This window comes from Manis pentadactyla, chromosome 3 (assembly GCF_030020395.1).
Source record: "Manis pentadactyla isolate mManPen7 chromosome 3, mManPen7.hap1, whole genome shotgun sequence".
Taxonomy (NCBI): domain Eukaryota; kingdom Metazoa; phylum Chordata; class Mammalia; order Pholidota; family Manidae; genus Manis; species Manis pentadactyla.
In genome coordinates, this window is record NC_080021.1 from 208,146,640 (window position 1) to 208,434,997 (window position 288,358).

At 41.1% G+C, this 288,358-nt stretch overlaps 6 protein-coding genes and 1 long non-coding RNA gene across 21 annotated transcripts in view; 3 read left to right on the forward strand and 4 right to left on the reverse strand.

The window, feature by feature from the left end:
* Positions 1-1,683: 1,683 nt before the first annotated feature.
* LOC118927371 (complement C5-like) lies at positions 1,684-47,057 on the reverse strand. 2 transcript variants are annotated; one of them, XM_036915482.2, is made up of 21 exons: positions 46,926-47,057; positions 46,188-46,380; positions 44,256-44,418; positions 43,652-43,722; positions 42,057-42,148; positions 41,444-41,526; positions 39,706-39,808; positions 38,662-38,776; positions 37,919-38,045; positions 36,991-37,106; positions 36,319-36,504; positions 34,270-34,473; positions 33,087-33,296; positions 32,848-32,997; positions 31,201-31,330; positions 24,212-24,274; positions 22,162-22,359; positions 17,870-17,954; positions 15,910-15,983; positions 13,855-13,978; positions 1,684-1,879 (listed from the first exon to the last, which is right to left on the reverse strand). In XM_036915482.2, the coding sequence occupies exons 1-20, from the start codon at positions 46,988-46,990 to the stop codon at positions 13,893-13,895; spliced, it is 2,514 nt and encodes an 837-aa protein (XP_036771377.2). In that variant the 5' UTR covers positions 46,991-47,057; the 3' UTR covers positions 1,684-1,879; positions 13,855-13,892. The 2 variants fall into 2 exon arrangements, with proteins under 2 accessions (XP_036771377.2, XP_057354968.1); XM_057498985.1 differs by lacking the exons at positions 15,910-15,983; positions 17,870-17,954.
* On the reverse strand, positions 7,462-13,221 carry LOC130683034 (solute carrier family 25 member 43-like). The gene has a single exon (XM_057498986.1). It carries the CDS (start codon positions 13,199-13,201, stop codon positions 12,464-12,466), a length of 738 nt encoding a protein of 245 aa, XP_057354969.1. The 5' UTR covers positions 13,202-13,221; the 3' UTR covers positions 7,462-12,463.
* A 7,474-nt stretch (positions 47,058-54,531) lies between the features above and the next one.
* Positions 54,532-139,891, forward strand: CNTRL (centriolin). Of its 12 annotated transcripts, none has more exons than XM_036915472.2 (45): positions 54,532-54,650; positions 61,262-61,512; positions 63,103-63,233; positions 67,104-67,234; positions 68,501-68,642; positions 70,517-70,703; positions 73,732-73,925; positions 77,687-77,743; positions 79,741-79,860; positions 80,669-80,894; positions 82,252-82,361; positions 84,348-84,542; positions 88,493-88,646; positions 89,655-89,875; positions 92,802-92,978; positions 95,516-95,650; positions 98,746-98,891; positions 99,736-99,946; positions 100,427-100,606; positions 102,263-102,442; positions 102,980-103,096; positions 103,387-103,531; positions 104,006-104,151; positions 105,832-106,021; positions 109,564-109,877; positions 113,445-113,650; positions 114,619-114,811; positions 120,326-120,456; positions 120,597-120,737; positions 120,841-120,967; positions 121,946-122,110; positions 123,006-123,165; positions 124,615-124,730; positions 124,812-125,029; positions 127,093-127,250; positions 128,293-128,366; positions 131,171-131,359; positions 131,791-132,016; positions 133,309-133,514; positions 134,495-134,635; positions 135,991-136,263; positions 136,421-136,483; positions 137,711-137,917; positions 139,147-139,230; positions 139,484-139,891. In XM_036915472.2, the coding sequence occupies exons 2-44, from the start codon at positions 61,293-61,295 to the stop codon at positions 139,204-139,206; spliced, it is 7,083 nt and encodes a 2,360-aa protein (XP_036771367.2). In that variant the 5' UTR covers positions 54,532-54,650; positions 61,262-61,292; the 3' UTR covers positions 139,207-139,230; positions 139,484-139,891. The 12 variants fall into 12 exon arrangements, 10 of the variants coding, with proteins under 10 accessions (XP_036771367.2, XP_036771369.2, XP_036771371.2 ...); XM_036915474.2 differs by having other exon boundaries at positions 99,739-99,946; XM_036915476.2 differs by having other exon boundaries at positions 61,262-61,473.
* Positions 139,892-141,611: 1,720 nt separating this feature from the next.
* RAB14 (RAB14, member RAS oncogene family) lies at positions 141,612-163,071 on the reverse strand. The gene is made up of 8 exons (XM_036915485.2): positions 162,850-163,071; positions 154,401-154,459; positions 153,251-153,304; positions 151,765-151,942; positions 148,132-148,198; positions 145,220-145,307; positions 144,841-144,871; positions 141,612-143,860 (listed from the first exon to the last, which is right to left on the reverse strand). The coding sequence occupies exons 2-8, from the start codon at positions 154,450-154,452 to the stop codon at positions 143,683-143,685; spliced, it is 648 nt and encodes a 215-aa protein (XP_036771380.1). The 5' UTR covers positions 154,453-154,459; positions 162,850-163,071; the 3' UTR covers positions 141,612-143,682.
* A 54,818-nt stretch (positions 163,072-217,889) lies between these two features.
* Positions 217,890-271,320, forward strand: GSN (gelsolin). 3 transcript variants are annotated; one of them, XM_036915468.2, is made up of 18 exons: positions 217,890-218,009; positions 228,586-228,682; positions 246,151-246,355; positions 247,463-247,617; positions 252,375-252,536; positions 254,106-254,255; positions 255,372-255,461; positions 258,086-258,218; positions 259,665-259,753; positions 259,935-260,150; positions 261,940-262,073; positions 264,160-264,250; positions 266,102-266,272; positions 266,871-267,045; positions 268,089-268,213; positions 268,464-268,541; positions 270,299-270,359; positions 270,949-271,320. In XM_036915468.2, exons 3-18 carry the CDS (start codon positions 246,160-246,162, stop codon positions 271,116-271,118), a joined length of 2,196 nt encoding a protein of 731 aa, XP_036771363.1. In that variant the 5' UTR covers positions 217,890-218,009; positions 228,586-228,682; positions 246,151-246,159; the 3' UTR covers positions 271,119-271,320. The 3 variants fall into 3 exon arrangements, with proteins under 3 accessions (XP_036771363.1, XP_036771364.1, XP_036771366.1); XM_036915469.2 differs by lacking the exons at positions 217,890-218,009; positions 228,586-228,682 and adding an exon at positions 244,477-244,665; XM_036915471.2 differs by lacking the exons at positions 217,890-218,009; positions 228,586-228,682 and adding an exon at positions 244,748-244,786.
* Positions 271,321-274,132: 2,812 nt separating this feature from the next.
* STOM (stomatin) overlaps positions 274,133-288,358 on the reverse strand; it is a 26,371-nt gene continuing 12,145 nt past the window's right edge. The window contains exons 3-7 of the mRNA XM_036915467.2: positions 287,215-287,287; positions 286,051-286,133; positions 282,644-282,847; positions 281,616-281,750; positions 274,133-276,100 (exon numbers count right to left, since the gene is read on the reverse strand). Coding sequence (XP_036771362.1) covers positions 275,906-276,100; positions 281,616-281,750; positions 282,644-282,847; positions 286,051-286,133; positions 287,215-287,287 — 690 coding nt within the window. The 3' untranslated portion in view covers positions 274,133-275,905. The remainder of the gene's footprint in view (positions 276,101-281,615; positions 281,751-282,643; positions 282,848-286,050; positions 286,134-287,214; positions 287,288-288,358) is intronic.
* Positions 278,409-283,556, forward strand: LOC118927367 (uncharacterized). Its single transcript, XR_005030805.2, has 3 exons — positions 278,409-278,651; positions 282,265-282,399; positions 282,998-283,556. It is a non-coding gene; the product is annotated as an uncharacterized LOC118927367 (long non-coding RNA).

Genomic DNA, 288,358 nt, shown 5'->3' on the forward strand with positions numbered 1-288,358 from the left:
CCCAGTTACTTTCAGCAGACTTATAGACTGGCAGGAGTTATGACCTAAAAATAAGTCACTTCCAAGGTGGGACAGACAATATCCTAATCTCTAGGTGCTTATGGAGTGTTCATTTTGGCAGTCAGCCTCTATAGGGTACTTTAAAAAAAGGGACAAGGCCAGAGAGGCAGCCAGTATCAGGGGTCTAACAAAGTGATGTAACAACAGGCAGGTCATCTTGGGAAGCATTCCTCAGGCGTCCAGGCAGGAGGTTGCATCAAGGAGGTCACATTGGCAAATAGGTAGGACCTAGCTACAAGGCTGAGGCCTATGGACATGATGGAGGCAGGGCCCTGTTAAGAAACAAACCAGGAGGGGGAGTCATTGTTTAGTAGATACAGAGTTTTTGTTGCAGATAATGAAAAAGTTTTGGGTGTAAATGACGTTAATGGTTACACAACATTGTGAGTGTATGTAATGCCACTGAGTTGCAAACTTTTGAATGCTTAAAATGATAAATATTATTATATGGTTTTTACTACAATTTTTTTTATCTGAAAAGACAGAAAGAAATAGACTAGGTTGTTAAGTTTACCAGACCAGGGAGGAGGCAGAAGTTCAAAAAATTAGAATTAGGGTCTATATATGAGAAAGGAGAAATGGATGCCAAGCCCCATTTCACATGTCCTTGGCGCACATCCTGCCTCCACGGTGCACAGAATCACTTCTGGGAGCTCTGTGTTTTTCCCTTAGGAAAATTGAAACTTGGGGATGATGGGTACAATCTGGCTGGGGTGAGGGGTGTTCTTAAACACTTTTTCTCAGGGGAGTGAACAAAACAGCTCTTTGTGGACACCTCTGGCAGCCTCTTCACTTGCCTGAGAAGGTTTTCTCTCTGAGCAGCTATTGTACCAGGTCCTGGGGATGGATCCTGGGGCAAAGACCACAGGGATTTGGGCAAGGGTGGAGGGTGAATTCTGCTGTGTGACAGGGAGCCCCTTTCACCAACCCTTGCCCAGGCCATGGCTAAGGGGCACCTTAAGAGCTGTAAGGCTATGGTTTTGGCTTGGATTTGCTTCTCAGAGTCCCCTCATACCCCCAGAACCACAGCCCTGTAGACCATGAGGCATCTAGGTGCAAGTACCCTTGGGGAGAAGGCCCCAATTCACATCCTAGCCCTCCCTTTTAGGAGTCAGGTCCTGGATCCTTGTGAAGTTGGCACAGTGCACCCTGGGCATCCCTGGCTTGGGAATGAAGGATGTGGTGGAAAAGGATGAGAATGGTGGGGGATGAGGTGCTGGGATGAGATGGAGAGATGGTAGAGTGTCATTGGGGATGAAGAGAGATGAAGGATAGCTTCATCAGATGCAGAAGTTTGATGGGATGTTATATAAAAGAGAGGAAAGGGGAAAAGAGGAGAAAGAACTGAGATTTAGGTACTCCCACAGTTATTCATTCAACAAATACTTATTGAGCATCTAAAATGTCCCAGATACTAAGGTAGGAGCTGGGATAGCAATGAGGAACTAGACAGAAATCTCAAGGAGCTTGGGGTCTAGTGTTGAAGACAGACCATCAGACAAGCAATTAAACCAAACTGTGATAAGTATTATGATGGGGGAACTAGGCAGGGCCAGGGGAGGAAAATGAGTTCATATTAATTAGAATTCGGTTCTGCTGTATATAAAAGACAACCAAAATAACTTGCTTAAATGAGATAAATGTTTATTTCTTTCTCACATAAAAGAAGTTCAAGGATGCAAAGGCAGCTCCACATGTCATCAGAGGTAGGGGCCATTATATTTTTGTTCTACCATGCTTGCATCTAACTTGAATCTTCAGTGTTACCTCATGGTCCAGAATGGCTGCTGGAGCTCCAAACTTTGCTTCTGAGTTAGGGCTGCAAAAAGAGGGCACAAAAGTGACCTCTCCCTGTTGAATCAACTCTCTTTGAGCAGCCTTCCTCAAAGTCCCATAAAATTTATATCTCCTCAGGAGACTTGGGGCTTGGCTGTACCCACTTCAAGGGAAACTGGGCAAAAATGTGGCCAGCTAAAATTCGGATTTTGGACATGAGAGGATACAAGATGGTGGCGTGAATAGGGCAGAGGAAATCTCCTCCAAAAACCATATATATTTTTGAAAATACAACAAATACAACTATGCCTAACAGACAGACCGGAAGATACAGTACAACAGCCAGGCTACATCTACATCTGCGAGAACTCAGCATCTCACAAAGGGGGTAAGATACAAAGCTGCGACCTGGCGGGATGCAAGCACTCCCCCCACCCTAGCTCTCTGGTGGAAGGAAAAGAATCAGGGTGGGGAGGGAGCGGAAGTGCAGGGCTGCTAAATAACCAGCCCTAGTAATCTGCACCGAGAGCACAGACACCCATTGCATGGTGTACTGGATATTAGAGAGACGGAGAAGTAAAATCTGCAAGCAGGTACCCACAGCCGGTTCCCCTGGGACAAAAGACAGCAAGTGCTTTTGAAAGTCTTAAAGGGATAGAGGCTTAACAGCTGGACAGAACCGTCCTGGCACACCCAGCCCAGCAGGCTGGGAATCTTGAGGAACTTCAGGTGCCCCAACCCCCTGGGTGGCAATGCAGCTCTGAAGCCCCTCACGGCAATAAGCAGCCTGCCATTAGTTCCCCCCAGCTGGCGCTGCCCTGCCACAGTGGCAGAGCAGCTGGAGAGTGGCCCTGCCCACAGCAACCACCCAGAGTCTCCTCCCAGTGTGCAGCTACCTGGGCCAGACCCAGAGGCTGCCACAGGTGCGCAGCTGCCCGGTGCAGAGGAAGCCGGGGCAAGGCTTGAAGGGGTGCCATTCTCAAAGGAGAGCACACCTGGTGTGTCTGCCACTCCCCGTAGGGCTCTGGGTTACCCCGAGGACTGCCCTGCCCACGGCAGCTCAGGGGATTAACCCAGAGGCTGCTCCCGGTGTGCGAGTAACTGACACAGGCAGCGGAGAAGGGCAAGGCAACCAGCAAGCAGGAAGGGACTTTGTTCTCCCAGCTGACACACACGCCACCTGCCTACGACTACATCTATCATCATGAAAAGGCAGAAGAATCTGGTCCAGTCGAGAATCACCCAGACAAGCCCTGAGAGAGGGCCTGGGGAGATAGATATAACCAATATTCCTGAAAAAGAATTCAAAATAAAGGTCATAGCCATGCTGATGGACCTGCAAAGAAATATGCAAGAGCTAAGGGATGAAGTCAGGAGGGAGATAACAGAAATGAAACAATCTCTGGAACGACTTAAGAGCAGACTGGATGAGGTGCAAGAGACTGTTAATGGAATAGAAATCAGACAACAGGAATACAGAGAAGCTGAGGCAGAGAGAGAGAGAAAAGGATCTCCAGGAATGAAAGAATATTGAGAGAATCACATGACCAATCCAAATGGAACAATATTCACATTATAGGGGTACCAGAAGAAGAAGAAGAGAGAGAAAAAGGGATACAAAGTGTCTTTGAAGAAATAATTGCTGAAAACTTCCCCAAACTGGGGGAGGAAATAGTCTCTCAGACCATGGAAGCCCACAGATCTCCCAACACAAGGGACCCAAGGAGGACAACACCAAGACATATAATAATTAAAATGGCAAAGATCAAAGACAAGGACAGAGTATTAAAGGCAGCCAGCGAGAGAAAAAAGATCACCTACAAAGGAAAACCCATCAGGCTACCATCAGACTTCTCAACAGAAACCTCCTTACAGGCCAGAAGAGAATAGCATGATATATTTAATGCAATGAAACAGAAGGGCCTTGAACCAAGAATACTGTATCCAGCACGATTATCATTTAAATATGAGGGAGGGATTAAACAATTCCCAGACAAGCAAAAGTTGAGGAAATTTGCCTCCCACAAACCACCTCTACAGGATATTTTAAAGGGACTGCTCTAGATGGGAGCACTCCTAAGGCTAAATAGATGTCACCAGAGAAAATAAAATCACACAAAAGAAAGCAGACCAACCAAATACTAATTAAAGGCAAAAAATAAAATCAACTATTCACAAAAGCAGTCAAAGGAAACACAAAAGAGTACAGAATAAAACACCTACCATATAAAGAATGGAGGAGGAGGAATAAGAAGGGAGAGAAAAAGAATCATCATACTGTGTTTATAATAGCTTAATAAGTGAGTTAAGTTAGATGGTTAGATAGTAAAGAAGCTACCCTTGAACCTTTGGTAACCATGAATCTAAAGCCTGCAATGGCAATAAGTACATATCTTTCAATAATCACCCTAAATGTAAATGGACTGAATGCACCAATCAAAAGACACAGAGTAATAGACTAGGTAAAAAAGCAAGACCCATCTATATGCTGCTTACAAGAGACTCACCTCAAATCCAAAGACATATACAGACTAAAAGTGAAGGGATGGAAAAAGATATTTCATGCAAACAATAAGGAGAAAAAAGCAGGTGTTGCAGTACTTGTATCATACAAAATAGACTTCAAAACAAAGAAAGTAACAAGAGATAAAGAAGGACATCGCATAATGATAAAGGGATCAGTCCAACAAGAGGATATAACCATTATAAATATGTACACACCCAACACAGGAGCACCGACATATGTGAAACAAATACTAACAGAATTAAAGGAGGAAATAGAATGCAATGCATTTGTTCTAGGAGACTTCAACACACCACTCACTCCAAAGGACAGATCCACCAGACAGAAAATAAGGACACAGAGGCACTGAACAACACACCAGAACAGATGGACCTAACAGACATCTACAGAACTCTACACTCAAAAGCAGCAGAATACACATTCTTCTCAAGTGCACATGGAACATTTTCCAGAATAGACCACATACTAAGCCATAAAATTCAGATTTTTATAATAAGTTGGAAAGAAAGAATGAATTCTGGGTTAGTTAGCACTCGCTGCCACAAAGTATTTTCATCTTTTGCATTCAATTTTCATGAATATTGCAGATCAAATGCTTAGAAACATGATGTTCAATTCTACCAAAATGTCAAAAAATATTATTTTTGGCAATACAAAGCATTTTCTAATAGAAGGCAGAATTCATAAAGAAATATATTTAAATATTTCATTTTAAGAACTTGATTTTAGGAAAAAAAGTGAGTTTTTCTGCCAGCATGCACTCAACCAGGGAGACGTTTTCTCAGGCCATCAGTGGCCAGGAAGGAGCAGACCATCAAGCAGATATTCAATGCAAGGGGTAGTACCAAAGGCCAGCTACTAGAAATCAGTGTCAGGCCAAGCTGGTCAAGTGGATGTGGCTACTATAAAATGATCCTCAGTTGTAGCAAAAAGGAAATTTATATGTTGATAACAAAGTTAGGGGGTTATGTCTGTGTTTGAGAACTTTTCTGTATCTTTTTTTGCGTTAGCAGTAACTTCTTATCCCCATCTCAGTGCCTGGCACCTGAGTCAGTGCTAATAACTGCGGGTTGCATAAATGCTGTCAATGAACTTGGCTCTGTAAGACTTCATCTTTTTACTTGCTTTTAATGTAGAATGGCTAGGAATTCATAACTTCCAGTTGCTACAGTATTTCAAAGGAATCCCAGGAGCTGAGTAAAAATGTGAAGGTTTGGAATGTGGTGCCAGAATTTGGTTTAATGCCTAAATTTGGGTCTCTGTATGGCAGATCTTGCTCCAGGGCCCTTACCTCTAATAGAAGCATTGGGAACCGTAAATAAGAACAATTCACTGGTTTTGATTAATCCATTTCATAACCGTTCTTTTTTGGGGTACTTATTTATTTACTGGGTTTATAATTAGGGCAGCCAATCAAAACTGAGTGATCTCATTACCATTTTTAAAATGGAAATAAATTACAAAGTAGTAGTAATTAAGTGTGGTTTTATTCTACTTGAGGCCTTAACTATAGGCATAAATAATACATATAAATCTTGTGAAATCTGAACCCTGAAAGAAATGAAACTGAGCACATTCCAAAAGAGTTAAGGAAGAATTTTAGATCTGTATGATCCCGTTTGAAAGACAACTAGCTATCATCTCTGGCAAGCTACTTAAGCCAGTGAGAATGGTTACCAAATAACATGCCTTATTGGGGCAAATAATGCCATTGAAAAAGCACTTTTACCTTAACCTTGCTATGTCATTCTCTACATTAATATTTATTTTAAAATTTATTCTTGTTCAAGTTGTTTTGCTTCCATGATCTTATGTGGGTTTTCACAACTCTAAACATGGTCATTAGGATAAATGTTTAATTCAGAGAGATCAAGGGCCACATAGCCAAATATGAGCAATTCCTGAGCTAGAAACCAGATAATGAATTTATTTCACAGATATTCAGTGTGTGCCCCCTCTTGGCAGGCACTGTGTCGAGTGCTGAGGAAGCAAACACAGGGACAAGTCTAGACTCTTCGGAACCTCAGTGTGTGAGGTTGAGAGTCAGTCTGCTGGGCTTGGGTCCTGATTCTGCTACTTGCTGCTTGATGTTGGGCAAATTACTTAATCATTTTGTGCCTCAGTTTTCCCATCTATCAAGGGGGATAATATAATACCCCTTATATAAATAAAATACATAAAATAAAATACCTACTTCATTGGGTTGTAGTGAGTTAGATTAATTAACTCTTGTAAAAAGTTTAGGACAGAATCTGACCTTGAGTCAGTCCTCAATAAAAGTAAGATTATTAGTGGGAAAGACAGACATTACTTAAATGAGCGTGCTTACGAGTGTGTAATGATAAACTTGAGATAAATCATTGGAAGGAAAGTAACAATTCTACAGAGCTTGTGTCTGGGACTCATGGAAGGTTCCCCAAGAAAATGGCTCTAAGTGGAGCTGTGAAAGATAAACTTGTGCAAACTATATGAGCATTCCAAACTGGGGTTGGGACTTTTAATTCCTGGATTCCTATATTATATATTCATTTTTAATACACCACAACTCTTAGCACAATTAACTTTAGATCAACTTGTTGGTCTGGAGCATCTGGAACCAATTTTTTTTTTTTTTTTTTAGTGATACAAAAACATAAGCCTGAAAGTCAGAAGACCAAAGTTCTAATTTTAGCTCTGCTATCAACTCAGTATAGGACTAGGGAAGAGCCTTTAGTCTGCTTCTGGAAATTATTTAGAAGTTAAAAAGAATGTTTTCCTCCAGACTAGAATCTGGTCATAAAAAACTGCCTGTGGTTTCCCCTTTCCATATCTATACTGTTTTTTTTTTTTTTTAACTATTTAAAAAAAATTTTTATCTTGATATCATTAATGTACAATTACTTGAACAACATTATGGTTACTAGACTCCCCCCATTATCAAGTCCCCCCCACAAACCCCATCAGTCACTGTCCATCAGCGTAGCAAGATACTGCAGAATCATTACTTGTCCTCTCTGTATATACTGCCTTTCCTGTGTCCTCCCACCTACATTATCTGTGGTCATCGTAATGCCCCATTTTCCCCCTTATCCCTCCCTTCCTACCCACCCTCCCCAGTCCCTTTCCCTTGGTAACTGTTAGTCCATTCTTGGGTTCTGTGAGTTTGCTGCTGTTTTGTTCCTTCAGTTTTTTCTTTGCTCTTATACTCCACAGATAAGTGAAATCATTTGATACTTGTCTTTCTCTGCCTGGCTTATTTCACTGAGCATAATACCCTCTAGCTCCATCCATGTTGTTGCAAATGGTAGGATTTCTTTTCTTCTTATGGCTGAATAATATTCCATTGGGTATATGTACCACATCTTTATCCATTCATCTACTGATGGACACTTAGGTTGCTTCCATTTCTTGGCTATTGTAAATAGTGCTGCGATAAATATAGGGGTGCATATGTCTTTTTCAAACTGGGCTCCTGCATTCTTAGGGTAAATTCCTACGAGTGGAATTCCTGGGTCAAATGGTATTTCTATTTTTATTTTTTGAGGAACCTCCATACTGCTATCCACAATGGCTGAACTAATTTACATTCCCACCAGCAGTGTAGGAGGGTTCCCCTTTCTCCACATCCTTGCCAACATTTGTTGTTGTTTGTCTTTTGGATGGTGGCCATCCTAATTGGTGTGAGGTGATATCTCATTGTGGTTTTAATTTGCATTTCTCTGATGATTAGCGATGTGGAGCATCTTTTCATGTGCCTGTTGGCCATCTGGATTTCTTCTTTGGAGAAGTGTCTGTTCAGCTTCTCTGCCCATATTTTAATTGGACTATTTGCTTTTTGTTTGTTGAGGTGCATGAGCTCTTTATACAATTTGGATGTCAACCCCTTATTGGATATGTCATTTAGGAATATATTCTCCCATACTGTAGGATGTCTTTTTGTTCGAGTGATGGTATCCTTTGCTGTACATAACCTTTTAGTTTGATGTAGTCCTATTTGTTCATTTTTGCTTTTGTTTCCCTTGCCTGGGGAGATATGCTCATGAAGAAGTTGCTCATGTTTATGTCCAAGAGATTTTTGCCTATATTTTTTTCTAAGAGTTTTATGGTGTCATGACTTACATTCAGGTCTTTGATCCACTTTGAGTTTTTGTGTATGGGGTTAGACAGTAATTCAGTTTCATTCTCTTACATGTAGCTGTCCAGTTTTGCCAACACCAGCTGTTGAAGAGGCTGTCATTTCCCCATTGTGTATCCATGGCTCCTTGAGCACATATTAATTGACCATATATGCTTGAGTTTATGTCTGGACTCTCTAATCTGTTCCACTGGCCTATGGGCCTGTTCTTGTGCCAGTACCAAATTGTCTTGATTACTGTGGCTTTGTAGTAGAGCTAGAAGTCAGGGAGTGTAATTCCACCTGCTTTATTCTTCCTTCTCAGGATTGTTTTGGCTATTCGGTGTCTTTTGTTATTACATATGAATTTTAGAACTATTTGCTCTCGTTCATTGAAGAATGCTGTAGGTATTTTGATAGGCATTGCATTGAATCTGTAGATTGCTTTAGGCAGGATAGCCATTTTGACAGTATTAATTCTTCCTAGCGAAGAGCATGGGATGAATTTCCATTTATTAGTGTCCTCTTTAATTTCTCTTAAGAGTGTCTTGCAGTTTTCAGCATACAGGTCTTTCACTTCCTTGGTTAGGTTTAGTCCTAGGTATTTCATTCCTTTTGATGCAATTGTAAATGGAATTGTTTTCCTGATTTCTCTTTCTGTTAGTTCATCATTAGTGTATAGGAAAGCAACAGATTTCTGTGTATTAATTTTGTATTGTGTAACTTTGCTGAATTCAGATATTAGATCTAGTAGTTTTGGAGTGGATTCTTTAGGGTTTTTTATGTAGAGTATCATGTCATCTGCAAACAGGAAAAATTTGACTTCTTCCTTGCCTATCTGGATGCCTTTTATTTCTTTGTGTTGTCTGATTGCCGTGGCTAGGACCTCCAGAACTATGTTGAATAAAAGTGGGGAGAGTGGGCATCCTTGTCTTGTTCCCCATCTTAAAGGAATAGCTTTCAGCTTCTGGCTGTTAAGTATAATGTTGGCTGTGGGTTTATCATAGATGGCCTTTATTATGTTGAGGTACTTGCCATCTATACCCATTTTGTTGAGAGTTTTTATCATGAATGGATGTTGAATTCTGTCAAATGCTTTTTCAGCATCTATGGAGATGATCATGTGGTTTTTGTCCTTCTTTTTGTTGATGTAGTTATGTTGATGGATTTTCGAATGTTGTACCTTCCTTGCATCCCTGGGATGAATCCCACTTGATCATGATGGATGACCTTTTTGATGTATTTTTGAATTTGGTTTGCTAATATTTTGTTGAGTATTTTCGCATCTATGTTCATCAGGGATACTGGTCTGTAATTTTCTTTTTTTGTGGTGTCTTTCCTTGATTTTGGTATTAAAGTGATGTTGGCCTCGTAGAATGACTTTGGGAGTATTCCCTCCTCTACTTTCTGGAAAACTTTAAGGAGGATGGGTATTAGGTCTTCACTAAATGATAAAATTCAGCAGTGAAACCATCTGGTCCAGGGGTTTTGTTCTTAGGTAGTTTTTTGATTACCAATTCAATTTCTTTGCTGGTAATTGGTCTATTCAGATTTTCTGTTTCTTTCTGGGTCAGCCTTGGAAGGTTTTATTTTTCTAGAAAATTGTCCATTTCTTCTAGGTTATCCAGTTTGTTATCATATACTTTTTCATAGTATTCTCTCATAATTCTTTGTATTTCTGTGGTTTCTGTAGTGATTTTTCCTTTTTTATTTCTGATTCTGTTTTTTATGTGTGTAGACTCTCTTTTTTTCTTGATAAGTCTAGCTAGGGGTTTATCTATTTTGTTTATTTTCTCGAAGAACCAGCTTCTCCTTTCATTAATTCTTTCTATTGTTTTATTCTTCTCAATTTTATTTATTTCTGCTTTAATCTTTATTATGTCCCTCCTTCTACTGAGTTTGGGCCTCCTTTGTTCTTCCTTTTCTAGTTTCATTAATTGTGAGTTTAGACTGTTCATTTGGGATTGTTCTTCTTTCCCGAGGTAGGCCTGTATTGCAATATATTTCCCTCTTAGCATGGGCTTCACTGTGTCCCATAGATTTTGTGTTGTTGAATCATTGTTGTCATTTGTCTCCATATATTGCTTGATCTCTGTTTTTGTTTTGTCATTGATCCATTTATTATTTAGGAGCATGTTATTAAGCCTCCATGTGTTTGTGGGCCTTTGCATTTTCTTTGTGTAATTTATTTCTAGTTTCATACCTTTGTGATCTGAGAAGCTGGTTGGTACAATTTAAATCTTTTTGAATTTACTGAGGTTCTTTTTGTGGCCTAGTATATGATCTATTCTTGAAAATGTTCCATGTGCACTTGAGAAGAATGTGCATCCTGTTGCTTTTGGATGGAGTGTTCTGTAGATGTCCATTAGGTCCATCTGTTCTAATATGTTGTTCAGTGTCTCTGTCTCTTTACTTATTTTCTGTCTGGTTGATCTGTCCTTTGGCATGAGTGGTGTGTTGAAGTCTCCTAAAAGTAATGCACTGCTTTCCTCCTTCAGTTCTGTTAGTATTTGTTTCACATATGTAGGTGATCCTGTGTTGGGTGCATAGATATTTATAACAGTTACATCCTCTTGTTGGACAGACCCCTTTATCATTATGTAATGTCCTTCTTTGTCTCTTGTGACTTTCTTTGTTTTGAAGTCTATTTTGTCTGATATAAGTACTGGAACTCCTGCTTTTTTCTCCCTGTTAGTTGCATGAAATATCTTTTTCCATCCCTTTACTTTCAGTCTGTGTATGTCTTTGGGTTTGAAGTGAGTCTCTTGTAGGCAGCATATACATGGGTCTTGTTTTTTAATCCATTCAGTGACTCTATGTCTTTTGATTGGTGCATTCAGACTATTTACATTTAGGGTGATTATCAATAGGCATGTACTTATTGCCATTGCAGGCTGTAGATTCGTGGTTACCAAAGGTTACTATCAGTCTAATTTAACTCACTTTGTGTGCTATTATAAACACAGCTGAAAGGTTCTTTTTTTGTTTTCCTACTTTTTCATCCTCCATTCTTTGTATGTTATGAATCATATTCTGTACTCTTTGCCTATCCCTTGGGTGACATCTATTTAGCCTTAGGAAGGAACACTTCCATCTATAGCAGTCCATCCAAAATGCACTATAAAGGTGGTTTGTGGGAGGTAAATTCTCTCAACTTTTTCTTATCTGGAAATTGTTTAACTCCTCCTTCAAATTTAAATGATAACCTTGCTGGGTAGAGTATTCTTGTTTCAAGGCCCTTCTGCTTCATTGCATTAAATATATCTTGCCACTCCCTTCTGGCCTGTAAGGTTTCTGTTGAGAAGTCTGATGATAGCCTGATGGGTTTTTCTTTATATGTGATCTTTTTTCTCTCTCTAGCTGCTTTTAAAAGTCTGTCTTTATCCTTGATCTTTGCCATTTTAATTATTATGTCTTGATGTCTTCCTTGGGTCCCTTGTGTTGGGAGATCTGTGCACCTCCATGGCTTGAGAGACTATCTCCTTCCCCAGATTGGGGAAGTTTTCAGCAATTACCTCCTCTGTGACACTTTCTATCCCTTTTCCTCTCTCTTCTTCTTCTGGTACCCCTATAATATGAATATTCTTCCATTTGGATTCATCACAAAATTCTCTCAATATTCTTTCATTATTAGAGATCCTTTTTTCTCTTTGTGCCTCAGCTTCTTTATATTCCTCTTCTCTAATTTCTATTCCATTTACCATCTCTTCTTCTACATCTAATCTGCTTTTAAATTCCTCCATTGTATGTTTCACTTCAGATACAGAATTTCTTAATGATTGAATCTCCGACTTAAATTCGTTCCTGAGTTTCTGAATATTTTTCTGTACCTCCATAAGCATGTTTATGATTTTTATTTTGAACTCTCTTTCAGGCAGATTGGTGAGTTCAGTTTCATTAGGCCCTTTTTCTGGGGTTTGTGAGATTTTGGTCTGAATCATGTTCTTTTGACGTTTCATATTTCTGTGTGGTGCCCTCTAGTGCCCAGAAGCTCCAGTCTCAGGAGGTGCTCAGCCCCTAGAGTGAGGTTGGGTGTCGTAGGGGAGCGGAAATGGTTCCTGCATCTTTCTCTTCACTGTGTCAAAGGGAAAGGAGAGGGTCTGGGTCACTGCAGCAGCCAGGCAGACATTGGCAAAGTTCTGGAGGAGAGAGAACCGATCTTGGGGTGCATTCCAGATTTTCTCCAGGTTTGTGTAAACGAGGAGGGAGCCAGCAGAGAAGGGGAGAGCACCTAAAACAGTAAGGGAAACTCCTCGATAAAGGGCCAGGAATCCTTCCTGTTGATAAACAGTAGAAAAAGCATGGAGGATCCCCCTGTAAGATGGTTCCAGCATGTTCTGCACAATCAACCGGGTTTTGATGAGGTCTGTAGGATATATCACAATGGTGGAAACCATGTCTGCGAGACTCCCAGCCATGATGGAACTCCACTGGGAAATATGGCCCAAGTCATCAGTGAACAGCATGACAAACTTGCGGTAGGCGGCGAGCTGCACGGCACTGCAGGGGAAGAGGCGCAGGCACGCCACCGCGTTCCCCTTCCACAGGGCCCGGGGCCCCTCGGCCTGCCACACCCGGAGCCCCGCGGCCCCCGGCCCCCGGGCGCGGCCCCGCACGACGCCGACCTGGGCCAGCACGGTGGCGAGCTCCAGCGGCGCGGTGAGGCTGAGGCTCAGCGCTCCCGCCAGCCCGGCGCACAGCAGCCGTTGGCTGCCCGTCAGCCGGCCGTCCCGCCGCCAAGTCACCATCGCGCTTTGCGGGCCCGAGCCCCGGCCCACCTGGGAGACCGCGTGGCTCGGGCCGGAGGTGGCCGGGCTTCGGCGTCTATACTGTTTTATTGTCATAAAATATTCAAGTCTTTACTCCTGCTTGTGAAAATACTACCCACTCTCCAAGCTCCATCTCAAATGTGCAGAATGGGGGGTAGGTGTTTTTATCTGCCAGTCTTCCTATTTTTACAGAGAAGAGATCTTCCACTACTACCGCCTACACTAGCTAGTAGAAGAACCCTTTTCTTAATTTTTTTTGTATTGAGGTGAAACCCACAAAACATTAAAACAACCATTTTAAAGTGAACGATTCAGTGGTATTTAATATATTCACAATGTTATGCAACCACAGTCTTCATCTAATTCCAAAATATTTTCATTGCTCTAAAATAAAATCCCTTACCCATTAAGCAGTTGCTCCTTATTTCCCACCACCCCCATTTCCCTACCCTCAACCACATCAATGGCAGTCAGTCAGTCTCCCCTCTCCCTAACCCAAGCTCCTATTCAAATGCATCTTAGACACTAAGTGCTCAAGTCACACTGCAGTAAAGTGAAGTAAATTGTGTGCAGTGGTTTTACCATCGGATTTTTCAGCCATTGATTCTAGGGCCATGCAATTACCTACTTACTTAGGGTCCTAGAATTTTGATGTTGGAAACTGCCCCTTTCAATTGATTCCTGTAACATTGTTGACTATGACCACAGAATGGTCTTTGTGCACCGGCAACCACAGCACCTCAGCAACACACAGACCTGCAAGAGATGACAATGCACAGAAACATATTAGGGGTTCTTCATCTTCTCTAAAATTCTTGTTTTTTCCTGACTTTGAGGAAAAGAAAAAATGATATTAAGTTTACTTTTCTGTATTTCTCTCTTCTTGAAGTTTCTACTTATGTTTATTCCCCTAATCAATTGATATTTTGGGAGTCTCCCATGAGCCAGTCACTGCTCTAGCCATTGCAGATACAGTAGTGAACAAGATGGGAAAACTCTTCCCTCTAATGAGGGAAACATAAATATGTGATGATCAGGAAGTGATACATAGTATAAAGCAAGCAAGGTAGGGTCCTGGGGGACAGGACATGATAAAGGATGAATCCTCTTTTAAGAGAGGCTGGCCTGGAAAGGCCTGAAAGATGTGACAGAGTGAGCCATGGGACTATCTGGGGGACATATCTTCGTCTCGAACATTCAAATAATGGCCATAAATAAGGAATCTTTATTATGATTATTTGTAAAATTAAAAAAACTCACTTTTTGTTATAGAAAAATTCAAACCATATACAAAGTAGAGAGAATGGTATGATGAACCCCCAGGTATCAATTACCCAGTTTCAGTGATTATCAATGTATGGCCAGTTTTTCTTCCTCTGTGCCCATCTCTCCCTACATTCTCTGGATTATTTTGAAGCAAATCCTAGCATCATATTATTTTATCTATAAATAATTTAGTGTATATATCTCAAAGATAATAACTTCCCTTTTAAAGCCTCCCCTTCAAAAAGTGATAATTTCTTAATGTCATCAAATATCCAGTCAGTGTTCATGTTACCCCCAACAGTGCATAAGCTAAAAAAAAAAAAAGAACATGGAGTAAATTCCATTAGCTCTAAAATAATTTCCTTAAAGACACTAAGGTATAGTGTTAATTATACACTCGCAACTTTTTTTAGGTACAGTCTGTTCTGTTACAGGTGTAGACCTGAACTGTAACTTAGTTCATACAGACTGATAAAATAAGGGGATGATAGCAATGTATCTCATTGATTCATATGCACTTTTTTCTAGCACATTATTATTTTTGCCACCGTGTAATAGCAGCTGAACATAAAGTACTCTACACAGTCGAGCACAGCCAACAAATGGGAAGTAAGAGTACTAAGACATGACGCCTACTCACCTTACATTCTCCCCTTACCTCAGCATGGCCATCAGCTTCCCCAGATGTCTGTGCATTTTGTTGTCTCAGTAACTCAGCTGTCTCAGCCTTCCCTCACACCACCTTCCATCAAGCTACCTTTATTTATTTTTTTCTTTTAAAGATACTGTGCTTATTGTCAATGTTGTTCATGTAAAAACTTCATAAAGATTGTATATCAATGATACTTTAATTAAAAAAAAAGATACTGTGTTTACTGAAATGGTTTTCCTTAGAATTTAATATCTTTCTAAGGTTATCAGAATGGAGCTCTTTTGTTCCTGTTGTTAATGCTCTGGTTAAAAAGTTGCACAGATTTTTTAGCAGCCTGTCCCAATCCTATTTTTTAATGTAGCAAAAAGGTTATTAATTATTATGGAACCCATTTAATGGGTGAAAATATTGAATTGTGAAAAATCAAATAAATATCCTTAAAAATAATTTACAAATGGGTCTGATTTGCACTGCTACCCATAATCTGGGGAGAACTTAGTAATGAGCCCTGTTTTTATCCCCTACCTCAAACTCCCAGCAAATCAAAAAGGTTTTAGGAAAGTAGGAACTTAAAATTGTTGCTCACAAAACAATGGCTTATAAAAACATTAAATAAGCAAAATATGTTAAAAAACATAGATACTGCTTTTTTTACCCTAGGTTATAATGAAAGTCTAAATATGTTATCAAAGTTCTGGGTGAACTGTTAATAAAATGATAAACATATTACAATGAACAAACTATTCTCAATTCAGTATTAGCTGCCTACCTTCATTTGAAATGCCAACACCTACAATTTCCCAGGTAGTTACAAAATCGGGTAGCATCAACTCCAGCTGATGCCTGGAAAATGAAATGTTTCAGAGCTGTCAAACACAGGTGAGCCTTAATTGACTTGGAACCAACCTAACATCATCTCCTATTAATCAGAATGTTCGTAATTTTCCCATATAGCTCTTGAAGCAAATCACAAGAAGACAAAGATAAATCAGTGGCCATGGGTAGAGGTGAGGTTAAGAAAAGAGCAGAGATCTCTTATACACTTATAGCCTATATATCTATTAGGTTGAACCATATGAAAACTGCTGTTGTGTAGGTAAAGAATATTTGGATATAGGCAGATACATATGATTTGCCATGGAATGACTGCTTGTGTTTCCCTAAATTGGTATGTCAAAATCTAATCCCCAGTATTTGTGGTGGGAGTCTTTGGGGGATGATTAGGTCATGAAGGTGGAGCCCTCATGAATGGGACTAGTGCCCTTATAAAAGAGGTCCCCAGGAATTCCCTCATCCCTTCTGCCATGAGGGGTCACAGTGAAAAACCATCCATCTGTGAACCAGAAATCAGGCTTTCACCAGACACTGAATCTGCTGCTATCTTGATCTTGGACTTCCTAGCCTCCAGAACTGAGAGAAATAAATTTCTGTAGTTTATAAGCCACTTAGCCTGTGGTATTCTGTTATAGTAGTCCAAACAGACCAAGGCATGGTTCAACTTAATATATACTCCCATGTTTTGTTTTCATTTCCCTACTTTTATAAATTGAAAGGACTGTGATTAGTTATCAGATAAAAATTAAACTATACTGTGAGCCCTCCTAAGAAAAGTAGAATATACAAAAATAGTTGAAACAAAAGGAATATCAGAATACCAAAGTCCATTAGAATCTTTTCAGTGGACATTTCCTAAGTGCCTATCATGTATACAGCACAGTCCTAAGACTAAGAACGGGGATAAATAACAAAGGGTCTGTCTTCAAGGAATGCACTCTAGAAGAGGAGAGAGATATATGAACAAATACATTATCACAGACAGTAATAGGTGCTTCAATAGAAGCATGTACAAACTACAGTGAGATTCCAGAGAAATAGCATTTGACTTCTTGGGAGCCACTTTTTGGATAACCCAGTGTCTGAGCTGGGTTATCATATGTGGAATGCAGCTTGTCAGGAGTGGGGGGTTATGAGGGAGGAGTTCCAGGAAAAGGTATGAGGAGAGCAAGTATTGCTGGAGCAGAAAGGGCACAATAGGGGATAGAGGCAAAGGCTGCCAGGAGAAGAGCTTGAGCTGTTGTTAAGCCCCTGGATGAGAATGCCTTAATCTACATAGATTTTGCCTAATAGGTCACAGAGAAGTGGCCTTAGGTGGGGAAGTGGCATGCTTAGACTTGGATTTTAACATAATCACAGGGGCAGCTGTGCCTGGATAATTGGAATGGAGATGTGGACAAGGCTGGAATCAGAGTAAAGGAGGCTGTTGCACATCAGGTAGGTCGTGACAACTAAATAAAATCTGATTACTTCCCAAGGCTTATGGATAATCAATGTTTAACAGTGTTTGTTTGTTATATGAGGAAAATATTGTCTCCTTTTGTTTGTTATATAGATAAGTAACATTGGAAGTACATACTTACATGCACAGTATACGTTGTTGGAGAATTTGTCATAAAACAGTTGTCTAGGAAGACTGAAATAATTATAAAGAAATTCAAAGCCCAGATACCACCCCAATTACGTGCTCAGAAAAATGGCATTCTTCTACAAAGATCATTAGTTCTGCAATTAATTCTACTACTGAGGGAAAAAACAGCTCAACAACCAATCAAAGATGTCAGTGCTATCTTTAATTATCAAAGAAATCCTTGGAAGAGTGACAGACCATTTATTTATCATATTTGAATATTTTAAAAAATTCCTAAGGAAAAGAAAGATAAAGTCTTAAATACCTTTTAGGAACATGATATATGTTCCATAACCAGTTTTCTAAAAAAATGCTGCTTACAAATTCTCTGATATGCATGGTTGGTCCCTCTGAATTAGAAATATAAAACACAGAGTAAACATAACATGCAATAGTTACCTGTTAAAGTAGGGTGGTTAACTTTTAATTACAGATTTTGAGGAATTTGGTCAAACATTTAATTTTTGTGATATCAAAATACAAAAATAAAGTCCTTGGTTAAAGGTGTCTTAAATACATTAAATGTAAAAAGCAAGGTACAGAATGGTAATACCTCATAAGTATAAAACAAAATATATATAGATATAGATACAGATGTAGATATGTGTAAATGTGTGGCCAGGCAGAGAATATTTATGGAAGGATATAAACAACAGCAATATCTTGGAAAGCAGTACTATTTTTATAATAAAAACTAGTGTAAATTTTTAACAAAAGGATAAAGAAGAAGGATGTACCAAAACGAATCAACAAAAAGCAAGAAAGGATATAAAGAAATAATAAGAAAGCATATTCAGTAGAAAGCTGAACGTTTACATAAAAGAACAGGAATAAGTACAAACTCAACAAACATGAATGGGCTTAATATGTATTCCATTAAAATTCAGACATTCTCTAAACAGGTAATAAATAAAAAAAACTCATTTAGATTTAAAACATATACATAACCACCAAATGATATAGAAAAATTGAAAAGAAAGGAATAGAAAGCCATATATCAGCCAAATACTGGCAAAAAGTAAGTTGGTAGTTAAATTATAACTTCTGATAAAATAGAGAACTCAAAACATTTAAATGGGATAAAGAGAAACATTTTATGTGGACAAAGTCACAATCTACCAAAAAGAGATAGTCATAAATCTTTATGCACGTAAAACCATAGTTTAAAAATATATACAGCAAAAACTGTAAGAAATACAAGACATCTTAACAATTCAAATATTAAAAACAAATGTAATTAACTTAAAAAGTTAAAAGAAATAACAAAACAAACTTAAAGTAGAAGAGATTAATGAACTGTTTAGGGAGAAAGCAATAAAATAGAAAACAATTATAGATGTCATCAACAAAATTAAAAGTTGTTTCTTTGAAAAGACAAATACAATGGAGAAAACTGGCAAGTCTGACCAAGAAGAAAAGAGGACACAAATTAACTACAGGGAAATATTTTTGTAAACTTGGAGTAAGGAAAGCTTTTCTACTGAAGATACCAACACCAGGAGCTCTAGGCAGATTTGACACCTAAATATTAAATACTGTAAACAAAGGTTAAAAGACCAATGGATTGGGAGAAAATTCTTGCAACATATTTATCATATTTTTATGTGTTTTTCACGTATATGTGCGTGTATTACATATATTTGCAACTTACATAACAGTCAAGGATTTCTCTCCATGATGTTTAACAATGCCTATAAAATGATAAGCCAAAGGGAGACCAGCCAAAGCAAAAATCGACAAAAGTATAAAAGGTTAATTAATGGGAGGAATATCACTGGCCAACAAACACATATAAACATATGCAATTATTGTCAATTTACATGAAATCAATTTGTTAAATCAAATGAGATATCATTTTTGACTCATCAGATTGGCAAAAGTTATAGATGGATAATATCCCATTTTGGCTAGGAGGTTGGTGGGAGTGGGAATTGGTACCATCTTTTCAGACATGAGCCTACTCTTTGATTCAGCAATCCTACCTATGACAATGACATCTATCTTATATAAAAAATACACATATGCACGGAGAAGCAAAACAATGCTTTTCTTTGCAGGACTGTTTCTAATACTGAAAATTTGGGAACAAATTATATAGCCATTGTAGCTGGTTGAACAGTGGCCCCCAAAAAATATTTCCGAATCCTACCTCTTACCCAAGGAAAATAAAATCAATAATTTAAAAAGATATATACACCCCTGTATATTGCAGCATTATTTGCAATAACCAAGATATGGAAGCAACCTAAGTATCCATCAATAGATGAATGGATAAAAATGTGGTACACATATATATAATGGAATATCACTAAGCCATAAAAAAGAATGAAATCTTGTCCTCTAAGACAACACGGATGGACCTAGAGAGCATTATGCTAAGTGAAGTCAGAGAAAGACAAATGCCATATGATTTCACTTATAGGTGGGATCTGAAAAACAAAATGAATGAACAAAGAAACAAAACAGACTAAAAAACACAGAGAATGGACTGTTGGTTATCATGGGGGGTGTTAAGTGAAACAGGTGAAGAGGATAAAGAGATTTAAACCTTAAATTTGACACAGGGATGTAAGTGCAGCATAGCGAATACTGCCAATAGTATTGTTAATATCTTTGTATGGTGACAGATGGTATTTACACTTACCATAGTGTGCTTTTAATAATGTATATAATTGTCAAATCACTGTGATACATATCTAGAACCAATATAACATTGTGTATCAACCATATTTCAATAAAAAAAAAATCCTAGCCCCTGGTATCTGAAAATGTGACCTTATTTGGGAATAGAGTCTTCATAAATGGAATTCAGGACTGAGAAATGAGATCACCCTGGATTCGGGTGAGCCCTAAGTCCTGATAAGGTGTCCTTATAAGAGAGAGAAAAGAAGACACAGAAACACAGAAGAGACTACCATGTGAAGACAGAGGCAGAGACTGGAGTGATGTTATCTATAAACCAAGGAACACCAGGAGCCAACAGAAGCTCAAAGAGGCAAGGAAGTATCCTTCCTAGAGACTTTGGAGGGAGTATGGTCCTACTGACAACTTGAATCTCAACTTCTGACCTCCAGAACCATAAGAAAACAAATTTCTGTTATTTTAAGTTACCAGGTTTGTGGTAATTTGTTATGGCAGCCCTAGGAAACTACCCATTAATGTGTAATGGTTAAATAAATTAAGGCATAACAATATTTTCAAATATTAGATGATCATTACAAAGCATGAGGCAGCTTTTTCTCTGTCTTGATGTGAAAATAAGTTTGTGATATTTTGCCAACATTAAAAAAGGCACATTGCAGAAGTATATGTAGCCCATTTATGTAGCATGATCCCATTTTTGTAGAATTCTGTTGGCAATAGTTAACACTATGGGGCCAAGGGAGTATAAGAAAACTGACATGTTTTTTAATGCTTAATCTTAAATTTTTAATTGTTTTTCCTCTAAATTTTGTTGTTTGGCTTTTTTTAAGCTTGTAGGCTATACTGCCTTCATATATATTTTAAATCTTTAAAAAAGTTTTTTCAATGAAAATACGTACATTCATAAGGCTCAGGAGGATTTCCCCACAATATTGTTATTATTAAGGATTTAAGATAAGTTTTAAATTTTAAAGTATTTTTCAGAGCTTACACTTTTACAGGTTAATGGAAAGGCACAAAGAAGTTATTAAGTATTTTTTTAAAGTTATTTAATAAGGAAACAAATTTGTGACTATGAGAGGTGATAGATGTTAACTAAACATTGTGGTGATCATTTCATCATATACATAATTCAATTATTATGCTGTACACCTTAAACTTATACAATGTTACATGTCAATTATATCAGTAAAACTGGAAAAAAATTTTAAATATAAGACGTAAAAATATAATTAAAAAATTAAAATATTCACTTTTTAAAGTACAAGGTCAAACTAAAGTTGCAATAATTTTTCTTAGTTATTCTCTGTCTTAAATTGCATGATCTCCACAGTTGTGTAGTTAAATAGAGTTCAGGTAAAACCAAAGAAAATAGGTTGAAAAGTAGACAGTAAAATTAAACAAAATTTTACTACATTGTACTAATCAATATTTTCCACACAAACCATGTGAAACTGAACTAAAGGAAATTCTTTTCTACATATATTTATGTGGTTCCTTATACTAATACTTCTTGTTGGCTATACTTTGTGGCAGAATCAAGAATAATATTTTGATTCTTCAAAGTATATTATTTTCTTTATGAGAGATTTTAAGTATCATGTGTGGCGAATGATATATGCACAAAATGAGTATCACAGAATTATTTAGTCAAATATTTTCATTTTACAAATTAGCTCTTAGAGAATAAATAATGAGCTGCAGCCATTACACAGTGACTTAGTAGTAAAGCTGCAACTAGTGGTGCCCAAACTAGTATTACTGCCACTGCTCGCTCTGTTTTTTCAAGCTGAATTGCAGTTTATGCTTTTTTTCTACATTAAACAAAGTTTAGAAATACTTCCCAGGGTAGCACAAACTCTGCCTGGAACCCTTTTACTGAACTGCACATGGAGTAGGAGCTTTTCCACATACCTCCAAGTCTTGCCAGGATTGCAGGTGTGTGAGAAGTCTCGTTCCGCAGTTGATCTGCCAGGTTACAACACTGAAGGAAAGCTTTGGAACAATTTGGGCCAACCGTAACCTTCGCAGCTCTCTTCTCACAGCTCTCCACATTTTCATGAGCTCCATCATAACAGCACTGCTGGACAATCAGGTGCCTGAATGTGGATGCTGAGATGATAATACAACTGCTCTTAGCCAAATAAAAATTCAAAGTCTTAGGGGTGGACTTAAAGGGTGTGGCCCAACTTCTTCCCTGGTGTCCCCCTCCATGAACCATCTAGTACCAGTGGTTGACTAACCCCAGGCAGCCTGTTCATTTCAGAGCTGGAAAACTTCCTGACATCTAAGCCAAAATGTAACTCCTGTTACTGGTACCCTTATTGGTACAACAGATTTGAACTCATGCAGAAAATGTCAATAATTACCAGTTCCTTGGATATTTGAAGACAGTCTATGTCTCACTCTTTGATAAACATCTCTGGGGCTTTTTATTTTATTTTATTATTTTTTTTAATTTTGTTATCATTAATCTACAATTACATGAAGAACATTATGTTTACTAGGCTTCTCCCTTCACCCAGTTCCCCCCACACATCCCATTACAGTCACTGTCCATCAGTGTAGTAAGATGCTGTAGAATCACTACTTGTCTTCTCTGTGTTGCACAGCCCTCCCCATGCCACCCCCCCACATTCTGGGGCTTTTTTATTGAGACCATGTTTTTGTGGGATGTGATTGGTATCAAAACCCTCAGTCACTCTTCGCTGGATACTCACTTTGTCAAGCTAGTCAAACCACAGAAAGTATGAAGCCTGAGTCAGTATGAATAGAAGAGCAAGAATTTAAGCTGCCCCCCTATTTTCTCAAAAACCACTGAATGGGACTTTAGAATTAATCGTGTCCTTTTCTGCCATTTAGAGATAGGAAATGGTGGAGCAGAGAGGGAAAAAAAACTTGTCCAAGTGGGCACAGCCACTAAAGGGCAGAGCCAGGGGGCAGTATCATGAGGTGAAAAGGCCACTGGACTAGTGGCCTCTGATACTTGTGGTAGCCCCATCTTTTCTAGTCATTTTGTCTTGGTAAGATAGTTCAGTTTTCAGATGTTCATTCTATCATTAAATGACTATAATTTCTGTCTAGTCTAGGTGAGAGTGTGGTTTTATTCTTTAAAAAGAATAAGGCATACTAAGTCACTGTTTATTGAGTTCCTTCTAAACTAAGTGCTTTATCTGCATGAACTCATTTAATTCTCGTAACTCTGCAAGGCAGAGAGAAACTGTCTCCATTTTGCAGCAGAAGAAACTGAGGCTTAGGGAGAGTAACTTGGCTAAGGTCACACAGCTATAAATAGTAAGCCAAACCCCAAACCTGGTCTCTAATTCTAAAAACATTGTTCTTTATATCATGCCTTCTAATTATGCTCTTTTGGCAAGTACCTACTGAAATGGTGGTATGTTGGGGACTATTAATATTCTCATCATTATTATTAAAGCACAGTATCTATAACTCCCCAACAATTAACATTATTGATAGTATATCTGAAATGTAAGTGGTATATAAAAATCAGTTCTTTCGGACCCATCTGCCTAATAATCTGGATAGGTCCTGAACATCATTAAAATAAAGAAAAGTAGTTCCCAGTAGAACATAGTGGTCACCAGTGCAGTGGGCTCTGCTATCAGTCTGATCTGGGTTTGTGAGAATTTAATGGAAGCTGTGCATTAAACTGCTGCACCAGTTACTCTGACAAAGAGTAAAATCTATGGGACAATTAAAATCTAACTCTGTTATAACTACAGAGAATGGATGTGATGGTGACCTACTTCCTTTAGGTTAGGACTATGTTAAATAAATGCGGGTTAATTTACCCAGTTTGCTTTACCCTTACAGAAAATAAAAGCTGAAAGTGTCCACAGGTCTTTTTTCACTTGGTCTATATCAATTAGCTAGCAAGAGAAAATGTAACAGATTCTGGGTTATTCCAGTAACTTCTGAAAACAAATGTGAAACTTTGGAGCACCTAGATCCTTTATTTTCTCCTCCAAATCTCTTCTTGATCTGAGAATTTTCTTAAATGATCCATCTGTTAAAAAACACAAAAAGAGAACATCTCTCAGAATAAATGCTTCCAGAAATTAACTAAATGATTGATTCACAGAATTGGACTGAGCACATTTTATCAGAGATCATGTTCTATTTCCCACAGTCATTCTGATCTACAAATACCTTAGTACAGGGATGTGCATGAATAAATGAGCATATTTCTTGTTAGCAATATTATAATTTGGTCTTTGAAAAAGTATTAGCTCAAGAAGCTCAAATATGGTAAGACAAAAAGCAATGAAAGTACACATTTTTAAGGTAGTTTGTCCATCTCTTTAAAACATATTTAGTGAGTGCCTCACCTCTTCCAGTTAGGGAACACAAAGATCAGTAAAAGCCAGTCCTTATCTGCAAGGAATATCTCAAAAATCTAAATATGGGTACATTCTTTTGATGTTATAATGCCATACTGAGTACAAGGAGACTGTTAGGGACTGAATTAGGCCCCTTCACAAATTCCTATTTGAAGTCCTAAACCTCACTACCTCAGATGTGTCTGTATTTGGAGACAGGGTTTTAAAAGAGGCATTTCAGGTTAAATTAGGTCATTGGGTGGGCCATGATCCACTATGACTGGTTTCATTATAAGAAAAGATTAGAATGCAGACACATACAGAAAAGAGATTGTATGAAGACACAGGGAGAAAGTGGCCATCTGTAAGCCAAGAAGAGAGGCCTTAGAAGAAACCAGCTCAATGACACCATGATCTTGGACTTATAGCCTCCAAAACTATGAGGAAATAATTTCTGCTGTTTAAGTCACCTAGTCTGTGGTCCTTTGTTATGGTAGCCCTGGAAAACTAATACAGGAGGAGAGATCAGTTCAAGGCCAGCTTGGGAGTGGGAGTTGGGGGAGAAAGTGAAGTTTGAATTTGTATGGCAAATTAGAGGAGGAAGTCACTCCAGGCAGAGGTATAACAGAACAAGGGCTTCTCTCAGGTGCTCCAAGGAGACAAGTGAGGTTTAAGCACAGAGCCTTTAAAGGCAGATAAAAGGAACAATAGAAGGAATATTCTGGAGCAGTTTAATCCCACCTAGGATAGACTCTACTGTGTAGAGGTAACTGGGAGCTAGTGAAGGGTTTTATGTCAGTGCTGACTAGCTTATCAGAAATGTGTTATGAGAGTGAATGGGTGGAAAAAAGCTATTCCAAGCAAATGGTTACCAAAAGAGAGTAGGGGTGGCTATACTTATGTCAGACAAAATAGACTTAAAGTCAAAATTGTCACAAGAGACAAAGAGGGATATTATATATTGAAAAGAGGATTAATCCACCAGAAACATATAACAACTATAAACACACATGTGCCTAACAAGAGAGCACCTAAATATAAGGGAGAAATAGACAGCAATACAATAATATAGGGGACTTCAATATTCCATTTTCAATAATCAAACATCCAGATGGGAAATCAATATGGAAACAGAGGATGTGAACAACTCTATAGAAATATGGGCCTAACAGACATATACAGAACATTCCACCCAATAGCATCAGAATAAATATTCTTCTCAAAGACACACAAGTCATTCTCTAGGATAGATCACATGTTAGGTCACAAAATAAATTTTAACCAATTTTAAAAAGATTGAAATAATATCAAGTATCTTTTTTGACCACAATGGAACAAAACTAGAAATCAGTAACAGAAAAAAAATTTGGAAAATTCATAAATATGTAGAAATTAAACAACACACTCTTGAACAACCATTGGATCAAGGAATAAATGAAAAAGGGAATTAGACCTCAAGACAAATGAAAAGAAAAATACAATGTGTCAAAACTTATGGGATGCAACAAAAACAGTACTAAGAAGGAAGTTGATAGGATAAACACCTAATTTTAAAAAGAAGAAAGATCCTAAATAAACAACCTACCTTCACACCTTGAGGAACTAGAGAAAGAACAAACTAAGCTCAAAGTTCATGGAAGGAAGGAAATATCCAAGATTAGAACCAAAATAAACATAATTGAAAAAAATCAATGAAACTAAGAGTTGGTTTTTCAAAAAGATAAACAACATTGACAAGCCCTTAGCTAAACTGAGAAAATAAAGAAGACTCAAATAAATAAAATCCGAAATGAAAAAGGAAACATACAACTGATGCCACAGATATAAAAAGGATTTTAAGAGACTACTATGAACAAGTACATGTCAACAACCTGGATAGCCTAGAAAAAATTAAATGGATAAATTCTTAGATGCATACAACCTACCAAGATAAAATCATGAGGAGAGTTCAAACAGACCTATAACTAGTATGGAGTTTTAGTCAGTAATCAGAAACCTCCCAAAACATAAAAGCACAGAACCAGATGGCTTCACTGGTGAATTCTACCAAAGATTTAAAGAATTAGTGCCAATGCTTCTTAAACTCTTCCAAGGAATTGAAGGGGGGATACTTTTAAGCTCATCAGGACACTTCCAAACTTTATGGGGCCAGCATTAACCTGATGCTAAAGATAAGACACCACAAGAAAACAAAGCTACAAGCCAATATCCCTGATGAATATAGGTGCAAAATCCTCAACAAAATACTAGCAAATCCAACAGCACATTAAAAGGATCATACGACTTGCCAAGTGGGATTAAACCCTGGAATGTAAGGATGGCTCAACATATGAAAATCATTAACATGATGCACCACACTAGGGTAATAAAGTATTAAAAAACTACATAATTGTTTCAATAGATGCAGAAAAGGCATCTGATAAAATTCAATACCCTTTCATGACAAAAACTCTCAACAAACTAGGCATAGAAGGAAAGTACCTCAACATAATAAATTCCATACATGAAAACCCATAGCTAACATCATACTTAATGGTGAAAATCTGAAAGCTTTTCCCCTAAGATCAGGAAGAAGACAAGGATGCCCATTTTCTACCACTTCTATTTAATATGCTATTAAAAGTTCTAGCCAGAGCAACTGGGAAAGAAAAAGAAATGAAAGTTATCCAAATCACAAATGAAGGAGTATAATTGTTTGCAGACAACATGATCTTATATATAGAAAAAACATAGAGTTCATAAGAAAAATGTTAGAACTAATAAACAAAATCAATAAAGTTGTAGGAAAATAAGACAACATACAAAAATAAGTTGTGTTTCTGTGTAGTAACAATGAAGTATCTGAAAATGAAATTAGGAAAACAATCCTATTTACAATAGCTCACAAAAAAAAATACTTAAGAAGAAACTTAGCTAAGGAGGTGAAAGACTTGCATACTGAAAGCTACACACACTGATGAGAGAAATTAAAGAAAACACAAACAAATGGAAAGACATCCCATGTTCAAGGACTGAAAGATTTAATTTTGTACTACCCAAAATGATCTATAGATTGATGCAATCTTCATTAATCCCAGTGGTATTTTTTTTTACAGAAATTGAAAGGCAATGCTACATTTCATATAGAACTACAAAAGACCACAAACAGTCAAACAAATCCTGAGAAAGAATAAAGCTGAAGGCATCACACTTCCTTGATTTCAAACTATAATACAAAACTAATCAAACAGTATGGTATTGACATAAAGACAGAACATATATACCAATGGAACAGTATAGAAAACCAGAAATAAATCCAAGCATATATGGTCAACTGATCTTCAACAAGGGTGCCAAGAATACACAATCAGGTAAAGGTATACTCTAACAAATGGTGTTGGGGAAATGGGATATTTACATGCAAAAGAATGAAATTTTGGACCCTCATCCTATACCATAAAAAAAATTTAACTCAAAAAGAATGAAGACTTAAATGTAAGACTTGAGACTATAAAAGTCCTAGAAGAAAACAGGGGAAAAGCTTTAAGACATTGGTCTTAACAATGATTTCATGGATATGACATCAAAAGCACAAGCAATGGAAACAAAAAATAAGCAAGTGGAACTACATCAAACTAAAAAGGGCAGCAAAGGCTTGGCTAGGAAGAATTAATATCATCAAAATGGCCATCCTGCCCAAAGCAATATACAGATTTGATGCAATCCCTATCAAATTACCAACAGCATTCTTCAATGCACCAGAACAAATAGTTCAAAAATTCATATGGAAACACCAAAGACCCCGAATAGCCAAAGCAATCCTGAGAAGGAAGAATAAAGTGGGGGGGGGATCTCACTCCCCAACTTCAAGCTCTACTACAAAGCCACAGTAATCAAGACAATTTGGTACTGGCACAAGAACAGAGTCACAGACCAGTGGAACAGAATACAGACTCCAGATATTAACCCAAACATATATGGTAAATCAATATACGATAAAGAAGCCATGGACATACAATGCGGAAATGACAGCCTCTTCAACAGATGGTGCTGGCAAAACTGGACAGCTACATGTAAGAGAATGAAACTGGATCACTGTCTAACCCCATACACAAAAGTATAAATTCAAAATGGATCAAAGACCTGAATGTAAGTTATGAAACCATAAAACTCTTAGAAAAAAACATAGGCAAAAATCTCTTGGACATAAACATGAGCGACTTCTTCATGAACATATCTCCCCGGGCAAGGGAAACAAAAGCAAAAATGAACAAGTGGGACTACATCAAGCTGAAAAGCTTCTGCACAGCAAAGGACATCATCAATAGAACAAAAAGGTACCCTACAGTATGGGAGAATATATTCATCAATGACAGATCCGATAAAGGGTTGACATCCAAAACATATAAAGAGCTCACGCACCTCAACAAACAAAAAGCAAATAATCCAATTAAAAAATGGGCAGAGGAGCTGAACAGACAGTTCTCCAGAGAAGAAATTCGGATGGCCAACAGACACATGAAAAGATGCTCCACATCGCTAGTTATCAGAGAAATGCAAATTAAAACCACAGTGAGATATCACCTCACACCAGTAAGGATGGCTACCATCCAAAAGACAAACAAAAACAAATGTTGGCGAGGTTGTGGTGAAAGGGGAACCCTCCTACACTGCTGGTGGAAATTAGTTCAACCACTATGGAAAGCAGTACGGAGGTTCCTCAAAAAGCTCAAAATAGAAATACCATTTGACCCAGGAATTCCACTTCTAGGAATTTGCCCTAAGAATGCAGCAGCCCAGTTTGAAAAAGACAGATGCACCCCTATGTTTATCGCAGCACTATTTACAATAACCAAGAAATGGAAGCAACCTAAGTGTCCATCAGTAGATGAATGGATAAAGAAGATGTGGTACATATACACAATGGAATATTACTCAGCCATAAGAAGAAAACAAATCCTACCATTTGCAACAACATGGATGAGCTAGAGGGTATTATGCTCAGTGAAATAAGCCAGGCGGAGAAAGACAAGTACCAAATGATTTCACTATGTGGAGTATAAGAACAAAGAAAAACTGTAGGAACAAAACAGCAGCAGACCCACAGAACCCAAGAATGGACTAACAGTTATCAAAGGGAAAGGGACTGGGGAGGATGGGAGGGAAGGGAGGGATAAGGGTGGGGAAAAAGAAAGGGGGCATTATGATTAGCATGTATAATGTGGGGGGGCATGGGGAGGGCTATGCAACACAGAGAAGAGAAGTAGTGATTCTATATCTTACTACACTGATGGACAGTGACTGTAATGGGTTTTGTGGCGGGGATTTGGTGAAGGGGGGAGCCTAGTAAACATAATGTTCTTCACGTAATTGTAGATTAATGATAACAACAACAAAAAAATGCAAGCGCCGTGTTGGAGGCTGAAACAAACAAAATAAATAAATAAAAGTAAATAAAAAGGGCAGCAAAGGAAGCAAGCATTAAGAGAGTGAATACACAACCTACAGAATGGGAGAAAATATTTGTAAGCCATTGTCTGATACGAGGTTAATCTCCAGAACACATTAGGAACTCCTACAACTCAACAGTGAAAAACCTAACACATTTAAAAGGTGGGTTAAGGACTTGAATAAATATTTCTTCAAAGAAGACATACAAATAGCCAACTATATGAAAAAATACACAGTGTCACTAATCATCAGAGAAATGCAAATCAAAACCACAATGAGGTATCATCTCACACCTGTCAAAATGGCTATAATAAAAAAACACAAAAGACAAGTATTGGTGAGGATGAGGAGAAATTTGAACAGTTGTGCACTATTGGTGGGAATTCAAAATAGTGCAGCTGCTATGAAAAACAGTATGGAAATTTCTCAAAAAGTTAAAAATAGAACCATATGACCCAGCAGTTACATGTCTGGGTATTTATCCAAAAAAGAACTGAAATCAAGATCTCAAGGAGATATTAGCCCTTGCATGTTCATTGTAGCACTTTTCACAAAAGCGAAGATGTGGAAACAACTTCAATCCACTAACAATGAATGAAGAAAATATATAAATATACACTTATATATATTATTATTACAGTATTCCCATTGCATGTATATATACACACAGTGCAATACTATTCAGCCTTAAAAAAGAAGGAAATTCTGCAATAGGCAGCAACATGGATAGACTTTGAGGATATTATGCTAAGTGAAATAAGCCAGTCACAGAAAGACAAGTAGCATGATTCCACCTATATCCGGTATCTAAAATAGCCAAGTTCAAAGAATCAAACAGTGGAATGGTGGTTGTCAGTGCCGGGACAGGGGAAAACAGGGAGTTACTAATCAATGGGCATAAAGTTTCAATTAAGCAAGATGCATAAGCTCTAGAGATCTGTTGTACATTTTTCCTACAGCCAACAACAATGTATTATTGTATGCTTAAAATTTTGTGATTAGGGTAGATCTCATGTTAAGTGTTTGTATCATAATAAAATTTAAATTTTGTTTAAATTTTAATTAAAAAAATTATACTGTGGAAGCAGTCAGATTTGGAAGGAGAATGAGTATGGGTCCAGGAAAAGAAGAGTATTTTCATAACAAGATTACTCAGATTAGTTGGCTGAAAACAATTAATTACCATCCTGTTGAGAGTCATCTGCATTTGCATTGGTGAGAAGAGTGAGCCCTGCTAGGTAGAACACTTCAGCACTATTCAGGCCACCACTTGCTCCACAGTCCTGTTCACTATTATCTGAAGATGGAAGTATCTGTTCAAAAAGGAAATCATTCCGCAAAAAACAGCATTCAGTGGCTGTTATGGGGTATATCTGACTTCTGGTTAATGTTACTTGCAAGTCATCACTTATTAAATGTTAAAATCTAATTCTCCAACTTTCCCAAACCTGTCTGTTTCCCTAGTTCTCACCTCATGAGTTTACAAATATATACTATTTAAAATTCACTTAAGAGCTAAACCTTAGGCATATAAGTTTGATGTGGAAGGACTTAGAAAACAATTTATAGTTTCCCTTCTTGAAGCTTTGTACATTGAATTAACTAATAAAATAACCTTTAAGTGAATAAGTGAATGAATGAATGAATGAATAAGTAAATGAAACACTTACTACTCTTCATGGTCCTTTCCAGCTGTAGTTTCTAAGTTCTGAGAGGGATGAGACCCTGTGTTTTGTTGCTCCACCCAAAATAGAGCAGAGCATAAAAATGGGTAAGGATGCTCAATGAATTATTTTTGATGAGGGTTAACTCCTCATCAGTTTGTGACCATGCCCCATGTGACCGAGGAAAGTGAGTATGGGTTATTGGGGGTGGGAGGGAGGCACATGGCTAGGGAAGGGGCAGGAAAGGGGAAATGGCTATTCCTGGCTGCAGTGTTCATGTGTGGCCATATAGTCTCCCACAGTAGTCCCTGTTTTATGTTACCCCCTCCATCACCTCTTCAATGGATTTAATACATTCAACTCACTAGAACCCCAGCATTTTCAGTCATATCCCTTCCCTGGTTCAAGTGAGCAAGAAATTTGATCTTATGCATTAGTTTTAAAAGCTGCTTTCTCTCTGAGAGTAAGGTTATTTCTCACTTTTTAGAAGTGACTTAATAAACCAGTTGATGTCATGAATCACTGAAAGGAAGATAGCCTGGAATTGGTTGCATTTGAATGTTTGTTTCTGAATGTGGATTTAATTACATTTTAGTTTATTCCCAGTTGAAAACTGCATTTTTAGCATTTCACTGAGAATATTCCCAAATAAAATATGTTCACATAATAACAAATAAACTGGAGAGTAAATTAACTAGATAATTATCTTTTACATATCTAAAAAGACAATTAAAAGGGATAACTCAGATCAAACCATTCACTTGATTCTACTCTGTACTGAGATTCCACTCAGGCCATAAGTCACCTAACATCTCTGTTTCTAATTTTCCTCATTGATAACATGGGCAGTCCATTAGTAAGTGCTCAATATATTTTAAATTTCTTTATTAATGATATGTGTCTCATAGGATTGTTGTGAATATTCAATAAGATCATAGATTTAAAGGTCTTCAGGAATACTCAGTATATAGGAAGTACTCAATAAATGTTAGCTGTTGGTACTGTTATCCTTAAGTGTAGCTGAGAAAACAGACATTGGTGTAATTGCGTCTTTTTCCTTTATTCTTCTCCCATAACTAACCCACAGAACCTGGAGAGAACCATGGTGGCTGCTTGGCCCCAAGCCATGCCAAGCATCAGTAACCATAACATTTGCCCTACTTAACTCTTTCCATGAACTTTTGGCTTCTTTCTTGGATGCCAGATAGAGCACTGCCCACTGATGATAATGCCACCCACGATTCTGACTGAGTTTCCATAGTGAGAGATACAGCTTCACCTGGAGAATACACATCTTTATTTGGAGACAGATTGATCTAAAATGAGTTGAAAAAAAAGTATCTTAGTGTGAGATTATATTGTCACTCAGGAGGAACTCAGGCTGGGGAGAGTATTTGTGGCTTACCTGGAGCTGGTTGCCACACTTTTTTTCAATCTTCAGGCAGACTGAGTCAGACACTAATTCTGTTGTCTGCTCATCTGTGATGATGTAATAGACCAGGAGACGGGCTGTAGGAACCATGTGCTGAGTCATGGAAAGGTTTAAAACTTGGTAAGATGAATCTGGGAGTTTCTTCTCTGTGCCAAAGTGCACAATTTTGCCCTTAGATGAAATCTAAAAATACACAGCAACAAATACGCTTCAGAGTAGGTTTACAGCTGGGCTAGTTATTAGGCAGATGATAAAGAGGAAAGAATGTCCAATGAGCATCTACTAGGTAGATATGCATTAAGCATATATACATGAATATATTCGATCTCCACAATTGTATATTGTAGTTTTATTAATAACCATTTAGTAGTTACAAAAATTGAAGCTCATAGATGTAAATTATTCCATTAGCTTAAACTGCCCCCTCTCTCAGAACCAATATGGTTATTGCTTATTGCAACAAATGGCTTAGTAAACAAGATGATGTTATCAGTCACTGGAAAGAACATAGTTTGGAACTGTTTGTAATTAAAGGTTTGTTTCTAAACATGGATTTATTTCAGAAACGAACACTGATCTTGCTGACTCAAAGCCCATGTCTTTTCCAATATGCCATGCTGCTGTCCATTCTAATTTGTATTTTAGACAGCAACGAACAATGTCTGGAATAACTACATCCATTCTTGAACACAGGACTTAAATTTTTCTCTCTGTAAATAAGGCATATTGTTGAAGGCCTAGTAGTCCAGTGTTTGCTAATGCTCTTATTCGCCATGAAACACTGCTGAGGTCACAGACTAATCTGTGGACTAAATGAAACCCTTGGCATCATGTCATGGAAGGAGTATCAGTCTAGAAGTCAGAAGACCTTGAATGAAATTGTAAACCTACTACCAACTACATGTGAACATGGAAGGTCATTTAATATTTTCTGTTGTGTGCCGAGCTCAAAGACATGTTGTGAGGCTCTGTTATGAGGTTTGTGAATGTGCTTAATAGACTATGAAGTGCGATGTAAGTTCATCTATTCATTCACTAAATATTGATTGGGTAGTGCTTTGTGTCAGGTAAGGAATCATTTAAGGGATTATTTTTATAAATAAAGAAAATGTTGTAAGTAAGGGACTAGATGCAAGTAAGATATTATTGAACTTACCAAGTAATTGTATTGTGTAATTTTGTCAACATATGGACTTTTAGGGGTAACAGTTACGCTCAGATGTTCTCCCACATGCAAACTCTTGTAACTGTCTGTCCAGCTAAGGGAAAGGAAACTTTGGCTGTGTGATGAGTAGGCCACAGCTTGATAGCCATTGCTGGCCTGATATTCTTCTGGAAGGTCTGGGTCATCAGTTCTGACCTGAAGAAGATAGTGTCAAAAAATGTAAAACACTGATGCTTAACCTTACATCAATGATGATGGTGGTGATGGCGGCAGTGGTAACCATTAACATTTTTCTAGTTCTCACTTAGAGCCAGGTCTTGTTCTAACTGGTTGACATGTATAAATGTATCTATATACCTTATACATCTTCAGGCTTCCCATCTTATGAAAAGGAAAATTAGCATTCCACTGCTTTAACACATAATAAGCTATGTTATCAAGTGACTACAAAGAAGGTATTGATTAAAATAATAATGAAATTAACTATGAAAATTCAGGTTACTGTAGAAGAGTCCAGTGAAGTCAAAGAAGAGAAAAGACCCTAGATCTAGGGTTGGCCTTCTTCCTCAAATGACGTGCCAACTCATTGACTCATTTCCTTCTGCCATAGTCTGGCAGGAATTACGTGGCAGGAATTAGGAATTTGAAGAGAGGGAAAATAGGAGGAGGATATGGCAATGATCCTTGAAAGTTAACAGAGATGTTGGTTGTGAATAGTAATGTTGGTAAGTAATTTCACTTCTTCTCAGGAGAAACAGGGAGAAGGATTTAGGATAATAAAATTTATTCTTTAGGGTCAAGTGCAGGGTCACAGAAAACTCATAAGGATAGGTGTTATGCTGTACCAGTTTTTGAACAAGAAGTTGGAACCATCTATGTTTTCCTTGAAGCTGAAGAAGTAGATATTATTTGCTGGTGACAGTTATTTGATAACAGATAAAAACAAGAGAAAATTGTTCATGCTATTAGAGAAAAAGGAGACTATGACATTTGGCTGTTGTTTAGGTTTGGATAGAGATATGTGCATCCAGCCAATCAATATTTACTGGTCCCTAACATGTGTCAGGAACTATGCTAGTAGCTGGTAACACAAAGGTGAAAAACATAAACAGTTCTTGCCCTTAGGGAATTTAAAATCCATTACACCTTCATGGATAAAAGACACCTACCCTGATTAGCAGAAGAAAGCTCCTTGGAGGACAGGGTTTAAAAGCTGACCTCCAAATGAACAGGCATTAGGGAATTAAAGACCTGGGGAAGAAGAGTTCAGGCAGGGTTAAAAAGGCCTGTGGCAAAAGGGAGCAGGGCAGGAAGGAGCTGCACACTGCCCAGGGTCGTTGGTGTTCTACATGCTTGAGAAGAGCAGTGGGCAATGAGTTTGGAGAGGACAGCAAGGGAAAGGTCAACTGAGATCCAATTTGTGTCTCAGAAAGATCACTCCATCCCCTTTTCCACAAAGAAGAGAGTGTCTGGGAGGAGAGTAAGGAACAGGGTGGCTAGAGGGCCATTCACTGAAACAGCACTGGGAGGGAGGAGGTCTAGGTCTGAGGTTGGCAGATGGTCCTTGGTTTTGGACAAACTAGCAAGCAGCACACAGATAACCTCGGTGAGAGCAGTTTCAATGGCGTGGCCAGGGCAGAAGCTAGATCTCAGTAGTCTGAGGAGATGTGGGAAAGGAAAATGGAGGATGTAGGCTCTTCCTTAGTAAACTGAGGGAGAGAAGATGACAGCTGGAAATAATGGAGAAGAGAAGATTCAGTTTGTATTCTTGTTCTGCTGGCAATTCCTGTTCTAAATTTTCCAGACTTGAATAGTACTCTATTAAGCACAAGAAGAAAAACTATTCCTAAATACAAAATTGCAGACTCATACCTTTTATGGACTGTTGAGTACACTAAATTGTATTTCCTGTGCCCACAAGTCAAATATTTCAGAGTTCACTAGACTTATGCATAAAATCTCCCCCATCTTTCCTGCATATTAGCTACCACACAGACTGAGGCAGTGTTAGAAAATACAACAAATGAGAAATCTGCTCACATGAAACTCCAGTGTTGTCACATCAGAGGGAATGTCAACCACAAATGAAGCTACTCCGTCTTTATAATTTGTTGTACTTTTTCTTAGATCCAGATCTCTCTTCCTCTGAGTTTTATCAACTGTTGTTGCTTTCAAGGTTACTGCAATCCCTCCTACAACATAGGCAAAGGCATCCTTCACCTGTACCTGTTGCACCAAATCCATTTCAACAGTTAACGTTGATTATTTTATAACAAGAAAATCAAAACCCTAAATACTTCCTTCCTTCAGTCCCAAGCACAGACTTGGCAGGATTCAACCAGTAGTCACATCTTAAGCAGTCAAATGCCATTCTCTTGAGGTCATGTTTTAACCACTCCATGCATATATGATATGAATCACATTCAATTCAACATGTGGTTATTGAATGTTTAATAAGAGCAGGACCCTGTGCTACATGCTTGTACACAAGCCATGGGGTTGGCTGAAATTATTACCAGACATGGATCTAGACTGTTGTTTTTCATCACAGCCTTAGTGATTGCCTTGTCCTATTACTCATCCTCCCCAGATTATTCTCCATTTAAATGTCTACACTGAAGGCCACATAGAAGCAATATCTATCAGGGATCCTTTTCCTCTGCCATTCCACAGACTAAAAGTGTACCATATTAGATTTTTTAATCATCTAACCTTGATGGAATATGGAATCCCAGGCTTCAGGAAAAGAGGAGTAGCAACCAAATCCAGTGTGTAGGGGGAGAGGACATATTTGACATGAATCACTTTGGTTTCTTGGAAGAATCCACCTAAGGGAATAACATGCATCACTGAGAATTTGGCAAATGCAATGTGGCACATTGTTCTGCATAGGCACCCACTCCGTCCCTCTGTATTTCTTTATTTGGATAAAGACAAGCCATTCATCCACTCTTTGGTCATTTCACATTCAATTATTAACTTAAGTCTGGATAATTGCATGGTCACCATGGATGAGCCGGGCCACCCCATGAACCACTAAAGTGCACTTTGCAAGAGGTTGGGAAGATACCCATTCATCAGTTTCAACTAGAGTGCCTTGTTCCAGACCATTTGTCAAATCAGTTATCCAACTTTTTTCTTCAAATAACCAAGCAGGGCCTTATGCCCTCCAGGAGTCAATAATCCTGTTAGAAGAGAAACTCACATGTGGAATAGCTGATTCTCATCTCCAAGGCAACATTCAAATAGCAGGTAGTTTGGTTGAAGATACGTGTTAAATATTTAATAATATGTAAACAAACACCCAAATGACTCAGGAATGGTTTCATAATGTGTGTATTTTTACCATCTCCTTTGTTGCAAGTAAAATCTTCTGGTACCGTTATTGCCTGTTGTTCCTGATAACATAAAAGACTGTCCTTTGCATGTGGGAGTAGGGTGTCATCACTATAAAACGATGTCTTTCCTGAGCATTTCCCCTGCATGGAGCTGATGGGACAATAGTTTGTTGGAGCATATGTGGCAACTGTGCTTGCCCAACATTGCACCAAAAATATGCTTCAGATTCAGATTCCTACCCAAACTTTGGAATAAGAAAGAGCTGTGTGAAATTAATTTATAGATTAGTTTAGGAACTCACCTGTACTACCCTTTACTTCCACAGAAATGTAAAGGTATTTGTCATTTAAATCTTCTAGATTTTTATATGACAGTTCTTTAATTGCCTTTGAAGTATTAAAACTGATTTGCACCACTCCATCAGTCAGCTGTTTTTTAAAAGGGGGACATAAAGGGAGAAGCTGTAATATTAGAGTAAGAGGGAATAACAAATTCTACATTCATTCATCCTGCAAAATTTTCACTTGACAATGACTTTGTAGTTACAGCTATGGGTAATACAAAGCATAAGCTTGATTCCATGGGTATATTTTTAGCTGATTAATGTTAATGAACATTTCTTTTAAGCCAGAAGCCTCAGGCCACATTGCAGGATCATGGAGAAAAAAACCTTGGGTGGGACTGAAAATCTCTAATTCAAAATCATGTCTCATCCTGTTTGGAATCTGAGGCTATAATTTGGGTACTATCCATCTGATGGAACCTTATAAAAAAGTCCAGGATACCACGTCCACAAAGAGAGAAATCTGCCTCTGGAAGCAGGTTTTTGTGAACTCAAGCCTCAAACCCAAATTCAAGACAAATATCACTGTAACTTATTTGCTTTCCTCAGTAGAACTTCCCAAAGCCCAAAATTTTATTGGTTTTGTTTTGTTCTGTTTATTTATATGAACTCTTGGGGGTGAAAGTCCATTTTTAATCTCTGTACTCTCATGAATTATCCCCAAATCTCCATTTCTGTGAAAGTAACTTGATCTCTCTTACCTTTGTGTTTTGTGTTGCTCCAAGCATCATTTCTTTTCCACTATCACTTAAATCATTTTTTATCCAAAAAAAGATGGTAACTTTAGCATTAGCTACATTCTTATTGTGAGAACATCTGTCAAAAGAGAATACAGGTAACCCCTTTTTTGATAGAGCAATTACAGTAATAAGATACAGATGAAATATAACCATGTGAAATTTGTTTTTTACTCAAGTGTTTACATCCAATATCGCATTTCATCCTTACACTCTGTAGATGTAAAAGTAAGTAGGTATTTTTACTCCCATTGACACATGAGGAGATTGAGTCCCAGAGAGATGAAAAGAACTCACTCAACTTCCCCAGTTTTTAAGTTCATAGTAAGTTAGTGGAGAAGTGAACTTAGAATCCAGTTGTCTTTGTGAGGTGCCATACTTTTTCCATGACTAGCATAATGTGGCAACAATAGGGACCCATTCCCTAATTCTCCTTTTAGCAAAAAGGCAACACCACATCCATACCACTTGTACTGGAGGCAAGTTACTTTCAGTTTAGCCTCATACTTGCCTTTTGAGTCAAAGAAAAACATGAACTTTTCCTATTTAAATATAAAACAGGCTAGCCAGTCTTCTCATTAGCTCATTGGGCAAGTGGGGTTTTTGCACCTAGTCAATTCTACAACTGGTTTTGATAATTAAGTTGCATTATCAATATTAACAAGGCCACAAATAAGAAGCAAATGTTTACATATATTTTAAATACCTAAGCAGTTGTAGTCACCTGAATAGTCACCATGATACTCAATCTTTAGGAGTCTTTGCTTACAAGATTGTAAAACAAATGCAAAGTTGGGAATCAGCAAATGCAATTCAAGCAAATCTCCTCAGACCTACCTCCCATAATTATGGCAGATATTAATCACACCAGTTCTTATACGGAACTTCATAATCTTTCTCAACAAAGAACCCCAGGCAAGCATCACCAATCAGTCACTTTTGACTCTTGAAATGAAATCTGTTTGCCACTCAGGGACTAGATGAATTTGGAAATAATAATTTTCTTACCTAGCTTTTATAGTAATCTTGAAATCCTTGAAGTTTTTATGGCCAATGAAGTAATTTTCTGGTTCCACTATGATTAAAAACTGTGGTTTCTCCAAAAATAAACCTAAGCAAAAAAATTATACAGTTTAAATTATACTTCAAGAAACTTTTTGGCACAATGGAATAGATCACTATCAGTAAAATACTGATAACCTCCTCCCTCCTGACGATCAATACCCTTGGGAAGCCTCTTCATCCTCCAATCAGGGATCAATGTCACTTTTCTGCTCCAGCAGTAATATCCTTATTAAAGCATGTGTATTACTGTCAAAGCATGAGCTCCATGAGGACAAGTCCTGATCTTGTTCATTGTGTAAACCTTTTCCCCAATGCCTTTTATATAATGTTTGATAAATGTTTATTAAGTTGGAAATTTCTAGCTTCTTTAGCATTCTGTGTTTGGCAATTGTCTTCTATTTGGTGGGCAAAATATGAGAATAAATTTCAAACTCTCATATAGGAAAGACATCTTCTAGTTACTAGCTCTAGAAAATAACTTTCTTATGAAAATGAAAATTAGAATAAAGGAAAGTTTTAGACTTTCCATCTCTTTGAAGCTATGATCCACAAATAACATTTTTAGGCTGTTTCTACGACTAAGTCTTTTTCTTATGCCCATTCAAGAAGTGATGCTAGGTCCCACAATCCTATTTATCATGTACTGTTCTGCAAGCTGCTTAACCCAACAGGAGAAGGCTGCCCTTTGGCGAGAAGGGCGACTTGGTTACAGAATGACCAGAGCAGGTGGTGAGGGCCCAGCTGTAGAAGGGCAAAGCAAGTGTCTCACCGTGCTGGCTTCTTCTCTCTGTGTGAGAGAAAAATGATGCCCAGCATACTAGTGAAAAGCCAGAACAAGGACTTTGTAACTATCCAAGAACATCCAAGAGTAATAACAAACAACTCTGAAGTTGAATTTAATTGCTTCAGAGGGTTTTCTCTTGCTTTGGCTTTAGAATGCTAAATGTTTCAAATGTTTACATGTGCTTGCTCTTCTCTCCTAATTATAAATACCTCTCTGCTTCCTCATCAACCTGGTGAGCAGAAAGCATGGTTTAAATAGCTTAGTAACAAGTTTACACAAGAGCATACAAATAAATATTCAACTAAGCTCCTGTAAGAAATGAAGAAAAGTAATTTTTTATAAGCTAATTATTAGTAAAATTAATATGAATATATCTAAAATAAGTACACTACTTTTCTCCACAAACATTGTAACTTTCCAAACACAGCACTGGTTGTTAGGACTGATGGGAAGGAGCATTGGCTTGGGGTTCAGAGATGCCATTCTCATTCTCAGCTTGGACAAAGAGGTTGTGAGAACCTAAACCAGTCTCCCCATTTCTCTGGGTCTGATCCTCCTCACCTGGACTTGTCTTTAGATGAGGGGATCAGACTAGATGATCCCTAAAAGTGTCAGAAAACCATCGATCTTGCAAGGACATCATCCTACTCTCTTACAGGTGTTGACTCTCTGCAGAACTAGGATGAGGAAATAAGGCCCAGAGAGTTCAGTGACAGACTTGAGGTGAGCCAGTCCAAGAGCCCTTCAGTCCTTGGCCCATTAGTCTCCCAGTACACCTCTGTCTACCACTCCACATTGCCCTGTCTTTATTCCTTAATGAGTTTTTAACCTACAAAATTATTGAGAACAAGTTTCAAAAATATACATTGGAAATCTCAGTAATTTATGAGAAATTACCAGGGTTTTTAATAGCAAAATATGTTGTTGCTGTTGTTGTGAAGTCTTCTTTGTATTTAGCTTTAATTGTCCATAAGCCATATCTGTGAAAGCAACACATTAATAATTTTAGGCATCACCAAAATTCTCAAATCATATCTCAAAATATCTTCCAAGTTCTAGGAGAAAATTCTGAAGAAAACTTTCTCCAAAGAGAAAATCACAAAGCCTTTATAGAATATTAAATACATGCTAATGGACATCTTTCATTTGTACATTTTTTTCTCTCTTTTATCATACTCTCGGCATTTGGTAGGCAAGGTCTGTCTCCCACAGGCTGGACTTTGCTGTGGAGGGTACTCACTGAATTATATTGAGCAGACTAGCTTGGCGCTTACAGCTGGCAATATTATATCAGGCCCCTGGTCTCAATGCAGAAGAACCCGAACGGTGCCACGTTACCTTAGGTTAGAAGGACATTCACTAGGGCCTGATAAAAAGAGTGGGATCCAAACCCTGTTTACAACAGCACCTTTCAGTCATATACAAATGGCTCCATCAGACTGTTCAATAACCCCAGGTACCTCTACTACTTCTAAGAGAAACAACTTTACCAACAGATAATTTAAAATACTTAGAATCAGGTGGAATCTTGAAGTCAGGAAAAGTGATAATTCCAGTATAATTTTTTTTTCCTTCCATGGCAACTTCTGATCCATCTGGATCCTTTGAGTGAAAAGAAGAGCAAGTTTTATTTTTTTAAAAAACAATCTTTGAATACAGAAATCACATAAATATAATATGTGATTGACAGTTCTTATAAAATTATTCACTAAAAGCTAAGAAACTTTGTTGAAACTAAGCACATGCAAGGTTGGCCTGGAATTGAGGCAATGACTGTCAACTGGTCAGGCTGTTTACAAAGACTAATTTCCAAGGCATGAAGGCATATTTTGAACAGGCATAAGTAGTATGGTATATATTTAAGATACATTAAATAAACTCCCAGCATGGCTCTTCTCCACCTCCCTTCTTCCAGGTTAATCTTCTTTAAACTCTGTGTCCACAATGTCATGCCATGCCCAAAAAGCTTTCTTGGCTCCCTGTTGCCTTCAGGATGCAACCTGAACACATCAGGATCTGCCACAGCAATTGCCTCTGACCTGTTCAATGACTTCTCTTAATGGGGAACTCTAACAGGGGAATAATGAGGTCTGTGGAGCAATTCACCTCTGTAACAGGTTCCCTTGAATCTGTCTGTTCCCCATAATTTCCATGTAAAATAATGTTTCGAAACTACCCGTCTCTCCTTAAAGCGTTTTCAGGCCAGTCTGCAATAGGCTAGCCACTGTCAGGGCCATCTGCATGTTTTCCTTCTTCCTGGCTCCAGACCTCTGCAACTTTTGCACAGAACCTAAGACATCATCCAGCTTCTCTCTATCAAATGCACTCAATGGTTTCCTTTAAGACCAAGTTTAGGACCTGCCCTTGTCCTTTTGTAATTCCTTCCAGAATAATTCAGTAATCATCTCCGGCTTTGCCTCCCCTTCAAGCTGGTCTTCTTTTGGTCCTACATCATCCCGTATTTGGTTTACTGTATTATGCGTGCTTGTCTGGCCTTCTGAACTCAAATGCTCATGGAGGGTCAAACCCCATAATCTTCCATATAAATTAAGAGAGGCTAAGTGATGAGAATCCAGTGACAGACCTGAGTTTGAATTCTGATTCAGCTAATAAATACCAGTATGATCTCAGTGGCAACTCAATTTCTCCAACCTTTAGCCCTTTCATCCATAAAAGGGAGATGATAATTATATTGATTGTATAAGGTTGTCATGATGATATGATACATGCCATGCACTTCTCATAGGCACTGCAATTTATACTTCTACAACCCTTACCATATCTGCCCATACTTCAGTTAGCAAGAGGATACTAACTAATTAACTGATGCACTTTAGAGAAGGAGCCATTAAAGGGTACTCTTGAGTGGCATCATCAAAATATATTTCAACTGACATTTAATTTACATATAAAAATCATCAGTTGGGATAAGAAAAGTATAAAATTACCAGGTTATACCCAAAATAGGTGCTAAATAGATGTTTGCTGCTATTTAATACTGAATAAATTAATGCTACATTTGACTAGTGTTGTAATAATGAAAACTATTTATTTATATAGTGCATATGGTAAGGTTAAATTTTGATTCAAATTAATGGCACTCACTATAAAAATTACGGTAACTTCTCTTTGTGATGGCTTTAGGTCTTCATCCAATGAAAAAATTCTAACTTTTACTATAAGAAAAAAAGTCATTATTAGAAACTCTGTTCAACTCCTAAATGATTTGACAATATTATCAATAACACTATAACATGAAGGCCATGAAATTTTAAGTAAAATTAGGAAAGCCCAAAACATAAAATCCAAGTTTAGAGGGAGAGATGAACTAGGATGTTGGATGTGAACTTTATATTCAAATGGAAAAAAGGAGATGATATTGAGAATAAAACAGATTTTTTTTCAAGTCAGTATCCAGCACCTGCATTAAGTTCTATAATACATCACTTAAGTTTTTTTTAAAATCATTTTAAAAGAAGCCTTGGAATCATTTTGAGAAAGGTCTTTCTGAACTCCAAATTACACTAGTAGTTTTCTGATTCTTTGCTTTTGTAATGTACAATTAACCTTTAGTTCATCAGCTCTTTGGTATATTGTATAAAGCTGTGAATTAACTTAATTTTTCCCCAAAAGATAAGCTACTTGTCCTAATATCTTTAATGAGATCATCCCATTTTTCCCCCAGAAATTAAATTCCTCTTTATTATACCTGACTGATCTGAATTGTAAACAGATTCGTCTGTCTGAATGAAGATAAATCCATTGTCATAGTGTAGTGGAATTTCTGTTGTTTTTGAAAAATGAACAGATACAACTTCTAAATATACATATGATACTGCATCTGGTCCCCCAGGTAAATCTTTTGGTTGTATCTGTTAAAAAAAGAGTCAACAGAGAAATATTATGTAATAATCTTAAGATAATAAAAGCATTTGCCTTTTAGGTTTCTATGAAAATGATTTCAATAATTGTTTATATACAACAAACATAAACATTTTGTAAAATAAAACTAATATATTTTTTCCAGGAACACATTTATATTTTGATTTCTTATCAAATTTAGTTTGAATCAATTACTTTTTAAAAATTGGTTCAGGTTTAATGTTCATTAAAATGACAATCACTAAGAAAAAATTCTATCTTTCATAGACAAAATAACCAAAAGTCATTAAGAAAGATCAAAAGCTTATCAGCAGTGGAGGGGTGGAAGGATGGGGGGATTCATATCAGGTAGAGGGTAGACTAAATGACTTATCACGTGGTAGTAAAAATGAATGAAATATCTCTAATATTTATAGTTATATTTAGACTTATACTAAAAGTTGAAATCTTTATTTTGCTAATATTTTTCTACTGATCACTATATAATTGTATAATTAGTCATTCTATAATACATAACAAATATGTAGCCTGCTTCAAATATTTTCATGTGATCAGTATATTTTATAGTACTAGAGTTTTGGACATGTCCCTAAGTTTCCTTGAGTATCATTGATGAATTTGAAGGAAAATTTGATTCAAGTACAAAAAGAAAGTACAAAAAAAACCTATGATAGATACATATTTTAGGAAAAAATTAATTTTTCTAGAAGTCTATGGGATTAGAATGTTGTATATAGTTTAGGAAATAAATGTTCAAAATGTTCTCCATTTATTTCTCTGAATTTTTTAGATCAACAGAATTATTATATTTATGTCCCTATCTAGATATATTTTTCCTCCTAACATATAAAATTTAAGTATCTCACCTGAAACTAATGTAATATAATACTGTGTGTCAACTACCCTTCAATAAAAAATAATTATCTACAAAAAAAAAAAAATTTAAGTATCTAATTTACTCATTCTAGTACTATAGTCCCCTCTTATCTGTGGGTATGTGTTCCAAGACCCCTAGTTCCAAGACCTAACAGTAGATAGTACTGAACCCTATTTATACAATGTTTTTCTACACATACATACTTATGATAAAGCTTAATTTCTAAATTAGGCACAGTAAGAGATTAACAACAATAGTTACTAATAAAATAGAACAATTATAATGTTAAGTTACATGAATGCGGTCTTTCTCAAAATACTGCATTGTACCATATTCAACCTTCTTGTGATGATGTGAGATGATAAAATGCCCACGTGATGGGAAGAAGTGAGATGAATCATGTAGGCACTGGGACATAGCATGAAGCTACTATTGACCTCTGGCCATACGTCCTAAGGAGGATCACCTACTTCTGGACTGCAGCTGAGTGAGGGTAGCTGAAACCATGGAAAGTGAAACTGCAGATAAGAGGGGTTGCTATATTCATCATGTAATTTTGAAACAGGTACATGTATTGGTTGATTTAGTTTTCAACTTATGTCACCAAATACTTTCACCTTAATAACCTTTACCTGTTTTATTTAAAATTTTACATTTCCTTATACCTTGCCCCCAAATCAGAAGCAGATTCTCTATTTAACATTTCCCATTTATTTACATGTTTACACATAAGGCACTTATCTCTCCTTGACCAGTGAACTCTCTTAGCAGTATGATATATCATATTTTTATCCACATATGTAAGAAGGATCAGTGCACCATCTATGTATCCGTTTTACAAAGAAACATTTGACATATAAAAGAAACTATGAGAATACGTACAGTTAAGCTTGCAGAGCCTTGGAATTTATTTTCTGGAGATAAGTTAACATGGCCAAAAGAATATGTAAAACTTTTGTCAGGATAACTTTTAATAGCAATGGACACAACAAATGATTCTGTGTATCCATGAACTTGAATTACTATATTTTCAGAGGCTCCAACACAGAATACTTTAGGTGCTGAGACAACAAACCTGTTGAAACAGTGAAATTATAGAGTCAATCTGTTAATAAAACAACTTTCACATGTTTTTCATTTAGGAGAATCAATTTAAATTACCAATAGTTCTTATACTTAATGTATTTTTATTTCTAAAAACTTTATTGTCTATAACAAAGCCAGGGTAGCTTCCTGAAAACATTCTAAGGATGAGATTTCAAGGAGGCAGATGAAAGTGATTTTGATAAGTTGTAGCTAGGGAAATGTAATAGAGTCCTCCATAAGACATGCAATAGGGAAAATGCTTCTGTCTTGTGAAGAATCCATTTTTAATCAAAATACCATTTTGTAAGTTACTCTTCCCTGGAGCAGGGTAACAGCCTGGGAAAAGTACAGAGTATTAGAATACAAGTCATGCAGAGCTCACAATGCACTCACATTTAAAAAGTGTAATGGCATTAGACAACAGATAAAAGAGGGAGATCACTTGGAGTCTGCAGAAGTAGAAAGTTAATTAACTGAATTCTGCTTTCACTACACCAAAATACATTGCAAATGAAAATGGGATCTTTCACTTACGTTTGTTCCTGTCCCCAGCTTCTTCCCAAATAGAAAAAAATGCAGACTATACTTAAAATGTCCATGGCTGGGGTGGCATTAAACTGTTGTCACAACTCTTCTGGAAACTGCCCTCTGTTTTGTGAACTCAACTTGAGGAATTTGGTTAAATAAGTCTTCAAGTTAATTATTAATGTCAGATAGTGGGATCACTGAGAAGGAAACCTAAGAATTTAAATGATAACCTTTTCGTGTCCAAAGGTAATTTTAGAATTTGAAGCAGAGAAATTTGATTTTGATTGGTAAAGCAGAAAGACACCCAAATGGGAGAATCTAGGAAAGTGTTTCAAACTGGACACAGAAATAAAATACTTGGAAGCTTTTCTGGTCTTACACATTTTCTGGATGTAGTAGGTGCAGATGATACACTGACCAGATCCCATTTACTGGGCTCAGTTCATAGATACTGTGAGTGTTGGCTGTTAAGTTTCCTAATTGCTCCCTTTTCCAGGTAATTCACCTCAGCCATGAGAGTTTGCCCAGATATGCCCAGGATATCACATCCACTCTCTGGGATTGGTCCACAGTCAATAATGGACTGATTCTGGGAGTACAACAGACTAGATCCCTTGCTTCAACATGGGACAACCTGTGGTACCATTTGTGCTACAGAGCACCCTGTGGGATCAAGCTAAGGCTAGACCTCAGTTGAAACCACATCTTTGCTTATCTTGTCTCTTACCCTCTGTTGCTTGCCTCACCGCTTTCAGGTTTCTCTTGAGAGAAGCCTTGCAATAAAGCACTTCAATGTGAGTACCTCCCTGTCTCAGACTCTGCTTCTAGGAAACTGTTCTAAATTTAAGGAAACATGGAGGGAACTATCAGCCTAGGACTTCATGCGGAGGATCTCAGATATGGAAGTGGTTCTGAGGCTTCCTAAGAATGGATCTGGTTTGAATTTGGGCCCGGGAGGTCTGTATTGGTCCACTTTAGAGAAGATCTGAAATCCCAAGGCAGTCTCCCAAATGCTGGGGTGTTCCCAGGAACTCTGGGACTAGGAATGACCCATCCATGACAGGACATGAACAAAGAAGCTATAAAGCTACTGCTGTCTTAGGTTTTCTCCAGTCTGCATTCAATTGCATGCATGGACCCATCCTGAACTACGAGTCTCTAGGGATAGTTGGGACGGCTGGGGGTTAGGGTGATGTGTTAGGTAATTGCTTCTTCACTTGACTGTTCTTCCCTCTAGACTATAAATTTCATGAGGACAGTTACTGGATTTAACATATACAATGGGGATATACTCTAGAACTTATCACAGTGCCTAAAAGACACTTAGACAGTCAACAAATTGTTGCCAAATGAATGAATAATTGAATGAATGATCCAGGTGGACAAAGGGAGATGATGAAAGGTAGGTTAGGGCAGACTGTATACGGCCCTGAATGCCATGCTAAGGAGCCTGTATGTAATTTTGTACGCCATGGGGAATGAAGAAGGACATTTTGACCTTGCTGCTCTGACCCTAAGTATGTTGCCATCTCTTTATAATCTATTAATGTTCCTAGTTCCCTGAAAAGAACAGATAGGTAGTACATTTTATGCAAAGTATACTGAGACTGTTCTCTGAGGTAAAATGCAAGCAGAAATTGATGATAGTCTGAGATGTCAAGCATTCATTCACAACAGCAACTTTTTTTAATGATCTACCATAAAAGTATTAGATTTTGATAGTGTGTTAAGCAGGAGTATCATTCCTGCAAAGCTAGACTTTATTATTTTGTTGGAACTAATGGAATTCTAGGAGTAGTGAACAAACATTCTCATGAAAGTGATGCTGTTGACATATATGCTGTTGCAAGATATTCTTCTGAACTGGGTCCAGTAGGCTAATATTTAAACCACGGTCTGAGTTCTGAACCATACTAAGCAAGAGCAAAGATAGGAAAATTACTAAGCAACAATGTCCTGAAAGGATGATTTAATGTAAAAGGATTTTTAGATTGCAGCTGGTTCAAATGAAAAGTCTGACATCAATCCAGCCCAGAACATTTTCAGACCAACAGTGTCAGAAACAAAAAGCAAATAATCCACTTAAAAAATGGGCACAGGATCTGAACAGACACTTCTCCAAAGAAGAAATTCAGATAGCCAACAGGCACATGAAAAGATGCTCCACATCACTAATCATCAGAGAAATGCAAATTAAAACCACAATGAGATGTCACCTCACACCAGTAAGGATGGCCAACATCCAAAAGACAAACAACAAATGTTGGTGAGGATGTGGAGAAAGGGGAACCCTCCTACACTGCTGGTGGGAATGTAAATTAGTTCAACCATTGTGGAAAGCAGTATGGAGGTTCCTCAAAAAACTAAAAATAGAAATACCATTTGACCCAGGAATTTCACTCCTGGGAATTTACCCTAACAATGCAGGAGCCCAGTTTCAAAAAGACATATGCACCCCTGTTTATCACAGCACTATTTACAATAGCCAAGAAATGGAAGCAACCTAAGTGTCCTTCAGTAGATGAATGGATAAAGATGTGGTACATACACACAATGGAATATTATTCAGCCATACGAAGAAAACAAATCCTACCATTTGCAACAACATGGATGGAGCTAGAGGGTATTATGCTTAGTGAAATAAGCCAGATGGAGAAAGACAAGTACCAAATGATTTCACTCATCTGTGGTGTATAACAACAAAGGAAAAACTAAAGGAACAAAACAGCAGCAGACTCACAGAACCCAAGAATGGACTAACAGTTACCAAAGGGAAAGGGACTGGGGAGGGTGGGTGGGAAGGGAGGGATAAGGGAATTAAGGGGCATTATGATTAGCACACATAATGTAGGGGTGAGCACGGGGAAGGCAGTATAGCAGAGAAGACAAGTAGTGACTCCATAGCATCTTACTATGTTGATGGACAGTGACTGTAATGGGGTATGTGGTGGGGACTTGATAATGGGAGGAATCTAGTAACCACAATTGCTCATGTGATTGTGTATTAATGATACCATAATAAAAAAATAGATTCTGTTTCCTGATAGAACTTTAATTTAGGAGATCAGAAGACTATTTCATTGGTTTTAGTACCATCAAAGTCACTGGTGATCTTGCTAAGAGTTTTAGTGTAGCAGTGGAGGCAACACATATTGGAAAGGCTGAGATATAAGGAAGTAGAGACAGCATGTCTAGAATGTGGTAAAATGGGGAAGTAGTGGACCTATTTGAGGGGCAGGACTTGGTGATTGCTTGTGTAAAGGAAGAGAGAAGGAAGAGGCAAGGATGACTCCAGGTCTCTAGCTTGAGCAACTAGTGATATAAGATACTTTTTGCTGGGATGGGATAGATAGGAGAAGGAGAAGCAGTTTTGCTAGTGGGGAGGGATAGAGATAAGTTTAGTTTGAACATGTTGAATTTGAGGTGCCTCTAAGATGCCCTTGTGGTGATATCTAGCAGCCAGGTGAATAGGAAGCTTTTCTATGTCTCCTCCTTATACTGTAACTGTCTCCCATTGTAGACAGAATCTTCCTCATCTCTGATTTACTTGTCAGTATAAACACATTGTTTTTTTTCTCCTAGAAATTTATCTATAGGTCACTTCCCTTTTTGATGCTGAATTTATTGCATTTATTCCCTTTTTATAATATCTTTACTATCATTACAATGGGGTTTGGGAAGGATATGGATCCCCCCAAATTAAAAATAAGTGTGTTTTATCTCTCCTTCCCTTGTTCCCTTTGTTAAGATACTTTGCTCTTGTAATCACTTATAATTTATAAGTAATCTGTGGTGATATTTTGAGATCAAATGAGTATCTTTTTCCCCAAAAATATTTCATGTAATTGTTTTAAAATATATTGATAATCTTTGAATCAACTTTGTATTGAGGGCTGCAAAATGATGATTTCTGAATTTGGTCACTTAACCTATATTAGCTTGAATTCTGAAGAGAAGAGCTTTCCCTTTTATAGAAATTCAAAACGTTAACCTAAAAAATCTTCAAAATTAGGAAGTTACAGGAACTAGAGCTTAAAATATTTCAAAGCTGGATACTTTGGACATGGTAATTAGAGGCTATTCCGATCATAAATATTCTCTAGTCACAAGGGAGAGTCATCCTAGCTTTGGAGAGGTGAATGAAAACAGTTTGGATCTACAATTGTAAAATAAATAAGTAACCGGGATGTAATGTATAGCATAAGGAATATAGTCAAAATATTGCAACAACCTGGTATGGTGATACCTGGTACCTAGAATTATCATGTATATAAATGTTGAATCACTGTGTTGTACACCTGAAACTAATGTAATGCAATACTGTTGTCAACTACCCTTCAATAATAAAAAAAAAAAAAAAGAAAACAGTTTGGATCTAGGTGGTATGGTTCAAAGAAGGGAAGTTCAAGGTTTGCCCGAGAGTTTGGTTTGAACCTGAGCACATAAGGCCTGTCGTGGCCTCCCACAGAGTAGATCTGAACGCACAAGGAAGGTCCCAAAGTCCTTAGGTCTCATTGTCTCTACAAATTTTGGCACTGGTAACAGCTCAAGGTTACCATGGATTGGGTTGTTATAAACACTGGACATTGGAGGTTCTTTCCACCCTGGATCCAGACCCATACACGGATTCACATTGAACAACAGCAAGTCTATTTCTCACTAGACTGCAATGTCTTTGAAAGCAAAAACTATGTCTATCTCATTTACCATTGCATTCCCACAAACCCAGCACATAGTAAGGTTTTAATACTACACACAGACAAAATAACTAAAGAGGAGAGTAAGGACAGATGACAAACAACAAAACAAGACAAAACACACACTAGTACACTGAGGAAAGATTATCAAGGGTTTTGCAAGCCAAGCCCAAGAGTCTGGTATTTTACAGTGTCTGGTCATCCTATATTTTGTGTAAAGTCTGATTATATCCAAATATCAATATTCCTAAGTGTCTAATGCAGAACTTTCATTTAGACATAGTACATGATTTTTTATATTTCAATTGTACCTTGCCCCATGAGATTAAAAAATAAGCATTTATTTAAAAATATATCTGTAATTCAGTTAACTTTTAAAGTCACATAAGCAAGTCAGAGGAAGAAATGGCAGTACTATCATCTCTGTGTGATAAGCTAGTCTGATTCTCCTCTGAAGCAAATTTGCAAAATGATTCAACTGGGTTGCAAAACATGAGCCAAGTTAAAACAAACAGAATGGCCTTGCTTTCATCTGGACAAAAGAACTGAGGGATAGCTAGGTCACTCTGCCGCGGCTAATATTTGTGTTATAAATACAACTCAGAAGAGTAACTTCATGCTATCAGGTAAATACAAATTAGCATGGAATGTAAAGTTGCCCTCATTCTTTTCCTATCTTCACTCTTGCTTAGGGGAGGAAGGTTCTTTTTCCATTCTAAGAGCGCCAGTTAATATTCAAATTAGCTAGAAAAAGCTTTCCCTCCTGACATCTGCCTGTCCAATCAATGCCTTCATCATGCTAGACACCAGTAGAGGGTACTGAGTCTGGATGAAGGAGGAAAACTGGACAAGAAGGGACTGGAGAGTACCCATCAAGGTGAACTGGATATGGACGGAGAGACTACCCAAGGGAAAAATAAGTGATTTGCACCATCCACTGGATTTTCTGTATATTTTTGATGGCTACTAATAAGACTGATAATTATACGAACACCATGAACTGACGATGGGTCTCATCTGAATATCACTACAGACTTTGAGTTGAGGAGCACAATAGTGAGGGTACACAATAAATTCTCTGGTGGAATTACCAATTCTCTGGTGGAAAAGAGAAAAAGAGTGTTAAAACAAACAAAGCACAGAGAAGGCACATAGTAGATCTGTGGCATCTTGCTGCACTGATGGACAGTGACTGCATCGGGGTATGGGTGGGGACTTGATAATATGGGTAAATGTAGTAACCACATTGTTTTTTCATGTGACACCTTCATAAGAGTGTATATCAATAATGCCTTAATAAAAAATAAAACAAAAAACCAAAAAATAACAGAACTAAAATTCAGCAATGTACATATTCCAAACTAATACGTTTCACCTGAGCGTGGATAAAAAATGGATACACCGTTCTTTTAAATTTAAAATGTGGAGCTTTTCAGGAATTTGGGTTTTCTACAACTCCAAGGGCTTCCTTCTATGTTGTGTAAATAATGGGTGGAGAGAGGGTATCATTCACCTGAATGTGAATACTGCCCCCTGTTGGAAGTCACCTGAATTCCCTATTGAGGTGAATCCGCCTCAGAGTAGGAAAAACTACCAAGTGTCTAATGCGGCTTTTAACAAGGCCCCTCCTCTTCCAGGTTCTTCTCTGTAGTCCCGTCACTCCAGATTTTTGCACCAGCCCTACCGAGCTCCCTAACATTCAGCGGATTGCCAAGCTCCTTTTTCTCCATTTTCCTCGGGTTTGCATAAGTTGTTCCATTTGCCGAGCAATTTCTCCCCCTCTCCCTTCTGCTTCTTGACTATTTTTCCTCTTTGAGGCCTAGCATGAACCTTCATTTATTCTGGGAAAACTTTGCCTAATGGTAAGATAACGAAAACACTGCAAACTTACTATGGGGCAGGTAGTCTTCTACGTTCCTGCGTGCAGTAAGTTTTATAATTATCAGAAAAGCTGCAGGAAGTAGGCATGATGACCGCACTTCATAGATGAGGGAACTGAGGCACGGATAGAGGGAATTTCTAAAATAGTGTTACAAAGATGCCCATGAATCTATGATGAAGGAAGGAATTAACTGCGTGAGAAAATGGTAAGACTGAGGGATTGGAGGTCCTAATGAAGCTAAGAATTGTGCTGGGATGGGGGGTCTTTTGAGCAAGCAAGCAAGCTGTTAAGATTCCAAGATGATGGTGAAAGAAGTAGTGACTGAATTGGAGATTTCTGGAGGGGATGCCACCTTTGGTAGTGCCACAAGCTGGGAAATGGGAGGCTGGAGTGCAGGAAGGCGTCCCTGGTGACAACTTACAAAAAAAAATTCACTGTATTTCCCTGGCATCCAGCACAGCATCTGCCAAATTCTCTTTAAATATCTGCTGAATATATGTGGTGAAATGCAGCTCTTCCAGGCAAGCCCCAACTGAAGTCTCCTCAGATACTTCTTGCCTTAGTGCCCCGGTCACCAACCTGAGGAATGTTCTCCACAGCCCACAGGGATATATATACTATATTCGCTGCCTGGATTCCCAGGCTGGTCTCCCTTAACCCTCAGCCGTTCGCTCTGCGGTTCACCCACGTCTGATCTGAAGAAAATTCGTCTCAAATAGGCCGTGGAAGGAGAGGCGAGGCGTGCTGCCAGCAGCGACAGCACCGCGTCGTTCCCTCAGGTAGTCCTCTGGCCCGGGCGAGAGGAGTCCGCAGCGTCGCCTCAGGGTTAGGGAGACAAATGGGAAAGTCGTCGCCTGCCGCAGGAAACCTCGCCTCACGTAGGCTCCGCTCCGCCTTGAAGCCTCGCGCCCTATGCAGCCCCGCGACATCGCGCGCCAACCACTGAGGCGGCAGAAGCGGCGGGATGCCCTGCCCCGCCCCCCGGCTCCGGGGGCGTGGTCGTATCAGGCCCCGCCCACGCCCGCGCTGCCCCTCGGCAACGGGCACAACACAACAAAATGGCCGCCGCTCCGCTGCGCGCCTGAAGGGAACGACTTACGCGTCTCCCGCGCCGCCTGCTCTCGCGGGCCTGTTCCGCCCGGCTTCTCCGCGGTGAGTGCCGGGCCTGGTGGAGGCCGTTCCCCGACATCCGGACGGAGCGGTGGGGGCCGGCGGCGAGGGCTGGAAGGCCTGGACCGAGCGTGGGGTGGGCCGGCTCGGGATGGATTCGGGGCGGGGGCGTGTGCCTGGGAATCGGGATTGGATGGGAAGGAGGGGAGGGCCCGGAACGGGCGTGGGGAGCAGGATGAAGGAGGGAGGTTTGGATGAGAAGGAAGAAGGCCAGGGGTCGGGATGGCGGCAGCGTCTGGGGATAGAAGATCGGAGTGTGGGGCGCTGTGGACGTTAGGGTGCGGGCCCCCCACCGAGGGGAGGGCGGTGGGGTGGGTGTGCCCGGTGTCTGTGCGGAAGGACAGGGATACAGGGTGGTGAGGGTGTTCGGACGGGGGACGTGGTATCGGACAGAATACGTGCAGTACATGGAGAAGGATGCGAGGAAATAGGGAAGAAATGTTAAGGGGAAAGGAAGAGCAAATGTTTTGTTGGATATTGGTTAAGGGATGGGTGAATTTTGATGGGTCAAAACTTGGGTGCAAGTCTTGGTTCTGCCATCTAGTGTTACTTAACCGGCTCTGTGACTTTGGACATATTTAACCTTCCTGAGCATGTTTTTTCATTTGTAAAAATAATTGCTAATGGCTTTTGAGTATATACCTCGTACAAGATTCAGTTCTAAGTCCTTTGCATGTATTAACTCATTTAGAATTTAAAATAACTTATGTGAGGTTACCATCCCCATTTGTGTGAGGAAACTGAGGATTAGAGAGGTTAATTTGCTTAATGTCATACAAGAAGTGGTAAATTAGGATTTGAACTTGGGCCCGTTAGTTCCAGAATCCAAGCTTTTAATTCTTAATAATACATTGCCACTTGTAAATGGTGTTAATAAGTCTGGTCTTACACACCTGCAGGGATTTAAATTTTGTAATGTCTTTAGAATGCTTCACCTGACCCTTGATTCATTCAACAAATATTTCTTGTGTACCAACAATAGACAAATAGAGTCTCTGCTGTCTTGGAGCTTAGAAGCAAGCAATAATCAACTTATTTCACAAACAATCATGTAATTCTAATTGTAAGGTGTTACAAAGGAGACTACTTGGTGCAGAGACCATATATAGTAGGGAGATATCTTTTTGTGCCTCTTGAATGTAGAAACCATACCTTCTGAGCCATGTATTCTTAAAACCAAGCACAGTTCATGGTGCTTAAAAATTGCTCAATAAAATTGAATGGCTGAATAAATTAATGGAAAGAGATGGGAAGCTTGGGTTTTAGGGTACCTAAGTAGAATGCAGAGAGATAGGAGAGGAGAATTCAGGATGTCAGTAGGATGTTCATAGGGGTCAGGGCATTAGAAGAGAAAAGCAAGTAGGTAAGCAGTCGTGTTCAGATGAAGAGAAATGGGTGGAGGTTTAAGTGTTTTGTTTGAGGAGTATAATTAGAAGAATGTTGGAGTGGATCAAGATGTTAGAATACTTACTGGCAGGAGCATTTTGAGGAATCAGGATGGCTTATAGAAGTGTTGAGGCAGAGTTCTAGGAAGAGCTATAGAGAAATGGAGGGTACTAATACAGAGTTAGGGAATTAGGGTTGAATTTGTGGGAAAACTTGGCAATCAGAATGGGATGAAGGATAAGAGGCAGAGGTTGACAAGGGTAGGATGGGAGAATTGCCTTTGAAGAGGAATGGGTATCAGGATATTTGAAAGGACTAGAGAAAGTTAAAAGAGGAGGGTATTTAAATAGGTTAGAGGATATGAGATGAGGTAGAATTGTAGGGAAAGTACTGAGATGTGATTAAAGGGCTAAAATATGTAGTGGAGAGGGATATGGAGGACAAGAAACCAAGATGGCTATTTGCATATTGGAATGGGCTTGGAAGAGAGAGGGGAGGGTTGGGAATTATCAAGGTCTTCCTCGTTTGGAGATCAAAGAAGACGGAAAGTTACAAATGTTAGGCTGAACAGAAGTGAAGGTGTGGTCTCTGCTAAACTGTGATGGCTGGGATTGTTAGATCAGGGCAAATATCTAAGTTTGGAAGTGACAGGATGGGTAGTGTTCTGCTGCCTGGTCATATGATTCTGATAATTGCATCACTTCAGTAACTTACTCTTGCTCTGCAGACCACCTTCTGGACCTTCAAAATGTGTCTCCAGATCTGGACTTGGTTTGCTCGTTTTGTTTTTTCTTTATCCTGCCCCTTCGCATACTCTAGCCCTACCTGAAAGCTGTGTCTTCTCTTTTCTATTGCTCCATCTTTGTTTATATGAATGCCAGCTACATCCTAGGGTTAAACAACATCCCCATCCCGCCCTTAAAATTACAGTTGAAGATTTACTACCTCCAGGTGGTAGTCTCTGAAATAAGGCCAGCCAGTCTCAAGCATAGTAAATCCCTAAGCCCAGTTGGCTGAGTTAGCTACTATGTATCTGTTGTTTCAGTGTCCAGGCTTTACACCAGCTATTGCAACCCAGGGAGGGGATCTGGGAATGTACTGTGACTTTAGAACCATCACTTAATCTTTCTTGTTACAATTCATAAAAGGAAGGAGTTGACCTAGATTTCTGGGATCTATCCTAATATTTTTTTAATTTTATAAATGAGTAAAGCAGGATTTTTCTGTTCATGGGAGGTAACAAAGGACCTCATGGTAGTCTAGTGAGGCCCAGTGGGTCTGGGTCAGTAGGATATTATGAGAGGAATTCAGGATGGTTCAATATTTTGAGAAGTTAGAAGACTAAGATGTGGGATCCAAAACAATTGTGTTGCCTAAAAATATAGGATGTGCTGTCTTTTTAACCAAGAAACTCAAAAAGTATAAAGTGTATTGCTGTAGCATGTAGCACACACTATTATTCTGATTTTATGACTTTCATGTTTTGGGATAGAGAAAGATAAATTGAAATGAGAACTGGGCCTTGTTCCTCTCCTTTTTTATCTTTTAAATCTCTTGCCCCTATGAGAAGTATTTTTAATTCAGAAATAAATAAAATGTTACCTTTAAAGCACATGCTACTTAGCTCTTCTCAAGTTTGAGTATGTTATTATTATTTAGAAAGAAAACACCAGTACAGTTTAGTACAGAATCAACAGTATTACTAAAAGACTTCTTTTCCATAGCATAATGGTGTGATACAAGACACAAAAATTATTTACTACACTTAACAAAATTAGGACCAAATCCTTGTAGCTATGACATAAATAGCAGGTATGTGAATTGGAGAGAAGCTTTTCTGACTTACATGGATGGTTTAAAGTGAAAAAATAAAAGAGAAAGTGGAGATATATAAGTTTGAAGTTTAAAGTGTACTAGACTATTGGAACAAGGCAGCTGGTCATATTGTGCTATATAACTGTGAAATAATGATCTCTTTTCAAAACATACATAGTAGGTTTTTGTTTCCTTCAAACTAGTTACTTTAAGCTAGATCATGAGTTCAGTGATGCAATTGTTTTATTCAATTTTCAGTTTTTCTTTAGGAATTGTTTTTAAAGTATATGTCATCCATTAATCAAGGTCATTTAGTGGCATTTATTTATGGTCTGTTTTGTGTAAGGCACTATACTAGGCCTTAGCAAATCAAGCATAATCTAAACTGCAGAAAACTCAGCAACATGACATGGTAATGAAGACAAGGGCTTTGAAATCAGATCATGGTTCAAGTCTTGGATTAACCAGATAGTTATGGAACTTTGAACAGTTTATTCAAGCTCTTAATCTTTAAAAAGGGAGATAATAACACTTATTTCATAGAATTGTATTTAATCCTTTTAATGTGATGATTTCTGGATATGACACCAAAGGAACAGACGACAACAAAAAAAGACAAATTGCACTTTATGAAAAATTTTAAATGCGTCAAAAGACAATATCAACAGAGCAAAAAACCCACAGAATGGAAGAAAATATTTGTAAATCACATGTCTGATATTAATCCACAGAATATAGAGAAAGCTCTAAAACTACAACAACAAAACAAGTAACCTGATTTAAATATGGGCAAAGGACTTGAGACTTTTCTTCAAAAAAGGTATAGAAATGGCCAGTAAGCACATGAGAAGATGCTCAGTGTCACTAATCATTAGGGAAATGCAAATCAAAACTACAATGAGATACCACCTCACCACATTAGGACGGTTACTATTTAAAAATATATACATACACAAGAAAAAATAACAAGTGTTGGCAAGAATATGGTGAAATTGGAACCCCCATGCACTGTTGTTCAGAATGTAAAATGGTGTAGCTGCTGTGGAAAACAGTATGGCCATTCCTCAAAAAATTTAAAATGGAATTGCCGTATGATCCAGAAATTCCACTTCTGAATGTATACTGAAAAGACTTGAAATCAGGGCCTTGAAGAGAGATTTGTATACCCATGTCCATAGCAGTATTATTCACAATAGCTGAACATGGGAAGCAGCCGAAGTGTTCATTGGCAGATGAGTGTGTAAGCAAAATGTGTATATTCATACAATGGAATATTCAGTCTTAAGGAGGAGTAAATTCTGACATGCTGTACCATGGATGAATCTTGGAGACAGTATGCTAAGTGAAATAAGCCAGTCACAAAAAAGACAAATACGGTATGAGTCCACTTGTGTGAGATACCTAAGGGTAGTCAGAGTCACAGAGACAGGAAGTAGAATCATGGTTGCCAAGAGCTGCAGAGGGCAGAATGGGGAGTTATTTAATGGGCTTGGAATTTCACTTTTACAAGGTGAAAAGAGGTGTGGAGATGGATGATGGTGATGATTTCACAACATTATGAATGTGTTTAAAACCACTGAATTGTACACTTAAAAAATGGTTAAGATGGTAAGTTTTATGTTACGTGTATTTTGCCACAATAAAAAAAATGAGAAAATAGATTTAAAAAAGAGGACAAACATTTGCAGCAGAAGAAATTATGTGTGGAGGTCCGTGTGGCTGAATCCTTCAGAGTTAAGGGAGCAAGTGACAAGTGAAACTGGAGAGACAGGGCCATACCATTACAGACTGACAGATTTACTTTTTAAATGGGTCACTCGCTGTCTGACTGCAATGTAGTGATCGAGGAGGAACGCAAGAGAGTTTGTAGACAGATCAGTTAGAAGCTATTACAGTAGTTTGATGAGGCTTAGATTAGAGTGGATGAGAGTAGAGATGGAAAGAAGTAGATTAAGTTGAGAGATTTAAGAGGGAGAATTGACAAAACTTTCTGATTGACTGATGGTAAAGAGGGAACGGGAAGCATCAAGAAAGACTCCCAGGTTCCCAGCTTATTCCCATGAGTATTGTTCACTAGTTAGGGATTACTGGAGGAGGAACGGGAAGGAAAACGAGGGAGGAATGAGGGAAATGATAAATTCACTTTGGACATTTTAAGTTTAGGATGCCAATGAGATATTAAGGAGGCAGTTGGGAATAGAAATATGGAACTCAGAGAAAGGTTGGGTTAAAGATACAAATATCTTGCAATAGCCAAGAAATGGAAGCAACCTAAGTGTCCATCAGTAGATGAATGGATATAGAAGATGTGGTACATATACACAGTGGAATATTATTCAGCCATAAGAAGAAAACAAGTCCTACCATTTGCAACAACATGGATGGAGCTAGAGGGTATTATGCTCAGTGAAATAAGCCAGGCAGAGAAAGACAAGTATCAAATGATTTCACTCATCTGTGGAGTATAAGAACAAAGAAACTGAAGGAACAAAACAGCAGCAGACCCACAGAACCCAAGAATGGACTAACAGTTACCAAAGGGAAAGGGACTGGGGAGGATTGGAGGGAAGGGAGGAATAAGGAGGGGGAGGGAAGAAAGGGGGCATGATGATTAGCATGTATAATGTTGGGGGGTGGTATGGGGAGGGCTGTACAACACAGAGAAGACAGGTAGTGATTCTACAGCATCTTACTACGCTGATGGACAGTGACTGTAATGGGGTATGTTGGGGGGACTTGGTGATGGGGGGAGTCTAGTAAACATAATGTTCCTCATGTAACTGTAGATTAATGATACCAAAAAAAGATAAAAATATCAATATACAGGTGGTATTCAGAGCCATGAGTGTGTATTAGATTGTCTAAAATGAAATTAAGAGAGAGACTAGAAGTGACCTGAGGAGTTCTGATGTTTAAAGATTGAATAGAGGGATGTGAGCCAGCGAAGGAGGCCAGGGTGGCAGGAGGATATCAGGAGAATGTGGTGTCCCAGAAGCCAAAGGAAGAAACTGTTTCAGGAAGGAGAGAGTGCTCACTAGTATTAAATACTGCTGGTTAATATATCCACCTTCCTGCCTTCTAGGACCCCTTGTGTGTAGAAGAGGTGTTGTGACTAGTTTGGTCCAATGGAGAACAGAAATGATAGGTAGGACTTCTGGCTGGAGCATGTATTAATTCAGGACCCTCTGGAGGTCCCCCTTTTATCTCTGGCAAGGTGATCAGCAATGTGAAATAGTGTTTGCTTCCATCAGCTTGGAGTAGTGTAGGTCCTAGCATCTATAACCTCTCGAGTTTATAACTTTATAGTCTTGAAAATTCTAGAAATAGATTAGTTTGATAGTTTGATAGCCCTAAAAATTAACCTGGTTCTTTATACTGAAAACTCTTTACAGATTTTGAAGGATCCCTGGCTCTATTCTTGCAATGAAGAAACGTTCTCAGCAAAAATTTTCCAAAGCAAAGATACCACCATCATCTCACTCTCCTAGTCGATCATCTCGTATGTCCAATATGAGATCTAGGTCACTTTCACCTTTACGCAGATCGGAAACTCTGCCTTTTCATTCTGGAGGACAGTGGTCTGAACAAGTCAAGATGGTTGCAGGTGAAAACACTATTCTTTTGGACTACCAAGACCATAAAGGTATTGCTTTTTAATTAAGAATTTGACCACATGCTCTTAAGTAGAGATGGAAAATGTTGAATGTACTTATTTGGTCCAAATATAACATCTATCCTGGTTCTAACTTGACCTATTGTTTCTATGGACAGAAATTGTGTCAGGACAGTGAAGGATCAAGTGGAGGAGGACAGGGTAAGGGTGAAGATGTCTGAAAGGGTTAGAAAAGCAAGTTTCCAGAAAGAAGCTTTATTTCCTATGGTGGAAGATTGTTTTAAAGCTCATATGCCAAATATACCATCATCTTTGGTTTAGGGGGAGGGCATATCTGTTCACTTTATTGTGGAATACTTTAATTCAGGATAAAAATGTTATCCATCCTTGGGCTATTCTAGTCTGCTAATTGGCAAACTGCTTATCTGTTAATAGACTGATTTCCACATAAGGAGCATGTATATGTTTCACCAGGGTTTTTATTTTTTTCTTACAAACATTCTGTCAGTCTGGGTATCTGTTTTCAAAACTACATTCTTTTTTCTAAGAATTTATTTAATATGATGAAATATGAAAGGATTCTGTGATTTATATGTGTGATTTCTATGCTAAGTCATGAAATCACAGCCATCAAGCTCTATTGATGTGACTATGATCAGTTAGTAAACATTATCAGCTTGAGTTTAGACTGTACCCTTGCTGCCAGTTGGTACACTGTTTTCTTAACTAGGACATCCCAAATTAAAGAAAAAAATTTATTTTATTTTGAACCAAAATAAATACAGTATTAACTTTTTATAAATAATCATAGGGAATCTTTGGCCCATAGCTTAGATCTCAGCCCAGGGTTAATTTCTTCTGACTCATAAATAAAAAAACAAGAGACAATTTTCTTTTTATGTCTACTTTTGTTAAATATTACATAGCTTTCAAAGCTTTGAGGGCAATATCCAGGAAAGTCTTAGGCAGGGCATACTACCCATCGAATTAGTACTTATCTATAAAATATGTTGTGATCTTCTCTATTGAAACTCAACAAATTTGAGTTTCTCACCATAAAAAAATAATTTAGGAAAAGAGGATTTTTTAAAATAAGAATGCCAGCATTTCTGAACCTTAGATTGGGATTTAAAACAACAACAAAAAACAACTAAATAGTACAGGCTATTTAAAAAAAAAAATGACATTAAAATATTGCTAAAAACTTCTTGAGTGCTGCATATGATTAAAAGCATGAGTTTGGATTCATCTACCTGGGTTAAAGTCCTGGATTTGCACATTACTTGCTACAAGGTCTTAAGTAAGTTATTGTAATTTTTTAAATAAATGGAAATAGTAATTTCTATCGCAGAGGTTTATTGTACAAATTAAATTTTGTAAATGTAAAGCATTCAGCACAAAGCTTGCCACACAGCTAATGTCTACAGTATAATTTATTGTCATTATTATGAAATGCTACATTAAAGTAAAATAGTATTGTTAAAACATTGCAGTTAGAACTAGTCAGCTGTTTTTATAATTATACGGCTTAAAACCTATTCTGTTACATAAAATCAAAGCAATTTATTTTTCAGAGTATTCATGTCTTTTACTGATAATGATCTGTTTCTATAATTTCAGAAGCTGATTCACATGCGGGAGTTCGATATATTACAGAAGCCCTTGTTAAAAAACTTAGTAAACAGGACAATTTGGCCTTGGTAAAATCTCTGAACCTTTCACTTTCTAAAGATGGTGGCAAGAAATTTAGGGTAGGTTGTATTTCTGAATACAGACATTGTTTTTTATTTTTCTGTGCTTTAAAACTGAAAGAAAAAAATATTATATTAGACTTTTAGTAACATCTTGTCCTATAACATCACCTAATTTGGAGCAGAGCTTTTATATGTTTCCAGTGAAAGTTCTACATCAAAACTATGACATCTTCGGATTTATAAGCTCCTATATATTACTGACTATCTCAAGAGAAGGGGTTGGCAAACCATAGCCTGCAGGCCAAATCAGGCATTCTGCCTATTTTTGTAAATAAAATTTTATTGGAACACAGCTACACCAATTTGTTTACATACTGTCTGTGGCTGTTTTTGCACAATAGCAGAGGTGAGTAGTTGTCACAGAGACTCCATGGCCCACAGAGGCAAAAATATTTGCTACCTGGCTTTTTAGAGAAAAAGTTTACTGATCTCTGTTGTAGAGTGTTTGCCATTTTATTCATAAATTATATAGCATAAATACATTGTAATAGGCAACTTAGTTTTTTAATTGGAAAAAATACAAATTTAGATGCCTACTACATTAGTCACAAAAATTAATTTCAGAAGGTTGAAGATATTAATGAAAATAATACACAAATCCACAAATAAAAGTGCTGTGGAAGTATTAGGGAAGAATATAGGAGAATATATTTTTAAATCTTAGTTGGGAAATCCCTTCTAAGCAAACACCAACCTTAATATCACAAAGAAAAATATTGACATCTATAGCTTACATGAAGACTAAAAATGTGTTGAATGAAAGATAATCTTTTAAAAAGTTAAAAGGAAAACAAACCGGTAGGTAGTATTTCCAACATATATAATAATATCCACATAATATAAAGAGCTCCTACAATTCAGAAAGAGACAACTCAATGGAAAATGTGCAAAGAATATAAACAGGCTATATGAACAGAGTATAGAACACAAAAGGATTATAAATGATTAGTATTAACATGAAAATGTATTTGTCTTCATTAATATCAAAGAAAATGTGAAATAAAACAATTTTTTGATCCCATTTTCCATCTTGTATGCATAATGGCCAAGAATTAAAAAGATTATTTCAATGTTCAGAAAGGTGTGGAAAGTGGGTATTCTCATTTGGGCCTAGTGGATATAGAGATTGGTATAGCATTTGATGAAGTTTGGTAGCATTTATCTGATTTTCAAATATGCTTATTTAATCCAGCAATTGAGTTTATCCTTACTGAGTTTATACTCACCAACCTAGCAATTCTACTTGTCAATGTCTATTCTACTGATATTTGCACATGCTTCCAAAAGTATCTGTATAGTCATATTTTCTAAGCATTGCTTAAAACAGAAAATTGGAAATAACCAAATGTATGTCAATAGGGGATTCGTTAAATAAATTATGGTGCATTGTACCATAAAATACTGTCAAGTTTCTTGGAAAATGTAAGAGCACTATGTATTAATGTGGAGAATGTCCATAGTGTCTTTAATGAAAAAAAACAAGTTCTTAAACATTTTGTATAGTAAGGTCTCAAAATATTTTTTAAAAGTTATTTTTCTAATGTGTGCATATATGATGTAAATGAATAGAAAGGTCTGTATGTATATATACCAGCTTATAACAATGGTTACCTTTGAGCAGTAGGATTGTTTTACAGGGACCTAGGGACCCAGTGAAGAGAGCTTTTTATGTTTTGTTTGAAATTGTTATTAGAATATATTTGTGTCTTGTGTAATTAAGAGAGAAAAAGGAGACGTGCTGGAGCTTAAAGTTGTGAAAATGAAATCAAATTAGTAAATCTTTACTGTCTGATTATTATTTGCCAGACTTGCGTTAGACTGCAAGAATAGATACAGAGGTAAATAAGCTTAGTTTCTGATCTCTGCGAATTTAGAGCTTAGTGTAAAGAATGCCTAGGATTAAGAGGAGAAATAGGGGGAATCAGAGAAGTAGAGAGAGCACATGGGAGAGACAGACCCAGTGAAGAAGTCTGAAGGGGCTGTTGGAAGAGAACATCCAGGAGTATGATGAATGGAGGCCAAAGGAAGGGGAGCTTCAGGCAGGAAAGGATGATATAAAATGCTCACAGAATCATCAGATAGGATGAAAACAGAGGAAGTCATTTGGATTTAGGAGTTAAAAAGCCCTTCCTTCTATTTCTCTAGCCCCCCAAGTTCACTCTTTTAGGGCCTTTGTAATTTTTTCTGTGCCTGGTATTCTCTTCCCCCAGATGTTCACGGAGCTGGCTTCTTATTATTAAAGTCTCACCTCAGTGTACCTGCTCCATGAGGCCGCCTCTTACCACCCAGTTGCAGTTAGCCGCAGCTCCTCAACAAATGTTTATTTAGCACCCAGTATGTGCCAGGCATTAGTGCTTTAGCTGTGAACTTGAGCAGACAAAATCTGCCCTCTTGATGCTTTGCATTCTGTCACATCATGTTATCTTTATTTGCTTGTGAGTAAGCATTAGTGTCTGAAAATGTTGTTTCTTTGTTTATTGGCTTTCTCTGTGAATGAAAATAAGAACCTTGTTTTCCTTATTCACTACACTACTGTTTTTCTAATACCTAGAACAGCTCCTGGCACCTACTCCATGACTGATAAATGTATGTGTGATGCAATGGAATACTATTCAACCATAAGAAAGAAACAAATCCTACCATTTGCAACAACGTGGATGGAGCTAGAGGGTATTGTGCTCAGTGAAATAAGTCAGGCAGAGAAAGACAAATACCAAATGATTTCCCTCATTTGTGGAGTATAACAATGAAGCAAAACCGAAGGAATAAAACAGCATCAGACTCACAAACTGCAAGAAGGGACTAGTGGTTACCAAAGGAGAGGGGTGGGGGCGGGGCGGGGGGGAAGGAGGAAAAAGGGGATTGAGGAGTATTATGATTAGTACACATGGTGTAGGGGGAATCATGGGGAAGAAGACAGTGTAGCACAAGACAAGTAGTGACTGTGTGGCATCTTGCTATGCTGAACGGACAGTGACTGCAATGGGGTATGGGGAGGTGGACTCGATAATATGGGTGAATGTAGTAGCCACATTGTTTTTCATGTGAAACCTTCATAAGTGTATATCAATGATACCTTAATGAAAAAAAAAATGTACGTGTGATAGATGAGTGAATGGTTATCTTGGAGACAACTATTTGAATATATAATAAAGGCAGAAGATATATTGCCGTACCAATCAAATAAGAGTGAATAGAAGGCAGAACGAGGAAATGTACACATCTGTTGTGAGAACATTGTGGCAACTAAGGGAGATAAAATGATAGCTTGATAGGAAAGTTCAGTGTGAGGTGATTTGTTTTATGCAGACACTGAGCATGTAGAACATGGCTCCTGCAGCAGGGAAATTGTCTTGTTTACTGGTGCATTTCCATCGCCTGGTCCCACATCTGGTATGTAGTAAGTGTGTAATAAATGTCTGTTGAATAATGACTTTTTAAATTTGGGAGGAAGATCTAGGAGAGAGAGAGAGACTGGAGATTCAAGAACTTGGTAGGAGGAGATGGGCGAGGTTATGCAAGAGCATATGTACTTAGCTGAACTTTGAAGGAAAAAGGAGAGGAGGGAAGGAGAAGCACAGAAAAGTTGAAGTGGAGGGAAGGATAGTGGGGGAATTCTTGTTGAATAGTCTTGAGTTTCTTAGTGCATTGGAAGTATTGTCGGTTAAGGGGCAGGGAAAATTTGGCAGTTTAAGGAGAGCTGCTACTCCTGGCAAAGGAGAGCCACACCGAGGAGTTGTCCAGGAGAGCAGTAACAGTATATTATTCTCGGGTGACTGATCCAAGCAGCCCCTAATGCACGTACTTACATATTGCACTTTATGTCAAAGCATCTGTTGTATAAAGTATTCATTTCTTTCCAATTAGTATATCGAAAATTTGGAAAAATGTATTAAGCTTGAAGTACTGAATCTCAGCTATAATCTAATAGAAAAGATTGAGAGAGTGGACAAGCTGTTAAAATTACGTGAACTCAATTTATCATATAACAAAATCTGGTAAGTAAATGCTTATCTAGTTAACATTGCAGGGTTGTCTTTGTTAAAGAAATAGATTAATGCTGCCCACGTTACTGCAAGAATCCTTTGAAGTAGCAGACAGACATCCTTATTCATTGATAGCTTAGCCCTTCACTGTGATAACTGCCTTCATGTTTTGGTATTACTGAAGTACAGAATAATATCTATCTAGCATTTTTTGAGAACCAAATTTTATCTTAATTCCATTTTTGACAGGAAGTTTTATCAGATAGATTCTTTGACTCCCTGTCTTATTACATCAAGAAAGTTGGCATGGAGCAGAATGTCTTAAACCTGTCATTTTGATCCTAAAAATATTTCAGCCTGTTTTGATCCTATGTATTTATCCTGATGTTATTTGCTATTGCTGTAAGAAATATGCTCCTAATCTTGTTTCTACTGCATGATGTATATTACTGTGAGAAATAAACATAATAAAACTGATAGTGGCTAAAACTGCAAATAGAAAACTTGCTATAAAAAATGATGCAATGCTTAAATCTTAAAAATCTTCATATTTGCATATCTTCCCCCTCCACATTAGACTCAGTATATATAATGGCCAAAAAAATAAAACAACTAGGAGTAGCAGATGCTTTAATATAGCAAAAATGAAATGGGAAAAGCCAGATTAATAAATCAAGTCCTTAATGTAACATTTGTATAAAAATAACTGATACTGATAAAAATAATTTCAACAAAATAAAAATGAAAATAAAGGAGTTTGGAAACATTTGCCTTGTATAGAAAATTGACTAAGGAATTAAATTGACAATGACATTGGAATAAACTTGGAAAATGCCTCATCAATGAAAATTCATCCATATGGTTGATACATGTTTTATTAATTTAAATATTCTGATTAAAATATTTATGTTCATAAATACAGTATTGTTGCAGGAGGTCCACAAGCTCAAAATGGCCTCCATATCCTGCTGGCATAGCTAATCTTTGGGTGATGACAAGTTAATAGTTAAGGACAGCTCTTGTGCAGGTCTGGGTACAAAGCACGGTGTGTGCTCTTGAGCTTTCCAGCTGTCCCCTGGCTGCCCCCTACTCCTCTTCACAGCGGTTAGTGAGAATGCCACACACTCTTCTTTCCTGTGATGTGGGATCCTAAAGTATAATAATAAAATAGGTAGTATTCCTGGGCACAATCCCACATAAAATCATGGCTGTTCTAAAAATATAATGGAAGAGCTATCATTGTTCTTACTAAGTTTGATTTTATCTTTTGGTTTCCAGCAAAATTGAAGGCATAGAAAATATGTGTTATTTGCAAAAGCTAAATCTTGCAGGAAATGAAATTGAGCATCTTCCCGTATGGTTAGGGAAGAAGTTAAAATCTCTGCAAGTCCTCAATCTGAAAGGCAACAAGATATCATCGGTAAGTTACTCAAAGTAGCAGATTTTTTTCAAAATTTGGACTTGTTGAAAAGAAAATATTAAAATCCAAGTTTTTTAAAAATGGAGTTTCTTCTTTTAAGGTCCTGGTCCTTTGACCAAATATCAAATTCAGACATAACCTAGGATCTTCTGTGGTAATTAAAGATAGGCAATTCTGGTTTTTCATGATTCCATAGTAACTAAGAGTTGACCTCTTAGCATTTACTCCTCTTATCTTTTCACTTGAGCCTCAGAAAACTCTTTTTAAGGAGATAGTGTAGGAATTATTTTTATAGTATTAAGAGTTAGGTGCTATAGTCTTTTCAAGTAAAGTCTCAGAGGGGTTAAATCTCTTACCCAACTTGTGCCAGAATCCAGGTCACTGAATGCCTAGGACAGAGTTCTTTTTTTTCAAACTTGTGAATTAATCCTGATTATAGGTGTCATAGAGGTTAATTACTAGCTTTTTATAGTAGAGCCTATTTGTTATGGTTTACATAATCTGATAATGATGTATATTTTTCTTTGAAGTATAATTTATAATTTTCTTATGATACTTATACAGTTAGGTATTCAATAAGCATTTGCTAAGTAAAAATGTTAACTTATTTAAGTCAATATTAATATTGGAACATTATGCTTATTTTAAAGAACATAAATCATAGAATGGGAAATGAAAGTTATGTCTTTTAATCCAGATTTAGACTTCCCTTTTGTGACCTCGGAGAAACCCTTTACCTCTCTAAAATTCATTGTTTAAATTGGAGAAAACAACCCCCACCTTGCCTCTTTTAAGGAGTGTTATGGCGCTCAGATGAAATGATAGATGTGAAAATGCTTTAATAATTTAAAAACACTAAATAACTTAAGGGTGTACTCCATAAACCTTCACCAGTAGAAGCCAATAGTAAAACACAACATTTGTTTAATGCTGTGGAGTTAACAATGTCTGTGCTTTCTTATTTCATCTTTATAATTATCTGGTAAGGTGATTGTACCATTTCAATGTGACACCCCAAGAACCTTGGAGCACAAGCCTTATAGCACTTTGCACAGTGTCACCTTGGAGCTCTTGGAGCTTGTAGGGTGATGGTAAGAGGTAGCAATGAATCTAAAATTTGCCATAAATATTCCTCAAAGTAGTTGATTCTTATGTAGTACTCAGTGTCCACTGATGTTAACAGGAAAATCATTCAGTAAATATTTATTATTATTTCTAATTTTGCATGATTTTTCTCATCCCAGTTTATATTTGACACTGGCATCAGTAAGAGCAATACACAATCACTTCTGAGAGATTTATTTGTACTGGTTGTTGGGAATAGTGTTCCTTAACCTTTTAAAATCCCTCTTTGGATAAACATAAAAATTTCACTTCAAAAGTGTATCTCCAGATACCTATTTAACTATCAGTTATACCTGTTACCTGAAGATTTACCAGAATGGTTTTATAGCCTTTTATGTTTTTAATTTGCTCAATAAGTATAATAAAAAGACAATAGGTTTAGAGTTACACAGACTTAAATTCATATCTTGTTTCATTCATTTATAAGCTCTAAGCTTTGGGCAAGTCATTGTACTTCTTTGAACCTCAATTTCTTCATCTGCAAAATTAAGATGTATATCATAGGTTGTTGGGAGGAGTCATAAATGAAATGGCATATAGAAATACCTAAGATTGCCCTGATATACTACAGATACTCAAATACTCACTTTCTGTTCCTCCCGTCGCACAACTACTTTTGGGTAATGGGGCTTCCTGGAATAGGTGCCTTACCATTTTGATAGCAATTTCCTTGATTTGTTACTTCCTTTAGGTATGTTTATTATTTTTAAATTAAATTATGCCAATACTAATGTTATATATTGTTTCAGCTCCAAGATATAAGCAAGTTGAAACCACTTCAAGATTTGACTTCTCTGATCCTGCTTGAAAATCCAATTGTGACCCTTCCTCATTACCTCCAGTTTACCATTTTTCACCTCCGTTCACTGGAAAGTTTGGAAGGTCAGCCAGTAACCACTCAGGACAGACAAGAAGCTTTTGAGAGATTCAGTTTAGGTAAGGTGACATTTTTCAAAAAACTAAATTTGGGAGTAGAGAAATTTATTTTCAAAAGTTATCCAGAAAAATATACTGAAGTATATTTTTAATGCCATTTAATGCCATAACTTTATGATGATGTTAAAAATTGCTTGGAAAATGGCATCACAAATTAATTAATTCAACAAATATTCATGGAGCATATACTGTTAGCCAGGCACTGTATCTGACACAGGATACAATGGTGAGCAAGACTGTGGAACTGACCTTCATACAACTTGTGTTCTAGTGGAAAAGACAGACAAAAAGCAAGTGAAGTCACATAATGTGACAGAAGAGAACCCCTTTTTGGCAAAGTGGTGTAAAGGAATAACTCTGAGGAAGTACCATTTAAGCTGAAGGCAAAGGCAAAGGAGGATTAACCATGTGAAGAGAGGCATTTTTAAGGGAGAGGGAGCAGCTTGTACTGTGAGGTTATAAAGACCTGGTGAGTTAAGAGAGAAAGAAGATAGGTAGGGCTGGAGGATAGTGTAAGAAAAAGTTAAGAGAGATGGGGAGAAGTGAGATAATACAGGGCCTTGGAGTTTGGATTTTATTCTAGGTGCAGTGGAAAGCCACTGACAGTTTTTAAGCAGGATGAGACATGATCCACTTTATATATTAAGATTATTTTTGATTCAGGATAGAGAATGATTTGGAGGAGGGCAAAAGCGAGATAAAGGGTCATGTTTGGAGGGTATGAAACAATCTAAGTTAGAAATGTTTGTGGCCTGTATTTAGGTGGTGGATGTGGACTGGATCAATTTTGCAGGTAAAATCAGCAGCACTATCTAATGAATTGGATAATTTCCAAGCTTCTAGCTGAGTAGTGGTTGGATGGTGATACTGTGTTTTAAAAAAAGGAAGAATTCAGAATGCCTATAAGACAGCTAAGAAGAAAATCAGAAATGGGAGTCTAGAGTTCAAAGATATCTATACTAGAGATAGACATTTGAGGGTCATCAGCATAAAAAAGATATTTAATTCCACCAGAATTGATGAGCTTACTCAGGCAGGTGTTGGGAAGAGCAAGAAGGGGAGTCAACTAAGGAAACTGAGAGAGACAGGCCAGCAAAGTAGGAGAAACCAGGAAATAGTGGGTTACAAAAGCCCAAGAAGATTTCAAGAGAGGAAGCGGTTAGCTATGTTGGATGTTGATGAGACTTGAAGTAGCATGAGCACAGAGAACTGCCTTAGATTGGCAAGAACAGTTAAGGAGTGGGTAAAGATTTGAAATATCCTCCCACAATTTCTCTACCCTAGTACTTCATAAATTTCTTTTTAAGTTCAAAAAAAAAAAAATTGACCAATAGCTTCCAGGCCAGGAAATGGGCAGAAGCAAACGTAGTAAATCTCAGTTTATTAATCAGAGAAACAAAGAGAATATTTAAGAGTGGAGTGAACAGACAAATAAAGGCTCAGTTCTTTTGGTCCTTAAGAGGACAAGATGAGATCAGAGAAAAAGAAGAAACATTATCTCTTGATATGAGGGACACCTTCTACATCAGAAGGGAGAGAAGATAGATGTGTGCATTTGGGTAGTTCTATTTCATTAGGAAAATGAGGAGGTTTCTACTGATGGGGTTGTTTTCTCAATGAAATATGAGGTCATCAACTGAGAAAGAAAAATAGTATGGGACGTTTGAAGAGAAAGAGGAAGGTACGAAATAGCCATTTTAGAGTGTTAGAAAGTGAGCCTGTGTTCAACTATTTGAAATTGATGTTAGTCCATTTTCACTTAAAAAAACAGCAGTATCATATGGCTTGATCCAATACTTAAGAAATATGGTAAATTTTTATTAATTTGGGATCCCCCTAACTCAACATTTGTTACCCCAAAGTTTATGGTTTGGAGTCATTAAAAATATAAATAATGCAAAGGAAAGTCATCATTTAAATAGACAATGGAGGAAAATAATTAAACTATGATTATTCTTGACTTTGAATATTAATTAGGAACCTTTAATGTACTGATCTCTTGGGATCCAGTGATGATCCAGATAGATGCAGTTTCTGCTTTCACAAAGTTTTAGTGGGGAAGGCAAACAGCCAAGCTATTTAGTCACATTTTACAACTGTGTTACGAGAGCGACAGCAGAGGTGCGGTGTGGTATGAGAGCATCCCTGAGAAGCATCTAACCTGGGGAGAAGGTAGAGACAGCGCAGGTTTCTCAAAGTGTTTTTTTGAAACCAAAGATGTAAAATAGGTCAGAAGAAGATAGAGGAAGACAGTTCCAGGCAGAAGGTGTTAATAAAAGCCTGCAGGTGAGAAGCATCATCACAAATCTGAAGCAGTAGAGTCATTTCAGAAAGGCTGCAGTGGGGTGTGCTTCAAAATGAGGCTGGAGAGGGAGGTTTGGGACCAGATCATGAAAAGCCTTGTCAGTCCTTCATGTAAGCTTTTTGGATCCTATCCTAAGCATAATAGGAAGCCTTTGAAGGATTCATAAGATACTTCGTAGTATTTTGCAAACATACTTGCAACATCCTTTAAAATATAATTACTAATATCAAATAAAATATTACGTGTTTTTTATAGAAGACCTGGAGAAAAACCTCATTTATCAACAAACTAATTGAGCTAAATATTTGGAAGTAAAGTGTTATCTTTTAAAATTGTTATCCAAGTGATAATGCCTTCTTACTTCTTAACATAAATCACTTTAAGCTCAAGAAAATCTTTCCCAAAACCATAGTGAATAATTTTTAAAGTAGAATTGTATTTATACTACTTTAAGACTTCTTTTGCTAGTATTTGAAAAATATTCTTACCTTCAGGTAGAAAATATAATGATCAATAAACTATTAAATTTGTATTAGCATTGTGAGAATTATCAAAATGTGACACAGACAAGATGTGAGCAAATGCTGTTGGAAAAATGGTGCCAAAAGAGTTGCTTGATACAGGGTTGCCACAAATCTTCAGTTTGAAAAAAATGTAGTATCTGCAAAGCTCCATAAAATGAGGCATGCCTGTGTATATTAAAAAAAAAATGTGCATTGGCAGAAGAGGTAGAAAGACTGGAAAGAGACCTGGAAAAGAAGATGATGGAAACTGAAGAGCTTAAGAGCAAACAAACGAAATTCCTTGAGGAAATTAAAAATCAAGACAAATTGAACAGATCATTAAAAGAGGAGGCCATGTTACAAAAACAGAGCTGTAAGGAGCTAGAGAGTAATCTAAACACAAAAAATGAATTGGTAAGTCCGTATTTTATATTGCTTTGACTCTATCCTCCTGAAATAGAGAATTCTTTGTTCTTGGGTCTAAAAACACAACTTCCTGACCATAGAATGGGAAAGATGTGGTTTGACAGAAGTATGTATAAAAGGTTTTACAAGTTGTAGTTGACTGTGCAAGAAAGATAGTATCTTGGGCTTCATTCTTTGAAGTATGGTATTCAGAACAGAGGAGAAGGAGAAAGTCCCACACTGTGAGGAGTTGGTCTGACTGCCCCTAGATATTTGTATCTTTTTTTTACAACATTGTTGGTGAGACTACATTGGCAAAACTTTTAGAAGGTAATTTGGCAAAATTATCCAAATATAAGTGGACATATGCCATGTCCTATATATTGGAAATATGTATAATATTTATTATGCAATATTTATTATATAATAGTTATGTGTAATCTGTATTTCTAATATATACTGTATAAATTGTAGCAAGAAGATATTTATATGTACCTGCTTACATATATACAAGTACACATATGTACTACATACTGTCCTACAAAGGGACATTCACTGCACTATTGTTTATATTAGCAAAATACTGACAATAACTAAATGTCCCCCAGTAGATAGCCATAGGGTAGAATAATCATGTTATTATTAAAATGAGCTAGAGTTATATGTCCTGATATGGAAGGATATCTAACGCATATTGCTATGTGAAGACAAGCAAGCTGTAAAACTATCAAGTATGATCCTATGTAAGTATGTGTAGGGAAATATTGTAGAATATGTACTAGACTCTTGACAGTAATTATTTCTGAGGAGAGAATTATAGAGCATTTTCAAATTGCCATTTATGCATATATATCATGTTTAAATTTTATATAATTTGGCTTTATGGTTGAAATAGGAAGAAAAGATACTTTAAAAGAGAAAGATTTAGACAGACTACATATAGTGTATGATCAGAAGGTATCTGACCCAGAGACTTCAAAGGTCCTGAGGCCATGTCCTGTGAGGAATGGCCAAAGCAACAGGGATGTGCTGGCTGGAGACGAGGAGACCCAGCAAACTATGATGATTGCCTTCAGAGAGTAAAAGGACTGTTTCATGGAAGAGGAACTAGAGTTGTTGACTAAGGTCCCGTGAGCTAAGATTAAGAAATGGCAAATAGAATTGTAGGAAAGCAGTTTTTCATTTGGTAATAAAGAAATTTCTAATAGCTGTCGTGAGATGAAATGTGGTAAGTCTAGAATGTGTTTGCTATCACTGCAACAAGGCATACGCTCAGGGTTAGGGGAAAAGATAAGAAATACTGGGCAGGGATATAGACTAAATGACCTTAACTGGCCTTTCAGCTCAGAGAATCTGATTCTGTAAAATTATTAGGCTACTTTCCTTGAGGGAAAAATTGGTATTGGTACTCTCTTTTGACAGTTCTTTTTTTTTTTTTTTTTGATCTATGCTTAACTTAGAGAGTTATATTTTTCATATAACTAATAGAATCCTAGATGCAGTTTATTTTTATTTTTACATCCCCCTTTCAAGATTGGCATCCTGACTTAATAATGAATAATTGGTAAGAATTCTGCTTAAGCACTTAAATTTTTTAGCAAGAGGAAATTGTTACTTGAAATCTGAATGCTTAACTACCTCCTTTTTGAACTCTTCTTTGCTTGAGAAAAAAGATAATTTATACCAGGGGAGCATGATGAAAAACAGGGCAGCTTCCCCAGCTCTGTTAGTCAAATATTCAGAACATTTGTGGGTTCCTTCATATGCCTCTTATATGTTGACTGTTTTTTGAAGGCATATTATATATGATGTTATGAATCTGATGATTATCATTGGTTTTATATTATACGTACTTCTGTTGTTCTCCATTCCATAATAAGGTGGAGTGGATTATTGAGTAATTAAATCACTGAAGACTTAAATGACAATCAATTTTATTTTATGCTATCACTTAACATTTGTATTTAAAATACAAATATAAAAATCAGTACTTTCTATGCTATCACTTGATATTTGTGAACATTTAATACATTTTCCAGAGTTAATGATCTTTTTTATAATACAGAATCCATCTTTTATTACTAAGAAAAAGGAGCTTTATAATTTCTACATGCTGACTCCCTAGTGCACGTTAGACAACATATTGAAAACCTTAGCAAATGTATCTTATGAGTCTCTGCTATCCCCCAATTAGGGTTATTATAGTTGCCTAGTTTTCTCTTTTGTTTATTTATAATGATGTTAATGTTTGTGCTGTAAATAAATATTTCATAAATTGTCAACAAATTTTGCTGATTTTTAATTTTTTTGGTAACATTTTTGGTTAGAAGAAAGACTGTGCTATTCTTTGTATCATTATGTTATTTTTATTATTAGCCATTTAAAAATAATCACATTTATATGTAAAGGTAATATATGTTTATTGTAATGATGGTAATAGATGTCCTTTTTATTTTCTATACTTATACAATATACATGTAATTACATAATGCAAATAATTACATAATGCATATGTAATTAAATATGTATCTTTTATTATTTTTATGATTTTAAAAATCTTACTATTTTCTAAAATTCTCCTTATTTTTTACAAAACAGTATGTCATGGACACCTCTCCAAGTTAAAAAAATACACACACATGCACACACATGTGAACACACATATATATGCACATACACATAAATCTTCCTTATTCTTTTCAAAGTCTATATTGTGTTCCATTACATGAATCCTCCATAATTTATTTAGCATGCTTTATTGATGAATATTTAGGTTGCTTATTATTAGAAAAAATACTACAGAGAACATCTTTGTGTGTGTGTGTGTATGTGTATATATATATATATATATACATATACATACATATATATATACATATATACATATATATATATGTATATATATATATATATATACACTTATATATGCTTATAACTGCTTTTACACTTCTTAAGCAGTTAGTGAAAGGGTCTAATTCCCCACTTGATATTATTTTGAACTTGAATTATTTTGCAAATAGGATTTAAAAATTTTAATCTCGTTGCTTTAGTTACTCTTTTTTTAAGTTGTTGGAGAGTTGAGTATTGCATATGTATTTATTAGCTATTTTTTATTTCTTCTTTATATTCATATTGTTTTGCCTATTCTTTTATTATTCCAAAGGGCTGTTCAATGTTAAAGAAATTCTTTGTCTTTTTCTAGGAGCCTACCTTTGAAAAACATTTTCCATTATCTTATGCAAACTATCTGGTGATAATTTCATCTACAGTTGTATAATGTTTTCTGGTTTCATAAAGTATTTCCTCATGTAATAGGTCAATTAACCTATAAGAGAAACATAGTAACATTGCAGTAAAACTTCTGGTGGCCCTTTACACTACAGTAGTCCCCCCTCTCCTGCCACCAACAAATATTAACTTTGCTTAACTTTAATATTAATATTAATTTATCTTTACACAAGCATTTAACTCCTGTTCCTCCATTTCGTCATTTTTAAAATGAGGATGATTTATCTCTCCTGCCAGCCTCACAGTTGTGAGGACCTGATGAGGTAATAAATTTGACATGAGTCAAACTAAGTAATGGAAGGTGGTAAATCTGTAACTCATGGTTAGAATGATGATAAAGTGTATCCATATAAGAATAATGCAAATACTAGTAACAGTATCTTCTCTAAGGTAAGTTGTCAGCAAAGAACAGTTTGTATTATTACAGCCTAACTCTAGAGTTCTTCAGGTGATGTCTCTGTTTTGCTTCTTTTTCCTTTTAGCCCTTGTCTTGGTTTCTTACAGACCCTTTTCTGCCGATTCTTTATTCTTCCCTAAAGGTAGTTTTTTCAGGGCTGAATGGCATACTGTGTTTCCCATGGTTTGCATGATAACTTGTATTAATATTCATTTTAAGTTTTGAAACTGTCTTGCTTTCTTGAGAAATGTGCTTGTGTGCGTGTATGTATAGTTTTTTAAACAATATTTTTATCAAACTATAGTTGATAGACAATATTATATTGGTGTCAAGTATACAACGTAGTGGTTCAACAGTTGTATAATTTTTTTAGTGGATGTACATAGGACAGTGAATTTGAATGTGGGAGAAAGAATTTGTATCATTTTTACCATTGGTTTACTATGTTAGTTACAGTCAACTCTTGATTATCCACTGCTAATACTGTAACTAGCCTACTTTGACTTCTGATTTGCTCTCATTTGTGTATTTTTTCAATGAACATTTATTGAATGCTTACTATATGCTAAGCCTGGTTTTATAAAAGCCACAAAGTTAGTTTAAGATACACAGAGAATTTATTATTATTTGCCTGCAGAGACCAGGTCATACATTCTTCGTGATTCCAATTACATTTGCCTTTGTTTGGCCCTACTGCCAATGATCTTTGGGGAAAGAAGCCCAAGATTAGTTGACACTGTTGGTTGTCATTTGCTTTCTTGAGACTCAGAGACTTATGAGCATTTAGTGGAAGCATTGGTGTGAGTCATCTGTTAGATACCCTACAGAAGGACATTGAAGACAGTATAATAGAATAGACAGAGTGTTGAATTTGGAATCAGGAGACTTGAAATTGATTTCTGCCTCTTCCACTACCAGCTGTTCAATTGGGCATGTTATTTAACCTCTCATGCCCATTTTATCATCTCAAGGACAGTTATGAAGATTCAGTGAGACAGCACATGTAGAATGCTTAGCATACTGTCTTGCATACAGTGAGTACTTGATCAAGATGACCTGTTATCCAGGTTAGCATTACTTCTACTTGGATGGATAATAGGAGGTGACTGTAAGCTAAATCATGCACGACTTTGATTTCCTGGACCTTATAACATGCTCATGTTTGTTTATGTTTTCTTCTCTTCAGCTTGCATTTTATAGTTATGTTTTTCTGCATGTTTTTTCATCTGGTATCTATTATCAGACACTGGGGGAAAAGGTAAAAATCACTTAGTGGACCTTTGAAATGAACTGAAAGATAGGTTTAGTAGAAAAGGAGCTGGTGCTGGTAGTTAATAAAATACTTAGCTTCTGCCACTAATCTAGTATGTAACTTTTAGCAAATCAATTTATCAATCTGGGGCTCAATTTTTTCACTTACGAACTCGAGAGAATTAGATTGGTTAGCCTTTTTTCTTCTAGCTACAGAAATTTTAAGAATAACTAAAAATTTGTAGTTATAGTAGAATTACTTTATTAAAAGTATAATATTACAGATTTGGAACTGATTGAGTTTATTCACATCCCTTAACCTCTATTACAAAGAATAATGTTCTGGAGACTGAGATGCCATTAGCCAAAATACTATAGCAACAGTACTACAACTGAAGCTGGTCTCTTACTTTTATCCTTCTCACTCCTCCTTCTGATTCCTTTGTAATTAATGTCAAATATAATTTCCATCCATAATTTGAAACTATCATTAAGATTGCAGGATAAGTTAAATAAATTAGTGCTAATTACTGGGAATTCAGGAAGCAGGTACTTAGCAGACTAGTTACTTTCAAAATAATTGATACAGAGTTATTTTCATGTTTGGATGAAGCAAGATTAAAATATTTCTAAAATCTTTATTCATTGTATCTTGATATAGCATATAAACTTCAAAGGTCTTTTATGTGATCTCTTATGAAACATTACTTTTGTATTTCTTTCTTTATAATACTTTAGAATTAAGATAAAATGCTCTGAATGATATGCTATTTGCTGTGGGGTTTAAAACAATCTAATTATTAGTTATGATTATAACGTGCCATACCATTGTACCTTTATACTTACAACTTACACTGTATCTTGTTTCATATCAAATTGGGCCAATAGCTGAAACAGAAGACCATGGAACTAACACGAGCGTGTCAGAAACAGTATGAGCTCGAACAGGAATTGGCCTTTTATAAAATTGATGCTAAATTTGAACCACTAAACTATTATCCATCAGAGGTGAGTTACTACAATTTTTTAGTAACCAGAGTTACAGCCAGCATAGAGTAGGGCAGGGGAGGGTGGGTGATGGAAACATTCAAGAGATTTTATCGATAACCACTCTACTTTCTTGTTATGAGGACATCAGCAGAGTAAATGTATTTTGGTTGAATCTGTGAATTATTTAGCTCAATAAGTTAGAGCAGTGTACAGAAGAGGTAAAAAGCCCCAGGAGAATCTTTGCCCTTATCCATATCCATAACCCACAGCGGCTGGCTAGCACTCTGTTACTTAGCTCAAGAGGATGGTTGACCAGCTCCCTTAAATCCAAACTTCCAGAAATACTACACTGCCTGCTTCAGTGATCATGGAGTATAGCCATCTCCTACATTGTTCAGTAATCACTGGGTTCAGTATTAGTCAACCATTATTTGTACAAATGCCATAAGTGCCACTGCAACAGAGGAACTGCTTAACATCTAAGACCCAGTAAAAAAATTCCATTTATTAAAATTTATTGACTGAGGTTCAGTCAAGAAACCAAAATAAAGCACCTAGATTTCTTATTTGAAAGATTAAACAGTGCTAAAAATCACATAACTGTAGGCAGTTCTTTAATCAGTGAATCCACACTCACTCTTTAGGGATAGAAGGAGGCATCCTTTGAGACCATTTTTTGTTCTAGTTCCATTTTGGCATATTAAGAATATGATAAAAGAATGATAAATCTTTTTCAACTTGTAGACAGGTAGGATTAATATTTAGGCAATTCTGTGGTATGTTCTTCACTAATAAAATAAATATCACTAATTTATTTTGTTTTTAGTATGTTGAATTTGATAAAACCCCAGATGAAAGCCCTTACATTGGCAAATCCAGATACAAGAGAAATATGTTCGTCACAGAGAGTTACATTATAAGTAATGCCCAGCCAACAGAGATCAAGAAGATGGAACCAGAAGGAGAACAACCTAGAAATGAGCATGTGAACTTGCGAGCCCATGCACCACTCGACTTACAACCAGAAGATGAAGAGAAAAAAATAAACGCAGGTTAGAAAAAGTTAAATTCTTTAAAAATATAAAAAGATTGAATATACAGGCAAATTTTGTTTTATAATTCTTTAAATTAAACGTGCATTTTTGTTTACATGAAAGTCTAGAAAGTATTGATTCATTGAGCAGATTGGTTTTTATGATTCTTGTTATGGTTAAGAATGGGGTTTTTGACAGTAATTTGATGGCAGTATGGCCACATGTCCAGGGATCCAAGAATGCTTTAATCTTGTCCCATCAGCAGGTCTTTCTCACCATTGGAGCTATACATTCAAAGAAATAATGAGTAATGATTGGAGCAAGGAAAGTACCACTTTATTGACCACTATGCTTATAGCCAAACCCCAAGTCAGTGCTTTGGATAAGCTGGATCAGTACACTCTTTAAACTTGGGCCTAAGGCTGGCGCTTGACTATTCACAACCTGACCCACACTCCACCTCCTCAGCCTTCTACCCTACCTCCCCAAAACATCTAATTCAAGGGATTTTACCACCTCCTGGAAAGTCACAGAGAAGAAGTCAATCCAGGGCTCTTAGAGACCCTGCCAATGATGACTTTGAATCCTCTTACCCCCTCAGCTGCATGGATATGGAAGAAGGAGAAAGTAGACCTGAGTTCATGCATCCCCCGAGTCATCTTGGCCCATTGTTGGGTCCTCATCAATCCGATTAGCAGTCCATCTTCCCTTGGTAGCACCTAAATGGAAAACATGGAAGGCTAGTTGACGACTTGGAGAATAGAAAAAAGAGACTTGAGATGTCTGTAGCACATAATATGTGCAAGGCTACAGAGGGCAAAAGCAAAACTAAGTCACATGTATGTGTAGATTAGCTTCAAGGGGCTCATAGTTTTATAGAAGGCAGGGAGAGAGAGAAAAAGAAATGGGAAATTTATGGTAGAAAGTAATTGACTTAAGGTCACCCCCAGCTAGGAGAGACTGTTTGTAGTTAATTTCTTGATACTGAGTCCTATCATAAAGAATTTACCTCCAACACTTTCCTTTTAATAGCTTGAACGTAATTATAAGTTAGTGACATATAAGTGCATATTTACCAATAAAACATTTGTTCTCTCAGAAGAGTTTTGTATTGAAGTATCAAGTAAAGCTCCTTTTATGTTAAGAATTTTACAAATAAAAGGATCAGTTATAGTTCTATGGCATATCATGAAACTGTTCTAGAGATTGACTTATAGAAAGGAAAACTATTATAAGAAATTACTTTTTAAAATTCCTGTGCCCTATAATGACAGAATTTAACTGGGGGGAGGAGGTTATTGCTGAGAAAAAAAATCTGGTAGAAATTTGAGAATTATTTTTCTTGTGTTTGTGTGCATGGTTTTTAAATTTGCAGCACAAACTCGACTATCAGAACTGCAGGATGAAATAGAAAAGGCAGAAAAACAAATTTTAAGAGCTACTGAAGAATTTAAACAACTGGAACAAGCTATACAACTTAAAAAAGTATGTAAAGGCAAAGCAGCAATGCTAAGAGGAAATGTAAAACATGAAATTGTGTTTTCTCCCTTTATAACCATGTAAAACAACTTTTCAATCAGTGCTGCCTACTTCATTATGGAATAACAAATTTCAGAGTCAAATATGGTTCTAGCATTTTCCAATTATGTTTTCCTTCCATTCATGATGACATTCTATTAGTGTTTTATAAAGTGTGTAGAAATAAACTACTTATAATTTATGTAAAAAAATGTGTTCAGTTTACCCTATTTTGAAAGTATCTACTTTACCCAGAAAAGTTGCTGCTTCCTGATATATCACTTCTAATTTAATTAAGCACTTCCACTTTTAAGGTCCTGGAACCTAGATTAAGAGCCAGAAAACATCTCTACTATATACCATGAACATTATCGAATACAAGCAGCAAAAATGTAAATAATGTGAAATATGGTGTACAAAGGGTGGAAGTGATACACTCTCAGAAATTACCAAAGTGTGTCATAAAGAAGTAAGCACTTAAAACACATGATATAATTGCATAGGGAGAAAATTCAGAGAAGGGTAGTATTTTGACATTTTAGTTTTTAAGTATGTGAAAGGTTTTAGTTACTTGCAACTCTTAAAAATCAGTATTTCAACCTTAACGATTGTAAATGTATTTATACCATAGTAGAAAGAACAAGAATGTGAAATCCAAATTATAGGTTCTTTTAAAATATATACTGTATTATTACTTTCAAATTATATTGTAACTAGAAATTGATTCAAGTTTATTGTACTACATGTCAAGTCACTGACTAGGCTGGTTCCTGAGTAATGAGCAAAACAGATCTGTGTCCCTCCTTCATGGACAGAAAATAGGCAATAAACAAGTAAAAAAGAAACACAGAAGCAACACAAGAGCTGTGGGGAAAAAAATAGAAAATTAGGAGGAGCAATAAAAAGGATATAATTTAGATTGCAGGGACCCACAAAGCCATCTCTGAGGAAGTGTCATTTAGGCTGAGACCCAGTGAGGCAGAGTTAGGAGATAGTGTATTCCAGGCAGAGGTGACAGTGGGTACAGTGACCTTCAGGCTAAAGATTGCTCTGCACAGTGAGGGAAAGTGTAGTGGAAAATGAGGCTGAAGATCATGCCAGGTTTCATAGGCCATTTTAGGGGGGTCACATTTTATTCCGAATTTAATGGGAAACTTTTGAAGGTCTGTAGATGGTAGAGTAGCTTATCCTATTTTCATTTTTATAAGGTCACCCTGGCTACTGCATGAGAGTGAAGTGGGTGAGAAAGAATGGAGATGTATGCATCTATTAGGAGGCTATTGTTTAGCTTAGGCAAGAGATGATAATGGCTTGGACTAGGATGGTGATGGTGGACATGGAGAGAAAGCAGACTGATTCTAGATAATATTTGGAAGTAGAACTGATATGACTTGAAGATGAATTGAAAATGGGAGATGAGGTGGAGTGAGCTATTAAGAATTATTTTAATGATTAAATAAGAATGTTTTATAATAGCATTGGCTAAAGTTTGATATAGATGTAAATAATATACATAATTTTAAAATAAATGAATTTTTATAAAATGCTTGAAAAAAGATATTTTAAATGAATAAATATAAACCTAAATTTTTCATTCCACTGTTAATTTGTTTGACATGCTAATTATAAAAGTAAACACTCTATAATGTCAGCTACTATTAACATCATGGTTATTATTAATAAATTGTAAGTTGCTTATATTAGAATGACAATTTCATTTCTTCTTGCTCTTAAATTATTGGTTTTCATAAATTTCTATAAGATTTTCTACATATAATTAGTATAAAAGTATAAGATATGAATAGAATGCCTAGATAACTCCTATATTTTATTTTTATTTTAAAAAGCTGATAGAACATAGAATACCTTTTTTAAATTATAGAAGTTTTCTTCAAACTTGTAAATCAGTGCTGCTATCCTCTGTTAATTTTGTTTTGGGGTGTGGGGAATTAGATTTCAGAAGCAGAAAAAGACCTTCTTTTCAAGCAGTTGAGTGGTAGGATACAACTTCTAAATAAATTACGCCAAGAAGCTCTGGATCTGGAAATGCAGGTGGAAAAGCAAAGACAAGAAATTGCTGAAAAGCAGGAGGAGATTAAGGACCTGCAAATAGCTATTGATAGTGTGGATTCCAAAGACCCAAAACATGTAAGTAAATGAAGAGATTTTTAGCATGTTCTATGGGGACTACAATATCATTCTATGTAGATACTATGCCTCATAATTTTTAGCTACAGACTGCTCTTTGCAAGCCTCTTTCAGTTTAATGCACAAATCTGAGTGATGTATATGCTTATGTATGTGTGTGTATTGTATATGTACATATATGTGTATGTTATATAGATGTGTGTAAATATACACACATACATATATATAATATGTATGGGTGGGTATGTTTAAAACAAAACAACCTAGGGCCTGAAGGAGGTAGCTTTCAGTAGAATGATGTGTACTTTTTTTTTTAGTCGTTGAATTTCATTATATTTCAAATTAGGAGAAACTTCCAAGATGTTCTTCAAACCTCTTACCCTTTGTCTTTCCTTATTTTCTTAAGAGCAAGGTGGTGAGATGGGATAACTGAAGGGGATTCAAAGTCCTTTTTCAACCTCTTCTTTAATCCTTTATGCAAATATTCCACTAAAGCTATTTGTTGTTTCATATTGTTTTGCTTTGTCCTTAAAAGGATACATTCTTCTAGAACATGTCTTCCTAAAATATGACCAGAGGTGGTCAGGTGGCTAGATGCTGGAGTTAGATTCTTGTCTTTTTCTGTCTGTACCCTGAGAAGTCTTACTAATGGTTTATACTGTAGCCAGTATTTGTAAAATAGAAATAAAAATATTTTCTTTTCTAACAAAAATCTAAGTCTTAGTACTGAAATTGAAACTAAAACTAGTCTTGATTATTTTAAAGAATTTTCAGTACATGAGAGATTTTAGTAATGTGTAATGTGGTCAACAATATCCTACTTTATTGTATTTATTTGTTCAGAAGTCTGCCACCCCATGTAAAGCTCCTGAGGACAGGAACTGTGTCCTCCTGTTATCTGTATTCCCAAGGTCAGCCCTATGATTATGAATGTTTGTGTCAAGGAAGGTAGGAAGGAACTAGCCTGTAGACACTACCCAAAGCTCCTATGCTGCCTCTCTCCAGTTCTGTGATCTGTGAGTCTAGTTAGAACCTAGATTCTATGTTTGCTTTTAACAGATGGCTGTGATATTCTTGGCAAACAGGGAGTCTAATGCTCATGGGATTTCTGTAAACAATTACATATGGAAAGGGGTTATATGAAAAGTAGGATTGGTGTCCAAGTTTTGAAGGTACCAAAGTCAATCCGTCTTAGTGGGGATGAAACATACAAACCAGACTTAAGATTCCTTTATGGTACTGTTAAAACTGCTAAATGTAGTTCTTGAGATTACAGCCTTAGTTTCAGCACCAGAAGATACATCTTTTTAATCTGTTCACCCAGAAGGAGGATCTTTTTCTAAATTTCAAAGCTGCATTATTGGCTAGTGTTAGGCACCTCAGATGTGGACACATTAGCAAAGAAAATCAAAGTGGGATCCCTGCATATTTTTCTATAGATGGAGACAGACTTGTATCCAGTTAATTTTTATTACCTAATCAGATGAAGTATCTTTCTGAATAGCAAATAGAACTTCACAGTTAAAGCTTTAGAGATTAGCAAACAGTGTAAGACTGAGATATGATGGAAAACATATTTTAAGTGCTAACAATGTCTTATATTTTGCTGTTTTTTTGCATATATCACTGAAGAACGTTATCACAGCATGTATTGTAGATTGGTGGGGGTTTTTTCAAGTTGCAGAAGATGAAAATATGATTTAGAAAAATTAAATTACTTCCCAAAGTCACCTTTTTAGGAGAGGCGGAGCCCTTGCTTATGCTGCTGCAATGACCCTCTCCCTACAAAAGAATTAAAGGTGTAAAGGGATTAATTATTTTAAAAATAGCTTAGAGCGAAGCCTAGTCAACTTTTTAACAAACATAAGCATTTAACCAGGTTGTAAAAGAAAAGGGTACTATTTAAAAATCAAATCCCATTTTAGTTATAAAAAATGTTCGTAATTACAAGCACAAATATCACAAGAAAGAACATAATAAAGGAAGATTTGTGTTGCCCTTCTCTCTGGCGATGCCCGGTGAAAGCAAAAGGTAACTGTTCTCTGTGCAGGGAATTAACATGTAGTAATCTGTTGCAAAGGGTGTGCGTGATTGGCCGTAGGGAGCTTCCTGTGTTGTGATTTAAAGCACGGAGGGTGGGACCTGCCTGCAGAGGCTGCTTGTGATTGGACAGGCTGGGCTGCCTCTCACGCAGGAATGTGGTTGAAGCCCTGTGAAGTTAGAAAGGCTCGGAGGCGCTTGCAAAAATGGAGCTGTCAGAGAGGGAAGTACATGTGAATTTGAAGACAGCACTGGAAAGCGTTCCGCCCACAATCTCCCTGTTCTCAACGGCTCAGTTTTAACAGGACAAATTCTAAGTTAAGGTATGATCATTTTCTCTTGCTCTGTACAAAGACTTAAAAGGAGGAGGAGTCAGAGATGTAAGTTCCTGTTTTTATACCTCTTTTGTGAGCTCCACGGTAATGAAAATCAGGGAGTATACTTTTGCTCCATGTGTTTAATGCAAATCATTGGCATATTGAACCTGCCTGTAAAGAAATTTCAATGGAATTTTTAGTGGTGAATTTTAAAGTTTTATTATTAGAGATATGAATGGAGTTGTTTTTAAATTTTCTTTAGCCATAAAAATCCTAAATTTATCTGCAGCTACTTTCAAAGAAAGATTTCAGCTGGGTTTTATGGAAGTGTAGGGTATGAGTTTTAAAAATCCCATCAAGTTTTACCAGTAGTTAAATAAAAACCTTCCAATCAAGCTGCCATTCACTTGTTTAAAAATGAAGACTTTTCTTTCTTGTCTTTGGAAGCAGCAAACAAAATTGAGAAATGTTCTTTTATAATCAGATGGTCTTAGATTTGAGAGCTTTGGAGTTCATTGTAAAGACTATAATAGAGTTCTGTTTCCTGACAACTTTCTCTGGATTTATTGTTCTGTTTCTCTGACCCTGTGGGGACATACTAGAGCCAGTGCAGGTGTGAGTGAGAGGGCAGAGGTTCTCTGGGGAATTATTTTCTCTGTGTAGGAACAGTTGCCTCTCTGGAGACCTGGGCAAGTCCTTTGATGGATCCGAGATTCGTTTTGTCAAGTATGAAAGGAATAATTAGGCTAGACCATTTGTTCTCAGTTTTCCTCCAGCACACCTAAGAAACACAATCCAGTGTTTTCAGGTAACCATAGCTCTCTCATGCAATGGCTGTTGTCAGGGTGTGAGAGGGTGTGTGGGTGTGTGACAGCTGTTTTCCACCAGCAGCATATGCAGTTGTGGTAAAGTGTATCTCCAGAAGGCCCTCCATCTTGAAATCACTGGGTAAATGGTATTTGAGGTCCCTGTCAGCTCCCAGTTTATCAAACCTAAAAGTAAAATGTTTCTCTGTATAAGGAATTGAAGATAGACTTGAATTCTAAGTATTTATTTCATGTCTCTATTTCCCCCTTAAGGAGACTTTTTTTTAAAAGTTCATATACTATGGGGGTGGGGGTTTAATTAAAAAGGTACTACTTGCCATAAAATTTTTTTAATATAAAAGAACACATAAGAAAAGAAAAAAAACTGTAATCCTTCCACGCAGAGATATAAGCTTTGTTAACATTTTGCAATATAGTCTTTTTCTGTGGATATAGGTATATATAATCAACTAACTTTTTGGAATTAACCTTTTAAAAAGATATATTTTATGCAACGCAAAGAACTCAGAGGTTGGCTACGTCACCTGCTACCTATGTCCTTGGAAAAATCACTTAACCTCTTTGATCTGCAATTTGCTCATCTGTAAAATGGAGATGGCTTCCACATGAAGTTGTCATAAGGTTTCAAAGAAAACTTCTCACATGAAAATGGCCTAATACAAGATAGACACAAATTGTTACATTTTATTTTCCATTCTTCTTTAGACATGTTAAGGATTATTATTTTAAGGAATTCGGGATTGTGTTGAATTTTTTTTCAATTCAGTGCCATATGAAGGCTCAGAAAAGGGGTAAAGAACAAGAGCTTGACATTATGAACAAGCAGTACCAACAACTGGAAAGCCGTTTGGATGAGATACTTTCTAGAATTGCTAAAGAAACTGAAGAGATTAAGGACCTTGAACAACAGCTTACTGAAGGTAAGAATTTAAGTATGATTTAAGATATATCAGTTTCAGTATTAAGAAAAGAAAAATGACACCGACACAGGCATTAATCCAGATATTAGCTGAGTATGCTCCAGCTGTTAGGGAATATTTTCAGAGTACCCAAAAGTTTTTAATGAACTTCTACAAAATTTAATTTTGTGTTGATGTCCTAGTGAGTCAGGTCATTGGATTCAATAGATAAGAAGTCAATACGTAATCAGAATAAAGTCTGGGATCTGATTGTCTTCTTTCAAGGCATAATATTCTTTGAAGATCATAGAGCCCATTGACATCAGGGCATTCAGAGCATAGTTATATGGGGACTGTAGAAAGAATTTTTAGTATCTACTTTTGAAGTGCAAATTTGAACTGTGACCTTGCCATAATAGAGGAAGAGGAACATTTATCTGGTTTGTAGTGGTGAGAGCCTTGGCTTGGTGTAAAAGGACCCCAGTCCCTATTTTGCCATTATCACTGTGTGACTTGGGACAGATTATTTCTATCTTGATCATTAGTTGTTGGGAAGATTTAGAGAGTAACTAATTTATGGTTTGGTGGATTTTTTTAGTCTTTAGGTTACATGTTTATGGTGCCAATCTTTGATTAGTCTTGTATGTTGGGTGGTTTTGTTTTGTGTATCTAGCAGCAAGAACTCACAGTTTAGCTATATATTTTTCATTACTTAATTTGGAAATTATTACTTTAAGCCTTTTAGAGCATCGATTGAGCATTTTATAAGCAGTGCCCACTGAAATACTATTTTTTGGTATATCTGCTTAATTTTTGGTATACCTCCTGTACTTGGGACAATAAGGGGATAACAATCTTGAAATCTTGCAAAATACAGTAAGATAGTAGGAGCTAATCGAAAGCTTAGCTAAGAGTTTCATTCTTAGCTAGTAACAAATAACTAAGAAGACTAAATGCAATAGTTATTCATATACCTTGAAAGCATTTTCTTATATACATTATCACCTTCCATTTTTCCATCTTGCTTAGGCCAAATAGCAGCAAATGAAGCCCTGAAGAAGGACTTAGAAAGTGTCATTAGTGGACTACAAGAATACCTGGGGACTGTCAAAGGCCAGGCAACTCAGGCCCAGAATGAGTGCAGAAAACTACAGGATGAGAAAGAGATGTTGCTGCAGAGACTGATGAAGGTCGAGCAAGAGAGGGACCAACTGGAAATAGTTGCTATAGATGCAGAAAATATGAGAAAGGTATAATTTGTTTCTTTCTGCCTGTTTTCTTAGCCTTAGAAGTAGATGATTTCCAAGTTAAGTTAGCTAAGGAAGTTAGCAACTGTGCTGTTACAAGTGACAAAAAGTATTTAATACTAACTATGGAAGATTTTTTTTCCTTTAGCCATGATATACTTGGAGTCATTATTTTCCTTTACTAAGAAAAATAAGATTATTTTAGCTGAATTTTTATCCCAGAAAGGTGTTGGCATCAAATATCTCTAAAGAACATGAAATAGTAGCTATTAGAAATGCTGTATTAAATGTTCATATTTGATTATTTGTTAGCAAAATTAAAAACAACGTAATTTTTCTTATTGTTATTACTTCATCATTTTAACTTTACAGGTAACAAGACAGACACAGTGTTGTAAATTATACCCTTCCTTACTTGATTTGTTGTCCTTCATTTGGAGATTTCACTTGCTTGTTTTAATTGTTTGGTAAACTTTATCATGCTTAAGAACCCAGATTTCCAAATCTCATCCTCAATTGGGCTGGCTCTGGAAGTTTGAACCAATATATTTTAATATTATCAAGTTTCTCAGGCATATAAAAATATCAGATCACTAGGTACTCACAACTCAGTTTAAGAATGAAAACATTGCAAATACATTTGAAACCCTTTGTGTACTTCCTTGCAGAGGTGACAAATTGCATAATTTTAAGATTTACATACAAGATATAATAGTGTACATATTTTTTGGCCACTTCCTTTCTTCCTTCATATTTATGTTGTTGAGAATTATACACATTGATGCTTGTGGCTCTACTTCATTTATTTTTATTGATGTATATAGCAGCCCATTGTAGGTACGTACTACAAGTTTAAGTTTATTCATTCTCCTCTTGGGGGACATTTAAGTGGTTTCCAGTCTTTTTTGCTATTACAGTGTTGAGAGAAACATTCTTGCATACATCTTGAACATACATGTTCAGAGTAGAACTGTGAGTCAGAGAGTATGTTCTTCCTCAGCTTTACTAGATAACTGTCAAATTACTGTCCATAGTGATTCTGTCCATTTCCACTCCACCAGCAGTGTGAGGGCTAGCTCTACACCACATCCTTCCCAGCGCCTTAGTGGTGGCCAACTTTTATTTTCTAAATAATTCCAAACTTACAGGATTGTAAGAATAATATAGATAACTCACTATACCCTTCATTCACCATCACAAATTAATATTTTGTCACATTGCTTTCTCTCATATATAATTTTTACTTGATTTTATGTGCATTTTATATTTTTTTCTAGACATTGAGAATTAGTTGTAGATACAGTCCTCCTTAGCTCCTAAATATTTCAGCATGTTTCATGAAAACAAGAACATTTTCTAATATAAACATAATAATTACCAAATTCAGGAGACTTAATATTTTGTCAGACTTAATGTTTGCCAATCTGCTGAGTTTGAAATGGTGTCTTTCTATTATGAAAATTTTTACTCCTGAGGAAAGTTGAAAGGTGTTCAGTGGACAGCTGTATGCTCTCCTCGATTCAACAGATGTTTTGCTGTATTTGTGTTTTTTGTTTGGTTATTTGAAAGTTGCAGACATCATGATATCCTTTCAGTACACATCTTAAAAATAAGGACATTTTCCTACATCACTACAAATACCACTGTTACTCCTAGGAAAATTAGCAATAATTCTCTAGTGTCATCTAATATCTGAACCATTTTCAAATTTTGCCAGTTGTACCAAGAATGTCTTTTATAACGTGTATGTGTGGAGACCAGTCTAGTAGTCCTGTAGAGTGTCCCATATTCTAGCTTTATTTTATTGTTTCCTCATGGTTTAACTTGTTCCTTTATGCTCTGTATAAACTAGTTTCTTGTTTTAACTGCATTTTCCTCTGGTAACTGGAGAGATTGAGCACCTTCTATTTGTTTATTTGCCATTCAGCTTTCTTAGAATTCTTTAAATCTCTTCTTTGAATCAGAACTCCCTGTTCATATTCTCTGCCTGTTTTTCTGTTGCACTGTCTTTTTCTTAATAGTTTTTAGAAATTATTTATGTATTCTGGGTATTACTCTTTTGTTGGTTATATGTGGAATTTATATTTTGAACAAGCAATCCCAATGAGTCAGATGCCTGGTGGTCTTGAGACCACCTGGGGAGAAACTCTTCTATAGAAGTTCTCATCATAGGATCCTTCTCTTTAATCCAGAATAGTTTGATCTCATTTTTCAAATTCCCAAATGAATAAATGAAATCTGTAATGTTTAACCATACCAGATAGGCTAAAATGAATCAGAACTGTGGTATGCTTATCAATACATACTTTTATGCTTGCTTACACTTAAGTTACTTTATCCTTAATATTAGCACTAGCCCCTCTTTGTCCTTCTAATAAGTGAACATACTGTGGTTTAATAGAAAGCGTGTGGACTTTTGAGTCCAAGATTTGGTTCATATCCTGTGTTTTGTTTTTTTTGCTACAGCCCTGTGAAATTTACTTATGTGTTCATTTTCCAGTTCCTCATCTGTAAAACAGAGATATTACCTTGCTTTATACATTTATTGTGAAGATGCAATGAAGTAATGAATGTGAAAATGTCTATTGAAATGTCTGATAGAAAGTGTGCCTTAAACTTTCTCCTCCTTTTTATTTCTTCTTACATATTCAGACACATTTAAAATATCACACCACTGGTTACTTTGGAAAGCATGTTGGTGACTTACTGATTTTTCTAATTACATTTAGCCAGGATTTTTTTTTTTCCCCACCTGGATATGCACAGCCTGCATTTTCATCATATTGCTAGTGGAGATTTTGTGTGCTGGACCAGAATTGGTGGGCCAGCATTTGGGTTCATAGTGCTCAGGTTACTTATAAAGACTTGTAGTTGCTTAAGCAACACAGTGAGGGTTCTGTACAGTTAAACATACACTGAATCCTTCCAGGAGCTTGCAGAACTAGAGAGTGCCCTCCAGGAACAGCATGAGGTGAATGCATCCCTACAGCAGACCCAGGGAGATCACAGTGCCTATGAGGCTGAGCTAGAGGCTCAGCTAAAATTACGAGATGCTGAAGCCAACCAGCTCAAGGAAGAGTTGGAAAAACGCACACGGTTCAGCCAGGTAAGTAGGAGCATAAAGTCATCTAGAACCAAGTAGCCTGTGATCTTAATATATTAATGTAAGATTAAGCACATGTTAATACATTGTATGTGGAATGATGGGAAAGAGCACAAATTTGGAGTCAAACATTCTGAGTTCAAATATTACCTCTGTGTGAACATGGATACCTTCATGGCTCTGAGCCTCAGAAAAATGCTTCCTTATAAAAAAAATAGGTTATGGTAAGGAAAACAGTAATGGATAAGGATAATGAGCATAAAAGCACCTGGCAGTTGGCATTCTATGAGTTCTAGGTTTTCTTTCTCAAAACAGCTTTAAGAGACCACTTTTAAGTTAATGTTAAATTTTATTTTGCTACTTTCTATTTTGATTTGATGAAATATCCACTAGTTTAAGTTATGCATGTGAATTAGATATATAATTATTCATCAAGTAAGCACTTACTGATTGGCCACTGAGGGCCAGTTGTTATGGGTGCTTCAGTGAACAGCACAGACATGGTCAGTGTCTCTGTGGAGTTAACAGTCCAGTAGGTGAAACAGGTGTGGGAGAAAAAAAGAGATAGGGTTCTGAGGCAGGGGAGGGGTGGTCAGGGAAGATGTAACGTTTCTGCCCAGAAGAAATGATGTTCAGCTGAGACTTGAAGGATGAGTTGGATTTGGCCATGCAGAGGGAGCAGGAGTGAAGGGGGTAGGGGTAAGGATGAGTGTTCTAGGTAGAGAGACAAGAAGAGAATGTGTACATTTGTCATGCTGAAAGTATGCCTCCAGTATGCCAGGAGTAAGGAGAAGAGTAGAGAAAGTCAGGGAGGCAGACAGAGGCTAGTTATAGTATATTTTTTATCAGATTAAAAATATAATTTTGTTTAGCAGTTAGCCAAATGGGTTGCATCTTCGTCCAGGAAGTTCCTGTGACTTTGCCTTTCTGCCTAAAGAAAATCTGGGTTCAGGACTCTACTTTGGTTTTCCTGTAGCCGGTGCCTAGTCAAAGCTTGGTATCAGGGCATAATGATCATCTGTTTAGATCGTCTGTCCCCCACTAGCACAGTGTATGACCAGACCCTATATGTCCATTTCTGCTTTCTTAGTGCCTGGCAAATGAGAGGGGTCATTATGTACTTACTGGATGAAAGAGAAATAAAGTAAGATAGTTTGAATCCCAGGAATGCATGTAGAATAGCACTCATGTAATTAGAAAAGAAATAGAAATAAGTCTTACTTATTATGGTAGTTATGTTAATTTACATTCCTTTACTTATGAACTTATGAGATATCAAATGACCACTTGCAATTGTCTGGATTATATTTCTCAAAGAGTACCAAGTTTTACAAAACTACAGTTGAGAAGATCAGAATGTAGAAAATAGGAGGTTGGGGAAAACAATTAAAATAATAAATACAGATATTTAAATAATAGTAAATAAAATTTCTAGATGGCATCTTCTTTCAAACAAATCCTCTTTTAAAAGTTTTCAAGCCAGTCTTCACTAGCTTGAAATCCATTGTCCTTTTTTTTTCCCATATGCTTTGACAAAAATATAACATCTTGACCTTTTTATAAATTCACTTGGTATTGAAAGGAACACTCCCTTCCTTGGCATCAGGACCATCAGAATTCATCTTCAAACCACATATTGAGAGTATGGAACAGAACAGATCTCTGGTATACTTTAGTTATATAAAATGATTTGTAATGCTTGTTAAATGAAGGTTCCTGGACCACTGCCCCTTAGAAATTCTGAGTCAAATCTAGGATGGAGTCTAGGCATTTGCATTTTTAATAGGCACACCCAGTGATCTTGATGCATGTATTTGAGGACTACAGTTTGAGAAATACTGGTCTAAGGGAAAGGGGAGCAATAATTGATGAATCACTCAGAGATTTTATTTTTATTTTTATTTTTTACAAACTAGAGATATAAACCTCTGTTCCACAACTTTGTTATAATTCACTTTCTAGTAAGACATGTTCTGGGGCCGTAGTTCAAAACACTGGGAAAGCTAGATGCTGGGTGTCTTCCAGACAGGAGCAAAGATGTGGTCTCTCCAGGGCTGAATGCATTCCTGGAGCTTTCAGGTAGCGTGAACCAGATGCACCAGTATCGTCCAACCCATTTTATTTAGTCACCTCCTTTTTGGGGGCCATTAGTCCTCATGTCATACCAAATTTTCACTAGAGTCTCCCTATTCTTCCTAATAAGTTCATGACCTGATGTAATATACCATATTCCAAAGACAGCTCCCCCAAGATCACAGAGATTTTAAAGGGAGGTATTTGGACCTACACCTAGAGATTCTGATTTGATATATCTAGGCTGAGCTGATTATGATGCTTACTTTTCCCTAAGTATTACTAGTTGAAGGAGGCATGTGAAAAAAACTACCTAGAGCTTTTAAATTTGGCCATACAAAAATAAAACTGAGTTATTGTAAAGCCATAGTTAGCAAGGGACTGTGTATATTAAATTTTTTATGCCTTTTTAGATCATAAATTATTGCTATTTTACACTTTCCTATCCTTCTTTCCTGTGGCAATAGTTAGAACAATCAGCTCTTCAAGCAGAACTTGAAAAGGAAAAACAAGCCATCAAGAATGCCCTTGGAAAAGCACAGGTCTCAGAAGAGAAGGCACAAGAAAATAGTGAGCTCCAAATGCAACTTAAACAGCTGCAGGTAGAGACTTGTTGGTTCATAATATATTCTTATGTAGGTTACCCAAAGATGTTGCTCTTTAGTCAGACACTCAATAACCTGCTCAAACATGTAGTAAGCAACCTGAATTATTAGAAGAAAGGAATTCTGGGTGGGATGGTATCTTAGCGTCTGTTCCTTTGTGGGCCCATCATTTTAAGATTAGTAATGTGCGTATCTTTTGTGTTGTTCTGATGGTGCAAAGAGATGGAGGCAGTGTGAATAGTAATAAACAGAGAATACTATGTAAACTCGGGGGTGAAAGCAATGCCTTGCATTTCTCCTAGATTGCAGATTTGTCATCAGACTGAGCTAAAATTATCAGGTTGGTGCATTCTTCTTCAACTGAAATGTCTTTGTAATTACCCAGGAATTTAACTAGAGTGGGTTGTAGAACTTCTGAACTGTAAACAATTTTCACAATTCTCTCCTCAGAAAGGGTGCTATTTAAAATGCTGTCATTTAACATTTGTGGGAGTTTTCTTTGGCAGAATATTTTTATAGCTATTGTCACAGTAATCTGCCAAAAAAAAGACTGCAGGAAAAGCAGGTGGACAGGATTTTCCAGCTAATTAAACTCTCTCAGAGAACACAGATGTGTGAACAAACGAGTACCTGTATCAACACTCAGGTCTCCAGATTGTGAGGTCAGGGGCCACTTGGCTGACTGAGGTGACAACTGTTACATTTCACCAGAAATAAAAGGGCAGAGTTGCTCTGGTTTGGGTAAGGCTTCCAGAAAGCTGTGCAGAGAAGTTTGTGATAAATAAGACTAAGTTTACCCAATTCTCTCTCTTTCCTTCCAACACCTTGATTATTTTTTCTCCTCAGAGTTTAAGGACATCTAATAACCTGTAATTTAATTTTTACTGCATCAGTTCAATTCCTGAAGCAAATGTCATTAAAAATGTACATGTTTTCCATTATTGTGTGTGCGTGTGCATTGGGTATTCACTAGATTATTATTTTTTATTTTTACTATAGAAATCTTTAGGTAATCACAAAAATATAATGGTCTTCTGTCCTTTCGTATGCCCAGCTTAAAAAGAATTATCAATATTCTGCCATTCTTGTTTCTGTTAGTCCACTTTTTTTTTTTTTCTGGAATATTTTAAAGAAAATCTCTTATATCTTTATTTCACCCATAAATAGTTCAGTATTCATATTCTAAAAAACAGATTAAAATATATTCTTCTGGAGCTTTTTCCTCCAAGGGAGAAACTGAAGTCATCATTCCAGAATGCTGGCCTAGGTCCTTGGCCTACTAGCTCCTGATACAAAGTACAAGTCAAACTCACTCTACATTTGTCTTTGTCAGAAATCACTTAGTTGTGATGAAATGAAACCTACTAACACAAGCTAAGGAAAGGAGACAGCTTGCTAGGAACCAAAGCTCCTCTCTATCAGTTTTTTCAGGGGCTACACTGCTTTCTTGTTTTCTCTTTCTCTATCTCTCTGGGCATTGTTTTTGGCCCAGCATGGACCCCACCCTGAGCTGACATATCTTTATGATCCAGCTTTTATGCAGACTTGTTGTACTGGATCTTGGTTCAAATTTTGAAGAGAGTGAGAATTTGTTTTCTGGTCAGTCAGTGGAGAGTGGCTGGCCTTGGGTTAGATCACCTGTGGCCAGATTAGACTAGTACAAAATTGGCACTTCAGGGCAATGGGCAGGACAGTTTACATATAAGAAACTCCAGATGGGACAGGCAGTTAGCATGTTCGTTGCAATTCTAAATTCTCCATTTTAGTTAATAGTAGTTCACTAGTTTGAAGTAAATTAATCATTCAGGTATTCAAGGAAATGTAATCAATAGCTAAGGTTGTAGAACTGTTTTTCATTACAATTTAGAGTGGTTTTGGCAGTTTCTTTTTACTTGGAAGAGGCCATATCTGAATTTAATTCTGGGGTCTAGATGTGTTCATTGGTTTGTTAGTAGTGAAACTATGCTGACATAACAGATACTCCCACAGAGAATTATAAGCTTGGAGAAGCTTTGGTATTAGATATTCCATTTTTCAGTTTCTTGGCAGATAGAGAATTGAATATTATGGGAAAGTGTTTTTTATTTTTATTTTTTAACTTTAAATTATGGACATTTTAAGCATATACAAAAATAGAATACTAAAATGAGTCCTCCTGTATGTATCACCCATCTTCAACGACTATCAACACATGACCAATCTTTTTTCATCTGTAATGCCCTCCACACCCCACCCTTTGCACGTATTCACTCACTGATTATTTCTAAGTAAGTCTATAACATCTTATTTTATCTGTAAATACTGTATGGTTATATCTATCTATAAAAAGGGGCTTTAAATAGTGACTGCACTGGAGGGGGTTGAGGATTTAATAAAATGGGTAAATGTTGAACCACTGTGTTGTACATTTGAAACCAACATAAGATTGTCTATCAATGATACTTTAATTTTTTTAAAAGCCTCTAAAACATGAACACAGATGCCATTTTTTTATCTTAAAATTATAGTAATCCCTTAATATCCTCAAATACCTTGCCAGTATTCAAATTTGTCAAATTATCTCATAGAATTTTTGAAAGTGTTTTGTTGGAATCAGGATCCAAATAAGGTGCACATATTGCATTTGGTTGACTTTATTCTTAAGTTTCTTTTAGTATATAGGTTTCCTCTTTTTTCTCCTTTGTTATGTGTTAAAGTTCTACAGGACAGGTCTTTGTCATGTAGAATTTCCTATATTCTAGATTTTGCTGGTTGTATCCCCATGGTATTGATTAACTTGTTCTTTTGTTACATATAGAGGCTTATTTAGATTCAAGTTAATTACTTTCTGGCAAAAGATATTCATAGTTATGTTCATAAGTACTTTGTTTGCATCAGATCAGGAAATATAATGCTTGGTTGTATCTAAAAGATGACTGTGGATTGATCAGAAGATTCAGATATTGTCAGCTTGAGTGGAAAGGATTTTTAAAACTTTGGTAAATAAAGTTGAATATAATTATCATATGATAGTAATGCAAGATGTGTATGTCTGTGTGGGGGTACTTCTTGTCTTGGTAACTTCTACCTCCCCATTTCACCACCCTCTATAGGATGACAATAACCTATTAAAACAACAACTTAAGGATTTCCAGAATCACCTTAACCATGTAGTTGATGGTTTGATTCATCCAGAAGAAGTGGCAGCTCGTGTGGATGAGCTAAGGAAAAAACTGAAGTCAGGAGCTAGGGAAATGAGGTAATAGAAAATCAAGACCTCCAAGTATAGAGTACACCACTTTGTAACTGAGATTCAGTGATGAATTCACCTTTCCTAGTATTGTTAATGGCTGATTTCTTTTGTAAGGCTTCCCTTACCATATTTCCATGATTGAGACACAAGATTGCTTAATTCAAGTTGCCTGTCACTGATTTTTTTTTTTTACATTTTAAATCTCTTTCCTTTTTAGTATTATTTAATTTAAAAAGCAAGTTTTTAGAGTAACTCTTTCTTGAAAGATCATTGCATATAGTCAAAAAGTAGGGCTACACATCTTACTACACCAATAGATAGTGACTGCAATGGGGTTTCGGGGGACAGGATAACATGGGTGAATATTGAAACCACAATGTTGCTCATGTGAAACCTTCATAAGATTGTATATCAGTGATACCTTAATTAAAAAAAAATACCTACCCTTACTTTGTGCATGGCATACAGGTATTTTCTATTATATTCTGTTTCATTTAAAATTAAGAATGCTGGCTGAGACCCAATAAAATTTTAAAAGTTGGGTTACATTATACATTTTAAATAGAAAACAAATATCAAAAGAAAACTGTGGCTAATTTAAATATATGAAATGGACATATAATCTTGGAGCAACATTGTTAGCCTGAAGGGAGCCTCTTGGTTCAGAGTGACAGCAATCACTTAATAAAACAACCATTTGCACTGAGGGATGCTAAATTGTAGATTGACACCAGTCCCAGTTCATACAGTGATTTTTACTCCTGCACTAATGTTAACAGCATGTTTGCACCCAGCAGCCAGCATCAAAAATATAATGTCACATTTATACCATCTTCTTTCACCCTTTTAGCAGAATTCATAATCCTTCAGATGTCTTAGGAAAAAGTCTTGCTGATTTGCAGAAACAATTCAGTGAAATCCTTGCACATTCCCAGTGGGAGAAAGAAGAAGCACAAGTGAGAGAGAGAAAACTCCAAGAAGAAATGGCTCTGCAGCAAGAGAAACTGGCAAATGGACAAGAAGAGTTCAGGCAGGCCTGTGAGAGAGCCCTTGAAGCAAGAGTAAGGAAAGGGCAAGAGGCAGCTGGAGGGAAGTGTTTGGCCAATATTCATGTTTTTCAACAAATTATAATGCGTCCTTTATCATGTGAATACTGTATAATGTTATTATTTTCACTCATAACACTCAAGCTGGGTATGACTGAAAACCAACCCTAAATATGGTTATTGTTTCAAAGTAAAGCTTCTTTGTGATGCTTTGTTTTCCTTGTGTTGGAAGCAAATGAGAAATTTGTTTTAACATGTAGGTAAATAATACCATATTGCTAGAGTAGAGTGTGGTGCCAGAATTTGATTTTTGGATTTAATTATTTTAATGAGGTGGCAAACATTAAAATGGATTCTAGAAAATATTCAAGATAAAACCATCCCCTATAACTCGTTAGTATAAGATTTCATTACACTCTAGTTAAAAGAAGTGTAATTCTCTAAAAAGTTTTTATTTTGCTTAAAAATCATCTTTGAAACTTGATTTCCTCACAGAGTAATTTTGATAAGAGGCAACGTGAAGCAAGAATCCAGGAGCTGGAGAATGAAATTCACTATTTGCAAGATAATCTAAAAAGCATGGAGGAAATCCAAGGCCTTACAGATCTCCAACTTCAGGAAGCTGATGAAGAGAAAGAACGAATTCTGGCCCAACTCCAAGAATTAGAGAAAAAGGTAGGGAAGACTGGGAAAGTGAGACACTTGAGTCCCTGCTACCTGGGTCCTGTCCTCAGTGACCAGGCCAGCTGACCTGAGAAGGCTGTGATCCACCGCTGCATTGCTGGCTTGGAGGTGAACCTGACCTAGGGGAAACCCAGATACATGTTATCAAATCCAGGGCCTGTGACAAAGGAGCCGTGATAGATGAAGACAAAAAGGATTGGGAACTTAAGGAGTCACTTTAGTTACTTAAATGCTGTTGGAAAGAGTTTGCCTCCTTGAGAAACCCCTTGCCCAATGGACACATCTGTGGAAAATTGCTTTTAAACTCCTCATCTTCCTTTCTAATGCACTGGCCTCTCTTTGAGCTTCTCCATCCCACGTTGACTACCTATTCCCATTGTCATATCCTAGATCTTGTCCAATTCAGAAATTGTACCCACCACGTCTGAAATCAGAGAATGAAGCATCCCGCTCTGATCATAAGCTCTTACCCTGGTAGCCCCCCCATGCTGATGATTTCTGACTTTATGGAGAACCCTAGTTCATTAGCACCCCCCCCTTTTCTGTCTGTTAGCCTTCCTGTCTTTACTTTCCTCCTTACCTAACTTAAATTCCATGATCTACCACTCTAACCATTTTTGCAAATATCGTCAAATTCCTGGCCCTTTTCTTCTGTCTTACTTCCCTGACAAAACTGCAGCATCTGCTTTATGTGAGCTTGTAGCCATGCTAAGTATTCCCGAAGAAAGAAATCACCCATCCAGGCATAGTAGTATCACTGTAAATTCTTGGTCACTAACTTCAAATAGAACGTTTCCCTTCTCTCTGGTATGCTTAGTCTCCCATGCCTCACACCTACCCTCTCCCTTCTCCCAGCCTCAGTGAATGACTTGCTTCATACTTCACTGGGAACCCATCAGTTCCCAAATCCTATAGAGTCTACCTCCAAAATATATCTGGATTACATTATATATACTTCTCCCATCTCTGATGCCACCACCTTCATCCAGCCATCAAGCCATCAACTTTCCTATGGACAACTGCTGTGACCACTAACTTCCACTGTTGACCCAGCTCCCCAGAGCAGCTAACGTGCTCTTTCAAACACATGAATCAGCTCTTGTCGGAGCCCACATGTCCCATCTCTCCAGTAGCTTCCATCGTTTCTATGATAAAGACCAAAATTCTCAGGCCTATGAGGCCCTACCTGATTTGTCTCTGTTTAGCTCTTTTAAAAAAAAGAAGTGTTTTTCCAAAGAATGAATGAATCTGTGATCACTAAGATTCTTGATTAAGAAGACTGATTTCATTCTAAGTTTACTGCACAGCTTTGAAATGACTATTTGTTCATTCACTCAGTGAATATTTATGAAGCACCTACTTTGTACTAGGTATTATTCTGGGCACGGGACATGTAGCAGTGAACAGAGTCCCAGCCCTCATAGAGCTTACATCTTTTTTTTTTAATTAAGATATCATTGATATACAGTCTTTTGAAGGTTTCATATGAGCAACATTGTGGTTTCAGCATTAACCCATACTGTCAAGCCCCTCCAACCCTGGCATCCCATTGCAGTCATTGTCCATCTGCACAGTAAGATAGAGCTTACGTCTTAATTCGTTGCTACCAAAGACTCATCTGTTTAATTAATGTTTCCTTTATTTTAGAAGAAACTTGAAGATGCCAAATCTCAGGAGCAGTGTCTTGGTTTAGATAAAGAATTGAAGAAACTAAAGAAAGCTGTGGCTGCCTCTGATAAGCTAGCCACAGCTGAGCTCACCATTGCCAAAGACCAACTAAAGTCCCTCCATGGAACTGTAATGAAAATTAACCAGGAGCGAGCAGAGGTGAGTCCACATGTACAGAACAAGCTTCTACCAGTACAACTGCAGTTCAAAAACATATCAACTTGTATTACTGATAAAGTCTTGCCATATAATCCTTTTTAACCTGGAACTTTTCATCTTGCGCAGTCAGATGGTAGCATGTTACTTCACAGGACTGTTAGCACTCCTGACTGAGATATAATGATTCTTACAATCTTTATAGGGGGCAAATGCTAACGAGAATAAGACAAGAGATCCTACAAGAGAAAATCTAACCATGAAAGTCCAGAAAGACACTAGTCATGGACAGCTGCAGAACAGTGAAAAAAAATTAGCCCTTGCTCTTTCAGATGCAACACCCCGCCCACTTAGCACTCACAGAAGGGTGGTGCAGGCTGCCCAAGTGATGGAAGCACAGGGCGAAGTTGGATGTGGTGCCACATGTGGGATAGCCTGGCAGGCAATCTGACAAAACAAGAATCAATCTGAGAGAAAAAAAGAAACAAAGAATACAACCTATGGTAGGAATGGTGTTTTCTCATACCTCTGTTCCAACAGGAGTTGCAGGAAACAGAGAGGTTCAGCAGAAAGGCAGCACAAGCAGTCAGGGATCTGACCCGAGCAGAAGCAGAGATCGAACTCCTGCAGAATCTTCTCAGAGATAAAGAGGAGCAGGTCAGTGCTGGTACCCTGAGACTTCCTTCTTATTGGCCCTTATCAAGTTCCTAAACAACTGAATTACTGAAGGTGACATCTCAAAGAATTTTGAAGTGTAATCAATAGTCAGTCAGTACTTTATCCTCTACTGTGTGCCAGGCAGAGTGCAATTTAAATATAAGGAGTCAGGTGGTTTCCTCATTAGCAAAGTGTCAGTAAATATTATAGAATTATAATCAAGTGACAAAAATAAGTGCCTCTGGGAAAGAATATTCAGTGGTAACTTTTGTATGTGATTTTTTTAATAGTTTCGAATTGAGATGGAGAAAGTAGATGTAGACACCAGAGAAACAAACTCACAGGCACTAGAAATCAAGAAACTGACTGAGACAATGGAGAGACAAAGGACAGAGATCACAAGGCTGTGGAATTTACTTGACCTGACTGGGGCTGGTAAAGTATTGTGCTTTGATTTTGGTAGTGGTTTGGCAGTTCTAAAATCAAATTGTCTTGTTTATGTTTTTAACCTGTGGCAAATTTATTTAACTGTTCCAGATCAATTCCATGCTTGATTTATGTAACTATGATAATTAGTTTAATAAAAACAAAGAATTTAAAAACATTTATGCAAGTGCAGTATTAAAGGACTTGATTACAAAGAGACAGATTTATTTTTGTATTTTCAAAAGAAAAGAAATGTTTACAAATTTGTATATTTTCTTTCTTTGTCTCTCTTTACAAGTTAGCAACAGAGGGATATGTCTGTCCTCTTTAAGTGTTAGCAAAGCCTTATTACCAAAAGGCAGGCTAAACACCAGCTTTTAGGAACTGAAGTCATTGGCTCTCATGGAGTCACTTTTGTATTTTGAGAGAGAAAGGAAGTAGTTGATTTTATACCCAACTTAATAGAATAACTTTCCTTTACAGATAACAAAGGGGGCTTTGAAAATGTTTTGGAAGAAATTGCTGCTCTCCGACGTGATGTTTCTTTTCAGAATGATTACATCAGCAGCATGGCAGATCCTTTCAAAAGACGAGGCTATTGGTACTTCATGCCACCACCATCATCAAAAGTAGGAATTCTGGGGTGCTGGGAGTATATTTTGAATTTTCTTGAAGAAAGTATAATGATGTTTCCTTCCCCAAATTTGTGAACATATATCAAGAACAACATATCTAGGCTAAGCCATGCATTGAGGTTCTTAACTGTTTTTAATATTTGACATGAAAATAGGTCTCTCCCAGGGAATATGGCAATTACCCAATCATGCTCAAGTGGTATGTTGTGGGGTCCCTAAATGAGGATCCTATAAGGGGATAAGGTGACTTGAGCCCAAAAGGCCTGCTGAAAATGGGTATAGAATTGTACAGGGACTTAGCCAGAAAAATAGGGGCTTGGATTTCATTTCATTTTAACAAACATTCATTCAGTGCTTACTGAAGTCTAGATCAAGTACTAAGCAGTGGTGGGGTACCATGATGATGAGTGATACGGCCTCTGCTTTCAAAGAGCTTGTGTACTCGTGGGGAACAGACACACCAGTTAATTACAAAAAAGTGACATGCATGTGACAACAGACTTGGCCTGTGTGCTCTAGTGGTGGAGACGTGTTAAGGATTCATCTCATGCAGAAGTTTAGGGAGAACGGCTTCACAAGCAGGGTTGTGAAGTCAGCACTTAGAATCCTCAAGTCAGCACTTGTTTAGGAGGGAGGAAACAGCTTGTGTGGAAAAAGAGAGTTGGTTTAGCCATGGCAGTAGTCTTGTGGGGCTCACAGGTTGGATGAGAACAGTGAAACATGAGCTGGAAAAGTAGATTTTGAGGTCATGCTTTTTTAAAAAGGGCCTCAAAATCTCTTGTACTTAATTATGTAGGCCTTGGGAAAGTAAGATTGTATGTAAAATGCTCAGAGCTGTAGTTTGGGAAGAATAATTGGGCTGAGTTGGAGGCTGGATTTGTGGTGGGTGAACTCTTTGTGGGACTGTTTGAACTCATTCAGGTGAAGGATAGAGGAAGTCAAAGCTAGAGCAGTGGAGCTGGAGAAGAAGGGATTGAGCGATATTTAGGAGACAGAAAGGTCAGGGCTTGGAGCTTCAATATGGGAAATGAGAGGACCATAAGTGGCACTCATCCAAAGCATAGGGGCTGGGTGACTTCCTGCTGAGTCAGCTGATGAGCAACAATCAAGGAGAAGCAACTCCAACACAGTAAGATCCCACGGCTGTGTAGACTTAATCAGGACCCTGAAGAGCAGAATCTGAGATCCTCCTCCCAGAATGTAAAGGAAGCTAACAACCAGGGCTGTTGGTGGGAACAGTGTAGGATGGAGCAAAACATTGTAAGCCTGAGCTGAGTGATGTTTTGGAGTACAGACCTATGGTTGGGAAGGAGTGGGAGAGGAGCAGAGTGGAACTTAAAAGCCATGCCAAGCTCCCAGGGCAGCAGGAGACTGATGTCTCCAGATTGCCTAGAAAGTTCACTGGTTTCCCTTGCCTCAGTTGCTGGGCCATCCAGGACAAGGCAAAAGAAGAGAAACCACCAGAAAAGATGAGTATGGGAGAAGAGAAGGTGACTCCCAGACAGTTTACATGACCATGTAATCGTGTCTCACTTCTTTCTGTGAAAACTGAGGATTACTATATGTGAAAAGAAACCAGTTCTTTCTCAACTTTGCTACGTATCAACTTTGCTGTGGACTTTGACATCTTCCCAAATCAGCCTTTTCATGTGTGATATGTGTCATTCATTTTAGGTTTCCAGCCACAGCTCCCAGGCTACGAAGGACTCTGGTGTTGGCCTAAAGTACACAGCCTCAACTCCTGTTAGAAAACCACATCCTAGGCGGCAGGATGGGAAGGAAGGCAGTGGACCTCCACCTGCCTCAGGATACTGGGTTTATTCTCCCATCAGGAGTGGATTACATAAATTGTTTTCAAGTAGAGGTAAATTAAATCACATATGAGAAGTTGCATTTCTCTTCCTATTTAATAAGCTTTTTTTGGTTCCCTGGAATCCGTAAGACACGGTCACTTCTTAGCTTGCTCTGTGATGCTCTCTCTGATCTTCTTTGGCCTGTGACCTCTTGTCTTACCTCTCATCACTCTCCTATAGGTCAGCCATACGCAACTGCATGTCACAGCATGTCATGTTCCTTAAACCTCCATGTTTTGTTTTGTTTTTTTGAGAGGGCATCTCTCATATTTATTGATCAAATGGTTGTTAACAACAATAAAATTCTGTATAGGGGAGTCAATGCTCAATGCACAATCATTAATCCACCCCAAGCCTAATTCTCGTCAGTCTCCAATCTTCTGAAGCATAACAAACAAGTTCTTACATGGTGAACAAATTCTTACATAGTGAATAAGTTCTTACATGGTGAACAGTACAAGGGCAGTCATCACAGAAACTTTCGGTTTTGATCATGCATTATGAACTATAAACAATCAGGTCAAATATGAATATTCGTTTGATTTTTATACTTGATTTATATGTGGATCCCACATTTCTCCCTTTATTATTATTATTATTATTATTACTTTTAATAAAATGCTGAAGTGGTAGGTAGATGCAAGATAAAGGTAGAAAACTTAGTTTAGTGTTGTAAGAGAGCAAATGTAGATGATCAGGTGTGTGCCTGTAGACTATGTGTTAATCCAAGCTAGACAAGGGCAATAAAACATCCACGTATGCAGAAGATTTCTCTCAAAACAGGGGGGGAGAGGTTCTAAGCCTCACCTCTGTTGATCCCCAATTTCTCACCTGATGGCCCCCCTGCAACTGTGCCTGTCTTAGGTTGTTCCTCCCTTGAGGAATCTTACCCGTCTCTGGCTAAACAGTCATCTCCCGGGGCCATACAGGGAAATGTAAAGTTGGTAAGTGAGAGAGAAGCCATATTGTTCGAAAAGGTTAGCTTTTTACTTCTTTGCAGATTTATGCCCTGTGGCTTCTATGCCCAGCATTTGTCTTGAGGTATCTTTAGCACTTGGAGGAATTATGATACTTGGTAAATTCGATATGAGGCACGAATTCTATTTAAGGGTTGTAATTAGGAAGGAAGAAGAAAAGCTATAGAAGTAGCAGGCGGAAGAAAACTTGGGAAGATTGATTATTTCTTTGACATATTTCTTTGACATTATTTCTTTGACATATCTTCTTGCGCACACACATTAACATAATAGAAATACAGTTACATAACCAAAGCAGATCTATAATTACCAGCCATCTCCAGTGAAACCAAGAAAACCAGTTAGGCACCCTAGGCATTTGTGAAAATTTATCTATGATATGATGGATATTGTCCAACTGTACTTGAACAGTCTGAGAGAAATCAGACAAATTAAAACAACCCATTCCTGGGAACTGTTCACATCCCATATGTTCTTTTAACAGTAGATAGTCTGTAGTTGCAAGATTTTGGAGCGCTACAACTTGCACTTCTCCTAATTCTTGGTTGAGTTCCAACAGTATAGATCCAGTCAAATTTGTTGTTTTACTGTATGCACAGGCCAGCTTAGATATCTCCTTCCTCATTCCCATGGCAAGTCCAGGAACTGGTGGGATGAGTGCATCTACAGCTGTAGCAGCGCCTGGATCTTTGTTGAGGTTTTTTGATGATCATCTTCTGGAATGAGTCCTCCCGAGAGTGCTGATGTTGGAAGTTCTTCTTCATATCGTATCTTAGTTCATTTTCTGGGTAGCCAAATTAGGCTTTGATCCTCTATATAAACACGAACAGACCCTTTGCCCACACTTTGATATGCCCTTTATACTATTGTGTAGAACTCATTGGAGGTCACCACACAGGAACTGCTTTTTTTTTTTTTTAAGAGAAAGGAATATTATCAGAAAAATGTACCTCCATAGTCAATCATCTGACACCCTTTAAGTGATCAAAATTAAGAATATTTAAAGCATGCATTAATCGTTGATTTACAGTTAGTTTTATCCTATCAGGGAGTAATCCCCCTTTTCTTTCTTTCTTTTTTTTTTTTTTGTTATCATTAATCTACACTTACATGAAGAATATTATGTTTACTAGGCTCTCCCCTATACCAGGCCCCCCCTATAAACCCCTTTACAGTCACTGTCCATCAGCATAGCAAAATGTTATATAATCACTACTTGTCTTCCCTGTGTTGTACAGCCCTCCCCTTTCTCCCCCCCCATTATGCATGCTAATCTTAATACCCCCCCTTCTTCTTCTCCCCCCCTTATCCCTCCCTACCCACCCATCCTCCCCAGTCCCTTTCCCTTTGGTACCTGTTAGTCCATTCTTGGGTTCTGTGATTCCGCTGCTGTTTTGTTCTTTTAGTTTTTTCTTTGTTCTTATACTCCACAGATGAGTGAAATCATTTGGTATTTCTCTTTCTCCACTTGGCTTATTTCACTGAGCATAATACCCTCCAGCTCCATCCATGTTCCTGCAAATGGTAGGATTTGCCCTTTTCTTATGGCTGAGTAGTATTCCATTGTGTATATGTACCACATCTTCTTTATCCATTCATCTATTGATGGACATTTAGGTTGCTTCCAATTCTTGGCTATTGTAAATAGTGCTGCGATAAACATAGGGGTGCATCTGTCTTTCTCAAACTTGATTGCTGCGTTCTTAGGGTAAATCCCTAGGAGTGGAATTCCTGGGTCAAATTAAACCTCCATGTTTTAAACCTCCCATTTGGAATGTCTTTCCTTCCTCTGCCAAACCTCTTCCTCCTCCTCTTTCACCAAAACCCATGTCCTCAAACAACATTCCTTTTATGGAGCCTTCCTCCACCCTGTCTTACCCAGGCAGTCTGAGCAGCTCTATTGGTTTCTCTGCTGGAGTGTAGCAGTTTACATGATACAAGGTTATGACATTAATTTACTTGACTAAAATGAAATGTTAGAGGTCTGTCTTCCAAAGCACCTAGGGGAAGATCAGACTTAGGGTGAATCCTTGCTCTTTCACTAGGTAACTGTGTGATTCTAAACAAATTATTTAATTTCTCTGAGACTGTTAATCTGTAAGGTGGGAATATCACTATCTGAGAATTTGCTCACTTAGGAGCTATTTATTGAGTGCCTGGCAGGGCACTAGGTTCTCTGTCATCAGTGGTAAACAGTTCCTGCAGGAAAGGTAAGTAGGTAAACCAGCACCGTAGCTAGTGTTGTATGTCATGATAGTGGTACATGCTGAGAGCCGTGGGACCTCCCAGCACATCTTTGTTGATCTTTTATGTAGTGCAAAGTAGGTACCCAAATGGTTGCTGCATAAGTGAATGAATGAAGACGGGAAAAAAACAAAGCAACAGATAATAAGAAAAACTCAAGAATCAGCCACTGAAAATAACTTGAATCCCTGTTTTAGTCTGCTTTTGACGTTTTTTACAGAAGTTTATTCTCTTATCTCTGGTATCTTGGCCTAAATGTCTCTGTTCTCTATCAAACTGGTTTACCTAGTAAGCCATTGGGGTAAAACACTCTTCTGTTTATTTATTTAAAGATGCAGACAGTGGAGGAGACAGCCAGGAAGAGAGCGATCTGGATGACCAAGAGGACTGTCCATTTGTGCCTCCTCCTGGATACATGATGTATACCGTGTTTCCCGATGGTTCTCCTGTACCCCAGGGCATGGCCCTGTATGCACCACCTCCCCCGTTGACAAACAATAGCCAGCCTCTCACCCCTGGCACTGTTGTTTATGGCCCACCTCCTGCTGGGGCCCCCATTGTGTATGGGCCTCCACCCCCCAACTTCTCTGTGCCCCTCATCCCTTTGGGCGTGCTGCACTGCAATGTCCCGGAACATCATTACTTAGTAAGTGAAAAGACACCTGTCCACACTGCTCCCATGGGAGATGGCATATGGCTATACATTTAATGAGTTGATCTATTTAAGAATGGATTATATCCCAGAAGTGTGTGTGTAAGGTTGATGTTTAGAATCGAGCAAACATTCTCTTATTAAAATACTGTTCTGGACAGGATTTAGAGTATCAAGCCAGCCTACAAACGTGGATTAGCCAATTTCTTAATAAAAATGCTTTGCTTTCAGTCCAGAAATTAACCATTTTTAGAAAGTTTATTATGTACTAAATTAATGTGTTTGTGTAGATATATTCACGTACTAATGCTTGTGCTTGTACACACATATGTATATGTGTGTGCTTGTGTATACCCACATGTAATAGCAGCATACAGCAAGGTTTTGGTGGAGATTAGTGACTATGCTTTCTTTGTTTTCATAGGTCTTATCATACACAAATTCTGTATTCTGTTTTTCCCATGTAATGTTACAAGCATTTACCTATGGTTTGTTTTGTTTTGTTTTTTTATTTTGATATCATTAATTTACAGTTACATGAGTGACATTATGTTTACTAGACTCCCCCCATCATCAAGTCCCCACCACATACCCCATTACAGTCACTGTCAATCAGAGTAGTACGATGCTGTAGAATCACTACTTGTCTTCTCTGTGTTGCACAGCCCTCCCCATGCTCTTCACCCCCTACATGATGTCTGCTAATCATAATGCCCCTTTTCCCCCTTTGTCCCTCCCTTCCCATCCATCCTCCCCAGTCCTTTTCCCTTTGGTAACTGTTAGTCCATTCTTAAGTTCTGTGAGTCTGCTGCTGTTTTGTTCCTTCAGTTTTTTTCTTTATTCTTATACTCTACAGAGGAGTGAAATCATTTGATACTTGTCTTTTTCCACCTGACTTATTTCACTGAGCATAATACCCTCTAGCTTCACCCATGTTGTTGCAAATGGTAGGATTTGTATTCTTCTTACAGCTGAATAATATTCCATTGTGTATATGTACCACATCTTCTTTATCCATTCATCTACTGATGGACACTTAGGTTGTTTCCATTTCTTGGCTGTTGTAAATAGTGCTGCGATAAACATAGGGGTGCATATGTCTTCTTCAAACTGGGCTGCTGCATTCTTAGGGTAAATTCCTAGGTGTGGAATTCCTGGGTCAAATGGTATTTCTATTTTTAGTTTTTTGAGGAACCTCCATACTGCTTTCCACAATGATTGAACTAATTTACATTCCCACCAGCAGTGTAGGAGGGTTCCCCTTTCTCCACGTCCTCACCAGCATTTGTTGTTTGTCTTTTGGATGTTGGCCATCCTTACTGGTGTGAGGTGATATCTCATTATGGTTTTAATTTGCATTTCTCTGATGACAAGCTATGTGGAGCATCTTTTCATGTGTCTGTTGGCCATCTGAATTTCTTCTTTGGAGAAGTGTCTATTCAGATCCTGTGCCCATTTTTTAATTGGATTATTTGCTTTTTGTTTGTTGAGGTGTGTGAACTCTTTATATATTTTGGATGTCAATCCTTTATCGGATCTGTCATTTATGAATATATTCTCCAGTACTGTAGGATGTCCTTTTGTTCTATTGATGGTGTCCTTTGCTGTACAGAAGCTTTTCAGCTTGATATAGTCCCACTTGTTCATCTTTGCTTTTGTTTCCCTTGCCTGGGGGATATGTTCATGAAGCAGCCATGTTTATGTCCAAGAGATTTTTGTCTGTTTTTTCCTAAGAGTTTTATGGTTTCATCACTTACATTCAGGTCCTTGATCCATTTTGAATTTACTTTTGTGTATGGGTTAGACAGTGATCCAGTTTCATTCTCTTACATGTAGCTGTCCAGTTTTGCCAACACCAGTTGTAGAAGAGGCTGTCATTTCCCCATTGTATGTCCATGGCTCCTTTATCATATATTAATTGACCATGTATGTTTGGGTTAATATCTGGACTCTCTATTCTGTTCCACTGGTCTGTGACTCTGTTCTTGTGCCAGTACCAAATTGTCTTGATTACTGTGGCTTTGTAGTACAGCTTGAAGTTGGGAAGCGAGATCCCCCCTGCTTTATTCTTCCTTCTCAGGATTGCTTTGGCTATTCGGGGTCTTTTGTGGTTCCATATGAATTTTACAACTATTTGTTCCAGTTCCTTGAAGAATGCTGTTGGTATTTTGATAGGGATTGCATTGAATCTGTAGATTGTTTTAGGCAAGATGGCCATTTTGACAATATTAATTCTTCCTAGCCAAGAGCATGGGATGAATTTCTGTTTGTTAGTGTCCTCTTTAATTTCTCTTAGGAGTGTCTTTTAGTTCTCAGGGTATAGGTCTTTCACTTCCTTGGTTAGGTTTATTCCTAGGTATTTTATTCTTTTTTGATGCAATTGTGAATGGAATTGTTTTCCTGATTTCTCTTTCTGCTAGCTCATCGTTAGTGTATAGGAAAGCAACAGATTTCTGTGTATTAATTTTGTATCCTGCAACTTTGCTGAATTCAGATATTAGTTCTAGTAGTTTTGGATGGAGTCTTTACCTGTGTTTTTACAAATATTTTTGAGCAATATTTTAATGACCACATGACATTTCTTTAAGCAATATTTTAATGACCACATGACATTTCTTTAAGCAATATTTTAATGACCACATGACATTTCTTTATATGTAGACAGTATAGTTGACTTAACTATGTGTAAATTTTTAGTGTATTTAATATTCTTTTCTTAGGCTGGATTCCAAGAAATGATTGCTTCCAAATCACTGGCTTACTTTATAAGCTTTTTGTTCTAAAGAAAATAAAATGCATTATAAACTCCTCCTTCAAATTCAAGATACTTGGAGCTCTTTATTTTTAACTTTCCCTGTCAGCAGATTGAGAGGAAGATAAAGGACTAAGACACCTGGTGCCAAGCCACTGGGCCCATATCAATAGGTCAGACTAGTTTCAGAGGGACTGTGTATATTTCCATGGTTAAAAATGTTAACCATTCACATTATCCTGTAGTTTTTCAGTGCATATTGTATTTATAAAAATTATGTTATTTCAGCATTTGATAATCTGTTAAGCTGGTTCTTTTACCCTCCAATATTATCCAGCTGTTTCTGTAATTTCCTAGGTATAGTTTCATAACTCCCTACATACCTACAAGTTATTTCTTCAGCTTAAGCCTTTCTCATTTCATTTATTCTTCAGAACTCCTCTTCTATTGGGCAGTTTTCTCAGACCATTCCCTTCCCATGTGCCCAAAAAAGAGACTTCTATATCTGTCTCTTCTGCTAGATGCTGAACTCTGGAGGCAGAAATTATCCATAAGAAGTGCTTGGTGAATGTTTGGACAGTTGGACTGGTGGAAAAATTTTAAGCTCTGTTGGTCCATCAGTTTCATCTATGGCATGTGAAAAAATTGACTTGATTTAATTTTCTTTTCATATTAAAGTCTTAGAAGCTACCACCATTTTCAAATTCATAGATACCACTTTAACCACAGTTAACATCAGCTTTTGTCAGGAAAGAGGGGAAAGGAACATCATGTGATGTGTCAGTATTACATTTTTTTTCTTTGTTCAGGAGAATGAAGTTTCTAGATTAGAAGACATAATGCAGCACTTAAAATCAAAGAAACAGGAACGGTGGATCAAAGTATCCAAACAGCAATCTGAGAAAGAAATGGAAGAGCTGTATCGTAATATTGATGGTCTTTTGCAAGAGAAGAAAGACTTAGAACATGAAGTAGAAGAATTACATAGAACCATCCAGAAACATCAACAGCGAAAGTAATTATTAGTCGCTTTATTTTTGTAATTCACATGACTGTGATACTAGTTCATTAAGCTAACTTAAATCAGTGTTGTACAATAGAACTTTCTGTAATCTTGGAAATGTGCTAGGTCTCTGCTGTCCAAAATAGTAGCCACTAGCCATGTGTGGCTTATGAGCACTGGAAATGGGGCTAATGAAACTGAGGCATAGAATCATGTTTAAATTAATTAATAGCCACATGGTGTTACCATTTTACACAGTGCAGGTCTAAGTTCTTTTGGCCAATAATCCAAATCAGCTCTTGTAGTCCCTCTTGGAGAATGGCACAACCATCCCTCTCTCCAGCTGCCCTGGCTAAAAACGTGCCAGGTATCCTCCCTTTCCCTCACTCCCTGCATGCCTTCATTTAAAGAAGAAGAATATGTTAATATGTTTAGTTTATTTTCATGTTTTTCTTTCATAGTCCTGTTTTCAGATAATTTTGATATGGTACCCTTGAATTACCAAATCCTGTGTCATGCCTTCTGATTTGTCAAATACTGTCACCATAATTTTTCTGCAGCAGAACAGAGTAAATGACAAAATTAGGTAATCGGGACAGTTGGTGAGCTGGGCCTTGAAGAGTAGTTTTGAAGGAGTAGATGATTATTGTGGTAGTGGTTTGTTTTCTTTTTATACCACATAAGAATGTGGTATCAGTATTGTCTTGATCAAGTGCTGACAAAAAAGATAATCTTTATATTAGAAAGGACAAAACAAAAGCATCATACATTATATGTATTATACACTCACCATCAACAGTATGCTATGTTGGATAAAAAGGTAAATGTAGACCTTGAATATAATCAGATGTAGCTGTCTCTCCCATCTCTTCTCCTATAAAATTAGATAATCATTGTGTATCTATTTATCATTTAGGCTGCAAGTATCTATATTGTCTACATTGAAAACTTCTTAATGTGTGTGTACATGATTTCTTCAGAGACTTCATTGATGGAGATGTCGAGAGTCTTATGAATGAGCTAGAAATAGAAAAATCACTGAAACACCATGAAGATATTGCAGATGAAATTGAGTGCATTGAGAATACCCTTCTAAAACGTCGAGCAGAGCTCAGGGAAGCTGACCGACTGCTGGCGGAGGCTGAGAGTGAACTTTCCTGCGCAAAGGAGAAAGTATGTTCTGTTGTGGTTTGGGGTGAGACAGCTTACTGTCATCAGCATGAAGGATTAGAAAGAAAACATGCTAAAGCATAATCGTCCAAGTCAGACAGCTGTTCCAGGCTGGACTGTGCTGGTTAAGAAGCTGTGAGCATTTGAGCAAGTCACTTACATTGCTGGCTTTGCTTTCCTCATCTAGAAATTTAGGCTAAGACTTAGGTGTTCAGTATGAGTTAAATGAAGTGGTACATTTAAAGCTCCTGAAGTCATTTAGTTCCTTACACACCCCATTTCCTTTTCCTGTGTGTGTCTTTTAAAAACTTATTTGGGCTCTGATATCTCTGTTTATTAAATAGGTCAATCTTATATTCTTATAAGCAGTAATGGGTCTCAGAAGATTCCTAGTCTTGCTTGGTTCACCAAGTTGATAATGATAAAAAATCAAGTATTTTTTGGCCTAGGAAAGTATTCTTGAGACTACAACACAGAAGGAAGTTAAGGAAAAGGAGCTACATTTTATGAGCCCCTACTGTTCCACACATTGGCTCTTTCATAAATACCCTTCATTTAACCTTCCCAGCAACCCTGTAAGATGGCTGTTGGCCCAGTTCACAGATGTAGTTCACAGAGACTGGTAACTAGCTCAGGGTCACACAGCCAAGTTATGCCTCACCAAGAGAGCTTTTATAGTTAGATGAGAATTCCAGGATAAAAAAGTCCCATACTCACATGGAGCATCTCAGGAACTACTATTTTTATATTGATATTTCAACATGGATCCATTTAAATGAACAAAAATCTATTACCCTAGTGCTGAAAAGATTTATTAGAGAATTTCTATGAGTGATGGATCTAATAAGAATGGAAAAATATCCTAGTCTCTTTTCATATGATGAGTTCCTTCGTCTGTCAATGTTAGATTACTGTGAGAGGAAATGGTGTGAGCAGGATTAGAGAAAAAGGTATCACTGGTATATAAAAGAAAGTTGATGATACCAGTATTAGCAGAGATAATAAATGAACTGAGGTAAATAAGCTCCTCCCACTCTTCATGCTCCCAAAATGACTCAGGGAGGCAGCTTGCTGAGAACAAAGAGGGAAGGAGATGGTGCTGTGTTTTGTAAGGAATATGCCAGACATGTTAAAACCCAGAAATAGATGGAGAAAAAAGGAACTTAGAAATATAACTTTCTGGAGTAAGTGGTGAGTTTTGTACAATGCTTTGCTGATGAAACTGTCAGAAACCAGCTATCTGAAATGGAAAGAAGTATGGTGAAATAGCAAGCTCTTTGGGAGCTTGCCAATGCTTTTGCATCCATGCAAGATATTTAAAGACTAGTTTAACATACAAATGCCTCTGATTTTAGTGCAACTGCAAAACTTAGGTTTCTTGGCTGAAGGTGAGTCACCACTCAACCAAGTGCAAACCAAACTCTATTTTTGGACCTTTGCGGACATTGTCCTAAGCCTCTTACTCAAGACAGAAAAAGAAACCAAGTTGATTTTTTAAGAAAAGAATGCTGGGTTTACCAAATCTTGTCAAGGAAGATTTTGAATACTTCAGAAGTATTTAGTAGTTGTGTTTCTCAGCCGTAATTAAATCATCTTCAGGTTAATGAGGTTTCACTTAATATGATAAGACCTAGTGTACAGCAAGAATCTATGTGGATGGAATATTGGTAAAATCACTACAGTGCTTAGAGAATACTATGAAAAATTATATGCTAACAAACTGGATAACCTAGAAGAAATGGACAACTTTCTAGAAAAATACAATCTTCCAAGGCTGACCCAGAAAGAAACAGAAAATCTGAACAGACCAATTACCAGCAACGAAATTGAACTGATAATCAAAAAACTACCTAAGAACAAAACTCCTGGACCAGATGGCTTCACCGCTGAATTTTATCGAACATTTAGTGAAGACCTAATACCCATCCTCCTTAAAAGTTTTTCAAAGAGTAGAAGAAGAGGGAATACTTCCAAACTCATTCTATGAGGTCAGCATCACTCTAATACCAAAACCAGGCAATGACACCACAAAAAAAGAAAATTACAGACCAATATCCCTGATGAACATAGATGCAAAAATACTCAACAAAATAATTAGCAAAACAAATTTAAAAATATATCAAAAAGATCATCCATCATGATCAAGTAGGATTTATTCCAGGGATGCAAGGATGGTACAACATTTGAAAATCCATCAACATCATCCACCACATCAACGAAAAGAAGGACAAAAACCACATGATCATCTCCATAGATGCTGAAAAAGCATTCAACAAAATTCAACACCCATTCATGATAAAAACTCTCAACAAAATGGGTATAGAGGGCAAGTACCTCAACATAATAAAGGCCATATATGACAAACCCACAGCCAACATCATACTTAACAGTGAGAAGCTGAAAGCTTTTCCATTAAGATTTGGAACAAGACAAGGATGCCCACTCTCCCCACTTCTATTCAACATTTTACTGGAGGTCCTAGCCATGGCAATTAGACAACACAAAGAAATACAAGGCATCCAGATTGGCAAGAAAAGTTAAACTGTCCCTGTTTGTAGATGACACGATATTGTAATTAAAAAACCCTAAAGAATCCACTCCAAAACTACTAGATCTAATATCTGAATTGAGCAAAGTTGCAGGATACAAAATTAATACACAGGAATCTGTGGCATTCCTATATACTAACAATGAATTAGCAGAGAGGGAAATCAGGAAAACAATTCCATTCACAATTGCATCAAAAAGAATAAATACCTAGGAATAAACCTAACCAAGGAAGTGAAAGACCTATACCCTGAAAACTACAAGACACTCATGAGAGAAATTAAAGAAGATACCAATAAATGGAAACACATCCCATGCTCATGGATAGGAAGAATTTATATTGTCAAAATGGCCATCCTGCCTAAAGCAATCTACAGATTCAGTGCAATTCCTATCAAAATACCAGCATTCTTCAAGGAACTAGAGAAAATAGTTCTAAAATTCATATGGAATCACAAAAGACCCCGGATAGCCAAAGCAATCCTGAGAAGAAACAATAAAGCTGGGGGGGATTATGCTCCCCAACTTCAAGCTCTACTACAAAGCCACAGTAATCAAGACAATTTGGCACTGGCACAAGAAGAGACCCATAGACCAATGGAACAGACTAGAGAGCCCTAATCTAAACCCAACCATATGTGGTCAATCAATATATGATAAAGGAGCCATGAACATACAATGGGGAAATGACAGCCTCTTCAACAGCTGGTGTTGGCAAAACTGGACAGCTACATGTGAAAGAATGAAACTGGATTATTGTTTAACCCCACGTACAAAAGTAAACTCAAAGTGGATCAAAGACCTGAATGTAAGTCATGAAACCATAAAACTCTTTGAAGACAACATAGGCAAAAATCTCTTAAATATAAGTATGAGCAACTTTTTCCTGAACACATCTCCTTGAGCAAGGAAACGAAAGCGAAAATGGACTCATGGGGTGCATCAAACTAAAAAGTTTCTGTAAAGCAAAGGACACCATCAACAGAACAAAAAGGTATCCTACAGGATGGGAGAATATATTTGTAAATGACATATCCGACAAGGGGTTAACATCCAAAATACATAAAGAACTTACAGGCTTCAACACCCAAAAAAGCAAATAAACTGATTAACAAATGGGCAGAGGATATGAAGAGACAGTTCTCCAAAGAAGAAATTCAGATGGCCAACAGGCACATGAAAAGATGCTCCACACCATTAATCATCAGGGAAGTGCAAATTAAAACCACAATGAGATACCACCTCACACCAGTAAGGATGGCCAGCATCGAAAAGACTAAGAACAACAAATGCTGGCAAAGATGCAGAGAAAGGGGAACCCTTCTACACTGCTGTTGAGAATGTAAACTAGTTCAACCATTGTGGAAAGCAACATGGAGGTTCCTCAAAAAACTAAAAATAGAAATACCATTTGACCCGGGAATCCCACTCCTAGGAATTTACCCAAAGAATACTTCTCAGATTCAAAAAGACATATGCACCCCTATGTTTATTGCAGCACTTTTTACAATAGCCAAGAAATGGAAGCAACCTAAGAATCCATCAGTAGGTGAATGGATAAAGAAGATGTGGTACATATACACAATGGAATAGTATTCAGCCATAAGAAAGAAACAAATCCTACCATTTGCAACAACATGGATGGAGCTGGAGGACATTATGCTCAGTGAAATAAGCCAGGAGGAGAAAGACAAATACCAAATGATTTCCCTCATTTGTGGAATATAACAACAAAGCAAAACTGAAGAAACAAAATAGCAGCAGACTCACAGACCCAAAGAAGGAACTAGTGGTTACCCAAGGGGAGGGTTGTGGGAGGGCGGGTGGGGAGGGAGGGAGAACGGAATTGAGGCTTATTATGTTTAGTACACATGGTGTGGGGGATTATGGGGAAAACAGCGTAGCACAGAATAGGCAAATAGTGACTCTATGGCATCTTACTACCCTGATGAACAGTGACTGCATTGGGGTGTGGGTGGGGACTTGATAATATGGGTAAATGTAGTAACCACATTGTTCTTTCATGTGAAACCTTCATAAGAGTGTATATCAATAATACCTTAATAAAAAATTAAAAGAACAACAAAAACAGTAAATCACTACAGTGCCACTTAATTGGTTAGATACTTCCATTTAAAAAATAACATATTACGAATTACTTTTAAGTAAAAAGGGATCATCTACAATCTCACCAACCTCAGATGACTTTATTTTTGCCTAGCCTGTCTGTCTTTGTTGACACAGATATAGTTCCTAGTTGCTCTTACAGTGCTTATACCATTAAAAAAATTTTTTTCAACCAACATAGTATCACTAACATTCTTCCATGTTGCTGCACTGTCATCTTATTTTAAAGGCTGCACAGTTTTCCATTATACTGATGCATTATCAGTTACTAAATCTATTGTTTGTCAAGTCTTGTATTATTTCAGTATACAATGAGCATCTTTGTTGTAATAGTTCTTTACTTCTGAATTCTTTCCTGAGAACTGGAGAGTCAAAGTGAATGAGCATTTTTTTTTATTAAGGTATCATTGATACACACTCTTATGAAGGTTTCACATGAAAAACATTGTGGTTACTACATTCACCCATATTATCAAGACCCCCCATGCCCCATTGAAGTCACTGTCCATCAGTGTAGTAAGATGCCACAGAGTCACTACTTGCCTTCTCTGTGCTACACTGTCTTCCCTGTGAACCCACACACACACCGTGTGTACTATCATAATATTCCTCAATCCCCTTCTCCCTCCCTCCCTCCTCGCCCACCCTTTCCCACCCCTCCCCTTTGGTAACTGCTAATCCCTTCTTGGAGTCTGTGAGTCTGCTGCTGTTTCGTTCCGTGAACAAACATTTTTATCAGTCTTTCTGAATTGTCTTAGTTTCCAAAACAGTTGTACCAGTTTCTACTACCAATAGCTGTGAGAGAGTACAGTAACTGGCTTTTAATGAGAGTTTCTTTTCTAGACAAAAAATGCTGTTGAAAAGTTCAGTGATGCCAAGAGAAATTTATTGCAAACCGAGAAAGATGCTGAGGAGTTAGAAAGGAGAGCTCAGGAAACTGCTGTGAACCTTGTCAAAGCCGATCAGCAGCTCAGGTAGGTGGAATCCCTCAGCTATTGATGTAGTCGGTGAGATGAATGAAAAGTTTGGTTTTAAGAGGATAATCATTACTTTATGATGAATAACGCCTGTTAAGTCTAGGCTGCCTGGAGGGATTAAAGTGATGTTATTTTAGATTGCTTCAGGCTGACATAAAGGATTTGGAGCAGCACAAAATCGAGCAAGAAGAAATCTTGAAAGAAATAAACAACATTGTTGCAGCAAAGGACTCAGACTTCCAGTGTCTAAACAAGAAGAAGGAAAAACTAACAGAAGAGTAAGTAAGGGCTCTGTTGGGCTTCAAGGGGTTTGTGCTGGAAGACATTTCTTGGGGTACAGTCTTCCTTTGGACCTGCTGCAGTACTGCTGATGTTTTATAGGCTGCAGAAACTGCAGAAAGATATTGCAACTGCAGAATGCAATGAGGATCACCACCTGCAGGTCCTTAAAGAGTCAGAGATCCTCCTGCAGGCCAAGAGAGCAGAGCTGGAGGAGCTGAAAACCCAGGTATGGCAACAGACACCTTGAAAAACCAGTTTACGCTGCTTTGAAACCTACATTCATGTTATGATTATAAAAAGTGATACATGAATGACTGTATAGCATCTTACTACACTGATAGAAAGTGATTGCAATGGGGTGGGGGGACACTTGATACTATGGGTGAGTGTTGTTCATGTGAAACCTTCATAAGATTGTATGTCGGTGATACCTTAATTTAAAAAAATAACAACTATATTATACAAAACAAAAAAGTAATACATGTTTGATTGTTGAAAATATTGGAGAATACAAAATAAAGTCTAAAGCATAAGTGAGGCTGTATATCCTAGCAGCTAAGAGTAGAGTCCAACCCAAATTTGAATCCATCTCCATATATTATTGAATAAAAGAAGTGAGTCTCACAACAGGATACACTCTGAAATCATCTATGTTAAATATGTTTATAAGTACTTGTGTTTGCTTTTTTAGTCTATGCCAAAGTACAGAAGCAGTCATCTGATAAGGGAAGATTATGAGTATTTTCCATTTTCTTCCTTCTGCTTGTCTGCATTTTCTATAAACAATTATGTATGACCTTAAAATATTAAGTAATTTTTAAATTTACAAAATGAATACATTTTAAGAATCCCTGCTTAACTTCCATTGCCAAGGTAGTAGTCAAATGGAATAAGGTATAGATATGAAAGTTCTTTGAAAACCATAACCTGAGAGATAATTGTAATTATAATATTGTGGGGTTTTTGCTGTAATTTGAGTGATTTTACGTGTGTGTGCTCAAGAACTTTATTAGGCATTTTATGCCTTCACCACCCGCCCCCCACCCAGCCTGGCCCTCCTGACTCTTGCAGCTAGGATAATTAGAATTAAGCTGGCTCCTAATTTTCCCCCACAAGCATTATCTGGACCAAATATTCTCCATCTCAGCACTAAAAGATGCATGTGTTTGTCAAGCTTTGCCCTCTTGCATTTTGTTCAATGCAGGTGACAGGTCAGCAGCAGGAGATGGCCATCTTGGACAGGCAATTAGGGCCTAAAAAGGAAGAGCTGCATCTACTCCAGGAAAGCATGGTCCAGGCCAAAGCTGACCTCCAGGAAGCACTGAGACTGGGAGAAACGGAAGTAGCTGAGAAGTGCAATCACATTAGGGTATATTTTTCAGTAGATAGTACTATAGATTTATTTTAAGATACTTTCATTGGTTCCACCACACTAATGTAAACATGAATTCCTGGATCTTGACTCCTCTGTAACGGTTGGCATTGTGTTACGTATCCGTGCCATGATCACTGTGTATGGCTCCCCCCATAATGTTGTCTGGACTTGTCCAAGGTGTTCTGCCTCTGTGCCTTCCTCAGTACCATTTCTTCTCCAGGAATTCCATTTCTGGGAATGCCCAGATCCTACCCATTTTTTATGGTCCAGCTTCTTACCACTAAGACTTCCCTGACTTTTCCTTTGCCCAGAGAGGAGCTTCTCCCTTCAGAGTTTGGCAGCACTCTGCATGTGTCCTAGGCTACCTGAGCCTTTTGTCATCATATTCCTTCCCCACAAGGTGCTCAGCCCCATGAGGGCAGATTTATCTGAATCAGCTTTTTTCCCCTCTAACATTGCCTTGCACAAAGTATTTTTTATATACACATTTTAAATGAAGATAAAATGTTACTTTATTACTTGTTATATGGAAATATGTTCCTGTAAAGTACAGTGCCACTCTCATGGAGAAGAGAAGGAATGACTCTATGGCATCTTACCACGTGGATAAACAGTGTCTGCAATGCGGTGGGGGCGGTGGGATTTGATAATATGGGTGAATGTTGAAACCACAATGTTGCTCATGTGAAACCTTCATAAGATTGTGTATCAATGATACCTTAGTTAAAAAAAAAATACATAGTGCTGCTCTTGACATAAAAGACAAAAAGGAGCTTGTTGCCAAATTAGGATTTGTATGAAATGGGACAGTTAGTAACAGAACTGATCTTGAGGTAATTTACATTCATAATCTTGTGGAGAGGGTTGACATGTTTTTTTCCCCCCACAGGAAGTAAAATCTCTCCTAGAAGAACTGAGTTTTCAAAAAGGAGAACTGAATGTCCAGATTAGTGAAAAAAAAATTCAAGTTGCACTTATAAAGCAGGAAATTGAAAAAGAGGAAGAAAATCTTCAGGTAGTTTTAGGGCAAATGTCTAAATATAAAACTGGTAAGTTTAAAAAACAACCATAAAATTTGAGGTTAGAAATGTCTCTATTCCAGGTCACAGAAAAAAATACAGATGGTCAAATAAACTTCTTTTAAAGTTTAATATTATTATTAATAAATAAAGAATAGCAGATTACAAAAGGAGTATGATATTTTCTGCTATTCAAATTGATAACATTTTTTTAAAAGCAAAATAATGATATTCATTGTTGAGCAGGTAAGTGAAAAAAGAGTACTTACAGGCTGTTGATTCAAGTATAGCTGACTTGAACAAAACAGTTTTGAACTGCACAGGTCCACTTAACATGGATTTTTTCAATGAATATATTAGAAAACTTTTTGGGAGACTTGTGATAATTTGCAAAAAATTTTCTCTAGCTTACTTTATTGTAAGAATACAATATGTAATACATATAACATATAAAATATGTGTAAATCAATTGTTATTGGTAAGTCTTCCTGTCAGCAGTAGGCTATAAGTAGTTAAGTTTTGGGGGAGTCAAAAATTATACGTGGATTTTCAACTGCATAGAGGGTCAGCAGAGGTTAACCCCTGCATTGTTCAAGGGTCAGCTGTATAAATTGGAACAATCTCCCAGTATTTTAAGACTCTTAAAATTCATACTGACTAAACGAGATAGCCTATTTCTAGCTATGTAGAGAGGACAGGCATTCATGTACGTCACAGCAGTATTTATTTATTTATTTAAGAGAAATAAGCCTCTATTTCCTTGTTTCACAAATTAACCTGGCCGAGTTGGTTACTTGCAGCAAAATTTGTAATGATGAATTTGGAAACAAATGACCAGTTTAAGAGCCATATTTTTAACAATGACATGCAAAAATGCTGATAAGAAGAGTAAACAAATAGATAAAACTCAATATCAATTCATTTTAAAATACATGTGATCTATGATATACCTCACACTTTATGTAAAAATTAACTCAAGATGGACCAGGTGCTCCTGGAAGAAAATACATCAAAATGCTATTTGCAGGAGTGATCATCTTTGGATGGTTGGGATGATGATGATTTTTCATTTTTTCTTTTACTTTCTATTTAAATTTTCTATAGGCAGCAAATATTTTTATGATGAGAAAAAAGTATTTAAAATCTCTATTTTAAAGGATAAAAATTGCTACATAAATCTTGGCTTACATATTTTGAAGTTTTTCCCATTTATTTTTATTAAAATCCTTCTAAATGGGGTAATTGCTTTTAGAACTCAATCTTTGTTAAATGTTTTCGTTAAAACGTATTTAACAAATTAAAGTTTAGCAATACTTTTAAAAGGTGTTTTCATTAAAAATACAATTAGCTTCACTAATTCAGCACACAAATATTTTTATCTATTTTTCCTTGTAGCAGCCAACAGTCTTATTTTCTGATTCATTTTGTATATATTTTCAAGTTCATTTAATAGCATGGACTATCGTTTGTTTCTGTTAGAACTAAAGAATATTCTGGACATGTTACAACTTGAAAACAATGAGCTACAAGGTTTGAAGCTACAACATGACCAAAAGGTGTCCGAGTTTGAGAAGACTCAGGTTGAAGTGCTGGAGGTAACAAGCAAAGCTGCTTTGCCCTCAGCGAACTCAGTCTTTCTCTTTGAGCGTGTTTGAGTCTTCTTCTATCTAATTTAGGAGAAGCTGGAGTTAGAGAATTTGCAGCAGAAGGCCCTGCGACAGAAAGGGGAAATAGAGTGGCAGGAGCAGCTCCTCGAGAGCGACAAACGGGAAGTAGAGCGAATGACTGCTGAGACCCAATCCTTACAACTGTGTGTTGAGTCTTTGTGCAAAGAAAGGGAAGATCTCAAAGAGAAATGTGACAGCTGGGAAATGAAGCTGGCGCAAACGAAACGGTGAGAGCAGGAACAAATAAGTTTTTGAGATCACTTCTTGAAGGCTAAAGCACTACAAGCATATTACTCAAAAAATTATAGAAAATCAAGAAAAGGAAAAACAAATACTCAACAAACTCAGTATCACAATACAATTCACCAATAACATTTTTGGGTGAATCTCCTAATAGGTTTTCTTTTCCCCAAAGTATTTTAAATAATAACTTGTGGGGTTTTTTTAAGTAAAAATAATACATGTCAGAAGATATAAATAAATGGAGAGATATACCTCATTGTAAGTAGGTATAGAAGGGTAGGAGGACAATATTGCTAAGATTCATTTCCCTTCAAGTTGATCTATATGTTCAAAACAATCACAATCAAAATCCCAACAGACTTTTAAAATAGAGATTGACGGTCTTGTTCAAAAATTAATGTGGAAATGCAAGGACCTAGAATAGAATCTAAAACTTTTTAAGTATGACACCAAAACAACTTTGAAAAAGAAGAAAAGTATGGGCTGACACTACCTGATTTCAAGACTTACTATATAGCTATGGTAATCAAAACACTGTGGTATTGCTATAAAGATATACAAATAGGTTAATCGAACAGAAAAGTTCAAAAAGTTGTCCAAAAGTCCAAAGTTGTCACAAATATGTGGATAACTCATTTTGACAAAGATGCAAAGGCATCCTCTTCAGTAGAGGAAAGGTGGTCTTTTCAAAAAATGTTGGTGAAACAATTGCATGTCCAAAAAAAAAAGAACTTCGATCTATAATATACCTCACACTATATGTAAAAATTAACTCAAGATGGACCATAAACATAAATGTAAAGCCTAAATATAAAACTTCCAGAAGAAAACATTGAAATAAAACCTTTGTTAGCTTAGGTTAGGAAAAATTTCTTACATGTTATACCAAAAGCATGAAACAAAAGAATAAATTGATAAAATTGGACTTCATCAAAATTTAAAACTTCTGCTCCTCAGAGGATACTGTTAAGGTAATGAAAAGACATGTCACAGACTGGGAGAAAAATCTTGCAACCGTGTATCTGATACATAAAAAGAATTTTCAAAACTCAATAATTAGAAAACAACCCAAATTTTCAAAAGGGCAACAGATTTGAACAAACATTTCACTTAAGAAGATAGATGGATAGCAAATAAGCACATAAAAAGATGCTTAACATCAATAACCATTAGGGAAATGCACATTAAAACCACAATGAGATATTATTACACACCTATTAGAATGACCAAAAATAACGACTGGCCATACCAAGTGTTAGCAAGGGACTTTGATACACGATAGGCAGAAGTGTAAAATGTTAGTGAGACCTCTTTGAAAATAGTTTGGCAGTAACTTAAAAATTCAAACATACACCTACCAGAAGACCTAGCCATTCCATTCCTAGGTATTTACTCATGAGAAGTGAAAGCATATGTCCATACAAAGACTATATACACTGATGTTCATAGCAGCTTTATTTGCAATAGCCAAAAACTGGATACAACCTAAATGTCCATCAGCTGGTGATAGGATAAACAAATTGTAGTAACTCCATATCATGGAATAGTATTCAGCAATAAAAGGGGAATGTAATAGTGATGCACATAACAACATAGCTGAATCTCAAAGAAGTTATGCCCAGTGCAAGAGCCCAGACCAAAATTAGCCCATACTGTATGATAACATTTATGTAAAAGAGTGCATACTCGTGAATGTTTTTGGATAAATCCTATTGTAAATACAGTTGTGTTTCCTGATTTTTCACTTATCAGAAGTTAGCAATCAATTTTAATGACACATTTTTGGAATTCTGGATGCTATCTGTGTTTTTATCCCTGATTTTTACAAAACCTCAATTCACTTTTGGAAAAAAATCTCTATTTGGGAAGCTAAAAATAAGAATTCTTTTGAAAATGAACTGAAGGGCCTTAAATTTTGTTAAGATTTATAATCATTCAAACTCCATAACTACATTGTGAAAACACAACCCCATTTCACAGTTGTCTCATGTATGTGCTCAGGCATCTTATATTTGACAGTATAACTTATTCTGTGCTTGCATGGTAGGGTTTTAGCAGCTACAGAAGAGAACAGCAAAATGGAGCAGTCACACTTAGAAAAGCTGGGATTGGATGTCAGAAAACTGCAGAAGGAAATAGACCAACTGAACAGAGAGAAGTTCTCAGTGCATAAAGACGTTGCAGCAATGCAGCAGCAGCTACAAGGTACAAGGCAGCACAACCAGAGAGATGTGACATTTTCCCTTTGTTAGATTCTTTTTTGTTTGGTTTTCTTATTATAGAAAGAATTGATGCTAATCAATGCGGGGTTTCTTTTAGAAGTAACAAAAGTGTTCCGAAATTAGGTTGTGGTGATGTTTGCACAACTTCATGAATATACAAAAAGCCACTGAATTATAAAACTTTACATGGGTGAGTGCATAGCATGTGAATTATATCTCAGTAAAGCTGTTTAAAAAATAAAAACAAAAACTAATTCATGTTCCTTAGAGAACAATTTAAAAACATAGCACAAATAAAATAAAAATTACTGTTGACCTCATCCCTCAGAGATAATTAACAGTTGGTGAATATTGTTCCAGGTTTTTTCTAGGTATATGTGTGAATATATAGTTTTAAAAATAACATTTATCACCAAATATTTATAAATATTCATAATTATTTGGAAGTTACTAAGTAATTCTAGCTAATATACTTGTTGAGCACTTACTATGTCTTTGACATGATACAGGTGTTTTGTATGTGTTTTCTGATTTATTTCACCCATTCATGGATGTGGAAGCTTAAGCTTAGTTTCCTTGTGACTGACTTACTCAGGTGGGAATTGACTTGCTCAAGGTCTTACAACTAGTAGGTGACAAAGCCAGTATAGACATAAAATTTATTCCCAAATTGTCTGCCTGAAAGGTTGTACCAAATTTACATCTCTAGCAACAATGCAGAAGGTACGTATTTTTAAGCCATGTACCTCATCAATACTAGGTATTATCTGTAATTTTTTTTATTGTGAGACTTTGAACATGTCTTTAAAAACCTGGGCTCCAAGCCATAGGTTATGCATGTAACTTTCTCTTTTGGCCTTTAATTAGATAAGGTGGCATAGTCATACATTTAATGGAAATAAGTTTATATTCATTTTCTCTCTAATTTCTTGGGGGGCTGATGGGTATCTGGAAAAGGAACACAAATGTATTTCTTATTTTATGTAAATCTTACTTCTTATTTTATGTAAATCTTACTTACTTAGAAAAAAGAGAAGCAGTAAACTCCCTACAGGAGGAACTAGCTAATGTCCAAGACCATTTGAACCTAACAAAACAGGTAAGCTTAGCCAGTGTAATCTTCTGGTGATATCCTGAAGGCATGCAGACAATTGGCTGAAATAACAAGTCAAGTAGGGGTGGGGTGGGGGAGAAGGGTGGTCACAGTTGCTAAAGAAAGATTCCAGACTTTGCTAAGGCCCTGGTGTTGGCAAACTCACTCTTGGCTTTTGTAAATACGGAGGAAGCTGCTGATAACCTGGACCAAGAACCCTTGCTTAATGTGAGAGCATTTTATTGAAATGAGATAGAAGAGGGTAGTGCTTAAGTGCCTAGGTTCACATCTTGACCTTCATTCTTTTTTTTTTTTTCTTACTAAGGTATCATTGATACACATTCTTATGAAGGTTTCACATGAAAAACATTGTGGTTATTACATTCACTCTTTTATCAAGTCCCCCCCATACCCCACTGCAGTCACTGTCCATCAGTGTAGTAAGATGCCACAGAGTCACTACTTGTCTTCTCTGAGCTACACTTCCCTGTGACCCCACACACACCATGTGCACCAATCATGATACCCCACAATCTCCTTCTCCCTCCCTCCCCACCCATTCTCCCACACCCCTCCCCTTTGGTAACCACTAGTCCCTTCTTTGGTCTGTGAGTCTGCTGCTATTTTGTTCCTTCAGTTTTGCTTCATTGTTATACTCCACAAATGAGGGAAATCATTTGGTATTTGTCTTTCTCTGCCTGACTTATTTCACTGAGCATAATACCCTCTAGCTCCATCCATGTTGTTGCAAATGGTAGAACTTGTTTCTTTCTTATGGCTGAATAGTATTCCATTGTGTATATGTACCACATCTTCTTTATCCATTCACTACTGATGGACACTTAGGTTGCTTCATATCTTGGCTATAGTAAATAGTGCTGCAATAAACATAGGGGTGCATCTGTCTTTTTGAATCTGAGAAGTTGTATTCTTTGGGTAAATTCCCAGGAGTGGGATTCCCGGGTCAAATGGTATTTCTATTTTTAGTTTTTTGAGGAACCTCCATACTGCTTTCCACAATGGTTGAACTAGTTTACATTTCCACCAGCAGTGTAGGAGGGTTCCCCTTTCTCTGCATCCTCACCAGCATCTCTTGTTCCTAGTCCTTTCGATGCTGGCCATCCTTACTGGTGTGAGGTGATATCTCATTGTGGTTTTAATTTGCATTTCCTTGATAATTAGTGATGTGGAGCATCTTTTCATGTGCCTGTTGGCCATCTGAATTTCTTCTTTGGAGAAGTGTCTTCATACCCTCCACCCACTTTTTAATAGGGTTATTTGCTTTTTGGGTGTTGAGGCATGTGAGTTCTTTATATATTTTGGATGTTAAACCCTTGTCGTATATGTCATTTACAGATATATTCTCCCATACTGTAGGGTGCCTTTTTGTCCTGCTGATGGTGTCCTTTGCTGTACAGAAGCTTTTTAGCATGATGTAGTCCCATTTGTTCATTTTTTATTTTGTTTCCCTTGCCAAAGGAGATGTGTTCAGGAAAAAGTTGCTCATGTTTATAATCAAGAAATTTTTGCCTGTGTTTTCTTCTAAGAGTTTTATGGTTTCATCACTTACATTCAGGTCTTTGATCCATTTTGAATTTACTTTTGTGTATGGGGTTAGACAATAATCCCGTTTCATTCTCTTGCATGTAGCTGTCCAGTTTTGCTAACACCAGTTGTTGAAGAGGCTGTCATTTCCCCATTGTATATCCGTGACTCCTTTATAGTGTCTGGGCTTGGTAATGCTTGGTTTATATCAGGGCTCTCTAGTCTGTTCCACTGGTCTATGGGTCTGTTCTTGTGCCAGTACCAAATTGTCTTGATTACTGTGGCTTTGTAGTAGAGCTTGAAATCGAGGAGCATAATTCCCCCAGCTTTATTCTTCCTTCTCAGGATTGCTTTGGCTATTCAAGGTCTTTTGTGGTTCCATATGAATTTTAGAATTATTTGCTCTAGTTCGTTGAAGAATGCTGTTGGTATTTTGATAGGGATTGCATTGAATCTGTAGATTGCTTTAGACAGGATGGCCATTTTAACATTGGGCTTCCATCTTGTCAGATATTCAGTAAAGCAGATTCTTGACCCTTATACTTACCATGATCTTCTTAAACAGTAATTCACTTGATTCTATGAGAAAAATGCTACAATTTGAGTTTCAAAGAACATCAAGCAAGTTCTGTGCCTCAGTTCCCACCACCTACATTAGGGGTTGGATAAGAAGTCTAAATTCTCTTCTATCTACCTTTAGGATACTGTGTTTCTAATGTGTATGAAACTTAAAATCACAGTATTCTATCTTTAAGAAATTCTTACACAGGCTCTTATGAATATTCTGTGTTAATTAGGAATATAGTAACTTTTAAAAAAATGCTTAATTTGGGTTCCTTAAAGACAGAAGTATTTATTGTTCTCTGAGTTTTTCACCCTACATAAATACTTCAAATAGTAACAAAACCATGACTTTAGGTTCATCACAGGAAGAACTGAGCCTTATTCACAGCTTTTATTAATGTTCTTAGCAGTCCTCTGAGGTAGGTGGTGTTTATTCCCACCTTGGTGGCAAGGCAACTAGTTGCTCAGGGGAACTGAGTCTTGCTGAGGTTTTGACATCTTCCGTCATCTTACTTTTAGGTACTGTTGAGAAAAGCCAATGACTTGAGTTCTGGGTACCTTTGTATAAGGTTTTGTTGAGATAATAAAGGACATGGAACTTTCCTGTCTCTCGTTTCATTAGACTCAGTAGATACAGGAGTGGCCCTTGCCACCTCTAGTAAAGTTGGCTTTGTTAGTAGTTTCAATTCCTTCACCTAAAGGACCTGCTCCACATGGCCAAGTGTAAGGATGTACTGCTTGATGAGCAGACCAAGCTCCAGAAGAATACCAGTGAGTGGCTGAAGAAGTGTGAAGACTGCCAGAAAGAAGGAGAGACAAAACAGCAACAGCTTCAAGAGCTTCAGAATGAGATTGAAGGAAACAAGGTCCAACTAGCCCAACAGGAAATGGTACTACACATTTATGGTTTTACATCCAAAGGAGTACTTTGTCACTTGTGTGAGCTTTCCTCCTGCAGAAAGCTGCTGAAAAGTGTCCCCCACGGGACTGGCTTCCCTTAACTGCCTTTGTAACCAGGAGGGGTTTTACACGACTCCTGGTCTCTGTTGGTGTTCACATATATGGACCGTTAAGACACAGAGCACTGATCCTGTAAGGAATCTTGGTGGCCATTTGCTGCTGGAATCCCCCCCTCACCTGCTGGCCAGATAGTTTCCCAGGCCCTGCTTGACTGCCTTTGTAAAGGGGACTGACTGACTGGCACTGGGGTCTGCTTGCCACTTTCTGTTGAACGGGAATCTATGGGGTGTTCATGAAGCTTCCTTCAGCTGGGACCCTGGGAATAGTTGTCACTTTGTAACTATGATTGTTCTCTATTAAGATGTTCCAAAGACTCCAGAAAGAGAGAGAAAGTGAAGAAAAAAAATTAGAAGCCAGTAAAATGGCACTGAAGGAGCAGCAACACCAGCTGGACAAGGAGTTAACAGACCAGAAAAGCAAACTGGACCAGGTGCTGACAAAGCTGTTGGTGGCTGAAGAGCGTGTCAGGGCTCTGCAGCAAGAGGAAAGGTGGAGTGAGACCCTGGAGAAGACGCTCTCCCAAACCAGTACGTATCCCAGAACATCGTGCTAAGGGCGGGAGCTTGGTGGTTGTCTTGTTAAGTGTGTAAAGGAGACCCAGGGCCCAGCTGTAGCCCAGAGAGGGGGCAGGAGCAGCCCAGTGGGAGGTGTGATACCCCATTTGGTCCTCCTCGCCCTGTCAGAGGTGACAAAACAGACTTAGACAAAGGGAATTGGTATTTATGGAGATGGGAGTTAATCCTTAGACTGTCAAGGTTTTCACTGTACGTATTGCCTTCCAGAGTGCTGCCTTCAAGCAGTGGGACATTAAGGCAAAGAAGGGCCACAAGGGCCTCTAAATGCTTTCTAGGAAGTACATTATTTTTGAACTTTGGAAACAGTAACCCATTGCATCTCTACCAGGCAAGAAAAAACACCGCCAATAATTCTACCTCAGTCCAAGTTTGACATAGTGAATGATATCAAAATACAGATACGTGTTTTTGGATCTGTAAATGAAGTTGACATGGAAATCCACCCTAAATGATTATTTGCACATCAATAAATTATTTTTTCTCTCTTAGGCTTCAGTAAATTATTTTTCTCCCCATTTTACAGATAAGAGCCCAGATAGGAAATACTCAGAAAAATGTTGATTCTTCCCCTGCCCCAACCAGGTGAACTCAGTGGATTCAGGGTCTAATATCTGGGAACCCTTGATACATCCAGACCCAACTATTTTATTATAAAACTGAAACTTAACAAATATCCTGAGTCTGACCATGCCAGAGGTATGAAAAGGGAAGTCTGGGCAGGCTGTTACTCTCAAGAGAGTAATTAGAAAAATCTGTTTCAAATGTCACTGTTATTTATAAGCATAATTTATTGAGTGCTCATTATATACTAGGTGTTTGCATATGTGATCCCCATTGAACACGAGGCAATAGGTTCCTCCTGTATAAAGTAGGGCTCATGCAGCTCCAAACCCTGTGTTGTTCCCGCTGCACTGCCTCTTGTGAAGGAAGAAGTACTGGTGTGCCTCTCTCTATTAGAGTCCAGGGTTATAAAACTCAGTTCATGTTCCCTGCATCTCAGGATTAGCACTGTTGACTCCCGTTGGTCTCAAAGCCTCCATAGGGAAGACAGTAGCTATTTGTCGCTTTGGAATCGGGCCCTCCAGACGTCCTCATCTGGGCCTTTTTCTGGGCCTCTGGTGTGGGTCAGGGGAGCCATGGCAGACGCAGTGATGGAGGAAGTGCCCGAGTGGGTAGACGTCATTATGCAGTCTGCCCACAGCCAGCCCAGGCCTCTGGCTAACCTACTAAGCTGTGCATTTCAGAAGAACAGCTTTCAGAACGGGAGCAGCAATTAATGGAAAAGTCAAGTGAGCTACTTACTCTCCAGAAAGAGGCAGACTCTACGAGGGCAGACTTCAGCCTCTTGCGGAACCAGTTCTTGACAGAAAGAAAGAAAGCCGAGAAGCAGGTTGCCAGCCTGAAGGAAGCACTTAAGATCCAGCGAAGCCAGCTGGAGAAAAACCTTCTTGTGAGTACCTACTGCCCTGGCGGTTTATGAGGAGGTTAAGCATTCACATTTTTCAACCAAAACACTGCTTCAGTGTAGAGAAAATAAATTACCTGTCAACCCAGTCCCTAACCCAGCTGTTGTTTTTAATGTATTTATGCACAATTTGCTCTTGAAGTTGGTGGTAGGTTTTGCCTGAGTCCGAGCTGCTGCCATAGAGGAGCTGCCGGGGAGGAGCACAAAGCAGACAGCCCTCTCGGGGTGGGAGCCTCTGCTATCCCGCTGCTGGCCGGGGAGGGCGTCAGGGGAGCGAAGGCTGCTGAAGACTTTTACCCAGCTGCAGTCAGTGCTCACAGATTTTTCTCATCCTGCCTTTTGTAGGCAACACTAGCTTCAACTCAGCATTATCCTAAAACCAGGAAGTCCAATCTGCCATGCTTTTATTCCTGAAATAAAATTTGGGAGGTGACACTCAGATGAATTCAAAACAGTTTATGGTAGGTGGAGACAGATGGGCAGCAATAGGGACTGTCACAAGAATGGATTTTCCTAACACCCTCCGAAGGAAGGAATGTGGCCCTGTTGTGTGAATGGAACTTTCAAACTGTGTATTTCCCAAAAAGGTGACACACTCACAACTAATGATAGGCAACATGATGGTAAAGACAGTGTGTAGACATCTAGGCTTTAATCCTCCCAATAACCAGACGATGCTGGGAATTGCTACCATCTTTACAGACAATTGAAGGGGGCTCAGAAAGGGAAAAAACTTATTATCAAAGGTAATGTTGCAGATCTAGGATTCAGACTGGGCTAACAGACCCTGAGCAGGTATATACTCCCAGCTCTGCCACAGCTACTGAAGCAGGCAGGTAGAATGTGCCCCACTTCATAGCTAGAGCCTAGATGGGAAAGGAAGTTGGAGCGCCTAGTGAGTGTGTAAGCCAGCAATGCACCCGTCCACATACTGGATCCAAGTCGTTTTCCTCCTCCTGTGCTAGGAGCAAAAGCAGGAGAACAGCTGCATGCAGAAGGAGATGGCAACGATAGAGCAGGTGGCCCAGGACAACCATGATCGAGCCAGGCGCCTGATGAAGGAGCTCAGCCAGATGCAGCACGAGTACACGGAGCTCAAGAAACAGGTGTGTGCCCAAGAGCCACTGGGATGCTCACTCCCCACTGGGTTCACACAGATTTTATTCCTTAAATACCTCTTTTAAGGGGAATATTTCTTTGTAGAAACTGTGAAAAACTGACTGTAAGAATGTCTTTTAAGTCAAAACCCATTTTCTAGTCTTATTTAGAAATGCACCTTGACAAGAAAAAAGTATTTGCTCAAAAGTGTACTTTTAGAAGTCCCTTTAGTTCAACAAGTTTTTATGTTAGTTTTTGTAAGAAAAATGGCAGTTCTTCAGCATAAAATTTTATCATGTTCCAAAGAACTGTATTGAAATGTTAGATTTTATGCCAGAAATAAGTCTGTAAACCCCAGGCAAGAAAAAATGAACCCACAGGAAACCTTTGCTATCCTGTAATGTAACCAGGCTGAGGGGGTAACGCAGTTCACACAATCTTAGATTGTGTGTCTTTCAGCCATTGTCACATCTGAGCTACCCCTGAATTCTCTGACTGGGCTGCTGTGGCCACTTGCTTGACCCTGCTACACCTTATCCTTTGGATGACTGCACATGGCCATTCAGTTTCATCTGTGCCTATAACCACCTCCCATACAACCCACTTTGGCTCAAAAAAAAAAAACTTTTATTGAAAAGCCCCAAGCCTCTGCAAACTTGGAAAGACAAGTAGCAGTGGGTTTGACTGGAATATCCTTACTAGGCCCTTTATGGAGAGAGCCACATAGGGTAGTCTCACATATTAAACATTCTGTAACATCTGAGGAAACCTCTAGACTGTCTAAACCACTAGATTCTTCACCTATAACGTAACATGAAAGCATGGACCAGATCTGAGGGCCCTTCCACCATTAACATTTATGGTGTACATCACTTATGACTTGTTTCAGTAGATATTCCTTATTTGGGGCTTAATTATTGTAGTTGCCACTTACTGGGTACCACTAAGGTGCTTCATATAAATTTTCACCTAGTTCGTACATTCCTGAATGCAAGATACTATCTCCATGTACAAATTAGGTAACAAAGGTTCCAAAGTTAGCTAGATCACCATAAGTCATACTGGTAATGTTTTCTAGAAACGAGATTGAAATCCAGCTCTAACCCCAGAGAGACTGACTTCTATAGAGTAATTAATACACTGTCAAGGAATACTGTGCCCCTGCTTTTCTAAATGGAAGTTGCTCCAATCAAAATGCCATTAAACTTGTTTACTTGGTATCTTATATAGATACTTGAGTAGTTGAAATCACAAGTTCTTAAAGTTCTAATAGTCATAGTAGTTGACATTTATAGATCTTAATTAATTCAATTCCACATTAAGTCCCAGACTTTGCCCAATTTTATTTGACTCTCTTTTTTAGATGACAAACCAAAAAGATTTGGAGCGAAGACAACGGGAAATAAGTGAAGCAATGAGGACACTGAAATCTGAGGTCAAAGATGAAATCAGAACCAGTCTGAAAAATCTCAACCAGTTTCTTCCAGAACTACCAGCAGATCTGGAAGCTATTTTGGAAAAGAATGAAAGCCTAGAAGGAGGTTTGGAAAGCTTGAAAGAGAACTTTCCATTGACCATGAGTGAGAGGCCATCACCTTTTGAAGAAAAACTGAATTTTTCCCAGGTTCATATAATGGTAAGGGTTTATCCTGCTATTCTCTGGACTTCGCAGGATAATTTGGTTCCCACCTCCCCCAGAGAAGGTAAAAAACACTAGAGGATGGGACAGGTAGGAGGAGGGAAAGGCTGACACTACTTGGTGACTTTGGTGTTTCCTTTTGCCTCTGAGGAAGGATGAACACTGGCGTGGAGAAGCACTCCGAGAGAAACTGCGTCACCGTGAAGATCGACTCAAGGTTGTCCTTTTAAGAAACATACAATATGAGATATGTAGCATGTTGAGAGTGGGGGAAGCTGCTAGCTGTGACATACTGCTGTCACCCATGCACCACTGCAGCCCTCAGCGCTTATGTAGCTACCTGGCTGATGCTCAGGGAAGCTGGCAGCACACACTAGTAAATGGCAGTCTGCATTCAAAACTCTGAATTCTGGTGTCAAGTCCAGTGTTCTTTAACCTATGAAATGCTGCTTTGCCTCAACTAAAACTGACAAAAGCTAAGTATTTGGGACAGGATATAGAGATACAATGATAAATGGTAAGGGGCTCACAAGCCAGTGTTGGGGGAAAGACTGGGAAAACTAGAAGAGTAGTAAGCTTGGGAGTCAGACGAGAAGTTGGCGGAGAACATGCTGCATCTGAAGGCTTTGTGAGACATCCAGGGGAGGGTATCTGTGTAGGCTGCTGGAAATAGGAAATGCACGCTTCAGTGATTAGTGTTGACCCTAAGATTTGGGGATTAAGAGCATAGATCAGGGTTGAAGAATGAGAGTGAGGTAGAACCAGAGAGGACAGAATGCATCTTTGGAGAAGGGCCATATTTACCAAATGGGCTGAGGGAGCGAGCAGTGGGCAGTGCTGAGGAGGGGAGGCTCCTGACCTCCAGTAGCCTCCAGCCACACGTGGCTAGTTAAAAATGAATGCATTATATTTAAGTCAGGTTAAAAACACAGTTCTTCAGTTACCACATTCCAAGTGCTCATTAGCCACATGTGACTAGTGGCTACTGTACTGGACCGCACAGATACAGAATGATCCCATCACCACAGAAAGTTCGTTTGGACTGTGGTGCTTTAGACTTGGAGAGAATTATCTCAAAGTGCAGCCTGGGGAAAGCCAGAAAGTAGTGAGGGGTGAGGATTAAATACATTGTGAAAGACACTGAAGATACCAAGTGTAAACCAATCTGCTAAGTCTGAGCAGAAAAGGAAGAGATGCAGCAGTAATTTCATGGGGAGGCTGGGGATGCAGAACCTAAGCACTGTTACAGTGGAGAGAACAGGCTGAGTACAAGGCCTGGTTCATGGTAACAGTGTGGTAAATGTGTACACACACTGTGAGTAGCCACCTGACACTGCTTAGGGCAAGAACACTTTCAGCAGCCATTTCTCCTTTATGGTAGTAGGATTAAAATTTCTGGTACATTTTTTTTTTTTTAACCTCAATTTTACCAAAACACTTTCAGGCCCAGCTTCGACATTGTATGTCAAAGCAAGCAGAAGTGTTGATTAAAGGGAAGCGGCAGACAGAGGGCACTTTACACAGCTTGAGAAGACAAGTGGATGCCTTGGGGGAACTGGTCACCAGCACCTCTGCAGATTCCATCTCGTCACCCAGTCTGTCTCAGCTGCAGTCTTCCCTTGCAGAGGACTCTCAACTTGGACCAAGCCAGGTAAGAGGAAGCTCTTCATAAGGGGTCTGACCTGTGAAAGCTTTGGGATATATAATCTAGAGGGGACTCAGGACATAAATACCACATTCAAATCTCTAGAAAACTTGTCTTAGGAAAGACTTGTTTTTTTTACAGGCCCTGGGAAAACTGGAATCGGTTGGTAGATGTAGAAAGAAGATAAGCTGATGGCTTAGGAAATGAACTAGAGCTAGAGACCGGGTATCATAAACCTGTCAGGGACCGAGTTAATTCTGTTAATGTCCTCCACTTCTGGATTTCTTCATTCTATACTTGATCAGTATAAAAAATTTAGAACATCGATGCCAGTTTGAGGCCTGTTTAGTCTATCTCCCTGTATCTTGAGAAATGCTGACTGACTGTGCCTCCTCTTATTCCTCAGCAAAATTTGAATGCAGACCTCTTAACCCAGGGTCTGTTAAAAAAAACTCTGAATTTCACAAAGGTTTTCTGTGTGAGACTTAGATAAGGTTAATAATCATTCAGAAGGGACATGAAATATACTTATTGAATTGGTAAGTAGTGACACTGGCAAAGACCATAATAGCTACCATTTTTGAGTGCCTACTGTGTTCAGGTACTGATAAACACTTTACATATATTATCTCATTTTAGATTTAAATCTTGGGAGGTAGGAAGTATCCCTTTATATAGATAAGGAAATTGCATAAAGTGAAAAATTATGTCAGTCACAGCAAAAGACAAAACCAGGGCTTTGGGACTAATCCATCTTTAGCACGGAGTATACTGATATTGTTGAGCCTCAAGGGACACTCAAGGACATTGCCTCTTTAGTAGGCACAAAGCTCATTAGCAGTAAAGCCAAAATTTGAGTACAGTTACTTAAAACCTTCTGATGTAGGACCCAAGTCAGGTATAGGCCAAAGCTAGCATGGGCCTCAGGGCGGATCTTAAGGAAGATAGCCTTAGGCACTGGGCATTAAAAGGTAAGTGGCTTTGGAAGTTAAGACAACTCAAGAGTAGAGGGAGATGAGTGCATAGGAGGGGTTTAGGGGCCAGATTCAGTCAGCTCAAGGTGTGCAGCCAGAATTCAGGTGCTCTGAATTTAAGAGATTAACAGAGGAGGTGGGTAGAGGTGGAATTGTTTTGGAGCCTGTGGTCATAATCCAGGTCTGTGTGAGATAAAAGCCTGAATTAGGTTGGAGTTAGGGGGCTGCTTCCTGAGCCTGTTTTATCTGCCTTCTTTACAGAACTCCTTCCAACCAGTTCTACAAGGTCCACTGCAAACATCAGACAGTTACCAACACTGATGCCATTCCCAGCTTCCTCACAAGGTACATTACAAAGGGTTAACTTGACACTTTTGAATAGAAGATCCTGAAATCTAGCTTCTCATACAATCTTAAGTAGCCTTTCAACTTTTCTCTTGGGTAATTCTGTATAATGGTCCATCACAAAACATTTTTTCCGAAGAGATACTCCAATATGTTTTATCTATTAGCTATCATGCTATTACTTAGTTCTGGTAACTTAAGATGTTTTTACTGTTCAAGAACTTATCCTTTCTGCCTTTTTGTTTCACTGTAGGAAGAGAATGGCTCAGCCAAGAGGAATACTATGTTGCACAAATGTATCTGAAGAAATACCATTTTTACTACCTAATTAACTTCATAATTGGAGTGGCATTTGGTTATCATGGTAGAGTGAATTCAAGTGCTGAAATTCCATGTTAGTTTATTTCACTTGTACCATTAATGCCAGTGTTTTTGTAAATCACTTGTACATATAGTAGTTGTACACAATTCAAACCAGGGTCCTAGGTGGCTGAAGAATTTTTTATCTTTGAAATGTGTCGTTATAAAACCAATGCTGTTATAATCTAGTTACAAAGAAAAAAATGTACTTCAGCCCCTCTTCATTTATAGCATCAAGTTTTTTTGGATTTTGCTTAAAACCTATTTTTCTATGAAAATAAAATAAAAAATTTGGATCTTTCATCTGACTTTGTATTTCATAGACCTATAGTAAAGCCTTCAAGTTTTTATCTTAACTCCAAGAAAATGACCATCTTTCAAATTGTTTTCTACCTTTTGCTTGGAGATTGAAGTATGTTGTATCTATCAGTGAATATATTTCATCATCTGGAAATACCTATTATAAAACTACTAACACTTCATGTGCTTTTGCTCAATCAAAAATATTCTTTGGTGGGAAATTAGTAGAACTTTGTACTTCAGAAAATCTGATTCAGTAGTAAATTCAAATTGTGTTCAGACTGAAATTTTTGAACTGCTGTAATTAATGGCTCAATTCCATGATCTATATAAATACATTATTTCTTTAAAAACAATAGCAACTACTGCCATAATACAATGTATGGCAACACAATTATTCCCATGGGGTAAGTATGAAACTACATGTAACAGATTAGGTTTTTAAATATTCCCAGGAACTCTTTTCTAGGCCCCTAGACAGCTCTGAACGATAGCAGGTATTATTCTGTTACTATGATACAGAGTAGCACAGTGCTCTATCACAGTGCTCGAAGTAATCCATCATGACCTAGAGATTTATATTCCTAAAAAGCTGTTTGGCCAGAACTGAACCATTAAGATATGGGATAAATGTAATTATGATAAAAACAATGGAAGTGGCATAAAATTTACTAACACAAAACAGTAAGTTCTGTAAGTTCTTCCAAAACAAATACTGATTTGGTGGTGTCTTTTGTACTTACATGCTCCTTTGTTTCATTTTCACAAGTCTTAGCAAAATGCTTAAGAGCCTAGCCTATTCAGTTAATGAAATCCTTCAGGGACAGATTTTCCTGTTCTGTGCATATGATGTTGAATGAGGGTAAAGTATTCTCCTATGAACCCCTCTCTATATTCCCACATGAACAGGAATGGAAGGTAATTATTTGGTCTTCTGATTAAGGGGAGTGAACTGAACCACGTCTGTAACAAAGCATCACACTTAAAACAATGGATATGTGGGCAAATAGGTTCTCAAAACTCATCTGGAATTAGGAAGGTAAGGTAATCAATGTATGGAGGCAAACACCTGGTTCCAAGAGACTTCTTTTACTACCTCTAGTATTTTGTGAACACCACCAACCAAAATTAAAAACAAAGTTACTCCATCAGGTTATTACCCATGAAAAATATCTGAACATTGTACTGGAGCAGTTAATGCATAGAGTACTGAGCACCAATTACTAATCAGGAGGGCCTCTTCATAAGTGTGAACAACGAATAACCCAGAGAAGCAGGTGACCAGTGAGTAAAACTCTCATGGATTAAAAGTTAAAAGAATTTCACTTTCTCTCCAAAGCACATTTGCCTACTGTCTGGCACGCACATGTTACAATATGACAGTTTTGCTCCTCTATTTTTGAGCACCCAAGTTTATTACAGGGGATTGCACATGCAAGTAACAGAATCTGGCCCCAAGTACAGTCAAAGGAGAACACTTTCAGGCACCAAATGTGCTTGATCTCACACTGAAAAAAACTGAAAACATTGCAAGTGTCATCCAAACACAAGGATAGAACAGCAGCTCAGTTACTGAGTGATGTGGATTTATACGCTAGGTTTGTAGATTTCTCTCACTATATACAATGACAATTCTGCAGTAAAAACTGACAACTTATGCCAAATAACTGCCTGCCTGATGAAAATAAATCCTATTACACTTCAGAAAATAATGCAAACAATTTTAATTTAATCTAGATACAGGTACTTTATTTACAAATATTTAGATTAATAGCATTTTGTTACATCAAATGAGTACAGCAGTCTGAATAAATCCTGTCACAAAAACATTAAGACCCACTGTAACTAACTTTGGGAATCAGGGTATTGCACCTAAATGAGCCGCAGTCTTTAGTTTGTGATTGCTACCTTATATCCCAATGGGTGGTTTTATTTGTTTTGTTTTTGTAAATATATACACACCAGCAGGTCATGGTCCCTGGGCAGTCACTTGTGATGCAACAGTGTAAGCAAAATGGATCACTGTTTTTAACAAAATATACCAATCTACTCCAGGAATCTTGTTTTTAAAAAAGTTAAACAAAGACAAAAATAAAGATGAGTCCACAAATTAACCAAATCCTATTTTCTGCACATTCCAGTTTTGGCTTTTATTTAACATTGACTATACAGTACTCTGGTACTACCACATGTTTACAACCCAGAAAACTGTAGTTTTTACTTTAGTGTCTGTAAAGAGGGATTTAAAAATGTGTATTTTAAACACAGCAGTTGAGGTGAGTGCATTTTATATAATATACTGAGGTTCACCTTTCATACTTCAAAATAACCTCAATTTCCAGTCTGAACCATAAACTCAACAGAAATCAACCAACAGAACTTAAAGCACTTTGTGGTCTGAAGAACTAAGATTGTTTCCCTTGCAATACAGTATTCTTTCAGTGGCCACACCACCTAGTGCAAAGTAGTAACTTTGTATCAGCACAAACAATGAAACACCATTAGAAACACTGTCCTTTTTACAAAACAATTTATGCCAACAAGACACAAAATAGCCCCTCACTAAGAACACATGGGACATCTTAAATTGTTTCACTGTAGTGTTAAAAATGCACAATTCAAAATCCCTTAACAGCAGACCTGCGGTTCTGGCTATCTGGTTCAGAATCTCACCATTCCAAGAAAAAGGTATAAAAGCTTAAAATGTGCAATAATAAACCCAGCTTTTTTTCTTTTTCTATACAGTAAGGCAAGAAATGCAGCCTGTAATGCAAAACGTTTACAAAGAGAAAAGCAGGTTAGCACACTGTCGATTGCACAAGAACAGTTAAGAAATCAGCAGGTAAGCCACAGTGCAAAGATGGAGCAGAATCTGCTAGTGTTAATCCTCCCACACTAGGAGCTCTTTCCAGCATATGTCCCCAAAACTGCCAGCACCAAAGGGTGGAGCCAGGACTACTTGTGAACTGCAGTCGTATCTATTTCCTTGTGTGAAATGGAAGGGAGTAACATGGTCACATATAGGTCATACTATACAAACTGGTATTTTATACTGTTCCAATGCCAGTAATCAATTTATTTTCTTCATTAAAATAATATACACAGAATGTATTGTTAGTTCGGTTCCTTCAAATTTTATACATATTTACTTTCTGCTAAAGAGATGATAAAAATGGTATAAAAAAAGATAAAGCTATTAATGAAGCACAAGAGAAAAGATAAATGGGTATTTCCCTGTGCAAGGCTAGGACAGAAGCAAACCTCAAGAAAAATGCCACCCATACATCAGGGAATTTAACAAAAACAAAACAAAAGCAGTTAAAGAACCCCTTCTCTATCATCAGAAGTCATTTCACAGCAATGAACTTACTGGTTACAACAGACATACTTGAACAGTTAAAGATGGGGAGAAAGGCTTAAAATACCGTCAAATTAAACCATACAGTGAGACAAAGCCTTGCCAAAGAAAGGGAGGAATAAAAATCATGAAGTCCAGCATCAGTGCTCAGTTTAAATGATGTATTGGTGACATACCTATCACGAGGACAATCAAGGGGGAAAAAAAGTCTAGATTTACCATGCAGGAGAGATTACTCTACTTGCCTTTGATAACCTGATTACAACTAGTTGTTTAGCAGTTTAGTATTGTGTTAAACTGTTTTTACAACAGAGTTTTTTTCTTTCTTTTTAATTAAACCCAGTAAGATGTACAGAAGACAATGAGGCAGTAAAAAGTACTGCTTCCAACAGGCAGAGGTGAAAGGTCAAAAGAGAGCCACGGCAAAGAGGTCACTAGCAGCCACAGCCTTCTCTCTGGGGTTGGGGTTCACTGGTTAGCCGGCCTCCCTGTGGGGCTGAAGGTTTGTGCTGTACACCAGACTCAGCTGCATTCAGATCCAGGCTTCCGTCCTGAATGTTCTGATAGATTTTCTTGGCAGCCTCAAGGAAAGCATCTTCTACATTCTCTCCCCTAAGAGGCAATTGACAACTTTATTCGAGAACCATAGCTTTCTACAAAAGACAAGACATTACACACTGACCTTCCGCTAACCTTAGTCAACTGCAATGATGTCTTCCACTTAGCCACTGTCATCTAATACGAGATTACCAGAAGACTGAGCTAAGAGAACATGGGAAAAATTTTGTGGAAACATATAAACATGGTACTAAGAGCTGTTTCTATAAATCGTATGTAGATAACTATGTGTTCTAATCATTAAAATGCTATACACTAATATACAAGGAAACCTAAGATAGGCCATTTCTATAACAACAGAGGGTATTTCAAACAAAGTATCTCCAAATATGGAACAGTATTCCAGGATTTGTATCAAATAGATAAGGCACTATACCATTTTTATCATGTGATGGTGACATATTCATGCCTAGCCATGTTCACACTTCAGTTCTCTTAGGACTAGCAGTATAGATGAGGCTAAACAAAAAAGAGGTTAGCTTCTCACCACTAGAAAGAATTTTTGGCTTAGTAAATAAAGAACTATGATGGACATGAAATAACAATTAGAAAATGTTAATTATACTTCTGATTATTCTCAGCGAGTATTTCCTTAAGTCATGCTTTTATGAAGTATTAAATGAACAGGTTGACCAAGCTTGAGTCTAATATGCCAAACTCAACCTCAGTTGTAAAAATCACTTTTGAAATGTTAACAAAATTTCACTTATTAACTCGGATTACCTACCACTGGGCATGATCAAGGTACCCTCTTTTAGGTAGAATAACAAAAAATGTAATTTTGAAATGTCAAACAGGAAGCAAAGGGGTATCTGCATACTGTTCTTCCTGCTGTAAGCATCACACATTTATATATTATACATTATGTCTATACATATGTATACATACTATATAATGGCTTCACATATATATGGTTCTACTTTGAGAAATTTGAATGTAATTGAAAATAAGCTACTAATTTAAGCCACACTTACGTTTTTGCACTTGCTTCAAGGAACAATAAGCCTAAAAATAAAATTCAGACTATGATTAGGACATTTCAAAGTAACTCACAAGGGCAGTCTCTTCAGCAACATCTGAATAAAAGTTCCCCATCAACTTTCAGTACTCCAACCACAGTATTTTATTAAAGAAGACAGAAGTTGGAGATAGAGGAAATCTTTACATTGTCATTAGGTAATTGTACCCCAACATGAATCTCAAATAGAAACATTTAATTATTTCCTCATTCTTGAGATTTGAGCAATTTGCATTAAAAAAAATTGTTAAATAACATGCAGTATCAAAATCCCACTTTTCCTTAGAAATTCTCCCAATCGTATCACAAAAAGCCATTAAAAATCTTAAACCCACCATTTTCTTCAGCAAACTGTTTGGCTTCTTCGTATGTAACATCTCTCTGTGCCTCCAAATCTGCTTTATTTCCTATGAGAATTATTACCTAATTTGTGACCAAAAGAAAAACATCTTAAAACAAAAGCAACCATTTAATCAACCATGAAAATTCTGGCCTAAAAAGGAAACCAAGTACTAGCAATTATCCACTAGACAAGGCTACGTAATCAGTTGTTAGTATTATGAGGGATCTCAGCAATCACCCAGGCCAGGGACTGACAGACTTTCTGTAAAGGGGAGAGTACATATTACAGGTTTGTGGGCCTGCACATACATTTTCTTTTTTAACAACCCTTTAAAAATTTTATAAAACATTCTTAGCTTGCAAGCCATTGAAAAACAAATCAGCCCATGAGGCATACCTGGTCTAGGCCAAAATTATGATTTATTTGAGTGAGATTACTAAGGATCCTTGGACAAGCTCCAGGGGATCTGTGAATATACTGAAATTAAACACAAAATGCTATAAACAAGGACATTCCCTGGAAGAGAAGGTTTGTGGCTTTCATCAGGTTTTCAGAAGTTTCTGGGACCCTCAGAAAGTTAAAAAACTTACTAGTTCAGCTCCTTCAGGCTACAGGTAAGGAAATTAATGCTCAAATAAGGCAAAGGGACTTGTCAAAAGTCACTCAGTGAGTCAGTGGTAAGACGGCATTAGAAAGAATCCAGGTAGAAAACCCGAACTGTGACCTTCAGACAGACCTTCAGTCCTGTCCCACACTATCCCTGAGCAGGCCTAAGCTTGTAGCAACTGATAGTCAATGTGTGTCCATGGGGGCAGTGGGGGAGGAGGAGACATATGCAGCGAGTTCAAAATCAAAGGCCAAAAAAAAAAAAATCACATATATCCACTTGGGAATCATCATACAAGTGAGGCTGGGCCAACATTAAAGGCAGCTCTGCAAAGTTCTAAGAAAAAGTTATGCAGCCTTGGGAAACAGAGCTCTGGCCACTGCTGGGGGGGATGGGGGCAGTTATGGATTAACTCTGTCTATATGTAAGCTTATTTGACACCAGTTGGTACGTCCCTCATACCTCTACAAAACACAGGTGATAATCCAGACACAGATACTTTTAGGAATGGATAGTTTCAACTAAAAGGGATTTCTGCCATTAACTTTTTTTCATGTGAAATTACAGTCCCTGGGTCATAAATGAGGCAGGAAGGACATAGCTAATTTATTATTTTACTCCTCTGAAGACCCTCTACAATGATTTTCTTTAACATTTTAACTGAAGTAACTAGAATCCAGCAGCTTATGAAGAAGAGGAGGGAGGACCTATATACCTTTCACCAAGCTTCCCTAATAGTAGCATCTTACACACTTGTAGTACACTCTCAAAACCAGTTAACTGACACTGGTACCGTCTACAGCCCTTATTCACATTTCACCAGTTTTACATGCTCTCATATCTTGTATAGTTTTACACAATTTTATTGCAGATACAGACTTGTGTCACTACAATCAAGATACAGCACTGTTCCATCACAACAAGGGAACTGCTTTGTGATGCCCTCATTAAAAGTCAGCTCATACTTCTCACACCCTCCACCCCCAGTGTTAACCCCTGGCAACCACAAATCTCTTCTCCATCTCCACAATTTTGTCTTCTTGGGAATGTTTTATTAATGGAATCATACACTATATTTTTGAGACTGTTTCAATCAGCATAGTGTTTCTGAGATTCATCTATGCTGCTACATGTATCAATAATAGTTCAACTATAGCTGAGGAGTATTCCATAATGTGAATATATCCATACAAGATTGTTGACCCATTCACCTATTGATGGCTATCTATCAAGGTTGTTTCCAGTTTTTGACTACTGCAAATACAGCTTTAAAATGAACATTCACCTATACAATTGTATGTACACCTGCAGTGTACTTAATGTGATAATGGTATGAAAGCTCCAAGCAGCCCCTGGCATAGTCAACAAACCATATGTCAACCCTCAGTACCATTCCACTGCTATTCCCTGATAAAAGCCAACCTCACCACTGATTACATACTTACTGAACCAGGTGTCTGCCAGGTGCTGGGGTACAAAGCTAAGTAAGACGCAGCCTTGTTCTCAAGCTCAGAGTCAGTCACAGCTCGGTGCCTTTCCTCATTTGCTCCTGGAATACCCTCAATAACATCTACTGAAAACTTATCCCTAAAGTCCCAGTTCAAAAACACTTCCTATGTAAAGCTGGTTTCTCCAGAAGGCACTGCTCATCCTGGGCCCTTCCAGCACTGCACCAGTCACACTATTTCTGACTCATGTTTCACTCTGCTTTCCAGCATAGCTATTTGTATATACTGGTAATCTCCTGGCTGGGCTATAACCTTTTGTGGGCAACAGACCCACATTTCATCTTTGTATACTGCACAGTCTAGCATTGTGGCTGGCCTTTAAAATCTCAGTCTGGCTAAGAAGCTAATTTTTTAAAGCATGCAGAACTCTTTGTTTTTAATTAAAATTTTATTGAGATAATTGTGGATTCATATGCAGTTGTAAGAAATAATACAGACAACTCACTTGTACACTTTGCCCAGTTTCCTCCAATGGTAACATTTTATGAAACCAATGTACATAGTAGTTCCCTTTTAAAGTGAGTTTCAGATTTCAGTCTCCACCTGACATGATATCACCACCCCATTCATTGTTTGTTTTTTTAAACCACAAATATGAACAAAATCCAAGTATAAGATGTGAATTCTGGGGTAATTAGTACTGAAAAGAATGTTAAATTTTCTTCAATTAAAGAAAAAAGATTCTCTCATTTTCAGTACCCAAATATAAACTCCCACTAGCAAATAGCTTTTGTATTTGAGTTAGCTTAGATCTTAAATCTTCTGTATAATAGGTGTCATTTAACTTACAGTATTTGGATTGGTGAGATTCCTTGCATCTGTCAACCAGCTGCTTAAGTGGTTATATGTACTTCTTCTGCAAAAATTAAAGTTTACATTGGTGACTGCCACATACAACTGCCATTTCCGTAGGAAAAAAAAAGAAACTTCAATAAATGTTTAAGATACATACTTTAATCAACAGAGCCAAAAAAAACATTTTGCTTTGACTAGACTGCCACTCTAAAGAGTAACAATTGTGGAATACAAACACATATTTCTCAAAACTCAAGCCAAGCTATTAATTTTAAATAAATAACTCAATATCCAACAACTTCACTAATTACTTAACATCAGGAGCTAAGCTGTTCGTTTAAAATTTTTAAAGCACAGACATAAATAGACCAAAAAGCAAGTAAGGAACAACACAGAAAATTGATGGAAAGCAATTCTGATGTCAGAATTTCTAAACTCAGGTAAAAATTTAAATTATTTTGAAATCATCCAGATTTTCAATTGCAAAATGGGGACAAAATATTACCAAAATGCCTAACCAATGACACATTCAGTGGAAAATATTTTTTCATCTGCCGTTAAATTTTTCAAATTAGAAACCAAGATAGTTACACCACTGTAGGCTGGTATAAAATTCACCTTTCCTTCAAGAGAAAGCTAACTATACATAACAACATAAAAACTGGCTTAAAAAAGATTTTTAATACATTTGACTGGATATTCAAGTCCACAGATATCAGAGAACAAGTTTATCCTATCTTTGGACCTTTATTTACCAGCAGCTAAATCATTCTGGGTTTCAAGATTGCCCTATTTCTTCACTTTCTCCCAGCAAGGGTTAAAAGACTCATAGGCTCGTTTGCACTAGCCAGGAAGCCCGACAGCAAGCAAATACGAAGAATTTACAATATTATACAGAGTATAATACTAATATTAATCAGACTTACCAGAGGTATCAAAGTTTTTGCAGGTTAAAAATGTTTGATTTACACAGACTCAAGAACATTAATCCATCTTACTTACTTAACAGATAATGAAACAGAAGCCCACAAAGATTTTAAATGACTTCAGAGCCGGCCTAGAACCTTTTGTATGTACGCATCGTGTCTTAAAGTATTTCCAGTTTAGCCTTATGAATATATTCCATAATCCCCAACTGCCAGCACTGATATAAAATTGAATATTCCAAACAACTGTTTCACAGTTGGAACTGGAAAGAACACCTTACTCAAACTTTTTACTGTGCTATATCATTCTATACAAAAATCACCACTGACTTGTCAAAAAAGATCACATAAATCAAAATAACTTTTCCCTAATATTTAAAAAATTCCTAGTCAAATATCACTTTTAAAAAGCACAAGCCTTGTTCCTGTTCAGTATTTGTGGTACTGACATAGCTTGCTTTTACACAACGGATATATCTTCCTTTGTGCACAAAACTTCGAATAACAAGTCTGAAAATATTTATACCAGTTTTGATGTATTTTAAAATGTCAAAGCTGGCAGTAAGAATGAATTACAAACTGCCACCACTTTGGTAAAGAGAAAAATCTACACGTTCTTCATAAGTGTCAAGATCATATAAACCATACTGTTTACATGTACTGTAACCTCTGCTAATGGTTCTGGAAATTGCTTTATTAATTTTAAATTGCCATCATAATTTCAAATCTATAAGTACAGTATCATTCAAATATTCATTAATTGGTGGTACTAGTTGCTTAAGAAAAAGCTAAAATTTCCCTAAGTTTTGGTGTTGGCATTAGATGTATCAAACAAACTGCCATGATAAGCTATGCTGCCAATTTAGCAAAGTACTCTATAATAATCAGGATTAATGCCAAGAATAAAATGTTAATTAATAGGGGAAGAAAAGGGGAAAAAATCAGTATCATTGTTGCAACATCAATGTCACTAGGAAGTATCACTGAGTCAAGAAAGCACCCATCTAAAGCCTACAGCACCTCTTCCCACTAAGTTTTATTGGGATATAAGGAACATATCTTAAAGTTCATCCTTTTAAAGTATACGGTGTAGTGGTTTTAGTAAATTCACGAAGTTGTACAATGACCACCACTATCTAACTCCAGAACATTTTCATCACCCTAAAGAGAAACACCACAGCAGTTAGCACTCACTCTCCATCCTCTGGCAATCTACTTTCTTGTCTCTATGAATTGACCTATTCTGAGTATTTCATACAAATGGAATTATATAGCATGTGGCCTTTTATGTCTGGCTACTTTCACTTAGCAAAATGTTTTTGAGATTTATCCACCTTAGAGTACATATCAATGTTTCTTTAACAGTTTAATTATGTTTCACTGTATGGATATACCACGTTCTTATCCATTTATCAGTTGATAGACATTTGTGCTGTTTCCAGCAGAAGTACTTCTGATGACTTGAACAGACAAAAATTTTACCCAAAGTATTTACTATTCTTAAAAGATATGTTTAAAAGAAAAATGTACACATGTATCATAATGTACACCTTACACTTACACAATGTTCCATCAAGTACATCTCAATAAAGCTGGGAGAAAAAGAATACACACACCAAAGAGCAAAACAAACTACAACACTACAGGTTGATACACTCTAAGCACATATCACTACATTTCAATTTTATTAATAATGCATGGAGTTTTTAATTATGCGACATTTTCAGGAATACATTCCTCATAAAAAGCTGTCCTATACAGATGGCCAGATTCTTTAGCAGCCTTTACACAAAACTATACTGATCACATTACCAGCTGCCTGGCTGTATACTAAGCAGGCACTAAGGTTGTTTCACTCTGTTTTGCTGAGATCACCCAATTCTAGAATTCAGTGAAACTTCAAGTATTGTAATTATAGCCAGCCACTACCTTCATTCTAAGGCAGCTTTTCCCAAAGTGTGTTCCTTAATAAAATAAACTTGTTAGGAAACACCAAAAGAATTTCTTTACTGAAGTACTTCTTAGGGTCCTAATATGCTAATATGCACTGCAGTGTGACTCAAGATGAAACAGTATAAAGCATTTCCCAAAAGAAAATATGCTTTTAAGTCTATCACTTGGTCCCACTCATCCATCCCAACCCCCACAAAAAAGCAAGACAAGGGTCCCAGTGCTTTAGACTGGCACTTTGCATGAAAGGTGATTGAGCATATTTTCTAACTTACAGTAGACAAACAGCACAGAGTTTAATGAAGTGTCACAATTTTCCATGTTTTCTGAAGTCAAACATTTACAGCCAGTTTTGTTACTTTGTAGCAAGTGCTTTGAGTTTCCAGAAATAGCTGAGTTGAAATCAATTTAATCTTGCTACATGAAGTTTTGTAAGCACTTCAATTCATTTTAGGACAAAAAAGAATTTAAGTAAATTAACAATTAAATACTCAAACACCTTCAGATACACCAGCATCTCCTAAAGTTTTTCTTTCAGTCAGACTCACTTCCAGAAAAGGATCTTGACATGTTATATCAAGTAGTACACAGCAATTTAGATAAGAAACCATAAAACCCAAATAAGCTCATTTATACTCACACAATTACAAACTAAAGAATGCCTAAACCAAGAAATCGGTAATAAAGAAATCACACTGCTGACAGATTTCTTTTTTCAAGTACGAAGATTGAAAAATTATTCATCTCTTACCTAGTGATATCATACACCATAAGCGCTCCCGCAGCTCCTCTGTAGTAGCTTCGTGTAACAGCCCTAAACCTCTCCTGTCCTGCTGTATCCCAAATCTGCAGTTTGATTTTTTGGCCACTAACTTCAATTATTCTTGTACCAAATTCAACACCAATTGTGTGAGGACAATCAGCCATAACTGTTGAGGAGGAAAAGAAATATAATATAATATTCCAACTTCCAGAAAGTTTCAAATTAAGACCAGTGGGGAAAAATTCACTGGATAACCAAGTGACTTATTAATGCCTGTAAGCTATAAACAGACTAAAGCTAGCACCAGAAATAATTAGCAAAACCCAGAAAAAAGAAGTGACAAAAAATGTGCCTAGACTAGAACAGGAGGTCAGTAAACTTCTGTAAAGACTCAAATAATAAATATTTTAAGTTTTGTACCAAAAGGTCCGTCACAACTACTCAAGTCTTCTGCTGATGCAGAAAAGCAGCCATAGACAGTGTGTAAAAGGGGAGCAGTCGTGTCCCCATAAAACTTTATTTACAAAAACAGGCAGTGACTAGATTTAGGCTATTGTTTATTGACTCCTGGACTAAAATAATCTGCTAATTACAAATAAAGATTTTAATAAACTCTTCATAATACCATCACTATACTACTTAGCCTTCTGACAATCATTACATATGACAAATCAGTCAATGGTTCTAGGAATTGCTAGTCAAACATATTTTTATCCTGGAAAGTATTATCAGTATCTCAGAGCAAATCATCATGTTTAATAAATGTATACTTATAACTGCATATTGGCAAACTATATACATCTAATCCAAAAGGACAAGTTTATAAGTCCTTTCCTTATAATAAGGCCACTGAAAACCTAATCCCACTATTCTCTTGTGTAAGTACACACAGACTACTGGATGTTCCATAAAATGTTACATTAAGCCAAAAAAAGCCATAGAAATAATTTCAACTGTATAGAAATAATTTTAACTATATTAGACCTACCAGTTACATAAAATAAAATGACCCTTTCCCCTACCAGCTAAAACAGATCTGTAGTTTGAATCTTAATCAACCAGTCATGAATGTGGAAAGAATTCCATTTTAAGTATTTCCAACATATTATTATATCTAGTTAAAAAATTGTACATGCATCCCCGAATAAGATAATTTCCATAACGGAAAGTCAAGAGAATAAAAAGATTTATTTAAATTTGACATAAAGCATACATTTTTAAAAGTTAAGTTTTTACCATCAAATAATCAGAACAAGTGAGCCAAATTTAGTATGGCATATAAAAGTCAGAACTCTACACATGCAGGTATATTTCATTTTATCTGCACCATTTAAAAAAAGAAACCTAAAGACAGAAGAGCATAAATAAAGGTTATATTCAAATGCACAGAGTACTCTGAAAACAACACTTTTTAAAAGGTAGGAAAGTGACAATGAAGAATTTACTGATGCTTTACCTTATATATTGAACTTACATTTCTTTTCTGTAAATTGATGAAGCAAGCAAGATTTTCCTACTCCCATGTCCCCTGTTTAAAAAGAAGTTTCAAGCAGCAATTACATTTCTTACTTATGATCATATGCAATGACTGCTACACCCCTTACCATAACACACCACAAATTTCTGAGACATTTAGAAAAGTTGTATTTCCCTAATTAATAATGAATTCAAAAGATCCTACAGAGCTGTTTCACTGTGATGTATAAACTGACTATCCCCAACCTTCAGCAGTGATAGAATGTTTGTAAATTATGTTAATAAACAGCCCCAGCACAAAAATGCTTTTTAACAGAGAAACTCTGTAATAACATTTTTTACTTTGAGCTGTTTCAAAGTTTTGTATTATTTTTTCCTTAACCCATGCATGAAAGCAGAAGACTCCTAGGAGTGACAAAAAGGGCAGCATATAATAAGAAATAAGTTTTGGAAGCTTGATGCACTAGATCCCATCTTATCCCATATTTCTTGTAGCATTCTACAGAAGAAAAGAACGTGCATTACATGAAAACCGTAACAGAACAGATGTCATTTCTGACCTTACTGCAGCAATTGAACCCGTAGTGAAATCAGAATTACAATACAGTCACATAAGCTCAACATTAAACCAAACTGATCTAATAAGAAGAAATAACTGAAAAGTATATGTGTTTTCTCAACTGTGCTTTTACAACTATACATGGATAAACAGCACTTTTAATTTGAGCAAAATCTTCAAACAGGGAAAAACCACCAATATTCTATTTTATGTATATTACACAATTTTTTCGAATCAATGTTCTCTATCAATTTTGGGAATCAAGGGGGTTCTGAAAGTTTTCATGGTATTTTTGGAAATACATCAGCAGTTCTAGGAAATTCTCATTCCCAGTATTCTTAAGCTTTTAGGCAGCCCTCAAGAACAACCAATATCACTTCAACAGGTACCCAGCACTGTATTAATGTAGGTATCCAGGACCACAGTGCAAAAGGTACACTGTTAATACAAAAATAAATCTATTTAAAAAGCTTTAATTTTGCAGTAAGAAAACCATTCATTTCTTCTGGAGTGGTAGACTAAGTATTTGGATAGAAAAATTTTGTATATTAACCTTTGTACAGCAAGAGTATAAGTTAAATAAACTTACCAATAATAATATATTTAAAGATGTAAGAGTAGTTGTATGGTGCAGTTGCCATGGTGGCACTAAAAACAAAGAAAACTCTGTTACTTCAGAAGAAAAGTATACATTAAGTTATCAAAGCTGATCACTGCTATCCTTTAAAGATTTAAAAACAATGCACAATGATTATAAATAAAATGTTGGTTACAGTAAGAATAAAACTGTACTTCCCAAACTGATCAAACATACAAATTCTCTTGGATGGAACACTGCTTTAACATTCTCCTGTATTAGAAATATAAGAAACCATTCTATCAAAACAATTTCAAATTTCACTTTAGGAAATATCCAGTAAGAATGTTACTCTAGAAAATTTCAAACAAGGAAATCTTTATAAATTTAAGTTAAACATCATTATTAATAGTCCTCTTTCCCCTGTAAGGTCCCCATCCCTATTAGGTGATCAAGTAAATTACTGATGGCCTGCTTATTCAGAATTCTCTGATTTTACAGTAGAATATTATAAAAAGTAACCACTAACATAAATACAAATAACTTTTCTGACTGACTCTACTTTCAATCACCGGTTAACACAGCATCCTAAGAAAGAACAATCATTTCTAAACCAAATTAGTAACAGAATTAGAAAGAGCCATATGAAAGCATTCTTACAGATTCAAAAATAAGGTCAATTGGCAGTTTCATATGGCTCAGACTAATAAAGGATTTAAAGATTAACAATACACAAAATGCCTACTATATACTATTCTAGGAGCTGAGAAATAATGGGATAAAATACTGCTTGTGGTTGTAAAATTCAAAGGTTCAGGTATTAGAAGATGTTTCAAAAGATCAATACCCATTTCTTAACCTTAGACTTAAATCTAAAGAATTCTAATTTCTTTCCTACTTTTAATAACTTAAAAAAAGACTCTTCAATTTATTTAAATGAATGCCCTGAATGTGTCAGACACTGTGCTAGGTGCTAGAGAAACAAGAGGTGAACTCTAATACTGGCAGTAACTTTCAACAAAATTTATTTTCAAACCTGTTCACAGCTTAAGGAAAGAAAAAATTATACATATACATATACACATACATATATGTATGTATGTGTATATGTATATGTATAGATATAGATATATAAATAAAAAGGTTTAATCCCATTTTTAAAAATTTGATTTCCAGTATTTATTTTTCTGGTTTTTACTGTTTTGACCAACTGTCACATTATACAAGCCAAACATCTCATATGACTGGAGAAATTCATTTACTGAAATTATTACCTTACTATATATATTTCAAATAAAATTTCTATGTAACTAGTAAAATCTAACCTACAGAAAAAGAGTAATTTCAAGTAAGTGAATTATTATTATCAGGAAGCTGTTAAATTATTAGTCAATCCCTTCACACAATAGTCTTCTCACTTAGCTGTATGAATTACATTTGATGCCCCGCTACCCATTCCAGCTTAACTGACATGTTGTAACATATTTATAATTGGCATCACTGAACTCCCTTAACCAGTTCTTTCAGAAAAGGGAGTTTTTCTTAGATTAACTCTGATTTGGAACATCATCATAATTTGACTCCCTTTTTTCCCCGACACTGGAGACTCAACACTTAAAAATCAACTTGGTCCTAAGGCTAAAACTGGTCTGCAATATTCACCAGATCTCTGAACCAGATCCCAAACACAAGGAAAAATATAATTTCTCACAATAAAAATGAGATTTAAAGATTATTAACTTTTTAACCTGCATTCCGACAACTCTTTTCTTCTAATTAATTTTTAACTTCTCTTTTAAACTCCTCTTTCCCCAAACTTTGGGAAGAGAGTAATTTATTCACTTTAAATTGCTGTTTCTTTCATGGCTTTCCTCTTCTGATTTTTTTGGTTCTTTCCACTTTATTATATTAAAACTATGTCCTCTAACAATCCCAATTTTTACTTGAAAAGCTATATAGGCAAATCATGAAATTATAACCCAATTCTAGTTATCACACAAGCATTCATTAAATATCTACTGAGATGACTAATTTTGAAGAAAAAATTTTTAATTACCAAGCATTAAATGAAATAAGTCAGAGAAAGACAAATATTGTATGATTTCACTTATATTGTCGAATCTAAAAAAACAAAACAAAACAGAAATTGACTCCTAAACACAGAGAACAGACTGGCGATTGCCATAGGGGAATAGGGTGAGGTAATGGTGAAATAGGTGAATGGGATAAAGAGGTACAAAATTACAATTGTAAAATAAATGAGTCACGGAGATGACAGTATAGACAATATAGTCAATAATATTCTAGTATCTTTGTATGTTGATAGATGGTTACTACAATTACTGTGGTGTGCATTTAGTAATGTACAGAATTGTTAACTCACTATATTGTATACCTGAAACCAATATAACAATGTATATCAACTAAATTTCAATTTAAAAAATGAATGAAATTACTAGGCATTAATTAGTATGAAATACTTCCAAATAAAAAAGAACAATAACTATTTCAGATTGAATACCAGAACCCCGTTTCCACCTGAGCACACAATTTACTGGATCAAGTTTGTTCAGAATTAACAAATAAAAACGCTGAAAGCAGAATTAAACTTCCAATTTCAGTAGACAATGAGAGCAGAAAATACCTAGCACTAGAGCCACCAACACTCACAACAGTTCCTTTCTTTCTTATTCTAAAGGTAACATACTAGCTAGGTTTAAATACACTCCCATAGTTAACTGACAACATTCACTCAAAACTACATATTTGCAGTAAAAATATATTCAAATGGCCCCCTTTAATATTAACCTTGTTTAATACTGCTTTAACAAAGGATTTCTCAACCTCATTTTTTGAACATGAAACATACTACGGTTAAGATGAGGAATACATTTTTAACTAGTATTGGAAAGGGAAAAAAAAGTTTTCCCCCTATTACTTAAGGATGTTTTTGCTTTACTCTGAGAACTCAAAAGTCAAAAAGAAAAAGGGGGTGGGAGTGGCAGAAGGAAGGGACATTGCTGATAGGGTTCAAACACTAAATAAAAACTGGACTCCACTCAACACTATAATCTCTACTAATTAAAAAACTTTCATAATATTGTGTAACTTGTGCACAGCTACTGGTATGACTATAATGCACTTTCTTCCATATTTTACAAAAAGCATCTGAATAAAGTTCTCACGCAAATAAGATATTTTAATACCTCTGATGTCCCTAAAAAAAAAAAATACTACATTCAGAACAACAAGCATCATTAAATACATGATGAACAACTTTTAAACTAATAACAAACACAATCATTATAGTTATCATTTATTGGGCATTTAATATATACAACCGGGCAATGTACTAAATACTTTACATGCGATCTTATTTAATCCTTACTACTACACCCTTATAAAACAGTATGAGGGAAGACTCAACAGGTAAGTAACATGCCCACATCAAACAGCCAAGCAGTCAAGTCTATACTGAAACTAGCACTGTTCAGACTACAGAGAAACACCTCTTCAACACTATACTATCCTGCTTCCTCCACAATTATTAAATGTACCATAACGGGACAAATGTACCATAGTGGTACTTTGGGATGCAAATCTTTCTCAGTTCACTCAGTTGGCTCTAATTTAATATTCCAAATAAGGAGTATTAAATAATTACATTCAGAAGATGCACTGTGATCAGGATCTATAGATATGGATAAATGACAATATCAGAAATAGTAATTTATGTATCTACTTACAAAAAAAGTTTCTTAAGGTAACAAATATTTGAGAGTAAAACGTGTTGCTTTTCCTTATGTTGTCTTTTTAAACTCTTACTTAACTTTTACAACTCTTCACAGTCCTTATCATTATGTCCACATAAAAAGTGAAGAAACTGAGGTTTGGAGAAATTCACTAATTTGGCTGTGTTACAAAGTCAGTACACGGTAGAGCTGGAACTTGAACCTAGGACTGATAACAAAGAACATGATTTTCTCTACCTAGGGTAGTTTATTAAAGGCATACACATGTACATTGATAAAAGCCAACAATCAAAATCAGAGAGAGATGGATGATATTATACTGAAAATTTAGGGTAACAGCTCTACTATCAGTGCATGTAAAATTTAGCTCTAAACTTCCTGGCTGTCAAGAGAAATGTTACTAAATGCATATTAAACACTAATAATCGTTGTGTGGCACCTTTCAAACATTAACTATTCTTAATACTGGCTTTAACAAAGGATTTCTCAACCTCATCTCTTGAGTATGAAACATACTACCATTAAGGTGAGAAGTATATTTAAAAATGGGGTATGCTTTCGCATAAAACTCTGCAATGTACTTTTTATCACTTAACAAAATAATGGGTCTATTTCCAGGCCAATACATACAGGATCAAAATGGTTACTAAATGTATATTAAACACTAATGGTTGTGCCAAATACAGAATCACCTGGTCTCCATATGAATCAAATACCTTTCTGAATGAAATGTATAAATTACTAGTTTTGATATGTGCAGATACCAATGTGAAGGTAGGCACTTTCATACTCTGCTTGTGGGATTCTGAATTGCCACATCATTTTGGAGAAGTAATCAATGTATTTTAAAATCTTAAAGATAATCCAAGTCACCCTTTGACCAAGAAACCCACTTAGAAGTAGCTTACAGAAACTAAAAGCTTCAGTCCATAAGGTTACAGGTGCAGTGCATTTAATGCAGCAGTTTTACAGCAAAAATCTGGAAACAATGTACACTCCCATTAACAGGGAAATACCTAAAATGAAGTATATTCTGTATTATGAAATATTATGCATCTATTTTAAAAACCGTTTAGGTTTATATGTGTTAACCTGGAAATATACTCATGACTTTGTTAAGTGAAATTAAAAAAAAGCATTCTGCCAAGTTTTATGCAATAGCATATCTCACACAGACACATGCACACACACTCTCAATCCTATATGCTTATATGAAAGGATAAATGCCAAATTGTGAAAAATGAATACAAGGGCTGAGAAAAGGAAAAGGGAAGGGGGAAGGGGGAAATTATTAATTTCCTTTACATATACCTGTATGCACTAACAGTATGAGCATTTACCACAATCATTGGTAATATTCTAAAATAGTCAGAGTAGAGAAAATAAAGGACCATTAAATATTTCTGAAGTATTTTTGTATATAATTCTAATACAAAACAAGTTAAATAAACAAAAACAAAAAACTCCCATTCATAATATTCTCAACATTACTTTCACATTTATCAATAATATGGGGAACATCAAATTAGGTCAATCATATGATCAGCCTGAAAAAACACCCCAATAATCATGGGTATTTTCTGTTTTCTTATAGTTTGGCTCCTTACTGTGTTCCTTAACTTATGCACTGTGTCTGACTAATCCTTTCACAACTGTTATAGCTAGTTTATGCTACTCTTTAGAACATGTGATGTTACTGTGTTTTACATAACAACACAGGAAAAAAAGCAGCCCACTAAATATTCCAGGTGATTTAAATTCTGATCCTCTTTGTTAAAATCAGGTTTTTTTTTTTTACACACAAGACATTTTGTTAAAAACACCAGAGCCAAGATAGCTTGCTTTTGTGATTCCAATATAAAAATATTTGTTGAGCACCTACTAAACACAAAGTCTTGTGCTCAGCTTCACAATATAGCATGAATTTAAAAAAAAAATTGTCCCCTGCCTTCATGGAACTCAAGAACAAAGCATTTTGATTTGCTAACAGACAAACTATCAAGTGAACACAAAACTTCAGCAGGTAGCCTAATAATCTAATCTAATAAAACGAGTGGTCAATTTCCTTTCCCGTTCCTCAACGGTAAGGCAACCTTTGAAAATAAGCTGCCCATTTCTGAGACCCACTTAAAAAGAAAATCTTACTTTTGACTGGACATTTAAATACCATGTTTAAATGTAAATTAATAACATGAATAAGAAGATATATTGGAATCTTTAATGTGTCAAGAGCAAAACAAAATTTTCTGGCTAATTATGACAGCATGCTATGACTATTAAATAAAGTACTCCAATACTGCACCTCTGTTCATAGAAGGAAAGGGCTCAAAGAAAAATAAATAACCCAAACCCTGCATTTACTACTACAGGTAAAAGGATTAGTAATCGTGAAAAACTTACTGATGAAACGGCATGTTTGAGATTTGCTTCAAAATACTATGGTTGAGAGGATACAGGTCTATGTAACTTAAACTTTTAGGACTGATCACTATTGTCACTAGTGATGGGTACATATGAACGCTGAAGATACTACTCTATTTTATATATGTTTAAAATTACCTAGAGTACGTTTTTTAAAAAGTAAACACAGTATCTTTGATGCCTATTTGTGCACTGCTGTTTACAGCCACGCCTAGCATTTTTAATGTCTCAAATTTTTTTAAAAAAATGAAACATCTCTTTGTAGCTCTAGTTTTAACATTTTGCCTTAAGTTTCTTAATAGTACAATATCTAAGATTGTGCAAATATATTTAATACTGATAAAAACAGTTTAAGAGCACTCCAAATTCTGTTGCAGAGCTGAAGTATGCAACTATTATGTTTAACATGAAATATAAAAAGAAAAAACTTTAAAATGTAGCTTTCATTGTAAGGAAATTTTTAGGTTATTAGAATCTAAAGATTTTACATCTTTACAATAACTGCCATTTATTGAGGGCCTCATATATGCCAGCTACTTCATAAACAATCTTTAATCCTAAAAACTCATTCTGCAGATTAGGAAACCAGCTCTGAGGGGTGATATACCCATGTTTATATACTACTAAAGGGAAAGCTAAGATAAAGACTCAGATTTAAGTCTACAGCTTTCCAAAGCCATGCTTCTTCTCATTTATTCAACAAATATCAAACACTACTACATGTCTGGCACTGTTACAGGCAATGGGGCACTTACTATATGCCAAGCAATGTGCTAAAGACTTTTAATCCCATTTAACCTTCACAACTCCAAAATGTAGAAACAATTATCCCCTGTATTAGATAAGGACACTGAATCTGAGAGGTTAAGTAACTGGCTTAAGGTCACTTAACTAGAAGTGGCAGTACTGGAGTGGGAACCCTCCAAAGCTCTTAACCACTACATGCCTGAAGACATGACCAACTAAAAGAGCCTAAATGAAGCAGAGCTCAGAAAAATTTTGGAAAGTCTTGGAGGAAGGGGGAGTGGGAGCTGGATTACTGCAAGGTCAAATTTGTCTTCAATAACCACATTTAATAAAAAGCAGAGATGACAGTATTGAAATGGCAGTAAACTTTGTAAGAGTTCAGGTGGGCTCCAATACTTGCTGTGGGACAACGAGGAAAGCATTTGCCCTTTGGGAACCCCAGTTTCTTCTTCAAATATAAAATGGAAACCTTGCCATCTCTCCTTTGGGGTTGTGAGATTAAGGACTGACAGTGCAGGGGCTGACACTGTAGACTTTGGGTTATAAAGGAGTTATCAGCCGTCATCCAATGCAAACACAGGAAGAAAGGAATTAAACTGTAGGTACATTTAAAGTGGTCAATGTCTGTAATCCTGGAATAACCTGAGTGTTAGAGAAAATACCAGGCACAGTGTAGGAAAGGACAGATTGTAGGTACCATCATTAACCAGCCACATCACAACTTCAAGGCTGTTTCCTCACTTGTAAAATGGAGATAACTCTACTTATCACCAAGGGCTCCGCGGAGCAAGAATAACTTGTGTGAAGACACCTAAATCTGTGTCTGACACACGGTGAAGTGCAAGCCACTGAAACACGCTGGTTTCTTCTGCTTTTCTTAAAATCTGTAAATGCCAAAAGTTTTTGTCTTCTTCATCATTTCTAGATGCTACCTATGCTCGGCGGTGTCACAGGCCTTAGGGACCTCAGCCAAGCCAGAACCTCGCAAGCCAGACCCACAGACCCCCTTACACAGCCTGAGTCCACCGTCTACCCACAAGAACACCGGAGCTCCTACAAGATGCCGACGAGGCTGCGAGCGCTGCCTTTTGCCCTCAGACGGCCTGCGGGCCGGGCAACGCCAGGTCTGGGGCTCGGGGGCTGCAGGGCGGCGCGGCCGGCGTGGATGAATACCGCGGGGGTGGTGTGCGGCCGAGAACCGCAGCAGGGAGCGAGGGGCCTGCGGGAGGTGCGAGTCTGCCCGGCCCGACCAAGGAGGCGGGAACGGCGAGGCCGAACACACCCTTCGCCGCACGCCGCGAAGTTCTCCGCTGGGCGGCGAGGCCCAGAGGCTCCGGCGGGCGCAGTGCAGGGACCCCGCCGCCCCGCTCGCCGAGTCCTGTCAGGCCGGGCGCCCGCCGCCGACCTCCGGCGCGCCGCGGCCTCACTGGGCCGGGCCCGCGGCCCCGCCCGCCCGCCCGCCCGCCGTCGCCTTCTCCGGCCCTCAGAGGGCCGGGGGGCGAGGCCTCGGCCGGACGGACACTGCGGAAGGCCCGGGTTACCTGGGGGGTTGCTGGTGGCTGGGCAGCTTTCCGAGCAGGAGGGGGGCGTCAGGGCGAGGAAGAGGAGTGCAGGCGCAGTGGGACAGGGGTGGGGGCGGTGGGCCGAGAACCCGGCGGGCAGCGGGCCGGCCGAGGAGGTGCAGAGGCACTAGCGGCAGCAGCGAAGGTAGAGGCGCCTGCTCCTGCGGCTCCCTCAGGATCGTCCTCGGGCAGGTCCAAGATGGCGGCGCTCCCTGCACAGGGTTTCCTGTCACCCTCGCAATGGGCCGGACCACAAAAGAAGGGGGAGGAGGATGCGCGCGCAGCTGGCGGAGCCCGGAAGAGGGTGGCAGGGGCCTGGCCTGCTAGCCACGCCCCTTCCCCAAACCTCCTTGCGGGGCTCGCTGCGCCGCCGCGGAGACCCGCCCCACGGCCCTCTCGCCTGAAGGGGCGGAGGAAAGGGCTGACGCGCAAGCGCAGTAGCGTGTCCTCGGCACCTGGGCAAGTCACTGCGCAGAGTCGCGTAGAACCAGCTGAGGTACGTCTTGCTGGACGCGGGTTGTCGCTCAAAGGGCTTTTTACTATTTTAAATGCCAGCAACTAGTTCTTACTGGATCCAAACTGTACGCCAGTCACTGTGTTAAGCACACATTTACCGCATTCATTCAACATGTATGTATAAACGGTTTGTACATAGCGATGAAAAGGTATGAGCGGTGAACAAGGTCCAACAAGCCCAGGGGGAACATATCCTCAATTTATGGATTGCGAAACTGAGGCTCAGATTGGTCAAGTCACTTATCCAAGATCATTAAGCTAGCAAGTGGCACCTTCTACCCTATGTTTCACCTCTGTCCCTTACAACGTTGCCTTTGACAAGAGGAGAGAGATTGTGACCACATTTTTCACAAATTGTCCACCACCTCACACCTTCCAAATTGGTTGACTAGCATCACCATCCCAGAAAGTTTAGCATTCCTCTGTACGAAGCCCATCATTTTTCGTGGGCCATGGGTACTTTCACCTTGTGCTCGTGGAGATATATAAACATTTTAAGTATAACTTAACGTAAGTATAAACATAATGCACATATGTATATATATTTGCTGTTTGACAGCTGCATTGGTATAGAGATAAATACATTACTGTGGTACAGCAAAACATTTTCTTCCATCTAAACGTTCATTTTTCTCTTGAGATTTTAAAAGAACTTTTTTGTGGGCCCTTAAGAGTACTGTGGGCCTTGGCACTGTGCCTGCTGTGACTAGTGGATAAGACCACTCTGCATCAATTCCCCAAAATGAAGTTCAAGCTGGCTCTTGGCATTCAAGACCTTTCTTTGGATGGTTCTGCCATTGGCAAGTGAGATTTCATCGGAAAACTGTATGGCAGTTTACAGATCTTTTATTTTCAGAGCTGGGTGGGAATGGGGACCTTATCTGCAGCTTAACTAAATGATATGCCATTGCACATGTCACTTGGTTGCTCAGATCCTGTCTTTGCTGCAAAATAAGGATATCTATTTAACATGGGTCCTTGTGAAAACTAAATGAGATAATACATGAGAAATATTTAGCATATTAGAATTTAATTCACAGGAATTTTTATCATGGTTTTACATGATAATCCAATATAAGGTAATATTGAAATCCCAGCCCTATGGGTCAATGCTTCTATTCCTCTATTCTTTAATTCTAACAAGTACAGTTTGTGGTCACAATATACATTTCTAAAATCAAGAAACTTGCCTGTGCTAAATGAAGAAGAAAGCTGGGAACTAATTGCCATTAGTTGTCCAGCTATGAACTTAGGCCTGGCTAGAAAATATCTGTACATCTAATTATCACCTGAATTGAAATTTTAATGATAGCTCACTAATGCTTATTAAACACTTTTTATGTGCCAGGAACTGTCCTAAGATTCATGCATATTTCTTATTTAATCCCTACACATCCTCATGATGTTAGTACTATATCCACCCCATTTTATGAAAGAGAAAACTGTGTCATACAGGTCTAAAATCATATATGTAAAACTTAGCAGTGCTCAAGCATAAATGACTTCAGAGCTCCCATTACTAAGCACCTCTCTATACTTCATCCCTCATTTGCAATTGCAGCACCTTAAATGTAGATTCTTAATTGTAAATCCATGTCAAAGATATTACATTTGATGCAGCACTGAAGGGAAACACTGTTGTGAATGCAGAGTGCCTGTCACAGACTAAGCAATGTTACTAAAGGCTGTAGAAATTGTCAATTCTTGAAAAAGTCACAGAATTTTCAAAGTTAGGAGAGACTGTGTGTGACCAGTTGCAGCATAATTAAGAGTTGTCTATTGGATGCCAAACATCTGTCAGGGTTTCTAGTTAACTTTTTTAAAAAGCTGTTTATGCCGGGCAGAGAAAGACAAATACCATATGATTTCACTTATTTGTGGAATATAAAAACACAGCAAAACAGAATAAACAAGACAGCAGTAGACTCACAGACACTGAGAAGTGACTAGTGGTTACCAAGGGGGAGAAGATGGGATGGGTGTGGAAAGAGTGTAAAGGGGATAAGGGGGCACAATAATTTGCAATCACAATATGAGTTGGTCACAGGGATGGTAGTACAGCATGGAGAATATAGTGAATGATTCTGTAACATCTTTCTATGTTGATGGATAGTAACCACACTAGAGGGGGTGAGGATTTAATAATATGGGTAACTGTTGAACCACTGTATTGTACATTTGAAACCAATATAAGATTGTATATCAACAATACTTCAGTTTAGAACAACACATTAGAGCACATGGACCTAACAGACATCTATAGAACTCTCCACCCAAAAGTAGCAGGATACACATTCTTCTCAAGTGCACATGGAACATTTTCAAGAATAGATCATATACCAGGCCACAAAAAGAGCCTCAGTAAATTAAAAAAAGATTGAAATTGTACCAACCAGCTTCTCAGACCACAAGGGTATGAAACTAGAAATAAATTATACAAAGAAAACAAAAAAGCCTACAAACACATGGAGGCTTAACAACATACTCCTAAATAACCAATGGGTCAACGATCAAATAAAAACAGAGATCAAGCAATATATGGAGACAAATGACAACAATAATTCAACAATGCAAAAATCTGTGGGACGCAACGAAGGCCATGCTAACAGGGAAGTATATTGCAATACAGGCCTACCTCAGGAAGAAGAACAATCCAACATGAGCAGTCTAAACTCACAATTAATGAAACTAGATAAAGAAGAACAAATGAGGCCCAAAGTCAGTAGAAGGAGGGATACAATAAAGATTAGAGCATAAATAAATAAAATTGAGAAGAATAAAACAATAGAAGGAATCAATGAAAGCAGGAGCTGGTTCTTAGAGAAAATAAACAAAATAGATAAACCCCTAGCCAGACTTACCAAGAAAAAAACTGAGTCTACATATGTAAACACAATCAGAAATGAGAAAGGAAAAATCACTATGTATGCCACAGAAATACAAAGAATTATGAAAGAATACTATGAAAAATTATATGGTAACAAACTGGATAACCTAGAAGAAATGGACAACTTTCTAGAAAAATACAACCTTCCAAGGCTGACCCAGAAAGAAACAGAAAATCTGAACAGACCAATTACCAGCAACGAAATTGAACTGGTAATCAAAAAACTACCCAAGAACAAAACTCCTGGACCAGATGGCTTCACCGCTGAATTTTATCAAACATTTAGTAAAGACCTAATACCCATCCTCCTTAAAGTTTTCCAAAAAGTAGAAGAGGAGGGAATCCTTCCAAACTCATTCTATGAGGCCAGCTTCACCCTAATACCAAAACCAGGCAAAGACACCACAAAAAAAGAAAATTACAGACCAATATTCCTGATGAACAGAGATGCAAAAATACTCAACAAAATAATTAGCAAAATGAATTAAAAAATACATCAAAAAGATCATCCATCATGATCAAGAGGGATTCATCCCAGGGATGCAAGGATGGTACAACATTCGAAAATCCGTCAACATCATCCACCACATCAACAGAAAGAAGGATAAAAACCACATGATCATCTTCATAGATGCCAAAAAACATTCGACAAAATTCAATATCCATTCATGATAAAAACTCTCAACAAAATGGGTAAAGAGGGCAAGAACCTCAACACAATAAAGGCCCTATATGGCAAACCCACAGCCAACATACTTAAAAGCAAGAAGCTGAAACCCTTTCCTTTAAGATGGGGAACAAGACAAGGATGCCCACTCCACTTTTATTCAACATAGTTCTGGAGGTCCTCGCCACAGCAATAAGACAACACAAAGAAATAAAAGGCATCCAGATTGGTAAAGAAGAAGTTAAACTGTCACTGTTTGCAGATGACTTGATATTATACATAAAAAACCCTAAATAATCCACTCCAAAACTACTAGATCTAATATCTAAATTCAGCAATGTGGCAGGATACAAAATTGATACACAGAAATCTGTTGTACTCCTATACACTAACGATGAACTAATTGCACCAAAAAGAATAAAATACTTAGGAATAAACCTAACCAAGGAAGGGAAAGACCTATACACTGAAAACTACAAGACACTTATGAGAGAAATTAAAGAAGATACTAATAAATGGAAACACATCCCGTGCTCATGGACAGGAAGAATTAATAATGTCAAAATAGGCATCCTGCCTAAAGCAATCTACAGATTCAGTGCAATCCCTATCAAAATACCAACAGCATTCTTCAATGAACTAGAGAAAATAATTCTAAAATTTGTATGGAACCACAAAAGACCCTCAAAGCAATCCTGAGAAGGAAGAATAAAGCAGGGGGGATCTCACTTCCAACTTCAGGCTCTACTACAAAGCCACAGTAATCAAGACAAATTGGTACTGGCACAAGAACAGACCCATAGACCAGTAGAACAGACTAGAGAGCCCAGATATAAACCCAAGTATATATGGTCAATTAATATACGGTAAAGAAGCCATGGAAATACAATGGGGAAATGACTGCTTCTTCAACAGCTGGTGTTGGCAAAACTGGACAGCTACATGTGAGAGAATGAAACTGGATTATTGTTTAACCCCATACACAAAAGTAAACTCCAAATGGATCAAAGACCTGAATGTAAGTGATGAAACCATAAAACTCTTGGAAGAGAACATAGGCAAAACTCTCTTGAATGTAAACATGAACAACTTCTTCATGAACATATCTCCATGGCAAGGGAAACAAAAGCAAAAAAGAACAAGTGGGACTACATCAAACTAAAAAGCTTCTGTACTGCAAAGGACACCATCAGCAGAACAAAAAGGCATCCTAAAGTATGGGAGAATATATTCATAAATGACATATCTGATAAGGGGTTGACATCCAAAATATACAAAGAGCTCATGCACCTCAACAAACAAAAAAGCAAATAATCCAATTTTAAAAATGGGCAGAGGATCTGAACAGTCACTTCTCCAATGAAGAAATTCATATGGAGAACAGGCACATGAAAAGATGCTCCACATCACTAATCATCAGGGAAATGTAAATTAAAGCCACAATGAGATATCACCTCACACCGGTAAGAATGGCCAGCATCAAAAAGACTAGGAACAACAAACGCTGGTGAGGATGCGGAGAAAGGGGAACCCTCCTACACTGCTGGTGGGAGTGTAAGCTAGTTCAACCATTGTGGAAGGCAATATGGAGGTTCCTCAAAAAACTAAAAATAGAAATACCATTTGACCTGGGTATTCCACTCCTAGGAATTTACCCAAAGAATACAACTTCTCAGATTCAAAAAGACATATGCACCCCTATGTTTATTGCAGCACTTTTTACAATAGCCAAAATATGGAAGCAACCTAAGTGTCCATCAGTAGATGAATGGATAAAGAAGATGTGGTACATATACACAATGGAATACTATTCAGCCATAAGAAAGAAACAAATCCTACCATTTGCAACAACATGGATGGAGCTGGAGGACATTATGCTCAGTATAATAAACCAGGCAGAGAAAGACAAGTGCCAAGTGATTTCCCTCATTTGTGGAGTATAACAACGAAGCAAAACTGAAGGAACAAAATAGCAGCAGACTCAGAGACTCCAAGAAGGAACTAGTGGTTACCAAAGCGGAGGGGTGTGGGAGGGCGGGTGGGGAGGGAGGGAGAAGGGAATTGAGGCATATTATGATTGGCACACATGGTGTGGGGGAATCAGGGGGAAGACAGTGTAGCACAGAGAAGGCAAATAGTGACTCTGTGGCATCTTACTACACTGATGGGCAGTGACTGCAATGGGGTATGGGGGGACATGATAATAGGGGTGAATGTAGGAACCAGATTGTTTTTTCATGTGAAACCTTCATAAGAGTGTGTATCAATAATACCTTAATAAAGAAAACACTTCAGTTCGAAAAAAAGCTGACTATAAGAAAAGACATGTATACACAAAATTTTGCAGCACTGCTTATAATAGCAAAAGACTAGAGATAAACTATCTCTAGAGAGCTATTATAAATTTTAGTGCAATTGTGGAATATATGCAGCAATTTTAAAAAATGAGGCACATGTATATTTCCTGATATAGAACAATCTCTAAGAAATAGTTCAAATGAAAAACAAGATGCAGAAAATGAGTATGCCAACATTTGTTATACTTTAAAAAGAAGGGGAGATAGACATATATGTTTGTGTAACTGCACATCAAATGGGATTTTTCCTATTTTCCTGAAACTGCTGCTAAGGCCCAAATCTGAAAACAGAAAGTCCACAAGGAACCTATATTCTACATTTAAAGAACTGCCAGTGATTGGGACCAGCTGTCTTCCAGAGAAGGCATTTGTAGAGCTATTGTTCAAGAAATCAGCATGTCCACCAACTGCTGCCTCCATTCCACCACTCCCAACCCACTTCCCATTCCCAACCCTTTCCCCACATCCAGACCATCACCACTAATCAGTGGAAAGAAAGACTGAAGAAATAGGAAGGAAAATGCAGTGTTCTAGAAAGAGACCCACCCGTTCCTCTCCCTTCATGGTAGATTACATCCCTTTCTTGAGGCAAGGAAGGAGGGCTCCAAGAGAATCACTAGTGAAGATTGGGTATGCCTACAGGAAGAAAAGACTGGCAGCCCTCCAGATAATCTGTTTTGGAACAGACTTACTGATATGCTCTGTCCCATGGCATCCTAAGCAAAGGAATATACAGATGGAAAGAGACCACAAGTCAGGGCTTTGGATGGCATGGTGGAGGGCTCTACATGGAGAGAGGCTGAAACTGCCAAGCTCACACACACCTTGATTTCCCAGTCCTAGATTGGAGCACAGCAAAGAGATGGTCATCATTGTACTGTGACATGAATGACAAGCTAGCTGTCAGATGGAACATAGACCAAATGTATGAGGTGTTACCCATTCCTAGGAAGATTCATGTTTCAAGGTACTGATTTTTGTCCTAGCCACCTGTTCTTTTTTCATTTCTACCTGCTCATATTTTTATAATTTCTTTTGTGAAAAATAGATGTTATTCTACCTTTATCTTTTAACAGAGCCTAAACACTTAAAGTCATTTTCAGGTCTCTATTGTGTTTATTTAAACCAAATTAATGCATCTCCTTACTGGTTTTATAGGTTTAATTTTATTTAATTTTCCTCATGTTTTAGAATTTTGGTGCATTGGCTTACCTTGGATTGTAGATTTTTTTCTCTGTCTCTCTCTACATTCATCCTTTTTTGTCTAGTGGTTTTGGAATTGCTATCAATCCATAACCAGATATTAAAATATTGGTATCCCAATTCCTGAGGTAATACTAAAGATACAGCAGAACCAATACAATTTATATTCTCAATTTTGTTACCATGTGCATGTGCTACTAACTTTAAAAAACTAATATATTTCTAAGTGTAGTTGATTAACCCTCAGTGATACATAATTCAGTTAATTAAAAACAAACTATCAAAAAATACTGACTTAACCAAAAAAGAAATAGCAATTGATATTCTTCAAAACTAAGCAGGTTGACAAAGAAGTCAAAATCAGGAGCATGAGACTCTTTAGGCTCTGGGTGTGAAAAAGGATTAGATGCAAATTTATGATACGAAAGAAGAAAATGATGCCTAAATGGAAGGATAAGCACACGCTACATTCAATTGTGTTCATTAGACTGTCCCCCCCTGCAACATACCCATACACCTTATAGCAACTCCCCAAAATATAACCCCCTGGAGTCACAATTTATGAGGGCATGACTTCTAAAGGTGACCTGTGACAACAACAATAACAAAATTACATAAAGTGAAAAATCTAGTTGAAAATTTCTCAGGGAGGCTCCATACTGGAGTCTAACTTAGTATCTCTTAGACTGGATCTGATAGCTATCTCTTTGACTGACAACCAGAAGTGGGTGACTTAGATCTAGAGGCCATGTCACATGAAAAAAAAGTTGCATCTTTGAACTTCAGAGTCATACTCAGTGTAGCAAAATGACCACACTGTGAGATCCTCATGAAAACTGAGATCTAAGAAAATGGCAGATTCGGCTCTTTCATCACAAGCTTACTCCAAGGCATGCACTTATTTAGAAAAAGAGAGGGCAGAGAAGAACTTGGCTTTTCTTTATTGCTTAGTTTGACCTTGTACGTTTAGTTGAAGTAATGGAATGTAAAAGCATGTGTAACCTGATACAATTGTTTTAAGTTGATGGTGATGCTCCCATGACACGGATGTGGCAGAAGCTGTCAAAAACTGACATTTTACACTCCTTGCAAGCTAACAACTTAGCCTAACTCAGTTTCATGGATATAAGCAGGAGACATGAGACTTCTGGGTCAGAGACAAAGGACTTTAATTTGCAGCAGGGCAAGCAGCATAAGCTGCTTATTTGTATCAGTTTCTGTATGTCTGAACAGTGTGTGACAAGAAAGGAACCCTGAGCTTAGGGAAACCAAATCTTTTATGGTGGGGAATAAGCATTTCTGCCTTTGTTTTGGAGGGGAACACTAGCTCAAGGTTGCTCTACAAACATCTTTTAAAAGATCATCTGGCACAAATGACAGTGCTGGCAAGATGTACAGAAATACAAGAGACCCATGGAGGGTTGTCTCCCAACAGGGGCAAGATTTTATCATGTGGTATTGTATTACCTTTGGTGGAAGAGGGCAATGAGTGAATGGTATGCTATAGAGGAAAGCACATGGTTTTGAGAGTCATGGTGACCTTATCTCCATTTCTAGCAAACTTTTTAATAGCTACAGGACCTTAGACAAGTTATGTAACTTCTCTGAGCCTCAACTATGTAATGGAATAATAGATCTTCTGCCACAGAATTGATTTTTAGATCAACTGAGAAATTGTAACTGAGTATCTGGCACAGTATATGGAATATTCTGAGCATTCAAAAAATGCCCAATCCTTTTCTCTTTCTCCCTCATTCACTGATTCTCTCTTATGTGTGAATCAGGTGCACAGGTAGGTCTCTGCCAGAGCCCATCCTGCAAACTTGGAAGTAACTTCTTGGGTCCGTACTTGTATTAGTTAGAATACATGGGTTCAGATACTATAACTAAGGGAACCAAAAATGATAGAGGCTTTCACAAGCTAAGTGTTTACTCCTCTCTCATATAGAGGTCAGGATAGGTAGTTAAGGGATGATTGACAGCCTAAAGGTGGTAATTTTTAAGCTCTTCCTTCGTTGTTGCCCTGACACGCAAAAAACAAAACTTGCATCTCATGGTTCAAAATGCATACCCCAGCTGCCACCATCATGCCCATCCCAGTCAGCAAGTGCCTTTCCTTTGATGTATGCTCCACAAGATGTGTTAATCACTTCTGCTCATATCCCATTGATGAGTCATGTGGCCACACCTAGCTGCAAGGGAGGCTGGGAAATTTAGTCTTTATTTTGAGGAGGATTATTGTGATTAGAGGGGGAAAAGAACAGATACTAAGAAACAACTAAAAAAAAAAAAGAAAGAAACAACTAGCCATTTTTGCCACACCACCCTTCTTTACTTAGGAGTGGGCTTAGAGCTTGAAGGCCTAGGAGAGCTGGTGTTACACTCTGAAGTCACCAACATGAGGATTGGAACCTACAATAGACCATGAAACTTTCCCACCAGTGTAATTCCCTCAGGATGCCCATATGGAGTTTTCTGGGGCAACACCAAGTAAAACATCCCATTTGCCTTACCTGAATTCTGAAAAAGTTGAGGAACAAAACAGAAAGAAGCAGAGGGAGGCCAAAAGATCACCTTTAGAGGGCGGAGCCAAGATGGTGGCGTGAGTAGAGCAGCGGAAATCTCCTCCCAAAACTATGTATATTTCTGAAAATACAACAAATACAATTATCCCTAAAAGACAGACCAGAAGATACAGGACAACAGCCAGACCACATCCACACCTGCAAGAACCCAGTGCCTCGCGAAGGGGGTAAGATACAAGCCGCGGCCTGGCAGGACCGAGCGCCCCTCACCCCAGCTCCTGGTGGGAGGAGAGGAGTGGGAGTGGGGAGGGAGAGGGAGCCCAGGACTGCTAAATTCCCAGCCCTAGCCATCTGCACTGGAGCGCAGACACACAGTGCATGGAGTGCTGGGTACTAGGGAAATGGGAAAGTAAAGCCAGCAAGTGGGTCCCTGCAACCGGTGCCCCTGGGACAAAAGAAAAGTGAGTGCCCTTTGAAAATCTTAAAAGGACAGGGGTCTCACAGCTGGACGGAAGCACCTCGGCGCAATCAGCCCAGTAACTGGGAATCCCGGGGAACGCTGGGCGCCCCAACCCCCTGGGCGGCAGCACAGCTCGGAGGCCCCTCATGGTGATAAACAGCCTCCCAACTGTTCCCTCTCCAGCATGACTCCACCATAGCAGCAGAGGCCACGCCCACAGCAACCAGGCAGAGCTTCTTCCACAGCTGCCCGGCGAGAATCAGAAGCCCCGTCTGCGCACAGCTGCCCAGCACAAGCCGCTAGGGGTCGCTGTTCTCCCAGGAGAGGAGGGCCACAAACTAGCAAGAAGGGACATTCTCCCAGCCGATACATGCACCAGCTCCCCACAACTACCTCTATCACCATGAAAAGGCAGAAGAATTTGATCCAGACCAGACTAACAGAGACAACCCCTGAGAAGGAGATAGACCTAACCAATCTCCCTGAAAAAGAATTCAAAATAAAGGGCATAACCATGATGACGGATCTTCAGAGAAATATGCAAGAGCTAAGGGATAAAGTCTAGAAGGAGATTACAGAAATGAAACAATCTCTGGAAGGACTTAAGAGCAGACTGGATGAGGTGCAAGAGGCCATTAATGGAATGGAAATCAGAGAACAGGAACATAGAGAAGCTGACGCAGAGAGAGATAAAAGGATCTCCAGGAATGAAACAATATTAAGAGAAATATGTAACCAATCCAAATGGAACAATATCTGCATTATAGGGGTACCAGAAGAAGAAGAGAGAGAAAAAGGGATAGAAAGTGTATTTGAAGAAATAATAGCTGAAAACTTCCCCAAACTGGGGGGGGAAATAATCACTCAGACCACAGAAGTACACAGAACTCCCAACAGAAGGGACCCAAGGAGGACAACACCAAGACACATAATAATTAAAATGGCAAAGATCAAGGACAAGGACAGAGTTTTAAAGGCAGCTAGAGAGAGGAAAAAGGTCACCTACAAAGGAAAACCCATCAGGCTATCATCAGACTTCTCAACAGAAACCTTACAGGCCAGAAGAGAATGGCATGATATATTTAATGCAATGAAACAGAAGGGCCTTGAACCAAGAATATGTATCCAGCACGATTATCATTTAAATATGAAGGAGGGATTAAACAATTCCCAGACAAGCAAAAGTTGAGGGAATTTGCCTCCCACAAACCACCTCTACAGGGTATTTTAGAGGGACTGCTCTAGATGGGAGCACTCCTAAGACTAAATAGATGTCACCAGAGAAAATAAAAACACAGCAAAGAAAGCAGACCAACCAAATACTAACTAAAGGCAAAAAATAAAATCAACTACCCACAAAAGCAGTTAAAGGAAACACAAAAGAGCACAGAATAAAACAACCAACATATAAAGAATGGAGGAGGAGAAATAAGAAGGGAGAAAAATAAAGAATCACCAGACAGTGTTTATAATAGCTCAATAAGTGAGTTAATTTAGCCAGTAAGATACTAAAGAAGCTAACCTTGAACCTTTGGTAACCACGAATCTAAAGCCTGCAATGGCAATAAGTACATATCTTTCAATAGTCACCCTAAATGTAAATGGACTGAATGCACCAATCAAAAGACACAGAGTAATAGAATGGATAAAAAGCAAGACCCATCTATATGCTGCTTACAAGAGACCCACCTCAAACCCAAAGACATGCACAGACTAAGAGTTAAGGGATGGTTAAAGATAATCCATGCAAACAACAGGGAGAAAAAAGCAGGTGTTGCAGTACTAGTATCAGACAAAATAGACCTCAAAACAAAGAAAGTAACAAGAGATAAAGAAGGACATTACATAATGATAAAGGGCTCAGTCCAACAAGAGGATATAACCATTATAAATATATATGCACCCAACACAGGAGCACCAGCATATGTGAAACAAATACTAACAGAACTAAAGAAGGAAATAGAATGTAATGCATCCATTTTAGGAGACTTCAACACACCACTCACTCCAAAGGATAGATCCACCGGACAGAAAAGAAGTAAGGACACAGAGGCACTGAACAACACACTAGAATGGATGGACCTAATAGACATCTATAGAACTCTACATCCAAAGCAACAGGATGCACATTCTTCTCAAGTGCACATGGAACATTCTCCAGAATAGACCACATACTAGGCCACAAAAAGAGCCTCAGTCAATTCAAAAAGGTTGAAATCCTACCAACCAACTTTTCATACCACAAAGATATAAAACTAGAAATAAATTGTACAAAGAAAGCAAAAAGGCTCACAAACACATGGAGGCTTAACAACATGCTCCTAAATAATCAATGGATCAACAACCAAATTAAAATAGAGATCAAGCAATATATGGAAACAAATGAGAACAACAACACAAAGCCCCAACTTCTATGGGATGCAGATAAAACAGTCTTAAGAGGAAAGTATATAGCAATTCAGGCATATTTAAAGAAGGAAGAACAATCCCAAATGAATGGTCTAATGTCACAATTATCAAAATTGGAAAAAGAAGAACAAATGAGGCCTAAGGTCAGCAGAAGGAGGGACATAATAAAGATGAGAGAAGAAAATAAATAAAATTGAGAAGAATAAAACAATAGAAAAAATCAATGAAACCAAGAGCTGGTTCTTTGAGAAAATAAACAAAATAGATAAGCCTCTAGCCAGACTTATTAAGAGAAAAAGAGAATCAACACACCAACAGAATCAGAAACGAGAAAGGAAAAATCACTATGGATCCCACAGAAATACAAAGAATTACTAGAGAATACAATGAAAACCTACATGCTAACAAGCTGGAAAACCTAGGAGAAATGGACAACTTCCTAGAAAAATACAACCTTCCAAGACTGACCCAGAAAGAAACAGAAAATCTAAACAGACCAATTACCAACAACGAAATTGAAGCAGTAATCAAAAAACTACCCAAGAACAAAACCCCTGGGCCAGATGGATTTACCTTGGAATTTTATCAGACATACAGAGAAGACATAATACCCATTCTCCTTAAAGTTTTCCAAAAAACAGAAGAGGAGGGAGTACTCCCAAACTCATTCTATGAAGCCAACATCACCCTAATACCAAAACCTGGCAAAGACCCCACCAAGAAAGAAAATTACAGACCAATATCCCTGATGAACAAAATATTAGCAAACCGATTTCAAAAATACATCAAAAGGATCATATACCATGACCAAATGGGATTCATCCCAGGGATGCAAGGATGGTACAACATTCGAAAACCCATCAACATCATCCATCATATAAACAAAAAGAAGGACAAAAACCACATGATCATCTCCATAGATGCTGAAAAAGCATTTGACAAAATTCAACATCCATTCATGATAAAAACTCTCAACAAAATGGGCATAGAGGGCAAGTACCTCAACATAATAAAGGCCATATATGATAAACCCACAGCTAACATCATACTGATCAGTGAGAGGCTGAAAGCTTTTCCTCTGAGATCGGGAACAAGACAGGGATGCCCACTCTCCCCACTGTTATTTAACATAGTACTGGAGGTCCTAGCCATGGCAATTAGACAAAACAAAGAAATACAAGGTATCTAGATTGGTAAAGAAGAAGTTAAACTGTCACTATTTGCAGATGACATGATATTGTACATAAAAAACCCTAACGACTCCATTCCAAAACTACTAGAACTGATATCAGAATACAGCAAAGTTGCAGGATACAAAATTTACACACAGAAATCTGTGGCTTTCCTATACACTAACAATGAACCAATAGAAAGAGCAATCAGGAAAACAATTCCATTCACAATAGCATCAAAAAGAATAAAATACCTAGGAATAAACCTAACAAAGGAAGTGAAAGACCTCTACCCTGAAAACTATAAGACACTCTTAAGAGAAATTAAAGAGGACACTAACAAATGGAAACTCATCCCATGCTCTTGGTTAGGAAGAATTAATATCGTCAAAATGGCCATCCTGCCCAAAGATTCGGTGCAATCCCTATCAAATTACCAGCAGCATTCTTCAACGAACTGGAACATATAGTTCAAAAATTCATATGGAAACACCAAAGACCCCAAATAGCCAAAGCAATCCTGAGAAGGAAGAATAAAGTGGGGGGGATCTTGCTCCCCAACTTCAAGCTGTACTACAAAGCCACAGTAATCAAGACAGTTTGGTACTGGCACAAGAACAGAGTCACAGACCAGTGGAACAGAATAGAGACTCCAGACATTGACCCAAACATATATGGCCAATTAATATACAATAAAGGAGCCATGGACATACAATAGGGAAATGACAGTCTCTTCAACAGATGGTGCTGGCAAAACTGGACAGCTACATGTAGGAGAATGAAACTGGATCACTGTCTAACCCCATACACAGAAGTAAATTCAAAATGGATCAAAGACCTGATGTAAGTCATGAAACCATAAAACTCTTAGAAAAAAACATAGGCAAAAATCTCTTGGACATAAACATGAGTGATGTCTTCATGAACATATCTCCCTGGGCAAGGGAAACAAAAGCAAAAATGAACAAGTGGGACTACTTCAAGCTGAAAAGCTTCTGTACAGCAAGGGACACCATCAATAGGACAAAAAGGTACCCTACAGTATGGGAGAATATATTCATAAATGACAGATCTGATAAAGGCTTGACATCCAAAATATATAAAGAGCTCACACACCTCAACAAACAAAAAGCAAATAATCCATTTAAAAAATGGGCAGAGTAGCTGAACAGACAGTTCTCCAAAGAAGAAATTCAGATGGCCAACAGACACATGAAAAGATGCTCCACATTGCTAGTTATCAGAGAAATGCAAATTAAAACTACAATGAGGTATCACCTCACACCAGTAAGGATGGCTACCATCCAAAAGACAAACAAGAACAAATGTTGGCGAGGTTGTGGAGAAAGGGGAACCCTCCCACACTGCTGGTGGGAATGTAAATTAGTTCAACCACTCTGGAAAGCAGTAAGAGAGTCCTCAAAAAGCTCAAAATAGAAATACCATTTAACCCAGGAATTCTACTTTTAGGAATTTACCCTAAGAATGCAGCAGCTCAGTTTGAAAAAGAGAGATGCACCCCTATGTTTATCGCAGCACTATTTACAATAGCCAAGAAATGGAAGCAACCTAAGTGTCCATCAGTAGATGAATGGATAAAGAAGAGGTGGTACATATACACAATGGAATATTATTCAGCCATAAGAAGAAAACAAATCCTACCATTTGCAACAACATGGATGGAGCTAGAGGGCATTATGCTCAGTGAAATAAGCCAGGCAGAGAAAGATAAATACCAAATGATTTCACTTATATGTGGAGTATAAGAACAAAGAAAAACTGAAGGAACAAAACAGTAGCAGAATCACAGAACCCAAGAATCGACTTAAAGTTACCAAAGGGAAAGGGACTGGGGAGAATGGGAGGGAAGGGAGGGATAAGGGCAGGAAAAAGAAAGGGGGTATTATGATTAGCATGTATAATATGGGGGGGGCATGGGGGAGGGCTGTGCAACACAGAGAAGACAAGTAGTGATTCTATGACATCTTACTACGCTGATGGATAGTGACTGATGGGGTTTGTGGGGGGTCTTGGTGAAGGGGGGATCCTAGTAAACATAATGTTGTTTATGTAATTGTAGATTAATGATAACAAAATAATAATAATAAAAAAAGGATCACCTTTACTACTGATATAAGTCAGGTTAGAGAAGCAGCTTTCAGAGCTGGGAGCTGAAGGGCACACTAATAGTGAATCCCACATCTGGGTGGCAAAGAGGACAGGTCCCAGCTAGACGGTGGCAGAACCCCCAGAGGAACTCCCTTCCTCTAAGAAGGACAATGCTGAATTGAGCATGACTTGGTATTCTCAAATTTACCAAATATATCAGTCCCTCATCTACCCAGGAATGGAGAAGTGGGAGGGGAGCCAGGAATGTGCTTACAAAAACCTTTCCGCAGTGATATCAGGACTAGGGAAAAGGGGTTCCCTCTACAGTCTGTGGAGAGTAAAGCGTGAGGCTTACAAATACCCGAGGAAGCATGTATAATACAGCCTACAGACACAAGAAGGACCCAAAGTGTCAAATCAGAAATCACCCAACACAATAATTGGAATTGAATTCCAGCCTGGCCTTTAAGTAGCTGCATGGCTTTGGATAAGTTTCCTAAGGTCTCTACTTCTTCATTTCCTTGCCCCTAAAATGAAGAAATTGAAGTATCTAATTACTAGGGTAGCTGTGAAGGTAAAATGGGGTAAAGCATGAAAAGCTCTCAGCAGAGTGCCTGGTAGAGGATAAGCCCGTGGGAAACAGTAGCTGCAATGATTATTTCTGAGAGCCAATCAATAGCTCCTGAAGCAGTTGCTCCATATAAATTGGAAATAAAACCCTTTATCTGCTATCATGGAATTCAACAGGGATCAGAAGGTTTTTTGCAGAATAATAAAAATAACTGGGCAGAGAGAATGAAGAGAAGAATGGGGAACAGGCACCTTCAGGCTTACAGTTTGGCAGGGGACTGAGAGGGGATAGAGCCCACCTATTTAAACCTCCCTGGCCGACTCTGAGGTTCAAGGAGGTGGGCTCTATCCCCTCGCAGTCCCCTCCCAAAGCACCCTTCCCACGAAGAAAAAACCCCACACAGCAGTTAATTTTTTGAAGAGTTTTATGGATGGGACTTCTGTTTAAAATTTTTAAATCACTGGATAAGGGAATCTCTGAAGCCTCTGATAGTCCACGTGCTCTTGCTGAGAAAGCTGTGTGATCCACTCAGGAGGGGCCTGCCCGGTGATCCCACATCACAGGTAACAGGGCCTTCACTCCTCCGGGATTCACTCTTCAGGGACTAACAATCGCATTTTTCTTGGCCGCCTCTCTCCTCTTGTCCGCTGGGGGCGCTCAGTGCCCCGTTCTTGTTTTTCCGCTCAGGCCCTTCTATTGGCAGACCAGGATGGCTCTGCAGATGCCTTTCTAACCAAGCCTTCATTGTGCGGAGAAGAAAACAGATTCAAGATGTTAACTGACTTGCCTAGTGGCCACTCTGCAAGCATGCTCAGAGCCGGCACTAGAAACCAAACTGGATTCCTAGTTTAATGCTCGTCCAAACTTTGATTCCAACTCCACAGCCTATCAGCTGGGACAAACTTGGGCAAACTTTGAGTCTCCCTAGGCCTCATTTCCTCATCTGTAACATAGATATGGTGGCCCTAGTTTATTGGGTTGTTGCAAAGGCTTGAAATGTATGTAAAATCCTTCTCCACCATATCCCACCCCCTCATTTCCACCCCTCTGCTCTCCCTGCCAGGGTGTCAGCTCCTGCCTGGAGGAGGAGGCCCCTGAAGTATTAAGGGTTGATCCCCAGCTTTGTTGATGTTGGCAACACTTGTGTGTCGGGGGGGGGGGGGGGGGGGGTTGTCCCCTTCCTGCCAGTTCCTCTGTATTGATGAGGTTTTAGTTACTTTAGAATCCCCAGAGCACAGTACCTAGGAAACAAATGAAACTTTTGAGAGCAGGTAGATATAATTTTAGTGAATTATTATGCTTAAAAGTCTTTACCTCTCGTTCTTTAATCCTTCTCCCTTCCAGATACTGGAAGGAAAACTTAGGAGAAAAAGGAGTGAAGAAAGAATTCTTTCCTTCCTTTATTCTGGGTTTTGCAGGTTTAATGTCTAACCTCCCTGAGCTAAGAGGAAAGGTGCCATTTCTGTTGGGTTCACTGCTTTATACCTGGTATAAGTATATACAAGATGTTAAAACAGAAACAAAAATAATTTGTTTTATTGGGTAGGAAAAATTTTCCTCTACCCTTCAGGGTTCTTCCAGTTAGAATTAAATTCACATAAAACAGATAACAGGAGAAGATAAAATTTAATTTTGTATATATGAGGAATCCACACAGACATGAGATTCCAAAGACAGTCAGGCAAAATGAGGTGTTTATGTCATCCTGAGCAGGGGGTAGGAGTCTGGGACTTCAAAGGGAATGAAAGCAATTCATAGGAAAATGAAAAAGAGTACGTGCTTAGTAAACAAATGTTTGCTGGACCACACAGACACAATGGGACACAGAGAGGACTTTGATCAAGCCGGCTTAGCTGGGCTACTCTGTCTACCATACCTGACTCAAAGTATAATACAGTTTATCTATTGCTGATGGCTCCTTCCTAGAGCAGGTTCTCTATCTAAATTCTTTTTAGGCAGATAGGGGGAAGGTCAAAGTTGCTTCCTGAATCTTTTGGGTCTTGATTGTTTTCAGCTCAAAATAATCTGCATGCCAAAGTGGCACATTTTGGGGCAGCCTGCCTTTGACCCCGGTAATTTCATCAACAAATGAACACTGGGAAGCTCGGCTTCACTAAATGACTGATACCTTCAACTGGTCTCCATTTTAGAACAATTGCTAGGGTCACTGGTTTTCAAAAACTATTGGGAAAATCACTTTCTGCTTGCCCCCATCCCTAATCTATATTCTGGGATCCAAAAGAAAAAACTGGCAGAGCAGAGCATTTCAGATATGCTCCACAAGAGGGCGTCGAAGGCCCGTGCTGGGCCAGCTCCAGTCAAAACTCCTGGCCTTGGTTGGCCCTTGGTCCCACTTGCGTTGTTCATGCCACTGTGGTTCTGCAGCCGTATTTCCTCCGTCTCTTTTTTAGTTGCTCTCTTTTCCCAGCCCAGCAGGAAGTGGAGAAACGTTAGGAGCCAGGTGGACTGAATTAAAATCCTGGCTCTGTCAGTTGCTGAGATATTTGCAAATCAGTTAGCATTCTGAGCTGTTGTATTAATAATTGGTAACTTCCCAAAGCAAGTAATCACAGAATTATGGACTCCCAGTGCAAGAAGTGACCTTGGAGATTGGCCAATAGAGACCCCACATTCTACAGATGGGGACACTGAGGCCCAGGCTTCGACCAGAGCCCAAGTGTCTGATGAGCATGTTAGCCTGTGCTTTCTCTGCTTCACCCAACTGCCTCCTTAGGACGTTAGACCATTCATCAATGAATGAATGAATGCAAAGATAAAAAGCTCTTGTAATAAAAAAACTCATGCTTTTGTAGAACAAGACCTTTGGATCCAGAAAGACTGCTGCATTCATCACCCGCTTCCAGTGGTGACTAACTTGAACAGCTTATTTGATGTCTTGTGCCTCAGTTTCCTCATCTCAGTCAGTTGGGGAGAGTGAGATAATTGGTGATAATACCAGTACCTACCTCAAAGGCTGTTGTGTGGGTTCAGTGAGCTCATACTTAAAGGGTTCAGCTCAGTACCTGACACCTAGTAGGCAATGAATAAGTGTTAGTTCTTATAATCAAGGTCCTGTAAACTTTCTGAGCCTCGGTGTTCTCATCTATAGAGTGGGGATATTATATAGTGTTGTGGGGAGGATTAAATGGCATGACATGTAAAAGCCCTCAGTATAGGGTGTGGCTCATGGTATAGAGTATGCTACATAAAAGCAAATAGTATTTTATCCTCTTCCATGAAGTGAAGAATGACTGTTTATAAGAACAAAGCTTTTCACCCCCATTACTACTGCATTAGTTGAGACATTGTCTTTCTTTCCTAGCTGTTGCTACAGAGCCTGCACCTTGGGAGGAATGAGTGACCACTTAGCCAGAGACTCACTTTCATGTGGCCTTCAGCTAGTTGTTGCTAGGAGGACTTACAGGTTCCTTGTACTAGTTTCTACAGCTGCTGTAACTAAGTACCACACACTGGGTGGCTTAAAACAACAGAAATGTATTCTCCCACTGTTCTTGAAGTTAGAAATCTGAAATCAAGGTGTCAGCAGGGCCCTATACCTTCTGGGGTTAGGTCGAATCTTTTCTTGCCTCTCCTTGATGTTCCTTGGCCTGCAGCTGCCTCACTCCACGGTGTCTCTGTCATCAGCCACATGGCATTCTCCCTCTTGTGTGTCTGTGTCCCTTCTCCTCCTCTTAAGGACACCAGTCATGTCGGATTAAGAGCCTCTCCTACACCAGAATGACCTCATGTTAATTGCATCTGCAAACACCGCATTTCAAATAAGATCGAATTCACAGGTACCAAGGGTTAGGACTTCAACATATCTTGTGGCTGGATACTAGTCAACCCAACAACACTTGTTTAAAAAATTTTTCAAAACGTTTAAAATTTGATAACCTCTTCCAATTAATTAATACTTATAATTTACATGTAAAGTAGATAACATAATTTTAATATCTTGATTTGATTTTTTAATTTATATAAAATTAACAATTATTATAAATATTGTTATATAAAACCTAAGTATATTAATACATCTTAAAGAAATTATTTACTTAAATTGTAATTTAGTAACTGCTAACACAGTTAATTAATTAAAAAAATAACTAAGTGAGTCAAACAAAACATTCTGTGTAGCTGAAAGGCACCCAGGCCATGGCTCTTCAACGCCTACCTCATGGACTATCAGGGCAGTCTTCTGACAAAGCAAAAATGATGCTCTTCCTCCCTCCATGATGACCAATAGCCGACCAATGGATACGTCCAAGGTTCACTTCCAGCTGCATCTTCCCCACGTCCTCTTGTGAAGCCAGTGCTCAGGGGTAGCTCCCTGTCTTAACCTGACCCAAAATGGACCTTTACAGCAAGGCCTTACTTATGTGTTTCCTCCAGAAACAAGCCCCATTTCCCTGCTCCCGCCCCAACAACCCAACTCCCAGTTCTCTCTGCTACTCATCATTCAAGGCTCAGCCAAAGCCACTTCCCCTGTGAAACCTGCCAGGCAAAGCAGTGTCTCCTGCCCCATAGTGACATAGGTTCCCAAGCACCTGGCTTCTGCATTTTGCAGACCTGCTCCCAGCTTTCCTGGTATTAATAGTGAGGTTGTCCTATCCACCACTTCTCCCACTGGGCTGGGAGCTCCTGGAAGTCAGGCGCTTTACCCTGGCCACCGTATTAGTTCGCCAGGGCTGGGACAGCCTTTGCTCTAGCAAACTTTAGGCAGCATCCTAAAGTCTGTGCATTTCCTTATAAATCCAGTTTGAGTCCGAACACTGCTAAGTCTTTTTAGCAAGAACACCCTCTCACCACTCCTTAACCCTCGACCCTTCATATCTGATCCCTCTTGATATCTGATCAGGTTCCTCATCTACCATCCTCAAATGATGTCCAAACACTGGGCCTGTCTTCAATAAAAATCCTGTTAGGTCGATTTAGCAGAACCCTCAACCCCTCATGTTCCTCTTAGTAATTTTCCATCCACTGAGCCCACCCTGCTCCCTGGCTATAGATTCCCACTTGCCCGTGCTGTGTTTGGAGTTGAGGCCAATCTCTCTCCCCTACTGTAAAATCCCACTGCAGTCCCTATAAGTATGCCTAAGGTACTGCTTTAAGTCTGCTTTACCATCTTTCACAAGTGTTACTGAATATTTTTTTCTTTAATGGCTGCCATAACAAATATCACAGACTGGGTGGTTTAAACAACAGAAATTAATTTTCTCATGATTCTGGAGGCTAGAAGCCCAAGATAGAGGTGTCTTGGGGTTGGTTTCTTCTGAGGCTATCTTCTCTCCAAGTCTTCCTGCGGTCTTCCCACTGCGTGTATCTGTGTCCTAAATCTGCTCTTCCTATAAGGATACTAGTTATATTGGATTTGGGCCCCATGGATGACCTCATTTTAGCTTAATTACCTCTTTAAAGACCCTATTTCCAAATATAGTCTCATTCCGAGGTACTGAGGTTAGGACTTTTCAACATTTGAATTTGGGGGGTAACACAGTTCAGACCAAAACAGCAATTTCTTTAATTTTTTTTAATGACCCAAATACTATAGAAGTTTATTATTATTATTACCTCAGGCAATACAGGCAAAACTGAAGTCCTCCTTCCCCACCCCACTCCACCCAATCATTAACACTGCTGTGAGATCTATTTCTAAGCCTTTGCATATGTGGGTACACATACATAAAGTTGTAACTTTGTTCTTTTTTCTTTTACCTAAATATGATCAGAGTACCTGTTTTGTTTTGCAAATCCTTATCTTCTTTTCTAATGTATGTATCTACCCAACCCTCTGCCCAGACCCAGAGTTTAGCTATGGCTAAATACATTCAGAACATGTATTGAAATATTGAAAAGAATGAAGGCATAGAGTGTAAGGTTGCTATGCATTTTCTGGCAGTCACCTAATATTATAAAGTCTCATTTTCCTTGTATATAAAATGGAGGACAATAATTATAATACCCATCTCGTTGGGACCTCCAATTGGCATTTAGAGGTTACCCTTCACTTTAATACTCAAACTGTAATGTCCAAACGTCCATTCTGCATGACCACTGTGTTTATTCAGTCTCACTTCCTTGGTAAAAATATCGAGAAGCCAGGGAATGCTTTCATTTCCCACTGACCAGGTAGCTCTTCTGCTCATCTGCTGGCTGCTCCTCTCTCTCTTCCTTTATTCAAGCAAAGACTCAGTCTTCTCACTCACCCCAAAGCACACCTAGTAACTGACTGTTCAGCTTAAGGAATTGTACAAAACCTTCCTGATACCATCATTATCATCCTCCTCCTCTTCACCATTATTATCTCTTACAGAAGCCTGGGGGTAAGTTCTGCCAATTTACTGCTTTTGCAGATAAAGAATCAGAGGTTCAGAGAGGTTGAGGAGCTTTCCCACAGTCACTCAGCAAACGGATAGGAGTGCAGGACCCTGTCCAAGGCATTTCCCAAGTCTGGCTAGTATTAGCGGGTGAACCACAGTGTACTTAAGCTGTTTCACCCAAAGGTATCAAATAACCAAACCACATAGTGAGGTAGTTAATCTGTTTTAAGTTATCTTCCATTCCTTCCAATTAAGTCAAGGAAAGCCTACGGGTTGTTTCCAATATCCTTCTAAAAGTTCTCTAACGTGCCAATCTCGCTTTTTAACAAAGAGAGAGCAGACAACAGTCTCTTGCTAGAATTTAATCACACTGTTTTGTTTCCCTTGCATTTATTTTTATGGAAATGATGTTGATTTCCAATTGCCACAGCCATATAAAAGCTCTATTAAAATATTTGTATGTTGTTCAAAGAGCAGCCTTACAGAAAAATGTTAAGTAAACAATAGTGTAGCTAGTTCATTGAAATGGCAAAATTCTAAGATTTGGAGCCTCAAGACTGGGCAACACAGCATGTAATAATGAGGAATTTAAGACTGGATGCCAGAATCATGGCCTAGCCTGGCCTCTTCAGTCTGGAGGGGCAGCTCCTCTCCTCTGTTCCTGGGAGGAACCAGGAAGAGAGGCCCCTCTACCCAGTGCAGCTCCAGACCCAAGAAAAACTCATACCCACCAGGAGTGCAGTCTTTCCTTTAGGCTACCTTATTGTCCTACGCTTCTCCATTTCAGCGGGTATTTTCATCTCTCTTTGCATAACAAAAGTCCCCTGAGGTCGTGTTTCCTCAAACGAAAAAGAGCAGCAGCTTTCTCCCTCAAATGCGATTAAAATAGCAGGCAGCTTTGCAATAGCAGTTTATTAAAGGCCTGGGAGAGTGTTAGATGCTACGTCCCCTTTCCCAGCCCAGCCCCAGACAGGGAGGGTTATGCCCCGCCCCACTTGCTGTGAGTGAAACATTCCTCCTAAAGCGCAGCTCTGACCTTGGCCCTGACCTGTTCTGTTCAACATGCCCGTTTCTCTTGGGCCAATCTCCTAGGCTTGGCATTGGAGGCCCTTCATGATCATCCCAATACGGTGTAGTAAAAGTGCATTGGGCCAAGACTCTGGGGGTCAGTGCTAGAGTGCCCCTTCATTTGGGGTGTAATCTCTGCAGGTTCCCTCCCCTCTCCAGGCCTCAGTTTTCTCATTTAGAAAAAAGAAATTAGTTTAGGCAAGTCTCTTCCAGGGCTGATGTTCGGTGGGCTGTGGCCTGAGGCTGAATTAATGGACCAACTCAAGATCCAAGAGGGTTTAAGACTTGAACTCCCCACGCCCACCCAGCTCAGCCACCAAGAGGAACTCGATGCTTTGCCACTTCAGGCTGGTTTATGCCAGAGTGCTCTGTGTCAGGGAAAACAGGTCTGCTGGGAATTAAGCTGGCCTCCCCACTTCCCAAGGGGTCTCCTTACCTAAATGACAGACCACAAAGCCCTACAGAGTGAGGAAGCCACTTTCAACACCCTCCACTCCCATCCCAAGTGACTGGTTCCAGCAGGAGAGTTTTCTCTTTTATTTTAGAAAGGAAAATGTATTGTTGTTATTTTAAGTTGACATAGACCAGATGTTCAGCATAAAAATGTTTGGACAATACAGAAACGTGTAAAGAGAGTCACAAAGCCAACTGACATGTTATTTACCTACCCCTGCCCAAGATATCCTTCATAAACAGTTTTGTTTTCATTCTTCTAGACCTTCTCTAAGAAATATAGGTATGTATCTTTATAATGAAAATAGGTGCATACTAGAAATATTGTTACAGTTTTTTTAAGGTAAAATCATGACATATAAATATAAAATGAATGTTTGTCAAAGGTTGTACTGAACTCAGTAATTGATGAAGGAACCATTATTATAACCATATATTAACTATTAACCAGATATTAAAGCCAGTTCAAAGGATCTGATGAGCAAATACATAAATTTGCTAACAGATGGTTCATTATTATCTCTAGGGTAATAAAGTGATGTTTGGAATCATTTCTTAAATTATACATTTACAGTACATATTCAATTTGCATTTCTATAGGCCAGAATAATTTGTATTACTATTGCTTTTCTACAATTTATGGGGTTATGAAATAGCCTAGTCAAAGATAGTGAAAGACTCAGATCCCTGTGGAATCAGGTAACCCCCAGAGATAACACCCAACATTTCATCAAAAGGATACTGGATAAATTTTCACAATTATTCACCCAAACATATATCATGGTACTTGATATTTTGGGTTGCTTACTATGTGCCAGGCACTGTCATAAGTAGTTTATGAGTATTATCTCATTTAGTTGATAAGGAAAAATTCTGAAATGTTCTAAATTAAGGAATGTAAGGGTCAGAGAATGAAGGAGAAAGATAGGGGAGGGTCAACAGTCAGGTCACAGCTAACCAGAAACTCTACATTCCTGAATGAAGTCATCTCAACAAGCATCTAGAAGGTCCCCAGGACCACTGAGCATCCCCCTTGCACGTGACCAGTGTCTGACCATCATCAACAACCAATCCACAAGCCTTCTCTGTGGACTAACCACCTACCCCAGGGCTTACCCTGTCTCGAGTTCGCTCACCTTCCATCTGTAGCCAATTTGAATTTTAAAAACTTTCTTTCCTTGAGACCCCTCATCAAGGTGCCCTGTTTCTTGAGTCTAAATGGACAAGTTGTGTCTGTTAACTGGCCTTGCTGCTGGTGAAGCAGAACCTTCTGTCTCACACTCAGTCCTTATCTGGCTACATCTATAATGGCTTAATAGACCCTTTTATTTCGAGATCACTCAGTGTCTAGAGTTTTCGATGTGTCATAATTCTCACAACAAGCCTGTAAGGTAGATCTTATTTTTATTCAGTTTTTACAGATGAGAAAACTCAGATACTCAGAGGGTAAATAGCTTGCCCAATGTCACATCGCCAGGAAGTGGGGAAGTCAGAATTCAAACCCCTGTTAAAGAACAAAAATTCAGCCTAGTAAATTTTGAAGATCTAATTGGATTTATTAATCAATGCATGAATTGGGCAACATCCCCTCTGGCAAATAGAGGGGAGCTCCAACGGGCTTCAGAAAGGGAAAGGTTTTTAAAGGACAGATAAGGAAGTCATAAACAGAAAAAAAAAAAAAGAATTCTCTCTGGTGAGAACACTTTCTTTTGGGGACAAAAAGTCTTATTAGGTGGAGTACCTCATCTTTCTTTTGGGGATGGAGAGGGCCCACGTGAAGATCACCTTGCTGGTTTTGATCAGCAAATTCCTGACTGACTGGTTATAACTACTTTTCTGCGGGAGGTCGAAACTGCATGGTGAGGTGGTCTAGCATCATAGTGACTGCATTTGGGGCCTGTGGTTTTCTTTTTATGCCTAACTACTATGTTATATCATTGTTTAACTTCTGATTGATGGACATTTGGGTTGTTTCCAGTTTTTTTCTATGGTGAACATTTCAGTGAACACCTTTATATCATTCTCTACTTCTCAGAATTCCTCAAAATCAAAATAGTTAAGTTCAAGAATATGTGTATTTTACACTCAACAGATGTGGCCAAATTTTCCTCCAAAAAGCAGAATCAGTTTACACTCCCATCAGCAGCCAGCTTAGGAGAGTTTATCTCCCCATGTCTTTGCCAACAATGAGTATATCAATCTTTTCAGTGTTTGCCAGTCTGATGGGTGAAAAAACAAGGTTCCTTGGTGTTATTTTCATTTACGTTTCTTTTTAAGGTGAGAATTCTTCAGGACTCTCTTAGAATGATAATCATCAGTGCCAGAGATCACTTTGCCCCTGGACCCCTGTGCCCCAGGGTAGAGCTGAAAGCCCAGAGCAGGGTGCCCAATGCTGAAAGGACCTGTCCAAGACCATCCTGTGAGCTAGCAGCAGGCTTCTGACTTCTTTCTGGAACAAATAGTCTTTCTTCTAAGCTTCCATGACACCAATGTTGCTTTTAATCTGAATACCAGTGGGAGTGATGGGGACCACTCAGGAGTAACCTCTTCTTTGAATTAGGCAGTTAGTAGAGGTGAAATAATTAGCTAGGCCATTTGAAAAATGAAAACTGAATTCCCACTTCACCAGCAATGGGCCAAACACTTAAAGGTAAAAAAATTAATGTATCACTAATAAATAAATGGACTACAAGAAAAATATAAATAAATGAGCTCTATGATTTGTAAAACAAATCTTAAAAATGTTTAACAAATTTTACTACTAAACACTTTAAAACATCTACATGGCAAAACCACTACAAATGAGTGTGAAGGACAAAAGGAGAATTTAAAGAAGATCCCACTCTTAAACAAACAAGACCAATTACAAGATTGAAAAAGAGACTGCCTATGAACGTGACTTACTCAAAGGCATTTTTCATCCGTGTGGGCAGGGTTGTTATGACTGTCAACACGGTCTTTACGATTTCCAGCAATGCAGCCAAAATCTGTGGAAGAGCGTTACACACGGGCGCAGATATGAAAGGGGCTGTGGGAATGTCAGTCAGTCACTTTTCCTCAGAAGAGGGAAAGAGCCCGGCTTTGAAAACAACCACGCTGAATTTGAAGCCTGGCTTTGCTGGCATTTGCCAGTCCTTTGACAAGATATGTGACACCTGAAATCTTTATCTCCTCATTTTTCAAAACCCCTGAGGTTCAAGAATATGTGCATTCTTCATTCACTATCCCTTAGGTTCAATTATATGATACCCTCATCTCAGAATGTTTTTGAGGAATCAGCAAGGTGATGGATGTGGACTGTCTGGCACAGAAGCTGGCACTAATTGCACAATAAAAAGAAAAGGTATGTTTCCTTTCCATTCTCTTCTCTGAGAACCCACAGAGATTTCCTGGGCTCTCATTCATTCATTCACAATGTTTATTTCATATCTGTGCATGCTGGGCAGGGTGCAGGTGCTGGGGAGATCAGTATAAATGTCAGAGAGGGAGTCTCTGTCTTCCTGGAGTTTGCAGTTGGCCATAGGACAGGTAATTTTGCAAAAGTGAATTGTTTACATTTGAAACAGACCCACGAGGACAAGAAACCCAGATATGAAGGGGTCCTTGGGAATGTTCAGGAAAGGCCTCTGAGGAAGGAATCAGAGGACTGGGGGGGATTAACATTGGTCAGAGTCGTGGGAAGTCCTGGTACAGCCTGAGCAAGATGGCCCAGGGTTACATGGATAAACCAAAGGATGACCATGTGGCTGGACCAAGCTTGGGAATTCTGGCTCTTGCGTCCCAGATAGGAGTTTGCCCCAGTTTCAGCCTATTCACTGAAGGGCCAGGAGCTCAGTAATTCTGAGGTGACCTGGTCCTGAGGTTGGCGTACCCAGAGATTCAAGTGCGATCTACTTACTCCTGTACCACTGCAATCATGAAGCCGACGACTAGCCCCAAGTTCTCCGTCTTGACCTGAAGCAGTCAGTCCCTCTCCTTTACCAAGTCCCACTTTCCCCACCCTGGCAATTTTATCTATTTTTCTATGTTGTAATCACCTGCTCATATGTCTTCTTCCACTGTTTTATCAGCTCCCTGTTACAGGAGAATGTGTCTTTTTCTTCTCTCTGTCCCCAGCTCCTCGCACAGACCTTGCATATATGAGGCGCTGCTGAATGTATGTTTGTTGAATGAACAATAAATGAGGCTTTGTAAAGCTTTACTCATTTGATCTTAGGTAACTATTATCCTCCGATAGTAGCTATGTTCTATTGAGCATCTACTGTGCACAGACACATTATGAATGTTACCTCATTAAAATGCTCTTTGAAGATTGCTGTTCTTCTGCCTCCATTTTTTCCTCTGTTTTTTATTTTAAGAAATTCAGATAAACAAAAAAGTTCAAAGAACAGTACAGTCCATACCCACACACCCTTCATGTAAACTCATTAATTTTGCCATAGTTGCTTTAGTTCTGTGTGCATGTTATGTACACACACACATGCTTCTTTCCTGAACCATTTGAAAGTTACTAATACAATGACTTTTCACCCTTAACGTTTTTAGCACATATCTCCTAAGAACAAGAACATTTTTCTACACAATCATTATATCATCATCACACTCAATAAATACAAGATTGACACAATGATATGTAAAAACAGTCCATGTCTTAATTTCTCCGATTGGCCTGGTTATGTCCTCTATAGCATTTTAGTTTTCATCCAGCAGAGTAGAAAGCATTTAATTGTCACGTCCCTTTAGCCTCCATTCACCTGGAACAATTTTCCCCACTTTTTTGTTTTTGTTTTTGTCTTCCATGTCATAGGCATTTTGAGGTGTTCAGGCCAGCTGTTTTATAAAATGTCCTACAATTTGAGCTTGTCTAACGTCTCCTCATTATTTGATCAGGTTATACACTTTTGGCAAAAATGCTATTCAAATGATGTGATGTCTTTCTAGTGTATCACATCAGAAGGCAAGTTGTCAGTTTGCCCTGTTATTGATGATGCTAAATTTGATCACTTGTGTGAGATCATAGAAAACATATATTGGTCTCTTTCCCCCAGCCCGGACACAGAACTCCTGAAGCCCTTATAATTTTCTAAGTGATAAGAGCACTAGGAGGATCTTTTTTTCTATTATTTGGTTTATGACCCTGGACCCTAATTCAGGCTCCTGAAACCCTTGTAATTTCCTGGGTGATAGGTAAGTCTCTTGCTCTGATGAAGTGACTCTGGGTGGGGTGGGCTTCTGGATGGCTCCTGGATGAGGGTGAGTCAGTGGAAACCCCAAGCCATGATTAGAAGCTTGGAATTTTCAGCCCCATCCCACTATGTGGTGAAGTCCTCCATAAAAATCCTACAAGCTCAGGGTTCAGAGAACTTCCAGGTTGGTGAAGACACCCACACAGGAAGGGGGATGAACCCCAGCTCCGCAGAGACAAGCTCCTGTACTCAGGACCCTACCGAACCTTGCTGTGTATTTCTTCATCTGCCTGTTCATCGGTGTCCTTCATCATATCCTTTGATAAACTGGTAAATGTTAAAAATGTTTCCCTGAGTTCTGTGAATATCTCTAGCAAAGTAATTGAACTTGAGGAGGGGGGTCACAGAAACCTCCAATTTGTAGCCAAATTGGAAGGAATTCGTGGGTAACCTGGGGACTATACTACTTGTGGTTGGCATCTTAAGTCGGGTGGGAGCAGTCTTGTGGGACTGAGCCCTTAACCTGTGGGATCTGAGAGATCTGATGCTATCTCCTGATAGATAGGGTTTGAATTTAGTTAAATTGCAGTACATCTAGCTGGTGTCCCAGAGAATTGCTTGGTGTGGGGAAAGCCCTCACACATTTGGTGCCAGGAGTATCAGAAGTGATCTGTCTGAGTAGTAAAGGAGACAAGACCCCCCCAAGAGTGAACTGAGTTTTTCTTACACAGCTAAGTTAAGGTGGCATCCACCAGATGTCTTCATTGTAAAGCACATGTTTCTCTTTGTAATTGATAAGCGATTTCTGGGAAGATCCTTTAAGACTATATGAATAATCTGTCCCCCAATCATTTTTCACCCAATAGTTTTCACGTCCATTGATGATCTTACCTGAATCAGTTATTAACTGTGGTTGTTGCAAATGGTGATTTGCTAATATCTTCTGCTTTATTAGCTGACAATCTTCTGTATAGCAGAGCTGTCTCCACTTTTCTTTTTTCTTTTTTGGGGGGTTAGAGTGTCACTATGCACTCATGGACTACTTTTTATTCAATGTACAGTGATCCCTTAACACCATTATTCATTTTGATGTTCACATTGTCCCAGAGAAACCTGCTTTGAGCCAGCTTCTATGTGCTTTGATGTATCTCCAAACAGTTTGAGCACTTCTTTGCTTTCTAGCACAAGAAGATATTCTGGGTTGACCTTTTACCCTTACTTTAAAGAGGAGAAAAAGGAGGCTTGGAGAGATGAATGGCTTGCCTTCTCACAATATTTGGGAGATCTTGATCAAGCTCAGGACTTTCAATTCCAAATTCCTAGGAAAGTAATCAACCTGATAGTCACCCATTCCTATAATGCAGGAAGGACCTGATTAAACATAAAGATATGTAGGATATAAAGATAAGGATAGTAAACTTCTTAGCTGATTGCACACAGAGCTTGCCCAATAAGATGGGAAACATTTGGATAATAGCTTTGAACTTCCAAAATTAGCAATACATTCCAAGGATATTTTATTTATTGAGGAAGTTATAGTGTGGAGATAAAAGCATAGGTTTTGGAGTCAGAACCAAGGTTTTCTTTAAGACTCAAGCAGATTCTGCCCCTGTGAGTGTCTTTGGGCAAGTTACTTCACCTTGTTGGTCCTCAGATCTGTCCATCTGTAAAATGGGTTCATTCATATCAACTCTATCGAGGGTCTGGCACATGTTAAATGCTCAATAAATGAAAGCTAGCTTTACCAACAGTGCTATTATTATTATTAAAATCTGAGAAAATTATATTACTCCTTGGATTAAGGTGTTAGGACAAGCAATGAATTTGGATTTTAAAGATCCTAGTCCAACTCTGTGACCTTGGACAACAGTTGTCCTTGTTCTGATGAACTTCATTTTCCTGACTTGTAAATCAAGTCTTATAATCTCTCCTCTATGAACTTCACAGCATCACTTCGCAGATTTCATGAGCACCTGCTATGTGCAGAGCCATCACAGTCCTAACACTAAAACACAGGGTGACTATTATACCATACCTCCTTTAGGAAGTGACTAATTAGCAATTCAGAGCCAATGAGCAGTGAGCAGGGACTCCTTCCAGCTCTCCCCAACCTCCGTGCCTGTCATCTTTCCTTTAGCTCACAGTGTTCAGAAGAGCAAATGAGAGCTAGATGTGGAAATGCTCTGCAAAGCTGCAGAGCCCTATAAAGGGAAAAGAGAGTCAGCATCAGCATAGTTACATACTCTCCATGAAAACATCACTTTGAGGAGAGTGGGAGACTGGGTTGTTTTCTTTTCTTTTTTTTTTCTGGGTGTAAATTTATTATTTTTATTTTTTATTTTGGTATCATTAGTCTACAATTACATGGAGGACATTATGTTTACTAGGCTGCCCCCTTCACCAAGTCCCCCCCACATACCCCTTCACAGTCACTGTCCATCAGCATAGTAAGATGCTGTAAAATCACTACTTGTCTTCTCTGTGTTGCACAGCCCTCCCCGTGCCCCCCCACACTATACATGCTAATCGTAATGCCCCCTTTCTTTTTTCCTGCCCTTATCCCTCCCTTCCCACCCATCCTCCCCAGTCCCTTTCCCTTTGGTAACTGTTAGAGACTGGGTTGTTTTCTTTGCTCCTTTTGTATCCTCAAGATAGTTGTTTCATGAGAGTCTTAGGTTGATGTTACTTATCAAGGACTCCTACCCTCAGGCAATAACTGGATGAAGGTAGTGGAGATCCAAGCCAGTTCAGAACCAAATGCCCAACTGAAAAAAGCTGATTAGAAAAGCTCTTTGAAGCTGTAATCCATTTAGGACACTGTTTCTAAGAAGAAGAAGAAAAACGCGAACCCAGAACCGAAGTGGGTGTCAGACCTCCACTCAGCAGAGCTGGAAAGTGGGAAGGGACAGTGCTCCACATTTTTGACACAGTGATCAAAAGGCTGGCAAACGTTGTCTGAACTCTGGGTGGCCATGCGCACAGCTGCAAATTCTGCTTTGGTAGGAAAGGCTACTGGGAGGCTATTAGCAATGCCTGCCCCACCTCTGCGTCCGGGAGAGACCCACAGGGAAACAGCATCATGTATGGGATACTCAGAGCATGGGTCACTCCCAGAGGAGAGCAAACAGTGGAGACTGTGAACTTCAGCAACGGCATCCTACAGTTTTGTGAGGCCAGCCGCTCCTGGATCATTGGTGGGGCCCATTAGGCCATTGCCACTTTTCCTGTGAAGTGAATTTCTTACTAGAGGCAATGCCGTGTGACATACCCTGACTTTCCCTAGCCCATGGACTGTGCTGCAGGCAGAGGCACAAAGCACAGGGAAAGCATATCTAAAGAAAAACAATGAACATAAAACCTTTCCATGAGAACAATCTACTTGCTCCAGATGGAGTTAGCTACCTGCTGAGGGAGAGGCAGGAGTCCAGCCGGTGGGAAAGTGTCAGCTTCCTTCTCTGGGAGAGCTGGAATGTAGGAAAGACTGCAGACAGACCACAGTTAGTGGGTAGGGAATCTTCAAGTCCTCTGAAAACTCCAGGTAACTCCATCTTAATCAGGTAGCCAGCTGACACTGGAATGTAGCGATTCCCCGAATCAGTTTGGCTTCCAGCTGTCTCAAACCCATGGCTTCAATGAAAGATTTTTCACATAACTGCAGAAAAGTCCAGAATTCAATCTGTGTCTTGTGGCATACATCTCAAGACTTGGCTTGTCTTTCTCCCCATTTAAGATCCCCAGTGCCTCCAGAAGCAGCCACCCTACTGGTTTCAATGTCTGTTATTTCCATCTTAAGTTGCTGAGCGTTCTGGTTTCAGCTTGTAAAAAGTCCCAAGGGAAACTGAAATTTAAATTCCTCCAAGGATTGGAAACAGACTGAATACAGCATCCAGAGTTCTTGTTGCTTGGAATCTCCAATACATATTTAGATGCCCAAATATGAATAAATGCACAATAATAATGCTAAACAAACAAACAAAAAGTCCAAAGGGACCAAAAGAGATTATTTACTTAACCACTGGGGAGAATTCAGAAACATGGCCACCCAGACTTCAAGGGAAGCTAGCAAAGATGGTCTAGTGAGGCAGCCATGTGCCTGGTCAACTCATAGACAAAAGAAGGGAGAAGGGTTTTGGTGAATAGCTGGCAGTCTCTGCCTTACATCATTCCAAATAGCCCAAACTTTCTTGAGGGTCTGTAGTAGTTTCCTAGGGCTGCCATAACAAAGTACCACAAACTTGGTGGCTTAAGAAAGCAAATTGTTTTCTCACATCCTGGAAGCCAGAACTCTGAAATCAAGGTGTAGGCAGAGCCCTGCTCCTTCTGAAGGTGGTGGGGAAGGAACTGTTGCTCACGTGTCTCTCCTAGCTTTTGGTCACTTCCAGGAGTTTCTTGGCTTGTCGATGCACCATTCCAAATGTCCGTCTCAGTACGACCTTCTCCCTGTGTGCCTCCACATTGTCTTCCTTTGTATATGTCAGTCTCTGCGTCCAACTTCCCCCTTCTTAAAGACACCAGTCATATCATACTGGATTAGGGCCCACACTAATGACCTTATTTTAATTTGAATACCTCTGTAAAGACACTTATTTCCAAATAAGGTCACACTATGTGCTAGGGGGTACTAGGGGTTAGGATTTCAACGTACCTTTTTTTCTTGGGGGTGGGGGTGGCGGGTGCACAATTCAACCAAAATAGGGGTCTATTATCTGAAACCAACTCTTGGGCACTAATATTTGTATGATTTGTAACAAAAGCAAACCTAAGCAAAGAGAATATATTGGAAGGATATTGGGGAGCTCCTGGAATCAAAGGAGAACTCCAACAGGCAGGCTTTGGCAAGGAAAGAAATCAGAGCACTCCAGGCCAAACCTTTTGTGCATCTCCTTAGGGCCTGCCTTCTAAGTGACTCTGCCCCCAGTGTCTTTCTAGCCAAGTGTCCCTTGTCTCAAGACACAAATTCTTGGAAGAGTAGGTTGGGTCAGCCTGTGGGGGAACCAGGGCCTCTTTAGGGGTGTGTGAATAGGTCAAGTGACGGACATCCCTGCTGGGGCCTCATAGGGCAGTTCCCCAATGGAAAGAGGGGGGCTGCTACTGAAGGATGGGAGGAAGGATGTATTATGCAGGCAAAACCACAGCTGTTTGCTACACATTGTAACTCACTTGAGAAAGATTTTCAGCTCACACAGTTATATTTCTAAATATTTTGGCACTTAAGGAGCCATTTAGTCATCTGGAAAATGCAGAGTTGTGGAAAAATGCAGTGTCACATGGTAAAAGGAGCACTCATGGTGGAATCAGGAGAGCAGGTTTTGTTTTGTTTTAAATATTTGCAGATGCTATAATTCTACCCCAAGAACTGAAGAGCATCAACTGAAAAGTCTTATAAAATGACAGGAATGTTCCACCAAGTATCAGGTTAGTAACTGGAAATAAAAATAATATAATACAAGTCAATTAGAAAAAAAGCATAACAGAACCAAAACGTTATTCAAATTAGATACTAAGACAATTTGTAAAGGAAAAACTCAGTAAAAATACAAAAGTCTCTATTAAGAAAAAAAAATCAGATTCTCTTCAGAGACATAAAAAATGAAGGATGGGAAGACTTGAGATTATGAAGATGTCTTTTCACATTAAGTTGATTTATTCAGTGCGAAAATCCTAGCCAAAAAAAATCATTTCAACCAATTAAAATCTTGTTTTTTAAACTTGAAAAATTGCCTAAAATTCATAGGAAAAATCTCTGTCCTTAGATGTCAGGCCCTAGTAGTCAGCATGCTTCCTCCAGAGGGACAGGGCCCAGTTTCTGATTTAGGCTCTGTCACTTAATGATCTGAGAGAACTTGGCCTTGGTTTCCTCATCTGAGAAGTGGGATAATCATATCTTCCAGCTTCACAGAGTAGAAGCAAGGATCCCATGAGAGAAAATACTTGAAAGTGTTTTAAAAACTGTAAGGCACTTTTTGTGCTATAATTGCAATTTTTTAAATCCCCCAACAATGCCAGATCAATGTGACAATCACATGAAAAGTCTCCATTGCTCTCATTTTGCAAAAAGAAAAATACCTTTCCTCTTATTAAACTCAGTTACATGGTGACTGGTAAACACCAGATTCCTGTGGCAGAGAGAGGAAAGCAATGCGAGATGCTTGCTGCACTAGACGTCTAGTTATTCACTTGGCTTCTCACTGGTCATGTGAACTGAGCAAAATGATTATGCATCCCCACATCTCCTCTACTCCACACCCCCAACCTGGGGTCCTTTCCCATATGTAGAATGAAAGGTTTTGGACTTCATAGGGTTTGAGAGCAAAAGCTCTGGAGTCTTTACAGATCTCAGTTTGAACCCCAACACCAGCATTTGCCTTGGATAACTCATCCTTTTTTCTCCTGGGTTTCCAAATCTGTCAGATGGGGATGATGATAAGATCTGCCTCATCAAGAAGATGCAAGGAGTGAATGTGATAATAAATGCGAAGTGCTGGAACACAGGAAATAATAAATGATAGTAGTTGTAATTACCATAATAATATCATTATTTATTATTATTATTATTACCTCTAAGGGCCTTTCCAGCTCTGAAATTATAGGATAATATGTCAAAGAAAAGTAAAAACTAAGAGAAAACAGAAAAAATTCCCTTAATAGGACTTGAGTCAGTATTGCAAGTGAGACACTTTTCTGGAATACAGGCCCAAGTGTTCACAGGGCTTTATTTAACCTTGGTGACTCACAACCAGGGCTTAGCTGGGCCCTGCCTCCTCTGGAAAAAGGGCGAGACACGAGGGCAGAGCCAGATGGCGCTGAACAGGGGAAAGCCCTATCCTGGGAGGCTACAGCTGATGGCCCCTCAGAGAGTCTAGTTCAAGGTTTTTATTTTATTTTATTTTATTTTGGTATCATTGATGTACAATTACATGAGCAAGATTATGGTTACTAGACTCCCCCTATTATCAAGTCCCCACCAAATACCCCATTACAGTCACTGTCCATCAGCGTAGTAAGATGCTATAGAATCACTACCTGTCTTCTTTGTGTTGCACAGCCCTCCCTGTGCACCACTGCCCCACATTATGTCTGCTAATCCTAATGCCCCTTTTTCCCCCTTATCCCTCCCTTCCCACCCATCCTCCCAGTCCCTTTCCCTTTGGTGACTGTTAGTGCATTCTTAGGTTCTGTAAGTCTGCTGCTGTTTTGTTCCTTCAGTTTTTGCTTTGTTCTTATACTCTACAGATGAGTGAAATCATTGGGTATTTGTCTTTCTCTGCTTGGCTTATTTCACTGAGCATAATACCCTCTAGCTCCATCCATGTTGTTGCAAATGGTAGGATCTGTTTTCTTCTTATGGCTGAGTAATATTCCATTGTGTATATGTACCACATCCTCTTTATCCATTCATCTACTGATGGACACTTAGATTGCTTCCATTTCTTGGCTATTGTAAATAGTGCTGTGATAAACATAGGGGTGCATATGTCTTTTTCAAACTGGGCTCCTGCATTGTTAGGGTAAATTCCTAGGAGTGGAATACCCAGGTCAAATGGTATTTCTATTTTTAGTTTTTTGAGGAACCTCCATACTGCTTTCCACAATGGTTGAACTAATTTACATTTCCACCAGCAGTGTAGGAGGGTTCCCCTTTCTCCACATCCTTGCCAACATTTGTTGTTGTTTGTCTTTTGGATGTTGGCCATCCTAACTGGTGTGAGGTGATATATCATTGTGGTTTTAATTTGCATTTCTCTGATGATTAGTGATGTGGAGCATCTTTACATGTGCCTGTTGGCCATCTGAATTTCTTCTTTGGAGAAGTATCTGTTCAGTTCCTCTGCCCATATTTTAATTGGATTATTTGCTTTTTGTTTGTTGAGGTGCGTGAGCTCTTTATATATTTTGGATGTCAACCCCTTATTGGATATGTCATTTATTAACATATTCTCCCATACTGTAGGATGCCTTTTTGTTCTAACTGATGGTGTCCTTTGCTGAACAGAAGTTTTTTAGTTTGATATAGTCCCACTTGTTCATTTTTGCTTTTGTTTCCCTTGCCTGGGGAGATATGTTCATGAAGAAGTTGCTAATGTTTATGTCCAAGAGATTTTTGCCTATGTTTTTTTCTAAGAGTTTTATGGTTTCATAACTTACATTCAGGTCTTTGATCCATTTTGAGTTTACTTTTGTGTATGGGGTTAGACAATGATCCAGTTTCATTCTCTTACATGTAGCTGTCCAGTTTTGCCAACACCTCTGTTGAAGAGGCTGTCATTTTTCCTAGTTCAAGGGTTTTTAACTCATAAAATACATACTGAACTGAAGGGTTTTCTTTTTCTGCCAGTAATTTTGAGGTAAGCACCACTGGTGGCTAACCCAAACTTATGCCCCCCTCTTTCCCTGAGTGCAGAACGCTGATATCGGTCAGGATCAGGCAGCTGTGTGGGTCATGAGAGAAGGATGCAGCCTTTGGAGTAGGAGGAAGCCTGATTATTCTTGCCACTGATTGGCTTAGGAGTGGTCATGTGACACAATTCTGGCCAACGAGATAGGAGATGACTTCTTGGGGGCTTCTGGGAAAATTGTCATTCTTAAAAAAAGGATGTGTCCTATACTTTTGGTGTAACTGCAGGTATAGTACAACCCCTATGGAGGGGTATTAGTTTCCAATTGCTGGAGGTGTTAACAGAGTTGTGCTCCCTCTGGAGGTCCCAGGGGCAATTCTGTTCTCTTGTCTTTTCCACCTTGTGGAGCTGCATTCCTTGCATTTCTTGGCACATAGCTCCTTCCTCCATGTTCAAGGCCAGCAATGTAGCATCTTCAAACCTTTCTGTGCTCTGTCTTCATATGGCCTACTCTTCCATGGTAAAATCTCCTTCTACCTGCTTTTTATAAGGACACTTGTGATTATATTTAGGGTTTCCCTGGATAATCCTATTTAGAGATAGGATGCTCTTCCTCTCTCAAGATTCTTAATCATATTTGCAAAATTCCTTTTGCCATGTAAGGTGACATCTAAGATTCCAGGAATTAGGACCTGTATATACGTGGAAGCCATTACTCATCCTACCACAGAGGGGATTTTAGCACCAACTAGCAAACTTACCTGTGCATTTCTCTTTTTTCAAAAAGTCAGGTCTATTGAGGTATAATTTACATATCATAAAATGCACTCTGAGGTCAAAAGCATCCAAAGTGATAGCTTTTTCATTTGTATAAATTCAATTTCGTTATGCTAATTATGAAGCTACTGAGAAAATGAGGCAATTTTGATGGATAAAAACAATGAAATTGGAGTTTCTCAATGTATATGCATGAGAATTCTTTGGTTGCAACTAAGAGAAACCTTAGCTTAGACAAAATTTGGAGATTTATTATAGGCACTCAGGGGAACCTCATGGAATTCTGGGACAGAAGTGCCAGTGAGACTCATGAGGAGCAGAGCGCTGCACTGCTCAGCATAATTATGATGAACCCTCACTGCTCTATCTTGTTGCAGACCAGCCTCTTCATTATCCAGCCACATCATAGAAAATATGCACATCCACAGTTTCTGGTTTTAAATGCCCAAGTTCAGTCATCAAAATAGAGATGGATTTTTCCATCAGATCCTGTTCCAAAAATTCTGGCAGCCTTCTAGACTGACTGATCCAGGAGTTGGGATTGTTCTATCCAAGAGGAAGGGCCCACTTCATAGCCAGGTTCAAGGCACATGCAAAAGAGTGGATCCTGTAGTTCCCGTGGTGTCTATGTGAAGAAGGGGGTGGGAAGAACGATTCACAGAGAATTGGGGGTAGGAAGCAGCTGGGCACAGAGACAGTAGACATCTAGTTGAGTCAGGCCGGATCATGAGGTTGAGAGTATGTACAAAGATTGGTGAGAGTGACTGCCTGGACAGGTTTTACCTTGGTTGACCAGGGGGGAGGCAAACAAGCAGTGTGGAAGATGTACATGGGACAGAGATACGGGTGAGGAGCCTCGCCTCCTACTGCTCCTGGTCCTCACAGAGGCAAGCTCAAGTTCAGTGGTCAGCGCAGTCCCCACAGAGTTAGGAACCAGCCAGACCAGAGGTGCTCGGCCTGTGGCACTGAGGGGAAAGGCTGAGCCAGCACCAATGTCCATTTACTGCCACATAAGGGAACCCTTGTCACAGTGCTGCCCTGCATTTGTCCCGCATTGTTCTATTTCTTACCACACCATCAGGCCTAAACAGGACCCACTTGGTCTAGTAGACAAGTGCAACATGACAACTGTGGCCTTCCGTCTGTGCAGCTTCTAATTTGTTTCTGTCTTCTATTTTGGTTACAGAGTATTGAGAAAATTCTGATTCACACAGATGAATTGTTGCAAACTGAAGCAGTTTTTATCATCTCCCATTGCAATGTTAGGCTTGAGCTACTTGCCAGTCAAACTGATTGGAAACTTTCCAGTCAATGGATCCAGAAGCTTGAGACAGAAGTGAGTAGAAATTTTTTATTCAAATTTAAATCAATAATAGCCAATGGTTGTGGGTATTCCTTATTTCTCTTTAAAATCAGCAGGAAAAGGGCACCCAATATTTAAAACAAGTACAGAAGGTATCCAAAATAAAATAACGTTCTCAAGTTTACTTGCTTGTTACACTGCAATCCGAGTGAATCTCCATGTCAGCCCCACTTGATGCACAGGATTCTGGTAATGAGTCATTGATAGAACATAACTAAAACTACCTCACTGCTCCCCCAAACCCTGAGCCCTGCAAGGGATTCTGACCAACAAAGATGACCCACTAAGACTGTAGTCTTCAGTTAGTTCAGAGGGCTGTTCATGAATAACAACTAATATCTGCCTAGAAATGAATAAAGTGCTTCCACAGTCTTTTTTTTTTATTTGATCACCAGTATGTCTGTATGTTATTTTATAAAGGAGGGTACTGAATCTCAGAAAAATGCCATAACCAGTCCAAGTTAGTCAGTGATAGAAGAGAAAACAAAGGTTTCTACTTCGAGCCCTTGGTCTTCCCTGCCTGCCTCCCTCCCTCCCTCCCGCCCTTCCTCCCTCTCTCCCCAGTTTCCTTTCTTCTTTCTTTTCTCTTTCCTCCCTTCCTTTTCTTCTCCTTTCCCTCCTTCCTTCTCTCTTTTTTTCTCCCTCTCTCCTTTCCACCCTCTCTCCCTCCTTACATCCTTCCATAGGCATTAGATTCCTACCATGGGTTAGGTCCTAGGCTTGGAACTGTGAATGCAAAGATGAGACACGGTTAGTGTTTCAAAAGAACACAGCAGAGGACACAGATGTATCCAGAGCTACAAATGGACAGTGTGGAGGTGTCACACAGGGCAGGGGCCATTTAACTGGACCTTGAAGGGCAATTAGCAACCATGCAGAGATACTGGTGATGAGAAGGGCATCCTGGACAGAGGGAACAGAGAGAGCAAATGTTTGAGAGGACATGAAAGCATAGACTGCTGGGAGGGAAGGTATGGGGAGACGTCCTGGTGTCCAGGAAAGAATGAGAGCAACTGAAGCGGGTACAAGATCAGGGAGGGCTTTGAAGGCTGCACTAGGAAGTTTGAAAGGTTTGAAAGGTGATGGGCGCCACTGAAGGGCTTTCGGCAGGGAAATGACAGCATTACATGTTCGTAAAGAGGCATTTGGAAGCCATGGTGTGGTGAATGATTAGGATGAAGTGAGCCTGGAGGCACTGAGACCAGTTAAGAGGCTGTTGCAACAGCTCAGACCAAAGATGATAAGGTGAGAGGTGGCGCAATGGAGGTGGGAGGAGGGGCTCTTTCACAAGGGATTTGGGAGGTAGAGAAATAAGGAAGTGGCTCCTGCTATTTGCATTTCTCCCCAAATGAGGTGTCCTTATCATCCCTTCTTCTCAGAGGATATATTTATATATTATTTCTCTCTGAAGATACTTTCTCAAGAATGGTTCCCTCTCCATGGTTTTAGTGGGCAGCAATAGTTTTTCCTTCCCAGGCCCTGTTTTCTAGTACCTGGTTCCTCTACCAAGAAGGTCATGGTGAGAAAAAACTACATGTATGCCTGGAAACTTTCCACCCTGGTCACCTGTCACTGGGTCAGGTGGACATGTGAACAAGCTGGGTCAAAAAGAGTTCTTCTTAGGAGTCTTGAAATCAGGTCAAAGAATATGGCTGCTGATCTCTAGAAAAGCACTGGAAGGTAACTGGCTGTTGGCTGATGGTTCCAGCAGCTATTTTCTGAAAAGTAAAAAAAAAACCCCAACTTTTTTAGTAGGTGAGAATAATGAAGTTGTATGCTTAGAGAGAAACAAAGATGAAAGAAGTAAAGAAGGCTGTGTGTGTTCCCCTCATCTCGAGTGGCCCTGATGTCACCTGATCTTGTGTAAGTTCATATCCTTCACTTCCCTTTTGCTTTTTTACTCCCATGATGTTACTGTGCCCAAAAGAACTTTAATTCTTTTGTCTACAGATGCTATTGTAAAACTTCCACACCAATGATTGAATATTCTAGAAGTGCCTTTGTGTCTGTGCAGTTCACTATGTCCCTTTTTTGCTCATCACTCTTGTTTGTTCTTGTTAACTGAAGTATAACATACAAAACATGACATAAACAAATTGGAAGATCCATTAGTAATATTTTTTATTCATGATTCAAAATTAAATATAAGACAGATTGATTGGCTCTCCCCCAAACATTTAGTGTAAAAGGGGAAATGGAGATGAACAACACTTCATCTCATCCAGAATTCACGACCTATTGGGAATATGTGGAGAAAGACATATAATTAAATTATTATCTGGGAAGTTCTGAAGTTGAAGCATTTATTCAATGAATATTTAGTTGGTGTCCACTCGGTGCCAGGCATTGTGAAAGATGCCAGGAAGTATATAAAATGAGATGTGGCAGAACTGGAAATGTTTAATTTTACCCTGAGGGATCATGAATGGAGAAGGTGTGCTTAGAATAAGTTTAATTTTGGCAGACAGGGAAGGTAAAAAAATAGCATTTTATGTTTAGGAACCAGCATGAGCAAAGGTATGGGGGTGTGATGGTTCAAGGGCATGAGAAGACACCAGTGGCCAGAGGTGGGTTTTGAATTGGGAAGAAAGGCAATGGCAGGAAATGAAGCTAGAGGCGATCCCGGGAATAGACCACAGAAGGTCTTGAATGCTATGTGTGGCAGAGATATTTTCCACTCACCAAATATCCAGCTACTCCCCACTTTTCCCAGTCTTCTTGTATCTGGAGGCAACCCCATGACTGGTTTCACCAATGGGCTGCAAATGGACGTCACATGTCAGGTCTGGGCTAAAGTATGAAAAAACAAGTTCTCCCTTAGCTTTCCTGCCTTGCCACAGTGAACAAGGGTGCCACATGTTCCAAGTGTGCAGCTCTGTGATGGTGGCCCCTGTACCAGTCTTAGCCCATCAGTGATTACGTGAAGCACATGCATGAGATATGTACCATGAACAAGAAACAAATTTTCATTGTTAAGCCTTTAGGATTTGGGGGTTAATTTGTTACTGCAACATAACAGCCTATCCTGATTGATACACAAGCCCAAGAAATCTGGAATTTACCCTAGAGGTTAAGAGTAGCCCTTGAAAGGTTTTAAGTAAGTGAGTAATATTGTTAGATTTGCCTTGTCGATTTGTAATGTGGTGTCATTAACCAAGTGACCCGTCTCAGGGTGGTTTGAGCTTGTTCAGTGCAGCTTCTGCTTTTCTTTTTCCCCTTCCCCAACAAGGACAGATGCCCAGAACTTTCTTGTCGCCACTCCACTGAGACCAGGGTCCATGTCCCTTGCTTTGGGCTTATAGGTTTTTGACATGGAGTATTATTTATGAGTCTGTCATCTGGAGTAGTGGAGCAGGCTCTTGCTAAAGTTGGGCGGTATGGATGGGTATCTCTTCAGCTGCGCAGGCATCCAGTGAGTTATCCATGCTAATGGGGTGACCTATTCATCAGCCGCCCACAGACGAACAATGCGTATAGGTGCGTGTGGTGCAGGCAACAGGAGGTCATGGCTGAGTGATTGACAGTGATTCAGCTCTTGCCCTGCTCCTTGTCGCTCCATGTCCCTTGAAGCCTTCTCTGCTCATTCCACTCACCTGCCTCAATGGAGCTGCAGGTCCTCCTCCTTTTTGGTGAACTGCCCCAGATCATATCCCAGGCCAGTGGGCCCTCGTGGCCCCCCTTCCTGTCACTGTCTTTGCCTCCCATCCTCTGACCTCCTTCTAAGGAGGTTTTGAGAAAAAAATTCTCTTGCTTTGGCCTCCTGCATTGCACTTACTTCTTTCTCTTCCGGTTCCTCTGTTCTTCCCTAATTCTTTAACATCCATCCATCCTTCGAGAGTTGGCTCTGGGCTTTGGCTCCACACAACCAGAAGGCTCATGGAAGGTTTTTTCCCCAACATGAGAGCAGTTTTCTCCAGATGAATTATTTATCTACATAACATGTGTTTTCCTTCGATTACTGTTATTTCAAATAAATCATACATTCTCGTGGTTTAAAATTAAAAGGCAACAAGGGGTATGCACAGAAAAATCTCCTTTCTGCCCATCTCCCAGCCACCAGTACTCTCCCCCAAAGTGACCCATGTTACCAGTTTCTTAAGTATCCTTCCAAAGTGTTTTACACAGTATGAGCAAACACATACACACTATTGTTTCCTCTCTGTTTTATTCCTTATGCACACACTAGCATTCCATACACATCGATTCACACCTTGCTCTTTTCACTTAAAAGTGTAGATACACTTTGGGAATGTCCCTCATTTTACTGCATAAAGAATTTTGCCAATCTATGGTACTCCAGTGTATGCACATTACATAATTTATTTAAATAATCTTTTCTCAGTGGACATTTAGCAGATTTCCAACTTCTTGCTGCCATAAGCAACGCTGCCCTGATAACCTCGCCGGTAGGCTCTTTGGCACATTTTCAAGTACATTTGTAGAAAAAAGATCCCTGGAGGTGGAGTTGCTGGCTCAAAATGAATGCTAAGTACTCCAATTGCTATCTCTGGGCTTGTACCAATTTACACTCTTACTAATGAGTAAGAGACTGTTTTCTCACAGAGTGCTACTCTACATGTTTCTCTAGGAAAGTCCTCTGTGCCACGGGGAGACCTAGAAGTGTGTGAGAGGAATGGTGTGCTCTAGGTATAGTCAGGTGGGGGATATGCATTCTCTCTGGGGGTCAGGGAAGGCTCTCTGAAGGTGAGGCTCTTGAGGAATCAGGTGCTCACCAGGCAGAGAGGGGAAGCCTGAGTGGCCATGCGGACTCTTCCTGGCAGTTTTATCTGAATAGATAATGTTGGGGTGGTGGGGGTGGGGAGGGAAGTCTGCCTGAGGATGTACCCTGCAGAATTACCTGTGAGCAAGGAATAGGAAATATTTGGTAAGAGTTAAGTAATAACAACATATGAACCCTATGGAGAAACCAAATATAACAGCAACTACAATACTAATAGCACTGTTCATTAAGAACTCTTAGCTGTCAGGCAATGGGTATATGTTTCATGTGTATTTTTTTAAACCTATTTAATCCTTACACCAACTCTCTGCATAAGGCACTATTATTTGCAATTTACAGATGAAAAAAATGAGGATCAAAGATGACAAGTAACTTGCTAAAGGTAATGTAACAAGGAAGTGGCAGAGCCACGATTCCATAAAGACGAGTGACCCCAAAGCCTGTTTCTCTGAGGCACTAGAGTGCCTTCTCTGATTAGCTCACTGCACTCTGGAGAGTTCTGGGGGAGCTGCCATCAGAGGTGAAGTGATTACAATGAGAAAACGAGGCTCAGGAGATTATATGACTTTTTCAGAGGAAATTATGAAGAAGGTGTTAGAATAGGGAATGTGATGATCACAACTATATAAAAACAGAAATACCTGTGGGTGTGCTGACTACCCATCGAATATTCTAGGGCAGCCCTAGATTCAAGTTTCTGATTGTTGTCAATCCTGTATCAGATGCTCGCTCTGACTTTAGGCAAGTTGGGGAAATATGGCTACTTTACTTAAAACTAAAGACTATAGTGAAAATATTTAAGTAGTTACTGTACTTTTAAAGCGGTGAGCATTTAAATATGTATGTTTATGGAGTAGACTCTGTGATATTGTGATATTGTAAGAAATATACATTTTGATCTTTGTCCCTGGCTTCTGGCCAGAGCCCCTAGAACCTTGGTAATTTCCTAAGTGATAAAGGTGGTAGGAGCATCTTTTGTTCTAATATTTGGTCTTTGACCCCAGTTCCTGACATCAAGCCTCTAAGTCCCTTGGAATTTCCTGGATAATAGGAGCATCTATTTCTCTAATGAGGAGACCCTCGGTGGTCTCCTGGGTGGCTTCAGGATGAGAGTCAAGTCACCAGAAAAAACAAGCCATATCATAAGCTTGGAACTCTCAGCCTTGTTCCCCAGTCCTCCAGGAAGGGCTGGAGAATGAGTTAATAATATATCATGCCTATGTGTTGAAGCTTCCATAAAATCCCAAACTATGGGGTTCGGAGAGGTTATGGTTTCTTCATGTGGCTTGTACACATAGAGGTACTGGGCAGGGGGTGCACCTCGAGAGGGCATGGAAGCTCTGTGCATCTCTTCCTTCTGGCTGTTTCTGAGTTGTATTCTTTATAATTAACTGGTAGCTTAGTAAGCAAATTGTTTTCCTGAGTTCTGTGAGCCATTCTAGTACATTTCAAACCTGAGGGGCTCATGAGAACCCTAGATATACAGTGGTTGGTCAGGAACACTGGAGGGCTGGGCTTGCGATTAGCATCCGAAGTGGCGGGCGGTCCTTGTGCGACTGAGCCCTGAACCTGTAGGGTCCAATGTTAACTCCAGGTAGATAGTGGCAGAATTGAATTGAACTGTGGCACACCCAGTGGGTGTCACGGAATTGGTCAGTGTGGGAAAAACTCCTCACATTTGGTGTCAGAAGCGGATTTTGGGAGAGCAGAGAAAAAACAGTAGTTTCCCCTTTCCACACACACGCACTTCAGTGCTACTACAGTGACTTAAACTTTTTTAAAATATGAAACTAAGGGGTGATATTTGATACAAATCTAGAAGGCTAGGGGAGCAGACATTTTGAGAGATTATCTTAGCCTTACTAATTAATGTAAATTGATATCAATGTCTGGCCTATTCATTAAAAGGCTACTCTAGTCATTGGATTTCTGTGGTGATTGTTTTTTAAAGGTTAGCCTTGACTAACTCCATTATAATTTTTTTTTCCAGCAGTACAAGTGAACAGAATTAAGAGAGGAGCCTTATATTTATTTCAAAGAGTGAAAGTAACAGCTATTAATTGGTTGTTTCAGAAAGGTTATTTGGAATTCTTTTATTGATCATTTGTTCATCCTGCCTTCATGTTAGTTCTTTTCTTTGTTCATTTCATGCATTCATTCATTCCACATTTTTTAGACTCTTATGTGTACCAAGTTCTGTGCTGAGCCCTTGGGTGTGTAATAGTGAACAAGATTTGGTCCTTGCCTACAAGGGCTTTGCTGGTAGTGCTAGAAACATAAACAGATAATTATAGCACAGTGTGATAAGTGCCATTTCAATTTAATTCATTAAGTGCACACTGCAAGTCTGCTCTGTCCAGGGTGCTATGCTGAGTGTGTCATGGGGAGTAGAGAATGGGATATCTGGCCCTGCTCTCGGGGATCTCAAAGTCTAGTGGGGGAGACAGTAAGCAAACCAGTAACTAATCAATATGAATAAGTATGGTTTATAACAGAATTAAGCAGAGTTCTGAGATGAAGAATAACAGGTTAGGGAAATCTATTTTGGCAGAATGACCCAGGAAGTGCTATGGCATCAGAGGGGACAGCGGAAGCATGAAAAGGAAACTAATATAAAATACCCTGGGGGAATTAGGGAAGGCTTTGCCAAGGAGGTTCCCCCCAAGCTGAGTCTGAAAAGGTAGGGAAGAGTTACATTAAGTAGAAATGTCAAGATGGGAAATCCTAAGAGAGAGAACTGGGGTACAGAGGCTTGGAGATATTGAGGTGACAGAAAGGATCTGCTGTGGAATCACCAGGTGACTCAGTGACAGAGGGGCACAGGTTCAAGTGGCAGGGGACAAGATGAAGCTGGAGAGATGAAGAAGGACAGATCATGCGTGGCCACCAAAGTCAAGCTAAAGAGCTTGGAATTTGTCTGGTTGATGATAAAATGTAGACCTTCCCAATCCATGGCCCTCAGGGCATAAGGTCCCCATAGCTTTTCATGGGTCCCAGAAAACCAGACTGAATTGATTGTATTTTATATCAATTGATTATTATTTTATACAAATAAATGGTATACTTTAAAAGAGATGTCACAGGTTGCCCACTGAAGATTTAACTGTTTTCTTTTTCATCTCTAGGGGAAGATTAATTTAAAGTCCTCTTGAGGTAGTACACCTTTAACTGCCTAGAGGTTGCTCCCTCACCCCTGAGGGGGACATGTAGGGCACCTGGAGACAAATAACAGGGGGGTTTGGAGCCCCTATGGGCAGATATGCAGACACATTTTTATACAGAGATCCTGGCAGGCTGGGACCTTGGAGAATGGCTGAAGGTGGAGTGCAGGGTCTGGGCTAAGCAGTGAGGGAGCTGGCAGCTCCTGGAAACCCCTGGTACCTGCCTGGTGACCTGGATCGGCAGCATTATCTGTCCGAGGTCAGGGTCAAAACAGCAAAACTGCGAACCAGGGAGAAAGCAAAACTGCAGACAGCTTGCTTGGTGTGTGCATTGACTGAGAGTTCGGGGAACATTCAGGAGGAGAGGAAAGCTCCATCCTGGAAACTTTGCACTTCTTGCTAATCAGGCTTCCCAAGACGGTGGTTTTGAGAAAAAAGAAAAAAGAAGTGAAGTGATTGCATTTGTGCTGCAAGTTTTGGAAGACATTCTTACAAATGACAGATGTAAAATGAAACAAGCTAGGGTGACTTAACCTGAAGTCTAATGTTCTGAAAGACAGTTTACTACATCTTATGAGACTCATGCTCTCTGGCTCTCCATGGGGCCAGTGTAGCAGAAGCAGAGGCTAGAAAAACCCTTGGTTTTATGTGCCAGGTTTAACTTCTCTTAGAGGTAGTCCCGGTTTGCAGATGAGACAGTGAGGCTCAGAGGAGTGAATGACTTGCCCAGGATCATTCTGCAAGAAAGAGGCAGGACAGGAAGTGAACTTGGGGTCCTCATTCCCTGGGCAAGGCTATTTGGATGTCAGCAAAAGGCTGCTACTGCTGAGACAGTGGTAAAAAAGGAGAAAGAGAGGAGGAAGGAAGTGGGGGAAAAAGAAAAAGAAGCACAGAAGAATAGGGAGAAGAAGGAAGGGAGGAGGAGGAAATTGGAGGAGGGAGATCAATGTTTGACTCAAACTTTAATCCATAAGCTGTCATGGGTGCATTTTTAAAAATTAAACTATCATTGATACAGGGGGTGGTTTAGTTCTTTTTCACTTTTCCCAAATTCCAAAGAAGGTAATGCTTTACTGGCCTGAGTCTGTTTCCACTACAACTTGCAGCCTGAGATGCAGCAGCATAACATTTGAAAAACCCCATTGTTCTGTGTTGTGATAATATAGCTCTCTGTAAATGGTGCAGCCAGTGTACAAAGTACTGCCCCTCTGCCCCACTGGTGACCTTCGGGGACAGCTGAGTGCCTTCTGGTCCGCTGAGCCCAGAAGAGTGGGGCAGGGCTTCCAGGAACAGCTGGGCTGATTCATCTGGAACAAAAACCAGCTCTTCCTGCTGAATCCCTGGCAGGCACGGGCTGCCAGGCCCGTGGGCCCCATACCCTCCCAAGGAAATTCTTCTTGACCTGGCTCTAGCAGTGTTGGGCTCCTGCGTGAGGGCCTCCGACAGCTTCAGCCTGGCATGCTCTCAGCCCCATCTGAGAGACAGTGGCTTTGGAGTGAAATCTGGGTTCTCATCCCAGTCCTCCCATTTTCCAGCTGTGCAACATAAACAAGTGACTTTACCTCTTTGAGCTTCAGTTTCTCCACCTATGAACGGGGAGTGGAATAGTTCCAATAGGAGGAATTTGGTCAGATTTGAAGGAGAGAATGCCCGGCACCTGTGAATGCTGTTGTCCTTTTTGTCTGGCTTCATCTTCCATAGCTCAGTCCACATACCCTACATTCCAGACACACTGGCACATGCTTACTTGGCTTAAACACCTCCATGCCTTTACTTACGGGTTTCCCACAATGATACTGTTTACAGAGCCCTTTTTCTGCTCCAGACCTTGCAGCAAGCAGTTGACCGGAGTACTTTCATTTCCCTACAACTCTTTGAAGTGAACACAATTATCAGATGGAGAAACTGAGGTGCAGAGCGGTGTCCACCAAGGCTAACCTCATCTCTTCCTTTGCAGTCTTCTTGTACCCAGCCTCTTATCCCATCCCTAGCCAGAGCTTCCTCTTAGTTCCTGTAACACCCTACTGTAATTCTCTGTTTCCTTGGCCATAGGCCCTACAGAGGTTGACTCTGTTGCTGATACATCTCTATGTCCTTAGCCCTGAGTGCAGGGCTTGGCACATAGCTGGTACTCAGAAAAGTACACAAATAAGAAGTAAGGAAACAACTGAAAACATGAACTTCTTATGTGGGTAAAGAATCTAAGACTGCAAAAATAGCATAACCTCAAAGTTTTTTTGGGTGTGTGTTGTATGATCAAGGGGTTTTATGAATTACTTTTTATCTCTAAAACACAGCCATTTATAATCTTTCTTAAATAGGTCCACATTTCTTAAAATATTCTAAATACCTTCCATACAAAGAAATAGTGAGTTGTCGTGAAGCATATGAAGTGTACAGGGAAGGGTCTAACATCATGCTCTAACATTGTTGAGATGAAATTAAATAATTCCTGATCCTGGATAATAAGAGGCATGGAAGAGGGCTTCCTTTGTCCTTGACTTTCATTCCCTTTGGCTATAGAAGGAACCTGGGTTCTGGAGACAGACCTGGATGCAAATCCCCGTTCTACCACTCACCCAGCTGTGGAACCTTAAGCATGTTACTTATCTTTCTTGAGCCTGTTTATTTATTTGAAAAATTGAACATTATACCTATCTTGAGGGTAGTTGTAAGGCTTAATTGAAATAATAATTAAGTCCCAAAAGTGGTAGTTATAATTACAATTAAAATTTTTTTATTATAAATGCCACTGTCACGGGACCAGCTGTGTGTAGCTGTGGACAGCAGTGACAGGCCTGGCAGGAGGATGAGCATCTGGGTGCTTTTGCTATTTCCTTGAAAATCTAACCTGGGAGTCTGGATGGAATCAGTGACTTTTGCTGAAGCTCATGCTCTTCAGCATCTTCCCGGGATTTATGGGGCACAATTACAGAATCATGCTTCTAGAAGTCCAACGATGTGGAAATAAATAAACCATAGGTTTTATGACCGAGCTGACAGTGATTGTATGGAATCCGTACTTCTAATTTCTCATTAAAATAGTGGGAAAGACACATTCCTGCCCAGGGCATTCAGAAAATGTTAGGATTGGCAGCTCTTGGAATTCAAAGTGCAACCCTCTCCTGAGTTCTTCTGATGTGTCCCAACTCACTCTAACAAACTCATCTTTTGTTTCCCTCATTTACTGATTAATGAATTCAGTATAAATTTCCTAAGCATCTGCTCTGTGCCAGGCACTCCTCAATATGGGATATATTGACAGACCAAGCAAACACACTTTTTCCTTCTACTGAGCTCCCGTTCAGTTGGGGAGATACACACTTAAACAGGCAATGCAAAGAGTCAAATGGGGGAGACCCAAGGTATTGGGCAGTGGTGTGCTGGTAAATGGTAAACAACAGGCTCTGGGTGGGTGAGATGGAGGGAGGAAGGAAGCCCTGATTTGTTGTAGCCTTTGCTGATTTCCATGGTACAAATGCTCCCACCATGGCTGATTTCAGATTACTAGCATTAACACTACTGAATGTGGAATTGAGAGGTGATGTGCAACAGCACACAATTAGAGAGTATTTCCGCCGATCGATAAATAGCTAAAATAACTCTATGAGCATAGGTAATAGTATAGTAAAATAATTAGGAAGTGACAAGTTTTGAGAAGTTATTACCTTTATAATTTATTTAATTAGAAGTTTATATAAATTAATTTTTACTGGAGGCTGTGTTTAACAACTACTGTCACAATTCCTGTTAACTTAACAAGCAGCTCTTACAAGGTAGTTCAAGGTGGCTCTAGCACACCTCTGAAGAGACCCAGGCCAGAGCAGATGAAAGACTGTCTCTTCTTCCAGGCTCATCTTCCTCCAGCCTCCACACCTTTTCTTATTCTGTGCCCGTAGAAGATGCCGTCCCAGTCCTCACCTCTGTTTGTATTCTTTCCATTCTTCCAAGGCTGACTGTGTCCTTCGGTCTAGTGAAACTGTCCTCTCTGCCTGGCTCTCTCTCCATCCACAGGTCACAGTGGGAGCAGCTAGGTTTGTGCCGTATAACCCTGGCCCTCTGGCTGAGGTCATTCGGATAAATGGTAGGCACCTGACGCTAGTTAGCTTGGGGGCCACAGACCAATATTCCAGCTCACTGCTGGTAAAAGCTATTTTATGGAAAGCAGAGATGCTTGTCTGATGTGAGGCAGAACAATGAAGCAGATGGGTGGAGAAGAAAGGGGGAGAATATTTTCTGGGTACCCTCTCTTTAGTACTCAGGCTCTGTTTCAGGTCTGACCCCCAGGCCCAGCTACCTCCCTGCCCTAGGGCTCCTTGGGAAATTCCAGGATTTCCTGAGAGCACCCCCTCAGTTAATCCTTTCACAAAATCCCGGTCTTGGGTCCTACTTTAGGAACCTCCTATAAGACATTCATTGCTCAGTTCATACTTGTCCTAATAACTTATTTTTCCAGAGCTAGCTTCAGGAGAGGTCTGCATTCAAAAGAGCCCCATGGATCCAGAAGCCTTCCCTGGCCAGGCTAGCCTTGTTCTCCCTGATTTTCTCGGCACCCATCTAGCCACTTAATGGGTGCCTTACTGGCTTTGTCTATGGAAGATGGCCACACCAAAACCATGGCCTTGGCCCTGGCCCTAAAAGATGACCAGTTTTCACAGACCGTTAATTAACTATGACTGTCATATCCCAGACTCTAATTCCAAATTCTGATAGTCCATTTGGTGCTGGTATCCACTCCTAGCGCTTGGCAACTATGTTTGGGGTGGGGTGGGGGTTACAGTGTAAACGTGGGTGCCAAGGGAAGGCACTAGGAATCTGCTTGGCCTTCCAGGAAAGTATTGGACATTTCAGGACATCATTGCTGTTATCATCATTTTAAATTATTTCTGGTGATAGTCTATGCTTATGTGCTTCTCAGGTACCAAACGGAGCTATCACAGGGTTAGTGTAGCCTCTGCTCTTAGCCTCAGTTTCCCCAGTTCTAAACTGAGAGGTTAGACCAGATGTTCTCCAGTGTTTCCTCCATCCCAGTAAGATATTCTCCAGTTCTTTGGAGACATGGATTCAGCAGTTTACCTTTCTTTGCCTGAGAGAGGTTGTTGGGGTTGGAAATGACGTGTTAGATAATTCCAGGGCATGTGCATGCTGGGATTGTAATCAAAGAGCTCAGAGCCAAATAGTCTGTGTTGCTGCCTTTCTCCCCACTTGCCCCACAGTGGGCCACAAACAGCCTCTGCCAAAAGCAGAGAGTGGGAAAGAGTGTGAGCCTCTCTGAGGGGTGGGCACCCCGCGTCAGTTCTCAGAGAAAGTGGAATGGAGCAGCGTTTCCTACGCCAGGAATGGTAGCAGTGACATAGGGGACTAAGCGGAGGGGACTGAGGACTCAGGCGTGTATGGTGTCACTCGTGGGAACCCCGGAGAACTACTTCACCCTTTTAGCTGCCTCATCTGAAAACTGCACACAGTAATGCCTACCTGGGAGATGCAGGTAGGGAGGTAAGGATCAAAGTTGGTAGCACATGGAAGCCCACAGCGTGGCACAAAGTGTTCAAGAAATGGTTCCTGTAATTAGTAGAGTTGTAGGAAGGGATGTAGGAGGGCAGGAGGAAGAGCCAGGCTGGCTCTTCAGGCCCTGGCTGCTAGGCAATGGAAAAACCAGGGAGAACCAGGAAGAGAGGGCTGAGCACCTGGCCTCTCTGCTAAACAACACAGCTGAACATGGGGCTGCTGTCCTCATCTAGGCTGAGAATGGACGTCTCGGTCATCTGGCCAAGTTGTGTGCATCCTCCCAATTAGAAGTCATTGAACAACTACAAGAGGCCTGGGAACCCATGTTTGCAACAGGACTGTGGGAGGCTGGCTGTCCTGTGCTCTGTGCCTTTATAAATGGCTATTTCTCAAATGCGTGTGAGATACTGTTGAGATAAACAAAATATTAGATTTATTTAAAAGTGACCTTGCAGTCACCTTTTGGACAATGTGGATTTTCCCAGTCACCTAAAATAGTATCTGCCATCACACTAAGAACTTCCATTTATGGAGACCCACAGTACCTGCCGTTGTGCTGAGTCTTTCTCTCAGCTGCTCTTTCCCAACAGCTCCATGAAGAGACAATTGCTATACCCATTTTACAGATGAGGAAATGAGACGTTGATATGTTAAGTTACTTACAGGACTAATTAAGTGTCAGTTCCAACCAAGGCCATCTGACTTCAAAGCCCTTAATGCTCTGATTTAAGGACAGGGATGCACTTCGCATTTCTTATTTTTTTCATTCTGAATGAAGTTGGGAATCCTTCATGCCCTTTATTCCTTTCAGTGGGTTTCGCCGCTGGTTGCACACCTCCCCTGCTTTTGCTGGTTTTTTTCTCCCTGTTCCCATTTCACCCTCCGAGGGCTTTGCTTCCTGGAGCCGGGGCTCGCCTCCGCCGATCCTAGTTGAGCCCGGTACTCTGCCTACCCCAGCTGAGCCCCTGGGCGCCAGCCCGGCCCTAGCGTTCCCCTGCGTCTCCTCCCCTTCCCCTGACTCCTGCAGATCTTTCCTCAGGGCGCTGGGACTCAGCTCGCCCTCCGGTAAGCAGAGTGCCGGATGCCTTCCTTGCGGGGACGTAGCGAGGGGTTTGGTGGAAGTGCCACCCGGGTGCCCTCGAGGAACGCTAGCTCGGAGCCAGAGTCGCCATTCCCCCGGCCGCCCCCGGGAGGGCCCGGAGCTCCTCCCCGGCCCCGCCCCGCCCCCAGGCGGCTCCCGCCCGCGCCCTCCCCGTCCTGGCCCAGCGGCCGCAGAGCCCCCGCCTGCCGCCGGAACCAGCTGAGCTCAGCTGGACCCAGCCGCCGCCGTCGCCAGCGCTGCAGCAGCAGGTAGGGCGTGTGGGGACCGCGGGCATCTGAGGAGCTTGGGCGTCAGGGTCCTTCTCCGTCGCCCCGGTGCCAGCTCGTCGGCGCCTGGAGCCCGTCCCGGCAGCGGGGGCGTCGCCAGAGAAAGGCTTCCTTCCTCACCGTGCTGGTCTTCTAGCGGACCAAGGAGGGTGGACTGGGAGGCTGGGGCAGGGGAAGAGGGGAGCCGGGTCTCCGCCCACAGGCCCCGCTGTGCCGCAAGCACCTGAGCTGACCGTGACCCCGCCCTCCCCCCAGGTGGGGGAACCTGACCCGGGGTCACCCCGTACTCGGTATGTCTGACCAGGACTTGCAGGTAGCCTCCAGTCCGCGGTGTGGACGGTGGCTCCGCGGGGGAGTCTGCTCAAGGCATCCCTGCATCCAGGGTAATAACGCCTTCGCCTGCTTTCCCGGGGCGGTGAGGAGCCCTCCACCCCCTTCCTCTTTCTGGGCCCAGGACTGTTAGAAAGTTCTTTCTTGTATTCCGAAATCTGCTGGCATTTGCTACCTGGAGGTGCGTCTCCTCCTCGGCCCTGCAGTGTGTGCTTCTTTCCCTGACTCACACAGAAACTTCTTTCAGAGTTGACAGTGATTGGAAACTCCCTTTCCCCCCGGGCCCCCATCTCTTCCCCAGTCTACTCACCCCAGAACCTGATTACAGCATTGTCCCCAGGTCCAGTGCAGGCTGGCCGCTCTGGGCGGTGGCCAAGGGCATGCCCAAGTCCTCACAAATCTGGGGGAACCGTTGGGTGGACAGGGGACATTGGCTTCTTTTGAGTTCCTCTTCCGCCTAGACGCCCACCATTTATCCAGCCCTCATACCTTCCTGGAGCTGAGAGAGTACCTCGTAAACTCCCAGAACTCTAAAAAGGCAGTCAGGGCTTTTCTGGGGGGTCACACGGGCTTGTGGAAGCCAGGGCCTCTGCGGAGGTGCCTACTGCTTTTGTTTAGCCCCCGGGGACTTTTCAAAATGTAATCCTGCATGTCCTGTTCTCTCAGGACCACATATCTGACCCAAGCACTGGCACCTCTTGCTGCACCACTTCCCAGTGACCACAGCTTGCTGGAGACTCACCCAACCCATTCCACAGCTGAGAAATCTAAAGGGCCCTGAGGGTTTGCAGTGGGTGCAGAGTCACACAGCGAGGAAGGGGCAGGGCTGGGATCCAGTTCAAGTTTGCCCTTAGCTGACTTGAAGCTGGTGGCGCTTTAGACTCTTTGACTGTTCCATTCAGTAAGGGGCTGACACCCCTGCCATCCCCCACCCCCTGCACACATTTGGGGGTGCTGGTTGGTGTTTCTGGGGGTGTTAGGAGAGGCGGCTTGGAACAGAGGAGGAGGAAGGGTGGGATGGGGACAGGTTGCATCCATCTCCCTTGAAATTCTGTTTTCCTTTCTGGGGCCTCGCTATTTATAAATGCCAGGGAAATGGTAAACAGCAGGGGGAGCTTGGATTGGCACCGGGATGAGTTACATAGCAGCAAAGAAGTTTCTGTGTGAATCAGGGGAGGGAACTTTACTCCAGAATTTTCCGTAGTCCTTTTTATTGTGGGCTAATTTGAACCAGGGAAAGCAGGCAGCTCCCAAGGGGGAGGAGGAGGCTGTAGGGTTTGCCTCTCATGGCATTTCCTTCCTTGATTCAGCACTCTTCTGGGCCTGTGTTCTGTGTCTTGCCATGTGGGCCCAAGAGCCCGAGGAGGACAAAGATTTCTGTCCTCAAGGTGCTTCTCATCTATGGTGATTGACAACATCACACGATACTGAGAGTTACTTCAGCCTGAAAAGGAGTGACTAAGTCTGTCTGGGCAACCAGGAAGTAAAGGGATTGAGGGAAAAGACATTTTAAGTAGCAGGAAGAGCTTGTGCAAAGGCACTGACGTTTCCTGAGCAATCCACATGGCTACAATGGCAGATGAGAAAAGGGGGAGGTGGAAGTTCAGATTATAAATATGGAAGGAACTAGATTGTAAACTAAGAGTTTGAACTTTATCCTGAAAGCAATGAGGAGCTGAGGAAGGTTTTTGGCCAAGGCACTGATAAGAATTCTCATTAATGCTGATGTCGGGGATGCATTAGAAAGGGCTAAACTGGAGGCAGAAGGACCCCAAGGAGACTGTTGCATGGTCCAAGTGAAAGAGAGTACAGGTGTGAACCAGAGCAGTGGCTGCAGGGATGGATCAGAGTGTAGATTCTGGAAGCCCGGTTGCAGATCTCAGAACCTGCTGTAAATTTCATTTAAAAGCAGACAACAGGCTTATAGCTACTGGTTAAGGCTACTAAATTATTTTGATTTTCATAGTGTTTTTTTTTCTTTATTATTTTCAAAGTGAAAAAAATTACTATTAAAGATTCAAGCACAGAGAAAAGTATATCATAAACTTTGTCCCTCCAAATCTTCTTTCTGCAGAGGTAGCCACTGCGAACAGCTGTATGTACACTTCTGCCAAGCTATTGCAAACAAGAGCTGTTGATTGCATACCTTCACATTTCTTAGCCATCCAGTGCTGGTCAGTTGCTTCTTCCTACTCTATGTGGGTAGTTTAGGTCTTTCATGAGAAATTGGCAGGTTGTAGAGATGATTTCTGCATGGTCTGTAGTCCTTTGCTGGAGCATTGGACTCCAGTTTTGTTCAAGCATGTATCTATGGTCTCTGAGTGTGTATTAGAGAGACTGAAGCACTGACTTGAGAGTGGAGCCTCATCTTAGTTCTTTTGAGTGACTTTGGCCAAGTCCCAGCCCTCTGGGATTCAGCTTTCTCATCTGTAAAATGGGGGGATGTTGGACTGCATGATAATAATAAAAAGCAACCTTTGAGTATACCAAGCACTGGAACATCGATTACTTTGTTGATTCCTCACAGCCTTTCCTCTGAGGCTGGTACTTCTTTCCACTTTCATGGCTGATTCTAAATAAGGTGCCTTAGGTTTTGTTGTTATTAGAAGATGGTGCCAGAATTCCAGAGTTCTGCTACAGAGCCATAGCTCTTAATTGCTGCATTAAATATTCTCCAGAAGGTTCTATCTGGTCCTGACATTATGAGAATTGGTGGGAGTTTCACTGTGGCTGTGACCAGGGACATAAGGGAGTGTGTGCCACTTGGGGAGCTCAGACCTGCAGCAGAGAGGTGGGGTGGGGGTGGAGGGCTCTCAGGGCTGTTTGTAAACTCATACTTTTCTATACTATCAACAGGACTCCAGAGTGTAGGTCGCTCTCCCCTCCATTTCAGGGAGTCAGGGCTCCCAGAAGGCACAGCCTTGATCAAGGCCACGAGGTGAGTTGGGGGTCCATTTCAGGGAGTCAGGGCTCCCAGAAGGCACAGCCTTGATCAAGGCCACGTGGTGAGTTGGGGGTCCAGTCAGGACCAAGTCCCCTCTACCTTTCACCATTTGAGCCCATGCTCTGCAAAGCTTTCTGGGGAAGTCAGGAAAAGTAGGCACGTCCCTGCCGCATGGTCATCAGTGGAGAAAATGCTGGCTGAGGCAGGGAAAAGCGTGTCCCAGAAGTTATTCATTTTTGAGGGGAGGGAAAGAAAGAGACCAGTGTTTAGGCAGCAGGGGATGTTAAGTAAAAATATCTCTTCCCTTTCAACTGAGGGGGAGTGTATCATATTTCAGCCTGATGTGGTTTGTGAGTTTGGAGACCACAGGCAGGCTGGTTCCTGCTGCACTCTGGCTTCCCCTCCTCCTCCCCAGCTATATGCCTGCCTTGCCTGGGACCACATTAGCACTTTAAGGGCGGGGCAGAGAAAAGCAGCAGACATGGTGGGTAAGGCTGAGCCGCTGAAGGCCTGGGCTTGGGTCCTGATTTTGCCAATGACGAAGTACTGGGTGACTTATGCTAATGTGCGCCTTTCTCTGGGCCCCAGTGTCCACCCTGCACTAGGGGGTGGATGGGATGAATGTCAAGCTTTCTTACCCCTCTGAGTCAGAGGGCTTTGTACTCAGCACATCAGCAGGACCCACACGTCTGAGGGCACAAAGTGAGCCCCGAGCAGTCGTCATGTTTAACTTGTGCCAGTGCAAGCATGGAGATTAAGCTTCTGTTCATGAATTTGGTCTTGAGGGACTGAACTGGTTTCCCCATTTTGCAGATAAGGAGCTTGAGGCCTAGGATTCATTTATGTATTCTGTTTCCTGTTCTACAAGCAGTAAGAACCGTGGCCACCATATGTAGTGTGCTTGCTGTGTGTGTTCACCTTTTGTTTGTGTCTCCACTGTCTTGTTTAATCTGTTAACAGCACTATAAGGGAGGAGATACTGACTTCATTTTACAGATGAGGAAACTGAAGCTCAGCCTAGAGAGATGGACTGGCTTACTTTCTCTTCTTTGAGCCTCACAATAGCCCTGAGGTTGTCCGTAGGGACCCCATTTTATAGATGAGGAAACTGAGGCCTGGAGATGGGAGCTCTCATGCCCAGGGGTCCCCACATGACCAGTTAGGTTCCTTCCCAGGCTCCTCATTCTTACTCCTTTCTGGTGCTTTGTTCTGCCTCAGAGGGGCCTCCGCACCTCCACATTCAATGTTTAGACAAAGGGATAACAGTTTTCTTCCTGGGCTGTAAAGTAGTCCTGAAACATACTCTTCCCAGGGGGGCTCCAGAAACAGTCTGGTCTCTCCGGCAGTACTGATGAAGGGGCCACACAGTGCTGGTGGAATCATCTACTGTGCTGAACTGGTTAAGCAAACGGTTGTAATACTTTCCAACCTTAACAGGGATATCATCTGTGTCTGGCTTATTTGCCAAGCAAAGAGTATGTATATTGTATAAGTGAGCCTTCAGGGTGGGGCTTGGCCCTTAATTTTCCTTCTATAGCAGCAGTGGCTGGGCTGGGCCCTTAGTGGGTGTGCAGTAAATACTAGTGAATTTTTTGGGAGTGGCAAAGTGATGTGGCTGTATACCCATGGCGTAGGGGGTGCTTTCTTATCCCCTTCTCCAAGGACTTCTTTTCCTTCTTTTTCTAATTATAATAAATGTTTATGATAGGAAATTTGAAAAATAAAGTATAAAAAATAAGAACTTAAAGAAAGGGAAGAAGAGAACTGTCCATAATTCTGCCAACACGAGATAATCACTACTAACATTTGGGTGCATTTCCTTCTGGATATTTTCAGCACAGTTTTTACTCCCACATAATTGTGGTCATACCATATACATAATTTTCTATTCTGGCTTTTTGTTTTGTCAACATAATATTGGCATAAATATTTTCTTGTGTTATTAAGGATCCTAAATTTAATTTTTTAAGAGGTTTAAAAGTATGCTATACTGAAGTTGATAAATGCATGTTTATATCTATTCAAAGCCTTTCATTCGAATAGTTGGGGGCATTAAAGAAGTATAATAATGCATTTTATTTGTGAAAAATAAGTTTTAGTTTTTTATAATGAGAATGATTTATGCCTCCCTGGTTTTTCATCACTCTCTAGTGTTAAATATACCACAGTTCACTTCCTTCTATTATTAGGCATTTAAGCTGTTTATAAGTAGTGCTGCAGTGAATATCCTGGTGCATAAATTACACTTCTTTCATTATCTTCTAGAAGAGAGCCCAAGAAATGGAGTTGGTGGGTCAAAATAACACATTTTGCAACTTCTGCTATCTTTTGCCAGATTGCTTTCCAGAAAGGTCATAGCAGTTCTTATTCCCACCAGCCAGACATGAGGGTGGTGGCCTTCCTGAACGAGCATTGAAAGCTGGTTCTCAGAAGTCTAGCTGTCCCATTAGAAGGCTCAGGGACCATTTTCCTGAAACGTCCTACTTCATTCATTTAACAGACAACAGTTGCACAGTTGAGCATCAGAAAAGGGTAATGATTAAGATCCCAGGCTGAAGAAGCAGAGAGAAGCTGGTTCTCATTTCCGGTTTCTGCTTGGCACTTGTGAGCTTATTCCAGGTCACTGCTCTGCCTCCAGGCTTAGGATGCTAGGGCTTGACTTTGTGGTCTCCGCCCAGAGACTTACGGTGTGACTGCAGTGATCCTCCCCTGGCTGCCTTCTCAACCCTCAAAACAGTTTCCAGACTGCAACTTTTCCAGTTGGATCTTGGGAATCACCTGGCCCTGTCCCCTCACTTCATGGTAAGGGACAGTCGCCCAGAGACAGCAAGTGAATTTCCCAAAGTCCACGGCAAGACTACTGATTGCTACTCTGCCACTTCCAAGATTACAAAAAAAAAGTAATCATCCAAACCAAAATGATTTCAGTTGTTATTAAACGCAAGGCCTGGGATGATGAAGGAGCATGGCCATGGTCAGACCCCTAGTTTGCCCTGCCAGTGTGGTCTTGGGAAAGTCATTTCCCTCTCTGTGAAATAGGGAATGGCACCTTCTTTGGTCCTCCCAGGCCTGTTTCCCTGCCAGTTGAAGGTTTGATTTCAAGATCCAGTGACAGGTCTTGTTCTGTCGATTGTGCATTGAAAGTGAGGTGCTTTTGAGGTCATCAGTGCAGATAGGTCAGATACTTAATACTATGACATAAAGAAAAATGCCTTTAGACCCTTTCTCTCCCCAGGGGAAGGGTTCTGTTAACAATGTTTCAGCTGGACTTAAAAACTCTAGAGCAATCTCAAACTTACAGATCACCTGGGCACTTTGTGAAAATGCAGATTCTGGTTCAGTAGGTCTGGGGTGAGGCCCGAGACTGCGTTTCTAATGAGCTCCCATGTGATGGGAAGATTGCTGGTCTAGGAACCACACTTTTTATAGTAAGATTCTAAATCTCGCTAAGGGCCCAGACTAGAGCCCAGATCTCTTAATATCTTATCTTTGAGGTTCTTTCTACCCATTGTATTTGCCTCCCTCTTCTCTTCCCAACTATTTGGCTCACAGTTATGAGTTTCTGGAATCTGAACAGCCCTTGAAATATTTTGCTGCCCAATTGCAGAGTGAGGTAGGGCTCTTCTTTAGGAGAAAGTGATTCAAAGGGGAGCTATGTTAAGGGGGAGAAATATGGCTGCAGGATGTACATTTGGTTTAAACATTTCCACCAGCAGTTTTTATACTTAAGATTATAACCATTACTCTCTTACATCTGAAGGCTGCTAACAATACCCCTGGGGAGATCCCTGCCTGTTTTTGTATGCCCCTGAGCTAAAAATGGTTTTTACATTTTTGAAAGGTTGTTAAAAAAAAAGAAGAAACCCAAACCTAAAATCAAAGAAAGAATATGCAGCAAGAGAGGGTATGTGGCCTGCAAAACCTAAAGTATGTACTCTCTGGCCCTTTATCCTAATAATTTGGTAAACCCTTTGTCTAGAGTTCAGCAGAGCTCTGTGTTTTTCTCTCAGGACCAAGAGGCCTGGCCTTATGGCGTGAAGTTCAGTGAACACGGCCCCCCAAACATCTTAGCTTTGTAACCCTGAGCACATTACTTCACCTCTCTGAGCTGTGTCCTTCCTTCACAAAATAGGGACAATGATATCTGCTTGGCAGGGTTTTTGTGAGGATGGGAACGAAGTGTATAAAGAGTCTGACACTTGGTAGGTGCTCAGAAAATGGTAGTTGTTGTCACTGGGTGGCCATTTGAACCCTTCTGGCCTTACTGGACAGATATGTTTCAGCAAATCTGAAGATCCTCCCAATGAGCTGGGAGCAGTCTTAGGCGAAAACCACCTCTGCTCCAGCCTCCCCTCACCCCACAATCCAGTGCAGAAAGTTCCTCCTCAGCCACCTGGACAGATGGACCTGGTGGCTTGCACACTGGTCCTAACAGCGAGCTCTCTACCTGAAGACCAGCTCTGGTGGGAGCTCTTGAATAGTAGGAAGTGCCTCCTCACCTCTAAGATGGAATTCAGCAAACAGGCCCCAAAGCAGCCCAGGCTGGGATGCTGCATGCTATAAGGAAATGCCTCTGTTTATGGCTCCATATGCGGCATGTGGGCTGTGGATTAGTCAGTGATTTATGGACCTTGTTTTTAAGTTGCTGCAGCCTTAAGGCACAAAACAGAAAACAGACCAACTTGGAGTTAGCTGAAGTCAATTCTAAACCCAGCCCAGTTTGAAACGGGGGCTTCCAGAGCCCAAAGGTGGGGAAAGAGTGTAATGCCGCTTTTGCCCATAGGTGGCAGCACCTGTACTCTTAGCTGTGAACGACTGCGGGCGTGTATGTCTTTACGCACGAGTGCATACATGTGAACATGCTTGTGTGGACACATGTGATTTACTAGTGTCTTCCTTTGGTGGCTTGAGCTGTGGTGGCCCCAGCCCTAGGTTAGGCAGTGGTGTACAGGGCAGCAGATTTATTCTAATGGGTGAGGCTGACTTGGAAACAGACAATACAGTGGGACTGGGGGGGCTAGAGGCCTGTGGGAGCTCAGAGAAGCCCAACCTCACCGCGTTAGGGGAGGCTAGAGCAGACTTCCCTGGAGGAAAATTGGGTTCAGTCATGAGTGGAAGGAGAAAAGAAGAACCAGGATGGATGAGCATTCCAGAACAGAGAAAACTTTGCAAAGATTACACGAGGACTCAAGGAACAGAGTGCAGCTTCATCTGGCTGGTTGGAGGGGTGTGGGTAGAAGACAGGAACTGAAGAGAGCTGAGCCTCAATGGGCTGACAGGCGGATCATGACAGGTGTTGAAAATTCCCTAAGGGTCTTGCTTTATCTGGGGTAACAGGAGCCATCGTAGAGCCTGAGCAGAGAAGAGACCTGGTCTGAGCTAGTTCTGAGGAGACACACTAGAGAGAAGAGAGGAACTTGGGAGGAGCAGTCGGGAGGCACTGCTGTCCCCCGGTGAGAGGTGATGGGTGGACCAGGATGTCGGCGGCAGGGCTGCGGGGAAGAGGAGCATCTGGGCAGCACTCATGGTGTTGGGGACTAGAGTGACAGAGCAGAGGTGGTCAAGGGGGTGGTGCCCTGGTGTCTGGCCTGGCCCACGTGCGGATGGTGGATGGTGCCATTGCTGAGATGGGAGCACTGGGGCAGGAGCAGGTTACACTTGGGAACAAATGCAGGATGGCGAGTGAGGATGAGGGTGTGATCTGGAAGTGCAGAAAAGAAGGGGGCTGGCTGGGTTTGAAAGGCTCTTCCTCACAGAAAGGGAGAGGTCATTTGTCATCTGCAGGAACAACAAAACCCAAGTCTGCCTTGATCTATCCCAAGGAACCACTACGTTTTGGTGGAACTCTTTGAGGAGGGCCCTCAGAGGTAGCAGTTAACACCAGGTCCAGGGCCCAGATGAGCACCAGCCTCTTCCCAGATCCCCTGCTGTGGACCTGTGCCGCTCACAATGCAGAAATCCACCAGAAATGTCTGGGCCACTGACTGTGGGTTGAGAACAAGGCTCATATGTGTCTTAGTCCCGGAGCCTGCTGGGCCCTGTTGCACTTGGGATGTTGGATTCTCTCTTTGGCTTGGGGAAGCTGGTCTGGGCAGAGAAATTTTGCATTGTAGGCAGGAGCCAGCTTGCTCAGCTGCCCCCTGAATGTAGGTGACTGGGTCTGGGGAGTGAGGAAGGGTGAAGATCCAGTTTGTCCCTGAATGGCAGGGGGCTGGAGGGTGGGGCTGCACAATCCGCTGTGGGCCCTGGTAAGCTGATCCTTCATTCATTCATTTAGCATATATACCCACTGGCCCTGCTGTTTGCCAGGCTATGTGCCAGGGCCAAAGCTTCAGAGGAAAGCAGTCTGGTGGAGCTCACAGTCCGATGGGAGAGTAAGAACAGATCATAACATAGTCTTGCAATTACAGCAATGCTTTAGGCACAGACATGGGAATATGGCATGTAAATAACTTGGATTGCTAAACTCCACATGTATAGGATGAGAAAAATCTAATTTCTAGAAAAAGACTTAGGTATTTAATTAATAATCTGAGCAAATACATGTGCTGTAAAAAACCTTTGGCATATTATCTCATTTAATCCCCAAAATGATCCCATGGGATAGGTTCTGACATAATTCCTCTTCTATAGAAAAGGGAACTGAGACTCAGAGGGTGAAGTAACTTGATCAAGTAACATAGGTAGTTAAATGAAGGGCCGTTTTGTCTAACTCCAGAATTCTGAACCACACCTTCAAAGGTGACCATCAGTTGAATTCAGCCATGCAATGGGGTTACCTTACATGCTAATGGGATTTTAGGCTGGATTAACAGAAGCATGCCATCTGGAATGACAGGTGAGGGTTCTGCTTGTGCTGCCCTGGATAGAGCTGCTCTGAGGTCTAATCCTGGTCTTGTGCTGTCAGTAGGGTTCATCTGGAGCACATCAGGGAAGGGGGTGAGGCAACCAGACACCCTGGTGTTAGGAAAAGCTGGAGGAAAGGGGCTGCATAACTTGTAGAAGACCCAGGACTTGTCTTCAAGTCTCTAAGGAACCATTGGGAAACTAAGGCGAAGGGAGAGATTTTAGCACATCTTAGTGACAAGTCTTTTAGCCAGCAAACTCTCCAAGAGAAGGCCTTACAATCTTGGCAAAAAGTGAGTGCCCCCATTGCTGGAGGTGTGCAAGGAGGGGCTGTGCGACCCTGGTGGGGTGCTGGGGAGGAGTGGAAGCATCAAATGGGGACTTGATCAGGTGACCTTGAGACCCCCAACACTGAGACTCGTGGCCCTTCATTCGCAGGTGGTGCCTTGAACTCCCACACACAGTGTGCAGGGCTTCCGCCTTGGTCCCGGCACCTCCCACGGAGCAGCCCGCTGTGCCCTCACAGCCCTGCAAGGTAAGTGGGGCAGTGCAGACACCCCTGCGCCCTCCTAAACCCAGCTCTGTCTGTCCTGGGGAGTCTGGAGGGGACAGTAGAAGCAGTCTCCAGTTGCCAGAATGGATTCAAAGGGAGTCCCTGAGGTTTTGCTAGTAAAGTGCCAGTATGTTTCTGCCCTTACCTCATTTACTCCTCACCCTGCCTTGAGAAGGAGAGGCAAAGGTGATCCTGTGGGGAGGAGGCAAGGGCTGGGCTGGGTGCCAGGGCACCTGGGCCCCACCCTGGTGCTGCTTGCTCCCTGTGTGACTGTCGGAAAGTTGCTTTCCCTCCCAGGCCTCTGTTAGCGTTTCTGTAAGAGGGTGGATCACCTGGAGGTGCAGGAATTCTCCCCTGAGGCTTTGGACAGGTGAGAAAAGGCTTGGGGGTGGCTGCCCGGTCTTCAGGCTTGTTGACCACAGGAGGAGTAGTGGAGAGGCGGGAGTCTTGTGGGAGGTGGATGAGTCATACCCGCGGGGGACAGCTGGCAGGGTGGGGCCCACCTGACTGTCACATTCACAGGTGACCTGCTGAAGTAGGTGGAGAGGCAGGGGTGGAGCTCGGAGTTGCGGGCTGAAAGCAGGAGAACTGGCTCACAGCCCAGCTTGGGCCTTGGTTTCTCCACATATAAAATGGGTGTGTTGGTTTCCCCTGCACCCACCTAAAAAGATTGTCTTGAGGATTGCACAAGCTCATAGATGCTAAATGGCCTTGTGAGCTGTGAAACTGGGCAGATCACTACTAGGGAATAACCCAGCTTCCAACACTGGAACAGAAGTGAATTTCTAATAATAACTATGTGGAGAGCCTGGAAAACACCCCTCCAACTCATGACATCACGCTTGGTTGCCAGAGGAGAGGGGGCCGAATGATTACAGAGTTTATCCGTCTGCTGCAGCCCAGCTGGCTTGTAGGGGGTGACTCCCAATCGCGGTCGGAGTCGCTCCTCTTGCCCAGGGCCTTTAGATGGTTTCCAGAATGCTTTGGCCTCCAAGCGGGGGATTCCGAGAAGGGCCGCTGGGCCTAGAGATGGGATGTGTCCTGCTTTGACTGTAGCCCGAGGGTTCTGCTGCCAAAAGGGGCTGCCCTGATGCTGCCCAGACAGGAGGGATCCGGAGCCAGTCTTGTTCCTGATGCTCCGGCTTTTCAGACTGAGCCCTGACAACTCCTGAAGCCAGACCGCCTCAGAGTGATCTTTCACCAGAGTGTTATGCTTTTATGCTCTGTTAATGCTTTGTGCGGGGACTCGTCTGCTTTCCCCGCTTCTGCAGACCTGCAGGCCAGGCTGGCTCAGGCCCAGCTGAGCCCCTGTGACCCGAGAGCTTCCCTTATTCACCTTCTCCTCCCCATGGGCCCTGCAGCATGCTCCACCCTGCCCAACTTGGGATCAACCAAGGAAGCCCCTGTGATCTCCTTGTCAGAATCCAGTGGCGTTTCCCCAGCTGTCCATGCACTGCCTCTGGAGCGTCAGATACCTTCTTCTGGGAGCTGTCTCTCCTTTGTGCCTCTAGGAGGCCACTTTGTCTGGTTGGTCTCCTCCTTCTGTGGCCTTCCTAGTCAGGGCCCTGTTTTTCTGCCTCAGATGTTCACTAGGATGCTGACCACCTTCTCATCTTGAGTTAGACATATAGGTTCCTTTGCTCACTCACATCCATTCGTTCACGCATGCATTCACTGGACAGATCCTAAGCCCTGGACTGGGTTGCTGGAGAATCAGCAGAGACCAAGATTTTCCCACCCCTTGTGGGTTTTACCGTAAGCCGTTGTACACATAACAGATTCATTCTTTGTCAGCTGTGAAGGAAGGTACCTGGGTTGTGAGAGCTTATGGGATTGGGTGGGTGTGGTGGGATCTTGTTCGGACAGATGAGGGAGGCCTCCCTGAAAAAGCCCAGACCCGAGGAAGGAGTGGAGGATGGCTGGGTGAGCACGGAAGGAGCCTCAGGCAGAGGGAGCAGCAGGCACCAGCAGAGCCAGGACCCTGTGGGTGGAGTCCTTGAGGAATGTGACAGGAGACGGCCTGGAGACCAGGCGGCACCTCAAGCATGCGGACCCTTAAGGTTTGAATTGTATGCTGGACCCCTGCGGAGCCACTGCCAGTCTTAGCGTAGGGGAGAGATGGCAACCATTGAAAGAGACAGACCCAAGTCCCACCGTAAGTCCCTAGAGTGTAATTTTCAGCTCTTCCACACTGGGGCGTCCTGACGCTGTGCCTCAGCTCGAGGCTCAACCGAGCTAAAAAGTAAAACCAAGGATTGCTTTTTAAAAAGTCATACAGCAAGTGTGGTTAAGCAGGAGTGAGGGGTTGAGGTGGGGAGTGCAGGGATGACAGGAGAGCAGGCCTGGGAGAGGCCTTGGCTGCTGGGCCTCCATCCAGTGGGTGCCCGGAGCCCTGGGCAGCTTCTGAGCTGAGGAGTGGCTAGGGTGGTGGGATTTGAGAAGTCAGTCAGTAGGAGGCAGAGGGGAGGGTGCTGGAAGGGCAGCACTGTGAGGGGGTTGGAGAAATCGAGTCAACCCCACCCACCTACACACCCACATGCCCACAGAGTGACACACTCTGTGCCTTTCTGCCCCTGACCTTCTTGGGCTCTTGTCCCATTGGGCCACCCAGCTGGGCTGATTCGCTGCAGCCCCGAGGTTTGGTTACACCCTGGGCTCCAGAGGCAAACAGGTGTGAGCTCAAAGCATCACTCAGTCTCAGTTTCCTTGTCTGTGAAATGAGGGTGATGATAGGGTTTTGAGGATTAACTGATGGGGAAGCACAGTCCTGAGCATATACGTGATGTGTAGGAGCATCTCGGTTATCTTTATTTCCCTCTTGGCTGGTAACGGCCCAGTCCATGTCATGATCTCTCCCTTGTGGAGTCCGTCTCTGCCTATAATCCTCCCACCAGCACCTTCATCTTATGGCTGAGGAGTCTGGGGCCCAGAGAAGGACATGACTCATCCAGGGTCACCCAGCTCTTCAGTGGCAGGGCTTGGACCTGTCCATTTCTCCCCAGATGAAGTATTTATTGCAATTCTAATGTTTTAAATGCTGATAATTCAACAATTCCCAAGTTGAGCTGGGGAAGGGTAACAATGGAATGGGCATTTTGCGGGTAGGGGCTCCCCCTCGCAGTTCCAAAGGGCAGGCATTCTGACTAGAAGGGGCCTGAGGGTATCATCCAACCTCCTTAGTTACCTGTGGGGAAACTAAGGGCTGGAGAGAGGTAGTGGCTCACTCAGGATCCCCAGAGAGTAGGAATCAGAGAAGGAATCACAAGGCCCACTTCCAGTCATCAGCAGTAGGTGGGTGGGCTCTTCCCCCTAGCCCACCGCCTCATATTTAAGAAAGTGAATTCGAGCATGAATAATGGTTTCCTGAGGAAGTTTTGGTTTTTAATCATATCACAGAGAAAGACCATTTCTGGAACTGTGTGTACCCATGTGATGTCTGTGGAGCTGGGCCTGGCTCAGCTATTTCAGACTAAGCCACAGGGTCCTATTTATAGGCCAGTGTGATTAGGTTGATGTGCTCAGGAGAGGCCTGCTTGCCTTCTGCCCAGCCCAGCTATGGCCGGAGAAGAGGTCCTTGGGGGTGATTCTGACCCGTGGGTGAGTAGCAAGGGATCTGAGGTGGTTCCCAAAGGCTTCTTGGAGGAGGGGCTGCAGGGAGGCCTCAGGGGAAATCCTGCTCCTGACTTTCAGTCAGCCACCAGCCAGGCCCTTTGCAGAGATGAGCCCAGTTTCGATCCTACTTTCTCCCTCTTAAAAGTACTCCACTGCCCTATATCAGGCTGGGACTCCTAGCAGTCAGGCCCCTTTCCCACCCACGCGTCCAGGTCTCAGCCCCACCACACCCATCAAGGGTTTGCATTTCCCTGTGCCGGCCACACCTCTGAGCCTTTGCTTTTGCTGTTCCCTCCACCTGACTTGCCGGTTCCTCAGTCCCCAAAGACAAACCTCCCTTCATCCTTCAAGGCTCTGCTCAAATGCTCCTCCTTTGTGGCTCGTCAGGCCCTTGGGTGCCCCTGCTCTGTGCCCCCATGTCCCAGAGCCCCGTGAGTGATTCCCCGAGCTTATGTGTGCTCACCACTAGGCCAGGAGGCCTGAGACAAGCCTGGCATGGGAAGAAAGAAAGGAGAAAAGCTTTTGTGATTGGGCACCTACTCTGGCCATTTGCCTTCCGTGTCTCGTGGGGTATGATCTGCACGCCGCTCTGTGCAGCAGGTACATTTCAAAGGAGTCAGAGTAAGACCTCAGGGTTAGCTGTTCCTGGGTCCAGACCCTGCTCTGCACTTCCTAACTGTGTGACATTGGGCTGAACATCGATGAGCCTCAGTTTCCCTGTCTTTGAGAGGGCATGGTGCTAACCATGGGTTTTGGGGAAGCACTGTCAATAAGACAAAGCTTATAAGCACTTACCATGTTGTTCACAAGTTTCTATGTGCAGTAGTAGGTGTTATTTACAGGTGGGGAAACTGAGGCTCAGAATGGAGAAGTGCCCTCTTCAGGCCCCCACATGAGTCAGTGGCCAAAAGGAGAGACCAGGTCTTGGGTCCTGGCCTCCAACTCTACCCTGTGTTCTCCCCTCCCTCCCTTAGCCCCCTGGGCCTCTTCTGTTCTCCAGATCAGGGGAAGCTTTGTTTGGGAATTGTTTTTCCTACAGTTTCCTCTGTGGTGCCAGCGGATGACTCAGCCCTGAGTCACCAGGAGGCTGAGGGCCAGGGAGGAGGAGGGCAAGGAGAGAAGGGGCAAGGAAGGGGGCCCCAGTTCCAGCCCTGGCTTCCCCGCTGCTTGATTGACGAGGCCTGACAGGTGCCCCATCCTGCCTGGCCTCAGTTTCCCCAAGAGGGAAAGGTGACGTTGGGCTTTGATGAGTGGCTCCAGGTAGGCCAAGCCTCAGAATCCCAGGTTCCTGGGCCCCACCCCAGTCCACAGGCTTAGAGGCAGGCATGGGGCCTGGGAATCCGCCTTTCCTGGAGCTCCCCAGGTGTTTCTGCTACACACCTGGACTGCAGAGGTGTTCGGGAGCCCATGGCTCGAGGCTCCTCCCGGCTGGGCCTGAGAGCTCAGCCTCTGCTTACCCATCTCCATGAACTCACAGTCGCTTTTCCTGCTGATTGCATTGGCACAATGGTGAATGGAAAGTGAGTGGGTTTTTGTTTTTTGTGGTTTTTTTTTCTTATAAAACAGCTTTATTGAAGTATAATTTAGAGAAGTTGTGGGAGTAAATTTACATACATATAATCATCTATTTTAATTAATTCAGTGATTTTTAGTAAATTTACAGTTATGTCACCATCACTGCAATTGAGTTTGAGAACATTTTCCTCATCCCTCATCACCCCTGAAAGATGCCTGCCCCAGCCTGCTGGCCATCTCCTCACCTACCCCTCACCCACCCCTAATCTACTTTCTGTCTCTTTGAATGCCCAGACCTGTGCGTACCTCCCAGCTTCATCCCTTCTGGCTGTGTGGCCTCTTGCAGATTATTGCCCCTCTCTGAGCCTTGGATTTCTCTTCTGTAGAAAAGGGGATAATTATATCCTCCCTGAAACTTGTTGTTTGAATTGCACTAATGTGATAGAGTGTCTGATGTATAGTAGGTGATAGAGTGTCTGATGCATAGTAGGAGCCATAGATGTGGGAGCCTGGTGTGCAGGACACAGGATGTAGTACAGATACCTGGGCACAAGTTGTAATGATACTAGCAAACATTTTATGGACTCTGTGCCAGGCACTGGACTGAGCTCCTTAAGTGCATTATCTCTTTTAATCCCCTCAACAACTCTTATTAGGTGAGTGTTAAAATCATTTCTATTTTGTAGCCAAAAAATGGTGGCATTGAGAAGAAAGAGAACTTTTCCCAGGTCACATAGGTAACAACATGGGTAGGTGGAGAGTCTGTCTCAGAGGCTGTCCTAACCGTTACCCTCCAGATGGGACTCACGGAGCAAGGGACACCGTTAATGGACCCAGGACAAGGTTTGTGGTATGCACTTGCAAAGGACAAGATTTGGTACAGTGGACATGGGATTCGAAAGATGGTATGTGGCACAGAGTGTCCAGGTATGGCATGTGACACGGAGCATGATCCAAATGTACGTGACGTGGGCTGCAGTACAGGAACACGCATCAGGTGACACACGCAGGACAAGGTATGAGGAACACAGGGCCTGGTACGGGCGCAGAGAGCACAGCATGTGTGACACTGAGACAAGGTACCCAAGTTACAGGGCTTGAGGCACAGCAGCGGAGCAGCCTCCTGGGCCACAAGGGGCCTGGTGCATGTCAGTGGCGGGGGACCCAGCTCGCAGCAGCAGGAGCCAGTTTTCTCCTCTCACAAAGGCCGGTCTGTTTTTTGCCTCCTCCTTCCTGTCTCTTCGGATGCCAAAGAGTGGGAGTGTCCCAGAGGAGTGGGACCCAGGGAACCACCCACTACCGCACCAGCTCACACCTGGGTCAAGGCTTGGGGCCAAGTCCATGCTCAGGAAGAGCCTGCCAGGCCCCCAGATCCCCTGTCTCAGAGGCAGCTGTGAGCTCCAGTGTTGGCTGGGCCAGAGCCGGTAATTTTCCTCTGAGCTGAGCCCTCCCTCCTGCTTCCCTCCCTGGCTGCCGCAGCTGGCTGCAAGCATGTCTGCATTCCGAGGCTCAGGGGCTCAGGGGAGAGAGCCTGCCCTGCTGGGTTGAGGAGCGGATTGGTACCAGCTGCTGGCGGAGGGGATGGAGGTGTGGGGGGAGGCAGTGGCTCCAGGCTGGCATTCCCTGAGCCCTGCCAGTGTCTGGCACTCACTGCCATATTGTGTCTCATCTGCAAACCAGCCCCATGAGGAGATTGAGGCTTAGAGAGGCACAGAGCTTGCCCAGGGTCATACAGTCAGAGGCAGGGGCAAGTTAGACCCCAGCTCTCCTGGAGAGGCCTTAAATACCAAGCCTGGGGGACCTGACCCAGTGTGTGCTGGGGGCCAGGGAAAGGTCTTGAGTGGGGAATGATGCCATCTCTGTGGATGATGGGAGAGTTAAAGGCAAGGAGAAAGCTAGTGCAGTGGTTCCGGAGGAAAGATGGGGTCCCTGGGCCAGGACAGTTGCTGGGAGGTGGGAGTGGGAAGTGAATGTAAAGTAGGGAGTGTGTGGGGCTGAGTATCTCAGCTCTGGCCTCAGCCATTATGTACTGGCTGGTGGGATGACACTGGTTAGGCTCTGCCTCTAAGAGTGTCCCAAAGGGTTCTGGAAGCCGCTGGAGGGACAGGCACCTGGAGAATGATGCAGATGTTGGGGCAGGTGCCTGGCTGGGGGTGAGGCCAGGAGCACTCCTGGGGAGAGAAGACAGCACCCATCCCAGAGCCCTACTTTGTGCCCAACACTGTGTTTTGTGTGCTAGATTTAATTTACTTCTAACAGCTGGTTATGATTATGCTTAAGGAACAAAAATGTTCCAGTACTATACCTCTGTTTATATTTAAGAAGGGAAAGTACTTAAAAAAACAACCATTAAAATTAAAAGGATTAGTAACAGTAAAAACTATCTTTGAATATCTTTGAAGTTCTGTTGTAGATAAGAGTTTGAGATAAATTGCAAAGATTCTCTAATCATGCTCTAGCATATGTAGTTTTTCCATAACTGATTTTTCCTAGTATCAAGTTCTGGGAAGCCTGTGAGATAGGCTGGCCATTCTAGACCCAACGACACAGGCTCAGAGAGATTGCATCACTTGCCCAGGGTCCCCAGGAATTCAGTGCTAAGACTGGGATCGAATAGTGGGATTTTGTGGGGAACAGACCAGAGGAGAGGGCAGGGCATCATAAGGAGAGACTCATGGAGTGGGTAGGACGACAGGCAGGCTCTTTAGGTGCTGGCTCGAGGCCCTGTCCTGAGGTGCCCCCACCCCCATTCTTGGCACCAGCAGTCATTCTGGTCTCTAGCCCTTGGCTGGGACCCTCTAGCCCGCCCGTTTTGGATGAAAGGACACAGATGTAGAGGTCAAGCGTGAGTACGGGGGCCAGTGAGTTGTACGTGTGCAGAGCCTGAATACACTCTGGGAGTTCGTCTTTGGGTGTTATGGTTATTGAGCACCTGCTATATGCTGAGCATGGTGCCAGGGGTGCTTTTAATTGTCCCAGACACCCCTCAGGATAGGAATCATCACCCCATTTTATAGAGGAGGAGGTCCAAGTATTGCAGGAGGGCCACTTGCCCATCTCCGCTGCCCTCCCACTCCCCGCCGCCCACTGTAGGGATTGTCCCCGAGTCCTCTTGGCTGGCTCACCACTGCGCAGCTCATTTCTCTCTGGAAGAGGGGGAAGGGAAGCAGCATTTGTTGTTGTTGTTGTTGATAAATCCTATTGGAGTCAGTCAGGGCAACAGACTTCTACTCTAAGGCTTGAACTTTGATCAACTGTGGCAAAACTAAAAAACTTTTGTTGGCATAAAAGCATTCACACTAGGAAGCAACCAGACCAGCAGGGGCAGGGTGAGCACAGATGCCCAAAGCATGGTTTGGTTTCATGATACAGGACCAGGAAATAAGAAAAGAGGAGCTCTAGGGAAGCAGCATTTTTGAACATCTATTTTATGCCACGCACGGTCCTAGGCTCTTCTCTGTTCATGGTGTAATCCAATCCTCTCCACTCACCTTTGAGGAAGGCATTTCCCCCCATTTTATATATAAGGAACTTGAGTCTCAGAGAGACAGAAACTTTCCCAAGCCTCTGGTGAACAACAATCCCAGCTTCCTGTATAGGTGCTAGTCTGTGCCAAGCACTGTGTTGAGCCTCAAATTATTTTTACATTATTAAATTCCCACAGCAACCCTAGGACGAAGGTATTATAATCCCATTTTACAGAGGAGGAAACTGACTCTCAGACAGCAGAAGCAACATCCTCAGAGCCACCCAGCTAGGAAATGGCAGGGCAGGGAATTCAGCCCAGATTCTCCTGGTGGGACCCTTCCTATAATCATGCACAGTGTTTTTCTCCCTCTTGGAGAGCCCTTCCTCTGTGTGGCAGGGAGCTGCCTGCCATGACTTCTGCTCACTCTGGCTCTAGCTGGGGCACCATAGGCTCCACTTCCCTAGGTGGTTTGTTCATAAAGACTGTGTCCCCTTCCTCTGCTGCTCCCATGGCCACAGTTGGGCCTCTTTGCCCTGCTGCTGATTTGTGTTTATGTCTGGCCTCCTCCATCAGTGGGCTGCAGGGTGCTGAGGGTGCTAGGAAACAATTGTTTGCAGCTGTTTGCAGCCCCAGCTGCTGGCCTTTCAAGCCTCCCAGGAAAAAAGAGACAGACTGTGAAGTGGACCCTGGCAGAAAGGATGCAGGGCTCACTCCCGTGGCCAGATCTAGCTGTTTTCATGTCATGGAGTCAGGAAGGAGCAGGGCCAGGTCCCCTCTGAATGGCCTGCCCTGGCTTTCATCAGGAGGTTGGGTTGCCTCCAGAAGCTGGGAAACGGCCAGTGGCTCTGGTCCCTGGGATAGTTGGCCTCTTGGAAGTGGCTTCAGCCAAGTCTCACTGGCCACCTCCCCAACAGCTGTCCACACCCAGGATAGACTGGGCCAAGGCAGCAGTCCAGCTGGCTCTTACAGGGAGTCCTATCATGTCATGGGCTCAGACCTCAGCTCTGGCCCTGGAGCTGAGACCTGGGTTCTACGTTTGCTCTGCCAGGTACCTGCTATGCAATGTCTCAAAGTCATACTTTTGTTCTTGGTGTTATTGTCTACAAAGAGAGGATGGACTAATGAACATTACTGCTCTAAGTCTTATGCTGTAGTGCATTCCAACAGTCTTGCTCCAGAGCTCCCAACCAGAGCAACTGGGCATCACCATCCCTATCTATAGAAGACTGATCTGAGCTCAGTGAGGGAAAGTAACTTGCTCCAGGTCACACAGCCCAGTGCTCAACTTAAGAATCTCCCTATGAAATCTATAACCTTTCCCTTTACCACACTGCTGTCACATGGTATTCACATGCTCAACAAAGGTCCATGTGCAAAGAAACCAGACAGTTCAAGAAAAGGTATCATCCTCCCCATTGTATAGCTAAAGAAACTGAAGCCCTGATCACAGGAGCTGAGTCTCCCAGATTCTAAAACATACGTTCTTTCAAGTCCACAGGGCTCCTCAGACCTCACTAAGGCCCTGTCCTGTTCCCTGGGTTTTCACAACTGGCTTCTCTATTTACTGACCATTGTCCCAAATATCAAACTCCCAGGCCAGAGAGGTGGGGGGTGTTCCCAGGAGGAGCCAGAGAACAGCAGTGAGCCAGAAGGCAAACAAGCTGAAAGAGAGGGCTTCCCATGAGTGGCTGGCTGCCTGGGAAATCAAGAAAAACAGTGTTTGTCATGAAGAGAAAAGAACAGGGTGGTGTCTTCCAGGCCCGGCCAACACCTTCTGTACATTGTGACCCAGTGGTGGAGGCTGAGGCCACCGCCTCCCATCTCCGGTAGCTGCTTTGGGAGGCCCAGAGCCTAACATCACAGAGGGAGCAGGGCTGGAGTTGGCTGTGGGGGTCCTGGGTCCAACTATGGGGGATGGATGTGGGCTGTACAGTTCCTTCCTGTGACTGACACTGAAAAGCTGCCTACTATGTGTGTGGTGCGGGGCAGGAGCCAAGAACACCCAAGATCTGAGTTCAGTGGTATCTCTGAAGTCCAGAGAAGGTCAAGGATAAGGATATGCTCACATAGCAAGTGGCGGCAGAGCCGGGCTGCATCCTGTCAGAGGAACCAATCATGGCTGACCCGAGGGCCGGGGACAGAGCATAGGTGCCTTGGTCCATTCTCCACTCAGTGGCCACAGCCTGGGGATCTTCCCGGGACATGCCTTTGTCCTGGGCACTCACACAGGCGTGTGGAATGCTAGCGGGCTTTCCTGGGGTAGCCTGCCCCAGCTTGGCATGTGTGGTGGGCATACTGCCCCAGAGACTCCTGGCTCCCAGGCATGGTGTGGGCTTGACTGATGTAGCAACTGCAGCCCTTTCCCTGGAAAGGCCCTATGGCTCCCTTCCCGGGTTAGATGGTGTAGGAGGCCCTGCTTGATACCCCCAGACACAGCTTGGGGATGGGAGACAGCCAGGCCTATGTTGGAATCTCAGTGATGCCTCTTCCCAGCTGAGTGACTCTGTCTCAGTTTCTCCCTCTGTAAAATAGGAACTTTAATGCCCGTTTCTCCTCATTGTGAGAAGACTCAGTATTGGACCCCCACACCTCCTTTCCTGCCTCTCTTCTCCCAGAGATGTATGTCTGGACCCGGAGGGAGGGACGTGCTGCCGTCAGTGACCATGGTGCCTCCTTCTGCCCAGCAAGGCCCTGGACTATCTGGTTCAGAAGGACCTGTAGAGTGGACCTGGTCCAGCACCCCTATTTTACATATGGGAACACTGAGGCTCAGAGACATGAACTCAGAGGTTCTAGATGTGGTTGCGCAGCAGTGGGAATGCTGGGGCTGGGAATGAGCTCAGAGTCAGAGCTTTGGTGTTTACCCTGTCTTTTGCATATGGAGACTGAGGCCCAGACAGGGACAGTGACTTGTCCAGAGTCACCCAGGATGTTAATGACAGAGGCAGGCCTAGCGCTGAGGCATCTACCTTTCTACCTGGGGGTCTTTCTTTGCACCCAAATCCCCCCTGCTCTCCTGAACCCTCCTCTTCCAGGCAGGGAGCAGAGGAAGACTGTGTTGTCCCTCTCACAGTCTCTACACATCACTGCCCTGTAGTGAGAGTTTCCAGCTATAGGCTCCCCGAGGGCAGGACCCAGGGTCTGCTGAGCAGGTCTCCAGTCCCGAGGACCAGGCTGCAGAGCTGTGTGAGGGGCAAAGCTGCAGGGCCTTTGCGATCTTTAACCTGGGGACCAGTGACCCTGGGCTGGTGGTCAGTGACCCTTGGGGACAAGGCCAAGCCACAGCAGCCCTCTGTTAATCACCAACTGGGCAGGTTGGGACATAGTTCCACAAGGGGACTGCTTGGCTGGGCCAGCTGCCAGCTCAGGTTCACTCTGGGGGCTGAGATGCCAAGGAAATCTCTTTTTCCCACTTGTTTGGATTTTCCAAATTGTCTAATGAACAGGCATCACTTGAAGTGGTATTATTATTATTATTCAAATATTATTTTTAGATCAATGGTTTATTTAAAAAAATAACCTAAGTACATTGGATAAATACTTGTAAATAGTTTCAAACCCTATAGCACATGTTTTTTTATTTTTTTAATTTTTATTTTGGTATCAATCTACAATTACAGAAAGAACATTATGTTTACTAGGTTCCCCCCTTCACCAAGTACCCCCCACATACCCCTTCACAGTCACTCTCCATCTGCGTAGTAAGATGCTGTAAAATCACTACTTGTCTTCTCTGTGTTGCACAGCCCTCCCCGTGTCCCCCACACACTATACATGCTAATCGTAATGCCCTCTTTCTTTTTCCCTGCCCTTATCCCTCCCTTCCCACCCATCCTCCCCAGTCCCTTTCCCTTTAGTAACTATTAGTCCGTTCTTGGGTTCTGTGATTCTGCTGCTGTTTTGTTCCTTCAGTTTTCCTTTGTTCTTATACTCCACATACGAGTGAAATCATTTGGTACTTGTCCTTCTCCACTTGGCTTATTTCACTGAGCATAATACCCTCTAGCTCCATCCATGTTGTTGCAAATGGTAGGATCTGTTTTTTTCTTATGGCTGTGTAATATTCCATTGTGTATATGTACCACATCTTCTTTATCCATTCATCTACTGATGGACATTTAGGTTGCTTCCATATCTTGGCTATTGTAAACAGTGCAGCGATAAACATAGGGGTGCATTTGTCTTTTTCAAATTGGAGTGCTGCATTCTTAGGGTAAATTCCTAGAAGTGGAATTCCTGGGTCAAATGGTATTTCTATTTTGAGCATTCTGAGGAACCTCCATACTGCTTTCCACAATGGTTGAACTAACTTACATTCCCACCAGCAGTGTAGGAGGGTTCCCCTTTCTCCACAACCTCACCAACATTTGTTGTTGTTTGTCTTTTGGATGGTGGCGATCCTTACTGGTGTGAGGTGATATCTCATTGTGGTTTTAATTTGCATTTCTCTGATGATTAGCAATGTGGAGCATCTTTTCATGTGCCTGTTGGCCATCTGGATTTCTTCTTTAGAGAACTGTCTATTCAGCTCCTCTGCCCATTTTTTAATTGGATTATTTAGCACATGTTTTTTTTTTTATCATGCAAGTACATTGAGGTATAATTTACATACCATAACAATTCACCCATTATAAGTGTACCGAACTATGATTTTTAGTAGCTTTTTCAGCTGTGTAATCATCCCCATAATCCACTGTTAGAATGTTTTCATCACCCTAAAATGTTCTGTACTGCTGATGGCAGTGATCTGGGTGTTTACTCTAGCCTTCGGGCAGCCAGGGCAATGTTTGAGAGTGAAATTGTCCCCCTTCATCCCTTTCTAGCAAACCACCTTGGTAGTTTGGTGTTGCACCTCTGACTTTTTAAGGATGAAGGATGTGTGCAGAAACAGATACAGTTACAAAAAGAGGAGAGGAGCCCTACTATAGTTGTTGTACAATTTGCTTTTTGCATTTGGAGACCTCGCTGTGCTTACTGAATGCCTTCTGTATGTCAGGTGCAATCAGATCTAGCTCATTCTTTTCTCACAGCTGCAGAGAGGTCCATTGTATGGCGGCTCCATAATTTATTTAGCCAGGACATTTGGGTCCTTTCCAGTTTTCTTCAAACAATGCTTCAGTGAACATCCTGGCACATATATTTTTGTGTTCCTCTGTAAGTAATACTGAAGGAAGTGGAACTCTTATTGCATTGTGTGTTTGGAATTTGGATAGTAACATTGCTATCCAGAGAGGTGAAACCGGTTTATACCTCTGTGAGGAACATGTGAGAACTGTGGGGTTTTTATAACCCTCCAAAGGCCCAGGGAGAGGGAAGAGCTCTGTGAATTTAGGCCAGTCCTGGCCCACTGCAGGCTCCGCAGGCCCAGAGAATGCATACAGCTATACACACACAGCCCCAAGGACCTGGCATCTCTCTCCTCACAGACACTGGCATAAAGGTCAGGCTCTTCAGAGTATCCCATCGGCCCCTGTGACTCTCTAGCCTTATCTCTTGCTCCCTGTGTTTCAGACTAGACCCTATTTATTCCCTGGATGTGGCCTGGGTTAGCTTGCCCTCTGCCCGTGCTGTTCCCTCCCCTGGCATCCTGTTTCTTCTCAGTCTGCCTCCTCCGTCTCCTTCAAGGCCCAGGTCACAAGTCCTTTACTCCATGAGGCCTTCTGACAATCCTTGCAGTCTGAATTATTTCCTTTCTGTGTGTTCCCTTAGCCCTTTATCTGACCCACATTCCCCTTTTAAGTGGACTGAAGTTGTGTGTGGTAGAGGGCAAAGTGCAGCGTGATTAGATAGAAGCTGAGCTCCAGGAGGAGCTGGGATGGTGACTGGAGCTTGTGGGGAGGGGGGCACAGGAAGTCCCATTTACCTAGTTGCAGGCCAGGCCATTTTCACTGAAGCTGATTTAATCCTCAGCAACTACTGTATCCATTTAGTAGATGAGAAGATGGAGGCACAGAAAAAGAAAATAACTTACCCAGAGTGGAAGCAGGAATTAAACCCAGGTCTCTAACTTCCCAATTCTCTTTCCTATATTTGCACCAGGCTGCTGGGAGTGGGGAGATCTGGGATGCAGAGAACCTGGGAAGAGAAGTTGGGTCCAGCAGAGTGGGCGCGGGCGGGTGGCAGGGAGAAGAAAGGGTGGTAGAGGTGGGAAGCTGGCGTCGGTCAATCTTATGAGCACTTCTCCCAGTGACTGTGCCTCTAGTGGGAGAGTGGAGGGTTGGGAAGGGAGCCTGGGAGTGGGGGGAAGAGACTGGCTCCCCAAGGGGAGCCAACAGGTAGGACCTAAAACTGAAAAACAAAACAAAAAACTGCGCCCCCCACCCCCCCACCCCCAGCAAAACCACCACCACCAGCTATGAGAAGCAACACGGGCTTGTTATTTAAGACACGAAGGTAAGCTCTGACAGCATCAGCTAAAGGAGGTAGAGAGAAGTGGTTGCCCCTGGAGAGAAGCCACAGATATGTGGCTTTACATTTTGATAAAAAATAAGCTTTTTAAAAATAAAACTTTTAAAAAAGAAGAATAAAGGGCACTCTTGAGTAAAGTAGGAGCCGCAGTCGCAGTTCAGAGGTCTGCGGCCCAGAGTCTTGCTTGCTCTGGGTCCAGGGAAGGCAAGCCCCCCTCTACTGCCCTCAGGTGGGCCCGTCCACCCAGACGGTCTGAGTTCGGAGCTTGGCTGCTCCGTGGCCCCTTGTGTGCAAGCTACTTGGCCGTTTTGCACTCAGTGTTCTCCTCTGTAAAATGGGGCTGTCCATAGCACCCACACTGTAAAGGCGGTTATGATGTGTCAGCCTTCCCAGGTGTGGAAAGCCTTCAACAACTGTCAGTTCATGTTATTTTTTGCTGAAGAAGTTAGTGCGGAGAGCGGAGGGAGTTTGCAGGGGTCACACGGCGGGCTGCGCTGCGCTCCCCTCCTGTCGTGCGTGCGCCCGGTTAGCGTGCACCGAGTTAGCGCCGGCTGTGGGCCAGGCGCCGTGCCTGGTCTCCGCCCCGGAGCTGGAGTGAAGGGGCAGCCAAGCCCAGTCGGGTCGGTCCCTGTGGGATCCCCGATGCTTCCCAAATCCAGGTCAGATCCCCGCCCCTTCCGGGCCCGCGGGGACCCAGCCCCCAGCCCTGCCCTGAGCCCTCCCTGCGGGGCGGTCCCCGGCTTGGGCCGACGGCTACTTAAGGTCGGCGACGCGGAGCCCGCGGCTGCCGGCTGGGTCTTCCGCCGTTGTCGTTGCTATGGCTCCGCGGCGCCCCGCGCTCGCGCTGCTGGGCGCGCTGGTCCTGGCGCTGGGCGCGCTGTCGCCACCGGCCCGCGCGGCCACCAGGTCGCGGGGGGCCGCCCAGGCGCGGGCGCCCCAGGGGCGGGTGCCCGAGGCGCGGGTGAGTGCCCGGGGGGCCCGGGGGCTCCCGGAGTAACTCTCTATTGTAAGTTCTTGCAGATACAGCGCTAGGAAAAGGGGAGTAATTCAGGTCTAGAATGGAAAAACTGTTTTGTTGCTTTGTAAGTATCTCTTGCTGCTTCCGGGGCGCCCGTGGATGGGGGTGGAAGCCTCGGGGGCCTGGCTGTTCCCCTCCCTCGGCTCACCTCACCTTGGCCGGATTTCTTTTTCCCTCCCCGCCGCCTTCTCATTTCTTACCCATCTCTGAGGCTGATTTCTCCAATTCCCCGTCTAATTTTTCCTTCTCTCTGCCCGATTTCTCTTTCCCTTTTCGGATTTCGTCCATTTTAGATTTCTTTTTCTCATTTGGTTTTCCTCCCTGTCCAATATTTCCCCCCTCTTTCTTGTATTATCTTTTCTTTGCCTGCTTATTGTCATTACTATTATTTATTCTCCCCTGTCTGATGTCTCCTCCGACCTGTCTGGCTTCTCCTTCTCCTCCCCTCTTTCCCTTCTGTGTCTCTCCTCCCCTCTGCCTGAGTTCTCCTGTCTAGTTTTGACTTCTTCCATCAGACCTGCCCTCCGGCCAGCGGTGAACTGCGCCCCTGCTGATTTATGTCCTCCAGCTCCAGGCTAACCTTCTCGCTCTGCTCCGCCTCTACCCTGCTGCATGTCTGGTGCCTTTCCCCCATCCTTGACCACCTCCTTTCCAACAGGCTCCTGCAGACCCCGGCTGCATCCTTCTGCCTTTTCCAAGAAATGGAATTTGGGGGTGGGGCTTGGGGGGCAGGAGGGAGGAGGCAAACAGCGCAGGAGGCCACTTGGGCTCAGTCATTTAGGCTCTTCTTGGGGGTGTGATGGGGACATATTTGGGGCATGGGAAATCTTCCAAAGAACAAAAGCAGACACAGGCTTTGTGACTTTGGGACAGCCCCCTTTCCTTTTTGGGCCTCAGTTTCCCTATCTGCAGAATGGGGTTGGATAGTGAACTCTCCGAGGACCCTTCTATTATCTCAGAGCCATTGAGGATGCTAGAAGGAAACACACTGAGCCCCTGGGGACCCACAGGTTTACCACCTGAGGAGGCCTCCCCATGGACCCAGAGCTTGTGCTCTGGGAGCCTAGAGCAATTCGTGCTGTGCCATTTCCTAGCTGTGGGTCCTTGGCAGAATCCCTTCCCCTGTCTGTGCTTCAGTTGCCCCATCCAATTGGCGCGAAGGAGGGAAGGGAAAACGAGGTAGAGCCTCAGTCCCTCCATCACCGGGGAGCTGAGTGGGAGACAGATTCAGCAGCTCAGGACAGGGTTTGGCGCCTAAACTCGGCCCTGTTTCCTCACTCACCAAGTCAGGGGGCCCCGAAGGGGGTGGGGAGAGTCAGAGGCTCAAGTGAGATGCTCTTGGGGCTGGAAACCACCCTCCCTCATGCCCTGGGGTGTCTCCCCACCAAGGCTCCTGCCCCCGCTCAGGCCCCACCCTGTCTCTTCTAGCCCAGCAGCATGGTGGTGGAGCACCCCGAGTTCCTGAAGGCGGGGAAGGAGCCCGGCCTGCAGATCTGGCGTGTGGAGAAGTTCGACCTGGTGCCTGTGCCCCCCAACCTTTATGGAGACTTCTTCACAGGCGACGCCTATGTCATCCTGAAGACGGTGCAGCTGAGGAATGGCAACCTGCAGTATGACCTCCACTACTGGCTGGGTGAGGCCAGCTCCTGCCTCAGTCCCTCCCCTGTAAAGCACAGGCCGGAAAGCATCCATGGGAATCAAGGGACTGTTGAGCATCAAGTGTGAGCCAGGCTCGTGGCTGTTGGTTACGTGTCCTCCTACTCTAGAGCCAGCTTGCCTGAGTTTGGCCCCAGCTCTGCCCTCTGGCAAGTCACTCAGTGTCTCTGTAAAGGGGACAAGGTGATAGTGCCATACTACTGCATAGGAGTGTTGTGAGGATTGAACAAGTTACTGTGACACTCAGAACTGGGGTGACTTGGGGACTCTGAACCCGCTGCACAGCTTCCCTGGCTCAGCTCCAGCCACACCCCAGTTTGCCCTTCAGAAACGGGGGCCTGGAGTCCCTCCACAGCTCACTGTGTGACTCTGTAAGTTCTGCCCCCTCACTGTGCCTCAGTTGCCTAATTTTTTTATTTCATTTTATTTTAGTTTATTAAGGTATCATTGATATACAATCTTATGCTCAGACTTCACATGAGCAACATTGTGGTTTTTACATTCACCCATATTATAAGTCCCCCCATATTAATTGCAGTCACAGTTCATCAGCGTAGTAAGATGCTATAGAGTCACTACTTATTTTCTCTGTGCTATACTGCCTTCCCTGTGCCCCCCATCCTATATTATGTGTGCTAACCATAATACCCCTTAATCCCCTCATACCTCCCTTCCCTCTGGTAACCACTAGTCCATTCTTGGGTTCTGTGAGTCTGCTGCTGTTGTGTTCCTTCAGTTTTGCTTTGTTCTTATACTCCACAGATGAGTGAAATCACTTGGTACTTGTCTTTCTCTGCCTGGCTTATTTTAATCAGTTGCCTAATTTTTGAATTGAGCTCATGCTCATGGAGGGCAAAGAGTGAGTGTGGGGCAATGTGTCACAGCTGGAGGACTCTTAGAAGCCATGGAGCCCAGCCTCCTACCTTCCCCATTATATAGAAGGATTAACTGAGGCTCATAGGAGGCAGGGGCTTGCCCAGCTTCCACAGCCAGGTCAGGGCAGGACTGGGGCCTCCAGTCTCCTCAATGGGAGGCTGGGACCACTTTCTGGAAGCCAGGTTCATGTTGCTCTGACATCCCCTAGGCAATGAGTGCAGCCAGGACGAGAGCGGGGCAGCTGCCATCTTTACTGTGCAGCTGGATGACTACCTGAATGGTCGGGCTGTGCAGCACCGTGAAGTCCAGGGCTTTGAGTCAGCTACCTTCCTGGGCTACTTCAAGTCTGGCCTCAAGTACAAGGTAAGTACAAGGTAGGTCCAGGGCAGCAGGGGCAGATGCACCACTGGCAGGGCTCACTCAGGTCCCCCTGTCTTTCAGCCTTGGGGGTGGTGTGGGCAGACAGGTCAGAGCTCAGCCTTTGGAGTTGGCTAGTCCTGGGTTTGAATCCTCGACCCTTCCTGACTGTGTGACTTTGTACAAATCATGATCCCTCTCTGAGCCTGTGGTCTTTTAAAATGGAGAGAAGAAAATTCTCCACCACTTCACAGGATTGTCTTCCTAGCCCCAACAGTGAGAGGTGATCCGTTGGTGGAAACCTAGACCCTCGCTTGCCTGGGGCTTGGGTCTAGTTCTGTTCCTGCACCTCTTAGTTCTTAGGCCCTGCCAACAGGGGGCCCCATGTTTGGTATTGAAGGGGCACCCTTGATCACATTCCTCTCTATGTTCATTAGAATCCCTTGACCTTGAGCTATGAAGAGTCTGAGCCAACACAGAGCTCTTCTCCCCAACTGCCAGCCAGGCGGGGCTGAGCAAAGCCCAGCCTGGAGCCCTGAGAGGCCGTGCGACAGGGTGTTTCAGCTTAGAAGGGCTCAGGGAAAGCCGTAGTTTTGCAAAGCTGGAGTTCTCTTTGGCTGGGATAGGGAGGGGATCACAGGCTCTGATAGCCAGAGGGGCCTTAGGGTCTGAGTCCAGATCTCTTATTTTAAGGGAGGGAGGGGAAATTGAGGCACATGGAGGCTAAACAACTGGCTCAGGGTCACACAGCAAATCAGTCCCTGAGCCGGGTCTGGAACCCAGATCTGACGGCTAGCATTCTTTCTACTGCACCAGCCTGCTCCCTGTGAGCAGGGCTCTTGGAGAGGGATCAAGCCCCGTCTGTGTTGCTGATGTGCTTAGAGAAGTCATTGTCCCTCTCTGGGCCTCAGGGTACTCTGTGTCAAGAGGGTGGTGACCCTGTCTGTCCAGGTGAAGCAAAGGGTTTTGGATGATGGGAAAGCGCCAGTGAGGCTCCGATAGCAAAGGGCAGGGTGTGTCCTGGGAACAGGGCCTTGCCAGGCTGGGTGGAGTTGGGCTGGAGTCCCTGGAGCCTGCCCAGCAGTCCCCGTCTGCTAGTTTACCTGTGCCGCAGCTCTTCCTGCTGAGCTCTGCCTTGATCCCGCAGCCCCTTCAGCAGCCTTGGTACGTCGAAGAAGGAGAGATGAGAAGGTTGGGAGTGAGGCTCCTGAGCTGGAGAAGGACTAAGCCTTTTCGCAGCTCCTGGAGCAGCAAGTGGAAGAGCACTTGACTGGGAGTCAGACAGTGAGTGAGGATGAAGTCCCCAGTCTACCCCCTCTAAATGCTGTGAGGCTTTGGTCCTGTCACAGGTGTCTGGGTGTGTGCCTCACACTCCCCGTTTGTCATTCATACAGCAAACATTTATTGAGGCCCTGACAAGAGTGCCTGCCTATTGTTGCTGCTGTATGGACAGCAGCCACCTAACTTTTCAAAAAACATGTTAAGCCACTTACACAGCAGGGAAATGATGGAGCCGGGATTCAAACCCTGCTGTGCAGGGCCTAGCCCAGAGCTGGTTCACAGTGGACATTTCAAGACTCCCTGGTGTCTGGTCTTAGCTCAGATAAGGGCCTAGGAGTCTACATGTTTAGTAAACCTTCCCCAGCTCCAGTGATTTTTCCAGTGTGTTCTTGGGCCATACTCTGAAGTATGTTCCAGGGGTAGAGGTGGGGCACCCCACCCAGGACCGGATTTGGGACTTAATCCTGAAAGGGTCTGGCTCCTGGTGGACATGTGAGGTCCAAGGCCAGTCCTGTGTTCTACCTTCTGCAAGTCCTCCAGCCGCCCCCACACTTGGCAGGCCTAGCCCAAGGTTCTTGGCCTGGTGCCCTCATCAATTATAGATCCCCAAGGAGCAGAGCTTGTTATGCAAGACTTGTTCCTGTGAAAGCCTTCTCCTCAGAGCCAGTTCTGTCCTCAGGGTGTGAGAAGGGGCAGGGAGGGGACAGGAGCCACTAGAAAGGATCGTCATAGGGCCTTGCCCCATCTTGGTCAGCAACCCCCAAATCCTTAAAAGTCACTGCCCTTTCCAGAATCCACTGATCTCTCTTCCTCCACTTCCTCCTCAATTCTCAGAACCCTAGAGACCCCTCGAGGCTGGGTTGTCTGAAACCCTTTGCTCAAACTGAACTGGGCAAAGAACGCATTGGGAAACCCACAGAATCACCTGAACCCTCCCGGTCCTCCCTTCCATTTCTTAGATAAGGAACTCTGAGTTTAGAGAGTGGAGGGGACCAGTTCAAATCAATAACTTTTTGTTTTATAAACAGTTTAACATTTTTTAAAAAATGCAAAATTTTATAGCTTTTTAAAATTTCTTGACTACAATGGTAGTACAAGTTTATTGTAAAATTTCAAACATTATATAAATACGGATTTTAGAAAGTACCCTATGATTCTACTCCTGGATATCTACCCCAAAAATGGCAGATAATTTTTCTTTCATATATATGAACATATTGAACTACCTGTGTATATGATCTATCTATCTATCTATCTATCTATCTATCTATCTATCTATCTATCTATCATCATTTTAACTTGGAAAGTGGCTTTTAAAACAATTTATCCTATTGACTTTTGTTCAAATAATTTGATGCCAGTCTCTGTCCATCTAATGATTAGATTATTGAAAGCAATAATCAATCTAAAGATTATTGTAAAAATTTTAAAAATTCCTGCTTGTAAATCCACTAGTGTCTTCCAAGAATGTGATTTTATTTTTTCATTAACTAATCTTTCCAAGTCTAGTTTCCTAGCTTGGTAAGATTAGAGGAGCTAACTAATCAGGAAATGCATGTCCACAATCATTAGAAATCAAACATTCTTTTATGAGTTCATATATAAAGAATTTATCAGAACTGAGATTGATGATATAAAACAACCCCTTTCCTTTTAAAAAGAAGTCTATTTTTTAATAACAAATAAAAGGCATGCGTGAACAAGTAAAATGTTTTGGAGATGTATTAAAAAAAAGGTCTTTCTGTTCCCCCATCTCCTCATTGTGTCTCTGAGGAATCCGTGGAAACGGTCGGTGAGACCTTCCAGCACCTTTTGGAAAAGCCTTGCATACCCACTCTCTCGTTATCTCCAACTGAGGTCCTGTGTCAGGGCTGCCCACAGACACTCAGGAGCTCCTGGGCTGGCAGACTTGGACGAGGCTAGATCCTGGGAGGGGTGAATGTTGTGGTAAAACAGCACTGGAGCCCATTAGCTGGGGCCACGGGCACGCAGCTTAATCTCTGTACACCTCAGTTTCCCTGCCTGGAAGGTGGGATAATGAGAGTCCCTACCTGGGGGGCTTTGAGGGGACTACATTTCATGTCTCTGTGGTCATTACCAGGTGAGCTCAGGGCATTGCATCTTCATCCCCAGGTGCCCTTCCTCACCTGCTCCCCATTGAGAGGGCCCTTGAAGCAGGGCTGAAGGAAGGGCTCTGTGAGCACCTTGGCAGAGGCCTTCTGAGCCCAAGGGGATGCTCTTGAAAGGCCTCATGCTGATACCAAGAAGGGACACTAGGGAGCACTCTACTCACAGCAGGAAACATTTCTACTCGAAGTACTTTGCTCTGAACAGTATTAGAGGAAGAATATGGGCCTTATAGATTAATTCACATCTGGCTTTGAATCCTAGCTCCATCATTTACTAGTTGTGAGATCTTAAGCAAGTCCTTTCATCTCTGGGCTCCACTTTCCTCATCTGTAAGATGGGAAAAATGGCACTTCCCTCATAGATGACATGTGAAATGCTCAGCACCACAGGCCTGGTCAGCTTGCATACACTTCTGCATCGCTCAGCATAGCCATAATAGGAGCCCAATTTAAACTCGCTACCTTTGTCCCCTGGCTTAACTTTCTGCCAAGGCAAGGGTAGTTTTGATTGCTGCAGGGAAACCTTCCTGAAAACCTCTTTCCTGGGACTTGGTGACAACAGCAGATGGTGGCAGAACAGGGGATTGTGCCTCCATTTCAGAAAGGAAAAGCCTGAGACTCAGAGAGGGGAGGAGACTTACCCAAAGTAACCTAGCACAGTGGCTGGGCTGGGACTTGAACCTGAGATCAGTGCGCCTATCCACAGCTCTCTCTAAAAGTCACAGCTGGTTGAGACTTGCTGCAGTTGTGCAGGCGAAGAGAGGAGGGATGGTGGGGGCTGGAGCCATCTTCCTCGAGAGCCTTGAAGGATGGGAAAGCCTTGGATTAGCACTTCTCAAGTGGGTTTGCAGATCACATCCTGCAGGATATGGTGGAGAAAAGCAGTTCTTGATTCAATAAGGTGAGGAAATGCTGTGCAGAACTAAAGGCCATTCAGAGAACTGTTTACCAGAGGACTTTCCGAGCCTTTACTGTGCTGATGTGCGTTGTGTAACAGTCAGGGGGCAAGTAAGGAGGACTTCTGGTGATTATTTGATCATGGAACCAGATCATGTAAGGCATGTGCAGAGACTATCTGAGGGGAAAAGAGTTCCTTAGAACATCCCTCAGGAAATGCTAGTTTTGAGAAAGGAATGTTTGCAGCTTTTTGATCCAGGCAAGTGGCCCAGGGGTCTTTGTTAGTGGAGTATGAATTCAAAGGGGTGGCAGCGAGGTGCATTGGGTAGAGAGAATCTGCTGGCAGGCCACTGGCCCTCAGGCCAGAATTTCCTTAACTCACCCCTATCCCTTTCCTTGATACCTGCTTCCCTGGAGCTGCTCCCCTGCACTGACACTGTCTCCTCGACCCAACAGAAAGGAGGTGTGGCATCAGGCTTTCGGCACGTGGTGCCCAATGAGGTGGTGGTGCAGAGACTATTCCAGGTCAAAGGGCGCCGTGTGGTCCGTGCCACTGAGGTGCCTGTGTCCTGGGAGAGCTTCAACAACGGCGACTGTTTCATCCTGGACCTGGGCAACGTGAGTCCTGCCCTGCCCTTTCCCAGGGGTCACTGAGATGCTCCTGGCCTGGCCAGGCCAGGCCTAGCTCTGGGGAGGTGGATGCACCCATGTGAAGACAGGCGATATACAGGCAGGACAAGCCACAGGGACAGTAGCCCCTGCACACACATGTGTCCCATGCATGAGTCAGATACATCTGCAAAGACTCAAGTACAGATGTGTCCAGAATGCATAGGTGCCCACACATGTAGACTCAAGCCTGTCACACACATGCACAAGACCTCATGCACAGTGTACTTGGACTTTGCTTGGTGTATACATTCCCTGGCACCTTGTGTTCATATGCACATCTTTTTACATCCAGTCACTCACTTATAAATATGTAGCAGGTGTGTGCAAAAACTGTAGGCTCTTGCCTACCAGGCATGGACTTGTGTATGCTGAGTGTCTACACATGTGGACCTTGATGTGTTGTTCAAGGACCACATATGTGTGTGTCACATGTGTTGCACATGCCCACTTGTGTGTGGCAGTGTGCATGGGATGCACTATCCTAAGTGCACCTTGTATGATGTTTTGCACACATTCCTCCATGTACACTCATACCTGCAAACGGACGTGGCCAGACATTCCACTGCAATGTCATACATACATGTGGCATAATGTCCATGCAAATAGAGCCACACACTTACTTAGTGCGAGCTTCTTATTAAAGTGTAATAGGTATGCAGAAGAGTGTGTGAATCCTGAGTGTACAGCTTATGGATTTCACAAAGTGCACACACCCATGTAACCAACAACTGGATCAAGAAACAGAACATCACCAGCTGCCGGAAAGCCCCTCCTGTCTTCCCAGTCCCTTCATCCCCAGGGGTAACTGTTATCCTGAACATTCTCAACAGCATGGAGTGATTCTGGCTGTTTCTGAACTTTATGTTTATGGAATCATTCTTTTTTATATCTGACTTTCTTTTGTTCACCATTCTCTTTCTGACATCCATCCATATTATTAAATTTACATATAGACTGTTCATTCTCCTTGCTCTGTAAGATTTGATTGGGTGGACACGCCATAATTTATTTAGCTTTTCTATAGTAGATTAGTTGATGGGCACTTGGGGTAGTTTCTGGCTTGGGGCTATTCCAAGTGGTGCTACTCTGAATATTTTTGCACAGGTCTTGTGGTGGACACATGAAGGCACTTCTCTTGGGTGTATTCCTAAAGAGGGATTTCTGGATCATAGGAGAGTGATATACTAAGTGTTGGTGGCTACAACCAAATGGTTTTCTGAAGTGGTTGCACCAATTTCCACTCCCACTAAGTGGGGCAAGGTTTTTACACACATTCTATGTGTAGTTGAAAAAGCACATATTCAAAGTTCTGTCCTCACGTAACCTGGTGCGCGCGTGGATCACACCTGTTCTGCTTGAATGTGTGCATGTGCATGATCCATTGGCCCTCACCTGGGCAAGCAGAGAACATGATGAGCTTACACATACCCCACAGGCTCCTCCTTGGCCAGTGCCATTGGGCCGGGATTATAGGAAGTTTGGGGCACTGCCTTGCATGGGGTCCCTGTTTTACAGAACATCTACCAATGGTGTGGCTCCAACAGCAACCGATTTGAGAGGCTGAAGGCTACACAGGTGTCCAAGGGCATCCGGGACAATGAGCGGAGCGGCCGGGCCCAAGTGTCCGTGACTGAGGAGGGTGCCGAGCCTGAGGCGATGCTCCAGGTACCTGTGGTCACATCCCAGGGGTGCACAGTGGGGCTGAGTATGGGGACAGGATGCTCATTTCCTTCCTCCATCCATTAGGCAATTTTGAGGTGAATCTGTTTTCCATCCAGCTGGAACTCTTCAGGAAGTGGGGAAGAGCAGCTTCCTTGGCAGCTCCCAGACTCCCCTGGGAGGTGGGGCTGGAATCCCAGGGTCTGGGCACGCTGGGGTTGTGAGCCACACCCGCCAGCTGGGAGGGCTGGGTCCTCCAAGGAGCTGAGGAGGAGGGTCATGGCCACTTCTGAGGGCAAGCCTGATGCTGGAGCCAGACCAGAAAGAGACGAATGCCCCAAATCTGCCTTTTCTCTTCTGACCATTCCTGGTAGTTTATAGCCCGTTTAGTCAACTGCATGATGGCATTAACAGCCATTGTGCTTTGAGGACACATCAATAGAGGCAAAGTTCACTGGTGAAAAGGAGGCCATGGGCTCCATTCCATGCACTTGGCTCCTGCTTCTCCAGACGTTGAGTTCTGGTTTTAAAGGAGAACAGAAGGTGATTATTATGAGGAGGGGCCTGGACACCAACCATGACTTGAGACGGGCAGTATCAGGGGCTGTTGAGGCTGGAGGTAACCCAGAATGGAGGAGTGGAAATAGGCTCTGAAGTCATAGGGATCCGGGTTCAAATTCTAAAGTACCCACCTCATAGCTGTGTGGAAAAGTTGCTTCATCTGGACTTCAGTTTCCTCTTCTGTAAAATGAAACTGATAATCTCTGCCCCCTAGCAGGATGCGAGGATTAAGTGAGATCTGTCAAAGGCATGTGCTGGAAGGTGTTCAGTAGTCATATTTATCATTCCCAGAAGGCCAAGGAGGAAATGGCAGAGTAAATATCCGAAGGACTGCCCCGGAGGCAGAGGTGTTCCTGTGGAGCTCCTGGGGACAGGCGACCGGGAGGGAAGGACTTGACAGGCAGATCTGGGGGCACGTGATGAAGTGCAGGATGTCTCTGGCGGGGGTCCCGCCCTAAGCGGAGGGTCTGTGGGTGCCTGGGTGTGGCCTCTGCCTTCTTGGGGAAGGAGCTCTGTTGGGAGCGCACAGCCACGCCTCTTCCACCTCTGCACCTCCTGCAGGTGCTGGGCCCCAAGCCGGCTCTGCCCTCAGGTACCGAGGACACGGTCAAGGAGGATGCTGCCAACCGCAAGCTGGCCAAGCTCTACAAGGTAAGCCTCAGCTGCTCTGTCCCCTGGGTGTGGGGTCAGGACAGGGAGGCAGGAGACCTGATCTTCCGGAGCCCCACTGCCATGAGACCTTGAGCAAAGCAGGTCCCGGGCATAGGCTCCACTTCCATACATGTCCACCAGACACCCTTCTGTTGCCTCTTTGCACCAAGATTAAGGGGCAACTGCAGACACATCTGGGTGATGTTCATCCGTGGGGTCTTGGGCAAGCACATGGCCTCTTTCTGGGTCTCAGATTCCTAGTCTGTAAAGTGGGGAGAAGGGCAGTAAGGTCAACTGCAGGATTTCTAGGAGTCCACTGAGAAAACAGATGGAAGTTTTTTAGGAAAATAACTTGGAAAAAAGTACAGAAATGGGTGTGTGTGTTTTTTTTGGGTGGGGGTTATGCTTAATTATCGGCCTCCTCCCCGTCTCCGACTTGCAGATAAAGGAGGCGACACGATGAGATATCGAAGACCTGAGTAGGCCAGCCAGGGGACTCAGGGCGTACCAGCTCAAGAGTGGTGCTGAGAGGGCACCTCTCGTATTTATTAACCACACAAATACATCCGAGGACGGTTGGTGATCTCATGCATACAACCGTTGGCTCATTGTGATCTCAGTGCACAACTCCCTCCGCAACGTTCCCCAGCACAACACAATAGGGGAGATAACTATGTTGTGGGAACTGGCCTTGGTTAAGACACAGCGTTCTTTTAAGGCACACACCACATTCCTCATCACTGATTAATGGAGAAGAACAGTTGAATCATGATAATTTGAGCCCACACTTAATGACTTTATTTATAATTTCTTCTGATTCTTAAAACTGAATTGAGGCTATTTAAGCTAAGGAACTCTGGGCCTGTGGCTGAACTCTGGAAGAAAGCCCTGCCTAGCCCGTGCCACTCACATTGTGCCATAGGCTCATTTATGGTAAAGAAGCAGCAAAATGGGGTACAGATTCTCATCCTCTGTAAAGGCAAACCACATTCTAGATTTTCATTCTGATTATAAAGTAATACCTGTTCGTTGTAAAAAAAATAGTAACAGTACTCAATAATGTAAAAAGAAAATAAAAGTCAAGCAATTTCACTCCTTTAAGATAACCAGTACTATTTTGAAAATGTTTTAATTACAAAAATAACAACGCTTAATTTTTAAAAAGTCAGCCTCTCCTGCACCCTTTTGAAAGGTCACCATAGTTGCACAGCTACCATTTGATGAAAGGACATCCAGATGACATCTTTCTGTGTCTAATTACGTATTTTCCATCTCTATTTGATATAATTTGGATCCACACTATTGTGCTTTTCTGTGTCCTTATTTTTTCCATTCAACATGGTTGGTCAGGAATGTCTTTTGGTAGTAGACATCTACGTGGCCTTTTATCACAAATACATAGTATTCTGTTTAATGAATGTGAGAATTCCAGCAGACCTCTAACTGATGGACATTAGGATGTATCCACCTTTTCTGATTGCAAACAGTCCCTTTTTGTGCATTTGTATTAAGTGTGGCATAAGACCAAATTCCCAGACATGGATTGCTGGGTCAAAGGATGAATAAAGAGGCAGTGATTGGAGTCTGACTGCCTAGGTTCGAATCCTCGGTCTGGTTCTCTCTAGCTGTGCAAGTTACTTAATGTCTCTGTGTCTTGATTTCCTCTGGAATAAAATGGGGATAGCCAGAGAACTATCATAGGGGTGTTGCAAGGATTAAAAGAGTTCTATAATTATGTAAGTTATTATAGTAGGTAAATGATATAAGTGGCTTAGAACAGGGCCTGGCATAGTAATTACTCAATAAGTGTAGAGCATGTTAGAGTTCTGATACTACTAAACTGCACTCAGGAAGGGCTCCCAAATTACCCTCACCGGGAGTTTGAAAGTGCTTATTTACCCGGAGTCTTGTCAATGCTGGGTATTGTCAATCTTTTGAATTTTGACTAGTATGGCACACTTTTAAAAAATTCGATGAACTTTTTATTTTGGAATAATTTTTAGGTTTACAGAAAAATTGCAAAGATAGTATTGAGGGTTCCCATACACCCTCATCCAGCTTTTCCTTAACATCTTAACCAAGTATATTTGTCAAAAGTAAGAAATTAACATTTGTTCAATACCGTTAATAAAATTATAGATTTTATTCGTATTTCCCCAATTTTTTATTCCATATTCCAATTCTGGGTCTGATGCATTTAGAACTTTTAATTTCTTTGTTTCTTCTTCTTTCCTTCCTTTATTCCTTTCCTTCTTTCCTTCCTTTCTTTTCTTCTTTCTGTCTTTCTTTCTTTTCACTGATGATATTGAATATTTTCCCAGCCAGCCATACAATTCTTCTCCACTGACCCCCACATTCTGTGTTTTATTCCTCCTTCCCTCTCTGCATGCAGTTTCCATGACATTTGTGTGTAGTCACAGATGTGGTTGTGACGAAGCAGAAAAGGAAAAAGAAACCTGAATGTGCCTCAGAGCTTGAGGGCACAGGTCCAGGTGTTCTGCAGTGTCGTTTGGGGTGGGGGCTGGTTGTGGACCAAACCGTGTGTTGGCTCCAGGGCACCCTCTGGCCAGGGTAAGGTGGTGGAACTCACTCTCGTTCTGGGCTCACTGTCCCTTGTCCCTCAGGTCTCCAATGGTGCGGGCACCATGTCAGTGTCCCTTGTGGCTGATGAGAACCCCTTTGCCCAGGGGGCCTTGAGGTCAGAGGACTGCTTCATCCTGGACCACGGTGGAAATGGGAAAATCTTTGTCTGGAAAGGTACGGGGGGCAGGGAGGGTTCTAACCAGCTTCCAGGACCTTGGGTGAGAGTTCCCACAGCCTTGCAGGAACTCAGCTTGTGAGGAAGGTAGAGTGTGTGTTCCAGCACCCTGGGAACAAATCAGGAGTCTTGTGCTGAAGCCCTGGCTTTGCAGTTGACTTGCTGTGTGATCTTGGGTACTTTACTTACCCTCTCTGGGCCTCAGATTTCCTATTTGGGCAAAAACCAGTGTTTCCCAAGTGTTTTTTTTTGAATGAGCACTATGTACACATAGTACAAAAATTTAAAGGTGCAAAAGGACAGATATGAAAGGTAAGTGCCCCTTCAGCCTTGGCCTTCCAGCCACCAGTTTTCTTCCGTAGAGGTAGCCGTTGGTAACAGTGTCCTATGTTTGCAGAGTCATTCCATGCATTTACAAATATATAAATACATATTTTAAAAGTCCCTTAGAGCTAGGTGTTTCCAATTTTTCCCAAGTGTGTTTTAACATCACTTCTCTGTGAGGTTAATTGGCATCATGTAAAAAATAAGTAAAGAATAAAAGAATAATTTTGTGATCACATAAGTTTATGAGCAAACACTGGGTCAAATAATGTTAACAGATCTGTTTGCTTCAGGACTTTTAAAAGCCTTTAACTTGTATATTGGGGCTTTCGTGAAAGTGATCTGGATTCTGTTTGGGTAACACTATGCTAAGGATCCACGGAACCTGGTGTGGGAGGCTCTTGGAAAACATCAGGCCGGATGTTTCTGGGAGGACATGAGATGCTCTGGGAGGACCCCTGAGCATCCTCTTTGCCCTAAGGTTGGTCCAGAGAAGAGGCCTGAGGGGGGAGGGAGGTAGTGGAGGCACAGAGGATGGCGGAGAGCCGGGGAGCGCGCTTGCGGTTGTCACTCTCGCTACCATCTGGGCCCCTCGGCCCTGGCGACAAGTAGGCTGGCTCTGAGGCCTGGCCTGGTACAGGGACCCTCGCAGCATCCCTGCAGGCTTCAGACTGGAGTAGGAGGAGCCCCCTACTGAGGACACATGGCCTGGGGGGAAGAGGGGGCCCAGTGGGGTGTGTAGGCTTCAGAGTCTGCATCTCTGCTCTCCTACTTGCTGAGGAGCCTTGGCCATGACCCTAGTTTCCTTTTATACAAATGGAGACAAGATAATAATGATGTTTATCACATAGTGTCATTGTGTAGGTGAAGTGAAATGATCTCTTTATAGTTCTGAGCACAAAGTACTTGCTCAGTGAATGGACCACAGTGGTTGCTCTCATCAGCCAGGAGCCCCCTATGGGCCCCCAGGGGCTTTAGGAGTGGTCAGTTGGGGGGCTCTGGCCTTGGCTGTCCACAGTCTTAAGAGGAGTAGGGAGGGAGGTTTGGCGCCTCTGTTCCTGGACCAGCCGACAGGAGGGCATGGCCTTGGCCCCCACCCCTCACCCTCTGTCTGCCCGCAGGCAAGCAGGCCAACACGGAGGAGAGGAAGGCTGCCCTCAAAACGGCCTCTGACTTCATCTCCAAGATGAACTACCCCAGGCAGACCCAGGTAGGGTTTGGAGCCAGTAGGACAGTGAGGAGGGGTCCAAGCTGGTGGCAAAGGGCTGGGGTGGGGAGGGTGTCCCACCCTCAGTGTGGACTGAGGACCCCTTGAGGCCCCCTGCTGGGGGGCCGTGTTGCCAGGGTGACTTGAACCCAGCCACATCCTGCTCTTGCTCCTCCCCTTCCAGGTCTCTGTCCTTCCTGAGGGTGGCGAGACCCCACTGTTCAAGCAGTTCTTCAAGAACTGGCGGGACCCAGACCAGACAGACGGCCTGGGCCTGGCCTACCTCTCCAGCCACATCGCCAATGTGCAGAGGGTGCCCTTCGATGCCGCCACCCTGCACACCTCCACTGCCATGGCCGCCCAGCACAGCATGGATGATGATGGCACAGGCCAGAAACAGGTACCTAGGGGGCAGAGTAGGTGTGCCCAGGCCCTCCCCAACTGCCTCCCAGGCACCTCTGGCCTCCTGCTTCCTGACGATGTTTCTCTATGAGGTTTTGACCACAGTTTTGGTGGGTGGGATTCTTTGGTCTTACTTGATTTTTACAACTAACATACCCTAAGCACCTACTGTTTGCCAGGCCCTGTGTCTCAGACCCTACCTTGCCAGCAAGGAGTGCCTGGTCTGGGAGGTGAGCTGAGCTCAGACCTATGTGGTCCATGGAAGGTGAGAGGCAAGCACAGGGGTTATGGAACAGGAAGGGCAATAGAGGCAGGCTGGTTGGGCAGTTTCTTTAGGATGGGGACCCTTCGGTTGGGCCTCAGAGGATGAGTAGGACTTCACTGCCAGAGAGGAAGAGTGGTGGGCATTCCAGGCAGGGAGTCATCCCAGGAGCCTGGGGCTGATGGCATCCTGAAGAAGGGCCTTGAATGCTGTGTCCAAGGATGTGGACTTGATCCTATTACCGTGGGTGCCAGTGAGGGTTTTTTCTTTTTCTTTCTTTAAAAGCAGAAATGTGACAGGGCCAGTTCTGTGCTTTTGAAACTCACAGTGGAAATGGATTAGAGGCAGGAAAATGAAGGTGGAGACCCCATGAGGAGACTGTTATAATAGTTTAGGAGAAAGATGACCTTGAGACCAGGAAGGTCACAGTGAAGATGAAAGGTAGGGGGTGAGGATCAGAAATGTTTATGGGGTAGAAACCGCTTAGGGCAAACATTGACTGCATGCTACTTGATACAAATACCGAAGGAATTAATTTTTATTTGTTACTGTTTTTGTCATTGGTATCATTTCTATTCATTCATTTATTTATTACTTCAGTGAGAGGGAAGGATTCAGGGAGATGTTTGGGGTAGGGAAGTGTGGAAAGAGCTCTGGAGCCTGTCTGTGTGACCTTTGGGAATTGCTTAACCTCTTTGAGCCTCACTTTCCTCACCTGTAAAGTGGGGTTTAATCCCACTCCATCACCTTCTGGAGTTTCAAGTTCCAGAGATTCTGGGCTTCTGTATCCTGGGATTTGGAGGGCTCAGTATCTCTGCAGCACCAACAGGTGGCGCCACAGGGCCCCGTGACCGCTTGGAAAATACAGTCACCCGAGCTTTACAAAAAGATCTGCCAGCAGGGGTCATTCTGAGGTCACTTGGTGATGGCCCTGCTTCTGGAGGTGATCTATGAAAACCAGACAATTCAGTAAGACACAGATAATGATAATATTAGTAACAACAACAGTACTAATTCTAACAATAAGAGCTGCCACCTCCACAGCTGCTGCCCCGTGCTGGGCATTGTGCTGGATTTTCATGCATAAACTCGATCCTCATAGCAAGCGTCTTTTATTATTCCCATTTTTCAGGTGAGGAAGTGGAGGCTCACAGAGTTTAAGCAAGTGTCCAAGGTTGCACAGCTCTAACAGGCGGGAGCCTGGTTTGGACTGGGTCATGTGCTGATTTGTGCCCTTAGCATGCCCTCTGTTACAAGCACATTCTCAGTACCCCCATGCAGTTCCAGTCCTGTGCTCCTCTCTCTGAGGAGAAGGTATGGGGTGGAGTGGGGTTATGATAGAAGGATCCGGGCAGGAGACCTGGGTTTGAATCCTAGCAACTCGGTGATTTGGGGCAATTAAGAAATTCAGTCTGAGCCCTAAGTAGAATCACCTAGAAAAAGTTTGTCTCGTCGGGTAACCTGGACCCATCACACTGCCCTTTCCCAGCTGGCCTGAGTTCTGAACGCTGCTTTGCTCCAACAGATCTGGAGAATCGAAGGCTCCAATAAAGTGCCCGTGGACCCCACCACATATGGGCAGTTCTACGGTGGCGACAGCTACATCATTCTGTACAACTACCGTCATGGCGGCCGTCAGGGACAGATCATCTACAACTGGTGAGGGTGTGGGGCCCTGTGCTGTGGGGCGGAGCAGCTGGCCTGGGCATGGCAACAGGGGTTAGGCCATGAGCAGGGCTGAGGGAACCTGAGGGTGTGTGGACCTGAGGTGGGCCAGCCCTCTGCTGGGAGAGGCTATTATCCACAGGGCAGTACCACTTGTTGTATTTCTCAAAACTTTAAACTATTATGAATACACTACATGTCCATTGTAGGAGATGTGAGTAAGGAGAAACAAAAAACAGAGAACCTCTCCCACAATTTCATGCTAAGTACTGCATGCACAGGTATTGATCTTCCCCCCGTATTTTCTAATTAAAAATAATTTTTAATTCTTTAAAGATAGATACCGCATTCACAGAATTCAAAAACCAGAACAGAATGAAAAAGTGTCTATTGAGAAATCTCGTTCCCACCCTGTTCTTCTCTACCCCATTCTTCAACCCCACCCCGCCATTGGTAACCGCTTGCATTAGTTTCTTGTATATGCTCTAGTAATTCTTTATGCAAATACAAACAACTCTGACTCTGTCTTCCTAGCTCTCTTCCTTCCTTACACAAAGGGTAGCATACTATGTAAATGTCCTGCACTTTGCTTTTTATCACTTAATACTTCCTGGAGATCAAGCTCTATCAGTACACAGCTTCCTTACTCTTTCTTTAGAGCTGCGTAACATTCCGTTGTGTGGCTGTACTATAGTTTATTTAATACATTTCCTGATAATGCCTACTTGGATCAATTCCAGTCTTTTGCTATTATAAGCACTGCTGTGACTGGTAACCTTAAGCAAACACAGTTTCCCTAGATGTGTTTGTAGCATTTTCTGTTCCCACTGGCAACAAGTGAGGGTGTTTGTTTCCCCACAGCCCCACCTATGAACTGTGTTATCAAACTTTTGGATGTGTGTCAACCTTCTAGTTTATAAAATGGCATCCCAGTATATTTTTCATTTGTATTTCTCTTGCTGTGCAATCTCAGGTTTTTTGATGATTGACTGTTGGATTTCTTATTTTTTAAACTTTTTATTTTGGTACATTTAGATTTGCTGAAAGTTGTGAACATGGTACAGGTAGTTCTCATATACCCATCACACAGCTTCCTGTGTTTACATCTTCCCTAACCATAGTACAATAATCAAAACAAGGAAATTAGTCGATAGAATACAATCTACCAATCTGTAGACTTTACTTGAATTTCACCAGTTTTCCCACTAAGCGTCTTTTTCCTGGTCTAGGATCTTACCCCAGGTCCCACACAGCATTGAGTCGTCACGTCTCGGCAGTCGCGTGTCATGGTCCTGCCTCTGATCTGTGACACTTGCTCGGGCTTTGCCTTCACAACCTTGTTACTTTGGAAGAGTACTGGTCAGTTGTTTTGTAGAATGCCTCTTGATTTGACAACTTCAGACTTTAAAAAGCAGCTTAAAAAAAACAAATGGTTAACTAGGTAATACACACACAGTACAAAATTCACAAGAAGGTTATTTTTGAAAAAATTAGCTCCCTCAGCACATTGATTTGTCAGATTTTGGCTGCTTATACAGATAACACATGTTGGTGATGGGAAATCAGACAGTATAGGAAGAGGTGGTGTAGAAAGTCAACCGTCTCAATGTACCCTCTCAGGGCAGTCTCCACTGGCCTTTGGTGCACATGCTCACAGACTTCTCTGTGCGTGGCCACGTGAGGCTGAGTGACTGTTCCTGTAAATGGGCTCATGGTGCACTTGCTGCTCCCTGACTTGCCTCTCTACCCTGAGAAGGGTGCTAGCCAGCTTTCTGCATCTCACATTCCAGTCTGAGAGCCTTCTCTGGTGGCTGCCCAGCGTGGGATGAGCCAGCGGATCCCTCTGGGTACATTTAGGATAAGGAGGTCTGTTGGTTGGGCTCAGATTTCCGTAAGAAGATGAGACACTGAGCTGGGAGTGTGGCATGTTGGCTTGGCGCCTGCTTCTGCTCTTGAGAGAATCCTTCTTCTCTGTCTCAGTTTCATTACCTGTAATCTGGAGGTCTGCGGGCTTCTCAGACCCGAAGGAGAGACTCAGCTCTGTGCAAACCTCAGTGCTGAGTATCACTTCTTCTTCCAGGCAGGGCGCCCAGTCTACCCAGGATGAGGTCGCCGCGTCTGCCATCCTGACGGCCCAGCTGGATGAGGAGCTGGGAGGTACCCCTGTTCAGGTGAGCCCAGCCGCCCCTCTGTGCCACTCCCCTGGCCTTGTTCACTCACCTGTCTGACTGTCTGTCCATCCATCCATCCATCCAACAGACACTTATTCTCAGGGCTCCCGTGTGCCTGACACTGCGTCTGCAGCCTTGAACACCCAAATCCTGTCTCTGCCCCAATGCCGTTTACAGTCTGGGGGGGCGAAAGATGTTCAGCAGGCATGTAGGCAAATGGCTGTAATAATCACACACTGAGCAAAAATGATGCGATGCCAGGCAGAGAGCAGCAGGAGAGGCAGCAGAGTGAAGCAGTTCAGAGGATGGACATGGAGTCTGCCTGCTTGGGTTTGAGTCCTGTCTTCACCTCTGGGCAACCTCGGACAAGTCGCTTAGCCTCTCTTTGCCGCTGTGTTCTCAGACTGGGATAATCACAGTACCTGTGTCACAGGATTGCTGTAAGGATAAAGAGTTAGCATTTGGAAAGCCTTTAGAGCCCTGCTGGGCCCAGCATATACCCCTTATACATGTGTTTTAAGTATGAAGACGTATAGATCCCAGGTAGTATCTAATTGGATTGGCATGGCCCGTCCCCCAACAAAGGACTTTTCAGCTGGGACCTAGTGAATGAATAGGAGTTTTCCAGGCACATTTCAGGCAGAGGGAAGAGTATATGCAAAGACCCTGAAGTGGGAGAGGGGCATTGCGTATTAGAGCAATGGGGAAAGTACCATGATAGGAGTCTGGAGAGGTGCTTGGAGGGGCCAGACCACCCAAAAGCCATGGTGAGGATGGTGACCTTGATCCTGAGAACAAAGAAATGTTGCTAAATGGTTAAATGCAATGTGAAGGGATGTATGGACTTCAAGGGTTGCCTAGGCTGTGAAGTGGGGTCCTGGAGGGCAGGCAGCAGAGTCAGGGTGGGGAAATGTGGGTGAAGGAGACGGAATCCTCCTTTCCCTGTCGTGCCCTTAGAATGGGCAGGGCTTTAGGTTCAGACATGGGCTTGGTGCCATGAGGTTTGACAGGACATGAGGTCCTCTAGGTGCCAGGCACCAAGTGGGATGATTACTGTCTTGGCTCACTTAATCCCAACAATAGCCCTGGGAGTGGCCTTGGCCCATTTATCAGAAGAAGAGCCTGAGAGGCTGAATCAGGTGTCTGAATTCTCACTGCCAGGTTGGAGCTGGGAGCTGAGCTTTAACCAGCAGTAGTGGGTCATGCTGGGAAGTGATCACGATACCCCCAACACACACATGAGATAGTCTTTTACATTTAGCTAGACGGGGCCACTGCTGAGATCTGAACTGAGGTGGGCACGCAGGGCAGGAACCGAGGTGATACATCTTAATGTAGACCTCCTTGCCCCCTCCCTCCCACCACCAAGCCCCTGCCTGCAGCCTGTATCTGGGGTGCACTGGCTGTGCAGGAGGGGTCCTCACAGATCTGGAAGGCTCTCTTCTCACCACTGTGCTGGCTTTCATGCCCAGGGCTGACGTCACCATCCTGGAAGAATGTCTGTGAAAATCCATGTGCTTCCATATACGGGAATATTCGCAAACGTGGGCTCTCTTGGTTCTTGGACTAGACTCAGGGTCAGCGAGGCAGGTCCTCATGGGAGGAGCGGGGAGGAGAGAGCAGCAGAGGCAGTGCCCGGGGGACCTCAGGCGATAGTGCTGTCTCCAGCCTTCCTGTGCCCAGCCCCTATGTGCTGTAGGGTCACACTCCACACCGCACGCAGACACGATGGCCTTGTGTGCGGGTGAGCCCGGGCCATGCTGGCCGGAGAGGGGTGGGAGCCTGGTGCCACACAGGAGGACTGATGCCCCCTGCCCCCTTTCCTGACCTGCTCTCCTGTCTCCCGGCCAGAGCCGTGTGGTCCAAGGCAAGGAGCCCGCCCACCTCATGAGCCTGTTTGGCGGGAAGCCCATGATCATCTACAAGGGCGGCACCTCCCGTGAGCGGGGGCAGACGGCTCCTGCCGGGACTCGCCTCTTCCAGGTCCGGGCCAGCAGCTCCGGAGCCACCAGAGCCGTGGAGGTAATGCCCTGGCCCTGGCCCCCTGGAGGGGTTAGCCTCTGGATGCAGATCTCCCGACGAAGGATTGGGTGGAGTTGGGTGAGGAGTTAAGCAGCAGCTTGTTGTACCTGCCTGCCCTGGCAGCAGGATTGTGTCTCTTAAATGTCCCCTTGTCTCAAGGATGCCCAGTGCCCCTTGCACACCTTCCATCATGGGCAGCTCATTACTCACAGGTAGTCTATTCTTCATAGTCTGGATGCCGTGCCTGATTGCAGCCCAGGTGGCCACTCTCCCTGTCATGGTGGACAGTACAGACCTGAACATGATCCTACAGGATGGTCTGAGCAGCCTAGAGGAGAATTGGACCTCCTTTGTTATGGGCACTCAGCCTCTGCTAACACAGCCCAGAATTCTAGAATTGCCTTGGCTAGCCCCAGGGCATTAGTGCCTCCTGGGAGTCCACTGAGCCTCTCACTGTTCAGTGTGCGCCCTCAGCTCTGATGGGGGGCACTCCTCCCTGTCCCCACGGAAGAGCCGGTCTTGCTGCAGGGTCTTCTGGGCTGTGGGGAAGGGGCTGAGAACTTTTCGTCTTGTTTCTGACTGAGCACTGCTCTCCCAGATCATCCCCAAGGCTGGTGCACTGAACTCCAATGATGCTTTTGTCCTGAAAACCCCCACGGCCGCCTACTTGTGGGTGGGTGCGGGAGCCAGCGAGGTGGAGAAGACAGGGGCCCAGGAGCTACTCAGGGTGCTGCGGGCCCAACCTGTGCAGGTGGCGGAAGGCAGCGAGCCAGGTAGGGGCTGGGGGCGGGACCCTGCTGTCCTCTGGGGACTGCAGCTGTTCGGTTTCCTCCCTCCTTCTGCTTGCGGGGCTCTATATCCTCGCCCCTCCTCAGTGCCTAGTAAATGAAAGAAAAGCTGGTTGGATTAAATGAGGGCTAAGGTCAGTGAGGAGGAGGCCTCCAAAGTTAGAGAAAGGAGAGCTCAGCGTGGGCTGGGCTGCTGGCGGAGGCGGTCACTTGCTAGGAAGCCTTGAAATCAGAGGACAGAGAGCAGCCTCCCAGGAGCAGCCGTGTCTGCTCATCCTAGACTCTCGTGGACAGAAATGCCGCAAGCCAGCCCTGTTTCCAGAACACACGTCAGGAACTTCCTGACCTGGCTTCCGAATGGCAGCCCTCCGTCCCTGCAGCCATTCCCTCCTGCCCGACGCTGGGTAGAGATGAGCAAGAGGGGCCCGGTCTAGAGCAGCGGTCTGCCGGGACTTCAGAGACGGCGATGTGTTCGCTGTCCGCCAGGGGCCAGTTTGGTGGCCCCTGGTCACATGGGGCTGAGGAGCGCTTGAAATGTGACTAGTGGGAATTAATGAGAAGGAGGAGCTGAATGTTTAATTGTATTTAGTTTTAATGAATTTCAATGGCCACATGTGGACAGAGCACATATAGAGGAAAGAATCTGGGGACTGGAGTCAGATAAGATTTGTGTCCTGACTTTATGCTTACCAGCTGTGTGATGTTGGGTGAGTTACTTAACCTCTCTGAACCTCTATCACCTCATTTGTTGAGCAGGGATCATTATCCCCATCCTGTCGTGCTGTCGTCAGTCTTAAGCCAGAAGTAGTCCTGGCTGTGTGTCTGCTGCCAAGTCTGCCCTCTCTGGGCCTCGTTTCATCACCTTTGAATTCCCTCTGGCCTTTTCCCTCTTTGCCCCCTGGGATTTTAAGATGGAGGGTGGGGCTTGAGAGCAGTTGGTTGTGTGGGGCTGGGTTTGTCTGGGGTCTGGTGAGAAGTGCTGTGGGCTGGTGGTGTCAGTTGGCAGCTGGTGTGGCCTCCCCTCACAGACAGCTTCTGGGAGGCCCTGGGAGGCAAGGCCGCCTACCGCACGTCCCCGCGGCTGAAGGACAAGAAGATGGACGCCCACCCTCCTCGCCTCTTTGCCTGCTCCAACAAGATCGGACGTTTTGTGGTGAGGCCCTGCAGAGGTTGCTACCTCTGCCTACCCCTTGGGAGGCGGTGCTGCAACTACCAGGGTGCTGGGCAGCCAGGCGGGGAGAAGCAGTTCTGAAGGCACAGAGCACAGGAAGGATCCCCCTGCTGGTTGGGGTCTGAGACTCCCCTGGGGGCAGAGGAGGGGGGCAAATAGAGTAAGCCTACCCAGGGGAAGGAAGCCGGCTGGGGGTGGTGCGCTTTCATGAGCCTCTTCTCTTCCTTCCCAGATCGAAGAGGTTCCTGGGGAGCTCATGCAGGAAGACCTGGCCACTGATGACGTCATGCTCCTGGACACCTGGGACCAGGTGGGTGAAGGCCAGAAGGTGAAGGCTCTCTGGGCCTGAGGGAGTAGAAGGAGCCAGACTTCCAGCTCTAAGATCACTTGCCAGAAGGACTTAAAAGAGCCAGTGTTGCTGGGGAAGTCCCTGGTTTGCTGCAAGCCTCTTCCCCTTTCTGAGCCTCCATTTCCTCATCTGCAAAGTGGGAGTGATGGCACCTACCTTGCATAACCACCCAAGGTGAGATGTAGATAAAAACCCCGACAAATCACGAAGCCCCAGATAAATGCACATCAGGTGACCAGCATTCTCTCCCAGGCCTCAAGGAAGTGTGAACTCTTGAAGTTGGTAAAGAATGTTGAACTTAGCAGCATATCATATGCAGGCACAAACTGTCCAGTGGTACCTGGAGGTTTCAAAGTGCATCTCCTGTTTTAGAGGGCTCCGGGCTCTGCTTCATCTCCTAGGGAAGGCTATTGTGTAGGACTTGGCAGGGCAAAGTGCCATTCACTCAGTCAACCATTGTTAACTGAGCCACCTGCCTTGTGCCAGATACTGTTCTAGATGCTGGGGATAGAGCAGTAAATAGGTACACGTGTCCCTGCCCTCACAGGGCTTACATGCTCAGGGGGCACGGCAGTCAATAACCCTTCCTATCAAGTTGGCGACAGTGTTATAAGTGGCAGCCATGTAGGCAGAAGACTCCCCTCTACCCACAGGGTTGCTCCTTGGGACCCTCAGTTGGAAAATCAGTACCAAAACGTTTGCAGCCTAAGCCATTCATTTCTTGTCATTGATTGCTCCACTGGTCACTTAATCTGTCCATCTGTTTGTTCATTCACTCAGCCAACATTTATTAAGCACCACTGTCTTCCATGCAAAGTGCTAGACTGCTGGGAATCCTGTGATGAGCAAAATAGACATAATACCTACTATGGAGGGCCCTCCAGTTTAGTAGGGAACACATTTGTAAATAAGTTAAGAGAAATAAAGTCTGGTATTTTATTGTCTCATACCATTTTGCCAGTGACAGGTGCTTTAAAAAATATTTTAGATATGCAAGAGTATAGATAACACATAAAAACCCACTAAATAGATTTTTTTGTGTAACAAAACTTGTATTAAAGCTCAAAATGGTGGTAATGGTGGTGAGTTGTTTCGGTTCCAGGCCTTACACCAACATAGGCCCAGACACAGGAGGTCTGGCACCAACAGACTCTCAGTGAATATTTGTTGGGTGACCAACCAGTGAGCGTATGTGGGGCCACTCATTTGTTGTACAAAGAAATGCCTGTGCAGGGGTCGCTCATGGACTTCTGGAGAGGAATCTCAAACTCGCTGCCTGATGGCACTCGGCTGGCAGCTTTAATGAGTGGAGCCACCTGGGTGGGGAGACTGGCGTCGTGGAGCCCGAGGCAAACTGGAACAGCTCATCCCAGGTGCAGCTCGCTGCTGCTCAGCTTCGCCCACATGAGGGTGAAGGCACACCACTGCCACATCCTTCAAGTTTTCAAGAGAACGTGGCTCTCTAGATTTTAATAGAATCAGCTTGGAGCTAAATTTCTCTAAAAGACCTTGCAGACCGATCTGGGGTGGTGGGTGGGCAAGCAAAGCATGCAGGTAGGTCACCGGTTGGCAACCTTTCTTCCCAGTCCTTCCAGTCGTAGTCTGTGGGCTCTGCCAGCTGAGGGCTTTGTCCCGTCCAGCTCCTGGGACCTCCCGCTCTTCCTCCAGCAGTGAGTTTGGTCAGCATCCCTCATTCGCTTTTCACATCTCACCTCCAGGTCTTTGTCTGGGTTGGAAAGGATTCCCAAGAAGAGGAAAAGACGGAAGCCCTGACCTCTGGTGAGGACCAAGTGTGCCTGTGGGTCTCCATGTGGTGCGGTGGGAACAGCTTCCTGCGCGGGTCTGGGAGTTCGTGACGGGGCTGGGGTCTTCCTCCTCCGTGCGTAGCCCCCGTCGTGAGCCTGGCTGGGTCGGTGGAAGAGCAGGTCGGTTCCTTCAGGAGTTCAGGTCATGCCAGGGAAGGGAAGGAACGGATAGAAGCTGCCTTGGGCTTCCAAGATGCCCAAGACTGAGCTTGTCAAGGTCGAGATGTCAGAAAGCAGATCCCTGAGAGCCGAGTAGATCTGATTTGGGAGCTGGGAACCCAAAAGCTGGCTTTTAAGTATCTCCCTATAGTGGACATCAAGAGCACAAAATGTTACGACCTTTATGAAGTAAGAGATTAAATTGTGGCTCTGTCCCTTCCTGTGTTCCTGGGTGGGGTGGGACAGGAGTCAAGCGTCCTCTGCCTTTGAGTGATAGTGGCATCCAGTGTGGGTACTGGGCATTAGAGACGGGGGGACCAACTCCTGCCCTGAACCACCCTCTCCCTGCTGAGGGAGGTTCTAAGGACTCCTGGGGTTTCCTTTCCCCGCATGTGTGTCTACAGCTAAGCGGTATATCGAGACGGATCCAGCTAATCGAGATAGGAGGACGCCCATCACTGTGGTGAAGCAAGGGTTTGAACCTCCCTCCTTTGTGGGCTGGTTCCTCGGCTGGGATGACAACTACTGGTCTGTGGACCCCTTGGACAGGGCCATGGCTGAGCTGGCTGCCTAAGGAAGGGCAGGCCCCACCCCGTTCCTGGTCAGTGCCTTTTATAACTGTCATCCTTCAAAGAGACCTTCCTTACAGTGAACAGGGCCACTCTGGTGTGTGTATGTTTTTACAGTAGCCAAAAACAGCCCTGTAGAAATTCAGGGTCTTTGCAAAATTGTCTCAAGTATCTGGAAATTGAATTCAATAAAATCTGTTTGAAGTGTGTTAGCCTGCTGAGGTGCAGTATGTCCTACTAGTTATTCTGAGAGTGCCCAGGGAAGGGCCTCGCATGTGCCTGTGAACCAGGGGGTGAGCTCCATTCACCCTGTGTGTTAATCCTGCTCCTTCAAGAAGCAGAGGCCAAGATGAGATGAAATGTGTGGAGGTTCTCCTGAGGGAACCGCCTGTGTAACGGAAATCAGGAGGGGACGCTGGAGAGCCATCAGACCAAGATGCAAATCCTACCCCATGAAGGAGAGGTAGGGAGAAGGTTGGGTGGAAGCCATCCTACATGGCTGTGCAATCCAGGGAGGTTCTGCAAAGCTTTGGGGGAGTCCTTAATCCAAAGTAAAAAAAAAAAATTTTTTTTAAATGGTCGGTTCCATTTTTGTTTTTTATTATTTATATTATATATACATAACAAAATTTCTCATTTTTGACCACTCCTAAGTGTACAATTCAGTGACATTAAATACATTTATAATGTATAGCTGTCGCCACCATCTACACCCAAACCTTTCTCATAATTCCCAAGATCAATGCTGTGCCCAGTAAACAGTAACTCTTTGTTTTTTCCCTCCCCTTTGCCCCTGGTAACTGTTATTCTACTTTCCGTCTCTGAATTTGCCCATTCTAGGTGACTCATGTAAGTGGAATCAAACAGTATTTGTCCTTTTGTGTCTGGCTTATTTCACTTAACAGTATTTCCAAGATTATACACTTTGTAGCATATACCAAAATTTCTTTTTGTGGCTGAATAATATTCCATTGTGTGTACATACTACATTTATCCATTCATCCATTAGTGGACACTCAGATCATTTTCACCTTTTGGCTATTGTGAATAATGCTGCTCCGAACATTGATGTACAAGTACGTGTTCATTTCAAAGTGTCCTTGAGCTAAAGTCGAATCAGCCTACGAAGCTGTCGTGCCCCCCAGGAGCGGGTACGGTGTATCTTATCTCCCCACTACACTCAGTAGTCAGGAGGTGTGGCCCTGCAGCACTTGTGGGATGGAATTCAAAGCCAGCAGCTGGGGCCTTTGGTCGATTATGATCCTGTAAGTCTGACAAGATGCATTTTTATAGCTGCCACATACTGTGCCATCTGCCCGGAACCGCCCTGCTTCCCCTGGTTCCTGCTAGTCACTGTGCTGCCCCAGAGCAGTTTGGAGAAGTAACTGCCGCTGCAGCTGCCATCACAAGAGGTGCCTGTGGGTGCTCGGCTTTGGGAGAGGGACTTCCTCTGTGTCCCACCCACTTGGTCCCCTGGGCCCTGAGTCTCTGCTCATGCACAGGGTGTCAGAGTCTTTCAGATACTCCATGAACTTCTGCCTCTAAACCTTTTCTCCATGGAGGTTCCACACCAGTCCAAGGAACTGCTGTGGGACAGATCCCATTCCCTCCCCTCTGTCCTGGTCTTTTTTCCCCATGTTTTTACCCCTTTTGTTCCATGCCTTCTCCCACCCCATTGCACCCAAGTTACAGAGTGAAAATTTCTGTGCATAGGATTTTAGAATAGAAACCAGGGTGAGGGTTTATGTGATGGGAAAGGTGTGTGTTTATGCTGTTGTTTCCAAAGCTGGCTGATCAAATTGCCCAGGGAACTTTTTAGAAGCATTGTTTCCTCAGGGGCCCTACCTCCAGAGATTCTGATTCACTGCAGAAATGACAAGGGGAGTGGAGAAGGAATTTTCCACGTGAAACGTTGGGGGAAAGTCAAGTCATCCCAGGCAGTGTGTGCATCAAGTACAAACACAGGGAGTGATGAGGGACAATGTCCTGCTCAGAGACAAACGAGAGCCAGGTGTGGCTGGAGCAGAAAGTGGGGAGTGCAAGGCCTCAAATCTGAGAGGTAGGAGGGGCCCAGTTCATGAAGGACCTCAAATGCCATGCAAAGGGGTTTGGACTTGTAACTCCTGCCTTGCTTACCCCAAAGGGTTACTACTTTCATGGTCAAAGCAATGGCCCTGACAAATGTAGACAGACCTGGAGCGAAGGCAGCATTACCAGCTGGAGCTTCTAAGGCCTTCACTAGAGGCTAGTGGAGGCCTGTCTAGACAGAACCAACTCACATCCTGGAAACCTGTGGGAGGTCACATTGCAGGTGGATTCATTTCCGTTTATTGGCATTCAAGGTGGTTGACTGGCCAATTATCAGTTTATTAGTGGCTGTGGCCTTGGAGTTCTGCAGTGCCGATCAAGGAGCTTGCCTGAGGCTTTTGAGTTCCTTGCACTTCCTATTTTTCTCTCAAAGGCAAAACAATGAATTAGGAACACTATCATTTCAACCAATTTCTCTTCCTAACAATTTTTGATAGATCTTGGATTTCATCCTCTACAATGGAGATGTCACCATGAAATGCTACGACAGGTGCCAAAGGGGCATGTCCTGGAAAGAGACTGGTGTGGGCTTGGATGCTGTGTCCAGCCTTGGGCTGTTCAACGGGTTGTTTATCATGTGCTTTGTTGGGCAGAATGCAAAGTGCTAGAGATACGATTAGCTGGTGACAGCGAAAGTGAGTTCCTGTCCCATTTGGATTCAGGCAAAGGGAAATGAAATCAGCCAAGGATACAGGGGATTCACGGGTCTCAGACACCCCAGGTTAGGTTGTAGGTGGGTGTCCCGGAGGGAGCCTCAACATAGGAGACGACAGATGGACTCTCACGGCCTCCCCTTCCTCTGCCCCAAGCAGCACACACAAGCTAGCACAGCTGGCCCAGGACTGGAGGGTCTGATGTGTGTGTCACTTCGGAAAAATGAAATCCACATACACTAAATGCAGGCAGAAATAGACTCTTGGCCAGAGAAACATCAGTGAAAATGCACACTTTATTACGTACAGCGTTGGAAAGGGAGGCCGCATGGCAAAAACCTCTTGTACCCACTCTCATCCTAGAGCTCCGTCTGTGCTTCCTCCCTCCCAAGAGATTGAATTCCAACCTACTGGGCTATGAATCCACAAGGCAGAAAAGCGAAGATCATTTGGTATCTGGAGATAGGAAAGAATCAAGGACGGAAAGCATGGTTACTTTAAGCTCCAGAAGAGATTTTCACCCAGGAAGTGGGGCTGTTTCCTGGTCTCGGTGGTCCAGGGTGAGCCACCTCATAAAAGAGATAAAATCCTTACTTTAAAATTCAAAATATAAATGCAACTTGAGTTCCAAGTCCAAATGCTCCATATATACATCTAATAATCTCAGCTCAGAATCTGTATTCATGGTTCAAAGTTTTCTAAAATAAGTTTAGAAAGGGAGTATAAGGGAGGGGATGCTTACAGACTGGAATTGACAGTGATCTATCTACGGACAGATAGGAACAGTGGCTCTGGGTAAGGAAGCTGCCCTTTGTAAGACTTCTCTAGGTGAACTCATCAAAGAGAAGTGGAATAAATGTTACCAGCCAGTTTTCCAGACCAACAGGAAGAATGCCAGGTTGTTCAGATTCACAGGTGTTTGTCAAATGGAAGGTGCTTCCTCATGTTACAGATGAGGCAACTGGGGTTCAGAGGGGCTGACTACTTCCTTCAGCATCAACATGTATGACAGAAGAAAGACTGACTAGGCAAACAAGGTCTACATCTGTATAGATATCTGAAGTTTGACTGCATCTTCTCAAACTCACTGGTGTATGAATGGGACTGGTAACCAAGATATTTCACGGTGTACAATAGTTAACAGCATGCAAACAATAAAACAATGGTTTTCTAAAGATTTTTTTTTTTAGTATTAGTTCTTAAGCTATTCAATGAGTTTATAAAAAATTGGAGAACTGAGAAAATTTTATTTAAAAAATCAAAATTATTTAAAACCTGAACCATGAAAATAGGCAAAGTGAGAAAAAAGCACTTTTGTGATAAGTATTTAGCTGGTTTCAAAGACCACAGAAGAATCAATTTACTCACACGGAGGCTCAAAGGAGTTTTTAAAAAATTATTTTAAAGACTTCTATAATAAGGATTTAAAAGTCTTTCAAGGGTTAGGATAATCTTTTTCAGCGATCCTGGCCATTTCCTCCAGTGCTGAAGGTAAAGGCAAGAAAATGCTTATTCTCAAGTGAGGATTATTTTGAAACATAGTTTGGGTTCAGGAAGTAAAGAGATATTAGGAACATTTCCTTCATTAAGTTTCCCTTGAATTAAGGCACATGTGGCCCAGAGAAGCTGGTTGTAGCCTAAAGTCACTGCTTTCAGAACAGCAGCTGTCCAACCAGGGTGTCAAGTGGTGCTTCTAGCCTATTATCCTGGCTCCAGATCGAGGGTGCAGAATGACCCAGTGGAAGGCAATAGGGGATTTAATCTATTACATAATGAACTAAAAATACCAACCTCTGAATATTTTTTTAAAATGAGAGATTACCTTATAAATCACCAGCCTCTCTCTCTCTTTCCTTCCCTGTATTTACAGGCTAACAATCTTTATCTATTAGGATCACTATACATTCTAAGAACATCACACTCGACATATTGGAAAAGGAAAGGGAGAAAGAATAGCCAAGGTTCCTGCCCTACTCTCTTTATGGGTTAAGGGGTGATTTGGTCCCCCACTTCATCCTTGGAAGGCAAGAGCTCATCTCTGCCTACACGGCTCACTGTTTTGCCCCCACGATGCCTTGCAACATATCTATGGGCAGAGGGAAGACAATTGTTGAGTTTTTCTCAGCAGCGATGGTCGTCAGTGTCTGAAGGTACCGGAGCTGAAGGGCCGCAGGAGATTCAGTGATGACCATGGAGGCTTCTTTCAGAGCCCTGGATGCATTCATTTCTCCCTCCGCTGCAATGACCTATGGAACAGTGGAAAGAAGAGGTCAAACTGTAGAAAACAGCAGGGACCAAGTAGCGATCTTCAAATTGGGGTATGTGTGCCTCAGGTGGTACACAGAACTTTTCCAGGGAGTATGCCAAAAGTTTTAAGGAAATCAGTTTCCAGATGCGCAGTTTTTGGAAAGGCAAATGACTTCATTTTTTGATCCACCTGTGTCCACGCATAAAAGCTTGAGAAGCCAAATGAAGGCAGTTACTTTTAATACACAATTCTAGGAGAAAAGGTGTAAAGATACTATAATCACCAAGATTAAAGTGCAGTGTCACTAGGCTGTTGGTACGTGGATCTCAAAATATTAATGGTTCACAATACTCCTGTATTAGAATTGAAAGCAATGGTCTCATGACCAGTGAAGTGTCATTCACTTACACAGTAAACTCTGGGGGCCTCCTAGGTGTCAAGCCCACGCTATTCTAGGAATAGAGTGGACTCCCTCACCTCCTTCAGCTTCTGGTCAAGTAGGGCAGACATGGAAGCAGATCATTTTATTCCAGGGTGACAAATGCTGACAGACATTTATATGTACAAGGCACAGTGCTCACACTAGGGAGAAAGTAATTTTTGCAGGAGGTGAGGTGATGAGGGTTGTGATATAATGAGTTATAAGAAATACATTATTTGGTCATTCATATGACTAAATATCTATTTCCCAGGTAGATTTGGTTTTCATCCACAGTTCCTGAAAACACTGCAGAGTCTTCAAGGTAAGATAAATGTTCTTTCAATTCAATGAGAGACTTTTGGACCCCTACCCCAGGGCAGAGGCTGGAGGTGAATCAAGTGAATGGCCTATAACTTATGACTATGCAATGAGGTCCTCACAAAACCCCTGAGAAGTGCTTGTTGCTCTCTTCTCTGCTGGGTTGGATCCTACTTCTCAGGAAGAGCTTCTATGCTTGGGGAACCGGAACGCCTCCACGTGCCACCCAGCCAGGCTCCAAGCTGCACAAGGATAGAAGCTCCTTTATTTGCGACCTTGCCCTCTCTGTCTCTTCATCTGGCTGTTAATGTGCCCTTTACAGGATCCTTTACTAAAAGTGTTTTCCTGAGTTCTGTGAGCAGCTCTAGCAAATTAATCGAACCCAAGGGGGAGGTTTTGGGAATCTCCAATCTGTAGCCGGTAGAAGCACAGGGAACACCCTGGGGCTTGTGACCAGCACTGGAGTCCGGGGTGGAGGGCGGCCTATAGGACGGAGCCCTTAACCTGGAGAATCTGGTGCTGTCCCCAGGCAGTTAACATCAGAATTGAGTTGAATTCTCAGACACTCTGCTGGTGCTCAAGAATTGCTTGTTGTTTACATGTGTGAGAAGACCCCTTCCACATACTTAACACACATTGGAATCGAGTCCAGGAACCCGAATGGAGTTACACTACAATTACTACTGTGTATACTATCGTTACTGTTTATATGTGTATGTAGGAAAAGACTACACCATCGCATTAGGGGTCAGAGGAGTGGAATTAGCAAGTGTATAGAAGCTGAATGCTGTAGAATGAAAGCTTTGTTGTTTGAGCAAAGACGAGGAAGAATATTTCAGGCAGAACACATGAAAAGGTATGAGGTATAAAAAAGCTGGTGTATTTCAGAAAAGTGGCTGAACACTGAGAAAAAGTGGGAAGGTGGGGAACGAACGGGCCAGGGTCTGGTGGGCAGTTCAGGCCAGGGTGTTTGGTCTCCATTCTGCAGGCAGTGAGAAGCCACTGAATAGTTTTAAGAAGATAACCTAGTTGAGAAAATACCTGGGTGAAGGGTGAGGGTAGATGGGAAAGAGAACTCAGCTGTTAGTGAGACAGCTCGAGAGAGGCTGGAGCCGCACTGGCAGCGGGGATGGAGGAGGAGACGGACTGGAGAGCTGTTCGGGTGGGGAATCAACAGCTTGGAGACTGACTGGTATGGGGAGGAAGGGCGAATGGGCTGAGTTCCAGCTTTCTAGGTTTTGGTGCCTGGGCAGTGCTGTCAGGGGAGACAGGGGAGACAGAATATGGTACTTACTAAAGAGAAAGGACTCCTTCGAAGAGTATAAAAACCTAATTTATCAAGGTGCACCATTATGTCCTATCTAGGTCTGTGAGAAGGGAGGGGAAAGTGCCAGATATACTCATGTAACTGCACCCCACGGCAGGCACTACAGAGAATGCTTAAACAAACCTCTACCACGAGACAGGAGGCTCTGATCGTTTTCCATGTCATCTCAGCTGTCCAATCAGGCACTCTTTTCTCTGGACAGGGACCAACTGCAAAGAAATCTCCTCCTACCAATCAATACACAACCTCTTGGCTGGGAAGCCAGACCCACTGGATTGGGCTCACATTTGTTAATGGAAAATCTGCTCTGAGCAAGCTGCTTAAGAAGTCTAAATATAGGCCAAGTCTATGATGCGGACAGGATCTCAAGAGTGTGAAGCAAACTGCTTGTGGGTGTGTGGGCTTTTGCCAAAGGTGCAGCAATCCCGCATCAATCAACACTTCATATTTGCAGACCATCATTTAAAAATCTGTCATTTTCAGGTATGTGAGACCAGTACTATTGTCTCCTTCCGTAGCCCAGGCAGGCTGGTCTGAGGGAGGGGCAGAAAAAGGGGATCTGTGGTTTTGCACTCCACCCTCTCAATTAATAGATGAGTAGGCCCAGAAATATGAGCTTGAAAGCACATGCCAGACATTTTTCTGGAGAGTTACAAAAAAGGAAATAAGGGAGAACGCAAGTGCAAAGGATACTACACTTCGGTCCTTAAGAGCTGATCTTTGGAAAGAGACTTTGGAAAGAGGTTCCGCTAATGTACTGTAGAGCCTGTCAGACAATCTGTCCTCTGGTGACTGGCTCCTTTCTTGCAAATTGTGAGCATCTGTATGTTCACTCTCTTTGTTGTGTAGCATTCCTTCATGTTACTAAACCATACTTTATCCATTCAACTGGCAGGGGAAGTTTGGGTAGTTTCCAGTCTGGGGTAATCACAGAGTGCTGCTGTGAACATTCTAGCACATACCTATTGGTAGACGAATGTGTGCACTGTGTTAGATGCATACCGCCAGGCAGTTTTCCAAATTGGTTATAGCAATTTACATTCTCACCAACAAAATACGAGCACCAGTTCCTCCCCTGCCCATACTTGGTTCTTTTTTTTGGAAGCCACTCTGGTGGATGTCCAGTGTGACATCTGCTTATGATCTGCATTTGTTATTTCCCTGATGGCTGATTAACTGAAGGAATTCTTCTCTAAAGTCTGTTCATCTACAGGTACTTTTACCCTTTCCTTCTGCAATTTGTTGAAGAAACTATGACCCCCTATTTTCCATTAGAACTTGAATATGTAGTTTTGAAAATACAGCCCATGGTTGTTGCAGGGTCTCTGTATTTCACAGAGGGGCTAGACTTTTTGTGATTCTGCGTGTTAACCCTGAGCTTGAAGACAGACAGTCACTGCCCAGGTCCATGATACTGTCCCACAGGACCCCTGTAGTCCCATCCAAATGGAAGCACTGTGATTCAGCATTCTAACCAGCTTCCCTTATCTCTTCTAATTGTGATAAAGGGAAGACACGAACTCCCTTTCCTTACTCGTGGGAACACTTGTGGAAGAGGCTTAGTCCATCCGGGACAGTCTCAGAGGAAGAGGCGGTGAGGAGCAGAGGGCAATCTAATGCCCACGGCCATTACCTGACTGACTGACCTTCAGGAAATCACATAACTTTTCTGGGCTTCAAGTTTTTCATGTGATTAATAGGATGGCAAGTGAGTTTCATTTTTAGGGCCAATTCCAAGCAGTTGAAGGTTGGTAGCTGGTGTGCTGTGGAAGGGTTCTGAGGTCAAGTCTAGTCTAAGCTCAATGGAAAACAGTATTGTTGCTAATTATTATCATGGGAATAAGAGGGTGGAGTGGCAGCATCTGGGCAGGTATGTGTCACCTTCAGAAGATAATCTCTAAGGACCCTTTGGGCTCTGGGAGCCTGTGTGGTCTCTGTATGATAAATTCTTATTATTCAATATGGTTTGGAAATAGAGCCATTGGTTAATGACATATTCTAGGTAAAATCAATTCATAATTTTTTGAAATACTGATTATATTATAGTAGGCACATTTGATATGATCATAAATATAATTCCATCTTCAAAATGTGGTGAGTTTGAGGGAAAGCACGTGAGGGGTCTGCAGTATCACCAGATTATCCTCACAAGCATCAGTTACCACATTAGGAAAACATAAAATTCTGGTTAGTAGGAAATTCTGTATATAGTGTACCAAATGAGCTACTATTCTATTTGGTGCTAGCTAAGAAATTACAGTGACTAATTTGTGCCTTAAAGGCATCCTAATAATAGAAGGGCAGGGTTCTATGCTTAGCCAATTATCTTCTATTTCTACAATACTAGAAAATAGCTACTAATATTTTCTAACAACAAATTGGTTTGCTCCTTGTGAATTGGCAGATTTGTCCAGTCCACAGCACCCTCCCATGAAAACCACTCCTCTTCCTCCACCTAATCACAGGCAGGGGGCTGTGGAGCCTTACTAGTTTCTGACTTTGCTCTTTGGACCAAAGTTGGACCAAAGAGAATCTCTCCGCTGTGACTCTGGAATTAGGGCTGGCCTGTCTCCTTCAGAGTTCAACTAGGGAGACATATAAATTGGGAGTCAGACATTTACCCCCCTCAAGCTACCTGCAAGTGAGATGGGGCCCAGGAAATGGAATGACCAGCTCCCTTCAGTCTTGCCTGCCTTCTGGTCCCTGGCCCCAATTCTGAAGAGACTGGACTCTACTTCCTACCCTTGGGTTTGCTAAGATATCCCAGTGTCCTTACGAATTATCATCTCAAGAGGTCCTGTCTCCTAGCTGAGGTTACACGTATTTCTTCAGCACCTCTCATGCAGGGTTAAGACATAGGCAGGGATGATGGTGAAAAGAAAGAAGGAAAAAAACACATTAAAGAAAGAAAAGTGGAAAAAGAGGAAGAGGCAATAGTAGGAAGGGAAAAGATCCTGAAAAAAGAGAAAGAATTAAAGAAGACAAAAATCAGGGAGCATGGAAAGCAAACTGAGACTGCCATTCGCTCTAGTCTGCAGTGTAGATCTCTCCTTAATGGAGGTTTGGGAGAATGAAGTATGGGTCATGCAGCTATAAAACAACGTGGTAACTATGTACTGACATACCCATGAGATGTTATTAGGTGAAGAAAGCAAGGTGCAGAACAGTATGTTTACAACTGTACTTCTGTAACACAAACAAGCCAGTGGTCTAACGATCTAGTCGAATCAACCCCAAATAAACCCCAAATGACAATCTGGAAGTATATATATCAAACTGCTAAGCATGGTGGTCTCTGAAGGGGATATGATTTGAAATGATGGGGAGAGCTTTCAACTTTACTAAGCATTTCAGTATTATTTCTATTTTTTATAGCAAGCGTGTTTTACTTTAATAATTAAAAAGAAAACTCAACTGGAAAAACAAACTACAAAAAAAAAAAATTACCTTGGCTCGGGCCTCCCGGGACGCTTCGGCTTCTGCCGCCATAGCCCTCTGGAGCTGCACGGGTAGTTTCACGTCCTTAATCTCCACACGCTCCACCTTAATTCCCCAGTCATCGGTGGCATCATCCAGGGTACACTGTTAGCAAGGGAGAAGGCAAGCGAAGCGTGGTCAGCCCCAGCCCAGAGGCCAGGTGCAGGGACAGTAGTCATCCTCCGGCGGAGGCACGGAAGAAGCAGGGGCTGGGTCACTGAGGAGCCGATCCTGATTCTGTTACTACTGAGCTAATGCAGGTTGGCAAACTTTTTCTGACACGGCCAGATAGAGTGCTTGTTTCCAGCTGCTGTTGCAAACTGCCTTGCAGACCAAACGCAGCCAGAGATAACATGGAAACAATGGGCGTGGCTGGATTCCAATAAAAGGTTACTTACAAAACCTGGTGGCCAGCTGACTCCTGAGCTAATGTGACTGGGTACAAGCCGTATTTTGTCTTTACACTTCACTTCCTCCCTTTACATTGGGAGGAATGAAATCATACTGTCTACTTTATATGGTTGTTGTGGGTATCAAATAAGATCATAGATTATACACATAATGGGGTCTATACAAATCAGGAAAGTTGATTTATACTGCTTTTATCTTTTTTGAACAGCCAGGTTTAATTCATCATCTATTACTCAAGCATATGAGTTACAAGGCAAGTGATGGGATTCCACCGAGAATACAGCTTTAACAACACCATACTATTCTGCAGAACGGCCTCTGAACTATTATATGAAAGAAAAAGGTCAGTATTTATTCTGGAAAAAAAAACAATGGAGGAAATAACAATAAAAAATGCATGCATGTGTTTGTTAGTAGCCCATGAACTATTTGTGTGAAAAACATCCCCTTCCATCAAGTTTCTTTCTGTGAAGAAAGGCAGGCCAGTGATTCCCCAACTTGAATTAACACAAAGTGCTCAAAACAATCACTGACCCTTTGCCTCATTTTTCAATTTCTGGCGAGTAACACCCTGGTGCACGTCTCACCTGCATATTGTGTGCAATTTCTTCTCTGTCAGAGAGAATCTGAGAAAGGTTCTTGGTGCCCAGGACGTTCCTCAGAGTAGTTTGTGCCAAAAGACGGGTCGCTGAGTCAGCGTTGGTAATATTTGCCACTGCCAGGGTTGCATTCTGAACACGGTAATAGACCACGCCATCCACACTAACTGTCACTGAATCCTTAGTGAGGATCTACAATATAAAGGAAGCCAATCTACATCTGTCAATCAACTCGTTCCTTATTATAACTATAAGAAATGTTATTTATAGGACATCTTTAAACACTACCTGATTTTCTTTAGTTTAGTCCTACTACCACTGAATGTTTGTGTTCCTCTGAAGTTCATTATGTTGCAATCTAATCCTTAAAGTGTTGGTATTTGGAGATGAAGCCTTTGGGTTTCACCCTCATGAATGGGAGCAGTACCCTTACAGAGGAGACCCAAGAGAGCTCCCTCATGCCTCCACCACGCAAGGACACAGTGACAAGACGGTCAGCTGTGAACTAGGAAGGAGGCCCTCATCAGACACTGACTCTGCCGGTGCCCTGATCTTGGTCTTCCCAGCCTCCAGAACTGTGAAGAATACATTTCTGCTGTTTATAAGACCCCCAGTCCATGGTACTTTGTTATGGCAGCTTGAATGGACTGAGACAACAAAGCATCAAAAAGTTAACTATGTCTTTAAAATTTCAATATAATATATTCACTGAATTCATTAATTCCATTCATTCATTCATTCAACAAATATTAAGACTACTCAGTAGAAGGTACTGTATTAGGTCCCAGGGATAAAGGTATGAAAAAAGCCAGTTCCTACTTTCAAAGAGGTTGGGGACTCAAGGGAGGCTTTACAGAGCAAAGGCTGGACAGCTGCAGGCGGCGGGGGCGGTGCATGACCCAGGTCTTGAAGAAGGTAAAAATAAATTTCCGAGTGCGGAGTGAGATTCTTCAAGGCAGAGAGAATAATGTGTGACAAGGCCAGAGGTATGGGAGACCCTTGATTTGATGCACTATAGTGGCACAGTATTTCTAGAACAAAAAGTGAATGGGGACTGTTTTTTTAGGGTGAGGTCAGGGTAAAAATATATTTATAGTATACTACATAAAAATGCTTAACAGGATGTAACATATCAATACTTCCTGCCACCTTCAGGGCCACGTCCTCGGTTTGGTACTTACGTTTTTGGCCTCACTCCTCTCCACTCCCTCCTGTACACACTATACTAGACAAGGTATAGGTCCCCATATGCACCATGTTCCACGTTGCAGGCCTTTGCAGGTGTCCCCTTTGCTTGGATGTCCTCTCCTCTCTCTCCCCTTTATGACACTAGACTGGCACATTCTTACTCATCATTCAAGACACAAGTGTCTTTTTCTCCTTAAAACTTTCCTGACTCACGTGGCAGAGTAAATGTGCTTCCCTTTGCATCTTACTGCAGTGACGTTATTTATTTACATCATTACTTCCCTGTTAAACTATGAATTTCTTGAAGACCATGTGTCTTTGTGTCTCTACCATTGGCAGAGTGCTTGACACATCAAAGTTGCTGAATAAATGACAGATGAATGGAATTGAAGCATGATCCAAGGGGTATGGTGATGGATGAAGAGTGCAGGAGTGAGAGGAAGGAGCTCTGGACAGAAGTTCCAGCTTTGCCTGTACCTCCCTCTGGGATCTGTAGCAAGGCTTTTAAACTGTTGGGCCTAGAGATTCCTCATTTGTGAGATGAGGTTAGTAATACTGCCCAATTCTACACAAACTTCTTAGAAGATCAAATAAGACGTTGATGAACGAAGTCCTTTTGGAACTGTAAAGAGCTACATAAATGGAAAGTAGTAACAGCAATGAGATTACATGGCTGTTTAGTCCTGCCAGGCTTCAACGTAGTAATCCTCTCAGTAATCTAAAAATACTCCTAACTTAGAAGAGAAGTGGGAGATTCATAAATAAATGCACAGTATGTTACCATCTTGTGTGAAAATCAGTTATTTCTGAAGATGTGACCAGAAAATGTGTATCATTTCTAAACAAATTCTTGCCACTGTGACTTCTCCACAGCCAAGAGCTTTTTCTAGAGCTGCAGCCTCTCTGCTTACTGTTTTTTGTAGGCGGAGTTCTTATCTCCCTTCACATTAAGCGCACAGGGAATTGGAAAAACCACTGCTTGCCAAGTTCCAAGTGCTCTGCATTCAGCAGCTTGCAGGGGAGAAGAGGGCAGCTGGAAGGCAGAGGCTCACAGCAACCCTGCCAAATGCCTGCAATGTTTACAGAGGAAAATGACAGAATTCCCAGCTACCCTGAAAGAGGCTTTTTCTTGAACGATGGGAAAACATGCAGGGCATACAGCCATGCTCTCCGTCTTGTTCTCGTGAGTAAAAATGATTTCTGGTGTCACTGTGCATGTGTGGATTATAAAGTCTGTCCTCACCAACTACTTGGATCAGTATCAGCAGAGAAAGTCCTAAGCTGGTTTCTGGATTTTGTGACAAGAGAAGGCAACATGGCCAGGGTCCACCACCCTGCGTGAATACCTGGCCTTCAGTCAGGAACACTGACAGTTCTCTTTTGTCCCTCCCTTCATCACGTTTGCAGGCCTGCAATCTGCAACGGTCAGTAGGCCTCCTGAGATAGGAGGCCTGTCACCACTTTAAGGGCCACGATGGAGCTGGTGGAGACTGCAGTTAGCACGGGGCTGTGGGAAAAGCATTGGTCAGGGAATCTGGGGAGCTGGGTTGCAGTCCTGGCTCTGCCACCGTGGTCTGGAGGAAGCCCTCTGTTTCACCGCAACTACATACTTTCTAGGGACTCTGCTGTGAGTTTCAACTGTGAAAATATTTATGAAGTAGTTTGAAAAAGCAAGATATAATTACTAATATAAAACATTATATGCCTTATCTACAATGCCAAATGAGCAGTTTCTAATTCTTTGACTTCTAATCAATTTATCTAGGATAAAATCAAGAACCTTAAGAGGTATATTGTACTAAATAGGACTTTCTATCAGAAACATAGAACTATGTGGTAGTACAAGTGATGACGTCAGTGATAATGCTAACATTACACTTATAGTTACATTACACTGTTTTGTAATAATATTAACAAGCATATAGCACTTATTATTCAGCAGCCACTGTTCTAAGCTCTTTACATAAAATATCTCAGTCATCAAGAGAACTATACAGAGTAGGCCCTGCTTTTATAATCTCTATTTTATAGATGAGGAAATTGAGGCACAAAGAAGTCAAAAAACTTGCTCAAGGTCACACAGCTAGGAAATGGTGGAGGCAGACAGGCTCTAATCCTGTGCTGTACCCACGACCCTCTGCCGCCTCTCGCAGTCCAGCACCTTCCCACACGATCCCTTGGTTATTCACAGCAAAGGGCACTCTTACCTCCTGAGGAGGAATATCGAATGAAATAGTTCTCATGTCCACTTTGATGAAGCTGTCAGTGCACGGAAGAACGAAAAACAAACCTGCAACACAGACAGGCAGAGGACTGAAGAGACACTCCGGCACCTAACCAGGTCACTTCACTGTTCAGTGCTAACAGAATCTACCTGACGAGCTGAGAGAAACCAGTTCATCGTAGAGAATGAGCCAGAAGTCGAGAATGTTATTCTTGGCTCTTCTTGCTTACTTCCTGCATCTGTGCCCAAGGCGTGTGGACTTCATTTCCTCACTACTTCACTGTCACTGTCACGCTATTGTTGTCACTTAGACCAATGCCAACCGCTTTCTCAGTCACCCTTCAGTTTCTTCTAGTTCCTCTCCATTTCCTAAGCTGCAGGCACAGCCATCTGTCCTGAAACAGACCCCGGAACAAGCCGCGCCAAGGCCTGCAGGACCTGCCGCAGGCCATCTCGGCAGCTGCTCCCGCCCACCAAGCCCCGTGCTCTCCCTAGGCCGGGCTCCCTGCAGCAGCCTGAGCCTGCAGCGCTCCCCTCCACACTGCTTTGTCCACGCTGCTGTTCCTGCTGGGAACACACCTCGCTCTCTGGCTGACACCTTGTCAGGCCTCAAGACTCAGCCAGGATGTCACCCCAGAAAGCCTTGTCTCATCCTACTAGTCCAGGTCATTCTTCTCCAGTTTTTAACAGTTATCTGTGATAACTTGATCATAATGCTTATCACATGAGATTGTGATTATCTATTTCCTTATTTGTGTCCCACCACCAGACAGTAAGATCTTTGAGGGCAAGAACTGTGTTTTAGTCTCGCTTGAATCCCCAGAGCCTGAACCACGGTAGTAGCTCAACTGAAGTTTGCCAAAAATTATGACTGAAAGCTTGTATTTTAGTAGGGGTTCCCACGCTCAAGCTTCCATAGCTGTAGCTATTCCTGGCCCAAAATAATCTTATCATCTCAAATGGGAAGGGGCGGGGAGAGAAGGGAAGGAAATAGTGATTATAGTAGGACTGGCTAGCACCACAGCTATTGTTATATAATGTCTGCTACACAAACGCTTTCCTAAGTCAGCAGAGAAGAGACCTCATAAGGCTAATAAAAGGGAGGATTTCAGTGTCCAGGCTAACAATCCAGAATTCTAGTACTGACCAGGTCCTTTGGCTCCTCCTTGTAAAATGCGACCCAATCTAAAGATGATGGCTCTTTCATATTCTTTTATGATCTAGATTAAAAACACAATAATTTAACATGAGGAGTATAAATACTTATATATGGCTTTTTTTTTCTTTTAGTTTTTATTTTTTTTCCCTCTATTTAATTGAAATACCATTTATATACAGTATTATACTGGCTTCAGATGAACAACTTACTGATTCATCAATTATATACATTACCAAATAAATGCTCACCATAAGTATAGTTACCATCTGTCACCACACAAAGATACAGAGTATTATGAGCTATATTCCCTATGCTTATGTACAGCCTTTCAAGTATATCTTTCTGTTTTAAACAGGTTAAATGCCTCTATTTTTTCTCTATAATCCAGATATTATCTATAATATGCCCTATGTTTAACTATCCCCAGCAAGCATATTTACTATTTTTTTAACTGATTATAAAAGCAATGGATAGTCATTGTATGAAACTTGGGAAGTACAGCATAGTATAAAGATGCAAATCTATAACCTCACTCCTCAGCTGTTAACATCATCATTCAACTACTTGTGCATTGGTATTACAGAAAAAAAGCTTAAGTGCCCATAGTGTGTCTCCTAATTCCTTAAATTATAATAATAAACTTACCTGAAGATTCATGGAGCATATTTTATCTTTTTAGGACTATATAGATAATAGCCATTTATCAAAGTATTAATAACTTTACAGAGGAAATAACCAGCATTTGGGGGGCACTCACCATGTGCCAGGCACTGCGGTAAGTATGTTTACATCCATTAATTTGGTAAGTATGTTTACATCCATTAATTCTTTAATCCTCTCAATGGCCCTATGAAGTGGGTGTTGTTTCCTTCCATCTTTTGGACATGGTAAAGGTCACACGATGGACCCAGCAGTCAAACCTCAGCATCCTTACTCTGGAACACCTGCTCTCACAGGACCGTCCCATATTCTGACATCAGAAAATTTTAGATGCTAATCCTTCCCTTAACCCTTGGGAAGGACTGTCAGGGCAATGGCTGAAAAGAAGTCTTAAGAGTCCATTATAATAGGTGATTAGAGTGAATTTTCCAATAGATGAAGGAAAAAAGAATTATAGGCCAATATGGTCTCT

Excerpts from the sequence above, each read along its gene's own strand:
- LOC118927371 (XM_036915482.2), bottom strand. The coding sequence starts at position 46,990 with ATGGACATTTTAAGTATAGTCTGCATTTTTTTCTATTTGGGAAGAAGC. Across the intron at positions 38,046-38,661 it reads GAGCAACACAAAACACAAAG|CTGACTGATGGAGTGGTGCA; the intron begins GTAAGAGAGATC and ends TTTAAAAAACAG. Across the intron at positions 15,984-17,869 it reads ATATATCATGTTCCTAAAAG|GCATCAGCTGGAGTTGATGC; the intron begins GTATTTAAGACT and ends TTCATTTTCCAG.
- LOC130683034 (XM_057498986.1), bottom strand. The coding sequence starts at position 13,201 with ATGGTGACTTGGCGGCGGGACGGCCGGCTGACGGGCAGCCAACGGCTG.
- GSN (XM_036915469.2), top strand. The coding sequence starts at position 244,522 with ATGGCTCCGCGGCGCCCCGCGCTCGCGCTGCTGGGCGCGCTGGTCCTG. Across the intron at positions 244,666-246,150 it reads GGCGGGTGCCCGAGGCGCGG|CCCAGCAGCATGGTGGTGGA; the intron begins GTGAGTGCCCGG and ends TGTCTCTTCTAG. Across the intron at positions 254,256-255,371 it reads AGCCTGAGGCGATGCTCCAG|GTGCTGGGCCCCAAGCCGGC; the intron begins GTACCTGTGGTC and ends CACCTCCTGCAG.
- CNTRL (XM_036915472.2), top strand. The coding sequence starts at position 61,293 with ATGAAGAAACGTTCTCAGCAAAAATTTTCCAAAGCAAAGATACCACCA. Across the intron at positions 103,532-104,005 it reads ACTTGACCTGACTGGGGCTG|ATAACAAAGGGGGCTTTGAA; the intron begins GTAAAGTATTGT and ends TTTCCTTTACAG. Across the intron at positions 134,636-135,990 it reads ACACGGAGCTCAAGAAACAG|ATGACAAACCAAAAAGATTT; the intron begins GTGTGTGCCCAA and ends TCTCTTTTTTAG.
- RAB14 (XM_036915485.2), bottom strand. The coding sequence starts at position 154,452 with ATGGCAACTGCACCATACAACTACTCTTACATCTTTAAATATATTATT. Across the intron at positions 145,308-148,131 it reads ATCTCACCAATCCAAATACT|GTAATAATTCTCATAGGAAA; the intron begins GTAAGTTAAATG and ends GTCACAAATTAG. Across the intron at positions 144,872-145,219 it reads ACAGTTTGCTGAAGAAAATG|GCTTATTGTTCCTTGAAGCA; the intron begins GTGGGTTTAAGA and ends TTTTATTTTTAG.